At 40.1% G+C, this 288,358-nt stretch overlaps 3 protein-coding genes, 1 long non-coding RNA gene and 1 pseudogene across 7 annotated transcripts; 4 read left to right on the top strand and 1 right to left on the bottom strand.

Annotated features, from left to right (window-relative positions):
- Positions 1-25,362: 25,362 nt before the first annotated feature.
- On the top strand, positions 25,363-35,707 carry LOC306665975. Its single transcript, XR_013765153.1, has 3 exons — positions 25,363-25,485; positions 26,246-26,428; positions 31,328-35,707. It is a non-coding gene; the product is annotated as an uncharacterized lncRNA (long non-coding RNA).
- A 15,675-nt stretch (positions 35,708-51,382) lies between these two features.
- On the top strand, positions 51,383-65,216 carry PAQR8 (progestin and adipoQ receptor family member 8). Its single transcript, XM_079147654.1, is given in 6 exon segments — positions 51,383-51,499; positions 58,801-58,900; positions 62,036-62,444; positions 62,447-62,587; positions 62,590-63,068; positions 63,070-65,216. Coding segments are annotated over 4 exon segments (1,059 nt in total). The 5' UTR covers positions 51,383-51,499; positions 58,801-58,900; positions 62,036-62,062; the 3' UTR covers positions 63,127-65,216.
- A 13,742-nt stretch (positions 65,217-78,958) lies between these two features.
- EFHC1 (EF-hand domain containing 1) lies at positions 78,959-142,944 on the top strand. 2 transcript variants are annotated; one of them, XM_079147636.1, is made up of 11 exons: positions 78,959-79,123; positions 82,299-82,520; positions 96,353-96,640; positions 101,296-101,445; positions 102,620-102,812; positions 117,277-117,497; positions 123,257-123,397; positions 130,873-131,086; positions 131,483-131,630; positions 141,114-141,324; positions 142,724-142,944. In XM_079147636.1, the coding sequence occupies exons 1-11, from the start codon at positions 79,061-79,063 to the stop codon at positions 142,793-142,795; spliced, it is 1,923 nt and encodes a 640-aa protein (XP_079003762.1). In that variant the 5' UTR covers positions 78,959-79,060; the 3' UTR covers positions 142,796-142,944. The 2 variants fall into 2 exon arrangements, with proteins under 2 accessions (XP_079003762.1, XP_079003763.1); XM_079147637.1 differs by lacking the exons at positions 78,959-79,123; positions 82,299-82,520 and adding an exon at positions 82,533-82,788.
- A 3,890-nt stretch (positions 142,945-146,834) lies between these two features.
- Positions 146,835-227,336, bottom strand: TRAM2 (translocation associated membrane protein 2). 2 transcript variants are annotated; one of them, XM_079147652.1, is made up of 12 exons: positions 227,063-227,335; positions 182,360-182,423; positions 164,854-164,963; positions 164,239-164,355; positions 157,877-157,935; positions 156,964-157,048; positions 156,337-156,407; positions 154,923-155,027; positions 154,497-154,640; positions 153,493-153,656; positions 151,328-152,222; positions 146,835-149,498 (listed from the first exon to the last, which is right to left on the bottom strand). In XM_079147652.1, exons 1-11 carry the CDS (start codon positions 227,180-227,182, stop codon positions 152,149-152,151), a joined length of 1,113 nt encoding a protein of 370 aa, XP_079003778.1. In that variant the 5' UTR covers positions 227,183-227,335; the 3' UTR covers positions 146,835-149,498; positions 151,328-152,148. The 2 variants fall into 2 exon arrangements, with proteins under 2 accessions (XP_079003778.1, XP_079003779.1); XM_079147653.1 differs by lacking the exons at positions 146,835-149,498; positions 151,328-152,222 and adding an exon at positions 152,234-152,878 and having other exon boundaries at positions 227,063-227,336.
- Positions 227,337-238,030: 10,694 nt separating this feature from the next.
- Positions 238,031-238,597, top strand: LOC306666938 (nascent polypeptide-associated complex subunit alpha-like; annotated as a pseudogene). The gene has a single exon. The product of its transcript is annotated as a nascent polypeptide-associated complex subunit alpha-like (transcript).
- Positions 238,598-288,358: the final 49,761 nt, after the last annotated feature.

Genomic DNA, 288,358 nt, shown 5'->3' with positions numbered 1-288,358 from the left:
GGCTATCTGAAACATCTCTCATGACTGCCAGTACCTGAGAGTCAGACCTCGGTATCCCATGGCTCAGCCAGGCCTGATTCTGCTAAACATGGCTGGCTTCCCACAGAAGGAGAAACCAGAAAAGTAGTAGCAAAACCAGAACATACTGATATCAAGACAAGGAAGAGTTTCAGTAAGTGGTCAGAGTTGGTCATGGTGACGCACACCTGTAATCCCAACTACTTGGTAGGCTAAGGCACTAGAATCGCAAATTCCAGTCTGGCTTTGGCAATTTAGGAAGACCCTGTCTCAGAATTTAAAACTAGAAAAGAAAAGAAACAAAGAAAATCTAGTTAAAAGGCTTGGGATGTTGCTTAGTAGTAGAGAGAAGAAGCTGGGTCAAAAAAAAAAAAAAAAAAAAAGTGGTCAGTCATTAAACACTGCAGAGTGGCCGTGACAGATACAAATGGGAGGGGACACTGACTTCGGAAGTCTCAGGCAATCTTAACAGGCTTTTCAGTGGAGAAGTAAGGAGGAACCATATTGCAGGAGGTTTCCGAGATTCTTCCACTTTTTTGGACCCAATTTAAGAATCACATGCTGACGCCATAATTTTTCCATTGCTTAGTACTTTGCCTGAAATCTAACATGGCAGTACAATCCAGGTGTTATTATAAGAAATTGTCCTCTGGCATCATCTTTAAAAGGAGCTCCACCTCCAGTTATACTATTTATTTGTGTAAAATAATTCTTCAAACTTTCCATTTTAAAAGGGAAAAAAATCTCTAGAAAATGGATGTACTAAAACATAGCCTGTCTTCTTCATTTACAAAATGGCAGAGAAGATAAGAGCACAGGATTGGACATGGCCAAATGCAGGCCTTAATACTGATTTCACCTGCCAGTTAGCTGTGTGACCTTGGGCAGGTTAGCTATACCTAGCTTTCCCCCTCTGTAAAGTAAGTATAATACATCAACCTCACAGAGCGATTCTGATAATTTACTGAGGTATTGAAAGCATTTAGTACAGGGACTGGCAAGTAAAAAGCACTCAGTGACTTTCAAGTGGTTAAAAATACCTTTGGGGAGATAATGCCCATTACTGCTTTCTTTATAAGGTTGCTGGCCAAATGAGATAATGTACAGAGAAGCAAAAGGTCTATTGTTAGGATGAAAATATCATGTGGAAGGACACGCCTCATACCAAATATTCACTGAGTTTCTTGATAATGGGACTGTATGATGGAGTTGGTGGGGAGGGTAAAACCAACAGAAAGAGGAGAAACTGAAGATGAAACAATGTTTGCAGTTTGTCCCAGGGCCCACACGTTACAATAATAGACACTCCACCATAAAAGGACAGTTGATTAATACAGACCCGTTGGAAAGACAATCTGTGGCTGGTGGAACTGGGTAAGTGGAAGGGATAAAGGGAGGAGAAAATATATTGCTTGAAATTAGGTAAAAGATTCATATATTAAAAAGGTTCATTCTGGCTGGTTTTATTGCCAAACTCCCACCTCCCTACCCCTGCTCCCTGCCTGCTTGTTCCCTCTAGACCTTTGCAGAAAACATGCACAAGCTCTGTACAAATTAGCATACTTGGAAATAATCTACCTTCTCATACAAACAGAAAGACCAGAAATCCCTGGAGTGAGCAAGTGAGTTCCTTGCTTCCCTGCCTAGCTCAGTCTTTCTCTTGGCCCCCTGTTAACACAAAGAGATAGACTTAAACTCCATTCTCTCTAGCCCACCACCTATTTTTAAAATCCTCTCCACAGGAACACACCAATAAAGACACCTACTGGTGGCCCACTGATGTCACCTCCATCCCACCTTCTCCCACTTCCGTTTATCTTTATTCCTGTTAGAGATGAAACACTGCTCAGGGAATGAGTTTTTCACTGCAGATTATTAAATCTTTTCAGTTCACAATGTTCTATTCAGCCATCCATCTTCCCTGTTACTTTATTCTATGGGGTGAAAGCATTGCAAGCTTGTTAGAATTCAAGGTTAGGCTGCCTTCTGCAGTTGGAGGCACCCGCTGCAGTGCTAGGCTTTACTCACTTGGCTGACTTCAGGGACACGCAGAGACAGAATGAGGCATGTGGGCAGAGGCAGTGTGACCAGCTCCGCCACCAACTGTACAGGTGGCAGTGCTGGTTGAGTCAGTCTGCCAAGAAGGATAGCTTTGGTACTGGCCCAGGGGAGTCTTAGTAAATCCCTCCTGATTACTAACCTCTGAGACACCACATGCTATAATTTCCCAAATCAGACCTGTAATTATAAACTCACAACCTAATAATCACTGCCCAAGCCCAGGTGTTCTGAAGTAGGGTGTAAGCTAGCACTAAAGAAAAATGATAAGAAGCTGTTTGCCCAGGAAACACATTCTGTAGAGCAGATAACATGTACATATTGTACTCTCTCCATCTTCCGTAGCACCTACCAAAGTCCCTACAAATCACTAAATTATGCTTATGTTGTGGCTGACTTTTTATAGGCTGTTCTTGATATTTTTATAAAAGTTTATTTAATTTATTCAATTCATCCAATGAGTCTGTACATTTGTTTTAACATCTAGTCTATGCCTGACACTGTGGGGGTGAGGCATGAATTAAAATAGTGTGTCTACCTTGAAGTTATATTCAACAGAGTTGTAGAAATAAGAATCTTAATTTTTTCACAGTGAAGACTGAAGATACTACATAGAAATGCTTTGGGTCTTCCTTCCACTACTCTAGACTCTCCAAAGACCATAAACCCTACCTTCTTCCTTCCCTCTCACTTTGAAGAGAGAAAAATAGAAACCTTCTGCTAAGTCTTCTTTGCCCTTGGAATCTGAACCTCACAGGCTACTTTTTTTTTTCGGTTGCTATATATTAATCATAGAGAACAGTGGGTTACATTGTAGCATGTTCATATATTCATAAAAACCTAATTTAAAAACTTTTTATTGGTAATTAAAATCATACATAATAGTGGAATTTATTATGACATGTTCTTTCACATGCATGACTTAATTCCCCAGTACATTGCATTTCTCTCCCTTCCTCCCTACTCCTGGACCATTTATTCTACTCTACTGGGCTCTCTTCTATTTTCATCATATCCATGTGACCCACCCCCAATCCTTTATCCCTTTTTTTCTCTCTAGCTTCCACATAGGCAATAAAGCACACAACCCTTGTCTTTCTGTGTCTGGTTATTTTACTCAACATAATGCTCTCCAGTTCCACCCATTTTCCTGGAAATAACATAATTGTGTTCTTCTCAGTGGCTGAATAAAACTTCATTGTGTACACATACCACATTTTCTTTATGCATTCATTTGTTGGCACACATTTAGGCTGGTTCCATAGTTTAGCTATAGTGAATTGCACTCCTATATGCATGGGTATGTGTGTACTGCTATAGTATGCCAACTCTAATTCTTTTGGATAAATACTGAAGAGTGGTATAACTGGGTCATATGGTGGTTCCATCCTAGTCTTTTGAGCAATCCCCATACTGATTATACAATAAACAATCCCAGAAACAGTGTACAAATATTTCTTTTCCCCTGCATCCTCATCAGCATTTATTATTATTTGTATTCTAGATGATTGCCATTCTAACAGGAAAGAGATGAAATGTCAATGATTTGTACATCCCTGATTGCTAAAGATTGTATTTCTTCTTTGGAGAAGGGTCTTGTGAAAATACAGTTTGATCAGTTTCACTCCCTTTATTTCCTTCACCCTCTCCTCCTCCCTCCCCTAATCTCTTTCCTCTACCTTAATGATTTCCCTTTTACTTTCATCATGTCCCTTTCCCTTACCTTATTTTTTCCCTCTAGCTTCCACATATGGTAGAAAATATATGATACTTTTCTCTCTGAATCTGACTTATTTTTCTCAAAATTATGGTCTCCCCTTCCATCCATTTTCCTGCACATGACATAATTCATTCTTTTTATTTTTGGTGTTTGAATAATACTCCATTGTGTATATATACCACATTTTCTTTATCCAGTCTTCTGTTGATGGACTCCTAGGTTGATTCCAAAACTTGGCTAGTCACTAGGGACTTTGCCTCATCTTCAACCTTTTCTTTCATTGACAGCCTTTTTCCATCTGCCTAGAAACACGTTCAAATCTAATCCATTCCTACGATTGTTTCTCTGCCTTCATTCCCTCTTGGGATACAGTGTTTTATCTTTCATTGATGCAATCACTTTTTATTCTTTAATGGAGGCACAAAAACAAATAAAGCCTTCTTGGTTGTTGCCTTTAGGGAACTGGAAGAATAGTAACCCGCTCATTACTCGATACTTTGACGCTCATGGATTCTTTTGAAAATACCATTGTGAGAATCAGCTGTGACTTTCCAATTGCCGAATGCCCAGGCATCATTACCATTCACCCCAGCCCTCTTGCTGGATTGACACTTTGCTAAACTTTTACACAACATGGTTTCTTGGAGACAGAGATGTACCAGTTCTTGTTCCATCTAAATCATATATGAGGTGTGTGGCTTGAGAGTCACATATCTTCTCAGTTCACCCTGAGTCTCTGTTAAGTAGGCATAATAACATTTATATATCATGGTTATTGTGAGGATTAAAGAAAATATCACAGGTAAATTTCTTGTCACATAGAACGTGCTAAACAAATATTAGTCAACTTTTCCTGGATGACACTATACATTCCTAGTTCTTTGCCTGTTTCTCTGACTACTTAGCCTAGAAATCCTTTGCTGAAACTTTGTCCTCCTTATCCCCTTCAATTATAGGAATTACTTAAAGAAATGTGATTTGGGGTGGGTCGCCCAGGATCACTTTACCAAAATTCCAGGGAAAGTTCAAGATTTCTGTTTGGAGAGTCTATCCCTTCCCAACCTTCAGATCCATCCCTCGTCCCCAACCTCTTGGTTTTTGTAAAACAAGTCTGGGGATGACATGAAAATCAGATGGGCCAATCCATAATCTTGCATTCTCTTGGACAAGCTGTGATTAGGAATGGACACAGAACTCTTCCACATCACTAAAACTCCATGAATCTTCTGCTGAGGTTTCTGAGAGTGAAATAAGAACTTTTCCCTACTGAACTTGCGTGTGTAAAGATGTAAGACGAGAGGTTGTAGTAGCCATCTTGCTACCATGAAGAATACCAAGCCTATGAAAGGATCTAATCCAGAGCAAGCAGAACCAAAGTGTTGAGAAAAGAAAACAGGCCCTGGTGACATCATTTGGACCTCTACATCAAGTCATACCTGAAACCAACATAAGTGTTTCTTTGCTTGTATGAGCCAGTAAGTCCCTTTTCTACTTAAGTTTTTTGGATTATGTTTTCTTACCCTTACAAGCAAAGGAGTTTTAGCTGAAAGAGAAAAATGTTAATATTCACTCCTTTCCCATACAACAAATGTTTATTTAGCATCTTCTTGGTACCGTTCTCGTCACTGTCTTTGAAGCACTGAATCATCTTTGTCTCTTCCCTTTACAATACCATACTCAACTGGAGGTGTAATAGTGGTCCAGGACTTATCCCTGACTTCAAGAAGTTTAGAGGTCAATTAAAAAAAGTAAACAGGTAATGACAACACAGTGCAGAAAGAGTCTGGCAGCATGCTCAGGAAGCACATGGATACTTGCAGTGGTGTCAGGGAATCATGGGAGGTTTTCTGGAGGGTATACTTGATATGGAGCCAGTGTCAGAGAGAAGATGAAGAGTGTTTCATGCAATGGGAAAATAGAAAGTGAAGGCTCAGAGAAAACAGAGCACCTGGCATTTCTTGGAGGCCTATAAGTAGTTCAGCAGTGTTTTAGGGAGGAAGTCAATTAAGAATTTAGAGAGGTAAGCAAGAGCTAAACCATGAAAGATCTTAGAAGCTTAAGAAGTTTTGGTGGTAATTTTAAAGACTTTTAGCAGAGAAATAAGTGGTGGGAAACTCCATGAGGACATACTGTGGAAACTTCAGGTGAATCTGCACTTCTCTCTTACTCTGCCTGAGTTCCCAAATTCACTAATAAAATTTTCTTTCCAGTCACTATCTTTAAAGCCCTGAGTCATCTTTATGCCTTTCTTTCTCTATACCATACTCTGTTGTTGCCAAATCACAGCAATTCTATTTCCAGAATGTCTCTTTCATTTTTATGTGAACTGAAAGAGCTATATTTTTAATTTCCCAGAAAGTTTTCCCATCCTCCTTCTTCTGATCAGGAAATATGATCCAAGCCTGGCTAGTGGTGGCTTCTGTAGAAGATAGATGCCAGGGTGCCCCCAACCCCAAATCCCTAGTTCCTGGTGTTCATGCCTTTGTGTTCTTGCTAGGAGATTTACTTTAGACACTTTCCCTGACTGTTGAGTAGCCATGCTGGAGAAGCCCACCTGGCAAGGAACTGGGGGTCGTCTCTAGGAGCTGAAGGCAGCCTGCAGCCAATAGCCAACAACATGTCAAGGACCTTAGTCCTACAACCTTAATAAAATAAATTCTGCTAATAATCTGAGTGAGCTTGGTAGCAGACCTTGTTCCAATTGAGCCTACAGATGAACACCCAGAATTGACCAATACCTTGATTTTAGTCTTGTGGAGGACCCAATACAAACAGGGTCAGAGAGAGGTTCAAGAATTGTTCTGGTACTACTTCCCCTTGGATACAATGAATGACTACAATGAGTACACTGTACTTCAAAGGTAGCTCTCCGATCTAGGGTGTAGAATTGATTGGTACAAAGCACTCTTTTTTTTCTGTATTGTGGATAGAACTTAGGGACCTCACAAGTACTCTTCCACTAGGTTATTATTTTATTATGAAACAGGGTCTCAGTAAGTTGCCCAATGTAGTCTCAAACTTGCAATCCTCCTGCCTCAGTCTCCTGAGTAGCTGGGATTACAGGCATGTTCCTCCACAACCAGCCCAAGACAATTTTGTTCATCCAATTTACCTCACCAATGATGGGCTCCACAAATATGTGTATATTATATAATCCTAAACAACAAAATTTATTTATTACATATGTACAGATCTTTAATAGAAAAGGAAAAGTGTATCTATTTACAATAAAAATGACATTTAAACAAATAGTTGATTTTTAAAACAACACATAAACTCAAAGGTTGAATACTAACAAACTACATATTTTGCTAAAACTGAATTAACTCTTTATAATTAATTTCAGAATATACATATAAATTCAGAGCTTATTCAGAATCTCCTAAAAAATCTATCTGCACTGAAAGGAAAAGTACAGTGGTCTCAGTTCCTGGGCAGGTAGAACAGGATTCTCTCCCAGTACCTCCAACTGCAGGGTGGCCTGTCAGGCTGACGTCTGGCTATTTTCCATTTGACTCTTCATGGTGTAAGTGCAGGAGATGCTGTCTTAACCATGAAGGAGTATGCTGCTGGGAGTTTCTGGAAAAGTAGTGAGATCAAACTACATGGTGGTATGCTTGCTTGGGAGCAATAAGATTCACCCAGGAGGGTCCTCATGAGATGATTTCTAGAAGCACATGTCTCTTGGTTTAGGATTGTGTTAGTCAGGATTCTCTTGTGGAACAGAATCAACAGGAAGTATGATTATAAAAAGGGGATTTATTAGATTGTCTTACACGATCAGAAGTTGAATAGTCCACAATGGCCATCTGCAGACTAGAGAGCTGGAAGAACCATTAACTGTGCAGTCCAAGAGGAAGAGCCCCAGAACAAAAAGGATCAACAGTGCTACCCTAGTCCACAACTAAGGCTTCTGGAAACTCCCTGGAGAATCACTGGCAGAGTCCACTTTGGAAGAGTGAAGAAGTGAGAGTCTGAAATCCTCAAACAATTGAAGCAGCAATCAAAAACCCATTTTAGAAGAGTCAAGCTTGCATCTGCATTTGCTTCCTGGTTCTTCCAACTTTTATTTCATCCTATTGGGCAGTGCTGTCCTTGCTTAGGTAGGGTCTCCACTTCAGTTCACTATCCCACATTCCAATCATTCCTAGACATGTCCTCATGGACATCCAGAGGCCTCTTAATCATCAGCATCTCCTAATCCAATCAAGTTGACAATTCAAATGAACTATTACAAGAATTCTGCCTTATCATCGTCACTTTCATGATTTTCATCCTCCTCATCTTCTTCCCTCTTCTCTTAAGCATTTCCAGATACTTACTGGCTAAAATCTTCTTTGGCAATAAATCTGCAAGAAACAGAAGTTTCTGATTCCTCTGCAGTGTTTGCGAAACCACCGTTAGATCAGTGCCTTCTTTTCTTTCCCACTGCCATGCCTGTGGGAATAGGTGGCTAGATATTCAACAAAGAACTCTGTGGCCTTGGCCAAGAGCCCTGGTGCCTCCTGCTTGATGCTGGACACCTTGGGGGAGTGCTTCATGGTGACCTGGATGTGAGGCCCAGGCAGTGACACAAGCGGCTGCTCCCAGCTCTTGTCCTTGCCCACACGACCCAGCATTAGTAAACAATGAAATTGAAAAGAATATTTCCTGGCAACTTTTTCTCTCCTAAATAGGGATGCAAATTACAAATCGCTTCTTCTTGCCCTGAGCTTTCTTAGATGAGGAGTTAGATGGTTCTTGGAAATGCAGCAGCCATCTCGCCCTTGAAGGGAAAGTCAAGAGACTGGCAGAGAGGCCTACCTGGGACCTTGGCATTTTTATGTAATTCTATTAACCTACCTCAGAGCTTCTTAGTAAGTAAAATGTTATATCATTCTCATTACTTAAATCACTTTCATTCTGTAGCTTCCAGTCAAAAGCACTCTGATTGAAATATTGTAAAAAGTTCAGAACAAGGAATGGGCACGCCACCATAGCAAGGCCTCTCAAAGTCACTTACTGGGACTGATGGCCAGATTCTAGACAAAGTCCAGTAGGTTTGCTAAATTGGGGGAGGAAATGAGTCCCAGACTCCTAGAAGCAGTCTTTACTTCCACTTTCAGAGAGCTTCTGTGCTGGAAAGAATGAGGCCAAACTCATGGAGAGAAGGAGAGACTTAGCAGTAACAAGTCCCCATTCTGTCATTACAGCTTTTGTGTGCTGTAGCTCATTTTATTGGGTTCTTTAAAATAACCTAATATTTTTCCTAGCTATGTCAATCAATATATGTAATTGCTTAACAGAGTTTGAAGTGAATTTCTATCATTTGCACAGAAAGAATCCCCAGTCAGATACTCTCTTCTGCCCTGCTAGTACATGCAGTACCCAGACCTAATGTACCACCTATTAGTTGATTCTTTCACCTGTCAAACCATTCTTTCTCAGGATCTGGTTATGCCATTTACCTCCTGAAAAGCCTTCAGGGCACCTCATGGTAGACAGCTTTAAAGCAGGATTCTTCAGACTGACATTCATTATCTAGCCCCAGCCTACCTTCCACTATCTTCCATTACACTTAGATTTTTTTCCCCTTTACCATCACTCACAGTAAGACATATTATACATTTAAGCATTTTATACTTTTACATTCAGTCAATGAAAAAAATATTAAAAGCTTCTGCCTTACTTTGCGATGTACAATAGTATTATGATTTTCCTCCAATCTTTAATTCCAAAAATTAGTTCTTTAGTGACTTACACTAAATATTTTAAGAAAAGTCTCAATTTTGTTTTTTACCTATGTGAATAGGAAATAAAATGTCATTTCAAAATGAATAAATGTACTTGTAGATTCAAGGTTTTCCCCCAAGAAGAGCTCATTTTATAATTTAATTCAAAGGAAACAGTAGAAAATGTTCAGTAAAATTGCCTGAAATATCTCAGGTCCTTATACTTGGAATAAAATTAAGTGAATATGAAGAGAGTTTGAAATAGTGTTGATATAACAAGTTCAGGTTGAAATGAGTTGGCTTGCCATACAGCCAAATTCTCAGCATTGCCAATCTCTGTTATGAACACATTCCTCTGTCTTTAACATCTTGTATCCTCTTTCCATGAACTCTGCCAGGCTAAAGTTAACAACCTCTTCTTCATGCTTTTTTTTAAAACTTTTTATTTTGAGATATGTGTAGATTCACATGCAAATACAAGAAATTAGAATTTATTTATTTATTTATTTATTTTGTAGGGCTGGGGATCCACCTCAGTACCTCCTTATGCTAGGGAAGTGCTGTACTGCTGTGCCACAACTTTATTTATTTATTTTTGGTACCAGGGATTGACTAAGAGTGCTTAACCACTGAGCCACACTCCCAGCACTTTTTATTTTGTATTTTGGGTATTTTGGGATAGAGTCTCACTAAGTTGCTTAGGGTCTCACTAAGTTGCTTAGGGCCTCGCTAAGTTGCTGAGGCTGGCTTTGCACTTGCAATCCTCGTGCCTCAGCCTTCCAAGCAGTCAGGATTACAGGTGTGCACCACCACACCTGGCTTCCTAGCCCCAGTTTTGAGAAATGATAGAGAGAGATCTCATATACCCTTTACCCAGTTCCCTTCAATGGTAACATCTTGTATAATTCTACTATAATATTACAAACATGAAACTGATATTGATATAGCCCACCCACCTTGTTCCAATGTCACCAGTTTTGTATGCATCTGTTTGTGTGTGTGTTTGTGCGTGTGTGCAGTTCTATACAGTTTATCACAAGTATAGATTGGTGTGGCTACCAACATGGTCAAAATCCATAGAAGTTTCATCATCATCCACAAATCTATTCTCCATTTCTACCCCATTCCAATGATATTATATAAGTGGATCATTCAGTAAATAATCCTTTGTGTTTGCCTTTTTTCACTTGGCCTGATTCCTTTAAGGCCCATCCAAGTTGTTCTTTGTAATGATGGTTTGCCCTTTTTATTGCTGAGTAGAACTCCATGATGTGGATGTACCACAATTTGTTCAACCATTTTTTTAGTTGAAGGACATTTGGGTTGATTCCAGTTTAAGACTGTTATGAATAAATTCACTATGTAAAGAAAAAATGTGAACTAAACAAATGCTAGTTGTAGCCCATTAAACTGATTTCGTAACCAACTAATGAGCATGACCTGCAATTTTAACAGAAGTTTTCAGTTATTTGGCTACACTAACCTTGTTCTTGTTACAGAATATATGGAAAGATATGGAAAATTATGGCAATGGAAAGAGACAAAGGGAACTTATACAGATGTAGAAGAGTGAGGTTTATTCAGCACCAGTGCAGGCTCAGCAAAGTCTTCTCCAAAGGCTGAGCACAGCCCTTTGTTCTCAGTATCTTTTTTTTGGAGGTGGAGTACCAGGGATTGAACTCAGGGGCACTCGACAACTGAGCCACATCCCCAGCCCTATTTTCGTATTTTATTTAAAGACAGGGTCTACATTGGGTTGTTTAGTGCCTCCCTTTGGCTGAGGCTGTCTTTGAATCCATGATCCTCCTGCCTCAGCCTCCCAAGCTGCTGGGATTATAGACATGAGCCACGGCACCCGACTTCTCAGTACCATTTATATAGTACAGACTTCTGGGTTTCAAGACTTTCTCGTGCAAGTAGCCTTCATCCCTTCTCCTTTCTTCAGACAACTTTGGTTCCTACCAAGCTGCTGAGCAAGCATAATTACAGAAGCAAAAACTAGCAGGTTGCAGTTCTTAACAGAGATTGAAAAGAAACCTCTTAGGAAGGAATTGCTGCTTCATTCTTAAACCAAATGACAGGTCTTGCTTTTCTCACACATGTTCTACTTTTCCTGTTCAGGCTGTCCTTTGTGCTAAAAATGCTCTTCCTGAAACTTCTTTGTCTATGGAAGTCCTACTTATTAGTATAAGTTAGGGTTGTGTTTGGCTACAAATCAGGGGAAACTTGACCATAGTACCTATTTTTTTATTTCCTGCCCTAACATGTATTGCCTAGAATAAGAGTTGACATTTTCACGTAGGGTCAGAGAGTAAACATTTTAGACTTTGCAGGTTAAGAGGCAAATTTGAAGATATTATTGAGGCAGTGATATAACAGAAAACAAAACTCCTTCCTTGCCCCATGTGCTTGAGGTGGGCCATCTGAGGTGGGCATGGTTTGCAGTTAGCGGCCTTCCCTTAGAGATATTCTTTTTTTTTTTTTAATTGTAAACAAATGGGGTACAACTTGTTTCTCCAGTTGTACATGAAGTAGAGGCATACCATGTGTGTAATCATACATAGGGTAATGGTGTTTGATTCATTCTGTTATTTTTCCTTCCTCCACCCTGCCCACCCCAGAGATATTCTTGGAAGATAGAACCTAGGGGCTCAAGGAGGAGAAGTCTGGCCAGTCAAGTGGTAATGGAGATGGCAACACCCATGGTCAGTTTCATTCTGCCCCCATGACATCTAGAGTCCAATATGTCCTCCTCTATTCCTGGCAAGTTCAGCCAATTCAGGTTGGGCAGCTGATCAAGGCAAGGTGACTTTCAGGCTTACTAAATTCTCAACTGAGAGATTGCCACTCAGTGCCCAGCAATTGTCAATGGTGATGTCCCAGTATATTGGTGGCAACAAGCTGGGAACAAAAGTGTCATTCGGTACTGACAATACATAGTTGTTCACTAGGAGATAAGTGCTGGGAGCAGAAGGGGAAGTAGAAGCAGAGGAGGTGACCTTTAGTCTTCATTGCTCACAGTGCTAGCCTGTTCAGGCAGTGCCCCTAAATCGTACAAAACAGATATGGCACAGGGAGTATAGTTGGCCAAGCCTTGTTTAGAGCAGTTAATTGTTGGTGGCTTGAAGTTATCAGGACTATCATCTCTGTGATTCTCTTGATCTTTCCCTCATGATCTCAAGATGTCTGCTTCTACTCCAGCCATAACATTTACACTCAAGTCAAGAGGAGAAAAAATAAGAAGAGACCATGACTGTCTTCTTTACTAGCAAAAAAATTTTTTTTTCAAAGTTGCATGCAGCAGATTTTCTTTAAGTTGCATGGGCCAGAACTGGGTCTATGGCTCCATTCTCAGGCAATGTCTAGTTTGGATTATATTTCCATCCCTGTGGCCATGGGGGTAGGGAATTCTGATTGACCAGCCTGAGACCATTCCCTTCCCATAAAAGAGAGGATAGGATTGTCAGCACTTCCAGGTGAGGATGGGGGCGAATTCCTAAATGAACAGAGTGCTAGGCAGAAACAGAGATCCATTCCAGAAGGGAGTCACTGTAATTTTACTAAATTAAAGTATGATTGTGAAGTCATTATATATAACATGTCAATGGATTTTTAAATGTGCTACCCTGGCAGAATTCTGGGCAGTATAAAAAATGACTAAAAGTTTTTGCCTTTGAGAAGTATATAGCCTGGCATAGACAACAGTTATTTGGTTAAATATAATTATTTTGGTTTCAAATGAAAAAATGTGTAATAAAATATGGAAGCCATGAAATTCTGAATAAGAGGCTCAGAAGTTAAGTCTACATAATACTTTGTGTAGATGAATTGAAACAGAGAAAATTTAAATGCTGTATTCACAGGTGCCTTGAAAGTTGTGACCCAGTTGAGGTAAAAATGCAGAGTCTCTCCATTGATAGGACTGATCCAACCTCCTGAGTTTATCAAGTTTGGAGTTTTAGAATATGCCCATAGAGGAGAGATGCTGTGTCCTAACAGACATGGGGAGGGTCTGCAGGTTGTTTACCTGGGAACATTCAGAGCGTCTGACTGTATGTTAGGCATTTACTACACCTAGAAGGACACATGCTACTGGAACTCAGCCACTAAAAGAACCGTTTCACAACCTGTGCTATGGGACATCCCTGATGACTCAAGGCATTCTAGATTTTCTCATTTTTCAAGTTTACCCCAAGATGGAGGATGCCAAAAGTGACAGTGGAAACCATAATGAAATGAGAAGATGGTTTGTCATAAGGTGGAGTCATCACATAGAAATGGACAGAGGACTTGGCAGCAGCAAAGCGAAGAGCAGAGAATCCTTTTAATGTGTTCTAGCCAGTTCAATTTTGTCTTTATTTAATAATTAATTGCACTATACCTCTATACCACAATGCACATCAATTCCTACTTATCAACCATAGTTGAAATCTACTAGCAATTGAACAAGCATTAATTCGATATGGCCACGTACACACTAAACTTCAGTAATACTTTCCTTACTAGTCAAAATAATAAGAATATATAGTGAGAACACTGATTCATATTTCTTCTGCAATTAAATAGTGCAAACAGTTCCAATTTTTGCACAATGCCAGGGGTGTAAATTGAAGAAGGAGAGGGCACTGAAGAGAAAGACCTGTGGAGTGAATGAGAACCACAGTCTCCACTCTGACATCTATGTGAAACCACAAGATTCTTAAGCTTTCTGGGTCTGTTTTCTCATCTATCAAATGATGATGTGATTTCTGCCATCTCTTTCTATTTTATTTTTTAAAATCTTTATGCCTATATTAAAAGCATTCTGAATGCTTTTAACTCTTTTGTTTATAGGTAGCAAAAACTCCCTTAAGCTGGCCAAAGCTAAAAAGAGGTACTTATTAGAAATTCTAATGTGCAAAGAATGACATGTTGGTAAACTTCCTTTCACTCAAAGAAAATTTATTTCTGTTCCTCCATCCCATTGTGCTGGCAGGAACATGAGAGATGGGGTGTGTGCAGGTGCAGGGATATGGATCTGAAAAGCAGAAATATTCAAAATATTTTATAGCCACAGGAGCCGCAAAGGTGCAAACAAGCTGAACATCAGTGTGGGTAAGTAGGTTTGGGAGTGGTGGAATCGGGGTAATGGGGGGGGCGGTGAGAGGAAAAGAAGAAACACAAGTACCTCTTTTCCTTTCTGATTCTTTCCCCTCAATAAATAACAACATTAGCTTCTCAACACATAAACTACACATAAAGATAGATGAGCATTTAATGGAACTCAAGGACTGATGCAGTCAATGGCAAGAATGAAGGAGAACCAGGACCTTGAATGCTCCTAAGACTCCACCTCCATCTCTCACACTGCTTTCTCTTTAGTACTACTTCACTGGTTTCTTTCTTTCACCTGATCAGCTTGGTCTTGTCTGGTTTTCCAGTTTTCAAACTTCCAATAGCTTCTGAAATCACTTTTTGTTGTTGTATAAACATATCACATAGACTAAGGATGAGCCACATCCAAATTCCCCATAAGGGGTGTAACTAGAAAAGCCTGGGTCGCGTGTCCTTCCTTGGACAATCTAATTGTGACAAGGGTGGCATATTTGGGAAAAAATTCTGCTGGAATTCCAGAGCTATTTGTATGTAGAAGTTGGCACAGGAACATATTGAAAATATTTTAACTGGTATGATGATACAGGTACTAAGCATTGAGAATGGACACCAGCCATAAACCACCTATTGGTCTTAAAGGGCATTCTAGCTGGATATCATTCTGGGATGGGGGAAGAGGACCAGTTCCCAGAAAATGCAGAATAATTGTTGTGACTTGAGCAGTTAATTCAAGAACAGTCCATTACAGAGTCCATTATAGAAAAAAAAAAAAAAAAAAAAAGTCAAATCCATTTTAAAAACAAAGTTGTAATGTTTCTGGAAACTTTTCAGTAATTAGAGAGATTAAGTACCATTTTGGTTTCCATTCAATTGTAGATAAGAATTTCATGTAATAGTATGCTAAGTGTTGCAAATAGTAAAAGAAAAATATAGCATGAGACACCCCTTACCCTACCAGGAGTTTTCACTGATGGAGAAGTGAGGTGAAGATTTTACAGAACCAGTAATGTAATCATGTAGCTCACAAAAGAAGTGCCCCAGGTGTCAGAGCAAAGAGATTCCTGGGGGTAAGACTGGTCAGAGGCACCTTCAGGAAGTAGCTGAGGATATTTTCTATGACTCCTTTTAGCACAAAGATTTTCCAAATTCTATGAATTGATGAAGGGACCCATCTTTTGGACTGTGAGAGATGTACTCAAAAATCTGGGAGAGTTTTCTAAGTCAAGGATGAGAATGTAAAGAACTTTACTAAAGATTAAACACCAGCAAGGTATGACAGCACATGCCTTTAGTCCCAAGTATTCTGGTGGCAGAGGTGAGTCAGGAGGATCACTCAAGGCCAGGAATTTGAGACCAGCCTGGGCAGTAGGTGTGAGACCTCATCTCAAAAACAAAACAAACAAACAAAAAAACTAATTGAGCACCAGTATTCTGAATAAAGTACTGATACATCCTATAATGTAGGAAGACATTATATTAAGTGGAAAAAACTGGACAAACAAGCCACATAGTAAGTCTGTAGTATGATTCCATTTATAAGAAGTATCTAGAAGAGGCAAATCCATAGGCCCAGAAAGATAATTCATGGTTGTCAAGGGGTAGTAGGACGAAAGAATGGAGAGTGACTGAAAGTGGGCATGGGATTTCTTTTGAGGATGATGGAAAAGTTCTAGAATTAGACAACCAATGATGAGGGTGGTACAACCTTGTGAAGATACTAAAAATTTACTTAACTATATACTTTAAAATGGTAAGTTTTATGGTATTGGACATAGATTTCAATAAAAAAATAAAAGCTATAACAAAACCCAAAGCTACCAGGCTTCTGTTAGAAATAACTTCTTGGTCTTTTATTCCCTTCGCTTCGTTCTCTATATTTGTCCTACCCGCCCCTGTGCTATGAATGTCCACCTGTTCACTGACAGCTGCCTAATCTATCATTGGACTAAAATCCTCCCCTGGGCTTCAGCTGCTGCTAAATATCTTTCCCTGAGATCCTGGAGACATCTCAAACCCAATGCAATGAAAATAAAACTGCAGTTTGGGACTCAAAACTTCTTTTCCTCCTTTGCTTCCTCCCTTAGTTGGTAGCTTCCCTAACCTCCAGTCTTCAGGCCATTTGTATGTGAGTCATTCTTTATGTCATTCATTTGTTGGTCCATTCAGATAATCACTTCTAAGCACCTGTGTCTATCGGGCACTGTGCTGCATACCTCAAACATAGCTGAAAACAAGATGCACTTGGTTGCAGCCTTTGTGGAGTGACACAGAAGACTAATGAGAAATGCTGACACAGTAAGATGTGAACTCAGTGCTGGAAACACAGAGATCTACGTGAATGTGGAGCATAGGAACCCCACCTCCCGCCTCTCTTTCAGTCACCAAATTCTATGGATGTTGCCTTGTAGATACCTCCTGAATCTGGCATTTGACCCTCATCCACAACACCTTCCTTCAGGCTCTCCAACTGCTCCCAAACTTGTCTCCTTGTCCCCATTTCTGATGTCCCCAGCTATTTTCCCCCACTGCCTATAGCAAGATTTTTCAAAAACAAAACATCTTCTCATGTAAGTTCCCTGCTTATAACTTTTTATCTCTCATACCAAACACCCCAACACCTAAAGGCAGTAAAATGGTCTCTTCAGAACAGAGACCCACAAAAATAGTCCTTGATGAAATGAAGGGTGCTTGCCTCTCTTCCCCAACTCTGAGGAAAATCCTTGGATTGTTCAAGTTCTTTCCTAGGACGTACAAAGTTCTTCATTCATATGACCTCTGCTTACTTCTCCAGTTTCACATTTTGTCATTGTTCCTGCAATTAGTGAGATGCATTTTCTTTATGCTCAGTCTCTTCCAATCCCCATGGGCTGTGCAGCACCACGCTGAGAGTACTCCTTAAGGTAGAGAAATTGTCAGATTTTCTTTAAATGTAATAACTTGTTGTAATCTCAGTGACTCAGGAAGCTGAGGCAGGAGGCACTCAAACTCAAGACCAACCTTGGCAACATAGCAAAACCCTATTTCAAAATAAAAAATAAAGAGGGCTTGGGGTATAGCTCAATGGTAGAGAACGCCTGGGTTCAATCCCCAAAATAATAATAATAATAATTAAATCCTTTGTTAGCAAATAGCTAGACTAGACCACACGAAAGACCTAAAGTTCTTCTTTAGATATTTGACCCTGAGACCAGTTCATGGGCTCTCTCCCTGATCCACTAGATTTGAAGCTTCTGCCCCAGTCCAGCAACAGAAGTGGATGGAATCCAGTGACTAAGAACCTAAGACAGTATAAGAAGAGGTGGGATACTGAGCAGAGCTGGAAGAGGAGAGAATGAGAGAATTTAAATAGATTATGGAACTGGAGAAGGAGAGAGAAGAGGAGATCAGAGAGGAAAGATGACTGGTTGACTCTTGCTCATATAAGGTATTCACCACAGGGCCACTGTGGAAATCGATGCTAACACAGGTGCTTGTTAGAGGGGGGACTGGCGGGGTGAGTGGGGAGGAGCCCCTCCTGAACACCTATCCTACTGAGGATTTTGCATGAGTCAGAACATGCCCCTTGAGCCAAAAATAAAGGACTGAGTTTACTTTTTTAATATTCCCTATGTATGATTAAGTGACTCATTGTAAAAGCCTTTGGTGGTGGACTCTACTATCTCTTCCTTGTGTGTTGCAGGGGGTGAGCAGGAGTTGCGCCCAAATGTGCCCAGCATACTGGCCATTGTCACTTCCTGCAAGTGCCCTGCTGTTCTGTGCCTCCGTGCTTTCTGTACTTGCTGCCCATGGCCTGGAAGGCTTTCCTCCCCTCTTGCCTGCATATTAGACTCATGCTTCATGACTTACCTTAGAGCTGTTGCTGACCCTCCCAGCACTAAAAAAGCAAGGTGACTAGAGAGCAACGTGATCCTTTTGTTTTTCCTCACATCCAGTGTACCTCTCTTAAGTTCTTGTAACAGGATACTGTGATTATTTGTTTAAATATGTCTTCTCCACTGAGGGGAGGGTGAGGATTGCATCATATTCATCTCTATCCTCAGGCCTTAGCACCTCGGTGGTTTCCAATAAATATTTCCTGGATAGACAAAAGAATTAATAATAGAATATTGCATATTGAATATCAGCCTTGTGTCCCCTTGTCCCCAGATGAAATCTTATTCAGGGTTCCCAGGGCATCCAATTAAGGTGCTTTCCTTCTCATCTATTTTAGAAATATAGAGGAATCAGAGCTCATTGGATTTGTTTAAAGAGAAAGGGAGGGATGTAAAGCAGGCCCCATCCTGCTGCAAAGTTTGCTGGACACAGTCGTAGTAAAATTAGATCAGCTGGCATAATTCTTTCTCAGTTTTGATTTAGAGAGGACAAGAAAGGTTGAGTGTGCCTTTAAAGAGGAATGTGGGAGGAAGGGAGATTGCTCAGATCCAATGGAACTTGTTGAAGGAGCCAGTTGTGCCCATTATGTGGTTAACAGAAGGGACACTTTGCCTCTCGTACTCAGTGTCCCCTCCAAGAGCCTTCAGTTTCCTGGAAGTTTGTGTGTGTGGAGTCTGACCTCCCTGCCATCCATTCCCATTGCGCATTAATGATGGAGTAGCTCTGACCATTTATGGTTTTAACATTTAATTTGAAAGACAATAAAGATTCCTATTTGTTGTTGTTATGAGCTCATAAGCACAGGGGGCCCCCCCCAAACACCCATACCTCACCATCCCAATTGCTATAATTAACTTCATTATATTTTTGTCCTATGATAATCTGCAATTAATTGCAGCCCATTAGAATTTTACTTCGGCACAAAGCAATGAACAACAGCATTCATTTATCTATTTATTTTGTTAAGGACATTTTGAAAAATATTGAAAATTGTTTTGGAAATATGAATGTGTAGCTTTCTTTTTTTTCTCTTTCTTATTTTGATATGTACGTTTATTTATTTATTGGATCATGTTGCACTATAACCTGCTTTACTTTGCCAAACTATAGAATGACAGATTGCATATTTCTCTGTGTTATGTGGTTTACGTGATTTTTGAAGACCGTAAGTATTCCATCACATGCATGGACCCTAGTTAATTCAATCTTCAGTCATTATATCTTATTTCAGGGACTACTTGCCCTATGAATTTCCTGCTAGTACTTCCCTTTGATATTGCCAAGATTCTAAGACTTTGGTCAAAATTCCCAGGTTCTCAGGTGATTCTTGGAACTCTGAGAAACATCAGGGGGAAAAACCCAGCAAAGTTGGGTCAGACTCCACAAAGTTGGATCTTTGTACCCAGAGTGGTTTTCAGGATCCTTGTTGGATGCCCCTAGTTCTGGAGGATACCAGGATGGTGGGAAGAATAACTAGAGAAATTTAATTTAATTGGGAGAGAAGACAAAAGCAGAGAATTTTACCTTAGTTTGAACTATCCAGGATGTTCCTTCAGTAGGCCAAATTCTTGCCACTCTGTTTACTTCAGTTCAATTCAATTTGACACTTCAAAAAATTGAGTAATCTGTTACTTAGCACATCCTGCTGGGGACTCAGAATTACTCCTGCTTATTCTCTTTTTTCTTCTTTCTCCCTCTCAGAGGGAGAAATGTCTCCTTAATTGCTTTTTTGTTCTCACTGTTTTCACCCCTGGTGTATATCCATTTCTTCTAGTCCATTTCTAGATCATTCCAGCATCCTCCAAGGGTTCTGGAGCAAATGATCATGGACTCCTGGGCCTAGTGGGTTTCCCATGTGCTAAGCATTCACATTATTTGGTTTATACACTCAACAAATTCTTTTTCAGCATATATGCTATGTCATATGAATGTGACTGTGAATATCATGTGCACAAATTTTATTCAATAGGAGCTTATACTTTAGCGGAGGAGCCAAAGAAGTAAAAGAGAAATATAAAATAATGTCTAAGTATCACAAGAGAAATCAGCTATATCAAGATGCTGAACAGAAGTCACCCTTGACCAAACCCAACACTTTACCAACATCCAGGTCCCTGGGGAGGGCTACAAATATGAACTGGAGAAGACACCCCAGTAAATCTGCCCCTGTCCTGTGATCTGACCTCAGTCTCATCTATTCTGAGAGGCCTTCCAGATGGCCAGTTCTGGCTCCCTAGCTAACCTTTACACAGTGAAAACAGACTCAGTAAACATGAGCTGAATTATACGGGTCAATTGTTGGATTGATTTTTTTTTTTTTTTCTTTTTAAATCATTAAAACCCTGAAACCAAGCCAGAATCAAGCATGAATAATGTAATTGTTACTCATCTTGTCCAAGATTGCCATTTTCATCTTCCCATTCTATTAAAAGGAACTGAGAGCCAAGATAAGTCTTCCTGAGACGGGCTTCAACTAAAGAGCTATGGACAGAACACTCTGTCCCTTTGGGGGATTCTGACCCCCAGCAGTTCAACAGAGGGCAATCTGTGCCTTTGCTCATTAGCCTAACTGAGATGATAAATGTTGGACTGAAATGAGCCATAGGGAGTTGTGCACTTCTATGCAGCTAACCGCACACTAACTGAAGGTGTGACAAAGTTCAGGAATTCAAGCCTCAGTTTTTCCATCCTGTGAGAGTTCACATGACTCTCCTTCCCTAGTCCTGAATTTCCCTCCAAAATCTTCTTTTATAACATCATCCAAATAGAAATGGAATTGAGCAGAGTAAAAAAACATTTTATTTCTCCAAACTTTTGCCATCAGTCTGAAGTTCAATTCTTCTTATTTTCCAGATGCTCAGGGAATGCTCACCTTCCTGTCTCCTCCAGGATATAATGAGTAAGAATCCTGAGCAAATTGAATGAAAAAAATGAAATTTTCAAGACCTTTAAGAGGGGGTTTCATGGCCATTTATTAGGAGACTTTTTAGTTACAAATTTCTGCTGAAGAATAAGGAAAGATTTTATTTTAATATCCATATTTTTGCCATTAAAGTACTATGACCCAAGTATACACTGTATTTCTTAAATTTAAGTTTTGTTTAGGAACAAGTGTGAAAATTAACACACACATCACATGTTGCAATTTAGGAATTCACATTATTTTATTAATAATATAAAAAGTTCCTGGTTGGTCATTTTATCATTCATCCCTACAGTTTTGCCTCTGAAACTCTTCAATCACAAACTAGCTACAGCAGAGAGTGGGAGATCAGATGCAAGGCCTCAGAACTTTAAATGTGCCCAAGTATATTGAGGGCTCAGGAGTGATTTCTCCATCTTCTCTTTTATTGTAGGAGTCAACTGACTTGCTTCCGTAATTGTTATTTGATTGTCATTAAGAAATAAAAAGGGGCTGAGGATGTAGCTCAGTTGGTAGAGTGCTTGCACAAGGCCCTAGGTTCAATCTCCAGCGCTGCAAAAAGAAAAAAAAAAAAAAAAAAAAAAACAGTGAACAACTCTAGAAGAAAATCAAATTAGTGTTAGGGACTGGCCATTCTACCATTAAATGATCTAAAATAGACACAAAATACAAGAAAACCATTATTCTTATTTCTTTTTAAACTGATTGAACCACAGTTCTTCAGCATCCTGTATGTAAAATAGGCAAACTTAATATCATGGTCGTTTTCCCCAGTTGACTGCTGGCAGGGAGTCTCAATAGGAAAACCAGGATGGATGGTTCTCTCATAATGAAATGTCAAGGAATCAATAGATTCAACTTCAGGGTTCAAAAGTATAGACATTCAGGTTTCCCTAAATTCCTCCCAAGTAGTCTCCTTAAATAGTCTATATTTTCCTCAAGTAGAAAGTATTGAAACAAAGATCCATAAGTCATCATTTTAGTCAAGCAATTGCCTTTTTGTCCACACTGTTATTATGTGATAGGCACAATGCTGAGGGCCTAAGGTGGGTCATTTCATTTAATTTGAGCAGTAACTAGATGCAGTGGGTGGATGATACTTCCATAGTACAACTAAGACTCCTGAAGCACGGAAAGTCCACCCTTTTAACCATTATCTAAAGTGCCTATCCTTTTCTTTGCCATGACAGTCCATCCATAAGACGTAAAAAGGAAACAATAATAACTAGAGCTTTTAAAGAATTCTATATATTGTGTAAGTTTCCACAAGTAGGTCTTGTTGTAGGTCTTCATTTAGAACAGATCAGTATAAACCATATAGACCAGGATATTTTAGGCAAAGGGTTTTATCTCAGTCACACTTCCAATTCTTCATGTTCTCACCCCTTTGTACTTCATATGAATCTATGAAGTTTAGTAACAAGATGCCATCAGATGCACTTTGAGCTCCTTGGAAAAGGGATACCATGTAAACACAAAGTAAAAGTTTTATAAAAACAGTGTCAGTTTGGTATGTATACAACATAAAATAAACCAAATTATTTTGTTGGAGATTGGGACAAAATAACTCTTTAATCTTGTACATCTTTTGAAAATCATTTTGCATGTTGCTTATGTCTGTGACTTTTAAGGGCAATCTGAAAAGGAAGTGGTGACTGTTTAGCCTTCATATTGGGGACATGCTGTAATATCCAAGATTTTCTTGTCTGTTCCCAGGTTGTAGAAAAATCCTAGGTTGAAATTTTATTGCAAGGTCGAAAAGTTACATGGAGGGAGGTTTGGCAGTGAGTTTCAATAGACCAAAGACCATCCTGATTGTCTTTTATGAAGGATCTAATAGGCTTTAATTATGATTCAAAAATAGAAAGGTCACTTGAGGACTCTTTTTTCCAGAGTTACCAAAACATTATTTACTGCAAGTGAAGTAGGCTATGACCTCACAGTGAAAAATGGAGGGAGCTTGCTTGAAAACCAAGTAGTTTTGTTATGTTTTGTTTTGTTTTTGGTACTGAAGATGGAACCCAGGGGCACTTTACCACTGAGTCATATACCCAGTCCTTTTTTTAAATGTGAGACAGGGTCTCCCTAGGTTGCTTAGAACCTCACCAAATTACTAAGGCTGTTCTGAGACTTGTGATTCACCTGTCTCAGCTTCCTGAGTCACTGGGATTAGAAAACAAAGCAGTTTTAATAGGCATAAAGGGCCTCCTTTTTTGTTTTATTTTGTTTGGTTTTGTTTTGTTTTATTCCTGCCCCTCTCCCCACACCCACCCAGGGCCTCCCACACTGAGCTATATCCCTAGCCCTTTACATTTTTAAAATTTCTAGACAGGATCTTACTACGCTGCCTCAAACTTGCAGTCCTACTGCCTCAGCTTCTGGTGTAATTGGGATTTAAGGTGGATGCCACCAAGCCCTAGGGAGAAACTAATGTTCTTATCTAGTGGCTCCAGACAGCTTCACTTGCAAACAGAACTCCTCTCACATAGATAACAATGCCTAACATCCCTTATTCTTTACATGCACACTTACATCTGCCCTTTGATAAAAGGAGAAAAAGACAGTTGCCTTTGAAAAAGGATTAGAGGACTTGTTAGTCTCCTAGTAAAGCTTCATACTCCAGGTGGAGGAATTCTGGAGAAAAAAATCTGCAAGAAACATCAACAATGCATTTCACAGCTTCCTGTGTTCTCACTGGATAGCTCATTGCAGTTGAATTCAGACTGTGAATAGGCCTTCTGATTTCCTGGCCTGTAATTTTGTTTCTAGAGAGACTCAGAGCAGCAGAAGAGGGAGTTTTCACTTTCTCTTCATCAGCTGGGTTGTACAATTGTGATCTCTGGCTTTAAAACAAATGAATGCCAATTAGTATCAAAGGCCCATATTTTTGAGGATTGGTCCCTGACAATTTTCCTGATTCTGACTGTGCTTCAAACCTGCCAAGTTGCTGCTCAGTCTAAAATGTTTTCATTTATGGAATCGAAATAGTTCTGTTAGATCATCTACTTTCTTTGGTTCATGATATTTTGCTGAGGATAAATCAAATAATGACTTCAAAAATATTTTGAACAGGAAAAACATTATAAAAATATGAGATGTTGTTAGACGTGTCACTAAAACAGGGTGGCATAAGGGAAAAGTTCTAGGAATCAACAGACCAAAATTAGGCCTGTCTCACAATAGTGAGATGAGGTGGATGGAACCCCTATAATAACATTAATACAGGCCATCTTCGCAGGATTGGATGGATTTCTTTTATTAAGAAAAAAAAAAAAGAAAGAAAGAAAGAAAAAGAAAAAAAAGTGCATACTGCTCTTTAACAGCAAAACCATTTCGATTCTTAACTGATGGTAAGTGCATTTTTCTCATGGGAAAATAGAGCATTGTGGGTGAGGGGCAAGTCATGTTACTGGTGCCAGGACCTACTGGAGATCTTTAGGTGGAGGATGGATTGGTAGAAGGTGGTTTCTTGGCCGGATGGTGTAAGATGTGGGTTTGTGTGATGAGTCTTGCACGGGTGTGTGAAAGTGTGTCTGCAAGAGCCTACGTTGTGTGTTATAGAATGATTTATTTCATAGGCATGACCATCAAAGCTCACAAAAGGGCAGTGAGAGAATGAAGGTAGGGATTTAAATCAGTCTTGAAATGGCAGCGGAAGTTTGTTGTTTCCCTTTCCCGAGAGATTTGGGAAACAGCCCCCAGGGATTGGTTCCTGGAAAGAATTAAAGTGCGGTTAGCTGGTCCGTTTCTCAACCCCTGTTTTTGTTTTTGTTTGTTTTCTTGCAAAGGGGTTTACAAGAGTATGAACCCCCAGTGGAAGGAAGCGGCGTCAGTCAACTTCCTCGGCTGCAGCGGCGGCTGCAGAGGGGTGTGCGCAGACTGCGCGGGGCTGCGCGGGGCTGCGCATCCCGCCCCCGGATCGGGAGGGGGCGGAGCCAGCGCCGGGCGGTCCCCTCCTCCCGGCCGCTCCCCCGTGCGGAGTGCTCAGCAGACTGCCACCCGCTGGAGGCTGGTAGCCCGGAGCTGAGTCGCGAGTGCAGGCTGGACCGGGCCGGCTGTGCGCACCGGCTCCGCCACCGCCCCTGCGGGTGAGTCCAGCTGCGGAAGGCGGAGAGCGGGCCAGGCTGGGAATCAGGACCGCGATGTAGAGGAGCCCAGTGCTGGAGCTCAGGAGGCGGGGACGACAGGATCGCGACGTTGGGGAGCCCCGGGATCCGAGGCTGAAGCGGGGTCCAGAACCGCATTATTGGGGAACCCGAACCCGCGGCGAGGGTTAGGACTCCGGTGTGGGGGAGTTTCAGTACCCGAGCCTAGAAGGCAGAACGCCGGGTCAAGACCGTGGTGATGGGGAGCCCGGAGCCCTGAAAGGCTGGGGCGGGATTGTCTGCGATATTAGGGCGCTCCGGAGCCGGAGCCCCGAGAGCTGGGGATGGGGTAGGTGTCAGGATCGCGACGTGCGGGAGATCGGGAGGCGGAAGGAGGGGCGCCCTGCCGGCACTCCTGGGGCGCCCTCCGCAGGGCAGAGGGAAACTGAACCCGAGAGGGGAGTGCCGGGAGAGGAAGAACAGGGTGGGAGGGTGCCCGAGGGAGGGGAGCCCCGGAAAGAGCGGGGTAGGGCCGTGCGTGTAGTTGCACACTGGAAAGATGGGGGTACTTCTCCAAGAAGATGGGCGCGACGGGTGCAAAGATTGGAGCTGTGTTGAGAATTGGGGGCAGCTGGTTTATGGGCGAGATGATGGGTGGGGTTGAAGGGTGGAGAACGCTGCAGCTGGGTGTCGGAAGTGGCGGGTGGGGCTGGGACACAGGGAACCTCTCAGTCATGGGAAAACCGTCTTCTCGTGCAACCAGGTCTTGGACACCTCGAGAGGGCATCCGCTGGAGAGAAGATTGGGTAACTCCAGAGGGGGACGAATGGGGACCCAACGCTCAGAGATCTCTGGGAGTATTGGGAACCTACTGTGGGCGCCCTGATGTAGGGACTTGGAGGCGGCCAGAGCATCGCAGCTTCCTGTGCAGCTGTGGGTGCCCCAGGTACTGATGGACAAGAGGACTGGGCTCTTTATCTTGCCCTAAATTGCACCCCATATTTCTGAACTGGGTTGAAAATTATTTAGTCCAGTGACCCGATCAGAAGAGTGTGTGCTAAAAATGATAGTTATGGAGCGAGATTTCAGATAAACAGGTAATATTTACAGTGTGTGTTCCTTAGGCGTAACTCATATAATAAAGGTGTGTGTAATTTTTAGATACACGTATGCTACTTGCTCCTCTACATTCTGAGAGGCTGTTTTGGAGTAAAAACTGAAGACCAGTAACACACACAAACACTCATACACATACAACAGCCCACAAATGCACTAAATTCCACAGCCAAGTAAACAGGAGGAGTATTGTAGTTTGGGATTGTTTGTGTCAGTGAAGTTTCCCTTTACTGCAGTTAATAGGAAGTTGCCTGCATGAAGGTGAATTGCCCTTGACTGCACTGTTGAGATCATCCACAGCCTGTACCCACCCCTGAGCTGCTGTACCCTTGACCAAGTCAACTGGAAGGGAGCCAGACTGCTTGGCCTTAGCACCTCATCAGATGGGTAACCAAGTGTGTATCTAAAAAACAGATGGCCAGGGCATGGTCTGAGAGTTTATTTATTTATTTTCTGTTGTCTTGGGTGCACAACTGCTTTCAATTGTTTAAATAATGTTTGAATACCTTTTATTGTGTCTTATGTTGCTAATTATGTATTGTAATTAGTTTATTTGGTGTAACAGTTACAGGGCCTGTGAATCCTATTAAGTGGATTTCTCCATTTCAGGACACCTAGATTTGGGACAAAGGAGAGGTGTTCCCTCCTTCTTTCCTTCTGTGAGCACCTGCTGTGCATGCAGGTCCATCTTCTGGCACATACTGAGATTGATGAACTTCCCAGGAGAACCAAGGATTGTTTTGACAACTAGCATTTGTTGTTGGGTCTGGTCCTCCTCCTTCATTTAAAAAAAAAAAAAAAACTCCTCAGTAATTATGCAAGTTAACAGAAAAGGGAAGTATTCCTTTTGCAAGTGTCATTTTAAGATAAGGTTGGTTTCATTAAGGAGGTATGTATAAGTTATTGAATCTTGCACCAAAAATCTGCATTATCATTGCAGCAGCATATTTATTCACTTGGACATAAAGCTGCCTGATGCTTCCAATTCTTTATCCAAATGTTAAAATAAATATGCCAGTATTTATACATTCAGATGAGTATTTCTCCCTTTCAGATGTCTCTTGGCAAACCATGTACTAATCTTGGTGATGCTGTCATTGCTGAGAATATTTTTGGAGCTCCTGCTTTGTATTGCCTTCTGAGTTTGCAGCACATTTAAAGAATTGCTTCAGTGATGGCCAACCTTCTTCTGTTGGGAAGGAGTCAAATATTTAGTGGGGCCAACTTGGGCTTCTGGGGTGGAGAATCGAGGTTATAGCAAAAGTGTGCCCATAAAGGTAATGAAAATTCTCACTAAGGACTGGTAATTCTAAAAGGTATATGTTTTCAGGATGGGAAAAATAATTACTCCAAAGCACAACCCTCAGTTGGGTGTTTATGTTCTAGTATGTGTGAGAATAGAACTTGGTTGTATCACTTTATTGTTATATCTTATGACATACTGGGCTAGAGAGAAAATAAACCTTTCTTTTCCCTTCTTGATATTCTTCGCTAGGCAGTTTCCATCACTGCATATTTTCAGAAAGCAAAACAAATAGAATTGTTTTCACATAAACACACACACACACACACACACACACACACACACACACAAAGATACCCAGAAAACCACTTATCCCATGTAATGCCTAGTGATTGATTCTTGATGTGAAAGAATTTATGAAGAAGCAAGTAGAAAAATCCCTTTAACTGTAGTATTCTAGGACATACATCATAAGAAATGAACTGGACATGCACCTTTTCTTCTGTTTCCCTAAATCCCCCCCCTTTTTTCAGATTATATGGCATAAATTTTCAGGCAGCCAGGGATCAAATCTGACCTAACTGTGGTCTTAAGCATGTTTCACTTCTTTTAGCCTCCAGTTTTCTTACCTTAAAAAGAAGATATTAATGGTTATGTGTCTCATGAGGCTATGGTAAAGATTAAATAATATGCATGTAGAATACCTAGCTTGGTGCCTGACACATAATGAGTGCTTAAAATTATTTGCATTATTTATATTAATATTTCTTTTAATCCATGTGAAAATTTATAATTTTTCAAGTAATGATTTTCCTTTTAGCTGAGTTTTACAACTGAATATGTGCATGAGAACATTTTGCTTTTACCCTCCCAGCATCTTAGGAATATTTAAAGGGTAGACTTAAATATTACCAATTATTACTTTATTTTGAATTCTGATGTTTTAAAAATGAACATACCAATTAGGATTATGCATTACAGTTTGGTGTAGTAGTGAAAGTATGAAGGAAAAAGGAGTTTTAAAGCCTCTACTAAAATTTTTTTCCCTAATCCAATGAAAATATTTTTCTAATGAAATAGCTATCATTCTCTTGCCATGTATTGAAAGGGATGATTCCAGTAACATCCCTTTTATTCAGAACATGAGTTTGCTATGCTTTGTTTTTTAAAAGGACATGGAAGAATAGCTTGGCACTCAATTCTCAGCTCTTTTGTAAATATTGGTATGAATTTTTTCAAATTTATGAATTTTACTTAATAGATATGTGAGGAAGATGAAAAATAATTTTATGCTAATTTTAATCAGATGATAAGGGGTTGCTATGAAATAGGTAGTGTTTCATGAAATGCTCAACCTTTTACGAGAGTTCCCTGTGTCTTAGGCAAGTAAGTGCTAGAGATGGAGAGAGACACAAGACACATGCTTTGACCTCCAGAAGCTCACATAATGTGCTTTCTCATGACTACATTAGCCAAAGGTTTTTCTCCTAATGGCTTATGGGACCAAGCATTACTATGGATTTCACTATAGTTTCTTTTCTCTTAATTTCCTGGAGAAGTCTGAACAGGTGGATCTCTCAAGAGTGTTCATATTTTTGAGATTGATTAACTCTTTCAGGATGAGATCTCTGTGCACCCAGATGCCATGAACGTAGGCGATTTCTATGAAAGTACTTACTGAATTATATAGTGAGATATAACTAACTACAGTTTCCTGGAGGGTTGTGTGTGGTTCTTGCTTTCTCTTCTTAATGGTGACTTATGTACTTGTCAAGTACAGGAAATAATATTATAAGGTGGTTTATTCCAGCATAGTTTCTTCATGGGGAGAAAGCTTGATCTTGCCCACTTCCTATAGATTTTTTGTAATGTCTGGAGACATTTTTTATTGTAACTGGAGTCGGGAGGGATGTTATTGACTTCTGATGGGTGGAGATACGCTGCTAGGTGTTTTATAAAGCACAGGATTGCCCCTGAAAATGAAGAACACTCTGGTCAGTAGTGCAGAGAAACCCTGGCCTAGAACCTGGGATCTGGAGTGAATGTAAACCTGTACTAGCACCCTGGCCCCACCAGGTATTCACTGTACTACCGGGGTGAGTTATTTATTCAACCCGAACATCTATACAGTGCACATCTGCAGAGATATTGTGAAATTAAATGATAGTGTTTATGAAGTGCTAAGTACACTGGAGGTCCCTACTAAATGGTCACTCTTAGTAGTATGACTGGTTTGTAGATCTGGGTTAAAACCCAGGAACTGTGCTTCAAACAAACATATCTTTGGGTGATTTAACCCATTGTGTACAGAAAGAAGCCACATTTCTTGATCCATCCATGTGTTCAAAGATAGAGCAGAGGAATATACTTCTGGTTCCTTCTGAATTCTGGCCCAGGTTCTACCAACAGCTAGATGTGGTCTGCAGGTCATACCAATCACAGTTCCTCAGACTTGTGTTATGTAGACGAGAGATGAGCTGAGAATGGAGTTTTTCTGTTTCCATCTGGGCTACACCTGGATGGAGGAGATAGCCATGCTATGGAGCCCCTTCTCACTGAGCTACATCATCTCCCCTGCTACAGAAGGTTCTTCTCAGATCCCTGTCTACTTTTGGTCCAAGCTTCCTCTGCTGTGTGAGCAAGCTAGGAGGTCTGGCAGTTTCCCTCTGCTTTTCTTTAGCCCCTCCTACTTGCACAGAATTCTTGTAGGGGGTCTCTTTACTTTTAGCAAAATGTTCCCATCCATTTTTGTTTTTACTTTGCATGGCATTATCCTGCCATCTGAAAGGGAAAAGCCCAGACTCCACTTTAATCTTCATTTCTTTGTTTTTCCTCACCACCCGTGGAGCCATAGGAGTGAGTAATCAATTCACAGTAACATGCTGATCTTCAGGACAGGGGTGGGAGTTGAGGTGAGGCAAATTCCAGGCCACAGAGAGTGCTTAGCAGACAGGGATGTAAATAACAGTGGTTATTTGGCCGTGAGCTAAAAACCATTAGAGCTGTACAATAGAATAACCTGGGGCTGCCCAGCTCCACCTCAAACCACTGATTCGGTTTCAGTGGGCAGGGCCTGGGCATCAGATTTTTTAAATGCTTCTCAGATGATTCTGATGCCCATTGAAAGTTGGAGGTCAAAAATCACTGCCTTATGAAATTAATGACCTGCATTTAAAAAGGAGAGAAAAGAGAATAGAATTTAAAGTATCAAAATTAGCATTGCTTTGTTAAGCTTTTGCTTTAGTGATGGGCATATGCTGGTTTGCAGTGTGCTTTTGATGGGCTATAGTGTAAAGAAGTTAAAAAACCATTGTTTTAGTGCTTAAGCAGTGTTTAATTAATATTACCTTGTTCAGTACATCTGTGTGTTTATCTGCAGGACAGTTTTCAAAGTGCTTTCATATACCTTGTCAATTATACCTTTGCTGCCATCCTATGAGACATCAACAGCAGAAACCATCATATTGATTTTTTTTTTTTCGGCAGATGATAAATTTACAAGTTGGAGTTGGAGAGGGTAAGAAATTTGTCAAAGTCATAATGAAAAAATGGCAAAAACAGGAACTTGAACCCAGGGCTTTTGGTGACTGTTATAGGGCTCTGTCCACCACATTTTTCTGCCTCTTCTGATTTTTCAAACTCTATGAGAAAGAAGGGAGCTATAAGTAGAGCATGAGTCTGGCTTCAGCATTAGAAGATAATTGCTATTTTTAATTTTTTTTTTGTTTTGTTTTAGGTGGACAAAATGTTTGTTTTATTTCTTCATTTTCATTTGGTGCTGAAAATCAAACCCAGTGCCTCACATATGCTAGGCAAGTTCTCTACCACTGAGCCACATCCACAGCCCCAAGATAATCGCTATTAACTGAGCATTTCCCTGTATCAGGAAATGTATTTATATTGCTTTATTTAATTTTCAGAACAACCCTGTGAAATAAGAATATTATTAGTTCGATTTCACAGATGAGGAAACATACGCAGAGAGGTTGTGACTTACCCAAAGAGCAGAGTGGGCCTTACTCAAATAAAATTCTCAATTGCTTTAGTACTAGTGTGTTGGCATTTTTCTAGATTTAAGATTCCTGTTTTACCAGGCATGATGATGCACACCTGTAATCCCAGTGACTCGGGTGGCTGAGGCAGGAGGATCAAGACCAGCCTCAGCAACTTAGTGAGGCCCTAAACAACTTAATGAGACCCTATCTGAAAATAACAATAATAATAATAAATGGGCTTAAGATAGCTCCGTGGGAAAGTACCTTGGGGTTCAATCTCCAGTCAAAAAATAAAAGACTCCTGGTTTCTTAAGGAGGAGAAAAATGGCCCTACTATGTGTAGCTTTCATTCAGTTTTTCTTGTGTGTCTGGAACCTTCTACCCTCCAATGATTGAGAGACCATTACTCAGACCTGTTTTGTGGAACTTGTCCATGTTGTTTGTGTTACCTAATGCTGTGAATTGTTGAAGTTTCTGCTGTGACTTGGGTAGTCCTGGCTAAAGAGAAACCTGAACACTAACCCCAGAAGAGTGAGAGCTAGATGGACTTGCCTGTGGTCTGGGAACCATTTCATACCTGTTCATTCATTTATTCATCAAATACTGCAGCCTACCAGGTGCCAGGGTCTGAGCTAAACATTGGGAAGGAATGATAAGCAAAAGTATAATCCCTGCTTTATGGAGGTTACAGTTTGAAGTAGGTTTTAGAGATGACACTTTTCTTCAAACATGGGTGAAGAATTTAATTATCGTGACTTTTGAATGCTTGTATGCCAGACTGAAACCATCAGGGCAAAGCAAGGCTCAGGCCCTATGTAAGAGGGAGGGCACCAATTAATTTACCTGATCAGAAGCTTATGGTAGATGAGTTAGACTTCATGTGATCTCACATAACTAAAAAATTTCCCTTCCTCAAAAGTGGGGAGACTGCTTGCTGCATTATGTCAACTTAAGTTAGATGATCAGGTTGAGCTGAGCCATGGGTCGAAGGGAGATTTTTCTTCTCTGCATGTCTGAGAAGGTATCACAAACTTCAAGCCTTCTCGGCCATCTCTACTTTCTTGTTTATGGAGAATTCAGTATCACATCAGGGCAATATTTGTGGAATGAGCAAATTAATGATAATTATGATGAATTTTAATGTATAATAGAGGTAACAGATGACATCAAGATTTTAAGAAGAGTACCCAAGGTTTACTTTCCTTTATAGAGAACCCAAAGACCACTAAAGTCTTTGCTAAGGGAGTTCCAGCTTTATTACTTACACTCCTCCCAAAACACTCAGCAATATATATACAGTGACATTCAACAACCATTTCATAATAAAAACAATGATCTTGCTGGAATTGCATTGGAGCATATTTTTCTCTTTATTTTTTACTTCTTATAATTTTCTTTTAGTTTAAAAGATAATGTCACAAGACATTTACAGAAGTATGAAACACATAGGGTAGGACATATGTACTGATGACTATAACAGTTATCTATTCATCAGCTCTATGGAAAAGACAGTGCACTTGCATTAAAATTTTGTCAAATGAAATAGAAGGAAAATATTGAACTGTTTCTTATTATGTAGTTGTGATCCATCTCACTGTCTGGAGAACCTTGGGGTCTAAATACTAATCAAATTTCAAAAAAGAGAATAATAAATCCATGCATACATAAAGACTTGCAGAGACATAGAGTAATTACTATGTATTGAGTAACTACTATGTTCCAGGCATTTTGCAATGTACTTTACTTGCTTTATCTTTAATCCCTGCAACAACTATGGGAAGGAGATATTATCCCAGTTTACAAATGAGAAAACAGAGATGAAATGGCCAACCCCAAGGCTTAGAGTTAGTGTCAGAGTTGGAATGGTAAATTTCTTATTTGTGAGGGGCCATGGAGTAGTTTGGGAATTCTGGTTTAATTAAAAGATGCCTTAATCTCTAGCCTGGGATTAGTTCAAGGGGGGTTCCTATCTATCCAGCTCAGGACCCTAAGAAATTCCAGAAATTGGGAGTTTCTGGGACTGACACTGAATTGCTGTCCGTGGTTCCCTGAACACACTGGAGGCATAAACCTGGGGTTGAAGATGGGGTTCACTGAAAACTTTTTTTCATTATTTCATATGCCTACAAAGCCATGTGTATGTGTGGCAAATAACTGATAGACCATGAAAATTCAGAAGTGTTTTGCTTGGGCTGGGGTGATAGCTCAGTTTGGAGCCACCTACCATCTTACCTGCAGCTGACTTGTGATCTTGTGTATCTGTAAAAAATATGGGGTAATGAATACTTAGTGGATGTGGTTGATTTAGTAAACTTCCAACGCATACAGAACAAATAACATTTTATTCTTATTTTTGATGGTAAGAGGTTGGGCAATCATGGATGGTCTTGAGTAACAGAGAAGTTCTCAGTGCATCTTATCCTCCCGCCTCATGCTGGTGACCCATGCATATCTCTAGAGAGGCAGGCTAGTCTCATGGTGCCTGCATGACCGGGAACAATACCTTTAAAACCTTCCCTGATCTATAACAGATTGTATTTATTGAGCATATGTTGTGTGCTAAGAGTTTTACTGTATTTTCTCTCTCTCTCCTTCCTCCGCCGCTTTCTCTCATATTATAGAAGTGGACAGAATGGTATAATAAGCCCCCAGGTATTCATCATACAACTTCAGTAATTATCAATTTTTGGCCAACTTCTTTTGTGTATACTTACCTCCAGGTTATTTTGAAGCTAATCTCAGATATATTATTTATGAATATTTGGAAATGTGATTCTAAAAGATAAGGGCTCTTATTGCAACTTTTTTACACTTCACAACAATCACATTAGTGAGGTACCCTTATCTCTGTTTTACAGATGAGGGCCATGAGACACAGATTAAGTGACTTGCCCAGATCACCAGACTTGTAAGTGGCAGAGGCAACATTCACGCCCAAACTGCCTAACTCCAGAGCCTGTCCTGTGCCATCTGGTTGCCACTGGATCTCTTCTGTAGTAGCTAATCCTTACGCTATAGAACTGGATCTTGGGACTATAAGCAAACTCCTAGGGACATGACTATTGATTTCCATGATTTCCATGCATTCAATCAACCCCACCCATTGCTGCAAATTGAGTCTTAGGTGCCCAGGGACCGAAAGGCTGTGAAAAGCCTGAGTGGTTATCTCCAGGAATGAAAGGACTAGCTTGAAAGAATAATGAATTCTGTTTAGGCAGGAAAACTAACAAAGCAGTCAAACCATTATTGTGACATTGTTTGAAATGTTGGAGAAATAATCCACAATGAAAAAAAGACTTAGTAGATATGTGACTGTCGATGGGTGACAGCTAACCAAGGGAGCTAGAAGGTTTCTTTTAAAATGAATTTTTCTTTGGTTTTTCTCTCTTGGCAGAAGGAATCAAAATCTCCCCACTGAGTCTTTTCAGTTTGTTTCTAGCACAGCTAATTGTGTTTATTTGTCTCCAGAACCACGTGCCTGCCTCTTTTCCCTTGCCTTTTCTTGAGGTCTCTTGCCTGCTGTGTACTGCTTTTACTGCCAAAAATGTTCTCCTCACCTGGGAGCCAGTTGGCTGACAACGCCAAGAATACATTGGGAGGCCAACTCTGCCTCCCCAGGGATACGACCTAGCCCCTGGCTCCCAAACTTGCCTCAGAGGACAGAGGAGAGGGAGAGAGAACTTAGATAAGCTGTGAAAGTAAGCATGTCTTTTGTCTTACATCCATCCATTCCAACCATCACATGTTAAGAACAGAGCAGAGAGCAAGTAAATATTATTTATTAATTGGTTGAAAGAGTTTTGCTAGTTCCAGTTCAAGAAAATGGAAACATTTTTCTTTTCAAAATAAGTATGTTGACTTTTCTGCTTAATGCTTTCCTGTCTCATTGGAACCACTGAAATTCTCTTGATTCTTAAGCCTAGATTCCTTTCCTTCCCTCTTTCCAGCCCAGTCCCATCACAGAAGCCATATAACTGCTGAAGCACTACCTACCTCCTTTTTCATCCTCCCACCCTTGGAACACTAAGGTGTGGCACTTGTCACAGTGCAGTTGAGGAAGAACCCAGAAATTCTACCTTTGTCCCTTCACAGGGATATGTTAACACAGACCTCAGATGTCCTTTTCAGGGACCATGTATTTTCCTTAACATTTGTTGCTGCACATATTTTTAGTTTTTCATTATTAATACTTCCACTTAAAAAAAAAGTCTATTGGGAAAAACAGTGGAGCGCAAGACATTTAGCTCTCTGTAGTAGTTTACTCAGGGATGGCAAGTTAGGGCTCAGTGCCATGGCTCTCTCTTGAGCCTGGCTTCCCTTAAAGAGCCTGTGGCAGACATTGTCAATGGATCACAACACCCTTCCCTCAGCTCAGTCCAGGCCAGAATGCCCCTCAATACATTACTCCAGGTTTATCATTGAGCAATAGGGGTTGGCATGAATGATGAAATCAATTTGTCATTTCCTAAATAAGGGGTCCCGTAAAGATCTTCCCATACTAAAATTCTGTGAGCCTTTTCGCCTGTGGTCACAGTAGGTCTCTAAAAGCTATGTAATGCTTCTCCTCTTTTGACTAAGAATCAGATCAAAGGAAGGGGAAATGTTACCACTCAAGGATGCCATACTATTTATGGAAAGCAAATGACAAGAGAAAATGTTTTAAATATTGATGGTTAGGAAAGGATTTGGAGGTCAAACTTTCCCTTTCAACTCATAGTAGGCCATTCAATGAGTTTGTAGGTTGACTGGTAAACCAGTAAGACTAAATAAAGTCATTTTTATTTGGGGAGAAAAGGAATGCTTAATGCAGTGGTCAAAGGAAATCAAAATCAGAGCCTGTCCCTAATGAGTTCCTAATCCGGTGTAGGTGTTGTATTGAGGTGAAGTTAGATTCAGTGTAGTTTAATCAGATGAGAAAGCAAGAGCCATCGCCCTACTTATAACTAACTCATTCTCAACTGACATAATTCTCTTTACTTTTGAAGAAATCTGAAGGTATTAGAAATAACAGCTTCCTTGACAGAGATGTTTTTAGTGTTCATAATCATGCTATACATAATGTATTGGGCAGTAAGAATGGCTTAGTGGAGGCCGTAGTCACCAGAAATCACTTCCAGTTCATCACACTGTGCAGGCAGAAGTTGCATAGCCTGTTTCAGGCCTGCCTGTCTCTAGAAAGATTGACAGAGGATGCCAGCTGTTATCTGGTGGTTAAGATCAGGCCATATATGCATGGGTGTTTTTCTTTTGTTGTTTGACTAATAGCACATTCTTTTAAAGGAAAAATCAAACCCACTATTTTGGAATGATCTGATTGGACAACAAGGATGGACAGAGCTACTTTTCTATTTCAGAAACCTCAACTATATATTGGAGTTTGGGGAGGGGAGGAGTGAAAACCCGTGTAGTTCTGACACTGCATTATGCTGACCAAGTATTTTAAGGGTATTTTTTAAAAAATCAGGTGAGATTTAGAATCCTCCATGCCCAGTAAGGATATACTTTTACTTAGTAATTTTTATCTAAAACTTATACCTCAGCAGAAATCACTTGTGGCTTACTATTATTACTTTCAGCATCTTTTTAGATGTCACAACAAGAGGCTAAAAAAATAATTATTTGTTTGTTATTTGGGAATATCTAAATAACTGAATTGCCTGGAGGGATGAGTGGTGGGTGAGGCTGGAAGAGCAAGTTGGGTGATGAATGCAACTTTTCAGTAGATATGACAATTCTTTGTCAGAGAGAGTGCTGTGGTGATGGAAATGAACTGCAAATGCTGATCTTGAATTTTCTGGTAACATAGAGTGCTTGTCTCTTCCTAGCTCCAATGATCCGTGCATTTGCCCAAATAGCTTCTTGCTGGGACTGTATCCTTTGTTTGCTAAAGTCACATTGGAAGCATTAAAATGTCCCCTTTTGGCTTTAAAATATATCTGTGAGGGTGGGATACTGGATGGAACCCAGGGGCCTCACACAGGCTAGGAAAGCATTGTACTACTGAGCTATATCCCAAACCTTTTTAAATTTTGAGACAGGGTCTCACTGAGTTGCCTGAGCTGACCTCAAGCTTGGTATCCTCCTGCCTCAGTCTCTTGAGTAGCTGGGAAACTGGGATTAGAGGCATATACCACCACACTTGACAAAAAAAAAAATATCATATTTGAATGTTAATGTGATGGCAAAGTTATATAATATTATCTATAAAACACTTAATAAGGTTAATCCTTTAAGTCCCAAGTTTCAATTCTGCAGATAGGTTAATGAAATTGACACAAGTGCATTAAAATAGGTTGGAAATCATAATCTAGAGTTTATGTGCCCTTTATATATATATATATATATATATATTTTCAAACACTCTAATCATTCACTTGTTACTTTTCTCAAAAGAATAGAATGCTAGGAATATAATAATTATATCAACAGTTACCATAAGTGGTATATTTGTTGCTCAATTTAAGTTTTTGTATGTATTCCACATCTGGGATGATGGGACTTAATGGGTTAAGACTCAGAAGTGACTCTTGCTTTACCTGTAATCATCCTAATACATGTAATTGGGTTTGTCTTTTTCAACTTTAATTCAGAAATCCCAACTTGTGAGCCTTTATTATTTTTTTGGTTTACATATGGCATTGCTGGTGCCAGAAGGATAGTGGTTTATTTTTAAGTATGTGCTTCATTTAATTTCACAAGAGTAGGACTTGGGATCTCTGCCTTCCAACTGACTTTGCCTCTAAGATCAATACAACTTCCAAGGAGAAAAATCTGTCCATTTTTAATGGAGTTTATAATGGATGTGCTTTGTTAATATTAATGACTATATTTACTACACTATAGCTTTGATTAAACACAGTTTTCAATTAAACTAACTTTTACTGACATATTCTACTTTGAAGAAAAAAAACATTAAAACAGGAAAATCAACTGCTAATAGAACTTTTAAGAGCAACTTCTCAGTAAGATCCTAGACCTACCCAATCTTCTCGACTATTGATATCTCCATTAGCCAAACTGCATAATGGAGATGAAGGACCTGGACAGTTCTATATTATCAAAATCGTAATCACTTACTCAGTTTGGAAAGTGGACTCAGACATCTTAGAGTGGTTTCCAATAAACCATTTGAAACACAAAGTGTTTCCCAAATAGCACAGAAGTTCAGGACATAGGCTCTGGAGCCAGACTATCCAGGTACAGATTCTTAGGTCTACCATCTCCTATCTGACTGACTTTGGGCAATGTACTTAACCCATTTCCTCATGTATATCATAGCTAAAAATAGTAGATTCTATTTCATCTACTTACAAGGAATAAACAAATTAATATAGGCAACAAGCTTAGAACTTATAGAGTAAGTGCTCAATATATGTCAAGTCATAGTAATAATTATTGACAATTGAACAAAAAGGAGAACCAGCTGAAGAAGAAAGAAAAATAAATCTCTGGTTTCTCGCTTGAATACCGGGATGTTGCTATTTACTCAGGAACAAGGAACACAGGACAGAAGTAGGGTTAGTAAGACACACTTGATTCTCTATGGGAAATGTTCATTTTAAGCTATCTTTGTTATAACTGAGCGGGGATATCAAGTGGACACTGGATAATACCCCATTCCTTAACTTTCTGTGTATTTCATATTCTCTCTTTGGTTTTCCTATGGACTTCTTGAGCTCTGCAAAATACCAGATTCCATGTGTTTCAGGATTTCCATATAATAGTAATGAATATAATAATTGCATGTAGTAGACACTCAACAAATATATGTTAAAGGGATAATTGCTTTCTAAAAGTCCTAAATCTCTTGTGTGAAGGTAACATATGAACATAATTGTAAACATACTATGATCAAAGCCATAGAAACCAGGTTTTCTTTTATCCATTCACTCATTCTTAAAAGAAATATATTAAATACTTGCTGTATACCAAGCACTGCTCTAAGTGCCGGAGAAACACAGTGAACAAAATAGACAAAGATGTCTGTGTTAATGGAACCTGTATTCTGGACCAGTAGTGAGGCTAGAAAGAACGGACAACATAATAACAGACATCCTAATAAATAAAAATAATAAATTAATCTCATAACCATTACAATGGCTACTATTAAATAGGAATATAAAATAAGAGATGAGGATGAGGATCTGGAGAAGTTGGGATACTTGTACATTATTGGTTGAATAAAAATGATTATAGCTGCTATGCAAAACAATATAGCAGTTCCTCAAAAAATTAAAAATGGAATTACCATATGATCCAGCAGCCCTACTTCTGGGTATGTATGAATGCAAAGAACTGAAGGCAAACCCTTGGAGAGAGATTTAAAACCCATGTTCATAGCAGCATTATGCACAGTAGCCAAAAGATGTAATCCAAATGTCCATACAAAATGTGGTATATGCATATAATGGAATATTATTGAGTCTTTCAAAAGATAGGAATTCTGTATATAAAGAGCACAAGAACTCAATACTAAAAAATCAATAACTCATTCAATAAATGGACAAATGAACTAAACAGACATTTTCAAAAGAAGTAGTATTCTTGGCCAATGATTATATGAAAAAAAGTTCAACATCTCTAGCCATCAGGGAAATGCAATCGAAAACTACTACTGAGATTCTATTTTACTCCAGCAAGAATGGCAATCATCAAAAATACACATAACAATCAATGCTGGGAAGGATGCAGGAAAAGGAAACACTTATACTCTGTCAGTGAGAATATAAATTAAGAGTACAGCTACTATGGAAATCAGTGTGGTGATTTCCCCAACAACTTATGATCCAGCTGTACCAATCCTTGGTAGCTATCCAAAAGATAAAGTTAACATGCAATCTCATGTTTATGGCAGCACAATTCACAATAGCCAAGTTATGGAACCATCCTGGGTGTCCATTAACAGATGAATGGATAAATAAAGTTAGGTATACATACATAATGGAGTTTTATTTAATCATAAAGAATGAAATTGTCATTTGCAGGAAAATGAATGGGATTTAATAGCATTATTTTAAGTGGAATAAATCAGACTCAGAAAGATAAAAGTATCATATATTTTCTCTCATATATGAATGCTAGAAAGAACAAAGCAAAAAGTGGGTGTCATGAAAGTAGAAGGGAGACCATTAAAGTAGAGGAAGGGAATCATGGAGAAATAGGAGGGACGGGGCAAGGGGGGTACTGGGGAGTGAAGTTGGTCAAATTATGTTCATATGTATGTATAAATATGCCACAATGAAACCCACTATTCTCTATAATTAATATATACCAATTAAGTAAAATGTTTAAAATATAGAAATTCTGAACTATGTTACAACATAGATGAATGGGGGGAGGGGTTAGAATTTAGTCCACAGAAAGGCAAATACTCTATGATTCCCTAGATAGGAAGTCCCCAGAGTAGTTCAATTCATAGAGATGGAAAGTAGAATGGTACTTGCCAGGGACTGGGGTTGTGAGAAGAATGAGGAGTTGTTTAATGTGGAGAGAGTTTCCATTTTGCAGGATGGGAGTTCTGTTGGCTGTACAAAAATGTGTATGTACCTAATGCTACTGAACTGTACACTTAAGATGATTGAAGTGTTAAATTTCATGTTATGTGTGTTTCAACACAACAAAAGTGTGAGAAAGAAAATAATATGTTGTCACAAAGTGATAAGTACTATGTAAAACAAAGTAGAGTAGTAGGTAGGTCGAGGGCTCTGGAGTGCCAGGGAGAGTACAATGCAGCATAAATCAAGAGGGTGGTTGGGAAGTCACCTTGAAAATGGAGATTTGAGCAAGGGCTGCAAGAGAACTGCCTTGTTTCTTTCTCGATGGTATAATCCTGTGTCTAAATCTTCCAGGGACCATCATTCGTGGTCGCAGTTCCCTGGCCATGATCAAGTGATCTGTGTCTATCTGTAAAGTTAATTGTGGTGGGCAGCCAGATGTCGGCAACTGCTGGACATAGCCTTTCCAACTTGATTGGAAAACCCAAGCCAGGTACTCCTGGTAGGCAGACACTTCGCCGCAGATTATAATCCCGCTGTCATCTGAGACTTGAGGTAGTGTTACTGTGAGGATACGTGGTTTTTTCTTTAATGTGGCCACTTCTAAATTAAACTATAACCTAGAAGCAAAAACCAGGAATTTGATTTTTCAGTTATTTTTAAGTTTGCATGTTATTCATTTAGCCTGAGGAGAGTCTTGGTTCCTTGGGAGCAAACATTCATTTCTAACATGAATTTTAAACTCCTTCATAAGACTAGGATTTTCAAAGCTTCAGCTGACCTTCCCTGTCAACTCGGGAGGGCAAGCTCAACTGTACTTATTCAGTTGTTCTCTATCTGGTAGATCGTTTATGGCATGGAATGGTGAGCTGCTTATAAAATCCTGGACCTGGACCTATTTTATTATGAATTTATGAAGCTGGTGTAAACAGGTATCAACTTGCCATCATTTAAATCAATACTTTATACTCCTGAAACAATTGAAAGAGGCTGTAGCATTGAATGATTGAACTGATTTTTCCAAATGTCATTTTTTTACCTCACTTTCTAGGTCTAATAAAAAAGAAGAGTGACCATGAATCTCTACTTTGGAATTAGGAAGAAATCTCCTAATTCTATATGAAAATCTTGGTTTTTTTTTTTTTCCTTTTGTTGGTGCTGGAATTGAATCTGGAGCTTTGTGTATGCTAAGCATACACTTTACAGTAAGCTATACCCTTAGCTCTAAACAAAATCCTATAAATTATTGGCATAAATATAGTATCTTAAGTGCTTTAACAACAGTAGAGGAAGGAATATTTCCTTGATTTTTATGCATAGGCAGCTTGCCTATGGTCCATTTAGCCCCACATGAGCTCAGGAACTCCATGTACCTCTAGTTTCTCCCCAAAATTACAGTGTTGGATGATAGAGACGAGCAGCATCACTTTATCTCATGCTGGAATGATATGATATGGGGATGTAGTAGCCACTAGGTATATATGATTGTTAGCATTTATCTTATTAGAAGGTGAGCGGTACTTGGTAGCAAAAAAAAAGGAGATGGTTTCAATGGATTCAGTAGACATTCATTGAGTGTCCACTCTAGGCAAATATCTGTGCCAGGCTCTAAGTGGGAGGAGAGGGAATTTAATACCATGCAGCATAGTACTTTGCCCATAAGAAATTTATGGCCTGCTATGGATATAGGAAAAGTACCCAGACAACTGCAGGACAAGGTTGTATATGATGGCATAATTTAACTAATACAAACTGAAGGTTGTGAGAGAATGGAAGGAGGAACATATCGCTTTGGCTTGGTGAACTGGAAAAACACGGCAGGAACTGGCATGATAGAGGTGACTTCAGAGATGGATAACATTTTCTGAGGTAGTAGCAATAGGAAAGAAACCATTCCAGTTTAAAGAGAACAACCTGGGCAAAGACTTGAACAGGAATCCCCTTCTAGCATACACCTTCTAGCATTCACAGGAGGATGGATAAATAAATTGGTGGGAATTCCACAATGGGAAAATATTCAGCAGAGAAGGTAAATCATGTAGCCAATTAATCTAGGAAAAAAAAAAAACATATATAAGTGAAAGAAGGCCACAAAATTTTGGGTACAAAACTTATATAAAGATTAAAATACTCAAAGGTTAAAATATCCAAAGGTTTTGAAATGTTGTTCATGGATGTACACTATTATTATATCATTATATGTAGACATATACTTTTTTAATTTCCTGTTTTCGTGAGAAAACAACAGTGGGAATGAGAACTACACAAATCAGTCTATAGTGAAATATGAAGTAAATCTGAAGTAAATAAGATGTTAAGATTTAACAAATTGTTGTATTATCCTCTACACTCTTCCATACACTTAGAATATTTCATAAGTTTTAAATGGAGAAAATCATAGTGCATGTTTAGGAATAGAAAATGGTGTAGATCAGTGATTTTTAAACTTTAACATAACCCTTGTTTAAAAAAATACTATTGTAGGAACCAGGAATTTTTTTACCATATGGAGTATACCCTGACATATTCTTTTCTATTAATTTTCTTTTTGTCCTGCATGAAATCAAGCAGAGTGATGCCTGTAGATGCAGATTAGGAACACATCACTGGGGCTTTGAAAGCCAGGCTCAGGAATATGAACTTTAATTGGCAGAGAGGAGAGGGCTACCAGTGGCTTTGAGGCATGTTATTTTCTGAGCTGAACTTAGCCAAATTAAATTTGATAGAATTAAGGAAGATTCAAGATCAGCTAGGAGGTTATCATCATTAGTGCAGCTGGGACCAGATACAAGTCTGTAGGGAAAGTGAAAAGAAAAAACAGATTTGAGAGATGCTGTGATTTAAAAACAAAGAAAGGATTTAATGACTGGGTTAAGGGAAGGACGAGGGAAAGGAGATAAATTTCACTCTTGATTTCAAGGTTTGGTGACTAGACCAGTCATACCAATAACAAAACTAGGTATAGTTGAAATTTGGTTTTAAAACACAGTGCTTGGGCTATGGTATAGCTCAGTTGGTAGAGTGCTTGTCTTGCAAGCACAAGGCCCTGGGTTCAAACAGTGCTTAAGGGGCCGATGGGGACATCCAGGTGGATATAATGAGCTCCCATAGCATTACACTGTACCTTGTGAGGAAAACACTGAAATTAGGTATAGCCAAAGTGGGGCTAGGCAGGTGGGCCCAGCAAATGGGTGGGAGATAAAGGGTGAGAAGTGCTGGCTAGGGCAGAAGTGTTATATAAAATGGTTGGCAGTTGCTTTCAGGGTTTGTGACAGGATGTCACTGGGGGCTGAGTGAGGTGAGGTGGGCTAGGGATCGACATGAAGAAGGGTTGGAGGACTAGAGGTGATAAAGAACCAAAGAAGAGTGTCCCAGCAGGTTAATGAGAAAAATATTTACAGGTAAGCACAATTTTTTTTTCAGTGAGTGCTATAATCAGGGAGCAAGGCATGGAATTTTCCAAACTCGGAGATTCTTGGAGCTAAAGTCATGTCTGGGTTATAAGTGATCATTACCTTTTTGTTTAGAGAATACTGGGCCAAGGCAGGGAATAATTATGATATAATGGAGATGAAAGGCTGTAATTGTTGTGAATGTTTCCGTTTATTTTATCTGAATTGAGTAAATTGATTCTTCAAATCAATTCTGTGTAATAATGGATGATTTTTTAACCAGATCAACTAACTACTGATTATGAATCACTGCTTCAAATTGTGGAAAATGCCATCCTAGGAAATGGAATGCAGTCTTCAGGGATCCCTGTAGGAGAACCCCACGTGGGATATCCTGGTAAAGGAGGCTCTGGCTGTTCTTGGTGCACAGCCTCTTTCATTCTAGCTCTTCCTTTTCATTTGTGGTTGATGAACTTTCTTTTCCTGAGACCTAGTCAGTCAACTGGACTCTTGCGACAGAGGAGTCAGAAGCAATGGGTTAGGCCCACACGTTATTGCTGATTTGGTTTAAGGCTTTGAATAGGTCATGTCTCATTCTCCCAATCAGGTAACACAAACATTTTTTGGTTGTTTGTTGATTTTTTTTTGTTTTGTTTTGTTTTGTTTTTTTAACTGGGGATTGAATCCAGAACCTTGCACGTGTTAGGCAAGTTCTCTTCCACTGAACTACATCCCCTTTATTAAAATTTTATTTTGAGACAAGGTCTCCCTGAGTTTCCCAGGCTGGCCTTTAATTTGCAATCCTACTGCCTCAGATTTCTCAGTAGCTAGGATTTGTTTGCCTGACCACAAACACATTTTAAAAGACAGTTTGAATAATTTTCTTGGGTAACTAAGTCAATTTAATGTAATATATACAGCCAGCTACAGCATAATGCTAAGAGGACAATCAAAGCCTGAATGTTTATGTCCTCCAAAATTCATATGTTGAAATCCTAACTCCTAATGTGAGGGTATTAGGAGGTGGGAACTTTGGAAGTTCATTAGTTTCCCCATGTGAATGGGATTACTGCCCTTATAAAGAAGACTTTGGAGAGCTCCCTTATCCCTTTTGCCACTGAGGACACAACCAGAGACAGCCATATAGGAACCATAACGAAGTCCTTACCAGACATCACATCTGCCAGTGCCTTGATCTTAGACTTCCCAACCCCCAGAACTGTGAGAAATAAATTTCTGTTGTATATAAGCTGTAGTCTGTGGTATTTTGCTGTAGCATCCTGAGTAGAATAAGATAGGCTTTAACAGGATATGATTAATTATGCTTGAGGCTGTTGCTGAACTTCAGAGGAGAGATTCTATTTGAGCCAAATTTGAGAGAAGCAGGTATTGCCAGGCACAGTGGGTACAATAGCATTAGTGATGTCAAGTGCGTGGCTTGTTCAGGGAACCAGGACGGTCTGTTCTGCCTTTTTCTATGCAACAAGAATAGGAAATTAGGTCTCTTAACTCGGCTCCAGTGTTATTTTACATTTTTTTTTTCCTGCTAGCCCTTTCCATTTCCCGAATCTTTGTTTAGGCATTCTTGGGCACAAAAGTACCGATGGTTAGAGGTGACAAACCAAAAAAAAAAAGCTGGTGATTAAAAACCTAGTTAGCAATTTAAGTATTGTTATGGCTACTTACCAAGATGAGCCACAGAGAAAAACAATGTCCAACTCAAGTGGTTTCCTTTTGATAAATGCCCCACATTTTGATTATTTAAGATTCCATTGGTTTTTATCCTTAGAAGCATGTAAAGGATAGTCTTATTTCACTTTGTCTTTGGATAATTATTATCAGTTGATGAATTCTGGGACACCTTTACTCTGATAGTTTGCTGATAAGAAAGGACAAGTAAGTTAGTGTCACTGTCTCATGGAACATGCAGCTCAATAGGAGAAGCAAGGTTTTTTATACACAGAGTAATAAGACAATGTGTACATTCAGATATTCTACTTACCAATGATGTGATATAGGTGGGTAACATGGGGGAGGGGGAGAAATCAAAATTGTCATGAAGTAGGTTTCTTGGTGATTGGGGGTTGAGTTAGATAACTTGGGGATATCTAAAAAAGACCCTGAGAATGAAGTGACTTGCTTGAATTTGTAGCAAATAAAATGGTCAGGTGTACTGTGTCAGCTACTAAAGGGTTAATGTTCTTAACTGTGCTAGAGAACACAGCAATCTTTACATGGTGCTCCAGTCTCCAGCTTCATTTGTTATCCAATTCTTCTGCTATGAAAAGGGCATATCCAATATTGATTCCTTGCCGGTGGAAATCAGCCTTGGAAATATTCTCCCTTCAGGGTTCACTCGGCCTGCCTCAGGTCCCAGCAGGTTTGCATATCAGTGGAAGCTTCCTGATAGCACTAGATCAAGCTGAGAGGCTATTTGACTGAAGCCAAACCACATCTAGTGAAAATGATAGTAACTGCTCATATGTAAAGTCCATGGAGACTCCTGTCCCTAGACTTTAATTAGCAGGAGTTTTATGCAGCAGTTTACTTTTACCTAAGCAAGAAATCTTGGAAGAAAAATGATTCTTCCCAGTTGACCTATTGATTAGCCTTAGATAGCTCAATGTGTTCTTCTAATATGTTTCTACCTCCTCTGAATTCTCCCATCTGGTGGATTAAACTCAGATACTGTTTGTTCCATGGGGTAGGTGCATGCTGTATCTTTAAGGATGCATTTAGAAATGATACCTGCTCAATGGTGAGATTAGCTGAGATAGGGATGTAAAGGAAGTGACAACAGAGAATAGTTAGGAATTCTACTTAGAGGAGAAAGATAAAAAGGCATTCAGAGGAATTATGCTCTGCTCATCTACCCCCAGGGGCACAGCAGCAAATTAAGGTTGTTTTTTCTTCCTTCTATAATGATTATATATATTTCAGAATAAAAATAAATTCCCTATGATCTCACCACTTAGTAACGGCAGCATTGTTTTGATTATATGCATGTCTATAATTTTTCTGTGCCATATTTGTATGTTTGTAAAAATAGGAAACATACTTTTAATTTGCTTTTTCCTTGTAACACTGTCTTTCATTCATTTAGTCCACAGATTTTTTTTGAGCATGTAGAATGTGCTGGTCAATGCAGCACGTACATACATATCATGTGCATCACTCTATAAGTGTAAATAGACTACATAATTATTTTAATAAGCACATACTGTATAGTCATCATAATTTATTCAATCAAATCTTCCTTTTAGAATGTCAATACTGTATTAAGTTTTCTTAACTATAAAGGGAAATATGCATTGTCCTTTGGTGAATTTTAAGTCATGTTAAAATTATGTCTGCTAATAATAGGATTCAGCTGGTAGTGTTACTCTGTAAAATATGATTTTATAAACAGTGATATGATTCTTGGCAGATGTGGCTACAAAGATCAGTTAGTGTGGGCCCAGCAGTCCCTCACTTGATGGATGACTGTGGAGATCCTGGAGGCATCTGAGACTGTTTCCAACTCTACCTCTGTCTCAAAGGCTGCTCTCAAAGCATGGTTCCATTCCTTATAAATGGGCACCATGTTGTCATTTTGACTGCTGTTCCTTCTCAGCCATTTATGGTTATGCAGTGATGTGTGAAGCTGACCTTCTGGGGATTCTGGAAGAATTTCTCCTGCCCTCTTTGATGGGAATTGCTGCTCTTTTGTTCTCTTTCCAACAACCAGCAGGCCACCTTCCTGCCATCTGTGTAAGTCCTGTACAGTGACATGAGGCGATGTCACAGGATCTGTTAATGATTTCAGCATACTGTTTGATATTCAGTACAAAGCAAAACATAGCCCAAGAAAATTATAAACTTTTACACTATTAGAGCTTGTATAGCCTCTGTTTATGGACAAGGATACTGAGGTTTAGAGAGGTTGAATGAATTCCCGTAAGTGTCATAGTTAGTGGTACAGTTGGGATTTCTGATTTCTCATCAAATGCTCATTCCAGGGAATCAGCTATTCCAAGTTTGTGGTAGTTTCATGTAGGATCCTTAAACAAGTCAGGGAAACACATTGCATTGTAGGCATTTCTATGTGGCCTTCACCTAAAATGTCTTCTGTACCAAACTCTGCCAATTTCCCAAATATGGAATTTTCATTTAATTCTCCACGTTAATCTGGGAGAGGCTTTTAGATAGCATGCAATATGTATAACAAAATTCAGTGATTGTCCTCAATTTCAGTGTGCTTTCCACCAGATGGCCAATATATGACCTTCATCTTCAGCCTTAGGACTGGAATATCTCATTGCTACGATTTTGCAAAGACAGCTGCAGTGAACTACATGTTAAGATGAAAGAGCCCCAGCAGGTTTCTGATCATGTTTATCTGAGTCATGGACCCACTTCAATCGACTGATAGATTCCATTCAGTTTTGTGGAAGTCACATTTTCTTCTGTTGGAGTGTACTGAATTCTGATTTACAAATAACACTCAGTGGCAAGAACTGAGATGCTTTGCAATACAATTGTTTTTATGAAGCCAACTGCAAAAGATCTTTGTTAATAAAGCAAAGCAATATATCCTAAGTTATATATCATCAAAATTATTGGGTTTAGTCTTAAATGTGCATTTTTTTGAGGAAAGAGTGATTAAGAGTCCATACTTTAGGCCAACTGCTTAGGTTCAATCCTGAATCTGCCTACACTGTGTAACTTTGGGCAAGTTACGTTACTAATCTTTCGTTCCTCTGTTCCTAATATTACTGGTGCCAAGTAATTGTTGGGAATCTTAAGAGAGGTAATACTTACAAAGCACTAAAACACTTTCTGGCAATTGATGAACACCATAAAGTGCCTGCTATTATTTGTTTTCAAATTTTCATTTCATTCATTTTTTTCATTTACAATTTATTGGATTGTCTTTGGTGTGCTAGCTAAATAATAAAAGATTCCCAGCCCTCAAGAATCTCATAGTTTTAGTGGGTAAACAGACATGTGACATAAACCATGACACTTTAGGTGTACAGCAAGGAAAGTGACATAATGGAGGACTATGAGTACCATGGAAGTAAGGCAAAGAAACACCTAAGGGGAAGGCTTTACAGGGATGTACAAGCTGGGAAAAGAAAAATGACTGAGTTGGCAGCAGTCATCAGCAGTGGGCACCCAGGCATGTGCAGACACACAAGGTCTAAGAGATGGTAGAATAACTGGAACAAAAACATAGCAGCAGAGAGGAACAGTTCAGGGACAGTTGAGATGAGCAGGTAGGAACCAGAATGCCTGTATTCTACAGAAGTTCCTATGAGAGATGATGAGCCTTCAAATGTGGACATTGGCTATGCCACCCTGGAGCCCTCACTGTGAGGGAGCCCAGCAGTGGAATAGGGTGAGGAGCAGTGAGTGCAGTGGGCACACCTGTTACATCTGGTTACGTCTGTCCCTCAGCTGACTGGAAGACATCCAGGTGCTATTCTGCTTCTCTATAGTTTCTCTCCAAAAGTTAAATGGTTATTTATGGCCATGTGATATTATGATAAATGTCTATTTTGGTTTTTATACATAGTTCCTGACTTATAACTCCACAGCTTTTATTTCCTAAATGATTAAAACAATACACTTGAAGTTTTTTTGCCTTTTGAACTTTGATTCCTGAAGCAACTTTGTTATAATGTGGGGGGACACTTAAGCTTCAGAAGCGGGTCTCCCTAAACCAAAGATTTTCTCTTCTGACCTCCTTCACCTGCTCCTTTCCCTCTGCAAGATAGACCATAGAAACCCAGAATTGTGGGTTCCCCAAGGCCAGGTCTTCAAAACTAAAAATAGAATCTAATTTCCCTCACCTTTTCTTCTATAAAATAAATTCTCTGATATTATATCACAAGACCACCATTGTAGAAGAAGTCCTACCTCCCATACCCTGGAGGAAGGAATGCTGCACAGAGAGGCCAAGAAGACTCTGAACAGACAGAACTTGCTGGGTTTCCCCACTCAGCCTATTAGCACGGATCGCATGCTTTTTAACCATCATATTCCTACACAGTTATCTATGCTTTTTACCTAGGCAATGAGATCTCCTTAAAAATCCAATGGACAAAGTTTCCAAGCTTTTGGGCAACTGAACAGGTGGAGGCTTACAGGAGAATAAATAAGAACTCATCCATGTGCTGGGAAGGTGGCACACCCCAACTCCATGGGGACCCCTCCAAACTTCACCCTGTGTATCTCTTCAACTGGCTATTTAATATCATTTAAATTTTCTTTATAATAAACCAGTAAACATTAAGTATTTTAGTGAGTTCTGTGAGCCTCTATAGGAAATTAAATGAGCCTAAGGTGAGAGGTGGTCATTGGAAACCCAACCTAGAACTGGTTAGTCAGAAGTTTTGTAGGACGAATTTAGGGACTAATATCAGAAGCAAGGGAAGTCCTTGGGGACAAGCCTTCCATCTGTGAGATCTGACACTATCGTCAGAAATTAATTGGAGTAGAGGATGCCAAGCTGGCGTCCAAATCAAAAAAATTGATTGCTTGCTTACTGGCAGGAAGAAAAATCCCTATGCATTTGGGGATCACAAAGTGATGTGAGTATATGTGAAGAACTGAATTTGTTTTTCTCCTGTCTTCTCAGGGACTGTGAACATACTGTCCACCATAAGGGGCTTCAAGGAGGTCTCTCCAGAGGCAGAGGGAGACATCTACTTAGAACTCATGACGAATTGCAGAAAGAAGTTAAAGACACATCAAATTTCAGCAAAGAAGGAAGACCCTTGTCAAAAGTAAAAGGTGAAGATACACATCCTCAGAGCCGCATGTGTGCTCTCTTGAGAGTGAGAAGCACTTTTGGGGTCTCGGGCTTTTCTTTTAAAGACACTTATGAAGGGTGGGCATGGGAAAGTATGTGGGAACCATGCCAGCTTGGTGAACTCAGCTCTTCATCATGGACCACAAGATATCTTTGGTGGTTGGTCTTCCAAGATCTTCGGGGTTTCACGTTGTCTTTCTATCTAGGTAATATTTGGGAATGTGCCTATATTATAGATTTTAAAATACATCTCCCTTTGCTTTATCTAACTTGAAAGTCATTGTGCAGGCTAACAGTGCACTTAAGCTTTAGAATCAAAATGAGAAAATTTCCACTAGACATGGTGGCACATATCTCTAATCCCAGCTACTCAGGAGGCTCAAAGAGAAGTATCACAAGTTGAGGACGCCCTAGCAACTTAGTCAGACTGTCTCACAATAAAAACAGAAAGGGAATGGGTACAATAGTGGTAGAAAACTCCTGAGTTTAATCCTCAGGACTGGGGAGGGGGGGAATGAAACCATTTTTCATAGACAAGTAAATTTACTACAGTCACTCTAAGATTTGTAGCTTTCTCAGAAATTGGGGAGTGACAGGTGCCGAGGAAAAAGCAGGTCTGGGGAAGAAAGTCCGATGATGGGGCTTTTAGATTTACAGCTATAGTCTCATTTTCCTTCCCTTTCTACCCATCTTTATTCCTTCTATCCTACCTCAACATACTTCTTAATGGGGGAGAGAGTCACAATGGTTACCAGAGAGACATATGTCTTGTTGTTCTATTTAATATTATTTAAAAAGAAATATATTCTTGGTAGTTTTCAGTCTAAACTAGGTAAACAAACCTTAATTGATTGCTGTGATTTCTTTTCTTTCTCTCCCCTCCCCTCCTCTCCCTCCCTTCTTGGGCTGAAGGTATAGCTCAGTGGTAGAATGCATGCTTAGCATGTGCACCAATCTCTAGCATCACAAATACACAAAGGAAGTTTGGGGAGGAGGATTGTGAGAATTCCCAGAGCATAACGTGTATTTTTACATTCTTTTTTTTCTAAATTTTTATTATTTTTATTTAGCTTTTAATTTTTACAGACTGCATTTTGATTCATTGTACACAAATGGGTTATATCATTTCATTTCTATGGTTGTACACAATGTAGATTCATATCATTCGTGTAATCATACACGTACAAAGGGTAATGATATCTGTCTCATTCCACCATTTTTCATACCCCCTCCCTCTCATTTCCTTCTACATATTCTAAAGTTCTCCCATTCTTCTCTAACTCCCCACCCCCCACCCCTATTATATATCATTCTCCACTTATCAGGGAAAACATCAGCCTTTGGTTTTGGGGGCTAGGCTTATTTCACTTAGCATGATATTCTCCAATTCCATCCATTTATTTGCAAATGCCATATTATTATTCTTCTTTATGACTGAATAGTATTCCATTATGTATATATACCAGAGTTTCTTTATCCATTTATCTGTTGAAGGGCATCTAGGTTGGTTCCACAATCTAGCTATTGTGAACTGAGCTGCTATAAACACTGATGTGGCTGTGTTACTGTAGTTTGCTGATTTTAGTCCTCTGGGTATAAACCGAGGAGTGGGATAACTGGGTCAAAAGGCGGGTCCATTCCAAGTTTTTTAAAAATATATATTTTTATTTTTAGATGGACACAATACCATATTTTATTTATTTATTTTTATGTGGTGCTGAGGATCAAACCTAGTGCCTCACACATGCTTGGCAAGTGCTCTACTACTGAGCTATAACCATAGCCATACATTCTTTTTAATTTTCAAAAATTGCATTAAAACAATTAGAAGGTAGAAAATATAATACAGTTGGCCTCAGTATCTGTGGGGGGTTGGCCAGGGATAGCAGGATCTGAGGATGTTCTGGTCCCTTATATAAAATGACAACAGTATTTACATAACCTATGCATATCCTCCTGTGTACTTTAAATCATCTCTAGATTACTTATAATACCTAATACAATATAAATGCTATGTGAATATTATACTGTATTGTTTAAAGAATGGCAAGAAAAAAAGACATGTACTATATACTTTGTGTGTGTGTGTGGCACTAGGGATTGAACCCAGGACACTCTGCCATTGAGCTACATCCCTACCTTTTAAAAAATGATTTTGAGACAGAATCTCACTTAATTGCTCAGGCTGTCCTGCCTCAGACACCAAATCTCTGGGATTACAGGTATGTGCCACCACACCTGACTCACCTGACTCACCCAGCCTTTTTAAAGAAGACCAATGACACCAACAGCTGAGTAATGTTAACAGCCAGACTTCCTACCAATCCATAATTTCTTTTTTCTTCAATGTTTACTCAGTAAATAATTATGAAGTGCCTTCTATATGCCACATGCTGTTTTAAACAAGAAAACTTTTCTGCGCTGCCACTTACAGAAGTGGGATGGCCAATGAAGGAGTGGAGTATATCAATGATCATGGCTCCAGACAAAAGCAAGTAGAAGGAGGGCAAATCCCGGTCCCACAGGAGCTGGGGAGAGACCCAACCTAGTCAAGGGGTTAGGAAAAGCTTCCCAGCACAGCTGGCTCCTAGGCAGAGCATTGAAGATGGGCCAGGATTGCTAGTCTAGGGATACTGAGTTTGGGTGCAAAGAAGATAGAGCACTTTGGAAGAATTCCCAGTGTAATGATCCAGGCCTCAGGCCATAGAAATTGCCTGGGGATGTAGACTGAAGAGGAGGCTAGAAAAGAGAGGACATGAGAAAGGGCCTGTTTGCATGGCAAGGGCTTAGGAATTTGTATTGTAATAATGGTGAGTTATTAAGTTTTGAGGAGGAAGATTATGATCAGATTCCATTTTTTATCCTATCACCATGAAGAGGTTGGAGAATGAAGGGAAAAAAATGAAAGTAAGGCTGTGGTTGTGTGTGTGTGTGTGTGTGTGTTGTTTGGGGGAAGCCATTATGCAAGGAAAAGGGGCACTTATGGGAATTGGTTGTTATCATCAACACAAATTAATTTTGAGTGAATTAAGGGAAAACAGTAGAAATGGGAAAAGGCAAAATGGATTCCAGAAATGCTAACATAAAATCAGCAGCCCCAGGGCCAGGGTTGTAGCTCAGTGGTATAGCACTTGCCTAGCACGGATGAGGCACAGGGTTCAGTCCTTGGCACACATAAAAATAAATAAATAAAATTGGCAGCCCTAGAACTAGGGACAGGGCAGTCTGAGCTGATGGAGATATTTCATGGTGAGTTGAAGGACCTATAGACATTCAGTTAGATACCTCAACAGTGGTTAGATATTTGATTGCAAACCTCAGGAAAGATCTGGCTGGAGGCATATTTAGAAATCATCTGGTACATGTTCCAACTGAAGCTAAGGATCTGAGAGAAGTACTTGAGTGAAAAGCACAGCAGAGACACTAAGAAAGGTGGATTTTGGGGAACACAACTGCCAGGGATGGTGGGATAAGAGAACAGAGGCAAGGCAGAGAGGGCAGTGTTGCTGATCCCAAGAGGAGGAACTGGTTAGCAATAGAAGTCCTGCAGAGCTTAGGAGAGATAATCACTCAAAACAAGCTAAGCTTGTTTCAAACCTTTTCAAATTTTTCATCAAACCAAAGCTTTCACTAATGCCACTGCCCTTAGCCCACTCTTCCTCATTACTCCTCAGCACCCCTTTGCTCACAGACTGCCAAGAAGCCACATCATTATACGTGTATTTTGCCCTTTTTGAAATGCCTCATTCTTGTCCAAGTTCTGTTCAGCCTTTCAGACCTATCACGTCCATAGCTGCCCACACGTGCTCCAGGCATGCTGTGCTCTATACAGACCTGTTTGTGTTTCATTTTACTTTATGTTATTAGAGGAGTTCCTGGAGAGGGGGACCTTGACTCAGAACAAGTGGGGTCCTTGGTACGTGATGGAAAGAAGTTCAGCACAAGCCAGTGACACAGATATATTTAGGGAAGCAGATACACATTCAAGGGAGAATGTGGGGTAAAGCAAGGAATACACATTCAAGACAGGATACAGGCCATCTCCAGAGGGACAGACAGCAACCCATCGGTCAGGGGTGTTACTATTTATACAGGGATAGTAGCTAGGGGCCAAACTAGAGGGGAAGGGCAGAGTTATACAGTTTCATGCTAGTTTTCCTGCCTTTCCCTCAAATCATGTTACTTTTTGCTGAAAAAGACATGGGCCAAAGATGGGCTAAGTTGTTCAGGAATTGCTTATTTTGCATTTCAAAGGTTCATGGGCATATCCAGTGGCTCACAGGTCTTTCTCTTTTGAGACTCCATATATCTTTTTCTGTATCCCTAAACTCGTATGTCATTTACACTTGATTATATGCCATTCGGTGATTTTAGCTATTAATTCATGAAGTTTGACTCTTCTTATAAACTTCTTGAAATAAAGGTCTTCTTCCTCTGTGGTCTATGTAATGTTGAACAGATAATCCTTGCTCTGAAAAAAGCTTCTGGTTGATCAAAATGATCAGTTTGACTTGTCCAGTTCATGATGATCTTTTTGTTTTTGTGGTAATTAGGGATTGAAGCAGGGACATTCTACCACTGAGCTACCTCCCCAACCCTTTGTATTTTTATTTTGGGACAGGATCTCACTGGAATTGCCCAGGCCGTCCTCAAACTTGCAATCTTGCTTCAGTCTCCAAGTGGTTTGGATTACAGGTGTATGCTACCATACCTGTAATTCAGGATTTTTTTTTTTTTTTTTTTGGTACCTAGGATTGAACCCAGTATTGCTTAACCACTGAGCCACATTCCCAGTCTATTTTTATTTTGAGACAGGGTCTCATTAAGTTGCTCAGGGCTTTGCTAAGTTTCTGAGGCTGTTTTGAACCTGGGATCCTCCTGCCTCAGCCTCCCAAGTTGCTTGGGATTACAGGGGACCACCAGGCATGGCTAGTTCAAAAGGATTCTTAAGGAAGATTTGAATTTCAGATGTCCAGGAGTTGGAGTGAATTTTGGTGGCAAGGGAGACCATTCTGAGGTCGTCTCTTGGTCAGCTGATAACCACATCAGCTCGGGTAGAAGTACATGGGACAGAGGCCAGAAATGAGGGAATCCTCACTTTAGAGAAGCTACCCAGGAAGGCATGAAGGTGTAGCCTGAACAACATTGTGATGTCAACATGTGGTTTTCTTCCAAAATAAGCTCAAACTTTACAGTTGTTCTTTTGAAGCCTCTTTCTGGAATTGCTGCCCACTCTGGCTTGGTTAAAAGTGAGGCTTATCTAAGGGCAGGGGGTGCTGGAGGCAAGACCCCACTAGACAGTGGTTCTGTAGTTAATGTTGATACAAGATTTATAACTATTTCCATTACTTTGTAACCATTGTATAAGTTGCTCTCAGACAAAAGGAGAATTTCATGTCAGAAAAGGAGGTAGTTGCTAAGGAAAAAACAGAAATAAAGTACATTTCCTTACTTTACCCCCAGAGTTTCTTGCTATCTAGATGGCCCACATTCCTCCCTTCTACTGAAGGAGATTAAGTCTGAGGCCAGACTGGACACTTAGTGAGGACCCTGTCTCAAATAAAATGTCTGGGAATGTAAATCAGTGGTAGAGTACCCCTGAGTACAAACCCTAGTACTGCAAAAAGTTTTGAATTCTTCATGACTCTGCATGTCTCAAGGGAAATTTAAGTCCTTTAAGTACAGGTAAGAGTACCTTGATCTTTGTAACCCACATCATTGCTGAATGAGACAAGGAATATTTTAAGTTGGAGGCCATGGTGATTATATCCCTAGACTACCTGGTCCCTCTGTGATTATCAGGTTACACTATCCAGAGGGTGTATTAATCCAGGGGAGTATTAATCCAGAGGCATTAATTCCTATGGAAACTCAGAGACTGGGGGGGCTGCATTTTAAAGATCTCATTGCAAAGAAAATGGTTCTGCCAACTTTTTTCTTCTGTGCTTCCTTTCCTTTGAAGCTAAAGTTAATATTTTTTGGGTCTTACATCTCTCTGCTTCTTTGTATACACCTCTCCTTAGTTTATTTTCCATGAAGAGTGAAGCAGAAGAACATTTCTGTAAAGGACTTATCAACATAAAGCCACAGGACTAGTTACTAATATGAGAACTGGAAGACTGTCATGGTCACAGTTGTGCAGGCATGGTCTTCTGGTGTTCAACAATTAGGCAGCATCACATTCTGTCCTTCTTCTCTCAGAACAGATGGGACCAGTTAGTTCCCAGAACTGACTTATGCTCCATTCCACCCATTAAATAACCCAAAACTGAAGCTTTAGTCTTTAGAAATTCTGTTGAGCCAGATGTGGTGACACACACCTGTAATACCAGCTACTTGGAAGGCTGACTCACCGAGTTCGAGTCCAGGCTAGGCAACTTAGTGAGGTACTGTTTCAAAATAAAAAAGGCTGGGCAATGTAGCTCAGTGGTGTAGTACAAATGAGTTCAATCCGCCATACTGCCAAAAAAAAAAAAAAAAAAAAATCAGTTGAGTCATCAGGTTTTTAAGAACATGCTGTTTAATAAACATCGTTTTCTTTTTTATTTCATTTATTTTTTGCAGTACTGGGAATTGAACTCAGGAGCTTTCTACCACTGATCTACATCCGTAGCTCATTTTATTTTTATTTTGAAACGGTTTCACTAAATTGCCCAGCCTAGCTTTGCACTGCCTCCGCCTCTGAGTAGCTGGGATTATAGGTATGCACTGCGGCACCTGGCTAGACACCTTAAAGGACATAAAGATAAGAAGGAACTCGGTGATTATGTATTATTTGAAATGCAGAACTGTTGCAGATTTTTCTGGGTACACAAAGACAATGTAAAATCCTTAATATCAGATGGCATCCAGATGGGGTCTTCTGGGAAACATCTTTAGGGATTTCTTCTTATAAAGCTTCATATCCCCAATATCTCACCTCAGAATCTCCCAACCATAAAATTAGACTGGTATTTTCATCTGATTTCATTTTCTGCTTCACAAGAGATAATAGAAGCTTATGTCTAAAGAACAGAGCTCCAACAAGTGCAACTCCCCAGATAATGTGTTGCTAACAGCAAAAGAACTTGAAAAGTTATCCCATGTCCCACTTCTGCAGTTCTTCCCTCTGAGGTCAGCTGTAGAAGTACTTCTTAGCTTTTCCTTTTTGTTCTGAAAAGAATTTGGGTGTTTTTTGGTTTTATTTTTGGGATTTGTGAGGGGGAGGCACTGGGAATTGAACCCAAGGGCATTCTACCACTATGCTACATCCTCTGCCCTTTTTATTTTTATTTTGAAACAGGGTCTCGCTAAGTTACCGAGGCTGGCCTCGAATCTCTTGCCTCAGCTTCTCAAGTCCCTGGGATTACATATGTGTGCCACTACAGCCAGCCTGAATTAAGGTATTCTGATGAACATTTTCTTTTTTTCTTCCATACTCCCTCTTCTTGTATTTCTCTTGCTAGTTGACTCTGTAATCCTTAGTACTTTTCCCTTGGCATTAATACTTATGTTGAGACTCGGTTCATAACCTAATTTTAGTAGGAGGCTACTGTCTAGTGGGTGCTGACTTAGCAAATGTCTCAATATAGGGTTACTGGAGTTAAAACCAAAATACAAGTATGAAGGAGACGTTAGACTCTCCCACTCATGAACCATTCCTGTATCACACACTAGTGACGGTTCTTATAACAGCTATTTTTTTTTGCAGCTTTAGAACCAAACATTTTGATAAACACTTAACAGGCATCATATTATATCATAATAGTCCTCACATCAACCTTATAGGGCAGCTTCTCTGTCATTAACTCTACTTCACAGAAGACCGATCTTAGGATAGTCATTGTGACTTGTTGACAGTGGGGGCTCAGAATTAGAGCTTAGGTCTCTCTAATGCCAATGTTATATAGTGAACTACACTAGTAAAGCCTAGTAAGAATCTTCAAGCTTTCTAGCCCATGTCTTGGCAAAAGTTTTTGATCTGTTTCTCTGCCTGGAAATCTCCTTCCTTATCTCCTTTCAGGAATTCTAACTTTTCCTTTAAGACTCAGTTCAAGGTCACTTGGAGAGACCATCTCCCAATCACACCTTCTATGAACTGTGAATTAGGGCTTTCTCTAAGTGGAACACTCAACTCTACTTTTCTAGCATGATTCCACTTCTTGTCTACCTCCCAAGTAGACTGACCTCCATGAAAGCAGGGACCCTATCTTATTGGTCTTAGCATTCCTAGTATTTAGCATAGAGCCCAGCTCATAGTAATAAAATAGAACAAATATTTAACATTTACTTAGCACCTATATTGGTGCCAGGCAAAACAATTCATTTTTTAGACTCCCTCATTTAACCATCTACAACTACCCAAACAATATGCAAAATTATGAAGCATGCTTTGTTCTTTAAACAGGCTGAGAAAGTTCTACAACTTGCCTAGTCACTAAGTAGCAAAACCAAGACTGAACTCCAGGTCTCCCTGAACTTCTTTCACATTTTACTGATTATGCTGGGAACTGAAACCAGGGGGGTTTTAACACTGAGTCACATCCCCAGCCCCTTTTATTTTATCTTTTGATACAGGGTCTCAGTAAGTTGCTCAGGGCCTAATTTGCTGAGGCTGGCCTCAAACTTGTGATCCTCCTGCCTTAGCTCCCAAATTGCTGGGATTATAGGCATGTGCCACCATACCTGGCCACATTTTATTTTTCATGCCCTACATTTTTTACCTGATTAGGATTTTTTTTTCTTTGAATATTAAGAATAAATGGGAAGATGACATTTTCTTCACTAAAATTAGTAGTACCCGCACAGTACTTGCTGTTTTTTTCCAGTTGAGGATCTTTGAAGAAAGGGCTCTATTTATATAAATTGGTATGCAACTTTTTTTTTTTTTTTTTTTTTGCAGTGCTGGGGATCGAACCCAGGGCCTTGTGCTTCAAGGCAAGCACTCTACCAACTGAGCTATATCCCCAGCCCTGGTATGCAACTTTTTAAAAAATATTTTTTTAGTTGTAGAAGGACATAATATCCTCATTTTATTTATTTTTAAGTGGTGCTGAGGATTGAACCCAATGCCTTACATATGCTAGGCAAGTGCTCTACCACTGAGCTACTACTCTAGCCTGGTATGTAAATTTTATTGAGGAAAGAAGCTTAGGAATTAAAAAGTACAGTTAACTGGTATGCTTCTTTCCCCAGTAACTTCACATGAAATTTTGCATCAATTTTATGAAATATTTTACAAAATAATTGCTGTGCTCATCAGGCTAATCTGTCACATGGACATTCCAAGAGTTAAGCATTTCTTAAGTACAGATTTAGTTACCCAAGATAGGCAAATCCCAAATGACTTGATTTCCAGAGCCTTTTTTTTTTTAAAGAACAATCCTGCTGGGCACAGTGATGCAGGACTGTAATCCCAATTAATTTAGGAGGCTGATACGTGGAGGATTACAAAGTTTGAGGCCAGCCTGGGCAATTTAGTGAGACTTTGTCTCAAAATGAAAAATAAAAAGGGTTGAAGACACAGCTTTATGCTAGAGCACCCTGGGTTCAATCCTCAGTGCCAAAAATAATAATGATACTAAAGTAAATAGAACAATGTTTGAAATTAAGCTTTATGTTAAATTTAGGCCATAGTTTTTTTCTTTTTTAAAAAATTTTTTACAGACTGCATTTTGATTCATTGTACACAAACAGGGTACATCATTTCGTTTCTATGGTTGTACACGATGTCTCAGAATATGCATTGGTTTTTCCCAACCTAATGGATGAATAATTTGCCTTTCTTTAGTTTGAGGTTCAATTGCTTACCTCAGATTTTCAAGTTACCAGTAAAATCAGTGCACAATTTAAGATTAGGTGGGTGCTAAAGAAATAGAAGCATTTATTAGCCTTTATCTTTTTTTTTTTTTTGGTACACAGATTGAACCAGGTGAGCTTAACCACTGAGCAACATCTCCAGCATCCCCACCCACTTTTACTTTTTATTTTTATTTTTTGAGATTAGGGTCTTACTAAATTGCTCAGGGCCTTGCTAAGTCGCTGAGGCTGGCCTCAAACTTGTGATCCTCCTGCCTTATCCTCCTGAACCACTGGGATTACAGGCATGTGCCACCACACCCAGCTCTATCATGCTTATATTTATCGTTCTGTTTCAATGTATGTATAGTATTTCAAGCCTGTCTGGTTACATCTTTAATTACATCAAGGAAACCCAACTCTTAAAAAAGTAATCTTATTTACTCCTAGATACCATTAAATGTTGTTCATTATTAACTCATGTTATGATTGCTACGAGACCCAATTTACAAGATGCGTCTGTGCCTCACGCTGTAGTGTGTAGCGATACAGAACCCTGGACAGTAAAGGGACCTTGTTCCAACTCCATCATTCTAAGGATGACAAAAAACGAGGTCCAAAGAAGCCAGCGGCAGTTCCTGGCTTCCCCTCCAGCGGAGGAGGGGTGTTCCATTAAGACTGGTCACAGTTGCTCGCCGTCTGCCGCCGGCACGTCTCACCACGGTTTCCCTCTTCCTCAGGCTGCCCTGGCCCTCTGCGCTGCCGCCATGACCACCGCCATCCTGGAGCGCCTGAGCACCCTGTCGATCAGCGGCCAGCACCTGCGCCGCCTGCCCAAAATCTTGGAGGACGGGCTTCCCAAGATGCCCTGCACCGTCCCGGAAACGGATGTGCCCCAGCTCTTCCGGGAGCCGTACATCCGCGCGGGCTACCGCCCCACAGGGCACGAGTGGCGCTACTACTTCTTCAGCCTCTTTCAGAAGCACAACGAGGTGGTCAATGTCTGGACCCACCTGCTGGCGGCCCTAGCTGTACTTTTGCGATTCTGGGCCTTTGTCGAGGCCGAGGCCTTGCCATGGGCCTCTCCCCACTCCCTGCCCCTGCTGCTCTTTATCCTGTCCTCGATCACTTACCTCACATGCAGCCTTCTGGCCATCTGCTGCAGTCCAAGTCGGAGCTCTCCCACTACACCTTCTACTTCGTGGACTACGTTGGTGTCAGTGTGTACCAATATGGCAGTGCCTTGGCCCACTTCTTCTACAGCTCCGATCAGGCCTGGTACGAGCGGTTCTGGCTTTCTTCTTGCCAGCAGCTGCCTTCTGTGGCTGGTTATCTTGTACTGGCTGCTGCTACGCAAAGTATCGTTACCGAAGGCCTTACCCAGTTATGAGGAAGATCTGTCAAGTGGTACCGGCGGGGCTGGCCTTCATCCTAGACATAAGTCCTGTGGCACACCGGGTGGCGCTCTGCCACCTGGCTGGCTGCCAGGAGCAGGCAGCCTGGTACCATACCCTCCAGATCTTCTTCTTCTTGGTCAGCGCCTACTTCTTCTCCTGCCCGGTGCCTGAGAAGTACTTCCCGGGTTCCTGTGACATTGTGGGCCACGGACATCAAATCTTCCATGCCTTTCTGTCTGTCTGCACGCTCTCGCAGTTGGAAGCCATCCTTTTGGACTACCAGGGGCGGCGTGAGATCTTCCTGCAGCGACATGGTCCCTTGTCTGTCTACATGGCCTGTCTGTCCTTCTTTTTCTTGGCTGCCTGTAGCGCTGCCCACCGCAGCCCTTCTGAGACATAAAGTCAAAGCCAGTCTAACCAAGAAAGATTCATGAGGCTTGCAGGTGGAATGAGATGTGAAGGTAGCCCTTGTGATTTGGGGGAAACTTAACAGTAGAAGTTGACTTATTTTTAAGGGTTTGATTTTTAAAGTAATATGAATTTCCAAGGATGTGCTATGGCTACAGCATTTCAAAGCCAAAGGATTCAAGAGTTTTGTTGTTAATTAAAGGAGTATTCTTCTTCCTTCTGGGTCATAGCCTTACAAGGGAAGGGATCTTGGTAAGACTGATGAAACACTGAACTGAGAACTATCTAACTGCCTAAAATTTGAGCAAATTCTGACTAATTTTCAGAGACAAGTCGTAGAACCGAATGGATAATAAAAATTGTACTGAGAAGTAAGTAGGTGGTTTATCCTCACCCTATTGGAATAACCATCCTACTATGCTGATCTTTGGTAATTGCATAAATTGACCTAAAGACCTGTCTTATTTGGATTTCAAATTGTCTACAGGAAAAGTCAGAATCTTTAAGATAATTCAGTGAAACTGTTAGAAATAATGAATTACTCAGTTCATCTGATTTCTGATCCCTCCTCTCTCATCCACTGTACCACTGACCCTTTCTCAGGACAAATGTCTGCCTGGCTGTTTTGTCTGAAGTGCTGTTCACTCCTGTCCCTTTTTGCATGGTAACTTAAAGGATTATGAAGCAGTCATATTTCCAGGAAATGCTTGAAGCCGTGTGAACATTCAGGAAGTTCATTTTCCTATAATAATGTAAATGGTACTAGAAAGCTCAGTGCCAAGAGCCTCCAGGAGGTCCAGCCAACAAGCATGAGTAGCCTTGCTTGTTTGGTGTTTTGGGACCATTATTTTATACCTGTGGACTGTAGGATTACCAGAGCTATTAGGGCTGCCTTACAGATCAGGAGATCTGGGGGTTGCTCTAGGAATCTGGTAGACTTGACAAACATGTTTGAAAAAAACCCTTTGTAGTGTGAATTGGTCCTAAAGTTTCCTCTAAGGATCTGATTATTTCAAGAGGAATTCGAAGTCCAGCCTTCTACATAGATGCCACCTCATGAAGGACCAACCCCAATTCAGAGTCCTCAAGCAGGCAGTTCTGCCTCAGCATAAAGCAGAACCTTAAAATAATCAAGTCCCAGTATAGACAAATGTGGGCTCACTGTGGTTGGTCCCTGAAGGCTCCTTGGGGTCAAGAGCAAGTGAATCAGGCACCCTGTAACCAAAATGCTCTCCTTGGAACTTTGCTGCCAGCAGCTTCTGTGAGATAGGTGGTGCTTGCAGTTGATGTTCTGGCCATGCAGCCCTCTCTGAGGATTGGCTTCTGTACTAATCCCAGTGACGGATGCTGCATCAAAGGAAGGGCTGAGAATCCACCTCTTCACAGGCTATGTTTCCTATCAGTATAAGGTCCCTTGTTTACTAAAAAGTGACGTGGTGTTTGTTTTAATTTTGGTTTGATGAACCTCCTCTAAGATTATTGTCTTCACGAAGATTACTTTTATTCCTTTTTCTGAAAGATTTGTGAGTTTTGTGCCTTATAAATGAAAAATGTATAAACACTTATTTATATATGCATGTGTGGGGATTTCCTGTCTTGGATTATTGGATCAGAAAAAAAAAATCATTGTAAACCTAAGAAAGCTAGAATTACTATAATCAAAAGACTTTGAATCTGTGTTTTGGCCAAAAAAAAAAAAAAATCCAACTCAAACTTTTCTATACTCTTTAAATCATGAAAGCATGTGTCTTGTTAGCTACATTGTTTTGCTAAATGAGTTTCTTGTTATCCTCAAGTATCTCAACTTCTGTGCTAAGTGTCATACAAGCTTCTGTTTGCCGAGGCCAAATTCACATCAAATAAAGTTAGCAAAACTGAACAGGGTTGAACTGAACACAGGGAGGGAGGAATTGTGCAAACATTTAAAAAAGAGGGTCAATTTAAACTGGGAACTTGAAAATGAAATTTTCATTATTATGGATTCATAGACTATTTTTAAAGTTGGTGGGAGAAGTGAGAGAAAAAGGAAGAAGGGAAAGGTGTGAATCAAACTCTTGAACATAATGTGGTGGTACTGGTGGAGATCTTTAGATTAAATCATCCAGATTTTTTTTTTTTTTTAAAGAGAACGGAAAGTAGAGGAGTGATCCTCAAATGTATCTACAGACCTATGCCAGGCTGCACGCTGTATAGAAATAGGCATGAAACTAAGATACTGCCATACCATTTTTATTTTAATTTGCAGAAGTACTGACCCTCAAGTAATTGAAAAAATTTAAAACAGAATAAAGGAAAAATAAAACAATTTTCTTTACAAGCAATATGGCAGTACTGGGGATGGAACCCAGGGACGATTTCTCATTAAACTGCATCACCACTTCCTCCACCCCACCCTTTTGTATGACATGGTCTGCTACATTGAGAGGCTGGCCTCAACTTTTGATTCTCCGCCCTTAGCCTCCTGAGTATCTGGGATATATATAGGCACGTGCCACCATGTGCAGCTACAATATGCTCTCAAAATACCAGTATCTCATTAGAAATATATAAACACAGGAAGTGTAGATGTTTCTAAATATGCAAACCTTTTTTTTTTTTTTTTTTTTTTTTTTTTGGTACAGGATTGAAACCCAGGTGAGCTTAACCACTGAGCCATTGTCCCTACCCTTGAGATCCTCCTGCATCAGCCTTCTGAGCCACTGGGATTACAGGTGTGCAACCACCACATTTGGCTAACTACCCAAACTTTTGAAAGGGGCTAGTACTTCTTTGTGTGTGTGTGTGTGTGGTGTTGTGGTATTGGGGATTGAATCCGGAGGCGTGCAACCCAGTCCTTTTTATTTATTTTGAGGACAGGTTCTTGTTAAGTTGTGGAGGGTCTCACTAAATTGCTGAGACTGCTCTTGAACTTGGAGTCCTCCTGCCTCAGCCACCAGAGTCACTGGGACTATATGTATGTGCCACTGAGCCTGCCCCTTTAAAAAAAATTATCATTAAAATGAGTTATCAGTAAGGTCGAGTTAAAAGAATAAGAATTTTATAAAGGAGATGACTATTTTACTCCACAATAGCAGCTCCAAACAGTTGACAAATACTAGAAATTCTGTTTATTTCTTCCTTTCTCACTTTTAATTAAGACTGAATCTATTAAATGAAGATGTTCCTGATAAAACTAAATTATCAGTCATTTACATCTTTTGGTAAATAAAAATTCTGATGGATTTGTATGAGGTCCTATTGAGGGTAGAAGAAACACTGTAAACTATGGACATATTTGACTGTTTCCCTCCTGTCTAGTTTCTTCCTGACCTGTATTTGCTGATGAGCTAATTTTAATGCTCTTAAGATATTAGGGTTTTCATTTTCCGTTTTGACTGAAAGTATCTTAATAACAATATTTGCAAGATTCATATACTAGAAGCTTGAAATAATAGGTGTTCATAGCCATGAAATGAGGATGGTTTATTTCTGTCTTTGTTGACCACCTGTTCATAATTGTACCTTAACTTGAAAATAGTAGGTTTGGTTACTGCACTTAAGTTTCATATGGATCCTCCAGATGGCGATCATGTCTTACTTAGGGACAGCCATTGTCACCCACTTCTGCCTACTAATAATGTACTGGTCTTGTGTTTTGCTTGATTGCTTGGCAAAGAAAAAGTGGACTCTTTCTGCTCTATAAATCTACTTACACAAATGATTCATAAATGGATTTTGTATATGGATTTGTTGTAATGTTAACAGTTTAAAGAAATAGCTACCTTCTTTGACCAGGCCCTGCATAGGGGCTACCTTGAACAGCCCCTCCTAAAGCAAATTTTATTAGACAAACATTACCAGAAGGAGGCGAGGATATTTTACATCCATCTATAAGTAGTAAATATATAAAGTTTTAAATTGTCTCTATACACCCCCCAAATATACATAGACCTCTAATTCCTACTTGTGAGTAAAACAAACTTTTAAAAAAGCTACAAAGTTGTTTTCTCTGAAGATTTCAATCTAATTGAATAAATACTCCTACTTTCACAGGTAATAGTATTAAAAGAATAAGTTTTTGAACGATGACTATATTTTTTGAAATCTAAAAATTATATTAATGATAATTCTGTAAAAAATACTATAATACATGTATTTGTGAAATGTGGCATCCATCAAACAAATGACTTTGTAGTCTTCACAATTAGATTTAATAGCTAAGTAAAAGGCAATTATCTGGGTTTACTGCAGCTTCGGTCAATAGTACTATCACCATAATAGTAAGAAAACATTTCTATGGTTAGAGGCTTCACTGGTAGGAACTATGGGAAGTTCCTCTGCCCAAACCTTTTTTAATCATCAGCTGGAGCCCAGCAGTTTCTTAATGTTTCTGTTGTCACTGGTACTTGTTTAACCACTCTTAGTTATTAATTTAACAAGAATTTATTGAGCACCTACTGGTGGCAGCATGGTTGCTCTGGAAATACCATAGTAAGGAAAAATAGACATAGAGGCTACAGACAATGCCTGTAGTCTGCTGAATGAGGACCAGCATCTTCCCTTTGGGCCCCATGACAGGGTTCCTCTTTCTAGATTTTGGTCCTGGTTACAGCCTGCGTACCAGATGGCCTGAGGAGATTGGCTTCTGTGGGCCAGAACCTTTTCAAAGGGATTGAGCTTTCTGTCTTTTCTCTCCAGACGCCAGAAACATCTCCCCTCCAGCCAGACAGTCACCTTAAAGACACTTCAATCTCTTATTCTTCAACCATTCTTACTGCCCTCTGGTTGTTTAGGTCTAGGAATCTATAACACATCCAGACACAGAAAGGAACCCTGCATTTCCACAAGCAGTATAGACAACCCAGGTCTCATCCTTCAGGAAGGGGAACATGGATTTTGACCAGAGGACGTTTCCCATGAGAATCACAGTGAGGGATATTCATTTATGTTAAGATTTCTGGAGGCCTTAACCAAATTGAAGTCTCCAGAGTAATACATCAAAATTTTATCATGCATTATCCTTTCCCAAACATTTCCACATCTAAATAACTGTATGAGGCATGTAAAATAAAAAGGTATTCATGGATCTAGAAAATATAGTAAAGTAACTGGTTCAAAGTCACATGACTAGCTATAATGTTTTAAAACTCATTTTTTCCTTCAGCTAAATCAAGGACTCCTCTAAGCAGAAACATCAGCACCAATATTTGCAGAGTAGTTACTGTGTATGAGCATCTATAACATTATGCATACTTTAACAAAATCCTCATTTCAACTTTGATTTTAAATACCTCATGAATCATCAAGATTTATTATTTCTTTTGAGGTTAAAGTGACTTAACTTCCCTACATATCCTCGGATACCAAATAAAGCATCCCTTGTGCCACAGAGGCTTCTCAGATGGTCCCAAACGTCCACTGTCCATTCTTGACCTAGATTACAGAGAAATTCAATTCTCCATTCAGTGTCTCGAAAATACCTTTGAATCCTTGGATGAGAAGCTCTTTCAGTCTTGATAATCTTGCCTAATCCCAAATTCTCACTCCTCATCTTTCACTGGTTGTTCCTCAATTAGCTCATCCACAGACTTTGACCGAGATAGGGATTTGAACATGGGATTTTAAAAACCTTACTTGCCTTATAAAAGAGTTATACAGAGTTAGAAAATTAGTAGAAAGTTTTTTTTTAAAAGTCACTGGTTATTTCTCATTTTAAACTAATATAAACTTGTCAAAGAAAATGTAGAAAAGTAGGAAAAAAGATAATCCAAAGGTCTGTCACTAGAATAAATCCTTTGGGGAAAATAAGGCTTTTGTCAAGATTAATTTCAACTACAAAAGGTAAATAAGCAGTGTCACAGAAAGCTTCCTGAGAAATCAGAAATTAGGAACTAAAAATTTAAGCAACCTTAATACTTCTTCATTTTTATTAAGTACAAAGTCAACAGTTTACAGGAATACCAAGACAGTGACATTATACTCCCTTCTGATGTTCTATTATGCAGGTAATTGATGATACTGGCTCATGAAACAAAGGCCATGATACATTATCTCTCAGTTGAAAGAATTGTGTGAAATGCCTTTCTGAATCAAGCACCCAGAGTGTACTGTGCTAGAAAGATCTTCACTGGAGGCAAAACCCAGCCTGTTGAACTGGTAAATACCACGATGTACCAGGCTGTGTTCTAGGTATCCATGGCTCAGCAATGAAATAAAAACATACAAATCCCTGCCCTTGTGGAGAAACAAAAAAACCAAGTAAATAAATTACAGTCTGTTAGAAGGCGATGGTGCCAAGGAGAGAAACACAGCAAGAAAGAGGCACAGCTGGAGGCCTGGTGTGAATGTAAAGTTTAAATAGGATCAGGGAGGATCCCCAAAAGAGAGGTGAGGAAGCCAGCTTATGTTTCTCTCCCAGGAACAGGGAATAAGTGAAAGGGCTCTGAGGCCAAAGCCTGTAAGGAATAGAATGGAGGATAGCATGAACATAGAGGGAAGCAGAACATGAGAGTCCCCAGTTATTAAATGTAAATATAATAGGACCTCTGTGGTAGGGAATTATGTACAGAGAAAAAATTCAGAAGTCAGTTTCAGTGTGCTTAAATGTGTTTCCCATCTGAGTCCACCCTGTTAAGCAGATGTTCCTGGGTTATACCTTGGCAGCTTCCCATATGGAGCCTTGCTTGGCTTTCACACTGACTCACTTACCTTCAAACACGTTCACACTTGGGTGAAAAGGCTGTAAAGGCACTGTCTGCTCTTGCATCCCAGTGGCAATGAGTGGGGTGGAGAGGAGGAAAAAAAGAGAGGAAAAGAGAACTATGATGATGGACAAACCAAAGGAATAGGGAAAAGGCTCAGGAGCTCTGTGGGAAGTTCTAGACTTCATCCTTTTCCATGGCACACAGGAAACTCTTGGGCTCTTTTCAAAATGTCACCTCAAAGACAGATTGGAATCCCTCCTATCCTCTACAAAGATCTGGGTTATGGGTGTGTGTGATGTTTTATATGGAGTGGCCTGGGGAGGGGTGTAAAAATGAAGGCAAAACTCAAATCTTGCTTAAGAAATCCTTACAGCCGCTATAATTCCAGGACTCAGGAGGCTGAATCAGGAGGCTGACAAGTTAGAGGCCAGCTTGGGGCAACTTAGTGAAACAGTGTCTCAAATAAAGAATAAAAAGATCTGGGATTGTAGCTCAGTGGTAAAGCACCACTGGATTCAGTCCTCAATACCAAAAAAAGAAAAAGAAACCCCTCTCTATGTCACAGAGTCTCATGTATCTGTGTATGTGAGAATGTGTGTGTGTGTGTGGTGGGGGTGGTACTAGGAATTGGATCCATGGGTTCTTCACCACTGAGCCTGACCCCCAGCCCTTTTTATTTTTATTTTGAGACAGTGTCACACTATGTGGCCTAGCCTGGCCTGGAACTTGCTTCAGCCTCCTGAGTCACTGGGATTACAGGCACACACCATGGTGGCACCTAGCTGTACAGTATTTAAAATGCCCAACATACTTTCCCTCTTTCCTTCCCTTTACCTTAATCTACCTTAAGTTAATCATCTACAGTTTTTCCAGTTCCCAGTCACTCTTCAAACTGTCCCCATCAGATTATTCCCCTGAGACAAGGTAAAAGCAGTCATTGTGTGCTCTTTGAGGTACCAGGCACTATTATAAGTGCTGACATATACTGATTCATTCAATATCCCAATAACCTTATGAGGTTGAGAGTAATCATTATTCACCCTATTTACAACTAGGGAAAAGGGAAAAGTCAAAGAACTTCCAAGGGTCTCAGAGCTGGTAAACAGATTGGTATTTTTTTTAAAAAGTCAAATACATTTATTCTTCATTCATTAATGAAATATTTAAAGATATATCTTCTGTAGACATAACTATTGTAGTAATTGTGCAAATTTTAGAGATACAGGAGGAGATGCAAATTTTCATAGTTTTGGGAGAGAGAAGTTAGGAATGACTCCATAGAGGGAGTAAGAAATCTTGATGGAATAGAAATAACCAAGTTGATTTGAGATGTAAACTCAGGAAAGAGCGAACAGCCAGGTATAGCTAAACATGAGGATCTTGAAGGAGAATGCAGTACATGAAGCCAAAATAACAGTATGCACCAGGTAGCATTGGTCAAGATAGCTCTGTGGAGTGGTTTCAATGCCAACCTAGCAGATCAATGGATCAATGATTCTCAAGAGAGGATATATGTATACACCACAGTTGGAGAGCACACTACCCTCTTCCCTGTCATACATGTCCTTACTGTAGTCAGGCACAAATATTGATTAAAAGGTTCTTTGTAATATCTTCAAATATATAAAGAGAATCCAAAAAGGCAATAGACACCATCTAAATATTTTAAGCAGGCAAATCACTTGTCATAGCTATGTTTTACTTTGTATAATTCTATAATTACATATTCAGGAAGAATACTGTTTTTAGTTATTTCCCTGCCACAGCACAAGGTACCTACGTATAAGTGTGTTATGTGGGTCAATCTCAAGTGCTTCTCAACACCAGAATTGGAATTTGTACCTCTAAAGTCTGAGTCCATGGTCTTTTTTTTAAAATTATTTTTAATTATAAAAATACCCTCAAACATATGCAAAAGTAGGCATAACTGTATAATGAATTCCCATGTAACATGTCAATAATTATCAACTCAGGGACAAACTGGTTTCATCTATATGAAACTTGCTCCTTTACATATTTATTTTAAAGCAAATCATATCATGTTCTGCATAATACCTAGTTTATGCATTCTTGAAAACGGAAGATTTTTTAAAGCAAAACCTTAATACTTTATTATGTCTTTAAAACCAAACAATTCCTTAATGTCAAATATTCAGCAGTTTAGCCTGGTGGGGTGGCATACACTTGTACTCCTAATGACTTTGGAAGCTAAGACAGGAGGATTGCCAGTTTGAGGCCAGCCTGGGCAATTTGGAGAGACCCTGTCTTAAAATAAAAATAAAAAGGGCTGAAAGGTACATAGCTCAGTGACAAAGTGCCCCATGTTTTAATCTCTAGAACCCCCAATCTAGTGTTTGAATTCCCCATGGTCTCAAACTTAATATAAATTTTGATTAAATCAGGATCCTAATAGGGCCCACATGCTGCAATTGGTTGACATGTTACTTAAATTTATTTTCACCTATAGGTTCCCTTCTATTTCACTCTTCACCAACATACCCCTTGTAATTCATGGGCAACAGGGTCATTTGTCGAGAGCTTTCTACAGGCCCAATCTTAACCCATTCCGGCAATCTGACTTTGGGTTACAATATTATGGACCTCTCATTCCATGTATTCAAAGGGGTTAGAGCTCAATGGAGTCATTCCCAGACCCACTGGAGCTCACTGGTTTACTCCATGAAATTATAAGTAAAATCTGCATGTGAAGACATGTTATCAGAGTCTGTGGCTTTTTCATGATTTTCAAATGATCCCATGACCCCAAGCAGTGAATGATTAACTCTGGTTCTGACTTCTCATTTTAGGGAAGAAAACCAGGAGACTCAAAAGAGGTAACTGTCTGGTTTACATAACTATTCATAACACAGGGCAAAATGTGACACTAAGAATCCAAACTGGTTCCACACTGCATACTTATGAAAAAGGAAGAGGAAGAGTAATTTTGGATATTTGAATAGTACTGGGGATGTGGAATGTGTGTGAGTATGAGGACAAGAAAGCCGGGGAAATGTCCCTCAAAGTGTTCTCTAACATTGATTTAAGCCACTCCCTGGACTCTGGAATCTCTTATCTTAAAAGAGGGGCTAGTCAATTGCGTTAAACTTTGCAAACTATGGGAAACGGAGAGAAACATCCAGAAATTTCAAAACAGATTCTGAGACAGATTTAGGACCCACAGGAAATCTTCATTTGACACAAAATCATACCATTTGGGATTTAGGCTATTTTAGTCTTGCTGTGAGCTCACAGGATTGAAAACAAATTCTGGGAGGCAGTATCAATCATCTATTGTTTCAAAGTTGCCATTTATCTGTCCTCATTTAGAATCCAAAACCCTATTCCATGTTATTGCCACACCATTCTCACACTTTTCTTTGAAGGAATTAGGAGTTTTATTACACCAGAGATGTCTCAGTACCAGAATGCCAAGACCAATGATTTCTCATATGCTAAATGAGGAATGTCTTTCTTACTGTGAGAGGATTAAGGCAGAACGTTAGACATTAACCAATGATTACATGTGGGGAACCAGACATTAACCAATGATTCTTTAATCTCTTTTGGCCTGGGGATTTCTCATTAGTTAAATGAGCTGGTTAAATTGTTATCAATGGCTTTCCAAGCTTTTTTTTTATGGTAACCACAATAAATACTCACTATATGAATGCATATGTATAATATAGCTATATATGTCTCTATATATGTATTAGATAGATAGATAGATAGATAGATAGATAGATAGATAGATAGATAGATTTTTTTCACTGAATTATTCTTGCCCATACGACACTCCTTTAAAAAAATCTGAGCCAGGCATGGTGTCAATGTCTGTAATTCCAGCAGTGCAGGAGACTGAGGCCAGAGGGTTCAAAGCTAGCCTCAGCAACTTAGCAAGACTCTAAACAACTTAGCGAGACCCCGTTTCAGAATTTAAAAATAACAAAGGACTGGAGATGTGGTGCAGTAATAAACACCCCTAGGTTCAATCCCCAGCACCAAAATAATGATGATGATTATAATAATAATATTAAATAACAATTCTGGTCATGGTCACGATCTATTAAGTTCATTTTAAGAACTACTAAGAGGGATTCAATAGCAGTTTGAAATATTCTTTATGGTGATCTCCAAGTCATCATTCATTAGTTTACTTGCCAGTCACTATAACTGTTTAGTGGGTATCTTTGAGCTAGGAAAATGGCATAAAAACCCTCTTCAAGAAGCTTACATTCTGTGTGGTGTGTAACACACAAAGTTCAAAGAGAAAAGAAAATTTCAATTGAATTAGTAAATCCATCAAATAGATTTGACTTAAGGAATTGAAAAGCAGCAGAAATACAAGTTTTTCCCAAATCCCAGCAAGAAGTCACAGAAAAACTAAATAGCCTAAACCCCAATGGTGTGATTCTGTGTCATATGACGATTTCCTATGGGTCCTAAATCTGCTGCAGAATCTATTTTGAAATTACTGGATGTTTCTCTCCCAAAAGGTTTGCAAAGATCAAAGTAACTGACTAGCCCCTCTTTTAAGATAAGAGATTCCAGAGTTCAAGGAAAGGTGGCAATGATTGTTAGAGAGCACTTTGACTGAGGGACATTCCCCTGGCCATCTCATTCTCAAATTCTCCACACTGTCCACACCCCAGTACTTGCAAACCTGCAGGTGTGTAACTCTTGTGCTCACCCCCAGTTCTGCCCTAGAAAACATGCTGTACAACTTATACCCAGCAGAGGGAACTAGAACACCAAAATGACCAAAGAAATAATCCAGGACACAAAGAGAGCCATTTGGTATTTGTCTTGTGGATTTAGGTAGCACAAAGTAAAAAGGTAAGAATATCAGAGGATTGAAAACAAATTCTGGGTAATGATGCCAGTTACAGGCAAAATGTGAAAAAGAAGATGCTTATTTTAGGTGACTACTCATGGCCTGTCCCATCAGGACATCTCCCCTCAGGATTCTCTGGGAGACACCTTCCAAGATTGAGACTCTTCCGGTTTGGCTGCTGGCAGCCTGACCTTTCTATTTTTTCCACTCTCTGTGCTTTGAAACACCTGTTAAAATATGCAATGTCTCTGTATTCTTCTGAGTCCAGGCTTTATGCAATGGCCTTCCAAACACTTTTTTTTAGCTGCTAGGGGTGGTTCCTAATGCTTTCTTCAGTTCCACGAAGTGGGAAATGTAGGTACAGGCTGAAGTGCAATGTATACTCAGTGGTCATGTTTAGGAGAAATGAGATTTTTATTTTTGGGTACAGGGAATTGAACCCAGGGCCTTGCATATACTTTCACTGAGCTACATTTCCAACCCTTAAAAAAAAAAAAAAAAGGTTTTTTTGTTTTTTGTTTTTTGTGACTCATGGTTCTGGAGACTGGGAAGTCCAAGAGCATGGTGCCAGCATTTAGTGAGGGCCTATGCTACTTCCTGGCACTTGGAAAACCAAAGGGCAAGCGGAAGAGAACAAGCATAAGAGGCAGTCTCATTTTATCACAGTTCTTGTGATAACTAATTTAGTCCTCAAGAGAGAAAGGCATTAATTATACATGAGGGCAAAGCCCACTTGACTTAATCACCTCTTAAAGGTCCCACCTTCCTACAAAATAGAAGACACAGAGACAAACTCACATATATACAGATATCCCATTACTAAACAAAGGTGCCAAAAACATTCACTGGAGAAAAGAGAGTCTAGTCAATAAATGGTTCTGGGGAAAATGGAAAGCCACATGTAACAAAATGAAATTAAACCCCTATCTCTCACCCTGCACGAAACTCAACTCAGAATGGATCAAAGACATAGGCACTAGACCAGAGACCCTGAACCTAACAGAAGAACAAGAAGGCCCAAATCTTCACCATGTTGGCTTAGGATCTGATTTCCTTAACAAGACTCCTAAAGCACAAGAAGTAAAAAACAAGAATCGATAAATGGGATAGATTCAAATTAAAAAAAAAAAAAAACTTGTTCTCAGCAAAGGAAACAATAACATGAAGAGAGAGCCTATAGAATGGGAGAAAATCTTTGCCACATGCACCTCAGACAGAGCATTAATCTCCAAAAACTTAAGAACTCAAAAAACTTAGCACCAGAAACACAAATAACTCAATCAATAAATGGGCTAAGGAACTGAACAGACACTTCACAGAAGAAGAAATACAATCAATCAACAAATATATGAAAAAATGTTCAACATTTTTAGCAATTAGAGAATTGCAAATCAAAACTACTCTAAGATTTCATCTCACCCTAGTCAGAATGGCAATTATCAAGAATACAAACAATAATAAATGTTGGTAAGGAGGTGGGGGAAAAAGGTGCACTCATACATTACTGGTGGGACTGCAAATTGGTGCAACCATTATGGAAAATGGTATGGAGATTCCTCAGAAAACTTGGAATGGAGCATCATTTGATCCAACTATCCCACTTCTGGGTTTATACCCGAAGAACTTAAAATCAGTATATTACAGTGGTACAGCCATATCAATGTTTATAAACGCTCAGTTCACAATAGCTAAACTATGGAAGCAAACTAGGTGCTCTTCAACAGATGAATGGATAAAAAAAATGTGGTATACACACACACACACACAATGGAATATTACTCAGCCTTAAAGAAGAATGAAATTATGGCATTTGCTGGTAAATGGATGGAGCTAAAGAATATCATGCTAAGCAAAATAAGTCAATCCCTAAAACCAAAAGTCAAAAATTTTCTCCGATCTGCAGATGTTAATTCACAATGGGGGTGGGGCCAAGGAAGAATAGAGTTACTTTAGGTAGAGGTGAGTGAAGGGAGGGGAGGGGGTTTGGGGGTAGGAAGAATAGTAGAATGAATCAAACATTATTACCCTATGTACATATGTAACTATACAAACGGTGGGATTCTACATCATATATAACCAGAAAATGAGAAAATAATATTACATTATATATGATGTAAAAGCAAATTCTACTGTCATGTGTAACTAGTTGAAACAAATAAAAAAAATTTTAAAAATAAACAATTCAATTAAAATATCCCTCAAAAAAAAAAAAAAAAAAAAGATCCCACCTTCCAGTATTGCCACAATGGCAAATTTCAACATGAGTTTCAGAGCAGACAAACCATATTCAAACCATAGTAGCAACACTACCTGGTTTACCATTCTCAAGGGGATGGCATTTTCAGGGAACAACAGAAATTTTCTTTACCTATGCACTTCTGGGGTTCAAAAGTAGTTAAAACACATTCTATTAACCGTGTAGCTAGCTTTTGTGTGTGTGTATGTGTGTGTGTGTGTGTAATAGATAGATACCTGAGCAAGAAGGCACTCCTCAAATAGAAACAGATGCAATAATGAACCATGGGCTTAGGTATAACTCAGCCTCCAGTCCAGCAAGCTCCTTCCCTATCCAACCCAGTGAATATATATATCCAAGTACAACCATGCAGTTAGGCAAGAAGGACTCTTCTAAGTGTGTCCTCATGCCAGGGAATTTATTTTTATTAAGAGTACTAGGAGGGAGGGATCATGTAACTTCTAAGAATTTAAGATTATCATGAAGAATCAGTAAAAATTAGTTACCAGTGATTCTGGGTGTTCAGCACCAATGAGATAGAGAGAGGTGGGACATGTACCTTCACTTTGAAAGGTTGAACTTGCCATCTTGAATAACTCTTCTAGTAGTTGTGTCCATCCTAGGTTAGTCGCCAGATATAATGCAATGAACAGGTACATCTAAAATTTTCAATAACTTCAATGATACTAATCAATTCATGGAAGTTCTTTCTAAATGTTTAAGACTCCTTGCAGTAAGTTAACATTGTACCAACAGAAAAAAAAAAAAAAAAAAAAAAAACAGGGTTAAAGAAAAAAAGTTCAAGAACAGGAAACAGTAAGAGGAAAGGATGAGTTAGTAATAAAGAAATTCTTTGGGTAGGGTATTGTATATAGTTACCAATAACTGCTTACTTGCCACTTAGTGCATTCATGTTGTAAAAACCAACAGGATTGCTCTGTTGCAATAAAAGTAAAGCTGCTGTCTGTATTGGCAGTACCCATGACCCTGAGATATGCCCTTCCCTGTCAAGCTTACTACTTTACCCATGTTTCTAAACTGACTGGTCAGAAACACCCATTATAAAAATCAGTTTCTTGAGCTCCACTTTAGACCGAATGAATACAAATCTTTGGGCACCTGAAATATGTTTGCTTATTTTTATTTTTAAGCTCCTCAGTGTGAATGTATAGCTATCTTTCTTTTTTCCTGAAAATGTTTCAGGAACAGGATCACATTTCTTTTAAAGAAAAGGAATCTAAAGAAGTTTTGTTAAAAAGTACCAAATACAAAAATATCTATGATGAAAATATTTTCCCTCATTTAATTTACTGCTTCTTTCTCAGGACTTGGTCTTTCTCTTGGAAGGAACTGCATTTCCCCTGTGGTTCTGATCTATTCATTGTGCCTGCAGTTATAAAGCAGAAATTGAGAGATCTTTTCAGTTCAATTCTCGACACTATCCTAGCGCACTGAGACATACAGCAAATATGAAAGATAGGGCCTGAAAGAACGGAAAGTGTGCTGAGTCAGGAACTGACAGTAGGATAAAGGAAGCTGAGGGGGTTAAAAAAAAAACAATGCGGCATTGGAAGGTAGGGACGACGAGATAATTCCCTTAATTCATGGCCATCCCTGGGCAACAGAAATGCAATTGTGGATAATCCACAGCCCCCGTCCCCAAGAAGCATGAGTTTGGGGTAATTAACACGTTCACTGGGACCAGTCATTTACACTTCTGGGTGAACTGGGACAGCAGCCCTTTCCCAGGTAGGTAGAAAAGAGTGCCTGAACTCAGGGTGTGAGCTTAGCGACGATGGGGGTCGAGGGAAGGAAGGAAAGTACGTCCCTTCCTCTGCAATTTATCTAAAGACGTGCTTCGACTTAGCTGCGCGAGCCAACGCCCACTTTTCCCACTCAGCCATCAGCTCCCACGTCGCATCTTCTGGAAGTCTGGATGGGCGGGGCGAAGCAGAAGGGGCGGGGCCACCTCCGCAACGCCCACTATCCCCACCCGGTTGTCCTACTCCACCTACCGCGAGAACGCGGAGGGCCGCGAGCCGCGCACGCGCAGGCCTGTCGAGCCCGCTCCTCTGGTCCCTCCCACCTCCGCTGGCTGGCGCTGTTTGGCGTTACCATGGAGCCTGTCCGGGCCCAAGGACGCTCCTTGTCTCCGGGGCAACCGGGAAGGACAAAGCTAGACCGAGGTGGCGGCGGCGACACCGGCTGCGATGGTGTCCAACCCTGTGCATGGCCTGCCCTTTCTCCCGGGCACGTCCTTTAAGGACCCCACGGTGAGGACTTGTGTGCCCACCCCCACCCGTTCCCGCCTTCCGGACGCCTAGAAGGATTCCTACTTAGTGTCCCTGCGTTCTCCTCCACCCGAGTCAAACCCGTCCTCTGTCCGGAATTCTCTCTCCAGTGCAGTTCTGTTGTTCTCCTCTGCACAGCCTCACCCACTCTCACGTATCCTTTGCCCTCACCTCCATCCCTCTCTCGTTTTTGCACTGCATCTTGGCAGTCTCTTGATCCCTTTTTTCCTTCTCATCCCCCTAGTTGCGTTCTTACTGCTCTGTTCCTTCAAATCTTCCCCTTTTTCTCATCTGTTCACCACACCCTACCTTCAAGCTCCCTTTAGGTCCTCACCCTAGTTCATACTTTCACACCATATGTGGTCTCTGCCCAGCTCATCCCTTACCTCTCTTAGTCTCGTTCCTTTCGCCCCCTCAACACTTCTCCACCTTCATCCATATCCTACCGATTTTCGCCAGACCCGCCATTCTCTCCCTGCCTCCTTCCTCTTCTGGATCCTGGACCCTAAGCTCTTCACTCCCAGCTCCATTTCCTGTCTTGATGTAAACGGTTTCCATCCACTTCTTTCCCTCTGGCACTTTCGCGTAGTCTCCGCCCTTCACGTTTCAGCTTTTACGCATCCTCATTCTTTTTCTCTCCAGCTTCAACCTTTAGTACTGTCTAATCCTACTCTGCCCGTCTTTGTTTTCTGTTTCCATTGCGGTTTCCCTTCAAAACTTGATATCTTCTTCCCAAACCATCACCCTTCCCTGCTTTGTAGGAGATAGCCATTCCAGTTCCCTCAACCACAATGGATTAATTGCTGTTTTCTCTTCCCTCAACCCTGTACTTTCACTCTTAACATTTTTGTAAAAGGCTCCTATTCAGATTGTGTTTTGCTTCACCCAAACTTGTTTGTTGTCACATTTTATAGACAAAATTGAAGAGAAAGAAGTGCAGCAACAGTAGTTTAGATTTTTTGTTTCCTCTTGACATAGTTCAGCTCTTTAAATTATTTAATATTTGTTTCATTTCTAACAAGTTTACTGAAATAAATGTTCTGGAAAATCAATATTGAGTATCAGTACACTGATTATCAGTGCTGACCCAACAGTAAATTTTTTATGTGATATAGTTTAGTAAGTTAGACTCTTAATTCCTGTCCATATTCATATAATTAAGATAAAATATTTAGTCAACTTATTTTCTTCTGGAGAATAAATTTAAATTGAAGATGAAAGTGTAGTGAGAGAATTTGGATTCTGAGTCTCTTCTATTATTCCTTCATTAAGGCACAACATCATAGATTTTTGGTTTCACTTGGTTTCCAGTTTTATGTAATTTAGAAAATATTATAGGAATTTTCCTGCACTGTACAGATTCAGGCACAGTGTTTGGTGTCAATGAGTGGGTTACCCACAAGGCAGGCTTGAGTTGATTTGGGGGATTATAGAGATGTGGATGGAAGTGCCATATCTAAAGATACATACTGCCATGCTATAAGTAAGATGAACTTGCATTGGATATATTTCATGTTTTAAATACACTGGCCAGATGTTAATGTTAACCAGTTTGCCTTATTTGAAATTTGAAAGCATGGTCATCATATCTGCAGCAGTGAAGGAATAGGTATGTATATCTCTGAAGTAAAAGTATTCAGAAGGTGCATCATAATGAATAAAAGGGTAGAGAGGCCTTACCATGGGGTGTACCATGGGTCATAGTTGAGTGATGGTAGCAACATCTTGTTGAATATGAAAAAAACAAACAAGTTACTGATGTTGCTCTTTTATATTTTGGTGCTGGGGACAAAACCCAGGCCTAGCACATGCTAAGCATGCACTCTACCACTGAGCTACCCACCCTTAGCCCCTAGTGATATTGTTTCTGCCTTTCCTTCTAGCAGAGGATCTAGATGCTATACAAGTTACACAATGAGAAAATCAGTTCAGCCCATTTTGTTTTGTATCTTGTGTGTTATGTTCCTGAACAGTTCTGTCAAGCGAGTTGTGGCCCTAAACATATGACCCTTTATAAAAAGTTCACAATACATAACTCTTTTAGCAAGAGAAGTTTATTCTATTGTACTTTTCATGTTGGTACAAATCTTGAAGTCTGGTAGACTGGGGTCCAAAGAAATTAGAAGATAGACAAGTAGATCTTTTGTCTTCTTAAAATATATATTTTGCAATTAATTCTAAAATGTATATGTAGTTAAGTATTTTATATATAAAAATTTGAAAGTAACCTCATATTACAAAGAATAGAAAAAGGAAAACCATTAAATTAATCTAAACTCTAATTTGCTTTCCTACTCTTTCAATTTTTATTTAACATTATTTTTTCTAATTATGAATAAAAATATGTTAATTTTCAATATATATAACATATAAAAATTAAATAAAATATAAAAAAATCAATATAATTCAGAAATGTATAGTATAGAGTGCTTACCTAGCATGTGTGAGGCACTGGGTTTGATCTTCAGCACCATGTAAAAATAAATGAATAAAATAAAGTATTGTGTCCATCTATAACTTTAAAAAAAAAGAGTAGAATTATTGAGTCCAAGAGTTTAACTATATGCTATCCAGTTGCTTTCAAAGAGTTTTATGAATGTAACAGTATGATACATAAAAAAATAAAAGCAGGGCTTTTAACAAAAAGGGCTTTCTACTGGAGGTAAAAATAAAATTCACAGAACCTTGTCTTCTGGGTTCCATGATTCATGATCACCAAATAAGATTAAAACTAGGAAAACTAGTGAAAAATTAAGTATATAGATGACCCAGCATGGTGACACACACCTGTAGTTCCAGATACCTAGGAAGCTGAGGCAGGAAGATAACCTGAGCTCGTGAATTTAAGACCAGCCTGGGCAACATAGTGAGACCCTGTCTCAAATAAAAAAGCAGATGAAATAGTGTTTTAGTCTTTCATGTAAGGTGAGCTGATAGTTAAACTGAGCATTATAGAGCAAGATTTTAAATTTCAACATCAAGTGGTTCTTTACCTTTTTAGTCCCATCCAATTTTAAATATAGAACCTTTTAATATAGGTAAATTTTCAGATGTAAGTTGTGATGTTTATAAGCAAAGGTTTAAGTTATAATTTTTTTAATTTTTATATAAAAAATTTATATAATGTTATTAATGACATACTTCTTTTCTTTTTTAGAAAACAGCTTTCCATAGAAGCCAGACGCTGGGCTACAGGAATGGCTATGCAGTTGTTCGACGTCCAACAGTTGGGATAGGTGGGGAGCGGTTACAGGTCAACCAGCTGTCCCAGGCTGAACTGGATGAGTTGGCTAATAAGGCACCAGTTCTAACTTATGGCCAACCTAAGCAGGCCCCACCTGCAGAATTCATTCCAGCGCATGTCGCTTTTGACAAAAAGGTATCATCTGGGATTCTAGGGTACCCCTTGAATTTAAATGCCTGAGAGCCAACTGGCTACAGAAAACTTAATAGTCAACCACAGGATCCCAGAGTGCTCTGTGAAGAAAATTGTTCAGATGCCTCAACCCTTAGTCATAGACAGCTGAACTCGGGCTTGAAAGAAGCTTTTTTTAGTCAGGAAGCTGATTACAGAAAATAATTCCCTGTAGACTTCACTGGAATATTTGCAGATACAGTGAAAGAAAAGTTGGATGAATTCTGAATCTGTGAGTTCATATTGCTCTGTTTACCTGTTCTATGTTTTCTGTTTCTTAAAAGTACTCTATTCTGCAACAATGATAAGTGTTCAATCTCTATGAAATGTAAAATATCATCTTGAAAACAATGATCTCAACTATTGTCAATTTTCTCTAGGCTGTCTTTGTAAGTTTTTGTTTTTCAGGAAACATTTTACATTTGAATATTACATAACCAAAGGTCGTTTAAAATTTTTGTTTGTTTCTCATTTACCCTTATACTTTTGCAGTGTGAATTGCTTTATTTCCATCTCTTGACATTTCCACATCATTCTTTTCTTCTCCAATCTTCTTTTCTTCTAAAAATCCTCTTTCTCATTTCAATTAACTCATTTATAGGAACATGGTCATACCCATTCATAGAATGAACCTAAATATCCATGGAACAAATTATAAAATTTGTAATTGGCTGTATCTTTCCCATTTGCTTGTTTTACTTGTTTATTCATGGTTCTAACAGGCACTGCTAAATCAGTGTAGAAAAGAGAGGAAAGTATGAGAAAGGGGCAGACTAGGGATTTAATAATTTATCAAGAAATTCTAGTGTGTTTGATTTTTGCTAAAAAGAATAGCAAATGATTAATATAAAGTAGAAAGTGATAAAGTGACATAAGAAAATATTGATGAATTCAGAGAAGGAAAAATTGTACCTGAATAAGCTAATTTTTTGCTTTCAATTATTTTATATTAATTGTTATTTATGCATTTTTTTATGCATTTTTTTTTTTTTAGTACTGGGGATTAAACTCAGGCATTTTACCATTGAACTACATCCCCATCTCTTTTTTACTTTTTATTTTGAGACAAAGTCTGCTAAGTTTCTGAGACTGGCCTTGAATTTGCAGTCCTCCTGTTTTAGCCTCCAAGTTGCTAGGATTCCAGGGGTGCACCATTGCTAGGCTTATTGGCACTATCTTTAAAGAAATTAATTGTGGCTGGGCACAGTGGCACTAGCCTGAAATCCCAGCAACTCAGGAGGCTAAAATAGGAGGATCACAGATTTGAGCCCAGCCTGGGCAACTGTGAGACCCTGTCTCAAAATTTCAAAAAAGGGCTGGGGATGTAGCTTAGTAGTAAAGCACCCCTGGTGTTAATCGCCAGTACCAGAAAAAATAAAAATGAAAATGGATAGTGTATATAAAGAATATTATTATATCATTCACATATTTATTTTCCAGGTTATTTTATTTGTATCTTTGTGATTTTTAGATAAATAATCCTTATCATAGATAATGAGACAGAGTAGTTAAATGGTTTTGAAACTATTTGCTTATTTGTTGGTTTCTCTGAATTAAATCAGAATTCAAATGTTTTAAAGGCTATCTGGAGGTCTACTATTGATAACCAACATATTTTTCCTTATTTTGGATATTCTTTTTTTATTATTTATTTATTTTAATTAAGAATCATAAATTTACATAGGGCAATATTGTTTGATTCATTCTGTTATTTTTTTCCCTTCCCCCCCACCCCTCCAACCCCTTCCACCCCTCTTTTCCTTCTATACAGTCGTTCCTTCCTCCATTCTTACCACCCTCCTTATCCCTAACCCTAACCCTAACGCTAACCCCTCCTACCCCGCTTTATATGTCCTCATCCGCTTATCAGCGAGATCATTCGTCCTTTAGTTTTTTGAGATTGGCTTATCTCACTTAGCATGATATCTTCCAATTTCATCCATTTGCCTGCAAATGCCATAATTTTATCAATCTTCATGGAGGAGTAATATTCCAGTATATATATACCACAGTTTCTTTATCCATTCATCAACTGATGGGCATCTAGGTTGGTTCCACAATCTGGCTATGGTGAATTGAGCAGCTATGAACATTGATGTGGCTGTATCTCTGTAGTATGCTGATTTTAAGTCCTTTGGGTATAGGCCAAGGAGTGGGATAGCTGGGTCAAATGGTGGTTCCATTCCAAGCTTTCTGAAGAATATCCACACTGCTTTCCAGAATGGCTGCACTAATTTGCAACCCCACCAGCAATGTATGAGTGTACCTTTTTCCCCACATCCTCGCCAACACTTATTGTTGCTTGTGTTCTTGATAATCGCCATTCTAATTGGGGTGAGATGAAATCTTAGGGTAGTTTTGATTTGCATTTCTCTTATTACTAGAGATGTTGAACATTTTTTCATATATCTGTTGATTGCTTGTAGATCTTCTTCTGTGAAGTGTCTGTTCATTTCCTTAGCCCATTTGTTGATTGGATTATTTGTGTTCTTGGTGTAGAGTTTTTTGAGTTCTTTATAGATTCTGGAAATTAGCGCTCTATCTGAATTATGAGTGGCAAAGATATTCTCCCACTCTGTAGGCTCTCTCTTCACATTACTGATAGTTTCCTTTGCTGAGAGAAAGCTTTTTAGTTTGAATCTATCCCAGTTGTTGATTCTTGCTTTTATTTCTTGTGCTATGGGAGTCCTGTTAAGGAAGTCTGATCCTAAGCCAACATGTTGAAGGTTTGGACCTACTTTTTCATCTATAAGATGCAGGGTCTCTGGTCTGATTCCGAGGTCCTTGATCCACTTTGAGTTGAGTTTTGTGCAGGGTGAGAGATAGGGATTTAATTTCATTGTGTTGCATATGAATTTCCAGTTTTTCCAGCACCATTTGTTGAAGAGGCTATCTTTTCTCCATTGCATATTTTTGGCCCCTTTGTCTAGTATGAGAAAGTTGTACACAAATGGTATGCCTTTACGCCATGTACAAACAGAGAAACAACATGTATCCCATTTGTTTACAATAAAAAATATATATATATATTAAAAAAAGGAGAAAGTTGTATTTATTTGGGTTTGTGTCCATGTCCTCTATTCTGTACCATTGATCTACCTGAATATTTTGGTACCAATACCATGCCATTTTTGTTACTATTGCTTTGTAATAGAGTTCAAGATCTGGTATTGTGATACCCCCTGCTTTGCTCTTTCTACTGAGGATTGCTTTAGCTATTCTGGGTTTCTCATTCTTCCAGATGAATTTCATAATTGCTTGCTCTATTTCTGTAAGGTACATCATTGGGATTTTAATTGGAATTGCATTGAATCTGTATAGCACTTTTGGTAGTATGGCCATTTTGACAATATTAATTCTGCCTATCCAAGAACAAGGGAGATCTTTCCATCTTCTAAGGTTTTCTTTAATTTCTTTCTTTAGTGTTCTATAGTTCTCATTGTAGAGGTCTTTCACCTCTTTTGTGAGATTGATTCCCAAGTATTTTATTTTTTTCGATGCTATTGTGAATGGGGTAGTTTTCCTAATTTCTCTTTCTGAAGATTCATCACTTATATATAAAAATGCATTGGATTTATAAGCATTGATCTTGTAACCTGCTACTTTACTGAATTCACTTATGAGTTCTAAGAGTTTTCTGATGGAATTTCCAGGTTCCTCTAAATATTTAATCATGTCATCAGCGAACAGGGATAGTTTGAGTTCTTCTTTTCCAATTCGTATTCCTTTAATTTCTTTGGTTTGTCTAATTGCTCGGCTAGAGTCTCAAGAACAATATTGAATAGAAGTGGTGAAAGAGGGCATCCCTGCCTTTTTCCAGTTTATAGGGGGAATGCTTTCAGTTTTTCACCATTTAGAATGAGATTGGTCATGGGCTTAGCGTAGATGGCCTTTACAATGTTAAGGAATGTTCCCACTATCCCAATTTTTTCTAGTGTTTTGAGCATGAAGGGATGCTGTATTTTATCGAATGCTTTTTCTTCATCTATTGAAATAATCATGTGATTCTTAACTTTTAGTCTGTTGATATGGTGAATGACATTTATTGATTTCCAGATGTTGAACCAACCTTGCATCCCTGGGATAAAACCCACTTGATCGTGGTGCACTATCTTTTTAATATATTTTTGTATGCGATTTGCTAAAATTTTGTTGAGAATTTTTGCTTCGATGTTCATTAAGGATATTGGTCTGAAATTTTCTTTCCTTGATGTGTCTCTGTCTGGTTTAGGAATCAGGGTGATATTGGCTTCATAGAATGAGTTTGGGAGGGTTCCCTACTCTTCTATTTTATGGAATACTTTGAGAAGTATTGGAAAGAGCTCTTCTTTAAAGGTTTTGTAGAGTTCGGCTGAGAACCCATCTGGTCCCGGACTTTTCTTTGTTGGTAGGCTTTTGATGACCTCTTCTATTTCATTGCTTGAAATTGATTTATTTGTGTATGTCCTCCTCGTTCAGTTTAAGTAATTCATACGTCTCTAGAAACTTGTTGATGTCTTGAGGTTTTCTGTTTTGTTGGATTATAGATTTTCAAAATAGCTTCTAATTATGTTTTGTATTTCACTCATGTCTGTTGTGATATTTCCTTGTTCATTCCGAATTTTAGTAATTTGAGTTTTCTCCCTCTTTCTCTTTGTTAGTGTGGCTAAGGGTTTATCAATTTTGTTTATTTTTTCAAAGAACCAACTATTTATTTTGTTAATTTTTCCGATTGTTTCTTTTGTTTCAATTTCGTTGATTTTGGCTCTGATTTTAACTATTTCCTGTCTTCTACTACTTTTGGTGTTGGTCTGCTCTTCTTTTTCTAGGGCTTTGAGCTGTACTGTTAAGTCATTTATTTGTTGATATCTACTTCTTTTGTTGAATGTGCCCCAGGAAATAAATCTTCCTCTAAGTACTGCTTTCATAGTGTCCCAGAGATTTTGATATGATGTGTCTTTGTTCTCGTTTACTCCTAAAAAATTTTTTATTTCCCTCCTGATGTCTTCTGTTGTCCATTCATCATATAATAGTGTATTATTTAATCTCCAGGTATTGGAGAAGTTTCTGTTTTTTATTCTCTCATTTATTTCTAATTTCAATCCATTATGATCTGATAGAGTACAAGGTAGTATGTCTATCTTCTTGTATTTGCTAACAGTAGCTTTGTGGCATAAGACATGGTCTATTTTAGAGAAGGATCCATGTGCTGCTGAGAAGAAAGTGTATTCGTTCTTTGTTGGATGGTATATTCTATATAAGTCGGTTAAGTCTAAATTGTTGATTATGTTATTGAGATCTATGGTTTCTTTATTCAATTTTTGTTTGGACGATCTATCCAGCGGTGAGAGAGGTGTGTTAAAATCACCTAGTATTATTGTGTTGTGGTCTATTTGATTTCTGGAATTGAGAAGGATTTGTTTGACGTCCACGGATGAGCCAATGTTCGGGGCATAGATATTTATGATTGTTGTGTCTTGCTGATTTATGCTTCCCTTAAGCAGTATGTAATGTCCTTCTTTATCCCTTCTGACTAGTTTTGGCTTGAAGTCCACGTTATCTGAAATGAGGATGGATACTCCAGCTTTTTTGCTGTGTCCGTGTGCATGGTATGTTTTTTCCCATCCTTTCACCTTTAGTCTGTGGGTATCTCTTTCTATGAGATGAGTCTCTTGCAGGCAGCATATTGTTGGATTTTTCTTTTTAATCCAGTCTGCCAGTATATGTCTTTTGATTGATGAGTTAAGGCCATTGACATTCAGGGTTATTATTGTGATATGATTTGTATTCTGAGTCATTTGACTCATTTTTGTTTTTTGACATGATCTGGTTTCTTCTTTATTTGGCTATTCCTTTAGGCTATAGTTCCTCCCGTTGCTGATTTGCATCGTTGTTTTTCATCTCTTCCTCATGGAATATTTTGCTGAGAATGTTCTGTAATACCGGCTTTCTTTTTGTAAATTCTTTTAGCTTTTGTTTATCGTGGCAGGATTTTATTTCGTCGTCAAATCTGAAAGTAAGTTTTGCTGGGTATAAGATTCTTGGTTGGCATCCGTTTTCTTTCAGGGCTTGGTAATTGTTGTTCCAGGCCCTTCTAGCTTTTAGGGTCTGGATTGAAAAATCTGCTGATATTCTTATTGGTTTCCCCCTGAATGTAGTTTGATTCTTTTCTCTCGCGGCTTTTAAAATTGTGTCTTTATTTTGCATGTTAGGTGTTTTCATAATAATGTGCCTTGGTATGGGTCTGTTGTAATTTTGTATATTTGGAGTCCTATAAGTCTCTTATACTTGGTTTTCCATTTCATTCTTCAGATTTGGGAAATTTTCTGATATTATTTCATTGAATAGATTGTTCATTCCTTTGGTTTGTTTCTCTAAGCCTTCCTCAATCCCAATAATTCTTAAATTTGGCCTTTTCATGATATCCCATAATTCTTGTAGATTCCGTTCATGATTTCTTACCATCTTTTCTGTTTGGCCAACTTTGTTTTCAAGATTAAATATTTTGTCTTCAATATCTGAGGTTCTGTCTTCCAGGTGTTCTAGCCTATTGGTTATGCTTTCTATGGAGTTTTTAACTTGGTTTATTGTTTCCTTCATTTCAAGGATTTCTGTTTGTTTTTTTTTCAATGTCTCTAACTCTTTATTGAAATGATCTCTTGCTTCCCGTGTTTGCTCCTTTAACTGTTGATTGGTGCAATCATTTAATGCCTGCATTTGCTCTTTCATCTCCTCCTTCATTGCCTGCATTTGCTCTTTCATCTCCTCGTTTGCTTCCCTGATTGTTTTAATTATGTACATTCTGAACTCCCTTTCTGACATTTCTTCTGCTGTGCTGTCATTGGGTTTTATTGATATAGTATCTAGTTTTGTTTGGGACATTTTCTTCCTTTGTTTTCTCATATTGGTCTGATATCAGTGGGACTTTGTGATATTGCATAATTCTTCTATTGGCTTATAGTGTCCCTGTAGATTTCCAGTGTATCACCTTCCTGCCTTCAGTAGCCTGAAGTCTTGGAGGAACTTGATAATGCAGTGCTTCCAAGGAAAGCTGCCCCTAGCCCGCTACTGGTTCCAGGACTTGGAGTTGGCTCTGTGTGGAAAGGCTCTCACTAGGGGGCCTGCTCCGAGAAGCTAGCCTGGAAAGGTGCTTCCCGCTGGAGGGGGCCGGGCTGCGGGCTGCTTGGGGAAGTCCCTGGCTGCCCTGTCCTGGTCCCTGAAGCAACCTGGGGGCAGGAACTCGCTGCCCTGGTTCAGGGAGTTGAAGCTTGGTTCTGTCTATTTTGGATATTCTTGAGGCTGCTTCTTATAGTCATAATACAACTTTCTTCTAAGGTGATAAAGACCAGGACATGATCTCCATCTACTATGTGTGCCCTCATCTTTTCTCCTTGCTCCCATATAATTTTCTCTACCATTACCTATTGTATTCTACATTTCAGGCTAACTTCCCTCTCTGTGTTCCTGATGTTACTCTTCTTCCACCTTTTCATTTCAACTTTCATATTATTTCTATTTTTCAAACAAATACTCTGGTAACTTCTCTAGCTAGGGTTATTATTCTGACCTAAAAAATCAACAGCAATAATAACAAAACCTCCTTTTACCTTGTGAGTCCTTTAAGCAAAAGTACTTTATTTCTCACTAGAATGCCAGATCTCTTACAATCTGACTCACCCCATCCTTGATCTCAAAAACTACTTTCTCCTGAGTAACTAGTATTATCCTTTTGCCAAATCTAGAGAGGTTTACTCCCCCCCCCCCCCATTTTCTGACTTGCTTACAAGATCTGACACTGTTGACCCTCTCTCTCTTCTTGAAGCTGCTCTTTTGTTGCTCCCATGACTATTCCTCTCATGGTTTTCTTACTCTTCTCTATTGCTTGCTCTTTCTCTGATCTCCCTTCTTCCTGTCACTTCTTCATTGTAAGCATTTTCAAGGTTCTGCGCTCATTCTTTTTTTTTTTTTTTTTTTTTTTATTTATTTATTTATTTTTTTATTGTAAACAAATGGGATACATGTTGTTTCTCTGTTTGTACATGGAGTAAAGGCATACCATTTGTGTAATCATAAATTTACATAGAGCAATGTTGTTTGATTCATTCTGTTATTTTTTCCCTTCCCCTCACCCCTCCCACCCCTCTTTACCCTCTATACAGTAGTTCCTTCCTCCATACTTGCCCCCCTCCCTAACCCTAACTCTAACCCTTCTGCGCTCATTCTTGATATTATCTTCTTGAGACATCTCAGCCCCTTTTCATGGTTTCAGCTATTTCCTCAATTTAGACAACTGTCAATATTTATTCTCAACTCTGGCCCTGTTGAAACTTAGATCTGTATCCCTCTGCCCATGGGATCTCTTTACCTGGATGAGCTGTTAGCACTTCAAGTTCTGTACAGCTCTGACTGACCTCATGTCCCTTTCCCTAGATATCTGCTCTCCCTGTCTCTCTCCATATTACCTGTTTCACCAGGTAATATGATTTTGGAACCTGAGCCATCTTCTGCCTTTTCTCCCCAACATTCAACGAGTTACCAAGTCAAATACATCTCACTTTCATTTCCTCTATCGCTTTTGTGGCTCAAATGAGCAATAGGACAACTGTTGTATGGTCTCATACTTAGTTATTTGCTTATAATAGGTCTACCTCCTTTATTCCCTGAAGCACAACTCTGATTCTGTTATTTCTCTAGGAGAATGCTTTCAGACTTCTTTAACCAACACTGTAAACATTATCACCATCCACCTGGCTGCTCTGGCCCCAACTTGAAAATCATCTTTAATTCTTCTTTCTCCTCACAACTTACATCCAATCTATTAATAAATTGTCATTTCTAACTAATCTGCCCATTTTTTTCTATCTCCAATATTAACTGTAAATTCACTTTCCATAGAGCAGCCAGGCTTATCTTTTTTAAAAATTAAACTATGTTGCATATTGACCTAAAGCATTTCCACAACTTCCTATCATATATAGAGTAAGATCCAACTCTACAGTTTCCTCCTTCCCCTAGGACCTAGAAGGCTGGCCTCCCTGCCATTTTCTGACTCTTTCCGTCATCTACTGTGTTTGAATCATAATGGATTTCTTTTCCTCATTTCCTTGAAGTGGCAGCACTTCCACCACCCATCCCCCCATTTCCAGGTCTTTGCACATGTTGTTCCTGGTACCTGGCTTGGCTTTCTTCTGATTCCAGGTTGCTCTCTTGTCTCAACATTCAGATGCCTTACCTGAAGCTTTTCCTGGCCACCTTACTAAGGAAGTCTGTATTTTTTTCTATTGTTTTCCTTTCTTTGTTTTCCTCATGGCACTAATTTTTTCTGTCATTGCTGATAATAACATGCAACCCACACAGGTAAAAGTCAAATTAATAAAATGTAACAAGGCTTATTTTCATTGTGTATGATATGAAAATGTTGATTCAGGATTTCCTCCATCTGGAAATAAACAGGAAACATTTCCATGTTTATTGTGTTATTCTGAGCACTTCCTGGAAGTTAGAAGACCTGAGTTCTAATTCTGGTCTTCTGCCAATAGCATTATAACCCCAGAGAGCCACAATCTCTAGTTTACACATCTATAAACTCAGAATGTTAGAATACATATATTGGAGCCCAGACTGCTATAAAATTCCATGAAAAATACATTTTAAAAAACATAAATATTTTAAAACAAATATTTTTCCTTCCCTTCTATATAACACATCGAGTTATTCTACTTGATGTTATCCCAACTGCTTGCTAAATAGCTTTTTTTTTTCCCTTCTGGATTTTTTTAATGATGCATTGCAGTTGTACATAATGGTAGGATTTGTTGTTACAGATTATTACATGCACACAATATAACAGTAAGATTGACCAATATCATTCCCCTTTCCTTCCTCCTTCCCTCTGGTCCCTTACCTGTACTCTACTGATCTCCCTTCAATTTTCATGAGATCCATCCCCCACCTTTCATTTCCTTTTTCCTCTCTAGCTCCCACATCTGAGAGAAAACAATTACCCTTGACTTTCAGAGTTCTGCTTATTTTGCTTAACAGAATGTTCTCAAGTTCCATTCATTTTCCTGCAAATGATATAATTTCTTTCTTCTTTATGACTGAATAAAACTCCATTGTGCATATATACCACATTTTCTTTTTCCATTCATCTATAAATGAATGCCTAGGCTGGTTTCATAGTTTGGCTATTGTGAATTGTGCTACTGCAAACATGGGTGTGCATGTATCACTATAGTATGATAGGTATTGAGGAGCGGTATAGCTGGTCATATGGTGGTTCCATTGCTAGTCTTTTGAGGAACCTCCATACTGATTTCCTTAGTGGTTGCACTAATTTATAATTCCCCTAACAGTTTAAAAGTGTTCCTTTTTTTCTATATCCTCTCCAGCCTTTATTATTATTTGTATTCTTGATGACTACCATTCTGACTAGTGTGAAAGAAAATCTCCATGTAGTTTTGGTTTGCTTCTCCCTAATGGCTAATGATGTTGAATATTTTTCGTGTCTTTGTTGGCTGTTTGTATTTGTTCTTTTGAAAAGGGTTTATTTAATTCATTTGACCATTTACTAATTGGGTTATTTGTGTTTCTGTTGTTAAGTTTTTTGACTTATTTATATATTCTATTTAATAATCCTGCTAAAGAGATTTTTTTCTTTTTAACTCTTTTGCAGTGATTTCTTTATCAGAAGGAGCACAGAACTCTATTCTTGATAACCACTCAAATAAATGAGGACTTTTTAGGTTAGAGTATTCTTTACCTGAGACCTTATATATTAACTTGGCTCTCTCTAACATGAATTACATATTGAAAATGTTGTTTTACCATTTGTGTAGATTATGTGGCAGAGGAAACCCAAGCAATTTTTACCCAGTCATATATATCCACAATTCTGAGGTCAAGTACCTGTAACCAACCATACACATCTACATGCTCCCCAGTTTTAAGAACATGGCTATGGGGCTGGGGTTATAGCTCAGTGGTAGCGCGCTTGCCTAGCATGTGTGAGGCACTGGGTTCAATCCTTAGCACCACATTAAAAAAAAATAAATGAATAAAATAAAGGTATTGTATCCATCTGCAACTAAAATTATTTTAGAAAGAGAACATGGTTGTGGCCTCAGAATCAGTCTTTCATCCTCTTCTCTCTGTGCTCCCTCCTTTGGTGGGTCATTCAGATTCATAGCTTGGACTCGCCTCCTAATGTTGACAAGCTGTCCTCTGAACGTAGCATATGTAATAGCCTATTTGATATCTCCTCTTGAATATGTAAGATATTCAAACTAACCATGTCTAAAACTGAACTCCTAATTTGCTCCCCCCAAAAAACCTCACTCCATTATGGTCTTACTCATTACTATCAGTTTGATGTTAATTCTATCTGTTCTTTCTGTTGTTTATGTCTGAGTCATCCTTGCCTATTCTCTAATGTTAATTTCTTTTCCAAAACCTAGTCCTGCATCTTAAATTATCCCCTGAAGTATCAACTTGTGCTCTCACTTAAATTCAGTAGTCTAAAATCAAGCTCACCATCTGCCCTGTTAAAATTATCTTCGTTATGTCTCAATTTTCAGGGGCTTAGCACTATATCCCTAGCACTGTGTTGTCCATCCTTCTCCTGTCTCACTCTCAGTCCAGTCAGCCACCTTCTGCTTTTCCTTTTCTGAAAACTAATTATTGCAGTCTGGACCAGGGAAGGGGCTTTCAATCTGGTCACCATGCCTAGCATATTCTGCATGGTGCTTCTGGGTTTCCTTCCTCTTTTTGTTATTACCATTGCCTAGAATCCCCTCTTGTCCCCTTTGCTTATCTAATATTTTCTCACTCTTCAAGTCTAGTATGTCTTCTCTTCTTAGTTAAGCTTTCTCAGACCACCTACACAGATTTCTTTTCTGAACCAGTATATTACCTATTATCTGGGAAGTAATGAGATATATGGAGAGAACATTAGGCTGTGAGCCTATAGACTTACAGAGCTTCAATTCTCTGATCCTATCACTCAGATGGCCTCAGGTAAGCCACTATAGCAACCTGGGTCTAAGTTTTCATTGAAAATAAATGGAATTGAACTTTTTGATCAATTCTGGTTTAATATTTTACATGGTTATAAATCTGTGGCTCAAATACAGGATATTTCCTATTTGAATTACTGTGATCATGTCCCTTTTAATTTTTTTATAATTGACCCAGGATGTTACTTAATTATCTTTGTCTTTTGTTTTTACTATTTTTCTCTTCTAAACATTCTACTATACTTACCATTTTACCTTTTTATTATGAGTTTTTAGGTCTTCATTCCATTATAGTTATTTTTCTCCTAGGCAACAGTCAGTTTTCTTTTGATTTTTATCTTGTTCTTTCACAGTAGATACTATACCCTTTCTAACAACACTGTTGTGTAGGATTATTTTTCCATTCAGCAAGCTGTTTTTGTGTCTTCATTTAAGGGTTTTCTTGATTTGTTCCTTTTGAGTCTAGTAGAAACTTGGGTTAGCTCTCCGGCCTACTTAGAACATCATTTCAATACTTTCTTTCCCTGAAAAGAAATATTAAATGTAGAAATAGAATAACATAAAGTTTAAAAGTAATCTGAAAGCATATGCTTTTATAATATTGTTTTATTTATTTAAATGTGCACTTGATGTGCCATTTTGACTTTGCATTGATGCTGATGCTTCCGGGAGGGCAAAAGGTTAAACACAGTGAGAGTGTATTACTCTTTCCAAGGAGAATGTGTCATTAATATGTATTTACAAGGGACTCCATTTCTAAAGAATTGGATTTGAGCCTTTGTTTTCATTTTGAAACAAAAAATTGTAGTCATGTCTAAAAATGTTAAATCTTTTTAGAAACTTGCAAGTTACTTTTAACATTGAGCTAAAGCTAAGTAGTGTTAAGGTCTTTAAGTCATCTCATTAAGGAACCATACAATAAGTAGTCTATACACACTGTGAGTGGTTACAGCAAATGTCAGCAAAGTTTTTCTGTAAAGGGTCAGACAGGAAATATTTTGGACATTGAAGCAATTATAGTCTGCTTAAGCTTCAATAACAAAATACCACAATAGCCACAGAGTGGCTTAAACAAAAGAAATTTATTTGCTCACAGTTCTAGAGGTTACAAGTTCAGGATCAAGGTTCTAGCCATCTTGTTTTCTGGTGAGGGCTTTCTTCCTGGAAGCAGATAACTGCCTTCATGCTAAGTTCTCACATAGCCTTATCTCAATGCATGAATACACTGTGAAAAGGAGCGAGGTTATCTTTTTTCTTTCTTCTCTTATAAGGCCCCAGTCTTATATGGTCTCATCCACTTAACAATTGTCACAGATGGACTTTTATCTTCCTATGAAGTCACATTGGGGGTTAGGGCTTTAATAAATGCACGTGGGGGTCATATAATTCAGTCTAACAGTAACAGCTCATATGTCTTTCACAACTACTCAACTCCATCCTTGTAACAGAGAAGCAGCCATTAATAAATGTTAATTATTTACATAATTACTTTATCTGTAGGTAATTTAAATTCAAATAATTGTCATATATTCATATAACTTCCATGTATTGTGAAATATAATTTTTAATTTTTCAACCATTTAAATATATTTTTAAAAACCCTCTTAGCTTACATGTCACAAAATAGGTGACAGGGTAGATTTGTAGTTTGGTTGTGGACTGCCAACTCTTGATTTAGAGGATGAGTGATGAGTATTCATATCTCCCTGTGTGATCCTCTTTTTCAGGAAGGTACTTAATGTTTTCTTAGATGACTATAACAAACTAATACTACCCCATTTCTCCTTGCCTTGTGTGTTATAGGTGCTGAAATTTGATGCCTATTTCCAGGAAGATGTCCCTATATCAAGTGAGGAACATTATAGAATTCGTCAAGTGAAAATTTATTACTATCTAGAAGATGACAGCATGTCTGTTGTAGAGCCTGTTGTTGAAAACTCTGGGATCCCTCAAGGCAAGCTAATCAAACGCCAGCGAATAGCCAAGAATGATGTGGGAGACCATTACCACTGGAAAGACCTAAATCGAGGAATAAACATAACCATATATGGCAAAACTTTCCGCATTGTTGACTGTGATCAGTTCACACAGGTATATATTTGTGGAAATTGTGGGATCTTAGTCATCATTCTTATTTATAGCCAGATATATTCATTTATTAGGGTAATGGGAGGACACTGGTAATATGTCCTGTATGAATTATCATGTATGTTAACTAAGTATTTGTGTGTGTGCTGATATGTGCCAACACTGTATAGTAACATTATTTTTTTAGAATATTAATACAGATCCATTCAAAATCAAGCTGTACTATAGCTGAGTAATTTGGTAAGAAACCAGTTCCAATGGTAGTTCAGATAGAAAGTAGGAGATGTAATGCCTTTAATGGGATAGAAGTAGGGAAAAAGAAGAGGCATTGAACATTTTAAGTTCAAATTTATGAAGACAGTGCCACCTCTATTAGCAAATAGGAGCCCCAATTTTTATGTGTAGTTTATATGGTTTTCAAACAATACTTTGCTATATTTGAGGAAAATTTATCTAAAGGATTTCTGAAAAATTTTTTTGAATTTTTTTTACCCTTCACTTTTTCTATTTTGTAAATATGGATTTTTTTATACAAAGTTGGCTTTTCTTAAAGTTATATATATGTATATTGTATAAATATATATGCATATGGGATATGATGATCTTTCTTTAGTGTATAAATATTAGGAAATTAATACAAAATTTTCTAGTTTAAAAAATTTTCTGGCATCAAGGATTTTATGCCCTTTATTCTTTACTACTTAATGCCAAATGTAATTTTTTACATGTACTGAGCTGCTATGAATTCATCAGCTTTTATTTGCTAAATTATTTAATGAATATTTACTATATACAGAAATTTGAGGGAAGTGAAGAAAAGAGCCATGACATTAGTGTCATTCCAAAGCAGTGAATAAGAAAAGTATAGAAGGTAGAGATGTTAAATTATCTTTGAAATATTGTCCCCTTCAAACATATTTGGATGTCCTGCTTTTTAAGTTTCCTGTTTAAAACTTAAAAATTGTACCAGCAATGAGAAATTATAAAATATCATCTAAACTTATTATTTCTACAGTTGTATCTGAGCAGTGGACCTAATCCAGTTACAGTTGATTTTCATTATTCACAGTAGTCACAACCTGTAATGTCACCAAAGACACTGAAGTAACAAATACTGAAACATTGTTCTTAAAAATGTAGGTTTAGTTTCCTGCCAGTCTCTGGTCAAAACATTTTTTTAAAAATATTTTTAGTTGTAAATGGACACAATACCTTTATTTTATTTATGTATTTTTATGTGGTGCTGAGGATTGAACCCAGTGCCTCATACGTGCTAAGCAAGCTCTCTGCCACTGAACTATATAGTCCCAGCCCTGGTCAAGACATTTTTGTCAAACAATATGTACCTTGTTTTATGTATGCTTCTGTTTAAAGACACCTGATTTAATGTATATTATTCATTCATTAACATTGAACTCATAGGCCAACAGCACTATAAACTCACACCTAAAAGAATCTTATGTAACGTGTATTTTCTCCATCATTGCCGTGTTGTGCTGGGGAACACTAAACAGCATTTTAGCACTCTGCTTTAGGACCATTTTAAACAGCAATATCACCAACAAAAAGGAGAAAAATGAAATACATATGACAAAAAGGACACTTTTTTACAATGTGAGAACTGAAACAAGAAGGCAACTCTTCACTTTTTTCTACCTCAGCTGAGAATGTACACATCTAGGTGACTCAAATTTTCTACACTCTGTGCATGTCTGTGAATAACAATAACATGTAAGAAGTATTGATTTTAGGATTACAAATAAACTTAGCAAGTAGGAAAATTCACAAATATGGAATCCATGACTATTGAGGATCTGTGTATTTTAATAACTGATATTTGACTATAGCTATATATTTGGACATTTTAAAACTTAGATATTGGTCTGGGGATATAGCTCAGTTGGTAGAGTGCTTGTCTTGCATGCATAATGCCCTAGGTTCAATCCCCAGCACCACAAAACAACAATAATAACTTACATGTTTGAACTGGGGATGGGGCTCAGTGGTAGAATGCTTGCCTAGCATGCCTGAGGCCTTAGATTGCATCACCAGCACCACAAAATTTTTTTTTATAAATAACAAAAAGAAAACATATCTAATTGGTATTCTTCATTAGGGGTGGACCTCTGAATGGGTAGGAAAACAGCTGTCTTTATGGCATGATTTGAATCTGGAAACAGTGCCTCTCACTGCTCTAAGTAAATATTTGGTGCTATAGTCAGAATTGACAGAACACATTAAAAATAAATCTCCAGAAATCATTGATCTAGAATGTATTATTTTTTGTGTAAGTATTGATGCTAGTGTAACAGGTGTAAATCCTACTCCACCAATGCTTATGTGCAAGAAACACTGTTTTGTTTCTAAAACCAACTTGAGCCCCAGTCTAATTTGGCTGGTTTGTTATTCAATTGAAGCTACCATAACAAAAATACTGTAGACTTGGGTGACTTAAATAGTAAAATTTTTTTTCCTCTGGAAGTTAGAAGTTCAAGATCATGGTGCTAGCATGGATGGGTTCTAGTGAAGACTCCCTTCCTGCCTGCAGACAGCCCACTTCTTGTGTGCTCACATACCTTTTTCTTAGTGCACATGCATGGAGAGGGAGAGGGAGAGGGAGAGGGAGAGGGAGAGAGAGCATGGGTACAAGTGATACTCACAGAAGTACTTTTATTTTTCTGACTAATCCTATTGGATCAGAGCCCCACTTTTTATGGCCTCATTTTAACCTTAACTACTTACATAAAAGCTCCATCTCCAAAGAGTCATGTTGGGTATTAGGGATTTTACATATGAATGTTACAGATATTCTGTCTAAAACAGCTGATGTTTCTAATCATTCTACTTTACCAAAGAGTCCAAACCCTAAGAACAATAAGAAAATAGACTCATTCCTAGGTCAAAAGGATCATATAGGCAGGGTGCAGATTGTCCAGTGACCAAGGGCACCTCCCTTGTGCTTTGGTACTAGGAAGATCCTGAGTCTCAGAATACCTGAGACTGGATGGCCTGGCTAGGGCTACATGTGTACTTCAGAGAACTGCCACTGAGCACATGTAGGGGTCCTGCTCTTTTGAGGCCTACCAACCTGTGACTTTTCTAGCCTGGAGAAATTTCCTGCTTCCTTTTTTCTTGCCTCAAAAATCATTCCATTTTCTCTTATCTCCTTGTACATTTTAGAATAATATCTTCAAAGAGTTTAGGCTTCTTTAAAAAATATGAAACCCAGTCAACTTCAGGAAGCTCTGTGTTCTTGCCAGAATTGCTAAGGTAATATTTTTAAAGGGCCTGGTTCTGTTGGATGTAATAGAAGAGAATAAAATACCCATTAAATGCTTCAATCAATAATTGAGTTATACTAATGCTTCATTTCAAGAAAAAATTTTATAGTTATTATCTCTAGTTCAATAGTTTTAGTAGAAGTTAATATTATAATATTTTCAAACAGAAATGAAATTGGAGACTGCCTAATAAAACTTAAAATACTGAATTCACATGCTAGTTAGCAGTAGAGCTAACACTCAAGCCCACATTTTGTGGCCCTGAGTTTTACATATTTTCTATTGAGTTGTCCAAAAGCAAGATACACAATTCTCAAAAGAAACCAATTTTTTTGTTGTTGTTAATTTTCAGTACAAGAATGTTCTTTTCTTTTCTGATTATCAGTTAAGGTACAGTTTATTATACTTTTTCTTTTCTTTTCTGAACCGGGGCTTGAACCCTTGAGCTAGATCCCCAGATTTTTTTTTTTTTTTTTTTTTTTTTTCTGTGCTGGCAATTGAATCCAAAAGTGCTCTTACATCCAAAACCTTTTTTATTCTTTTGAAACTGGGTCATACTCAGCTTCCCAGGCTGGTCTCAAACTTGCATTCCTCCTGTTTTAGCCTTCCAAGTCTCTGAGATTATAGGTGTCCATCACCATGCCAGCTATTAGACTTTTAAAAAGATGGAATGTCAAGTTGTATTAAAAGATACAATGATTCAGAAAATAATATATGTTTTTATAATTAGCAAAACAAAATTGAAGGTCTTATCAAATTCAGATGCTTTTATTGACTTTTCCTAGTTAGATATGAGCCCTTGATTTGTGTTTCCTATTTTGCTAAAACATTTCTGGTCTAAAATAACCAGTGGGTGTGCTTTCTTTTCCTTTTGGTGAGGGGGATCAGTTTAATCATATACTTGTTTTAAGTGAGTTGGAGGGTTGGAATATGATTTCATCTTATCTTGGCCATTGTTCAGCTTGATTGCACACCAAATGTGAATTGCATACTGTTGGAAACATGGTTAAGTTCCAGATAGTGTTTTTAAGCAATCCTACACACAGTAATCCTAGGACTTACTCTGCTCTTGGGCATCTAACTTGATTGATCTAAATTCATTTTTGAATCCAGTTACCTTCCATTATGTCTCCCAACTAACTTAGCATATAACCTACTAATTTTAGAATATAGAATACTTCAAGTAATTTTCAATCATTAGTTCTATCACTATAGAGTTAATTTAAGATATTTCTGTGATATGATCAAGCTACAGAGTAGTGGTTAATTTGAACATTGGCATAGGAATTATTATTGCACCTATTTTATACTACCAGTTAATTACGTATTCCATAAAGCTCTAAGAAAAATGCTCATTATTCATTTTTAAATATTTAGGTATATTTGGAAAGTCAAGGAATTGAATTAAATCCACCAGAGAAGATGGCTCTTGATCCTTACACTGAACTCCGGAAACAGCCTCTTCGTAAGTATGTCACCCCATCGGACTTTGATCAACTTAAGCAGTTTCTCACCTTTGACAAACAAGTAAGTGACCTGGGAAAAAGGTGTACTCATTTCAAAACATGTATTTATTGGCAAGCTGATTTTGGTAATGATTTTTAAATATTATATCTATAATTTAGCCATTTGGATATAGTGCTGTCTTTTTGGTTTCATGTAGGGTTAGAGGTATACCAATAACTAAGTTTCTTATAGATCTAAAGAAGATTGTGGAGTTAAGTTTTGTGAATTCCAACATATGTTTGCATCTTAAAACAATTCCTGAGCTACATCTGCTGCCCATTTTACATTTTCAGTTGACCATTTCTTTCCCCTAAAATGCATTAATCTCATAGAATCCTTGGAAAATTGTAAGTGGATTATTGGGAAATTTCAAAGCTGTTGCACATTTGTTAGTTTCTAATATTAAAATAGTTAATTTCACAAAATCCTCATTGTAAATGCTTCCTTTTTAAATGTCATTTTAATGCTGGAGTACAGAATGTTGTATTTTCCAACTCTGTTCCAACTTTCCTAATTCTCCTCCTTATAAGTCAAAGTGTATAAACTGATTGAATCTTCTTTCCCTGGTAAAGGGAAAGTGAAAAGAGAGAAATTACCATTAATACTTCTTTGTTGTTCTCCCACCTCCCCAGAAATTAAATTTCTTTTTGTTGAGAAAATGATACTTTAGTACTAATGTGGTCTTTTAAGGATTTTCTTTGTAACAATCATTATCTGTTATTACTTGCTATTTAAAGATTGTGTTGATACTACTACTAGAAGATGTGTGCTGATAGAACCAGAACAAAAAAAAAACTGGTTAATAAATGAAAATTCTTGAAAACGCAGAATCTTTCTATCTTTTCATACTAATTATATATCAACCATTTACATGAATCTTCATTGATTTATATAAGCCATGGTATAGAGTACCCTATTGCTCTTCTAATGCAGCTTCTCTTTCATTGACTAACATTTTGGGTCAAAGTAAGCTCTTAGCACAAATAATCCTTATCTTTTTTCTAGCTATTAACATCTGATACATAATCCAAGATGTTTAGGATCTTTGATAAATATTTCTTTTTTTAATTTACCATCTCAAATTACTTAACAATCTTTCCAGATAATCATTTCATCATTGTCTTATATATAACGCCAAAGTAAGTTAAACTCTCCAGTTTTAGGATTCTTACTTATTACTTTGGATTCCGCAAAGGTTCTTCGATTCTATGCAATCTGGGATGATACAGACAGCATGTTTGGTGAATGTCGGACCTATATCATTCATTACTATCTTATGGATGGTACGGTGGAGATTCGAGAGGTCCATGAACGTAATGATGGAAGAGATCCTTTCCCACTCCTGATGAACCGCCAGCGTATGCCCAAGGTTTTGACAGAGAATGCAAGTATGTTCAATTTATCCTGTTACTAAAGACTCTTTTTTTTTTTTTTTTAATCTTCAAGGAGTTATTTAGTCAGTGTGGTTACTCCTTTACACTTGAAAAGTTCTAGATGTTTTCCTAGATTCTTAGCAAATAGCTTTCCCACAGTGCCCCACCTTTAATTTATCCCTTAATTCAGGCATGACTCTCAGACAATCTGGTAAAGATGACTGATATGTAGATCAAGGAAATAAAACCAAAATAGCAGTGGAGATCAACTTAAGGAAAGGTAGAACAAGACTTCTGAACTGAAGCAATTTAATAATAGATATTTTTGTGTGTGTTTCAAAGAGGATTGTTGTGATGTAAGGATGTAGCTTGCTTAGCATTTCCTTATGTGCTTTCCTGTTCTTGCTTCTCATCTCAACTACTTTGTAAATAGGAAGTTTCCATGTGATTTAACTTGAGATTGGGAAAGGTATATCTGTGACTCATAGAGGGAGGGGTCCAATTGCTCAGAACCTACTCTTTTTTTTATGGGCTCAAATAACACCTAGCATGTTGGATGGTGAGAAGGCAACAAAGTGGTAATGGATACCTGCTGTTCACTTTTTCCTGGGATAAGTAGGCTTGCTTTACTAGTTGACTTAGCAGTTAAAGACTTTTCTCTTACAAAAATGTCATCTTGGTCATGTCTTGACATCTTTCATGTTTGGGAAAGTAACAGTTTTGTAAATATATTCATTGATTTTTTAAAATTTTTACTATGTTTTTTTTGAAGTAGGAAATAAAGAATTCTAGGTATTAAGAGGTTTGTCTAGATTAGTGGCTGTAAATAAATTTGACAGTGTGAAGGCTAAATTCAGCCCACCCACATGTATTTCTTGGCCTGCACAGTAGTATTGTTATTGTTGTTGTTTAATGCAGTGTTATTTGTGAGCAAGGAGTTGGAGGACTTTTATCATTGTGAGTGTAGATAAATAAAATCTGGTGAAGGTGCATCTTGATTACTATGCATTAATGAGAAGCAATAAAGAAGGTATACGCAGAGAGAAAATGAATGGATCTTAAAAATAGTGCTATGTAGAAAACAAATAGAAAAAAATGATGCAATAACATTTATATAATGTGAAATCCACACAAAACAATAGTACACATGGTACACATTCAGTCAGAAAAACTGCACATTAGTGGCACAGGAGTCTGGGGTTGGCCTCTCCACAGTGATTTTGCCCAGAGTCAGAATCCTACAGTGCTATGAATGAGGCATCTGGGCCTACCTTGACCCATGGGAGAGTATTAGGGAGAATGGACTACTGTTTTGAGGTATTCCCTGGTTTCATGCTGATCTCAAATAGCAAACTATTGCTGCATCTCAAGAAACTAAAAGAAAAAAACAAACAAAACCTAAAATTAATAGAAGTAAAGAATAAAGATAAGAAATAAATGAAATACTCACTAAAAAGAACATAAAAGATCAATGAAACAGAAAGCTGGTTCTTTAAGGTTAAAAAAAAAAATTGACAACACTTAGCTAGCCAAGAAGATAAATAAAATCAGAGAAGAAAGGGAGACATTACAGTTGATACCAGAGACACATAAAAGATCATAGGAATTATGAGCAACTATACCCCAGCAAACTTAATAACCAAGAAGTGGACAAAATCCTGGACACATGCACCTTATCAAACCTGAATCATGAGAAATTGAAAACTTGAATAGACCAGTAACAAGTAACAAGATTGAATCAGTAATAAGTTTTCCATTAAAGAAAAGACCAGGGACAGATGGCTTCACTGAGCTCTACCAAACACTTAGAGAAGAACTAATACCAATTCTTCTCAAGTTATTTAAAAAAACTAAAAAGGAAGGAATTCTTCTCAACACAGTCTATGATGCCAGCATTACCCTGAAGCCATAACCAGACAAGAATACAGCAACAAAAAGAAAACTTAATGATTAAAAGAAATTGAAATGAAGGAATTCTTTCAAAAAATTCTATGAAGCCAGCATTATGGTAGTAAGAAAATTATAGGCCAATATCTTTAATGATCAGAGATTAAAAATCTTCAACAAAATACTAGCAAACCCAAACCAACAGCACATTAAAAAGATTATTCACCATGAGCAAGTGAGATTCATTGTAGGGATGCAAGGATGATTCAATGCACATGTTATGATTTAGATATGAAGTGTCCCCCAAAACTCATATGTGAGACAATGCAAGATTATTTGGAGGTGAAATGATTAGATTATAAGAATTGTGACTTAATGGGTAGATTAATCCACTGATATGAATTAACTGGGTAATAACTATAGGCAGCTAGGTTGTGACAAGAGGAAGATCACTGGGAGCATGACTGTGGGTTTATATTTTGTCCCTGATAAGCAGAGCTCTCATGGCTTCTGGTGGCCATGTTCCAAGCTGCTTTCTTCTGCCACATCCTTCTGCCATGATGTTCTGCCTCACCCAGCACCTAAGGCTATGGAGTTGCTAGACCACAGATTGAACCTTTGAGTTTGTGAGCATAAATAAACTTTTTCTTCTCTAAGTTGTTCTTGTCAGGTATTTTGGACACAGTGGCAAAAAGCTTACTAAAACATATGATATTCTATATCAACAGAATGAAGAACAAATATGATATGATCATCTCAATAGATGCTGAAAGAGCATTTGCTAAAATTCAACATCTCCCTTTCTTATTTTCATACACTTTATTTACTTATTTCAATGTCTCATAATAAAAATGCTAGGCAAATTAGATAAAGAAGGAACGTTCTTCAACATAATGCTCATTTAGAAGAAGTCAATAGCTAACATTATGCTGAATGTGGAAAAGTTGACAATTTTCTAAGATCTGGAACAAGACAAGAATGCCAGATCCAAGATGGCAGACTAGAGGGTGACTCCATCTCCCGTCGCTCCAGAACCCAGGATTCAAGAAGGGGAGGCATTGAGACTCGGACCAACGTAGAGCCACGGGGTGAGTCTCTCCCACCAGGTGAAGCTCGGCCCAGACAGCAGACCTGGACAGGGGCAGCTTCTCGGAGAAGGGCAGGACAGCTAGAGTCTTCCCCAAGCAGCCCTGCTTTCTCCAGCGGCAGGCTCAATCCACAGCCAGCTTCTTGGAGCAGGTAGCCCAGTGAGGCTTTTCTGCACAGAGCCAACCCCAAACCCTGAACCCAGCGGTGGGCCCCCGGCCCGCAGGCAGCTTCTGGGACCAAGGCAGGACAGGGAGAGGCTTTGCCCTAGCAGCCTGGCTCCCTCAGGCGGGGGCAAGCCCTGTCTATAGACAGCTTCTAGGACCACCCAGTGAGAGGATTTCCATGCAGAACCATCCCCCAGCCCTGAACCCAATAGCAGGCTAGGGGAAGCTTTCTTTGGAAGCACTGCATTATCAAGTTCCTCCAAGACTTCAGGCTACTGAAGGCTGGGAGGTGATATACTGGAAATCTACAGGGACACTATAAGCCAAAGAGGAAATATGCAATATCTCAGAGTCCCACTAACATCAGACCAATATGAGAAAACAAGGGAAGAAAATGTCCCAAGCAAACCTAGATACTATATCAAAAAAACCCAGTGACAGCACAGCAGAAGAAATGTCAGAAAGGGAGTTCAGAATGTACATACATAAAACAATCAGGGAAGCAAATGAGGAGACGAAAGAGCAAATGCAGGCACTGAAGGATGAGATAAAAGAGCAAATGCAGGCATTAAATGACCACACCAGTCAATGGTTAAAAGAGCAATTCCGGGAAGCAAAAGATCATTTCAATAAAGAGTTAGAGACATTGAAAAAAAAAACAAACAGAAATCCTTGAAATGAAGGAAACAATAAACCAAGTTAAAAACTCCATAGAAAGCATAACCAATAGGCTAGAACACCTGGAAGACAGAACCTCAGATATCGAAGACAAAATATTTAATCTTGAAAACAAAGTTGGCCAAACAGAAAAGATGGTAAGAAATCATGAACAGAATCTACAAGAATTATGGGATATCATGAAAAGGCCAAATTTAAGAATTATTGGAATTGAGGAAGGCTTAGAGAAACAAACCAAAGGAATGAACAATCTGTTCAATGAAATAATATCAGAAAATTTCCCAAATCTGAAGAATGAAATGGAAAACCAGGTACAAGAGGCTTATAGGACTCCAAATATACAAAATTACAACAGACCCACACCAAGGCACATTATTATGAAACTACCTAACATACAAAATAAAGACACAATTTTAAAAGCCGCGAGAGAAAAGAATCAAACTACATTCAGGGGGAAACCAATAAGAATATCAGCAGATTTTTCAATCCAGACCCTAAAAGCTAGAAGGGCCTGGAACAACATTTACCAAGCCCTGAAAGAAAATGGATGCCAACCAAGGATCTTATACCCAGCAAAACTTACTTTCAGATTTGACAACGAAATAAAATCCTTCCACGATAAACAAAAGCTAAAAGAATTTACAAAAAGAAAGCTGGTATTACACAACATTCTCAGCAAAATATTCCATGAGGAAGAGATGAAAAACAACGATGCAAATCAGCAACGGGAGGAACTATAGCCTAAAGGAATAGCCAAATAAAGGAGAAACCAGATCATGTCAAAAAACAAAAATGAGTCAAATGACTCGGAATACAAATCATATCACAATAATAACCCTGAATGTCAATGGCCTTAACTCATCAATCAAAAGACATATACTGGCAGATTGGATTAAAAAGAAAAATCCAACAATATGCTGCCTGCAAGAGACTCATCTCATAGAAAGAGATACCCACAGACTAAAGGTGAAAGGATGGGAAAAAACATACCATGCACACGGACACAGCAAAAAAGCTGGAGTATCCATCCTCATTTCAGATAACGTGGACTTCAAGCCAAAACTAGTCAGAAGGGATAAAGAAGGACATTACATACTGCTTAAGGGAAGCATAAATCAGCAAGACACAACAATCATAAATATCTATGCCCCAAACATTGGCTCATCCGTGGACGTCAAACAAATCCTTCTCAATTCCAGAAATCAAATAGACCACAACACAATAATACTAGGCGATTTTAACACACCTCTCTCACCGCTGGATAGATCGTCCAAACAAAAATTGAATAAAGAAACCATAGATCTCAATAACACAATCAACAATTTAGACTTAACTGACTTATATAGAATATACCATCCAACAAAGAATGAATACACTTTCTTCTCAGCAGCACATGGATCCTTCTCTAAAATAGACCATGTCTTATGCCACAAAGCTACTGTTAGCAAATACAAGAAGATAGACATACTACCTTGTACTCTATCAGATCATAATGGATTGAAATTAGAAATAAATGAGAGAATAAAAAACAGAAACTTCTCCAATACCTGGAGATTAAATGATACACTATTATATGATGAATGGATAACAGAAGACATCAGGAGGGAAATAAAAAAATTCTTAGAAGTAAATGAGAACAAAGACACATCATATCAAAATCTCTGGGACACTATGAAAGCAGTACTTAGAGAAATATTTATTTCCTGGGGCACATTCAACAAAAGAAGTAGATATCAACAAATAAATGACTTAACACTACAGCTCAAAGCCCTAGAAAATGAAGAGCAAACCAACACCAAAAGTAGTAGAAGACAGGAAATAGTTAAAATCAGAGCCAAAATCAACGAAATTGAAACAAAAGAAACAATCGGAAAAATTAACAAAATAAATAGTTGGTTCTTTGAAAATATAAACAAAATTGATAAACCCTTAGCCACATTAACAAAGAGAAAGAGGGAGAAAACTCAAATTACTAAAATTTGGAATGAACAAGGAAATATCACAACAGACACGCGTGAAATACAAAACATAATTAGAAGCTATTTTGAAAATCTATATTCCAACAAAACAGAAAACCTCAAAGACATCAACAAGTTTCTAGATACATATGAATTACCTAAACTGAACAAGGAGGACATATACAACTTAAATAAATCAATTTCAAGCAATGAAATAGAAGAGGTCATCAAAAGCCTACCAACAAAGAAAAGTCCGGGACCAGATGGGTTCTCAGCTGAATTCTACAAAACCTTTAAAGAAGAGCTCATTCCAATACTCCTCAAAGTATTCCATGAAATAGAAGAGTAGGGAACCCTCCCAAACTCATTCTATGAAGCCACTATCACCCTGATTCCTAAACCAGACAGAGACACATCAAGGAAAGAAAATTTCAGACCAATATCCTTAATGAACATTGAAGCAAAAATTCTCAACAAAATTTTAGCAAATCGCATACAAATATATATTAAAAAGATAGTATGCCACATTCAAGTGGGTTTTATCCCAGGGATGCAAGGTTGGTTCAACATCCGGAAATCAATAAATGTCATTCACCATATCAACAGACTTAAAGTCAAGAATCCCATGATTATTTCGATAGATGCAGAAAAAGCAATCAATAAAATATAGCATCCCTTCATGCTCAAAACACTAGAAAAAATTGGGATAGTGGGAACATTCCTTAACATTGTAAAGGCCATCTACGCTAAGCCCATGACCAATCTCATTCTAAATGGTGAAAAACTGAAAGCATTCCCCCTAAAAACTGGAACAAGGCAGGGATGCCCTCTTTCACCACTTCTATTCAACATCGTCCTTGAAACTCTAGCCAGAGCTATTAGACAAACCTAAGAAATTAAAGGAATATGAATAGGAAAAGAAGAACTCAAACTATCCCTGTTCGCTTATGACATGATTATATATTTAGAGGAACCCGGAAATTCCACCAGAAAACTCTTAGAACTCATAAGTGAATTCAGTAAAGTAGCAGGTTACAAGATCAATGCTCATAAATCCAATGCATTTTTTTAATTATTATTTTTTTATTTAGCTTTTAATTTTTTACAGACTGCATTTTGATTCGTTATATAACAAATGGGGTACATAATTTCATTTCTGTGGTTGTACACAATGTAGATTGATACCGTTCGTGTAATCATACATGTATACATAGGGTAATGATGTCTGTTTCATTCCACCATTTTTCATACCCCACTCCCTCTCATTTCCTTCTATATATTCTAATGTTCCCCCATGATTCTCTCATAAGTGATGAATCTTTAGAAAGAGAAGTTAGGAAAACTACCCCATTCACAATAGCATCGAAAAAAATAAAATACTTGGGAATCAATCTCACAAAAGACGTGGAAGACCTCTACAATGAGAACTACAGAACACTAAAGAAAGAAATTAAAGAAAACCTTAGAAGATGGAAAGATCTCCCATGTTCTTGGATAGGCAGAATTAATATTGCCAAAATGGCCATACTACCAAAAGTGCTATACAGATTCAATGCAATTCCAATTAAAATTCCAATGACGTACCTTACAGAAATAGAGCAGCAATTATGAAATTCATCTGGAAGAATAAGAAACCCAGAATAGCTAAAGCAATCCTTAGCAGAAAGAGCAAAGAGGGATACCAGATCTTCAACTCTACTACAAAGCAATAGTAACAAAAACGGCATGGTATTGGTACCAAAATAGACAGGTAGATCAATGGTATGGAATAGAGGACATGGACACAAACCCAAATAAACACAATTTTCTCATATTAGACAAAAGGGCCAAAAATATGCAATGGAGAAAAGATAGCCTCTTCAACAAATGGTGCTGGGAAAACTGGAAATCCATATGCAACAGAATGAAATTAAACCCCTATCTCTCCCCCTGCACAAAACTCAACTCAAAGTGGATCAAGGACCTCGGAATCAGACCAGAAACCCTGCATCTTATAGAAGAAAAAGTAGGTCCAAATCTTCAACATGTCAACTGGATCAGACTTCCTTAACAGGACTCCCATAGCACAAGAAATAAAAGCAAGAATCAACAACTGGGATAGATTCAAACTAAAAAGCTTTCTCTCAGCAAAGGAAACTATCAGTAATGTGAAGAGAGAGCCTACAGAGTGGGAGAAAATCTTTGCCACTCATACTTCAGATAGAGTGCTAATTTCCCGAGTCTATAAAGAACTCAAAAAACTACACCAAGAATACAAAGATTCCAATCAATAAAGGGGCTAAGGAAATGAACAGACACTTCACAGAAGAAGATGTACAAGCAATCAACAGATATATGAAGAAATGTTCAACATCTCTAGTAATAAGAGAAATGCAAATCAAAACTACCCTAAGATTCCATCTCACCCCAATTAGAATGGCGATTATCAAGAACACAAGCAACAGTAGGTGTTGGCGAGGATGTGGGGAAAAAGGTACTCATACATTGCTGGTGGGGTTGCAAATTAGTGCAGCCACTCTGGAAAGCATTGTGGAGATTCCTCAGAAAGCTTGGAATGGAACCACCATTTGACCCAGCTATCCCACTCCTTGGCCTATACCCAAAGGACTTAAAATCAACATACTACAGAGATACAGCCACATCAATGTTCATAGCTGCTCAATTCACCATAGCCAGATTGTGGAACCAACCTAGATGTCCTTCAATTGATGAATGGATAAAGAAACTGTGGCGTGTGTGTGTATATATATATACATACACATAGACATAATGGAATATTACTCCGCCATAAAGAATGGCATTTGCAGGCAAATGGATGAAATTGGAGAATATCATGCTAAGTGAGATAAGCCAATCTCAAAAACCCAAAGGACAAATGATCTCACTGATCGCGGATGATGACACATAATGGGGGGTGTGAGGGGTTAATGTTAGGGTTAGGGTTAGGTTTAGGGTTAGAGTTAAGGAGGGTGGCAAGAATGGAGGAAGGAAGGGCTGTATGGAGGGAAAGAGGGGGGGTGGGAGGGGTGGGGGGAAGGGAAAAAATAACAGAATGAATCAAACAACATTACCCTATGTAAATTTATGATTACACAAATGTTATGCCTTTACTCCATGTACAAACAGAGAAACAACACGTGTCCCATTTGTTTACAATAAAAAAAAAAGAGACAAGAATGCCCACTTCCCACTTTTACCACTTTTCATCATAATGCTAGAAATCTTAGCCAGAGCAGTCAGGCATGACAGAGAAAGAATAAAAAGCATCAAAATTGGTAAATAGGAAGTCAAGTTGTTACTGTTTTCATATGACATAATCTTATATGTAGAAAACCCCAAAGATACACACAGACACACACACACACACACACACACACACACACACACACAAAACCCAGCTGAACTAATAAGTGAATTCAGCAAAGTTGCAGGATAAAAGATAAATATACAAAAATTACTGGCATTGCTATGTGTCACTAGTTAATTATCTGTGATAGAAATGAAGAAATGTGTCCTATTTACAACTACTAAAAACAAACAACTAGGAAAAATACCTAGAGGTGAAAGATCTCTATAATGAAATAGAACATTGATGAAAGAAATCAGACACATAAAAATAGACTCCTGTGTCCATGGATTGGAAGAATCACTATTATTAAAAAGTCTATACCATCTGAAGCAATTTACAAACTCAGCATAATCCCTATTGAAGTCAATGACAGTCTTCTCAGAACTAGAAAAAACAATACTAAAATTTGTATGGAACTACAAAAAAACCCCAAAGCCATCTTGATAAAAAAATGACATAACAGGAGACATTATGCTATCTGACATCAAACTATGCTGCAAAACTATAGGAATCAAAACATAATGGTATTTGCATGAAAACCGACACACAGATCAAAGAAAGAGAATAGAGAGGCTATAAGTAAACCCACACATCAGCAGCCAATTAATTTTTGTCCAAGGTGCTTATAAAATTGAAGTTACAAAATTAGCTCAAAACGGTTTGAAGACTTAAATGTAAGACCTGAAACTGAAACTACTAGAAAAGAACAGAGGGGAAATGTTTCGGGGCATTGGAATGGTATGAACTTCTTCAAACAAGACTCCAAAAGCACAGGAAACAAAAGCAAAAATAGACAAATGGGATTATATCAAACTAAAAGGCTTCTGAACAACAAAGGAAATAACAGCATGAAGACACGACCTATAGAATGGGAGAAAATATTTGCAAACTCTACTTCTGACAATGGTAATAACCAGTGGATATAAGGAACTCCAAAATCTCAATGCCAAAAAACAAGCCAATGTACCTCAAAAAAGCTGTGTAAATGGCCAATTGATTTATGAAAAAAACGTTCAACATTACTAATCATTAGAGAAATGTAAATCAAAACCACAGTGAAACATCATCTCACTCCAGTAAGAATGACTGTTATCAAAAAAGATAAAAGATTACTGGTGCTGGCGAGAATGTGATGAAAATGGAACTTTTATACACCACTGATGGGAATGTCAGTTAGCACAGCCATTATGTAAAACAATGGAGATTCCTCAAAAATTAAAAATAGAACTTCCATATGACCCACCAATCCCGCTACTGAGTATGTATATCCAAAGAAAATGAAATAAGTGTGTTGAAGAGACATCTGTACTCCCATATTCATTGCAGCACTTCTCACCACATTAGCCAGGAAATAGAAGCAACCTAAGTGTTCATCCACTAATGAGTGGGAGATGTGGTTACATGTACGCACCAACATAGTATTCAGCCATAAAAAGAATAAAATCTTGTAATTTGTAACAGCGTGGGTGGAGCTGGAGATCATTGTTATTAAATGAAATAAGCCAGACACAGAAAGATAAGTACCACATTATCTCACTGATATGTGAAATATAAAAATGTTTATCTCTTAGACGTTGAGAAAGATGGTTACCAGAGGCTGGGGAGACTAGGGAGGGAGAAATGGAGATGGAGTCTATCAATTGGTAGTGAATTATAGTTAAATAGGAGCAAGAAGTTCTGGTGGGTTGTTTAACCATAGGTGACTGTAGAAAATAATTATATACTCTGTTTTCAAAAAGCTGGAAGAAAGGATTTTTAAGGGAATAAAAGAGTGAAAGTAGTCATCGTATTAAAATAAAAGAGTTCACATCAAATAGTAATAGCTCTTTTTAAAGAGATGAGAAAAACTGCTGTTTACATTCTCAAATAGCAACAACTGAATCTGTGCCCCAGTTTGACACAGTCCAACTGCTGCCTACCTACATATCCTTAACTCAGGTCTGTATCAAGTCCTCTTGGATTTATATGATACAGGGACTCATGTACTACTATTAGCTTATTACAGTGTTTAAATGAGCCTGAAATTTCTGCTATTAGGAGCTAAAAATAGTCAATTTATAGTTGATAAAGAGGGAAAATGAGAATGTACTCAGAGTAGCAGGAAGAGAGTCTGACTGAACTGAATCCCTTAGGAATTCAGGTTTCAGGTTTGTCTCTGAATTAGCAATGTGACCTAAGTTTAAAATTTTCAATACATAATCATCATCTTAAACAACTTCCAATTAAAATATTTTTTCATTAGAGTTGTATGGAGAGGCAGTCAGGTGACATATATAGGGTCATTTTAGGAAGTAGGAAACATCTTTTTATGAAAGTCATTGTTAGTCGTAAGGTAGCAGTACAAAAAATCTTAGCTCCTATCAATTAAATTATTCCTTTAGAGAGGCATCTAACTGACTCTCAAAGGCATTTATCTAAATGTTGATTTTTATTAAATTAAATTAAACGAGTTAAATACATGCCATGGGAAGATTTCATATGCTAAATGCTATAAAGATAAAAATGAAAAAGTAACCCCATCCCCACCCAGACATAGAATTCCAGTCCTCCAAGCACTTCTGGAGTTACTGGATAGTAAGTCATATTAATACATAAAGTTGTTAAATAATAATACAAGTTTACTAGGTTATCTGATTATGTAGTTAGTTATATCATGTAGACAGTTCAGAAGAGAGAGGTGTACCAGAAAGACTAAAGAAGGCTTTGCGGAAGAACTGGGGTTAAACCTAGATTTAGAATGGCAGAACACAAAGGCAAAGACTATTCTAAAGAAAAGAACAAGAGGAATTAGGAAGGCATATGGTATGTTTGGGAGTGTCTAAAAGACGACTTGGTAGGGAATTTGTGTTGGACATTTTAGTCATCCCTCCATATCCAAGGGGGATTAGTGTCAGGACCCTGCTGAGGAAACCAAAATCCACAATGCTCAAGCTCCTTATATAAAATAGCATAATATTTGCATATTACCTATACACATCCTCACATATATTTTGAATTATCTCTACATTATTTATAATGCCAAGTACAATGTAAAGGGTATGTAAATGGCTATTTAGGGAATAATTCCTGGGAAAAAATGTCTACACATTCAGCACAGATGCTATATCTTTGAAAAAAATATTTTTAATATGCAGGTGGTTGAATCTGTAGATGCAGAAACTGTGAATAATGAGGGTCAAGTATAATAGGAAATTATGGAAATATCTTGCAAAAGTTCTCTATGCAAGGACTTTCTTTTAAGTAGTTAAGATGAATCAAAATTATATGTTTATGATGGACATAGCTAAAGTACCAAGATTCTGAAAGTTCTTTCTTTGTTGAAGGTAATTGCTGGTTACCAGTATGTAACGGGTAATGTTAAATGAGTATTTGACTTTCTAAAAGCCTTCTATTCAGCTTTTGAGTGCAGTGCACAAGGTTCTGAAGGTCTGTTAGTTTTTCTTTAAACTGACTTCTATACTTCAGTCTTGTCTTTTAAATGACTCCAGAATACCTCTTAGTTAGACCTTTAGTACTCCAGAAAGTTGAACATTTTTCCTCACTTCTCTGGGCATCTTCAGTGGCTTATTCAATCATTCAGAAATGATAATTTAATTTAATATACTTATGAATGAAGGAAATATGGTAGGTATTGGAAATCTAAACCTTATAGAAGCCCATATCTCAAAGGCTTTACAACCTAGTGAGAAATGCACATCAATAGCATCAATAGCATGAATTCACAATATCATGTGATAATGTTTCAATTGGAAATAATACTGGTGACTCTGTACACTAAAATTGCCTGTAATAATACAGATCCTGAAACTTTCATTTCGGTAATGTGATAGATTGGTTATTTATAGAAACCCCAATATGCTATAATTTCAAATATAAATATAGCTCCTTTTGTTTTTTACCCTGGCATGTTGGAGATGGTGACAAAGGAAGGGAGCCCTTAAAGGCCATAAGTAAGGAAAAAGTCATCAGTTCACACAGAAGCAAATACTAGATATGGGACCATACAGGGAGAAAGGAGAAAAGACCAGGAGGAATAAATAGGGTAAAAAGTACATCGTGTACAACCATAGAAACAAAAAGTTGTACCCCATCTGTGTATAATGAATCAAAATGTAGTGTGTAAAAATTTTTTCAAAAAGTCAGAACTACTTATGAAACTGGGATCTTAGAAGGATAACCATCATGGGAAACTCCCCTGCAGAAGTAAACAAAAAAGTTACTTTCCTCTTCAGGTCTTGACTCTGAACAGAATGGGAAAAAAAGCCTCCAGAGAAATCCCCATAGACATCATTACCCTGTGTACATGTATGATTACACAACTGGTATGAATCTACATCATGTACAACCATAGAAGGGAAATTATGTACCACCCCATTTGTGTACAATGAATCAAAATGCAGTCTGTAAAAAACAAAAAAATAAATAACTAAATTTTTAAAAAAGAATAAAAAATGTAAAAACTGTAAAGAAAAAAAAAAGAAAAGAGAAAAGAAATCCCCACAAACCAACATTCTGACATTTGGAGCCAGAATTTATATATCTATTTGTTCCCACAATCCAAAATTGAAAATTTAGATTCATAATATTGTAGTTTAGTAATACCTACATTTGCCCATTAAAAACAAATGTAAATCTATTCTGAAAAGACTGATTTTACAACCCAGGTCTCAATGAATTTCTATAATTAAAAATCAGTAAATATATCCCAAATGTAATACTGATTTTACAATTGAAAATTTGTTGATTCCCAAATAAACTGATTGTTATAACCATCTCATTCATTGTCCCTGACCCCTGCCTCCAGTACTAGGTCATACTGTCCTAATATCAGTGATTACACTGAAACGAAGTCATTATTTATGTATTTGTTTAGTATCTGTCTCCCCAACAGAATATTTTCTCCATTAAGGCAGGAATTGTATTTATATAAGCAATTATTGCTATCCTAATACTTAATAGTACACTTAGTCTATATAGTTAGTCACTAATAAATGTTGGATGAATAAATGGATGGGAATTTAAACCAAATGACTTGGATCCTTCCTCCTCATTAAGATCTTATATGTCTTATAGAAGGACATTTGTTCTTCCTTCCTGTAATGATTTCTTCTAAGCATTAATTTTGCTAAGCTTAGTGACTTATAGTGATATTCCAGCTGTATGTGGGAAAGACTTTACAAAAACCCTTTGGGATATTATCTGTGTGTCCCATCAACAGATGGAAATACACAATGTTGTAGGAATGTAAGCAAAAGACTGTACTGCCCCTGTTCTCAAGAATACTCACCTCGTATGTCAGGTTTTTTCCTATGCTCATTCATTCTTCTTTTCTCTCTAATCCCACCTTATGTTAGAGAACTTCCCTCAGTGTGTGCTGGAAATCTCTGATCAAGAGGTGTTGGAATGGTACACTGCCAAAGACTTTATTGTTGGGAAACCACTTACTATTCTTGGGAGAAGTTTCTTCATTTATGATTGTGATCCATTTACTCGACAGTTCTACAAAGAGAAGTTCGGAATCTCTGATTTACCACGCATTGATGTGAGCAAGCAGGAACCACCTCCTATAAAACAGGTAAGAATAGTAGTACTGAATGTGGTGAGAAAAAAAAATATTTTATGTAGAAATTTTTAAAAAATTAAAAGAGAACTCTTTTATGAATATTCAATAAAAAATGAAGAATAAGTAATAGATTAGTTCACAAAAGAAATATAATTGACCAATTGACACATGAAAAGACCCTCAATCTAATAATCAAAGAAACAATGAAAATTGTAATGTTTTTGAATTTCTCAGATTTAATAAGTTCCATTATCCTAACTTCAGGTTCACTGATTCTTCTGCTGGTGCAAGTCTGTATTTGAATACCATTCATTTAATATTCAGCTCCAGAATTTCTTTTTGGATATTTTATATTTTGATTGATATTTCCATTTTGTCCATGCATGATTCTTTGGATTTTTCCACATCTGCCTTTTGTTCTTTTAAGTACTTTCAAGGCAGTTTTAAAGTCTAGTAAATCTGCCATATGGATTGTTTTCAGGGATTGCCTCTATTCGAACCCAGGGCCTTGTGCTTGCAAGGCAAGCACTCTACCAACTGAGCTATCTCCCCAGCCTGATTTTTTTTTTTTTTTTTCCATTTGAATGAGCCGTACTTTTCTAGTTCTTTGTATGCCTTGTAATTTCTTGTTGTTGAAAACTGGACATATGTCAGAGTCTTCCCTTTCTCTGTAGTTTGCTGTTTGTTGTTGTGTTTTTTTTTTTATTGTTGTTGTTATTGTTGTTATATTTTTATTACTTTTGTTTTCTTATTTTTGTTTTTTGATTGTTGTAGGCAGTTTCTATGCCAAGTGTCAGCCCAAGGTATAAAATTAAGGTCTTTTCAGGTATCTTCTGCAACTTTCCCTGGGCACTTAATCATTTAAAAATTTTCCTTGTATATGCAGTTGTTTTTGAATGTCCTAGTTGTTAGTGTCTAGCTTCCAAAAGAGGAGAAGAAACCCTGAAATGGAGGAAATGAGGTACTAGCCCTTTAGATTCCTTAGAAGTTAATTCATCTGGTAGGGGAAAGTCTTGTAGCGATGTGAGGAGGTGCAACAACAATGGCCATCTATCTCTTTGTCTATACTCTGTGAGCAGAAGTAGCATTCACTGTAATCCCAGCGGCTCAGTAGGCTGAGGCAGAAGGATCTCAAGTTCAAAGCCAGCCTCAACAAAAGAGAGGCACTAAGCAACTCAGTGTGACCCTGTCTCTAAATAAAATACAAAATAGGGATGGGGATGTGGCTCGAGTTCAACTCAGGCCCCCAAAAAAGAAGTAGCAATCACTGATTAGTAGACATATCTCAAGTATTTAGAGGACAGAGTGATCTTCCTTCCTTCCTTCCTTCCTTCCTTCCTTCCTTCCTTCCTTCCTTCCTTCCTTCCTTCCTTCCTTCCTTCCTTCCTCCTACCCTCCCCTCCCCCCCGTGGCTCCTACTGGTTGTATGCAAGTTGTGTAGGCTGCTTACCACAGTGCTGAGGGGTATGGGATTGGTAGGTGCTACTGTGGTAAGAGCTGAAATTTATAGAAATTCATCAAATTTACTGCCTAAGCCTTCTGCTGAAAGTTACAAGTCTTCAAGAGACTCCAGAATTTAAAAATTATTACTGCAGATAGATTCTGCCAGTGTAGGTAGAGAGTGAGAGTCCTGGTATTCCTACTCTGGCATCTTCCCAGAGTTTTCCTTTGTTAGTTTTATAACATTTTTGTTCAGTTTGATTTAAAAAAAAAAAAAAAGACATCTTTTAAAATTCTAGACACTAGGGCATTTCATTATTCTTTTCCTATTTATCATTTTTATAATATCCTTTCACTTAAAAATGGTTGAGAGTAAAACAAAGACTTATTAATTAAAGATGTTGGAAGATGACTTTTCATTGCAACATAGCTTTCTTAGAACCAAGTGAGCAACACAATTCTGTGTATTACAGAAGTCTATTCTGATCTGAGAGTAAGTTCATAGCACCTTATAACATACCAAAGTAGTGATCTGATAAACTTGAAAATTCAGAATTTTAGCCAACCCACATATTTTTAAAGAATTTCAAAATTGTAAGTTATAAAAATTACATATTTAGTAAATTCAAGAAGTATCTAAATATTAAAATGGTGTGATATCATGAACTAAAAAAATCTGGTGCTTATTATACCTGTTTGGACTGAAGCATCTCATACAAACCTCTCTATGACTGTTACCCATGTGTAAAATAGGGTATTAATACCTGTACACCATATTTATTTTGCTGTTGTGTGCATAAGACCATGTCATTGGGTTTTTTTTTCCTCAAAAGGAAGGAATAAATAAAAGGATAGAATTATTGAATTCCTCCAGCTCAGACCCACCTTTCTACCTCATTTTCTTTTGTGCTTAGCCAATAATAATACTAAATTACATGTGGTTTTGCCAATAGAATGTTCTGTCTTAATCTGCAAGACTTAGTTCTCTTGTTCTCTTCCATCTGCTTGAACCACTTTTCCATCATCCCTTCACATGGCTCATTTTATACTTCAATACTCAGTGTTGGCTTCCTTTCTTCCCAGAAGGCTTCTCTAAAGTTCTAGTCAAGGCTAAAAGCCTTTTGTCTCTGCTCTTGGGGTATTGTCTGCCTCTCTCCACTAGCACTCATCTGTTATATTAAAAAATCTGTTTACAAATCTTTTCTATTGGACTATAACTTCCTTGAGGCCAGGGACTATATCCTTTTCATCTTTTTGCTCCTAGCACCTAATATAGTGCCTAACAAATAGGAGGCATGTAATACATTTCTTCAACTGGACTATAGAAGACTACATGGGAAACATGTGTTATGTTTCCCAGGAAGGCAGCAGATGTCTTTAGACAAGTCTTTCAGAAACAGTGTTTCATAAAACCAGTTAAAAAGAAGGATTTTATGAGTTCCCATGAGCAATGACATTTCTGGAAGGAAATGTGATAGCTCTCTTGCTATCAGTTTTTTCTCTGATAAAACTCTTCTATCAGTGCATATGTTCACTGAGTAAGAATTACAATAAATCCTATGTTGCTTAATTTGTTTTGCAGCACTTGATGTACTACAGGGAAAATATAGCAATAGATCTAGATTTTGATGAAACAAACTACTCCACCACTTTAGTTTATAGATAAGGATAGGGAAAAATGGTATTTAAGGGACTTGCCCAGAGTCACATTGTAAGATCCAAGGCATTTCTGTTGTCCATCAAAAATTCATACACGAAGAACTTAGTATAGACAGGGACTGCAACATAGTAATGCCCTTAATGAAAAGGCTTTGATCCATCTTTTAACCCAATGAAAACTTTTGAGTCTTAGGTTATTTCTTTCCCTCATTCTCTCACCCTCATTACTATGATTTTCCCCAACTCATAACCTGTTTTTTAACCTGTTTTTTTTTTTTTTTTTTCCCTCTCCTCGCCTCTATGTTTAATAGAAACTAACTCTATATGTAATAAAACATCCATACACATGGCACATAACCATAGTGTTTGGTTAATTTTTTAAAGTGAATTCTCTATAATATATAATTCTCATATTAATAAAATTCTGTCAATCCCTAAAAGTCTTTGTTAGCAAAGAGTAAGAAAGCTCCACTTACCAAGAAGCAAATAACTTTAGTTGTTACATGAACCATCCTTGGTCACCCACCAGTTATTTTATCTCCAAACAACAAAGATGGAAACCAAGTACAGGAAACTCTAGCAGGATTGAGATAGATAAAGCTAGAGCCAAGCCAATGGCCAGGGACAGAAGTGAATATAAATTGGGTATATTTAATTTGAGCATCAAGGCACTTTAAGGTCAAACTTCTCTGCTAGGTCAGGAGTAAGTAAATATAGATTCATTGACCAGACGTATTTTATCCTGACTGAATCTGTCGGGAGGAAGAGGAAGAAACCAGGGTTAAGATAGCTAATCTGATAGGGGTTGTCTCTAAAAAGAGTATCTGAAGGAATATGAGACTCTCGGGCTCCAAGTGTACTAGCTTGGTTAAGAAAGCTCAGGCTTAATTTTGATAGGTAGGTCATATGAGCAGGAGAATCTAGGAGTGATGATGAGGTCCATGGTCAGAGAATAGGACCCAGGCAGTAGCTTGAAGTGTAAGAAGCAAAGTGCCAGGACCCCAGCCATGAGGACTGGTAATTAAGAAAGGTCTTTAGTCAAGGGAAATGAAGTGTGATTCAGGAAAAACAAGTAGGAATTTGAAAAGAATGCTCAGAGACCTATGACTGCCTCTGAAAATTCCTCAACCCTCAGTTGTACCTCCAACCAGGATGTTCTCTGTATATGTTGGTACATATGCAGAGCAAATTCAGGACCACCACTTTGAAATTTCTGCCTGACCTCTTGAGAAACTCAAATGTTTAACATATCATATCTCAGCCAGAGGTCCCTCTGTCCACAATAACCTGAATAATTATTGGGTAGTGATTTTGCACTTGAAGGAAATTAGGCCATTGGCCACCTGCTGAATCCACTAGTCATATTCTGGCCATTATTATACTTCAACTACAGTTCTAACAAATGTGTGAGTGGGTCAAAGTTCCAATTAGTACATCTTAGATAAATAAAATGGAGTCATTTGTTTTTGAGGCGATACCCTGTTATAGCTAGAACTTGGGGACTGTATGGATTATTTTGATAATAAGCCTGTATACAATATATAAAAAGATTTTGGGAAAGTATCTGCAAATTAAAATTATATATATATTGTCTGAGTTCCCTGAGTGCACATAACAAAAAGTCAGAGAAAAAGAAGATTGCTGATATTTGCCTAGTGTTGATGTGGAAGAGGAAAACTTAGTCTCTGACCTAAAGATTTTAGGTTAACAAATCTCAGCATCCTACAATGATGCTTTAAGCTCATCATGGAACCTGAATGAAACATACAAGCTCAATTTATACCTTCACACTAACTCATCAAATAACCTATGCATCTGAAATTTTGTTTCCTAAGTGATGAGGGTCCTATGTAGACAAAAGATCTGAGTTCTCAAAAAGTATACCTGTCATCCTTTCCTGTGTGGCAAAAATAAAGAAATAAAAATTTTTAAAATATAAAGATAAATAGAAAAATAGTATGAATCAAGTCCTGACCACTCCTCTTCTAACTCACACATAAATGCGCACACACTTTGGGTGATCTGTTAAAGAATTTTCGGATCTGCCACACTGAGGCCAGCACCCTAAAACAAAGAGACCACAGACAGACCCGTGGGCCTTACCATCTTAGGGTGACCATAAGGTCATTTGCACTGGGAACTCAGTGTAGGACTAGGTCCTGCTTTGGTAGTAAGTAGTCAGTAGGCCTCACTAATAGTTTCCAGCCCTAGCAGTTATATTGTAGCATCATTAGTCATTTCTGTGAGCAGTAAACATGATGTAAAATCATAAAGGGGTTAAATGTTATTTTTTTCTGATTACATTTGTATATAGAGAAATTAGTTTTGAGTAAGTGTTTTCCAGAGGTTTTTTTTTTTTTTTTTTTTTTTTTTTTTTTTAACTTTAATGTCATTGTTTTTGGAGGGAAGGCGAAGATACCAGGGTTTGAACCCATAGGGGCTTACCCATTAAGCCACATCCCCAGCTCTTTTTAGTTTTTTTTATTTTATTTTATTATTTTATTTTGACACAGTGTCTCACTAAGTTGCTGAGGCTGGCTTTGAACTTGTGATCCTCCTGCCTCAGCTTCCCAAGTTGCTGGGATTATAGTTGTGAGCCACCATGCCTGGTTTTAATGTAATTTTAACACAAATAGCATCCGCTTTACTTCTTGCTTCCTGTGTATCTGTAGGAATTACCTCCTTATAATGGTTATGGATTAGTTGAAGATTCTGCTCAGAATTGCTTTGCTCTCATTCCAAAAGCTCCAAAGAAAGACATTGTTAAAATGCTGGTGAACGACAACAAGGTGCTTCGTTATTTGGCTGCACTGGTAAGGTGAATTTTTATGTACTACCTGTTCTGTCTTAGTATTGTGTACTATTAGCCATCTTTTCTGTTTATTCAACAAGCATTGAATCTAGTACCTAGTCTTCAAGAAGGTTGGATAATATTAAGTATAATACCCCTGAACCAAGACCTACCTGAAGTCCTAAAGTCCTTTCTCCTCTGAACTTTTTTAGGTCATTAATCACTCTCTTCTATTCTTCAAATTTCAGCAGACCTTTTTGCCTCTGTAGTAGGCAATTATGAAATTCTGTGTTATGTATGCATGTGCCTTTCCAGGGTAATGTGATTTCCTTAAGAGTACAGATCATGTCTTACTAAAGTTTATTATTAGCTGTGATTAGCTTGATATATATTTATATTCATTAAATGTAACAAATTGAGTCATGTCAATTTAATAGACACTGCCTTTGAGAGGTTATGTGACTAGTGGTTAAGAAATTAGACATAAATTCAAACTTAAACTACAAACTTCTTCTTTCTTTCTTTCTTTTTCTTTTTTTTTTTTTTTGTACCAAGGATTGAACCAGGGGCACTTAACCATTGAGACACATCCACAGCCCTTTTTAGTTTTTATTTTGAGACAGGGTCTCCCTAAATTTCTTAGGGCATTGCTCAGTTACTGAGGCTGGCTTCAAACTTGCAATCCTCCTGCCTCAGCCTCCAGGCTACTGGGCTTTCAGGTGTGAGCCACCAATGCCCAGCTAAGCAAACATTTTTAACACCATGTTTAAGGAGATAAACAATGAGATAGAGAATTTCAGAAGAAATTGAAAACCAAACCAAAAAACTCAATCTTAGTTTTGAAAAATTGGCATATTGGTAGAATAAAAGAGAAAAGATAGGTTTTGAAAAGCACTTGATAAAATTAGTCTCTTATGATTTAAAAACAAATCTGTTAATAGAAAATAAAACATGGTTTCCTTAATCTGTTAAAGGGTATCTACCAAAAATCTACTAATGTAAATAGTATACATAGTGAGAAAATGTGGACAGTATACTTCTTGACATTAGGAACAAGGCAAGTTTCATACCTATGTCCAACATGTTCTGGAATTCCTTGCTAAGACAGTAAGACAGAAAGGGACATAGAAATACATGAGAATTGAAGAGGAAGAAATATAATTTCGTTATCCAAAAAGAATAGTTGTTTATGTGTAAAATAAAAAGAGTCTACATTCTACGTTAGTAAAGTCAATACAAATGTCAATAAACAAAAAAATAGTTAAAAATACCATTTACTGGATCTGGGGCTGTAGCTCAGTGGTAGAGCATTTTTCTCGCATGTGTGAGGCACTGGGCTCATGCCTCAGCACCACGTAAAACTAAATAAATAAACAAATTGTGTCTACATAAACTAAAAAAAAAAATTTTTAAATGCCATTTACCATAGCATCAAAAATATTAAATTCCTAGGAATAAATCAAACAAAAGGTATATAACACCCAAAATATTATTAAGAGAACATTAAAGAAGACCTAAATAAATGGACATATTATGTTCATTGGTCATAAATTTCAGTATTACAAAAATATTTGCTCCAAATTGATCTATGTTTTCAAAGTTATAACCAAAATCTCAAAGAGTTTTTACTTTTGCAATTTGACATATTGATTCTATAATTTATGTGGAGATGCAAAGCATCAATAATAGCCAAAACACTCTAGGAAAAGAATCAGATCAGTGGATTTTCTCAACAAAACATCTCAATATATTATAGTAATGAAAACAATTGCTATTGGTACAAGGATAGATAATTAGACCAAGAGCCTAGGATAGTCAGCCCAGAAACAGAGCTACCCATGTTTAAAATATATGGCAAATATGGCACTGCAGAGAGGTTAGGAAATAAGATCTTTTAGTAAGTTATATCAGAACAGTTACTTCCACATGGGAAGAAATAGGAATATTTGAACTGTACTTCATACCAAAAATAGAAATTAATTCTGAATAGATTGAAAATTTAAATGTGAAACAATAAAACTTCTTAATGATAGCATGCATAATCTTAATTTATAGTAAAGAAGATTTATTTAGTAGGAACCAAAAATCAGTAGTTGTTTTAAAAATAGATAAATTTAAGCACATTAAGTTGAAGAATTTCTGTTAACAAAACAAGAAAACCAGGCTGGGGTTGTAGCTCAGTGGTAGAGCGCTTGCCTTGCACAAGTGAGACACTGGGTTCGATTCTCAGCACCACATAGAAATAAGTAAATAAAATAAAGGTATGTGTCCATCTACAACTAAAAAATATTAAAAAAACAAAACAAAACAAGAAAACCAAAAACACACCAACAAACAAACAAAAGCAAAAAACACCATTGAGAGAGAAAAAAAGGCAAGCTTAAAATGGGCGAAGATTTTACTACAGAAATCCTAAGAATTCATATTCAAAATATATAAAGGACAATCTTAACTCATTTCTTTATTTTTTTTTTGGGGGGGGGTGTGGTATGGGAGATCGAACTCAAAGGTGCTTGACCACCGAGCCACATCCCAGGCCTTTTCATATTTCATTTTGAAACAGGGTCTTGCTAAGATGCTTGGGGCCTCACTAAGTTGCTGGGTCTGGCTTTGAACTCACGATCATCCTACCTGAGCCTCCTGAGCCACTGGGATTACTGACTGCACCACCATGCTCAGCTCAATTCATTTCTTAACAGGCATTTCACAAAAGAGAATATCAAAAAGGCCATTAAACATAGGAGAAGGTGCTTAAGCCTCCTCAGTAATCAGGCTAGTGCAAATTATAACCTCAATGAACTGCCTCTCCTCACCCATCATAATGATTACAGTATGTTGGTGAAAATATAAAGCCACAGGAACTCTCATACTCTCAGTAACATATTCACTTTGTAAAACAATTTAGTATAATCTGTAATACTACATTGTGCCAAAATGGTATTCTGTATGTGCATCAAAAGATAAGAATGTTCATAACATTACAATTCATAATAGCCAAAAGTAATAGCCATAATAATAATATCCATAATAGACCCTAAGTATCTACCTATTGGAGACTGGATAAATAAATTAGGCATATTTATACTAAGATTTGAATTCTATTCAATGAAAATTAATGAACTATAGCCTCAAATAGTAGCATGGATAAATCATATAAACATAATGTGGGGGAGTACTGGTGATTTAACCCAGGGGCACTTAACCACTAAGCTACATCCCCAGCCCTTTTTGTCTATTATTTTAAGACAGGATCTTACTACGTTGCTTAGGGTCTCAATGAATTGCTGAGGTTGACCTTGAACTTGTGATCTCAGCTTCTTGAGCTGCTGGATTACAAGCATGTGCCACCAAGCCTGGACAAATATAATTTTAAATGTAAGGATCCAGACACAGATGAATACATACATGTCATATAATTCCATTTATATGAAGATTTAAAAGTAGTCAAAACAAAACTGTTTTGGGATGCCTGTTTGTGATGATGATAAAGAAAACCATAAAACTCAAGATAATGGCTTTTTTAGTGAGGAAGGGTTGCATATAGAGAGCGCTTTCTATGTTCTGTCAGAGTTCTGTTTCTTGACGTGGATGGTGATTACATGGGTGCTCATTTTGTGAAATTCTTTGAGCTGTAAATTTTGGGGTTTTGTTTGTTTTATAGTTCTCTCTGTATTGTAGTTCATGATGAGAACTTTAAAAGAAAGCCACCAGATCTATTAGCAATGAAATAGTGGGTATCTTTGTATGGGCGGGAAAAAAAAGTGATATGCTGGTCATGGTAATTTTCAAATGCTTTTTCCTGACTTACTTGCTTAGAGTACAGAATTGTATTTATTAGCCTCCTCACAAAAGTTCTAGAGGAAGAAAAAAAATGTGCCTGACAATCAGGAAAAAGGTTTAGGAGTGAGATGGGGACATCAGAAGAAAAGATGGAAATTAAGTTAAAAATGATCAGAGGTAATTATAAATAGGTTCATTATAATTGAGTTAATATAAGGAGTTCAGACAAGGGTACTGGACATGTTTGAGACAATAAAGTAAACTAACGCTAGGCAGGTGAAAAAGTAAAAATCTGCTGATAAACTGCCTGGGGATCAGAATAGAGTGCTGGCCCAGGAACTTGGGTAGTGTTAGAAGAACATAAGAAACATGATTTTAGCATAAAAGAAAAACTTTATGTCGCTAAGAGAAGAATTGGTTCTGGTGCATGTCCTGGCTGTCGAAGAACAAAAACACAGAAGAATGTGCTCAACAAAGTTTGTTTACATCAGCTACTACACATGATGGTTATCCAAAATGAATTTTAAGTGTACTATGTTAGGTCCTCTGAAAAATATGTAATTATATTATTTTGAGACAGGGTCTCACTAAGTTGCTTAGGGTCTTGCTAAGTTGCTGAGGCTGTCCTCAAATTTGTGATTCTCCTGCCTCAGCCTCCTGAGTACTGCGTGTGTGCCACCACACCCAGTGATATATCATATTTTTTAATAAAAGTTGTGGACTGGAGTGTAGCTCAGTGGTAAAGTGTGCACTTAGCAACCTAGCTGAGGACTTTGGGAAGTGTTAGAAGAACATAAGAAACAGAATTTGAACAGTAATTTTCCAAAGAGTGTGTCTGTCCTCCAAAAGGTATACAAGACTGTATAATATGTGGTGTTTGTTAAGAAAATATTATAGTCTCTGTTTACCCTATGAGTTTTTTTTTTTTTTTGGTACTGAGGATTGAACCCAGAGGTGTTTAACCTCTGAACCTCATGCCTAGCCCTTTTTTATATTTTGGAGACAGGGTCTCACTGAGTTGCTTAGGGCCTCACTAAGTTATTGAGGCTGGCTTGGAACTTGTGATCTTCTGCTGGGATTACAGCCTTGGGTCATGGTGTCTGGCTATCTTATATCTTATTTATTATGAGTGTACTTATTTAATAGCCCCAGTGTTTTTATATGTGCTTTGTAATGCACAAAATATATAGCAGAACTTACATTTATTATTTTATTCATATCTATACATATAAATCTTTTTGGTACTGGGGATTAAATCCAGAGATTCTCTACTACTGAGCTACATCCCCAGTGCTTTTTATTTTCTGTATTTTGAGACAGCATCTTGCTATATTGCTGAAGTTGGCCTTAAAATTGCTGAGGCTGGCCTTGAACTTGCAGTCCTCCTGCCTCAGCCTCCTGAGTCACTTCTTTCAACAAATATTAAAAGATTCTTCTAGGCTAGACACAGTTCTAGTTGCTAAGCATACAGGGGAGAATAAGACTGACAGATCTGCCCTCATGGAGCTTACATTCTAATTGGTATTGTAGTCAATAATTTATCATAAAAGAAATATATCATGTATTAACATGTGCTATAAACATATAAAGCAAGAGACAGAGAATGATGGGTAGGGAATTAGTTTTGGCAGATTAGGTAAGCAGACACTAAAGGAATAACTGAAGGATCCAGCGAGGGGAAGATTTGAGAGAACTGCATTTAAAGCAGAGGCAATGCAGAGTGAGTGGCGGATAGAAGGGTAGAAATGACTAGTCCAGGTCCAGCTCAAGTCTTCGTGACCAGTGCTATAACAAGCCTGGAAGACTGGGGTTGTGGGAGCAGTCCAGGTAACAAGTGGTTCAGGTAACAGTGCTGCAGAAAATTAATAAATAAAACCAACCACAAGTTAGTCTGCATTTTATTATCATCATGTACCTATAATTATATATAACATCAACAGTAAATACTCATCTCCAAAGTCATAGCTCTCCTCCATACTGTGGAATTTCAATTAATAAATGTAGGACAAATGAGGAAAACAGAAAAATTGCCATTAGGCACACACAACACAGCAGTAATCACTGCAGATAATACTCACCCATGAATGGATGCTAAAGTGAATGGGAAAACCTCTGAGAAGAAACGTGATTATCATGTCTCAAAGTTTCTCCCATAGATATTTGTTAACTGTAAAGGGAAAGATGGCAACTTCAAGAGGAGAAACTCAGCAGAAAGTTTTAGCCAGGTGATCAAAGCTAACATCAGTAATAAGACATATTGATATATGAAGTTTTTGAGATGTACTGAAGACAGAATATCTTTTTTGTGATATTTTTGTCAAAAATTCAAAAGTGAGATACCTAAGAAACATTGGACAAAATAATCGATCAGCAGTTGTCCAAAGTGTCAAGATCATAAAAGACAAAAGCGGACTAAGGAACTATCACAGATTGGAGGAGACTAAAGAGAAATAACAACTAAATGCAATGTGGTATCCTGGGTAGGATCCTGAAACAGAAAAAGAACATTTGTGGGAAAAAAAAAAAAGGTGAAATTTGAAAGGACAGTAGTTGATTTAATAGGATTGTACCAGTGTCATTTTTCTGGTTTTGATAATTGCACTGTGGTTATGTGAGATGTTAACATTAGAGGAAGCTTGGTGAAGGATATAATTCTTCATATTATGTATGCAGATTTTTGTAAGCATATGCTTAGCTCAAAATAAAAACTTAAAACAATTAATTTTTAAAATACTTCTACCTCTCCTGGTAAACCTTTCCACTGTCCCCCAACCCTTGTTGTATGCCCCTGCTTAGATCAAAGTGTGATGGGATCCTTTGATGGTTGAAGGGTAGTGGAACAATGTGACTAGACTTTTATTGACTCTATCGTGGGTGTTTGTTTAAAATTTATTTTTATTATGTGGGTGTTCACTCAAAACGTGAAAAAGTTGTTTTACTAAGAGGAAACCTCATGACTTACTTCGCTAGATGAGAAGTTATTACACAAATGCTTTCATGGCCTAAATGAGGAGATGTATTCTACCCTGGCACTGTGGCACGATTTGAGTCACTAATGAGCCTGTCTGTATTAAGGCTTGTTCAAGCTGCAGTTTCTGCTGTAAGGGTGATGTGATCAGTCTCAGTGATTTGATTTAGGAAAAGCCTTGCCCCCAAGGTAGTTTCTCTAAATCACTTTCAATTTTGTGATTTTATATTATTCATTCCTCCCTTCTTAATTTTATTTTTAGAATTATGCATATAAATGATTTGTTAAAAAACAGAACAACAACTAAATCTTGCATCATCATCTCAGTGTCCATGAGGTTGAGTATGATGCCAGCCACAAGGTCTCAAACTAGAAGCCTGTGGGCAGAATGTAGCCCACATATGTGTTTTGTTTGTGGTGCATTTTGCTTTAAAAGAGTTGGAGTCAACATTTTAAAATCAGGGGTTTTAAATAGTAATCCAGATTTCTGTCTGTTTGATAAACTAAAAAAACTGGCATCCCATGTGGCAACACTCAACTGGAATTGAGTTGGGGCAGCCACCGTATGAAGGCCTTCCTTTGATGAGCCATGTCCTTTCCAGACCACCAGTCTCCCCATACATGGTGTGTTCATATTACAGGAACCCAACTTGCTTGATTTCTGTCATATACCTGGCCCTGTATTTAAGCTTAGGGAAGCTGGCTAGATCATGAACCTTCATAACATCCTCTCTTCTTTACCTTTATAGGAATCCCCCATCCCAGAAGACAAAGACCGCCGATTTATCTTCTCTTATTTTCTAGCCACTGATATGATCAGTATCTTTGAGCCTCCTGTTAGAAACTCTGGTATCATTGGGGGCAAGTACCTTGGGAGGACTAAAGTTGTTAAACCATACTCTGTGGTAGAAAACCCCATCTACTATGGCCCTAGTGACTTCTTCGTTGGTGCTATCATTGACGGTAGGTCTCAACACACTTCAGAATTCCCTACTGATTGAGTAAATGGGTTCTTCTTAGTTGTAATTTAATTCATTCGAGTCTTATGAGAGGCAATTAGGTTTTATTCCAGATGAGATAAAGCTAGTAGACTTTTATAAATATCTTAATCTTGTTCCTTATCAATTAAGCTTTAAAATTGGTTACATTTGATAACATTAAATTGTTTACATTAATGCATCTGCTTTGGTTAGGTATTGACAATGAGTTTCCTAAAAACTAAGAAAACTACTGCATATTAATTTACACAGCTATTGAAAATTCATTTGTCTGGGTCATGTCATTGGTGTGTTAATTTTATTTTATCTCTGATCACATGAGAGAAATAATCAAACTAAGTGTATTGCTACCTCTCTCCAGTGTTTGGCCACCGATTCGTCATCCTTGATATAGATGAGTATGTTCGAAAGTACATGGAGAGCAATGCTGCCCAGTATTCACCAGAAGCACTCTCATCAATTCAGAACCATGTCCAAAAGCAAGAAGCTTCTGCACCAGAACTGGAAAAGTATGTTTGACTGCCTTTTTGGCCTTGGCATATGCAAGGAAGTAATTCTTGTCAAAATGAATGTGTATTTTATTTTAGATTTTCAGATTTCCCTCATTAGATGTAAGTTATTAAATCTACACAAAAGGTTCCCTGGATCCAGTATAATAACTAGTAATTTGGAACTTTTTCAGCTACATTTATTTAGCAAATAATTATTGAATACCTGTCTTTAAGATGCTATCAGTAGATCAGTGGGCTTTATCAGTAAATAAAATAGACAAGAAGTTGCAACCTCATGGAGTTGACTTTCTAAGCAGCAAGAGATAGATAATAACACAAATAAGTAAATCATACAGTATACTGAGTGACAACTGCCATGGGGAAATAGGGCAAAATGCAGGTGATAAGGGCTTCTAAATGGGGGGAAATGGGTTGCAGTCACTTAGGTTGCCCCTTGAGAAGGTGGCCTTGAGCAACACTTGGGGGAGTTCGCCTGGAGACGTGGAAGAAGAGCTCATCAGGAAGAGGGAATGGAGAGTGCAAAGACCCTGAGGGGTAGCACACCCAGCCTTGAGTGCTCAGGGAGCACTGGCAAGCAGTAGACTAGTAAGAGTAGCTAAAATGGAGGGAGGTGAGGGAGACCAAGAGATTGAATTAGAAAACTAACAAGGGGTCAGGTTGTGTAGGGCCTGACAGATCTGTGGAAAGATTTTTACTTTTCTCTGAATGAAATGGAGACCCAGTGGGAGTTGCTGAGTAGAGGAATGGCAAGATTTGATATATATTTTAAAAGAATTATCTTGGCTGTTCTGTTGAAAATAGATTAGGAAGGAGAGTAGCTAAGTGGACAGCAGTAGTCCTGGCAAGAGATGATGATGCATGGACAAGGGTGATCAGTGGAGGTGCAGAAGTGCTCTGATTTCATTATATTTAGAAGGTAGAGCCAGCGTGACTACAGACTATACAGGAACTGTGAGAGAAAGAGAATAATTAAGGATGACTCTAAGGTTTTTGACTTGAATAACAGGAAGGAAGGACTTGTCATCAACTGTGATGGGAAAGATGTGGACTATAGATGGAGGAGGTTTTTAGTGGGATAAAAATGGGAATTTTGGTTTTGGATATACTGGCTTTAAGACCCAAAAGAGATAGCCAAGTAGAGATGTCATATAGACTGTTGAGTATTTAAATCAGGAGTTCAGGTGAGCGGTCTGGGCTGAAGGTGTAAATGTGGGAGTTGTTGTCCTGTAGACAATATTTTAGGCCATGAGACTGAATGAAATCTTTAAGGGAGCTAATGTAGACAAAGAAGTGAATGACCCAGCACAGTGGTGTAATCCCAGTGATTTAGGAGGCTGAGGTAGAAGGATTGCAAGTTCGAGGCCAACCTCAATAACTTTGAGAGGCCCTAGGAAATTTAGTGAGATCCTGTCTCAAAGTAAAAAATAACAGGGACTGTAGGTCAGTTGTAAAGCATGGATTCAATGCCCAGTGCCAAAAAGAAAAAGAATTTAATAAAAAGTACAGCTAATCTTTGAGTTTCTCTGGAGAGACTGGAAAGGACCACCAGTGAAGCAGAAAGAAAGACAAGAGGGTGTGGCATCCTGGAAGTCAAATGAAGAGAGTACAGACCGTCCTCCTTTCACAGTAGTGTGGGAGGGGAAAAACCACTGAATGACTGTGAAAAACAAATATAGTATTCAATAGAAAAACTTACTATTGTTCTGTTAAAATTTTTGTCACCACATTAATTCTGATCATTATGTACACCTAGGGAAATGAAAAAAATAGTAAAACTAGTTTTTACTCAGCACATTATAGTTTAAAACAGTGGGAACACTGAGAAGTAAAGTGTTTGATTTTAAAAAATGTATCAGGAATATCTTGAACAGTGCTTGCCTTGTTCTCATTGTATAACTTGTGATACAGAGTGAACATGTTTCCTCTGACTTGGCACATTGTCATATTCCTGTTTAAGTTTGGTCAACTTGTAACATTTTTATCATTTTTACCTTCAAATGTCATGAAAGATGTCCTAGAATTTCTTTACTGAGAGTAAATGTCTCTGAGAGTTCTCACGGCATGTTTTTTTTGTGGGCCTCTGGGGCGTTGTCATCCTTTTCATTGCAACTGCTTTCCTCACCTGTGTCAGTAGCTTCACCTTCATGGAGGTCCTCTGGCCACATATCCATGGTCTTTTGAAAGGGAGCAGCATCAACATTACCACAGTCAACTGTTTCATAATTCCATTTATGTTTGACCAAAATTTCACTGTTGGACAATTCCCTCTTTCGATGATCCACTTTTGTAAATGTGTCATGTTGATATGTCCCCAAGAAAGGAGGAGGCAACATGGCTATGTATTTGGCTGTGAATGAGTGAATGAACTGAAAAACAGATGTACAGGAACCAACAGACAATAGACTTAGAGACAAGTGATGTGATTGTCATTGATCATGATGTACATCTGCTATTTATGTCACAGTTAGTGAACTAAAGATCTGACATAGAAGTTTTTACTTTATGCATTACTCACAGTTAATTAACTGGTAACTTGGCTTTGAACCATGTTGTTGAGGGACTGAGTCATTTTACTAAATGGCAGTGACTGAGATTTATACATCTCAGATCTGCAAATCCAGAACTGTCATTGTATCAAGGAAAACAGAATGATTTATTGTGTCAAATAAGGATTTAGCAATATGCATGGAATTGGGAACCTTGGTGAGGAGTTTCACTGCAAAGGGAGGTACAAGAAAACTTGATGGGAGTGGATTTAAGAGAGAATTAGAAGAGGAATTTTTGACCAGAAGTACAGATAACTCTTTTGAGAAGGTTTGGTGCAAAGGTGAAGAGAGAAGGAATGCAGAAGCTGGCAGAGGAAGCAAATTCAAAACAAGTTTTGTTTTGTTTTTGCTTTTAAGATAGAAGAAATAATAGCATTTTATATGTGAAAATTCCGTAGTGAAGAAAACATTGATAAATTGTGTGTGTGTGTGGTGGGGAGGATTGTGAGAGGATGGGGTTAAGTACGCAAGATAAGAAGATGGCTTTAGGTAGAAGCACTAACCCTGCATCTAGGTCGATCATTCCTGAATATTTTAGTCTCAGCAAACTTTTGAAGTTTTAAAAATTATTGAGAACCCTAAAAAATTGTTATGTATCTTTATTCATATTTAGCATAGAAATTATATCTGAAAATATTTAAATATTAATGTTTTTAAAATGATAATAAATTCATTTTATATTAACAAAAAAAATATAATTTCTGTGGGGAAAAAAGTCCCCTGTATTTTCCCAATCAGAAGCATTCATTAAAAAGAATGGCATTGTTTTATATTTTTACAAATCTCTTTAACGTCTGATTTTACTAATAGAAGATGGCTGAGTTTTTATCTGTTTTCTGTTGAGCCTGTTATGATACCATTCCTTGTGAATTTTTGGAAAATTCCATTGTGCACTTGTGACAAAACAAGAGTAAATTGATAAATAATGACCAAATTGTTATGAGGATAGTTTTGACCTTCTAAACCCCCAGTATTGTCCTGGGAACCTTCAGGGATCCTAGGATTATTCTTTGAAATGTTGTTCTCTGGTAGCAGGCAGGAAGGCAGAGCATCTGGGTACAGATGCTGGTAAGTGCTTAAATGTGCTTGGGGCCCTTCCTGATTGTGTCAGTGAGGTAGTCAGTAGGAAGAATGAGAAGTTGTGAAATGCTCTATTTATCAAATAAATAGATGAAATTAAGGATGAATATAAAAATAAAATGAAAAAGACAGCATTATTTAATCTCCTACTAAAAAAGAGAAAATGCAAATTATAATCCATAGATACCGTTAACTGAAAAGTGAATCCTAATTCCAGAGATGTTAAAATATTTGGCTCAGGCCTAAAGAAACAGGGCAACTATCTGGCAAAGTGGGAAGCTTAGTGGGGACTAAATATCACTAAGGGCCTATTTATGGTCATATTTAATTCAAGGACTTCTCAAAATATTTTTTCTGTTATTTCCCCCACGTTTCTGAAAATGCCAGCAGACAATAGAAAGCTACTTGCTTCAGCAAATTAGCAGAAAAGTCATCTTTTTTTTTTTTTATTGAGAAAAAAATACCACTGGGGCCTTACAATGATACCAATAAAAATAAAGAAAAATTCAAATTCTGGGTTAAGAAATCTATTGCTGTCCTTGTTTTGATCCCCACTTCTCTTTTTGGCTTCTAACTTTCCCATCTGATCATGAATCTCAAAATAAGGAAATACAAATTCTTTATTTGACTAAGAGTAATGAAAGGGTATTTGTCAGGCCTGAGTGAAAATTTTTATGTCACGTGGCAGTTACAGAAGGAAATTTGGAGTTAACCATTTGCTTCTCTGAACCAGAAAACTAGAATGGTAGGTGAGTATTGGACTTCATCTTGACGTTCCGAAGTTCTTTTAGGGTTTTGGGTTCTGGTTGCAATTTTTTAAACTCAAATTTAAGGATAACAAATGCCCACATACTACACAAAACCTGTGCAGAGGTTTGACCCACACATTCAGATAGATTATTCTTGTTCTATTTGTGTGCCTTTTATGCCCTTCAACTTCAAGAGGACCTCCTCTCCGGTGATCCTTTTAATCCTTTCTTTTTCTCACTGCTCCTTTTTCCTATGGAGAAATTTCCAAATATTCTCATTTGTTTTTCCATTTTCTTTAAGCCCCAAGCTCTTCTATATCTTCTTTGCAGTTAGCTTCAAATATGAGATCAAGTGATCCTGTGTTCCACTCTTTCCTTTAGTATGTTTCTATACTATTACTCATTGTTTCTTTACCTTCTTTCGTCAAAGTAGCTCTTATTTCTCCAAACTTAAATCTTCTATTTTGTGTCTGAATCCACATCATGACTGCTCCAGAATCCAAGCACTCCTTGTTAACTGCTTTCTTGAAGGTCATTTCTAATTTCCAGATATAATGGTGTCATCTCACTCATTAATTCAACAGATGCTTGAGCTTATACCATGTATCAGACTTTGTAATAAATACTTAAGCAAATATATGAGAGAATGCGGAGCTTGGAATCTAGAGCAGGAACTCACAAATTTCTGCTTGTAAAGTCACAAGTAGGAAATCATTTAGGCTTTGTGGGCCATACCATCTCTGTTGTAATTACTCAACTCAACCCTTGCAGCATGAAAGCAGCCATAGACACATGTAAATGAATAGGAGTGCCTATGTTCCAATAAAACGTTATGCATAAAAAAACACAGACAACAGGTTGGTTTGGCTTGTGTGCTATGGTCTCCTGATCCCTTGCTGTGGTATTTGGACTTTTTGACCTACATGTGTTTACCACCCCCTATTTGAAGCCCTCTTTTTTGAGTTCGGGAAAGTTATTTTGTGTATCTTTTTCTTACTTCTTCTAAGCTGGTGTTTCTCAAGGTCCAGTTTTTGGTCCTCTTTTTTGCCTTCTCTAAACTCCCTTGACATCTCACAGTGTGTGAGCTGCTCTCCAGCCTAACCATTCTCCAGACGGAATTCCTACATTTCTGTCTGCCATAGGCTCTAGGTATCTGTGGCCATTGAAATCATCAGCACCTCACACTTTGTACAACTAAAAATGAAGTCATTATCATTTTCATCTTTCTAGCACGCCTGCTCTTCCCTAGTCTGTCTTTCTGCCTGTCTGTCCCATAAAGTTGAGATAGCAGTGAATTATGATGACATGTAAAACACCAACATAGTGACAAGAACACAGGAGGCGATCAGTAAATGCTAATTACCCTTTTAATGCAATCAGTATCTTGATTTGAAACCTTGGAAATAACCTTGACCCCTTCTATTTTGCAGCATATCCAATACACTGTGTTCTTTTGTTTTTTCTACAATAATCTCTTGCCTTTGACTTTTTTTCCTTCTGAACACCATTTCCTAATTTAAAGCACTCTATCAATTAGAAGTTACATTTGCCTGCACATGATAACCACAATAGTAGCAACCTTACATTAGCTTAACCCAGTGGAGTTTGATGTTTCTCATGGAACCCTATGTCTGGAGGTGAATGGACTCAGACTGGCGTGGTGGCTTTATGATGCCATCTGAGACCTGACTTCCTAGTCTCTACTCAGTCTTAGCAAGTACCTTTTGTCCTCGTGCTTTCTACTCTGTGGCCACAAAGTGAATGTCCCATCTCTAACTTCGCACCTATATTCCAGGCAAAAAGAAGGGGAAGGACAAAGGGTAAAAGACCAAAGAACTAAAGCCAGGTGCTATGACTCACACCTGTAATCCCAGCAGCTGAGGCAGGATGATTGAAAATTCAAAGCCATCCTCAGCAACTTCTTGAAGCTCTAAACAACTTAGTGAAACCCTCTCTCAAAATAAAAAATAAAATAAGCTCAGCATGTGGTTCAGTGGTTAAGTGCCCCTGGGTTCAATCCTTGGTACCAAAAAAAAAAAAAAGGAACTTTGTTATACACTACAATTTGTAGTGTCTCTGGTATGTCAGACACTATGCCATTTATGTTATACTTAATTCTGACAAGAACCTTTATAAGGTGGTTTCCTTAAAAAACAAAAAACAAAACTCTATTAAAGATGAAAGAACTGAGTCACAGAGCAGTTAAGGAATTGGATGAAGATTATGCAGCCTTAAAAAATGGCCAAGCTGAGATTTTGAACCAGGTGCTCAGTCAGAGTCCAGAGCCCAGGTTCTGTACTGCAATCTTTTCTGCTTTTCTAGAGAAAAGCACCAATAAATCAGGAATGTTTTTATTTAGTAAAACTCATGGCCATAACCAAAGCTCCCTGGGCAAGTGACTGCCTATCCTGTGATGGGTTTACCTTTACTGGGGTAAAGAGGAGGCCATGGGTCACAGATCAAGAGCTAAGATCATGCCAGGGGTCCATGCTGAGTCTTTGCAATAGAAATGACCACATAAAGCTCTGACACATTGTTAGAGCTGCCGTCCACCAAAAAGAAATACTGTAGGAACAGGAGAGTAGGATTTCAGACTATTTGCTTCTTAAGAAAATATGTTAGTTCCACTCAGTTCCTACTAAGTAGACAACTTGCCAGAGTGCTTATAGTAGAATATTCTAAGCAGACTGAAAAACCATTAACATTCATCTTACCATCTTACCCATGGAGTCACCCTATAGAACACACATTCACTATGGCGGAAAGTAAAATAGGGCATTGGAGGGCTTGGCACAATTTTCATCCCATGTGTTGGGACCTCCAGCCACCTCTCAGTTGGCAGTCCCTGCTAAACATAACTAGCAGACCCCTGAGTTCCTATAGGAGCAAAATTTTAGTCTGGGACTTGCTGCTGTCTTATAGAATGGGCCCTGGTTTGTGCCCCCCAAATCAATTAGGGACTCAAACTTCAAATATGTCTGCCTTAACCAGTACCACCTGTTGCTATCTATCTCTGCATGTATTCCATCTTGCTCAAAGACTGATGCCTGGGTATTTTCCCTGCTGTATGAAAGGGAATGGTCATCTGGCTTCTTCAGGGAAGGGAGAGGTGGTCTTTGTTACTTGTCATTTTTCCCAAAGTGATTGGATGATGATCACGTTTTCACTTAATATGCTCCATGGCTCTAATGCCTGAGACTATGTGCAGACAGAAGTTTGAATACTTTCTGACACTAAAATAGTTCCTTGCCAGTCATTTATAATTTAGTATATATCACTGGAGTTATACCCATAAGTTAAACATAGTCAGTCTGCTTTTCTAATAAATAATGCCATAGATCATTTAAGCCCTGAGATTTTTATAAAAATCTTTATTGTTTTGCTATAATGTAAAAATACCACATGTCCAAAGTTTTAAAATTAAGGAAGTAAAATTTAAGTCATGCAGATAAAAGCAAGAATATGTTGAAAATCTCGTATTCCAGAGATTGATTACTTCTTATATTTTGTTTTTAATATGCATATAAAATGCACTAATTCTGTGATACTATTTTACTGACTTTATTTGATAGTCTATCATAAACATTCCTGATATCATGAACTATTTTATGGACTATTGATAACTTAATATACTTTGAGTAGACATGATATTCATATCTTTCATCTTTCATCAACTGCTTACTCCATTCCCCATAGGAGACTTTTTTTTTTTAAATATCTTCCCAGAGTTTCTTTACACAATAAAGGCAAATTTAAATATATATTTTAATTTTCTCGTAAGTTTTACACAAAGGCTAGCACTTTTTTTTTTTACTCTAGTACATCAGTTTTCTAACAACAAATCTTCTCTTTCTGCAGCATTGTTGATGGCTTCATTATTATTCCATTATTTGATTAAAGTATTTTAACTAATTTCCTACTTTTGGATATTTAGGCTGTCTAAAAACATTCTAGTAGATTTATCTTTTCATACAATCCATGATTATTTCCCTAGGATAAATTATTTGGAATTCTTTGCTTGACCTTTGCTCCTTATTTAAAATGACTCCTTTAAGATTATACCACTTTATACCTCTCCCAGCAATGGCCAACAGCAGATAAAAGGAACTAAATTTAAAAGGGGCTAGTTGCAACAGTGAAATTTTTGAATATTATATACAAGAAAATATAAGAACAGAAAATCAGTGCATTGATAGTTTTTAAGTCATGGCAGAAGAGGGATTCAGTAAGAGGTAGTCAGGCATCCTTGAAAGAATATGTTGGAATGGAGTGAGACATGAGTTCTGATCTTGCCTCTGATGTGAGATCTGGGATAAATCACTAGGTCTTTCCAATCACTAGTCTGCTTTCCAATCATTGAAAAAGGGAAGAATGCTTACTGGGTTTATTTGGGCTCATTTTATTCTAAAAGAATTTATGAATATGAGGAAATCTTTTCTAGCTCTAAAACTCCTTAATTTTATAGCTGTAGCTTTATGTTTGTTCAAAGGAGATAAAAATTGAACTTCTACTTAGGGTAGTGTGTTTTGAAGAGACAGGCCTTTCTCTTCCTAATGCTCTGTGTTACTAATCCCTCTTCATTTCAGTAAATGCTAAACTTAAACTTCTCACCACCACATAGAGCAGCCCGTTATTTTTCATAGATGGACCTTCACACAATTCAGGGAGAATTGGGAGAGAGAAAGTTAAAACTACAAGAGATTTCTGGCTGCATAGTTATATGTATATTAAAAAAAAAACACTCAGACATTTATTTTTAGATGGGATAATGTTAATCTGCAACAACAGGAAGAGACAATCATGTAGTTCCTGCAAATACCAAATTTGGGGTGGTGGTGGTATTAGATTTGACACTCTGTGGCGCAGTGATTTAATAGATGGCAAGAAGGGAGGCAACGAAAAACTGCCCCGTCAGGCCTTCCTGATGTGGGCATTGGTCGTCAGCTAGCCTCCGTGGGCAGGTGTTCAGTTACTGGTCAGCTCATTGTCAAAGCTGTTTGTCATTAGAAACTTACCTGACTTCACCAAGTGAGAACTTTGGTCACTGAGATAAGATTAGTCAAGAATAAATACCATGTCCAGTCATGTCCTTCCTTTCTCTACAGCAAGCAAGCTAAAGAGGAGCCGGGTATGCAGGAACTGGAATCATTAATAGACACAATCCAGAAGCAACTGAAAGATTATTCATGCAAAGATAACATACGTGAAGCATTTCAAGCTCATGACAAGGAAGCGTCAGGATATGTGGACAGAGAGATGTTCTTTAAAATCTGTGAATCTTTTAACGTCCCAATAGATGAATCCTTGGTTAAGGAGGTTGGTATGAGTTCCTTTTTGGGGTTGATTGTAGAGGCTGAGCACTGATTATTCTTTTCTAAAGGTAAATGCACATGTATTTTCTTTTAAATGGGGAAGATTTAGGATGTTCAAGTCAGAACTGTCCCGACTACGGTATTTTCCTGATTCTAGCATTGGCATTCTTGCTTAATTTCTGCTGAAGGGCTTCTCTATAAGTGGGCCTGGGACTAGATAGCACAGAGTTTAGACCAATACATTGGAGCTGAAGGAAGGCAGCAGAGATGACCCTGGAGGGGAGCTGCCAATGGGAGACCCAGAGACCCAAAAATTGAACAGGATGGTGGGCAGCCTTTGATGCCCTTCACAGCTGATGCATAGCTTAGCCCACCAGTAGGGCTAGCATGGAAGAGGATGTGAACACTGTCCAAGCAGTGTGTAAGGGGCATGGTCAGCTACAAAAGGACAAAAGGCAAGGAAGTTTTTTTTCTAGAATTTTCATAAGTGAATTGAAGTGTCATGCCTTTCCTTCATTATTAATTCCTTTATCCAGGGTTCCCCTGAAAATCAGAACAAAATCCATCCCCCTAACACATTTGCCAAGGATTCTGGCTTACTATTGTAAAAATATTCCCACTAAGAACTCCAAGATTCTGGAGCCTTTCTTGAAGATCTTTAAGAAGAAAGCAATGTTCAGAATTAAAGATTCATTTAGGAAAGGATTTTGTTTAGGGCTAAAGTGACTACGTTAGAGATGAGTAGTTTTTATGGACAGGAACATTAGCACAGAGTGGGGGAGAGTAAAAAGAAAGGTATTTGTTCATGTGGGCCAAACACCCCATACCTTAGATTGACAGCATGCCTAGTTTGATTCTTGAGTCATTCATGCCATATGACATGGGAACTGACATGGAAGAGAGGAATGGCTGTCATTGGGAAGTGGGACAGGGAAGGGAAAGGTGTTGTGGATTTGTACATGTCTTATAAAGACTACCACAGAAATCATTGTTACCAGTCAGAGCTGAGTTTTAGAGGACACAGTGTAAACAGTGACAGAACTAGATTGTTTTGTTAGGCTGTGATATCAGGAAACTGCTATTCAGGAGTCTTATTTCCTGGTTGACAAAGTCTTCTATTTGAATATAGAAACAATTAAAATTGCTTTGAAAATGACAACACCCTTATAAATATGGGCATTAGTCTTGAAATCTTGGGCAAGTCATTTACTCCAACTTTGGTTTCATTAAGTGTAAGTGAGTGACAATGTCTGACATTCCTACCATGTTCACAGGATCATTTCTGAATCAACTGAGGATATAAAAACTGAAGTTTGGGTTTACAAAGGTGGGGGATATATGCTCTGCAGTTAAGTTGGAGGAAGCCCACCTCTTTCACCTGTTCTCTCTGCTCTCTTCTGCAGTTAATCAGGATGTGCTCTCATGGAGAAGACAGGATTGACTATTATAACTTTGTTCGTGCTTTCTCAAACTGACCTGGCTGATGAGAGAATACAATATAAATTTTTTATGTTGGAGCCACAATTGGAAATATATCTTGTAAAGCTCCTGAAGTTATATTTCTTTTTTTTTTAAATTATTTTTCACTACTCCAAAATTCTCAATTAAATTGGTTTTTATAGGATTGGTGCCTTATTTGGGGTAACTGGGGTATTGTGATGGTTAATTTTATGTGTCAGTTGACTGGGCAGAGTGCTCAGATATTTCATCAAACATTATTTTGAGTGTGTTTTTGATTTAAGTACGTCTGAATTGGCAAGCAAAGCAGATTACCTTCCCCAAAGTGGTTGGGCCTCATCCAGTCATTTGAAGGCCTGACAAAACAAGATGGCTGACCCTCCCCTGAGTAATAGTGAACTCCTCTTACCTGACTGCCTCCAAATGACTGGCTTTTTGCTACCCTCAGACTCAAACTGAAGTAACAATCCTTTGCTTTCAGGCTTCAGACTGGAGCTGCACCATCAGTTCTCCTGGGTCTCAGGAGTTTGGACTCAGATTGGAACTCCACCCTCAGCTCTCCTGCAGCTCCAGCTTGCCAACTCACCCTGCGGCTTTAGGGACTTAGGCTCCATAATCATGTGAATCAATTCTCATAGTACTTATCATTTATAATACTCATTTCTTTCTTTGTGATGTCTATACACATACACACACATTCTATTGGTTCTGTTTCTCTGGAAAACTGTAAAATAGATATAGCATCATTAAGTGCAGGATGAATGATAGAATTTTCTAGCAACATTTGGCATATTGAAAATAAGTGCTGGCATCACTGTTGCTGCCAGCCAATAGCCCCCATCACTACCAACCTGCCTGTCCCAATATTGTAGAGAAACATACTACATGTTTTCAAAAACTCTGGTTTTAGGCCCATCAGTAGACCTGCATTTTTAAAAAATGGAATATAATAGAAAGGATCAGTGTGGAACACATGCATAGTATTTTCATGAAACTTGTTTCAACTGAGTGTATTTGATGGGTTATGAAGTAAAATGTTTTTCTTGATGTGGGCATAGTTTTAAAAAGTAGAAAAACACCGATCTTTTAGAAACCCTGGCATTAAGATAGTGGGGAAAGATTAGTAGCAGTTGCTGGCTCTCTAATGAGTTCTGAATGACTTTCTAGCCAGTGCTGCTCTTTCATTGAAGTCAGTCACCAACATCATCTTTAAAAATGCCATCTTGAATTCTTCCCTGCCACCCAGAATATGGCATGAATGAGGTTGGAATTACAGGGGCCTCCTCGGAACTGCTGGGAAGCTGCCCTTGATCTTTCCTGCCCTAATGAGCTGCCACCTTTAACCAGCTTAACAGCTGTAGATACATTGTTGATGCCTCCTTTCTGCTCCAGATTATTATCTCAGGAAGAACCCATGTTTTGTTTTGTTCCTTCAGTCATTCATAACTATTTAGAAAGTTTCAAGTATTTAGAAAGTCCATTTCAGTTTTAAAAATACTAAGTTCTGTCCTGTTTCTCCAGCTCAGTCCTGCCTCAGGCCTGGAAGACTTCAGTAGAATGTATGTGTTGGGACAGGTATAGTCCTTTCTCTGGCTTTTGTTCCCTCTGTCTATATTCAGCCAAGCTGCTGTTTGGGCCCTTGTAGGATTTAGGAAAGGTTAAAGGGCAGAAACAGAGAAAAGGGAAACATCTCATTTCTGTGTCAGGTAATATCATAATTTGGGGTGAAGGCTGAATACTATGTGCCCAAAGCCTGTCACTTTCTCCCAGGGCACCGTGTGTGTGTTTTCTTAGGTCACTTTCCCCCAGGGCACCGTGTGTGTGTGTGTGTGTGTGTGTGTGTGTGTGTTTTCTTAGGTCACTTTCCCCCAGGAAACCTCCTAGTGCACCATTCTCAGATGCAGATGGTCACTAGTTAGCCAACTGACTGACCTGCTCTAATGGTCTGCTGCCCAGGCTCCTTATCTGTCAGGCTAACTCACCCTGCCAGGGTGTGCCCTTATGCCCAGTATTCTTAAGGTTTTCTTGGTTATGCAGTTAGGTAGCTGTCCTTGAGACTTGTTTTAGATGAGAATCAGGCACCCCTAATCTTGTGCTCTCCAATCTCCAAGGGATACATGTTAAGCCCCCCTTTAGCTTGCAGACCCACTACATCCTGATACCCTTTTAAGAAGTCTGAATTCTCCAAACCATTCTTCATCATCCCTGCCTCTTGAGGAAGACAGAAGCTCAAAAGCTTTGGGTCCCTCTGAGGCAAATCTTTCATGGGCCCAATTGGCAACATATGGAAATACTTAACCAATTTTGTCCTCAGCTTTGAGCCTTAGCTGAAATGGAAATTTAGGAAGATCTCATTTAATATCCTCTTACCTGCCTTTTGAAATCCAAGTGCTCATAGACTTTCTAAACTCAGTTCTGACCACTCATCTCTTTTTATTTCCCTTTATCTTTTCTACCATATTAAACTTTCAGCCTGCCCCACTGCAATTGTTAGACGCATCTCAGGACTGTCTAGAATAAGGTTCATATATTCCTTAAGCTTGCTTTCCACTTCTCACCTTGCCTCCCCTCCCAAGCTCACCCAAGATTGAAAAGCTAAGATCTGTCAGCACTATCAGGTATGAGTGCTACCTCATCAAAGACCCTAGCCAGCAGGACATTTCTGTGGTGGCCTCACACTGCTCACCTCTGTTAGTTTCCACAAGGCAGCAACTGTAGGAATCACCAAAATCAGAGCAAATCACTTTCCTACTGAAATCCTGAATGGCAGCGTAGCCATTAAATGTCAATTACATATGCTACAGTCACAACTGGGCTCAGGTGAAGGAAGACGGCAGTTAGCCAGCAGCAAGCAATACTGTAAGAAATGACCATCGTTTCCAATTGGCCAGTTTAATCAGATACGAGGAGCTTTGTCAGAAACAGAATTATCATTACCTAGTAGCAGTGACACTGGAGACACACTAGGAGCTGCAGCTATTAGCTTTAACTGAAGGATGTGTATTAAGACTCATGAGGGTGGCTTATGGCTTTGGGCTAATATCTGCCTTGTGGATGCAGACTGGCTGTAAGTTAGCACCTACCAACTGTCCTGGGCCTTGAAAATGCCACCTAATAATTAGGTGTATTGAACCCATGTCTACAGGCTTTGAGGATGTTTGGGATCAACAAGTACAGAAGACTTCTCTAAATGTTTTCAGAGTGAGGGTCACTTGGGTAAGCTTTACTTATACCATGAACTTAGTATTTACTATCACCATTCCCTGTAAAACGAAAACAAAAACCCTAGGACACAGATGAGCTAGATCACCTGCCTTCTCTCACGAGAAAGATTAAGTGCTGGAGTCACCTGGTTTCTCATGCACAGCAGGACTCCAACCCAAACCTGCCAAAACTTGCCCCCACCCAAATTAGTACCACTCACCTTCACCTCAAGCAAATGCTCTCTGGTTATTCTCAGTCCCTGTGGGTGTCCATGACTAACTGTACCTAACACTGCACTCATCTCCTGAGCTCTTGCCAAAGATGTTTCTGGAAAAAACAGCAGACAGCTACAGGCAATAACAGGCCATCCAGGTGACACCAATAATCCCAAGTGTCCACCATTACTCCTAATACTGGGATGTCTTCTGGTTAGCACCAACATACTTGGTGGCACTGAATCCCATGTCCTCCAAGCCAAGTTCCTTCATAGGACAGCAGTTAAGCAGAGTACTTCCTTCTGGAGCCTCCTGTCCACAAACTGCATGATAAGGAAATCCCTTTTTCTACTTCACTTGCTATAGGTTGAATTAAAATGATGCATATTACTATGCAGCACAGCACTTAATATAACTGATTCTCCATCCTTCATTCCAATTCCCTGATTCATATAACCACATCAAACAAATATATCTCAAGAAATATAAGAAATGGCTGGAGTGAAAGGTTTTAAACACAAAGGCTAAAATTGATGCCAACTCATTTGTCAAGTAAAAGCAAACAAAAGCATCCACATTAAAAAACATTCCTATATAGAGGCATCTCAAGTTATTCCAGAGACGATTAAGACTGATAATAATTCTATGCCTTTTATTCAGTTATTACAGAAAATATTTGATCATTTGTTTCAAAATGTACATTAAAAAATCCATACAAAACTGTAATTTGTTTTAAAACCAGACAGAAACAGTGGAAAAAGGATTTTGAAAAAAGTTCACCAAAAGTAAAAAGATATCCCTCCCCCCAACCCTTTTACATGAAAGCATAAATACGGCAGGTACAAATTTTCCTTGAGTTCCTTGTGGAAATTTGGTCCATAACATGAACAGGCTAAAATAGAAAAACAAAGACAACTTGTCCACATTTGCATTATGAGTTGCTCAGGGCACCAGCAGCCTCAGCTCATCCTTCAGATGTTTATTTCAGAGGAACCGAAAAGTGAGGTTTGTAGTCTCATCACATAAACACTCGAATCTGCACCCAACAGGATGGTGGTACTCACTCCCACAGCCAGACCCGCTCAGGCCGCAGGGCTCTCCACCCGGGGCTGATTCTCCATCCTCTCCACGTGCACAAGAAACTGGAACGCTTTTACAAAGTGATCGTGATGCCATGGGCCTCACACAGATTGTATTCCCAGATGCTGACTTAGGATCCCATCCTGAGGATTTTTTTTTTTTTTTTCTTTTTCTTTTTTAATGTAAGGACTCTTAAGATGATACCACATGTTCCACAACAGGGCCACAGAAACCCACCCAGCATCATAAGAATGACAGCAACAAGGGGAAATGGCTGACATTTCTTCTGTAAGGGATGATGACTACCTCTCCCAAAGGTCCCTCCTCCCCACCTATTGCAGGGCATTGTAAGGGACAGAAAGGCCTGTGGAAAAGACCACGGGTTGGGAGAGTTATTGCACAACCCGGAAGGGCGGGAACAGGCAGGCAGGCGAGGGGCAGGGAGAAGGCTGCAGCTACTAACACAGGGTCATCCCAAATTGGGAGCTGTAGCAGTTCTGCAATCACTGGATCAAACTCACTGTGAAACAGGTAAGGAGTTAAGTCTCTGGACCAGGAAGTATGGGTAAACACCTTCCTCACACAAACTTTGGGAAGTGAAATAGATCAGAAGAGATTACAGCAAGGATGCCTTTGTTTCTAATATGGGGTGGGAAGAGACAAGGTCAGGGCTTGTTGCCGGGCAGGGTACAGGGGCTGCAGGGGCGGTGCTGAAGCCTTTGAGCTTCCCTTCACAGGTACAAGGCACAGGTGCCTGCCCTTGGGCCACTAACAGGCTTCTACAGCTCTCCAGCAGGCCAGAAGTGAACTGCTACAGGGAGAAGCACAAATGAAGCAGAGAACACAGAGCCTACTACTATGCGGGGGGTGTCAAAGCAGATGAGACAAAACTTTCAGTCCGTGTCCCTTTATGAGTACTGTACTGAGGTATGGTGGTGTCCTTGGCTGCATATGCTGAAAGCCCTAGAGCCCTGGCAACTGGGAGCTGGCCATACAGTACAAATGAAGGCCACACGGCAACATAAGGCACTTATTACATAAGAACAGATCTGCTTAGGACAAGAACAAAAACTCTATAGGGGTCAGCAAACGCTGAAAGGCTGCAGAGAGCCTGCAAGTTTGAATGCTTTTTATCTTCAGGGCTGTGCTGATCCAACCACCTCCATGAAAGAGTTCGTGAGTGGGAGGTGAAGCCACTGGGAGGAGTGTCTCTTCCAGCCTTTTGGGAGGTGGAGTTAATACTCAAGCAAACAGGGTGAAGGGTGGGAAGCTAGTCAAGGCTTCCTTACAGTGGACCATGGGCCAGAGGCATCCTATTTATACTCAGGTTTTCAAATGAACCTAATTCTCCAGCAACCACCAAACTCTCTTCTCAGGAAAAAAAGCTGTAAGCTCAGGAGCAGGAGAGGAGAAAGATCATCCAACTGCCCTGATTCCAGACCCTCAGCCCTCTCCATCAGTGGAGAACAGAGGCTATAAGGGATTAAGATCCATTGGAGACACTGAAGCCCTTTGACAGGGAAGAGAAGTTAGTTATGTTCAGACAACCCTACCTCCTCCCACCCCAGATCTAGGCAAAACTAACAGGGAAGACTGACATCTATCAAAGAAATGCAAACCAAGGCCTTCCCCAAAGGTGTTGGCAAACCTCTTGTAATTAAAGCTTCCATGTATCATAACTTTATGTTGTGGAATTTTTGGAGGGCATGCATTCTCTTTCTTATTTACCACTTAGGAAAAGGATCAAGGGGTACTGAGGAAAGCGGTCTCAAAACCTTGGTGCACACACCCACCCCTGGCTTCAGGGACTCTTGGGAGTCCCAGGGATTCTAGTCAAGGGAAGCACTGTGAAGGTGGCCAGAACACAGGAGTCTCTTTGGGTTTAAGTGTCAGTAAGCTCCCCTTATCCTCCAGAACCATTCTCTACCTTCAATAAGAACACATGAAATTTATTAATAGTGCAGCTATCAGAGCCTAGAAGGTAAAAATAACTTTTCCATCACGGAACTTTGGAGAATTGGCATCAGGGGCTCCTCTATCCATCAACATGGCCTCCCTCTCCTACCACTGCCATCTGCTGGCATCTGGATGCAGGTGTACCAGTCAGGGATGTCCAGAGAGGCAGTGGCTGAGGTAGATAAGCATCATTTCTTCTGCTCTTGGCGGATGGTGCTGAGCTGCCTCTCCAATGGAGGGTAGGGTCTGCACAAGTGACTTGGTGCTTTGGGGATAGGATAAAGAATAATGAAAAAGTAGCCAAAGTTCCCAAATTAGTACAAGCTAGCCCAACATGGTCACAGGATGAGTGGAGTTGAGTTAAACTCTGGCAACATAGTTTGTGTCAATTTGGCAAAGATTTGACTTTGCTATGACATAAATGTGCCAGAGAAGCAGGTGGAGGAAGGAAGTACCCTACAATTAACTTCTAAGCACCCCCAAATATCCCTGAAGCCCAGGATGATAAGTTATCAGAAAGGAAAGGGAGATTAGGGGAAAATGAAAATTTTCAAAAATTCTGTCCTGCTTTCTACGGGTAATAAAAAGAAACCAAGGGTAGATCTTTCCAATTCTGTCTCAGGGGTTTTTCTTTTAATGCAGAATAAGATTTTACAAACTCCCATCAGTGAACCAACCCTTGTCCTTTAGGAAACAATCTAAGTTGACCCCAGCCACGAGGCTCATGGTACCACGCATCATATACCAGCAAGACGCTCGCAGGAGATGTACGGAACATGGAGCTATGTCATCTCTGGCATCCATGTGTCCTGGGACAGAGCAATGAAAATGGAGAATGGGGGCAGCTGGATCCAGGACTTGAGCTGCTCTGCTCACTACCACATCCCCAGCCCTCAGAACACTGCAAGCAGGTTCTAAGTATCTGCTGAGGGCATGACTCAGCAGCTCAGCCTGGGGAGAACCCAGAAGGGAATCTGAGCCAGTGGGTGAGGACGGTGGGTTTAAAAGGCTGCCGGCTAGACTGAATACCCTCTCCACAAGTAGTTCCTGGCCAGATAAGCAGGAACTCAGTTACAGCCTACGTCAGGGCTGTTGGTCTGAAGTGGCAAGGGCATTTCAGACCAGCTCTGCTGGGTTAATACCAAGCTACCCTCTTATCAACATTCTTCTGTGCAGCCCATAGAAGAGTCAGGGAAGGATAGGGAGATTAGAGGAAAATGCATACTTTCAAAAATATTGTCCTTCTTTCTAAGGGTAATCAAAAGAAAGCAAGGGCAGATCTTTCCAATTCCATATGCTTACCGCAGACCAAGATGGAAGTTTACAGTGGTGTCTGGAAACAGATCCCTTGGTTACTGGTAACTTAAACTTTGTCTACAATGCAAGTGACTTGGAGAAGGGGAGCTGCCTTGATGAAAAGACCCAGGTCCCCCTTTCTGGATAAAAATCCAAGGTCTGATCTCTACCATGATGTCAGAGAGAGGGCCAGTATGCTAGGTGACATTAGCATTCCTGTGCCACCAAAACTGCTCCCCTTTGCCTCAGCACAGGGCTCAGGGGTTCTTAACTAGGATCTTTTCAAGCCCACCTCCCCTTCAGGAAGTCCTTACAAGACACTTTAAGGACTTGTCAGCCTTGTCTTCAGGCAGATAGGAAAGAATAGTACAGGGAGGGGAACAGAAGACTTCTGTCTGCTCATCCTCATCCAGCCAGAAAAGCCACTCTGAGTCAACCCTGGCTCACGCCATAGTTGTGCTCAACAAACATCAGCAAGTGATGAGGATTCCAAAAAATACTCATAAGTGAGGCCAGAGGGCAGAATGGCCAGGTGACCCTCCCTGGGGCACCAAGGGACTGGTGTGGGGCTGGAGCCCTTGAGTCTTAGTGTTTCTGCAGCTAAAGAGATGAAGCCAAGGTAGAAAGATTGACCCGACAGGGCTGGCTGGTTCTGGACTCTAGGCCAGCACCGCTCAGGCAAGTTTGCTAGCTATTGTTTGGTTTGGTTTTGAGTGCTGGTGAACAGTTGAAGAAATTACAGCAGCTAGTGCTGCTGAAGAAAGGCCCAGGCTACTCCTGTCTCTCCTGTTGTGTTACCTGTCTGGAAGGGCCTGCTGCTCAGCGTGCTGTGCTCTTGCTCTACAAGTGGGAAGACTTGTCCTCCTTCAGCACTTTCCTCCAGAGTGACTGCAAGGTGATTTCCAATACAATTCCAACACAGGAAGCCCTCTGGAGTAATGGGACCCAAGAGAGTTAACTCGGTCCTCCTGGATAACGTTGCCATGTCCCACAGCAGAGGCTGCTGTGCCTCAGGATGGCATGTGTAGAACTGGAATTAGACATCTTGTCAGTTAATCAGCACCAAGGAGATTACGATCCAAGAGGGCAGGCCTCTCCTCTTCCTGCCCATCCGCATGAGGACCACTAAGGGCCTGCTGCCAGCCCCAGGTGAAGCTCCTTGGCACAAGGCTTCCAGATGAACAGGTCCTGGGAGTGATGGACAGGACCACAATCTTAGCTCCCTCCCATGGTAAAAACCAGACACAGAAAAATTGCACATTAAAGTAAAATGAAGAAGTGAAAAGAAAAAGGAGCAGCCATGAAGGAAGAGAAAGAAGAGGTAAGAAGAATAACCATGAGGATCTAGGTTTCTAGAAAACCCAACACAGGACAGGGTAAGGCCATGAGGTGGCTTGAGGGAGTGACAGAGGAAGATTTTTGGCTTTATTGAGAATGGTTTATGGAAAAATAAGAAGAGAAAGCCAAGAAGAAAGAGAAAACCCCCCTCTGAAGACAGGTTTCTGCTATTTGAGACGGAGCATGTCAAGGAGAAAGGAGGAGGCAGTATTGGGGGCCCGGGTTCCTCGCCTCCCTGCTGGGCCCCCACAAAGAGGATTCCTGTTCTCAGCACTTTGGCCTTAAGGAGACTTGAGTTTCTTAGTCCGTGGGGAGGTTCCATTCTCTGCTTTCACAACTCCATTTTCATGGTAACCTGGGAAGTAGACAAAGACAGATGTATGTGGGGTTTCTGCCCGGACTGAAGCAGGAGAATGAAGGATGGGGCCAGATTAAGGAGTAGGGCCACTTGGCCCTCCTGATGCACCCCAAAGAGCCAAAGGGGCACTGGGCAGCAGTTTCCTACAGCAAATGGAAGCTGGCTAACAGTTCTGGGAAGCTTCTGCTTTCCCCAGCATCTTAGACAAATGGCCCCATTTTACTGTGCTTAAGCCTGGGGGCTGGGGATAACACACAGAAATGCAGTATCAGGTAGCTGTCCTCCTGCCCAGGCCTGAGGCTGGGGTGAGAGCCTCCCTGGAGTCACCTAGATGTTGCCAGTGCTCTTAGTTCCTTTAAGGCTTCTGCAGGACACCAACTCATTTTAGCAGTAGCTCCCAAGAATGGGGGCAACAGAAGAGAGGGGTACAAAAGGCTGTAGGGAAAGGCCTTACTCAGATGCCTCACACTTCTCTGGCAGAAAAATTGTGCTCTTTAGTTGTTGTGGAAAAGACCTCCAGGTGCTTGATCCAAATCAAATAGGCGTGTCAGCTGCAGCCTCTGGCCGCTCCCCCACCCCCAGGCCTCCTCCTCACATCCAGCTGCGCACGTGTCTGCTTCAAACACACAGGCCCTTGCCAAGCAGGCAGCTGCCTGGAGAAAGGCAGGTGAGTCAGAAAACAGATCTCAGTGCAGACAAGCTCCCAGGCTGGACAGGAAGTGAAGGGCTAGGAGTGCTCAGGGACCTGTGGAGGTAGGTGATTAGCAGGGTGTGTGTAGGGGCCAAAGGAGAGGTGGGGATCCCACCCCTGCCGCCCACCTAGCACCGTGTCACCGTGAGTCATTCCTGAACAGAGGAGGAAACAACAGCACAGGAGGCAGAGCCAGGCTGAGATGAAGAGCATAAGGGCAGGTGAGGACACAGCAGGCCTCTGGGTAGCACAGGGCATGAGTGGTGGCAGCAGCTCATGGAACTTGGCTGGGCTCCAGAAACCACCCTGAAGACATGTTTCCCGCCAGAGGTCCCCATCCAGCACAGCCCTGCCCCACAGTGGTCTGGGCTCCTGGCCTAGTTAGGGCCAGCCCTGCCCACACTGTCCCTGGCCCAAGCCCAGCCACGCGCCAGTCAGGGAGCCCCAGGCCCAGGAAAGTAGTCAGGAAGGAGAAGCCAGCAAGACTGGTATGTGGAGTGCCCAAAAGCCGCCAGTAACTCCCCACCCATCCCAGACAGACCTCACCCTCTCTTAGCCTCAGGCCCTGGCACTCACCAGATTCTCTCTTGATGAGCCTGGCTGGAAGCCTTGGGGCAGCTGGGACTCTCCGCTTGGCACTCTGCTCGTTCCAGTATTCCCGCCAGTGCCGCAGCTGGGAGTGGATGAAGCGCCACATAAGCCAGGCCTGGGCGGCACACACCAGCAGTAGCATGCAGAGCCTGCAAGGCAGAGAAGGTGGCTTGAGGGCGGGCCTCAGACCCACAGTCCTCAGATGGGAAGACAAGGCCCAGACCCAACAGCTTCCATGGCCAGTCCCCTCATATTGCCACTATCATCAGGAAGAGCATATGCTGTGGTCATTATACCAGCACACTTCAGTGATGCTGAAGTAAGATCCAAGGAGACAGGGAAGGAGGTGGTGTATGTCCAGCTCCAACAGTCACACTACTCTCATGTTTTGGGGGAGTCTTTCATATCCATAGCACAGAGGAAGGCTAATATAAGCTCTGCAAATATTGGTAGAATTCAAATGACTGAACTATGATATACCTGAAATAAGTGTGAGAGTGGCTCTTCATCCAGCACGTCACTTAAAAGAGGAGAAACCTTGGACAAGTCACACTCTCTAAGGCCTATGGACTCATGGAAGCACATGGCTTCTGGCTGTTTCCCTTGGCCACTGGCCAAGCTCTGGATGATAGGGGCTTAAGGAGTCCACACATGGTTGTAATGATCAACTGAAAGACCAGACGTGAAACCTCTTGTGCACCACAAAGTGTTGCACAAAGGTAAGAGGATTTGTATTTGGATTGAGATCCTGACTGCAGTCTGAGAAAATCAGGGCTAGGAAGTGATGAAGGTTTTGAGGGAAGCAGAAGGCTAGCATCTCCTCTCCCCTCAGGCCGGATGTCCAGAGATTTCCAGCTGTAGCTCTGCACGGAGGAGACTCAAAGGTCTGCTGCCTCCTGACCTTCTGCAGAAGTTATGCCAAGTTCAGGAGGTTCCTGGAAGCAATCAGGGAGCCCTGATTCATCACCTTGGGCTTCTGCCCAACTCACCTGCAAAGTAAGGTGTTGAAGTTCCCTTTCTCAGGGTCAAATGCCTGGTTCTCCATGCGAGCTAGTCCAAAGCCAATGGCCAGTACAGCAAGGGTGAGAATGAAGAGGCGTGTGACCCCGAACACAGCAGCCCAGGCATTAAACCTGCTCACAAAGGCAGAAAAGACATGTAAGTCTGTATGGCTCTTGAAAGAACCTTCACTCATACCCTGAGTGGGAAGAGGACCCAAGGGAGTCCTAGGAAGGTGCTTGAGAGGTATCTTCAAAAAGATGCCCCCTCCCCACTACCAAATGACCTCAGGGCGCTGCCTGCAGACAAGTAGGCAGCATAAACCCAGGACAACAGCCTCTAACTGCTCAGGTCTCAAGGGAGGCCCATGCTGCCTACGGCCTCTGAGTGAGCCAGTCCCCAGCAGCTCCACTTACAGCTTCTCATTGTTTTCGTCTGCGAAGTAGAAGAGTCGTGCCATGTGGAAGAGGAACTCAGTGGAGTACTGTAGAAGCAGCAAGATCAGGCCCAGGCGGCTCAGGCTGCAGGGAGAAGATGAGCTTTACTCTCCCCACAAGCAGAAGCCAAGGCCCCATCTTGCCCTAGGCTGTCCTGTATGCCTGGACACCTGCTTTCTACACCACTTCCTGGACTGGCCCTGCCTCATCCTTTAAGATTCAGGTTAGCTATTGCACTTTTAGGAGATTTTCCCAAAGAATGAACCACGTGGCTCTTCCCTGCCTATCTGGGTCAGGTCTCCTTGCCTGTTCCCACCATGAACCTGACATAGGCTCTTCATAGCACTCAGCACCTTGCTTCACTTGTCACCCTGCTAGAACCAAGCACATAAAAAGTGCTCAGAACAAATTTGCCAAGGCTGCTGTCTGATATCATTATCCCAATCCTTTAGGCTGAGAGTGAGGAAGCAGGAGGCACTTTTCTATGTGGTCCTCCATGCACACTGCTAGGGAGATGGTGCAGACTGGCTTCCTTAGACCCATTCTGCATGTGACACGTGAGCATTCAACACCAAACACAGCTGGTACATACAGCCTGAACCCCTCCAAGGCCCATCCAGGAAGTGACATGGCTCTAGGCTTCTCTAGAAGATCAGAGTTTGAGAAACACTGTCTTCCTGGACTCTATTAACCTAACTCAGTCATTGTCACAGAATGTCTGCTGCAAGAACCCAGGAGACAGAGGCTTGAGGACCTCCAGGCACACAAGCAAAAGTTACACATAGCAAACCCTCAAATGATAGCCCAGAGGAACTTTAGGGAGCTCAACCCTGTGTGGACAAAGTTCAAGTAAAGTTGAAATTATGAATGAAATGACATATTCATCCTACATAAAAGAGACCCTCTAGATCAAACACTACAGCAACTCTATATACTTCTAGAAAAATCAAGGAGTAAACTATTCTCCTTTACATTACAAACCAAAAAGAAAGGGAATCCCAGGGCCATGAGCTCTAGCAGTAGAAGCCCAGATTTGGGCTGCCTTTAACCTGCAAAGCGATGGTTCAAAGGCCAGCATCTGTCAAAGTCTTCTCTGGCTTTTCTCAGGTTGAGGTTGTTACTCTCTGACTTCCCATGGCTGATAAAACAGACCTTATTATAGTGCTCATCACAGTATACTGTCCTCACCTATGTTTATGTTTCTCCTACCAGACAGAGAATAAACCACTGAAGATTAAAAAAATACTCTATTATCCTTTTCTGTATCCCCATGTCTTAGCATGATACCTGGTACACAGAGGGCATCTAATAAATGTCTGCTAATTAAATGACTGTGAATAGATGCAGTGACAAAAAAGGGAAAGGAACTCTGGTGGTTAAGGATCTCACTCACTTTAAGAGGTATGCTCCAGCTATGTGGACCAGGTACAGGCAAATGTACTGGAGCTGGCGGGGAATCTCCTCCTGGGAACAAGAGCAGCAGACAGTAAACTTGTTCATTCCCTACCTGAGGATGCAGGGGATGGAGGGAAAGTGTGAGGCCCAGTTTCTCCTAGCCCCTCCAGGACTTGGAGGCTTTAACCCACAGTACATGTCACACCAGAGTCCCTCATGCTGGGCAGCAGCATCTGGTCTCATGTCAGAGAGCAAGGTTTAGGCTGAGAAAGAGAAGATGGGAACTGGGAAAGAGGACTTTTGGAAATAATTGAGAATGAAACAATTAAAAAAAAAAAAAAAGGGTGTGAGAGTGAAAAAAACCTTTCCAGTATCTTGATATTAGATTTTTCCCAAAGCCGCACATCTGGTGGAAGAGGCAGGCAAAAGATTGACGCTGGTCATGAAGGTCCACGTGGCACTGCCACAGAGGCTGGGTCAGCATTTACCCCAAACACCAAAATACTCCATTACCAGCCCACACTCTGTGCTCTAGAGGAAGGCAAGGGAGGTAGACAAAGGGAACGCAGGAGGGGAGTGGAGAATGAGGCACCTCCCTGGGGAGGCAGGAAAAGTGCAAACTCACCTTCCGTACCTTCTGGAAGTAAAGCTCAGGAAGTGCATGCAGCCAGTAGGCCAGCTGGCACAGGTAGAAAAACTTCACCTGAAAGCTGGAGAAAAGGGAGGAGTCACACGGAGCACCACATCCCGCCATGCTTGTCAAGCATGCGGGGAAAGGCACAGGCCAAAGCTGCGGGTGATGATCTAGTCCCGGATCAGATCTTGCCCTAGGGATCAAGGTCTGCCACCACCACACCCACAGTGGCCATGCCATATACAAGACTATCTAAAAGGACATGGAAAGTCCATGGAAGGAAAAAGTAGTAATCACAAATATGCAGAGGAGGAGGAGCTCTTCAGCCTCCAGAAGGGAAAGCTGAGGAAAGAACTGATTCCAGAGCACTCTGGATAGACATGGTGACCACAGAACACAATGAACAATGGCTGGCTTCAAGTGGCAAAGGAAGATCTAGCTCAGCTCTACATCCTTTGCTATACTTACTCTGAAAGGTCACAGGAGAGGCAAAGGGTGGCCTCCTGAGGGAGACAGGCAAGGTAATGCCAAAGAGGCAGGGGGTGCTGCCTCTGACAGAACATAAACCACAGAGGATGGACGGAAAGACAAGCTGTGAATGTGAGTAGGTCACCAGGAAGGCACAAAGTCAGAGGACTTTGTGGAGAGTGTTGCTTTGTATCTGTTTCATGCAATTTAGGTACCTCTGTGGGAAGAGCCAGTGCAGATGACATTCCATTTGGGGACTCTCTGGGAGGAACAGCTCCCACACAGGCCTACTACCCACAACACCACGCCTCAACAGGCTCAGGGCATGATCTGGCCCTCATGCCAGTTGGCCCTGTAGTGTTCTGGTCACTGTGGGAAGAGAAGCCAGGGACCACTTGCTCCTCCCTAGGGACTGAGTCACTCCAGGAATACTCACGAGAGGTACACGTGCGGGTAGTCTTCCCAGAGGCTTCTTGGGTTTGTTAAGTATCCTTCCTGTGGTGGGTGAGAAGAGAGCACTTAGGGATGTGGACATGGGACCCACTGGGCTCCTGACACTGGTCCAGGGGTCATGGCTGCACCCAACCCCTACCTGGCTGGAAACAGGAAGGAACAGGAAATGTGAAAATGCAGAATCTCTGTACCTGGGACATGCTGGCTCTCTTCCACCTGTGAGTCACGATCTAGTGGGAAGTGCCATGCCTGGGAGTCTGAACACCTGGGTCTGAATGTGGGCCTGACATTTACCAGCTGTATACACTGTACAAGTTCATTTGTTTCCCTAAGCTGTAAAATGAGGTTATGAATGCTACCTCAGCAGAGTTATTATTGGAATCAACTTGATAGTTTTTGGACAATGTCTAGTATGATGCCTGGCCTGTAGGCACTCAGGAAATCCTTACAGAATGAATAAGCAAATGTACTAGAATCAACACCCACTGGAAAAGTGAAAGCTGAGACTGACTTTTCACATCACCATAAATAAAAAGAACAGCAGGGCCCCACAGACCTCACTGCGCATCAGGACTCTGACCCCCATATTATGTTGCATCATGATTGCCACGTGTCTCAGACACTCTAGTGAAGTTCCGTCACGCTAGAGCATTTTCTTGCTCTCCTTTATGTCCCTAATAACTAGCACAGCACCCTGTACACAGAGGGGGAGACAACCTGAAAATCTTCCCATCACACAACATCTAGAAGTGGAATTTAGCAAATACACTTTTAAGAGTAAAGCAGAGCTCACAAGAAAAAAGGGAAATCCCCTGGAACTCAAAGAAACAGGAAACTAGAAGCCAGAGCAATAAGTGACCTGTAGCAGCCCAGATGGCACTAGTCTTAGGGCTGGGGTTGCTATGCCCACACAGAAGACAGCCCTGGGAGGTGCAACCCAAGATGCTGGTATGAAATCAGGACCCTTGAAGGGCTACAACCTCAGAGAAAGAGTAGTCTAGAAAGTGTTGCTGACCCCAAAAAAGAGGTCTGCTCAGCCAGGCTGAGGAAAAAAAACAAAAACATTTACCCCAAACAACTGAAATGTCAGGTCTGCCCTCGCCTGGGTCTGGAGTTCAAGCCATCTGGGCAATTCAGGAACCACCAGGCTGATGAATCAGTATAATGGTGTGTTGTGGTCCAGTGATACCCTGAGGACATACCATCATCCAGAGATACACAGAATTCCCACAGATAAAACCTTGAAATGTAAAACCGATTGTAAAACATAGGAGGAAACAATGCACTTTCATGCAGCAAGAATCAACTGACACAAGAGTCGAACGACAATATGCTGGTTGAATAAATGAATGACGAATGCTTTAAACAATTTCTTCTGAAAAAACAAAGAGCTCTTGTTTGTCACTCAGAGAAGTTTAGATTAATATGATCTCTTAAAGAGAGAAGGAAATGGAATACAGAGAAAGGATCTAAAGTGAGATGGCTTTTCAGTAGCACAGCTAAAATCTGAGCTAGGCCACCAATCTTCTGGTTCTAGAACTCCAAGAAGCTTGCCTCAGTAAATCAGAAAATCAGTTGAGCTGGTGGCTATTATGGTTTAGATGTGGTGTTCCCCAAAAGCTCACATGCAAGACAATGCAAGGTTTGGAGGAGAAATGATTGGATCATAGCCTTAACCTAATCAGTGAACTAATCCCTGATGGGACTGACTGAGTGGTAACTGGAGGCAGGTGGGGTGTGGCTGGAGGAAGTGGTTCATTGAGGGTGTGGCTATGGGGTATATATGTGTATCTGGCAAGTGGCATTCTCTCTCTCTCTGCTTCCTGATCATCATACCATGCTCTTCTGCCATGATGTTCAGCCTCACCTTGAGCCCTGAGGAATGGAGCCTGCTGTCAATGAATGGAGACTTCTGAAATCGTGAGTCCCTGAATAAACCTTTTCTCCCTACAATTGTGCTGGTGGAATCTTCTAGTCACAGTGGTGAAAAAGCTGACTAAAACAGTGGCTTTGATGAGAGCCTGAGAACCTTAACTGTTTACCCCAGGTTTAAGAGCAGGGGTTTTGCAATGCTCAGGAGGATGAGGTCAACTGGTTTGGTGAGAAGCATTCTAGGCTATTGTCTATTGGATCTGAAGTTGTATTTCCAACTGAGGACTGATCTACCCACCCTTGGTCACTAAATGCCCTCTGTCCTATCATTTTGGGTACAGTCCACACTGCCCCAGTGCCATAACTTGGGCCCCCACGAGCACAATGATCTGACTGATAGATCCAATCAGATACACATCCCAATGTAGTCACAGTAACTTACACTGGAAGGAAAGGGTCTCACCTAAACCCTATGGCCCCAATTCTAATCTCTTCTCACACCTCCACCACCCTTGGTCACACACAGACTGAGGCACAGAGGCAGGCAGCTGTGGGCATCAGGGTGATGGCAGTGAGCTCTTTCACATACACATATTGCTGCTATCCATTCACCTCCCTTCTCTGCAATTAACACATCAGATCTCTGACCCCAGGCACGGTGACACCTGGTCTTCCACACACTCTGCCTTGTTCCAGGGAAATCAGAGGGGTAAGAACACCCCTTCCTAAAGGAAGCAGAAATGCACTTCACAGGAAAAATGGTACTTCTGGGACTGAGGAGGCGCTCTGCCAAAAAATAAAATAAAAGGATGGGCCAAGAATAGCAGTGCTGCGAGAATGCGGCAGCCTGCATGGTCTTGTGACTGCAAACGGGAACCCTCTCTGCTTGGCCTCTTTACTTAAGAGACAAAGAGGTCAGAAACTGGAGGCCAACAAGTCAAGAGAGCTCCCCAGAAAAATACTGCCTTCTTATGACTGTCCAGTCCACTGGGACTGGAGGAGGATGGGAGGAGGGAGGAAAGCTGGGGGAGCCAGAGGAAAAATGACTCACTGCTCTGAGAACAGCCTTTTCCAGACCTGTGTCCAGGCAGCTGTTTGGGGGTGAGCTGGGACTGGCCTGCCTCTGAGCTCAGGCATGCCAAGATACCTGAATTTCTGGGGGTCAGAGGGGCACAGCAAGCACCTGTAACCCCTTCCAAGTCCCATCCAAGGCCTCCACAGATGGTTTGGGGGAGTTCTTAAATACTTTGTTCTCTCATGAGCTAAGCAAGGCCTCAGCGTGCTGCAGCGATTCGTCCTTCTTCTCCAGCAGCCTTTCTTTCGGGTGTATGAACAGAAAGAACCACAAAAACAGCAGAAGCCAGACATAACCCAGCCAGTTGCTTGAATCAGACACTGCCTATATTATTTGTCCATCAGAAACAACCATGTGCTACAAATCTGCCCCAAAGTGACTAGTCTATTAGGAGCAGCCAGTTCTGACACTGGCTTTCCTCCACTAGATTCTCACTGACCAGTGAGTTTTAGGTTTTAAAATATGAGGTCAGACAAACCAAGGAAGTCAGGCAAATGCTCACCCACACTGCAATCTCTGGGGCTGTTTTATTGTGTGTGTTTTTCTCTTTTCCCCTGAACAATTAGTAGTATATCAAAGATAGATTAAAAGTTAGAGGCTGACAATCTTATTTGGTTGGTCCAGTCACACTCCTATCACTCTGCCTGCATATGTGCTAGAAGGATGCCTGAATCAAACACTCAAATAAAACTGGTGTTTTGGGTAAGAGGAATTTGGGGTATATTTTTACTTTCTTTTTTGGACTTTCCTATATTACTTTTTTAAAAAACAATTATCTATTATGTTTATGAAAATCATCAATTCATTACCTACAAAATTGGTGAAGGCTAGAGAAATAAGATCATTTGAAGCCTGTTCATTCCTCACAGCCAGTATTTAATGAGCACTTAGTATGTGCCAGGCACTATACAAGGGGTACAGCATAAGCATGGTGTCTGCTAGCAAATAACTCAGGGTCTAGTGAGAGGCAGGCACAGAGAACTACACATGAACCAGAAGAACATCAATAATGGGTGCAATGTGGAAAATGCAAATGAGGGGTGTTCTGTGAGCAGGTGACCTTTAGGTGGAGACTGGATGGCAAGATGCAGCCAGCCATGTGATGCCTGCAGAAGCAGCACTTGAGGAAAGGAACCACCAGGACACAGCCTAGGAAGCAGAAATGGCCAGGACAGTGAGAGGAACAGAGGTGGATACAGCAGGGCTGTGTCCTCTCAGATGACACCAGCAAGGCCAACAGGGCCCACAGCACACGAGTGAGGGAAAAAACCCAATTTTACCTCAGCTATGAGAAGGGCTTTTAGGGAAGGTAAATGTATAATTTTACCTGGGTTTTATACAGTCCCATTGGGCAGAGCTGATTATGGGCTGGGGCAGGAGTGCAGAGTGGACACAGCCTCCCTCTAAAAGGAGGATGTTCAGTGTGCGGGTGAAAGATAATGGGCACTCTGGCTTCACAACCTCAACACTACTGACATCTGGATCAGAAAGCCCTCGCTGTGGAACCGTCCTGTGCAGTGAAGGGTATTTGGTAACGTCCCTGGGCTCTACCCACTGTGTGTCAACAGTCTGTTGCCAGATGGCCCCAGAGGGGCAAACTCTGTAGGTGGAAGACCACTGGACTAGGGGCAGCTATACAGGTAGAAAGCATCAGACAGAATCTCAGTGTGTTTTGGGGGACAGAGCTGTTGGCCCCATTGATGAACTGACTGGAAAGTGAAAGAAAGAGAAAAATCATGAAAAATCTGCATGATAACAGAAAACTATGATTTTTTTTAAAAAAAACTAGTGGTTTTTACTCCTTTTATAGAATTCCTTTTGCTCCTCCATCACTCTTCTCCCACATAGATGATGAGGCAAGGAGTATAGTGGTGTTATTAAGAGTTGGGGTCACCAGAACTCTGCATGTTGCTCTGCTCTCCACATCCTCCTGAACGTGCTGAGTGGGGAACTGCTCTCACCAACCAACATAAAAGACTGGAATTTCCCTAAGAAAAGTCCTACATGTTCCCAAACTAATTTCCATCATCCCTTTTAAGTGTACAAAGGACTGAGAAGTGAGACAGCAGTTGAGTGCTTCACATGCTAGAAGGAGTATTAAATAACTTGGCTCTGGCCTCCAAATCTGGGCCCCATGTGTCACAGCTGGAGTGGAATGTCTGGGGGTGAGGGTGGAAGGGTAAAGTGATTCAGATATGAGGCAACGATTCCCATCAAAGATTAGTTACATGTCCTTTGGTATCCTGAGACCATTCTACCTCAAAGCAACTATGGTCTCCAGAGATGGGCATGAACTCACTGGGGGCTGGGAGGGGCCTGAAACTCAAGTTTCAGGACATGAACAGGGCACATGCAGGGTAAGTCCACCCCTGGAGAATGACATGGGACTCCAGCTCAATAGAACAGAAGTCTTAGTTCCCTCATTTAAAATTCCTAGTGTACTACTTTAAAAAACTATTTTGTGATGAAATAACTGGAATAAAAGCAATATATAAAAGGACATGTTGACTCCTGTTTTGAGAATATTAAGTCCATTTCAGGTCTGGAGGCACAGTTCCTTATGATGCAAGGGCCTGTCCCTGTCACAGAAGGAACAGAGGAGGGATTCGTGGGAGGCAGTGAAGGAAATCTCAAAGAGGTCATAGGGTTGTTGAATATTCCACGCCTTAGGCCTGAATTTCTCATGAGACCAGGTTACAGACAGGAGGGGCTCCAGGGAAGGGTGGGTGTTAATTAAAAACTTCCTAGCACAACAGGCAGGGTCTTGTTACAGTGAACCCCAAAGGACTATCCACATTCCTTTGTAGGAGGCAATTTTGCTATATTAAAGATGGCTTGAAATAAATCCTATTGTAGAAAGGGGAGGGAGCTAAATCATTTGAGCCGTAGGCACATGTAGGAAAGGGCAATATGTGGACAGGGCAATGCTGACCTTGGGTATGGGAGGCCAAAGCAAAAGCAAAAGCAAAAGCAAAAGCAAAGCAGAAAATAAGCTGGATTTGGAGCTGGACCTCCAAGGCCAAGCCATCTTTGCAACTTTGGAAGCACATGGCTATGGATACACTGCAAAATCTGAGCTTGAGAATCTTCAATCTACAACACAGGTACTGGAATGAACATGAAATTGACCTCATGGAATGGGCGGGCCAAAACAATATAGTGCTAGTAGATACATGCTATCATTATGGACAAGATAACTCTCTTCAGCTATAAAGTGGCATCTAAGTCATTTGGGCTATCATGAAATACTTTGAGGGTGCGAAGAGTTTCAGCTCTAAGAAACTTACTCCTTACTCTTCTTCCCTGCAAGTCCTTTGCAGTCATTCATCCGCAATCCAAGAGAGAGAGCTGCCTCAGGGCCCACCTCTCACCTGTCAGCAGTCCCAAGGGCCACTCACCGTCAACACCACATAGAAGCACCACACCACTGAGCTGAGATGAAAGACAACCAGCTGTCCAGATTCATTGAACTTGCTGTGTTTGACCTTGGAGAGATGAAGCCGTTTGCTGATTTTCTAAAGGACAAAGAAAACCTTGCATATTAATCAACAAGGGTATTCATACCTGACAGATTCAAACTCATTTCCTCCCCATGAAAGGATTAAACATTCTTAGATGTCTGAAACCTACTATAAACCAAGTTACTTAGTGTAAGCATTCTGCATACATGCAGGGCTTAGCTTAAGGCAAGCGTTTTGAGAAAGGAGCAAGATTCACATCTGTACTCTACACATAAAAAAAATCCCTTAATCATGCCACATATAAGAGATCTATAAGGACACTGTCCTGTCATATTTCAGACAGTTTATCCTGTATCATAAATACTGCTGTGCCATGTGCTGATTAATGAAGGCCGAGACCAAAGTGTGGTAAGGGAAGTCCATCAACAGGGCCAGCCAGGGGATACGAACTAGGGAGAGCACGGATTCAAAACTGCATCTTCCTCCAAGGTGAGGTCTTCCACCCCAAGGCATCTCCCCAGCTCCTGATCTCAGAATCCAGATGTCACTTACATCTAAAATGTACTCTTGAACCACAGCGTGCAAGATGATGGTGATAAAGATGTAGAACAAGATCGTCACCAGGTCCTTCGGGCCGTAGTGGTAATGCACCGTCTCACTGTCTATGGGGGTAAAAAGAGTTCTATCAGCATCCCCAGGATGAGGAAAAGCTCTGCAGCCCCAAAGTGAAAAGACATGAGAAGCAGAAGGTACCATCAGCCTCCACCTGTTTGGTGTAGCATTGGGCTTAGAAGAACATTTCTGCCCTAGCCTCCTAGCTAGCCTCTGGACTTGGCACTTGGGAAGCACAAATCAGGGTGGGCTAAGTGCATCACCATATTTTGATGATTGTATATCTCCTCAGTCTGGGCAGGAGAGCACAGTGGTTAGGAGCTAAGGGTTGGGAGAAAACCTATTTCCATTACTGGCTCCATCAGAACCTGGTTGTGTGACTGTTTAAGTGACTAACCTTTCTGTGCCTCAATTTTCTCCCCTGTAAAATAGGATTATAGTCACACTCCATCAAGGAAGCGTAGCATGGGGGTAAAGAGTGTGGACTCAGAAGCTAGACTGCCTGAGTTTATATCACAGCTCTGTCTTTTGCATCCCATGTGACCTCTATGTGTAACTAAGTGCTTCAGTTTCCTTATCAGTAAAGTGAGGATAAAGGTTCTTGTATTATATAGGGTTATTGTGATAATTAGATGAATTAATAAGTATGAAGTGCTTAGAACAGTGTCTGACACATAGTAAGTGCTATATGTGTATTTGTTATTGTTGGGCTACTATGAGATGAGGACTGAATGAGGTAATTTGTGTGCCAGATGCTTATTACAATACCTATAAGTTACAGTAAGCCTGCAACAAATGGGAGTTCATTAGATAATGGTAATAAATTAGATGGAATCCCAGACACAGAAGTCTTGAAAAACTCTGCCAATGCAGCCTTCTTCACAGACAGAGAATTTATCCACTGGTTCCAGTAGCAGGCGGCAAGGCTGCAGGAGCCTGGGGAGCACCTGCAGGGATCTCGAGGCTCTGTAACCACTGTGCTGAACAACACAGGGGCTTCCTCTCCAGCTGTTTTGTGTTGCCCTGAGTCATACACATGAGTCATCGCTTTGCTGGAATGCATTTACCAGAAGGTAGGCCAGGGTCTGGATGGCCAAGAATGAAGTAAAGCTGAAGTGGATTACTGTGAGAGTCACCCTTAACCTCAACACCCTGCACTAGGGGAATGTGACAATGGGTGGTGTCAAGGACAGAGAGGACATGAACTTTGAAATCAGATAAACTTTCCTTTTCCCTTTCCCTCTTCTTTTCCACAAGGACCTACTCTTGTGAGAGGCTACAGGCTAACCTTTGAAATAGGGAGATAGAAGATGTTGCCTGCCAGACATGTGCCTATAATCCCAGCAACTCTGGAGGCTGAGTCAGGAGGATCACAAGTTAGAGGTTAGCCTGGGCAACTTAGTGAGACCTGGTTTCAAAATAAAAAAAATTTAAAAAGAGGGGAGAGGGGGTTGGGGATAGAGCACCTCTAGGTTCAAACCTTAGTACTATGGGGAAAAAAAAAAAAAAAAAAAAAAAAGACACTGTCCTTGGTGATCGACTGCACAGTCCAGCAAGGGTACTGACAAACATCCAATTACACTACAGAAAGGCACATGCTGCCAAATAGCAAACATAGAGGGCTGCAGGGACAAGGTTGGGCACCAGCTGGGGTGGAGGTGCAGGGTCCCTGGTCAGTGAATGGGATGCCATGGAAACCTAGGAATAGGTAGGTAGTGGTGTGGGCATCCTAAGAGGAAGCAGCATCTGCCAGGGGTGCAGGAAAGGGTAGATGGGCGGCTGAAAGGTAGTCAGGGCAAATGAGGAAGCTGTCATGAATGGCCTGTGTGCCACTGATATCCTGAAGGCCAAAAGAAGACACCCAAAAATTCAAATTAAATAGGAAATCAATGAGACTTGAGTTTTAGAACGTTTATTCAACAGCAGTGAAAAGTGGCACACCTGGAGGTGAGGACACCCAGAGGTGAGGGCACCTATTGAGAACCTGCCCTGTTATGCAGGTAAAGAATCATGGGGCTGAATTAAAGCAGGAAGAAAGAAGAGGAGGATGTTGATGGAGAAGGAAGAGGAGGAGGAAGGGTGTTGATAGTGAAGAACAGATGAGATGTGGTGGCAGATGGGAACCAGGCACTGAGGAGAGAGAAGACACAGGAGGTGAGGGAGGAGAGGTGTGTGTGACTCCACCTCCTGTCTCTGCTCCACCATCTGCGAGGCTGGGATTGCATTTTCCCTATCTTCCTCATAAGGGAGGATCAAAGGTAGCATATTTTGGATCTATAAAATAGCTAAATACACTCAATGTTTCACCATCAGAACATCATTATTAGGCAAAATGGATTTTACTAAGTCAAACAAGTACATGAATTCATGAAGCAACACCCATGGAGGCTTCAGGAAGTTTGTTCTAAAGCTTTCTGAGGGTTGCCTGCCTTTCTCTACTCCAAACACTATGGTTCCAAAGAGAAGTGGTTACTCTTAAATCCTTGAAAGGAGAATGGATGCATGGGACCTGGGGAGCAGCTCTGCAGCAGAACACCTGCCTGGTACACACAAAGCCCTGGGTCTGACCCCCAGCACCACAAAAAAAGAAAGGTAGGTAGGTAGGTAGGTGGGTGAATACACTGTTGTGTCCTTCACTGTTGATCTGCATGCATGTGTGCTCATCACAAACCATGTGCAGGGCTCTGGACTGGGCTGGGAAGAGAACAGTGGGGCAGGTGGGCAGAGCCCCAGCCCTCTTGGAGCTTAGTACCTGTTATGGTTTGGATGTGAGGTGTCCCCCAAAAGCTCACATATGAGACAATGCAAGGCGGTTCAGAGGAGAAATGATTGGGTTGTAAGTCTTAACCTAATCAGTGAATTAATTCCCTGATGGAGATTAAGTGGATGGTAACTGAAGTGGATGGTACGGCTGGAGGAGGTGGGAATTGGGTGTGGCTTTGGGGAATATATGTGTACCTAGCAAGTGGAGTCTCTCTCTCTCTCTCTGCTTCCTGATCACCATGTGAGCTGGTTCCCTCTGCCTCACTCTTCCACCATGATGGTCTGTTTAATCTCCAGCCTCAAGGAATGGAGCTGGCCTTCTATAGACTAAGACTTCTGAAACCGTGAGCCCTCAAATAAACTTTTCCTCCTTAAAAGTTGTTCTGGTCAGACCTTTTAGACACAGCAGCGAAAACACTGACTAAAACAGCACAATATACCAAATCCTCATATACTTAAAAACCATATATATACATAGTATAATTTGGTTGATTTCTTTCCTCCCTTTTCCTGTCCCTCTTCCCTGTCTCCTTCCTCAACACCACTGATCTCCTGCCAATTTTCATGGGATTTACACTCCTCTTTTTATGTATATCTAAAAAGCACCAATTAAAAAAAAAAAACTATACATGAATAGAAGAAAAACCAGTAGACTAGAGGAAGGGCAACAGCAAGAGGGAAGTGGGAGGGAAAGAGGAGGTCATGGGACCTGAAGTGGAGTAAATTATATTCTACGCATGTATGATTATATGAAAATGACCCCCAATATTATGTATAACTGTAATACGTTAATAAAAACATTTTTAAAACAGTGGCTAAGGAACTATGGCTCATCAACAACGAACACAAAAACAAACTCAATTTAACAAATGGGTAAGGGATTTGAATTGACATTTTTCCAAAGAAGGCATATGAATGGCAAGTACATGAAAGCATACTAAATATCACTAACCATTATGAAAATGCACCAAAAAAATCACCTCATACCTACTAGGATGGCTACAATTAAAAAAGTATGGGTGAAGATGTGGAGAAATTGGAACACTCGTGCCTGCTTGTGGGAATGTAAAATGGTGCTGTCACTATAGAAAAAGGAAGAGTAGTTCCTTGAAAAATTAAAAATAGAATTACTATATGATCCTACAATTCTACTTTGAACATTAACTCAAAAGAACTGAAAGCGGGATTTCAATGAAGTATCTGCACATCCTCACACATAGCGCTACTGACAACAGCAAAAAGCTGGAAGCAGTTCAAGTGTCCATCAATAGACAAATGGGTAGACAAACGTGGGGTCCACATACACTGGGATGTTATTCAGCCTCAGAAAAGAAGGAAATTCTAACACAAGCTACAACACGGGATGAAACCTGAGGACATCATGCTAAACCAGAAGACAAATATTATGATTCTACTGGTATGAGGTTCCCTGAGTAGTCAAATTCATAGAGACAGAAAGTAGAAGAGTCGCTGCGTACAGGGGCTGAGGAGGAAATGAGGAGTCACTACTTAATGAATAAGAGAATTTCTATTTTCCAAGATAAACCCAGCTTTGGAGATTCATTTCACAACAATGCAAATGTATTTAACATCCCTGAACTATATACTTAAAAATGGCAAAGATGGTAACATTTATATATATTTTACTGCAATTTAAAAATCAGAAGAGAAAACCAGCAGACAGGTGTGGTAAGTGCTCTGAAGTGGACTCAAGGCTGGGTTGGGGGAAACTGGGGGCCTGTACAGGTTGGGACTCACAAAGGGCCCCTTATAGATCACACTAAGATGTGTGGATTGTGCCATTAAGGCAGTGGAAAGTTCCTGAAACTATGGATCTCAGTCACACACTTATAAAGACCCCCCTCCTGCCATATGGAGCCTGAGTTAGTGGGCAGCAGTCAGGGAGTAAGGGCAAGAATTCCTGGAGATGGGGAGACAGAAGGGTGTCCTGCACCTAGGAGGGTGGCAGAGCCATAGAGACAAACGTGTTGGAAAGATCTGAGTGACAGAATCAAAAGGACCAGCAAATTCCCTGGCTGTAGGGAATGATTTCAAGTTCCTTCTGGATTTTTAACTGTATTCTGTAGCCCTCGTTTTTGATCTCAGAGTTCTTCAGTATGCACTGTCTTCTTTGATTCGCATAACTATTTCATGAGAATGGCAAAAAGTAGATGAGGTAACAGAGTTCAGAGTTCAGAGACTTAAGGGATATAGTTCATTTAGTATATAGTTATATAGTTCATTTATAGTTCTCCTGGTTTTCAGTGCTCCAGCCCAGCCTCCAAAGGCTACCTTGAAGTCAACAGAACCCCAAACCCTCTCCAGGGCTTCATTGCTAGTAATATGCTGCTCCTTTGCACTCTTTCTCCTACACTCACAACAAACAGTGTCAGACCCAAATTCTCAAAAGCAATGCTCTAACTCATACAAATCACCTCAACTGCTTTCTGCTTTGTGATCTTCCTATTTTTGATCAGAGTAGCAAAGCAAATTGCTTGGACTCCCTTCTGCTTTCTAAAGAACTGCAGGCATTGGAATTTCATTTAAACAAACTGATAACTGATGATTTAAACTTTTATAAAAAAAAGGTTTTGATTGTTCACTAATTCTTATAAAAGGCTCTCATTACCCAAGTTAGAGTACCTGGTCCTTACAGATTACTCTGTCTATAGGCTCTCATAAAGAATGGCAATGATTTGGCAGTAACCTTTCATAATTTTTTAAAAGAGTAAGTTTTGGCATGTCTCTAGGCTACTAGATCAGAAAGGTAATTGATCATGAGCCACAGAAAAATGCCTACAGGGATCAGGTGGAAACAAATGAGCAAGAGGTCCAGGTGTCTTCAATGTGGAGACCCATTAGAGGAAGCAAGCAAAATTCTTCACTTCCATACAGAAATATGCTTTTAACTGTTGTTTAAATGTATCACCTTCTTGGTGTATCTTTCACATCTCCACTTTGAGAAACAAGTCTCAAAAATATCCACTTTCTTTTTAACTTTACTAAGAGAAACACACCAGCTAACACTGGGATAAATGGCAACTGACAGGCAGCCTCAGTGTCAGGGACAACTAGAGATGAGTGTTGACTATGGAAAACTCCTGAATGTGTGCTCATGGGGGTGAGTAGGGCAGCTGCTTCTCAGCCATTATGGCTGCAGGGGAGTTAGAGCCCAGTGTGGGCAGATTCCTGATATTTCAAAAGCAGAGAGAGATCTTTGTAAGAATCATCTGGTTTTAAAATGTTGGTGACTAACTCAAAATTTAAAAAAACAATATATGAGCCAACACTAAACAGCTAAAGAAAACACATCTTCAGGCCAACTCTGATTACAGGTCACCAAACTGTGGACAGCCTAAATGACCCAACACCTTTCCAACATCAATATTCTATGAGTCTTCCATCTGTATCCCCCCTGGAATACATCAATATGCACTAATGTAGAATTAATTAGCTTTGGAAGAGGGAACCTCAGTAGTGATCTTGCCCTGTAGATGGGCCATCCCACGACCTATCAAAAGTGACATTACTCTGCTTGTCTTTGATCACAGATTAAGAGTCAGCAAGCCTAGGCTATTTTGATGACCTCTGTGAGTGGCTATCTCTTCTGGAAGTAACATTCTTTCTGACCCTCTTTTGTTTCCTATAACAAACAGACACTTTCCTATATTGCTTACCTCACCTGTAAGCAGTGTCTCCTGCCTGCCTGAACACTGCTATGCAGTCTCTGACCTCCTCCTCCTCTCTTGGGCTGGTTTCCATGTGTTGCTGCCGTCCCATCTGCTTTTCAGAACTCATTAGAGTCTCGACAGCTGCCAACAAGCTCTCTTCCTTTGTCTGAAGAACTGGTTACTTAAAGAGTATCACAGTATTCCCTGGGCCCTCCTTTCTTTCCCAGTTTCCTTCCTAATCCCTGAAAATCTGGATTTATAAAACTGACAGCCAACTCTGTTCACATTATTTCAAATCTTGTACACTATATATAAATCCAGAACTTAAAAATGAAAAAGTTCACCATAAACAAAATTGAGAGGCTTGGGGTACAGCTCAGTGGTAGAGCACTTGCTTAGCATACCCAAATCCCTGAGTTTGATTCCCAGCACACCCACAAAAGTAAAAAAGGCAAATGATCACCTGGGGAAAATATTTACAATTCAGATCAGAAACAAATGACTAATCTTGTCAATATGTAAAAAGGTCCTAGAATTTAAGGATAAAAAGATCAAAAATCAGCAGAAAAAAAAGGACAAAAGATATGAACAGAAAATTCACAGAGAAAGGAAACACAGATGGCTCTCACACACTGAAAAAGATGCTCAGCTTTACACAGAAGAGAAATGCAAATAAAACCTACCCTGAGATACCATTTCATACCTATCAGACTGGCAAAAATCCAAAGTTTGACAATACACTCTTGCTGAGGCTGCAGGGAAGCATCTTACATACTGCTGGTAGGGGAATGCAAAACGGTATTACCTCTTTGGAGAGTAATTTGGCAATTTCTGCCAAAATTACAAATGCATCAACCCTCAATGCAGTAATTCCACTTCTGGGAGTATATCTTATTGCTGGTACTTGCCACAATAAAAATGACACTTGTACAAGGTAATGAACTACAGCATTATTTCTAACAGTAAATTAATAAAGTATTCCAAGTTGTCTTCATTTAGAAAGAACTAGTAAATAAGATACAGATATACAGATTGGGCATCCTAATGATAATCCAAAATCCAAAATTTTTTGAACACCAACAACATGTAGTACAAGTAGAAGATTGCACACCTAACTTTATATGACAGATTGCAGTCAAAACTCAAGCACACTAAAAATACTGTATAAAGTTACCTTCAGGCTAGGTGAATAAGGCATATATGAAACATAAATCAATTCTGGGTTTACACATGGGTCCCAGGCCAAAATATCTCTTCACACATATGCAAATATTCTAAAATCACCAATATCTGAAACCCAAAACACTTCCTAAGCATTTAGGGTGAGACATACTCAACCTGTAATGTACCACAGCTACTCAAAGTGTGGCCACAGCATCAGTATCATCTATAAGCTTAGAAATGTACATTATCCAGGCCCAATCCCAGTTTCTGACCAACTGGGTCAGAAACTCAGAGTAAAGGACCCAAGAATCTATTTTTAAAAAATACCTCCAAGTGATTCTGATCCAGCTAAAATTAAAGAAGAACCCTATTAACAAAAGAACCAGAGAGAAACAAAATGAAAAACAGGTAAAACTAACCAGGGAACTTAGAATGGCCACTCAAGGCCTTGGGATGTGGTATTTGCCAGAAGGGACAAGAGGAAGCTGGGAACGCTGGACCTTGGTCTACATTGTGACCACATGGATGTGGACATACACGAAAATGAAGCATGCTGCACTCTTATGAACATGTGCACATCACTGAGTTGCTGCATACTGATACAAAATGATAGCCAGGATACATTATTTAGTGGGGAAAAAAAAAGCAATGTACAGAAGAGAACACATGGTATTCCACCCTTCATGTAAGAAAGAAGGAGCAGGGAGGGCATGGTGGTACAGGCATATGGAAACCCAGAGATGCTGGAGGCTGAGGCAGAAGGTTCATAAGCTGGGGATGGAACTCCTGGGTTCAATCCCTAGGATCCCCAACCCCATCTGAAAAAAAAAAAAAAAAAAGAAAGAGAAAAATGAAAAAATATGTACTTTCAGTTGCACAAAGCAACACTGGAAGGCAGATAAGAAATGCTGGAAGGGTACTCAGGAACAACAGTGATTCTCATAGGGGACAGGATGGGAACAATACTTTCACAAGTTATTTGAACCTTGTGAAAGTATTCTCTATTCAAAAATATTTTTAAAAAATAAATGTTCAAATTCTCCCTAATTTGCTCAAATTGCTAAAATAAAGTGGTATCTTCATCTTGTTGTTCTATTTTAGCCCCATAATGGCCAGGAACATGCACGAGAAGGCCCAAAGTTCACTCCTGGAGCTGCTACTAGATGATCATGTGATCCAAGGTCTCTCTGACTTAGTTACCACGTCTAGACAACAGGAATAAAACCAACTATATTTTTTTTTTACAAAGTTATAAGAATTAAATAGATAACTGACTTAAAAACTATAAAGTGCTGTACAAATAAATGAAACCATTATACCATATCCACAGAAAGAATCAGAAGATGAAGGAACAGAACAGTCACTATATAACAACCAGGAAAAAAATCCTATTAGGGTACTCATATGGGATAAATAAAACAAAGGACAGTTGTAAGCCATTTATTGGCCAGGCACCATATTGAGCATGTCTGATGACTGACATCATTTACTCCTCACAGTAATCCTGAGTATTATCCCTGTTTACTGACATGGCAGCTGAAGCTCAGAGACAAGCAGGAACTGTGCCCTTAGGACCTGGAGCTTGCTGGGTGGGGCCGGGACTGCCAATGCCAAGGATCACACCCAGTCTCTCCACCAGGCCTCTATGCTTCCTGATTCCCCTTCAAATCACATAGTGGGTGCATTTGTTGAGACTTGAAGGCCTGTCACTCTCCCCCCAGGGAAGAGAGGGGCTTAGGACACACAGGACCACACAGACTCAAAGGGCAGCATTCTGACCCCCACGCACGCCCCAACCTCTAGGCTGCCTGGCCACTTCCTCTCTGGTCTCCCAACCTGGAAGACAAGGCCATTGGCATTTTAACTACAAGGACCATGCTGGTTCTCAGATACATGTTTGTATAGACACACACATATGTGCACTATTATTGACTGAATCATACCACACCCTCTGTCCCTCCAAAAATATGTTGGAGTTCTAATCCTCAATACTGGAATGTAATCTTATTTGGAAGCAGGATCTCTACAGGAATAAGTTAAAAATGAGGTCATCAGGGCAGGACCTACAATACGACCTCAGAAAGTAGGAAATTTGAACCCAGAGACAGATACATTGAAGGGTGACAATGCAAAGAGACACAGGGAGAAGACAGCCACCTATAAGCCAAGGAGATCAGAAACCAATTCACATGCGCGCGCGCGCACACACACACACACACGGGCAGCCTATAAAATGAAAGATCTAGGTGAAAGATTTTTAGTTACCATTTTAACCTCATTGTGTTTTGCAATCTATTTTCTCCAATTTTATACTACCATAGGACGACAAGAATACAACGATGGGACAAAACGATGAGAGTGTGGGGTTAAAGAGAATTTAGTAAGAAAAGCCCCGAAATTCTGCACTGTTTTCTGGAGGCACCATTTCTTTGTATAGGGCTATAGCCTTCCCTGTGGGATTCAGGAAAGAAATACAACAAGAATTCCTAGGTGCCAGGCACAGACCACAGACCCACTGCAGTTTACAAATCCGTGGCTTCATATGACACTCCCAGACATGTCACATGCATTCAGTAGACTGCCAAATGCAGAGAATGCTTAAAAAAACAAACTCACTGAGAGCCATCCAGGAAAAGTAACCTCAAGGACCACATGCAACAGCAATAACAACAACAACAACAAAAAGAATCTAAAATTTGGGCATTTCTCTACTTGTATAAAAATAACAATTTCAACAAACCTGTTATTAGAAACTGAGGACAAAAGTTATTACAAGAAAAACAATTGCTTAGGGAAAAAAGTATCCTGGCTAAAAAGAAAAAGAAATGGGGAGGTGACAATCAAGATGTGAGGTGGGGTCTGGGCCAGAGGGTATGTGGTAGGGAACGAAAGGAGAAAAGGGCAGTGCCCAGGCATGGAGCTGGCTAACAATTAGCCATAGCACCTTGGAGGTTCCGCTCACTTAAGACTCTAGGATCTCCACACTGAATGGGCTAAATGTTCTAGGATATGATGGGGAATGGGATAAAATCAAGTCTAGGATGGAAGGGGACCCCTCTAGGTGGCATGGATGTGTTCCATTTGTGAAAATCCATCAAGCAGAAAGCTTATTTGTCTACTTTTCTGCACAATAGTTATATCTAGTAGATTTTAGTGGGGAAAAATAAATCAAGTCCAGGCTAGCTGTAAGTGCTAGGTAGAGGCTCCCCAAGACCAGGCACACTAGTGGCTCTAATAAATTTTTCTCTTAATTATACAGACAGAACCTTGAGGCCAGAGGTGATCTTGGTGGTTGTTTGGCACAACAGGGCAAGAACAGAGCCAGATCTGTCTTCTTGGTGGGCATCCCCTTATGCTCAACACCCAGCCTTTCTAAAGCTTCCCTGGGCTCTGGTGATGCATGGCCTGTGGGCAACCCAGCCCCTCCTCTGCCCTTAATCAGTACATCTTTGGGAACATAATCATCGCTGAGTCCCTGTTTCCTGAACTGTAAAAGTATCAGGCCAGGCTAGATGAGGCTCAAGTCTCAGCTGTAAGAGCCACAGGTTCAGGATGGGTAGCTTTCATCTGTAATTCAAGTTCAGTTTCCATCTCCGGAGCCACTGCTGCCCACCTGTCTCTTGCCTTTCTTGTCCCCCATGAGCTCATCTTATACAGAGGGGCCCAGTTTGATATGTGGTGCCAATCTTTCAAGTATATGACACAACCAGGAGTCTAATTCCAGCCAGCCAGGAAAGGAAATAAGAAACTGAGTTCTGGACAATGGTCTTTGACTGAAGGAGGGCTTGAAACCATCTGTCTGAAGTGGTTTATGCAAGCACTGTGTCTCATCTTAGAAGGGGCTGTGAAAACAATCACCAGGTTATAGTGCAGGAGGTTCCTAAGCTTTTCATCTTTAGCTGCAAAATGCAACACAACAGATGGAAGTGATGAAACTAACCGGGATCAACAGAGCCAGGGGATAGTTCTTTGTCACCTCTGATCACTGCAAAACAAGCCCTTCCTTGAAGAGATCCCTCCAGTTCAGCCTTTCTGCTCTAGGTGTGCTGCACCTGGCAGGCCCAGGAACAACAAAGTTACCAACACTTCTTTCCCAAGCAGCTGCAAACCCGGCTGGAAATCAAATCCACTCAATGGTTCGCCCCACCTCTCTCCACCCCTTACCAGACCAAATATTTATAGAAAAACCAAAACTGAAAGAGGACAGAAAGATGCAAATGAATTACTGGATTTAGTGGGTCTCTCAATCTTACCTTTGAGGTTAGAAGCACAGGATTATTTAAAAACCTAATCTGAGTTTTTCCACCTACATAACCTACAGCCAATTTCTCAATTTTAATGGGCATCTGAGGATCCTGTTAAATGCAGATTCTGCTACAATAGGGCCTGACAGTCTGCATTTCTAACACGTTCCCAAGTCATGCTGATGGTGCTGGTCTATGGAAAATCTGAGTAGCAAGCACCTAAGAGGACTCCTTGGGCTTCCTATCTTCCAGTAACTCCTGGGGTTGAGACAGTGACCACTGATCTCCATTTGTAGATGAGTGACGGAACTCCAGAAATTAATGGTTTGTCCAAAACAATTCAGCATCTTAGTGGTACAACCTAAACAACCATGTAAATAAAAGTTTGACTCCAGTGGGCCTTTACCTGCTCTACATCAGAAGGGAGGCCAGCAGTCCTTGAGACTGCCTATAGGAAGAATCAAACTCCTATTATTTTCTGACTTTTTACAGTCTATATATAATTTCTTACCATAATACCAAACACCTTGTGGTATTTTAATCAGAACGACAACTCAAGAGTTTCTAAGAGTAAGAACAGAAACCTGACATTTTATTCCTTGCAAGAATTGTGTAAGGGGGTATGGTTACCAAAAAAAAAAAAAAAAACTGTTAAATTTGAATTTCAGATAAACAATGGGTAATTTTCTACTATAATTATGTCTCATGCATAATTTGGGATATACTTATACTAAAAATAAAAAGTATTCTGTATTTATCTAAAATTTAAATTTAAGTGGCAGTCCTAGACTTTTATTTGCTAATTCTGGCAACCCTAATAGGGTGGCAAGTAAAAATAAGAAGAGTAGGGACCGGTAAAAAAGAATAAGCCATCCTGCTTCATCACTGTACACCATAAAGACAACCACAAGGAGACCCGTGTGGTGGTTACACTAGGATGAAGAGCATCATTAAAACCACTCTGTGTTCATCTCTCCCTGGAGCTTAATTTTAATTTGCTGATTATAATGACACAAACTCCTAAGTTTGTATCTGAAGAAATGGGTTGAACTGTGTCCCTTTTACAATTCATCTGATATCCTAACTGCCAGCACTCCAGAAGGTGGCTTTATTTGGAAATAGGGTCCTGCAGATCAATTCTTTAAGATGAGGCCACAGTGGAGTGGGAAATCTGGACACAGAGACTGACATGTGAAGACTGACATGCTGCCACAGGTGGGAGCTGCCAGAAGCTTGGAGAAAGGCTTAGAACAGGCCCTTCCCCAGCACCTTCATTGGAGCATGCCCCTCCTGGTACTTGGTATCAGAACTCTAGCCTCCTGAGTCTGAGACAATAAATTTCTTTTGTTGAAGCCATTCGGTTTGTGGTACTTGTTGTTACCATAGCTCTAGGAAACCAAGACTGGGAGCTTGGAAGAAGGGACTAGAGAAGAAGAGGGAGACACACCTAAACAAGTTAAGAAAAACCCTTGACATGGCTACTGAGTCTCTCTTCCTTAGAACTTGAAAGTTTCAGTCCGGGAAGACAGATTTAGAAATGATAGACCACTTTGCATAAAAAGTCTCTCCCCTATTAAAATTCAACTGTAAATGTTGAGTTGAGCAAGTTACACAGGACTTAAAGAAGTCTCAGAAGTCAGAATTTACCCTGGTTATACAAAAAAGGAGACATTTCCAACCACTTTCAGTCCTGAAAAGGTTTTGGGGGAGGGTTTTAGAAATTACAGCCTTAACAGACCTGTTATTGTAAAGTGTTTTTTCCCACGAGAAGTCTGCTTTCCTCCAGTTCTTACAAACTAAACATTACCATATTGGGTGGGTGATTAAGGAGCTCAAAACAGAATTAAGCAGGCTATTCTGATTTCATTGTCTCTCTTGATTATTTTCTTGTCATATTTTGAATAGCCCCAAATGATAAGATTTAAACAGTAGACTATTTAATATTTTATCTTCTTCTAAAGTAACTGAAACCCCCTTGGTCTAGCACAGATTCTAATGTACCTCTACCCAGGCATCCTGCAGTCCTGGAGGATTCCAGAAGCAGACTCCAATAGTCCCACCCTGGAAAAATGCCAACCCTGGCTGGCTCCAGGCACACTGGCCTGTGTTCAGTCACTAGAACATGCTGGGTGTTTGTTCCTCTGTCGAGTGCCTTTGCACATGTGAATTCCTATTTCAGGAAGGCTTGTCTTCTGCCCAAACCCTTCTTTGTGTCCCCAAGCACAATCCTCCCTCACCCCCAAAGCTCAAAAGTCAGCTTCTCAAAAACACCTTTGTCCTCACTCATTTTTACCGATCACATAGCCCTGTATATTTCCTTCACAACCTTATTGCAATTATAATTATGTACTGTTATTATCTATCTCTCCTTTAAATTATTTGACACCTAGGCCATCCCACAACAGGCACACAAATATTTGTCTGGATTGAACACTGAACTAATAATTAAACACACAAAGGCAGGATGAGATAGACAGTGGCACTCCCAAGACAGTGAGGAGTTCTTTATGCCAGGGGTTGAGTCTGGCCCTGGAGCACTCAGCCTACACTTCTCAGCCAAGCTGAGAGACAGACGTAGTAGGTTATCATTTGTCTGTTGATTTCTCTGAGAAGGCTCTTTCTACGATAAAAGGATGTCCTGAGCATGTGCACACCAACTGTTATGATTCCCAGGATAATAGTTTCTCATGGTAAATTATTAGTGTTGAGTTATGATCTGACATTCCATATAAGATGCCTTTGGGGAGAAATGAGATGAAAATATCAGTACAATATTTGATAGTTGAACATCTCTTTATAAATTTACAAATTGGCCTGCTGACCTTAAAAAAAATGCCTATGTACTTTATATTTATATAAATTATTCAAAAATTTAGAATATATGGTCATAAGTATTAGATAACAGGATATTTTGGAACTGCATCTAAAATCTTTAGCTAGTATATTATACTTGACCCAGACATTCCAGTAGTAGGAATTTATCCTGTGAAAATAATCATAAATGAACACAAAAATGCAGCTACAAGAATTTCACTGTAGTTTACAATAAAAACTGTAAACAAATATTCAATAATATGAAGTTGATAGTGGTCCCTATTAAGAAATACTATGAAGCTTTTTGAAGTATCTTGTTGAACGGATTAATAATCAATGACGGGAAAAGGTCCACCACATTCTAATAGCAAAAGAAGTATTTCACCCCAAAATGTTTTAACTAAAGTTTTTGTTGAGTGTGAGGTCAAGTGTGGTTTCTATCTTCTTATGTTTTTCTGTATTTCACACACATAAATGTGTGTGAAATGAATATTCACATAAATGTGTGTGAAATAAATATTCACATAAATATTGTGAAAAAATATTTAAAAATAAATTTTACCTAGTCAACAAATATTATATGACTCTATGTGTATGAGGGACCCAGTGTATCAAATTCACTAAGACAGAAGGTAGAATGGTGGTTGCCAAAGGCTGCGGGGAGGGTAGAACAGAGAGTTATTGTTTAATGGGTACAGAGTTCCGGTTTTGCAAGACGAAGAGAGTTCTAGAGATGGATGGTACCACAATGTGAATGTACTTAGTGACACTACACCAAATGGTTAAGATGGTAAATTTTGTACTGGGTACAGTGGCACATGCCTGCAATCCCAGCTACTCAGGAGGTAGTCAGGAGAATCATTTGAGCCCAGGAGTTTGAGGCCAGCCTGAGCAACATAGCAAGATCTTATCTCAAAAAAAAAAAAAAGGAAAATTTTATGTTATGCATATTTTACCACATTTTTAAAAATTTGTTTGAACTGGGAATACAGGTGCGTGCTCTGCTATTTCACCACAGTTTCTAAAAAACTAAAAAAATATATAGCTCGATCTATAGGTATCTCAGGATTTTTTAGTGACAGTAAAAGAAGCCCCTGGACTATATGGCACTGAGCAACAGTACCCATTATGCCCACCAGCGCTGGACTATGACCTGGGACAAACAGATCTCTGCCTTGTTTCCTGGCCACATATGTTGCCTGTGGCCTTTTCTGGCTCACTGTGACTGAGACATGCTTTCTCATGGCCTCTTCTTCTTGGGAATGGAATTCTTTCTCTTTGCCATTGTGCTTCAGTTTGACTCTTCAATGAATGAACTGTGTTGGTTGCCCCAGAAGCATGACTTCTGCCAGAGCCTGGCCACGGTGACTGCAGGGGACAGGTAGGCCCAGAAAAGGTTTGTAGCTGCAACTTCTGTGGACCATAGGATCCACAGATTTACCACCAAAATCCTTCCACTAGTAGCTGGTAGAGTCCAGACACAGAAAGGAAACTCATCTTCATCTCTAGTGCAGAGGAAGAGGAGAGCTAGATTCAGCAAGCAAACATCTTCCCCTTGTTCAACAAGACAGTACTTAGCACTTTCCAACTAAGAAAGTGATGGGAGCTGGGGAGGGAGCTGAGAACTCCAATGCAGACCCCTGGCCCAAAGGCTGGTTTGACATGCAGATGTGTAGATTTGGTCTGCACAATGGTGGCCTGCTCACAAAATTTCAAAATTAGTTGCCAACATTTAAAAATCAAGTTCTTCCTCTTCCTCTTTTCCTTATCCCATTCCCCTTTGATAGGGCATCCTACATTGCCCAGGCTGGTTTGAAACACGCAATCCTCCTGCCTCAGCATTGAATAGCTAGGAATACAGGCACATAATATCATGTCCAGTTCCTTTAAATCTTTTATTTATTTATTTGTTTGCCTATTATATTTTGATGCTGGGGATCAAACTCAGGACTTTGTGCAGGTTAAGCATATGTTCTTCTGATGAGATATAACACCTAAAAAACAGGGCATTTTTACCTACAGATTTCTTCTGGTTCTCTGCGGGGGGAGGGAATAGAAGTTCTCAGCCACCCTATGTAGGTAACAACTATATGCTGACAAGTGGCTGAAGGTGAGCAGCAGCTACCCCTTTAGGTGAGTCCTCTGCCCAGTCCAGCCCAGCCCGGCTATGTGCCTGCCTGGCCCTGCTGCTTCTAGTCATGCAGCTGCACACTACACTGGAAAGTGCTTGTGAGGACCTGACACCTGGCATTACATAGGCTCCCCACAGGTTCTCAGTAATGCTCAGCAACTGTAGGTCAGCTTATGGTGCAACAGCTGAGATAAGTGGCCTTCCTGACAGTCCTATCAAGACATGTGTCTAGGCCTGGGTTTACTCCTGACCCCAACCCACTCTACTCCCTGGGCACATTTCCATGCACCACCCAGAGTGAAACATCCTGGCAACTCTCCTCATTGAGAAAACTAAGGTTTTTAGTTCTCTTGGTAAGGGATCAATGGTGATAGTGCTGCAAGTCCTGTCCCAAACAGAATCAACACTAGGGGTTCTAAGGAAAGGAGTCAAGTACTGAGGCACCCCAGAGGGCAGTGCTTATCCTTGATACCTATAGCTGGAGCATACAGGGAAGCTTCTAGCTGTTGCTACTGCAGCGCTCCACCTTGGCACTGGGAAGATGCAGGATGCTGAGGTGAAACTACTGAAAGGTCACAGATGCACAGGGGAGAGGGATGTTTTCCAAGTCCTTCAGGGTTAACAGGACAAGGCGAGATAGAGCCCATTGCTTTTCTTACCTGCTGCAGGCACGCTAACGTTATACTGAGGTAAAATAAATAGGAAGGCAGTCTTGGCTGTAACCTGCAAAACAAAGGAAAAATGCTCCAGTTTAACTTCTTGGCCACATCAAAAGAAACAAGTGGAGTCTGCTACTAGTTCCCATAGTCCATTCCCTTTTACATCCTAGACCCCAGACCTCTAGGATGAAGGGTTGTACCTAAGGCAGAGTTAGCAGTAATTTTTGTTTCATTTTTCTTTAATGACATCCCTCCCAATACCTGCACTGAAAAAAAACAACCCTGGGCTACAGATGGTATTAAGACTTGTATAAACTGCAGATGGGATGAAACAAGCTGTGCTTGGCAGGCTTAGTGCTCACAAGAAGGGTACAAATCATTCATTCATTCATGCATGCATGCATACATGTATTTATTAAGTTCATTCTATACACCCAACTTTGTGGAAGATGAGGTCACGAACTTCAAGGGGCTTAGCTTGAACTGAGGTTTCTCCAGTGCTTTCTTTTTTTTTTTTGCCTGTACATTGGACAGCAGTCCCAAAAATTTAAACCTGAGTTTCAGGAACAAAGAACTCCAGCTGCTAATTTCACATCTACCTATTACAGGGCATGGGACAAAACATAACATCCCATACTGCTGGCTTGTTTATTTCGAAAGTTGCCTTAAAATTTTTAGTTCTGCTGTGAAAAAAATGTGGTTGTCACCTGGTTATTAATAGCCAAATCTGTACTGTGACAATTCAGCCAGCAGAGGAGAGATGATAAAATGTGGGGATTTGAAGCTTGAACTGAAGAACTGTCAAATGTTGGCTCTGCTAGTCATGTAAATATCAACAAGTAATTTCACACTCAGAGCCTAGGATCCTTGTCTATAAGATTGGGGCTATTTGTAGTCCCTCAGATGGTCTGGGGTGAAACTCACTTAGCAGTTAGCTGTTGTTTAAAGATCCCCAGATGCACAGCCAGGGCTGTGAACCACCACTCTGTTCTAAGACGGACACCAAGGCCAGATGGGGAGGAGGTACTTTCCCAGAGGGCCTCTGAAGACAGCTCACTAAGGGGCTAGTGATTTTCCTCTACATACTGAGATTAGAAGGATGTACATGGCATGAGGTGGGCAGGGGGCCAAAGTAGTGTAGAAAGGTAGAAAAGGTGCTTACAGGCTCCCTATGTCACTCCAACTCTGGACATACCAGTGAGCGTGGATTGTCCTCAGTCTACTCCCCTTTAAAGAGAAAAAGGACCCTGATCAACTAGACCTGCTGCTCTGCAGTGGGCTGTCATTCACTTCCGACAGGAGGCGATGCACAGGGAGCCTTGTAGTGCATTTGTGCTGAGGTCTTAAATGTGTTCTAGCAAGAGTACAAGGAAAACCCAAAGGGGAGCAGCCATGTGAAGGAGCTCTGGAGAATCTTATTCAGTATAGTTATGTTCTATGAAGTCACTGTGAACATGGAATCAGTCAATACTGAAACACTGCACCTAGGAGTACAGGGACCTACAAACCTCTGGACACTTTTTTACCAACAGATAAATACATAACCTTGTTTTTTTGTGTGTTTTTTTGTTCCATTTAGGAATTCCTTATATAGGGTTAATTCTTTAACACTGAACTTATAGTCAACAGCACTATAGCTCACGCCTGAATGAAGCTTATTTAACATACGCATTTTCTCCATAAGGCACAGCACAGCCATCTTGTGCTTTTGGCACACGAGGCAGCACTCCAGCATATCACTTGGGGACCATTTTAAAACACTGAAATACCAACAAGAACACAAAAATGCAGAAAGGAAAAAAAAAGAAAAGTGGCACTAAATCAACTGCAAAAAGGACACTTGTTCACAGTATGTGAGCTGGAACAAGAAGGCAGAGCACAGCCTCATTTTGTCTCAGCTGGGAATATGCATGTTGGGCACGTTAAAGTTTCTGCCCGACTGTGTCCATCTATGAATGACCACATGAAAGTCAAATATTAGTTCTGGTATCATATATAAATTTTGACAAGTAAGTCAATTTGCAAAAACAAAATCCACAAATAATGAGGATCAAATATATGAGGGCAAACATGAAGGTCAGCTCCACAAGGTCCAAGATTTTTTGAATAGCTTTATTAAGGTGTAATTTATACACTATAAAATTCTGCCATTTTAAGTGTACAGCTCTAAGGGATTTGTCTTCGTTTTTAAACTGTCTCTCTCTTCATGGGAGCACAAATTCAAGGAGAGAGGGGAGCTGACCTGCCTTAGTGATGATCCTCAATGCACAACCTCAAAAGGTACGGAGGACACATTCTACTCAACAATAAATTCTTAATATCTGGTCACAGCAATCAAGCAAAAGAGCCAGAGTTCTGCTCAGCTACCTGATCTGCAACCTGCTAAGCTGCCCATGTTTGTACTCCCATGCATGTGTTTTCCTTCCCTGGGTCTCTCCCAGTGCTGGGCATGTAGTAGGTATCTCATAAATACCCATTTGATGAACTCATTCTACAAGCAGCCGTGATATTTGGTAACCACAGATGAATGCTTCACACATGTTTTCTGAACATGATTCTGTGAAAACTGGATTTAGGATTTGAATTAAGTCAAAAATACTAGATCCAATATTTTCCCTTCCTTACCTCATGGGAAGTGGCAGCAGAAATCAATTCTAAAACTGGCATCTTTCTTTGTAAGTAGCTATGCTTGCTCCCACTTTACCATATCTGAGCCAGATGGCATCAGTTTCCCTGTTTTATGGATGAAGAAGCTAAACTTGGGGCACAGAAAGGTAAAGTCACTTCCTAAGACCTCACAACTACACAAACAGGAAAGGCAATAGTCAACTTTGATTTTACAAACTTGTTCCAAAAACAAGTTTAGTAAACCCAAAATACATCACATAACAGAATGGTAACATAAAAATGAAGCTGGGATGGTGGGAAGCAGGGGGGAGAAAAAGAGGAAGAGGGGGAAAAAAGAAGGTGGCATTAGCCAAAAAGAGCAATCTTACCTGTCTAGTGTAAAAACCACTCTGCTTTCAAAGGCCCTTTGGAACCCCAAATCTTCATCCCATAACCCTCTCCTGACCTCAGACCAGGTACCACATGATTAACAAGCCCCTCTCTGCAAGTACTGGCTGAGTTCATGTAGCACAGAGGGCCAAGAAACAGGGGCCTATTAAAAATGTCATTCCAATTATTTCTCATCCCTTTAAGGCTGTTTATAGGAAACATTATTGAGTTTAATAGCATTTTAAATGCCAAGCTCAGTGGGCGAAAGGTTAAAAGTGACAACATGCTAATACACTAATGCAAAGGAGAACACTAAATTACATGGGAGGGGCCGCCTCTCCCTCCCTCCCTCCTTCCCTCCCCCCGCCCCAACACGGAAAGTTTCATTAAAATTTTAACTCAATCAGGCATCAAACACAAAGTCAAGGGTGTTGTGCGTGCCTGCATAGTCCTAGTAATCCCAAAATTCTTCCACTTGCCATGTTCCATTAGGGGCACATGAAGTTGAGCCTTTGGTTGCAACTAGACTAAAAATTCTGGTTACATTTCTGCTACCTGCTAAATGTGCTGGGCTTGGATTCCAGGCTGTATACTGTGAGTCGGCTTGGGCAAGGCATTTCACTTCTCTGGACCCATTTCCTTGTTAAAGAGTGAAAGTTACGATGGGCTTACTCAGTGCCAGGCATGGTCCTAAGGGCTTCACACAGATCATCGAATGCAATTCAACAACCTTGTAAGGCAGGTACTAACAATAACCCATTTTATAAAGTATGGAAAGGATAAGGTGAAAGGAGGTTGTTTTCTTAAAGATCCTGCCCATGCCCAGCTCCAAGTGTCTATTATCTTCTGATTCCACTTAGTCTTCCATGCCAAAAACAGCCTCATATTAATAAACTTCCTGAGAGGTCTTTCCACAAGTTTAAAATGTATTGCTGCTTCCCCACTGTGGGAAGATGAGGTCTGAGCATCACCTCACTCTGAAAACAGGCAGGAAAGCGAGGGCTACAGGGTTAACCGGTGGCTGCCAGCCATGGGTACACTGAGGCTTCCAAGTGCCTGAGTCCATTATCCTTTCACTGCAAGTTGATAGCTGAGCACCAAAGATAAAAGGGAAGAACCCAATAAAAGCAGTCTCATTGCTTCCCTGGAGGTATTTAACCCTTCAGGTTTATTTTGTTTTTCTCTCAGCAGACACATCTGTTCACTGGCACTAGGAAGGGCTATGGTGTAGATCAGGCCAGGATGGGACAGTGAGAGAAGCAGCTCTGCTCTGAATTGCTGGTGGAGGTTCCAAGGATGCCATCATGCCCACCTGGGGCATGGGTCCCTCCATTGACCGTGAGGACACTCATCTCTCCTCCTTGAAAGCATAAAGTCAACTAAAATTGTCCAGCTGAGGCTGGAAAATTTCCCCTCTCCCCCAGCTCAGCCTTGTTTTCAGGAAGCCAAATCATCTCCACTCAGGCTTTCCCAAAATTGATTTTGCATCTTTCTGCTGAGGCAGTGGATAGGAAAATTTTGGTCAGACAGGAAAACATTGGAAAGTTACACCCATTTGGTAAGGAAAAGTGGGGTTTTTTGTTTTGTTTTGTTTCAAATAAAAGAATCTTCTAGTCCTTTGCTCCTGGAGTGCTAGTATCCTAAACTTCTTCCTTCCAAGATCTCAGTGGGTCTGCTGATCACCACAGGCTCCTTGTATATGAGGGGACAAAAAGCAGGCAGGTCTGCAGCCCACTGCTCAATAAAAGGCAGTGACAGCTGAGACAAAAATGCATTTCACTCTGGCTTTCTGAAAATCTCCATTTTGGATGACCAGAGGCTGACAGGAAGAACTAAGTGCCTAAAACACAGCAGGCAGAGCTCTGACAGTACCATTTTGTGTGGTTATTAGCAATGCCTAGATTCCAGTTTCCTCACCTGAAAAACTGCCTTTACACAAGAACAGGGCAACCCTAAACAAACACACATACTACAGAGTCTCCACGAGCCTGTGACCACCATGCTGAACAGACTCACTAATAACAGTCACAATCACAATCTTAGATCAGATTTTAAAATGACAATGTATTTGTATAAGAAAAACCTGTCATTGGACTAGCCATCTTATAAAATCACATTACTTGCTTTATTATAGTCATCAGTTCAAAAATCTAAATTTTATGACAAGATAAAGAGGAATTAAGAAAGGGAAACATGAAGATCATAAACATTTTGGAAGTTGGGATTTAAAAATACATAAATGAAGCTCAAACTTGCCATGTTATACACCCCAATTTGGGAAGTTCATCAAGTAATGAAAAAACAGAGGAAGCCTAGGGACGCCCTTCCCTGCTTCCTTTATATCCACAACTTAGGACTTAAGATTACACATTCATGCAACTTGTGCTTGCAGGCTGAATGGCACCTACCTGCCTACAGACGGCTTCATATGAAATATATGCATGTGTGTGAATTTGCATTCCTTCTACTGAACCCTACACAGACACCCTCATCCCTCTTTAAGGCCCCTGGATAGGTACAAACTCATTATTTGTTTATACGCATGGCACTCCTCGCAGCCCTCTCCAAAGGCTTCTTTGGCTAGCACAGTATATTCACAAACCATCCCTTGTGGAACCTAAGAACTAAATAAAAATAAAAAACCATTCATGCAAAATGATTTTGAAGAATACTGATGTGCCTAAAACATTTATCCTGCATTACATGGCAGAGTTCAGATTATTGGTTGTGTGTGGATATTAGAAAAAAATAATTGGTCAGGAAAAAATATTTTTAACTTTTGGCCAAAAGGTATCTAAAAAGATGCACTATCACCTTTAAAATAAATTAAAACTTGAAACAGAAAAAAAGATTTTGGAGTATAAAATTTTAGGTTGTGACTTTTTTTGAGTTAAGATTAGGTAATATTTTAGACTTGACTACAGGGAAGAAACCACTTCACCAATATATCACAATTGGGTTTTAACCGCAGTTTTTGAAGCCACTTCAGCTCTATAAGGCAGGAAGTGACACAAAAAGGGGAATCATTACAGATGGGTTGGTAACAGTTAGTCAATCACAAACCATATGCAAGCATTAGCACAGCATTAAAACTAGGTGCCAGGGAGAACTGTCCCTTAAGAACTTCTGGCATTTCCTGGTCTTTTGGGAAATAAAAGGATTATTCAGAGCTCCACAGACCAAGCATAGCTGGGGCCCAGGTGTATTTGCCTCTGGTTGCTTGTTTGCACTTTGAGAAGGGGTGAGGGGGCAGACAGTGATCTGCTGTGATTATTGTCAATGATTCTCTAACATTTGGAAAGCTTCCAGCTCAGAACATCAGCACGTCGACCCCTACATTTACCTAAAGAGCCAGGTTTGTGGTTTAGTGTTTGCTAGGAAAGTGAACCTTGAATTCACAGGGATGGAGCAAAGTGAAGTCATCTCCAGGGACATAAACCAGCCTGTCAGCAGGGCTGACTCTCACAGGAAGCATTGGGATTCCTCCAGGTATCTGTGAAGGGCACATAAAGAGGGTGTTCACCTCCACCCGTGTCTGACTGAGCAAAGAACTGGGACTGGAAGGCGACTATGTATTTTAAATGTTGGATGTGTAGTCTCTGCTCCCAGTTCCCAGACATCCCTCCTCCTTAGAGGGTGTTGGTGAAAAAGATTAAATAATGGATCCATGGGGGGGGATGCACAGAACGATTCCAGCAACTTTAGAAGACACTAAGGCAGGCTGGGGACTCTGCTCTGTGCACTGTAATCTGAATCAACATTACCTCCCATCACTTTCTGTGTGCCTACAGTGCATCTTTCTTTGATGGAAGACCATCAGAGCAGCCTGGACTGGTGTGAGTTCTTTTGGTTTGAGTATACAAGACCTACCAAGGATCAACAGCATGATGGCACAACTTAATGGTGAAGGTTTGGTTCAGGTGACTAAAACCAAGGCCAAAAAGTTAATGAAAAACTTCCAGCATTCAAATATCACCATTCCTCAGCAAATAATATTACCAAGGGGATATTCAGAATCACCTTCAAAGTGAAGGGAGATGACAACATAGAAGGCCAGTGTTTCCAGGAAGTGTTCTACAGATGAACAGAAAATACAAACCTAACACCAAAGGCCTGACCCCAGGTAAACACTACCCATACTTTGACACAAACCAGTCACCTTACACCCCTAAAGAGAAAAACAATGGGCAAATGTCAATATTTAGATTAAATGCCATATTGCAGGATCTCTCTCTCTCTCTCTCTCTCTCTCTCTCTCTTTCTCTCTCTCTCTCTCTCTCTCTCTCTCTCTCTATATATATATATATATATATCTCATTCACACACGCATACACACAGTTACATACGTTACTATGAAATCTCATTATACTAACTTGAAAATGATGTTCTAAGGAATGGTGCTTTTTCTCAGCCTGGCTGGGTCAGTCTTCATCCTACCCTCAGCATCCTGCCATCTCACTGTGACCTCACACAGGAGGAAGTAGCTCAGGAAGAAACCTAAACATCAGAGGAAGAGCTCACGCCTGCAGGAGTCGACAGCTGGTGCCTCAGAGGCGTCAACTCTTTCAACCAAGCTCAATGTGCAAAAGCACTTTGCGGATGAATCCAGCCTTCGAGCTAGATTCTCTTCCTTTTTTTCTTCTTCTTCCAGTCACTTCTGTTCTGCCCCCACCACCACCACCACTGCACCCACACCCTGACGCAGGAACAAGGCCCCTGGTCATGCATAGGGCAGGCTGAAGAACTACCTCTGGGTACAGTTTCTGTCATCTCCCCCAACTAGACACTGGGAAAGGCAGCAGACCCAACTTCCTAAAATACCACAGGCCCTTTTCTATAGTTCTCTGTGGCTTCCTGTTGCCAGAAGGAAATGAAGACACCTGCTTATCTAGGACTTCATAGGTGGCCCCTTCCAAGCTTTGCTCCCCCAACTCCCAGACACAGGAATGCTGGCCCCCTCACACCAAACACCATCTAGGCAAGACAGGACCACCCAGATTTGCACCCCAGTCAGACAAATCAGTATGCAAAAGACCATTTACAACCTACTAGGATTTGGGTACAATATCAATGTCCCCAAGGGCCCATGTGTAACAGACATAGTCCTCAGGATGATGGAACTTTTAGGTGGGGCCTGGTGGGAGGTCCTTAGGCCACTGGGGGAGTGACCTTGAATGGGCCTCTTCCCCACTCTCCGCTTCCAGCCTCTGAGAGCTCTACCTCTGATACTTCCACCATACACTAACCTCACCAAAAAGCCAAACTCATGGGACTGCCCAGTCTTGGACTTGAACCTCCACAACCATGAGCAAAAATAAACTTCTCTTTATTTCCTAAGTAGCCTGTGCCAGGCATCTCATCATAGTGACAGAAAGTGAATACACAACCCATCAAAATCATTGCCATAGTTTAGATCTTAAAGGTCCCCCAAAAGCCATGTGTTAAAGGCCTTGTCCCTGGGTGGTGATGTCAGGAGGTAGGCCTTTGTGGGAGTCCTTAGGTTAGTGGGGGTATGCCCTCAAAGGGGCTAGTGGGACCCCAGGCATTTCCTCTCTTCCCTTTGCTCCCTGGCTCCTGATGAGGTGGGCAATTTTGCTCCTGCTATGACCTGTTGCCTTGCCACAGACCCAAATAAAGGATCACTTGATCATGGACTAGAACCTCATAAATTGTGTGCCAAAATAAATCTTTTCTCTTTATATTTTGTTATAGTGACAGGAAGTTGACTAAAACAATCATTATTATGAGGGAGCATGTTCAGGGGTTCAGGAGACCAGCAGAGAGGTCTCTGACTGATAAGGTTCTGATGCCACCCCATGCTCCTGGGAAACCTTCACTAAGAAGGTTCTGACTGACCTGGATCCGGAAAGGACAAACAGGCAAAAAGGAGGCAGGGAAGTCGCTATGGCAGAGGGAATGACATGCACCACAGTAGGGAAGGAGGAGAAATATGACTCCCAGGGAAAATGATGGTTCATGTGTGGACAGTGATATGGCCAGAGGCTGGCAGGAGCCGGGTTCCATAAAGGATACTATATGGCAGGTACGCAAATTGGACCTATTTTACAGGGGGAGGTTCCTCTTAGGATTTTTTAGCACTTTTGACACAACACAATTTCCACTATAGAGACTGCATCTTGCTCATGGTGTAGCACACAGGCCAGAGAATGGCAGAAAAGAAGGACCATATAGAGACCAGTCAGGAAGCCACCACAAGTAACAAGAAGGGACAACACAGGCCCTCACTCAGGTCAATGGCAACAGACACAGAACGGCTTCAGTGATTTTTCAGAAGAGCTGATGGCACAAGACATTAAGGTAAGGAGTAGTCAAGATTGGTGCTCAGGCACTGTACAGAAGAGACACATGTGCAATTTAAATAAAATGTGCTGGGTGTGGTGTGATGACATTCTCAGGCACCCTGGATGACTGGGGTTGCAGAACAGAGGAGGAGACAGAGAAGGCACAGTCAGAGAGGACAGAGGAATACAGAGGAAGAGGGCCCAGCAGTCAGGAGAGGACAAAGTTCGGAGGAATCTGCTCAGCTCAGCCAGTGGCTCCAGGGAGCATGGATCAACCAGGATGGGAGTGGGAACTGCATAAGGGCAGGCGTCTTTATTGTCTTTGCTGGTGGGTCCCAAGAGTTGAACAATACTCAGCACATAGTGGAGCCTCAGTAAATATGTGTGGGACAAAGGAATGCATGAAGAGTCCATCAGATTTGGGAACCAGAAGATCACTGGTAACTTGATGAGTGAATGCCAGAGAACAGGAGGGGGCAGAAACTGGTGTACATGGGTGAGTACAGAGGAAGAAATGGGACAGAGTGTGGACTGCTTGTTCAGGCAGCTTGACTACTAAGGAAAGCAAGAGACAGGGAGCTAGAAGTGGGGGTGGAAGAAGCCTAAGCCTGTGCAAGGAAGGAGAAAGAGGAAAGAAGAGAGGGGACCAAAGGGAAGTTTCTCTGAATCACATCAAGGTCAGGGGTATTTCTTTAGGAAAGGAGATGCAGAACTACAGGGAAAGGGTAGCCAAGGGGGAAGCACTGGCCCTGAGCAGCTCCCTGTCTCTCCCTGCTCCAGATTCCAAGATCCCTGGCCCCCTCCTGCACTTATCTCAATATACACACTAGATATATGCTCAGTAAACACCCCTTGAATTGATGTAATTCAGAGAGGATTGTGCAAAATAGGTGTTTAGGAGGAATATGAAGACTTGCAGGGAGAGAAGCAAAACGACAATCAATGGCCCCCCATCCACCATCCAATTCATAAAGGCCTAGGGAAATCTTCTGCCATCTAGTCAATGAACTCTTTGGAACCAATGCTACACTGCCACTCTCAGCATCCGTGACTTCATTTCCTTCCATCTTAAGAGGGAGAGGCAGGGTCCCATGGAAGAATTTACAAGGGCTGGCTTGCTTTGCAGGTTCCCAGGAGGAAAGATGCTAGGGGACCTGAGGGCCAGAGGTGCATGAACTGCTTCTACCTCCTAACATTCTAAGAGCCTTTACTCTCTCTTGGCCAGACTGATTGGTTTGGAATCAGAACCTACAAACACGACGCAGATAAGCTCCTGGCTGCCAGCCAGGGCCCATGCTCTAGGGCAGGCCATGGCTGCTACCATAGGCACAGGGCAATTCCAAGCTTCCTCCTGGATCACACAGTGGCCACACAGGGTTTTCCAAACAGATATGTCAAGGAAAGCATCAGAAATGTGTGTATGTGAGCATATATGCTCACATATATACAAAGCAAGCCAGGAAGACACTTTCACCCCCAGAAGCACATCTTTGTGTAGTGCTGCCTCTAGCAAAATGGAATTTAGAAAAAATTTAAATTGATCCTTCAATCACAAACTACACATTGAGCATAGGTTCTGGGAGAAGCACAAAGCTATAGGCAATAACAAAAATAACAAGACCTACTTTCTTCCCTCAAAGGCTCAGAGACCAAAAGCAGGAGCTACGTTATCAATCTAGTCTAACTCCCTTACTGTTGAAATGGTCAGACCAACTGTATCTATTTGAACATTTACTGTAAGCCAGGCAAGGCTAAGGCACTTTATCTAATTACCTCAAATAATAATCCTCCACACCCCTGAGAAGAGCAACAATACATCTAATATGTGAGATCTTATGAAATGCCAGGTCTCATGCTAAACACCAAACAGGGATTACTTCATCTAACCTCCACCTGTACAAGGAATGACCACATTGCTACCTACAAAGCTCCTAGCACATGCCAGGAACTGCTCTGAACTCTTACAGAAATGATCTCATTTGATCCTTCCAGACATCTTATGTACAAAAAAAGTGAGGTTCAGAGAGCTAAAGAAACTTGCCCAGAGGCACACAACTAATAAGCCCCAGAAGTGGAACTGGAACCCAAGATCCATCTGACTGTGACATTTAGACTCTTAATCACTATGCTATCTGAACAATGTGCCCCAAATCTAATGACCAAAATGAGACTCTGATGTATGAAGCTAGTTTTAAGATTAGAAAAGATGTCACAGTTCAGGACTGAACAAGAAAAAGGGCATGTGGAGACTCTCCCCCAAAAGCAGAGACTATGTGTTCATTCATGTATTCTCACTGTTATAGGCACAAAGCAGGAAGTCAATGAATACCCACTAGTGCTCTGGGTTTGCAGAGGAATTTTGGATCTCCTCTGGAAGACTTCTGGGATGGGGTGAGCTGAGTCAGGAAGATGGATAGACAGTGGATTAGTGGCTGGGGGTGGTGGTATATGCCAGTAGCTTGGGAGGCTGAGGCAGGAGAATTGCAAGTTCAAAGCCAGACTCAGCAACTTAGTAAGGCCCTTAGCAACTCAGTGAGACCCTGTCTCTAAATAAAATATAAAAACGTCTGGGGATGTCGCTCAGTGGTTAAACACCCCTGGATTCAATCCCTAGTCTCCTTCCTCCCCCGCCACAAGAGAATGTGAATTAGTAGAGGAGAGGGTGAGGGTTAGAACAGCATCTTACGTTGCTGAGGAACCACTGGAGGCAGCCCAGAGATGGGAGGTTCAGTTTAACTTAGTCATGATAGCTTTGGGGACTGTCCTCTGTGTGATCCAACTTCACATCTTACTGCCTACATGTGTAGTCTAAAATGGAAAGAGGAAGGAAATCCAGTCCTCTAGCCCCTAAATCTTTTATTCAGTCATTCATTTATTCTCCCTTCTTCAAAAAGCTAATGGAGGGACTTTGGATTGTGTACAGGGAAATGGGGTGGGAGAGGTGGAGGAAGGAAAGATAGTGGACTGAGACATGTACATGTGTACATGCACATGTATGATTACACAAATGGTGTGATTCTGCATCATGCACAATCACAGTAATGCAAAGTTGTACCCCATTTGTATAAAATGAATCAAAATGCCGTCTGTATTAAAAAAAAAAAAAAAAATAACTGCTGGGCCCCAGAGGGGATTAGCTTTGTCTTCTGAATTCATCACTGGGGACGTCATCCATTCCAGCACCTTGTGATTTCTAAGACTGGCTTCCCAAAATAATGCAAGACATGATTAAGAAATGAGCACTTCCCTCAAGGTAAATTTTGTGAGTTGAGTTTTGTGCAGGGTGAGAGACAGGGGTTTAGTTTCATTCTGTTGCATATGGATTTCCAGTTTTCCCAGCACCATTTTTTGAAGAGGCTATCTTTTCTCCATTGCATATTTTTGGCACCTTTGTCTAGTATTAGAAAATTATATTTATTTGGGTTTGTGTCCGTGTCCTCTATTCTGTACCACTGATCTACCTGTCTATTTTGGTGCCAATACCATGCTGTTTTTGTTACTATTGCTTTGTAGTATAGTTGAAGTTCTGGTATTGCGATACCCCCTGTTTCATTCTTCCTGCTAAGGATTGCTTTAGCTATTCTGGGTTTCTTATTCTTCCAGATGAATTTCATGATTGCTTGCTCTATTTCTGTGAGGTACGTCATTGGGATTTTAATTGGAATTGCATTGAATCTGTATAGCACTTTTGGTAGTACGGCCATTTTGACAATATTAATTCTGCCTATCCAAGAACATGGGAGATCTTTCCATCTTCTAAGGTCTTCCTTAATTTCTTTCGTCAGTGTTTTGTAGTTTTCATTGTAGAGATCTTTTACCTCTTTGGTTAGATTGATACCCAAGTATTTTATTTTTTTTTTTTTTGAGGCTATTACAAATGGAGTTGTTTTCCTCATTTCCCTTTCAGCTGTTTCATTGCTTGCGTATAAAAATGCTGTAGATTTATGCGTGTTGATTTTATAGCCTGCTATTTTGCTGAATTCATTGATGAGGTCTAGAAGTTTTCTGGAGGAGGTTTTTGGATCCTCTAAATATAGAATCATGTCATCCACAAATAGTGACAGCTTAAGTTCCTCTTTTCCTATTCGTATCCCTTTAATTTCTTTAGTCTGCCTAATTGCTCTGGCTAGAGTTTTGAGGACAATGTTGAATAGAAGTGGCAAAACAGGACATCCCTGTCTTGTTCCCGTTTTTAAAGGGAATGATTTCAGTTTTTCTCCATTAAGAATGATGTTGGCAATGGGCTTAGCATAAATAGCCTTTACAATGTTCAGGTATGTTCCTACTATCCCTATTTTTTCTAGTGTTTTCAGCATGAAGGGGTGTTGTATATTGTCAAATGCTTTTTCTGCGTCAATTGAAATAACCATATGATTCTTATCCTTAAATCTATTGATATGATGGATTACGTTTATTGATTTACGAATGTTGAAATATCCTTGCATTCCAGGAATGAACCCCACTTGATTGTGGTGCACAATTTTCTTAATATGTTTTTGGATACGGTTTGCCAATATTTTGTTAAGGATCTTAGCATCTATATTCATCAAGGATATTGGTCTAAAATTTTCTTTCCTTGATATGTCTTTTCCTGGTTTGGGTATGAGGGTGATATTAGCTTCATAGAATGAGTTCGGTAGGGTACCCTCCTTTTCTATTTCCTGGAATACTTTGAGAAGTATTGGAATGAGTACTTCTTTGAAGGTCTTGTAGAACTCGGCTGAGAATCCGTCTGGTCCTGGGCTTTTCTTGGATGGTAGATTTTTAATGGCTTCTTCTATTTCATTGCTTGATATTGATCTGTTTAAATCGTTTATGTCCTCCTGGTTCAGTTTGGGAGGAGCATATGTCTCTAGAAATTTGTCAATGTCTTCGGTACTTTCTATTTTGTTGGAATACAGATTTTCAAAGTAGCTTCTCATTATGTTCTGTATCTCAGTGGTGTCTGTTGTGATATTTCCTTTTGCATCATGTATTTTAGTAATTTGAGTCTTCTCTCTCCTTCTTTTTGTTAGTGTGGCTAAGGGTTTGTCTATTTTGTTTACTTTCTCAAAGAACCAACTTTTTGTTATGTCAATTTTTTGAATAGTTTCTTTTGTTTCAATTTCATTGATTTCAGCTCTGATTTTAATTATTTCCTGTCTTCTACTACTTTTGCTGTTATTCTGTTCTTCTTTTTCTAGGGCTTTGAGCTGCAATGTTAGGTCATTTAATTGTTGACTTTTCATTCTTTTCTGGAATGTGCTCCATGCAATGAATTTTCCTCTTAGTACCGCTTTCATAGTGTCCCAGAGATTTTGATATGTTGTATCATCATTCTCATTGACCTCTAGGAATTTTTTAATCTCCTCCCTGATGATTTTTGTTATCCATGTTTCATTCAATAGCATATTATTTAGTCTCCAAGTGTTGGAGTAATTTCCTTTTTTTACTTTGTCATTGATTTCTACTCTCAGTCCATTATGATCTGATAGAACACAAGGCAGTATCTCTATTTTGTTGCATTTCCTAAGGGCTGCTTTGTGGCATAACATATGGTCTATTTTCAAGAAGGTTCCATGTGCTGCTGAGAAGAAAGTGTATTCGCTCGTTGATGGATGGAATAATCTATATATGTCTATTAAGTCTAGGTTATTGATTGTGTTATTGAGTTCTATGGTTTCTTTGGTTGGATTTTGTTTGGAAGATCTATCTAGTGGTGACAGCGGTGCGTTAAAGTTGCCCAGAATTATTGTGTTGTGGTCTATGTGATTCTTAAAATTGAGAAGGATTTGTTTGATGTACAGGGATGCACCATTGTTTAGGGCATAAATATTTACTATCGTTGTCTTCCTGATTTATGGTTCCCTTAAGCAGTATGAAATGTCCTTCTTTATCCCTTCTGACTAACTTTGGCTTGAAGTCCACTTTATCTGATATAAGGATGGAAACCCCCGCCTTTTTACTGGGTCCATGTGCGTGGTAGGTTTTTTCCCATCCTTTCACCTTTAGTCTGTGGATGTCTTTTTCTATGAGATGAGTCTCTTGCACGCAGCATAATGTTGGGTCTTTCTTTTTAATCCATTCTGCCAGTCTATGTCTTTTGATTGATGAGTTTAGGCCATTAACGTTCAGGGTTATTACTGAGAAATGATTTGTATTCCCAGTCATTTGGCTTATTTTTGGTTTTTAACTTGGCTTGGTTTCTCCTTTGAGTGGTTTTTCTCTAAGGTAGTTCCTCCCTTTACTGACCTACATTGTTGTTTTTCATTTCCTCCTCATGGAATATTTTGTTAAGAACATTCTGTAGTGCAGGCTTTCTATTTGTAAATTCTTTTAACTTTTGTTTATCATGGAAGGATTTTATTTCATCTTCAAATCTGAAGGTTAGTTTTGCTGGGTATAGGATTCTTGGTTGGGAACCATGTTCTTTCAGAGCTTGAAATATGTTGGTCCAGGCCCTTCTAGCTTTTAGATTCTGGGTTGAGAAGTCTGCTGCTATCCGTATTGGTCTCCCCCTATATGTAATCTGATGCTTTTCTCTTGCAGTCTTCAAAATCCTATCTTTATTTTGAATGTTAGGCATTTTCATTATAATGTGCCTTGGTGTGGATCGGTTGTGATTCTGTACATTTGGTGTTCTGTAAGCCTCTTGCATTTGATTTTCCATTTCATTCTTCAGGTTTGGGAAATTTTCTGATATTATTTCATTGAATAGGTTGTTCATTCCTTTGGTTTGTATCTCTGTGCCTTCCTCAATCCCAGTAATTCTTAAATTTGGTCTTTTCATGATGTCCCATAGTTCTTGGAGATTCTGTTCATGATTTCTTACCGTCTTCTCTGTTTGGGCGACTTTATTTTCAAGATTAAATATTTTGTCTTTATTGTCTTTATTGTCTGAGGTTCTGTCTTCCAAGTGGTCTAGTCTGTTGGTGATGCTTTCCATTGAGTTTTTTATTTGGTTTATTGTCTCCTTCATTTTAAGGATTTCCGTTTTTTTTGTTTTTTTTTTTTTTTTTTTGAGAATCTCTATCTCTTTATTGAAATGATCTTTTGCTTCCTGCAGGTGCTCTTTCAGCTTATTGGTATTATCATTCATTGCCTGCATTTGCTCTCTTATCTCATCCTTTGCTTCGCGAATCATCTTAATCATATATAATCTGAAGTCCTCTTCTGACATTTCTTCTAACATACTGTCATTGGATTCTATTACTATAGAATCTAGATTTGTTTGGATCATTTTCTTCCCTTGTTTTTTTCATGTTGTTCATGTATCTTCCCCTCTAGCGCTGCAGATCTGGGGTATTGCAGATTTCCCCCTATAGGCTTATAATGGCTCTATAGGTTTCCAAAACCCTTTCTTTAAGGGGAGTATTAGCAGTGCCCAAATGAGACACTATGCAATCCTAGACCAAATTGCCCCTATGGGGACAATAACATTATGTAAATAAAGGAGAAAGCGACTCTGAGGGAACAGGTAAACAGAAGGAAAAGAAAGCAAGAAACGTAAAGAAATAAAAACTTAAATATTTTTTTTTCAAAAATGAGAAAAAAGAAAATCTACTGTATAATAGTCATATACTAATGAAACCTCCCAGTGTTCAGTAGCCTGATGTATGAGAGGTACCTGACAATGAGCTTCAAGCCTCCAGCAGGCATCTTGGGATGGGATTTGCCCCACCCGAAGATCGGAGCTATGGCTTCCAGGATTATCCGAGATGGCTGCTCTGGCTTCCAAATGTGTTGGCAAATGGGGAGCTGCAGCTCAGGGGTGGATGTGGTCAGCTGGAGGTCCTGGAGACAGGATGCAGTTGGTCTGGCAGTGGTCCTGGAGGTCGGGTGTGTTTGGTGTGGTTGTGGGATCCAGGAGGCCGGGTGCAATCAGTTGGTCTGGGTTCCCGGTGATAGGGCACAGTCAGTTGGTCTGGGGGTCCTGGCAGCAGGGAGCAGTCAGTTGATGTGAGGGCCCCAGAGGCAGGGAGTGATCGGTTGGACTGAGGGATCCTGAAGACGGGACTCAGTCAGTCCGGCCAGGGGTCCTACAGGGCCTGGCTGTTGTCTCAAAATGGCGGCAGCCACGTGTAATCAAACCTGCAGGTACTGTAACAGTGAACTTCCAGGCAGCAGCAGGCAGTTGGTTCTCCACTGGCGGTCTGCGGTCAATCTGCTGGCAGCTGTCAGACAATCGGGAGGTGAACCTCGAGCGTTGGGTGATGGATAGGGGTAAGGCAGGCGATGGACAGGCGAGAGGCAGGCAAATGGCGGATGATAGACACCGGATAGTGAGCAATCTGCTCTCAAAAAAGGCGTCGACATGCTGGCAGATTGCAGGTGATCACAGCAGACAAATGGGGTAAAGAGCAGGGGATCGATAAGCAGCAAAAACTGCCTCACCGAGAAACAGATATCCTCTGCTTGAATCCGGCATTGCGGAGCAACAAGGAATGCAGCCTCCCTCTAGACCGCCATCTTGGATCCCCCAAGGTAAATTTTGTAACAAAATTTCAAATTCCTTCTCACCACAAAGTCCTAAAAACTGTCTCATAATTTACCAATTAAATTTATTCAATTACCTAATGGACAAGTGAGTCTGAGCTCCTCCATGTGAAACCATCAGAGAAGCAATTTTCTATTAGACACAGATATTCAAAAGACTACTGGTAACTGAAAATGGTGACTTTCAATCCTCATGCCTTGGTCTCCAGAGCTGCTGGTATTATAGGTGTGTGTCACCACAGTCAGCCTTAGAAATCCGTTTATGCTGCACTGGAAACTCCTGTTTATCCCTGAGAGCTGAGTGTGCAAAGCACTGGAGTAAGACAAGGAAATGGGTTTAGTGGTACTTGAGTATTATCTGAACCTGACACAGAAGTTGGAAGTGGAGGCCTTTAATATTATATGCTGTCACTTTAAGAAGCAGGGGGATTCTGGTCTCTCCAGAAAATGGGGCAATAAGTAGTTTGAAGTAGATGTGGTTCAGTATTTGGCTTACTGCAATCAGGAAATGTCTGTCCAAAAAGCCAGTTGTCACAGATTATAGTATTTCAGGAACATCAGTTTAGCTTTGCCACCCTTTCTGATTGCCTGTCATCACACATAAGGCAAGATTCAAACAGGAGGCGGAATCTGTAAGTAGCACTGGGCTGGATAACTCTCCACCCTGCCCGGTGACCCAGTACACAGAACTTAGCATTTATGGAGTCTTATCAATGGGCTTCAGATTGAATATGCAGGACATGAAGATATCTATTACCCAGATCCCTCCCTGCTGGGCAGCTCTGATAGTGACTTAATCTTTCAAATGTCCAGTCCCTCTCCTTCAATCATACCTCTCACTGATGTTCCCTCCATCCCCTTTCATCTTAGGTCTCTACCACTTCACCCACAGACCATCCAGACTTACGGGCATCTCCCCACTTTTCAAGCCCTAGAGTGCTTTACTGTTCCTTATCTGTTTCTGGATTCCATCGACACCCTAGTTAATGGTGCCTTTAATAATCTTTCCTCAATTACCCCATCTGTTTCCTGATAAGACTCTGACTAATGTGGCCAGGTTTCTCAAATAAAAGGCTTAATCCCAACACCACTTAATAATTAATCTCATCAACAGAACCACTGGCAACTGGACACTAAGTCAGGAAAATTCTCTTTCATACACAAATGCTGGTCCTATCCCTCATGCAACCAATGGGGGCAGACAAATAGCCACTCTTTAAGGGGCACCTAAATTCTGAATGCCTAAGTGTAGGTAACAGTATCTGGAATGGGTTTCTTTATGCAGAAAACACTCCAGAACTGGCTTCTCACAGATTCTGATCAAGATGAACCAGTAATGTGGATCAGCAGCAATGTAGGTGTCTCAAGGGAAACTTTGCTTAGGAAGCAGGTGGGGGAGTGTGGGATCATGAGGGCACCATGGAACTCAGGTCGTAAAGACCAACCCCATCCTGGCTATGTGAATACTCAGTCACACAGCTTTTATTATTTTAGAAAAGCCACACCCATTATGCATGTGAACTAGTTTTATACTGATAAATAATGTCTTTTAATCAATGATCTGCAAGGACCTTCACCTCTGTGTGCTCACATGCTATATTACAGGGTCACTGAGTGACAGGGGATTACCCAGTGAGTCACTAGTCAAAATTTACCTCCTTTTCACAAAGAGATTCTTCTCTCTCATTTTTTCAGGGTAGAGTAGGAACTGGAGTGAGCGGGCAAGACAAAAGGGTGCTGAGCAGTAGAGAGTCTGCGCACAAATGGGTCACTTATCTTGGGATGTCTTTCTACCTTTTCCTACAGCTGAGTAGCTTGGGGGCAAGTTGTCTGCCAAGTTTCCCGCCCGCCCGTGTAAACACTCTGGCACCAGCTGGGGTTTGGAATCTGCTGAGTCTCTGCCAGCTGGCGACCTGGAGATGGGTCAGATTAAAGGAATGCATAATGAGGGTGGGGGTAGGAGACAGAGGCTGTATTTACACACAGGGGGTCCGCAGGGGTCAGTAAGGGCTAGCCAAAGGGGGCTCTGGCAACAGGAAAAGGAAGAGGTTTCAATGTGCTCAAGCTCCACACCACACCCAAATGGCCCAAGGCTGTTACATTCAGTTATTTTTTTCCCTTTTAAAAACTGACTTCTTTGTCCCTGTCTCAGTTCCCTGCAGCATCTCCCCAACCAATTACACACAACCCTTTGAAAAGTTTGCAGCTGGCCGCTCAAGAAGACTCAGCATGATCAGACAACACGGACACTTGATCCCTAAGATCCCAATTTGGGAACGTTAACACGGAAACCCAAGCCACGTGATGACAAGCAGGCCCTGGCCAGGCAAGAGGGGAAGGCACAGAAACCCAACAGTCCCAGCAGACAGGCCAGCCTCTAGCCTTAGAGAGCTCTGCAGGCTCCCAGCTGCAAGGTTAGAGGGTAAGGATAGATGGGGCAGCCACAGGACAAGACCAACCAGCCACTCAGCCCTTCTGCTGCCCTCCGAAGCACAGCAGGACAAGAACAGACTGAAATCATTAGTCCATTTCGGGTATTTGGTGGCCACCTGCTAGGAAGACCACCTGCATCCCTACTGCAGATCCTGCAAACAGTTAAACCTCAAAGGACTGCCTTTACATATGAAGAAGCAGGCAGCAGGAACAGCACAGCACAGAGGCAAGAGACCTGTTCTAGGTGGCTTGGCCACTACATGATGGTTGGCCTCAGGCTCCTCCCATCCCTACTAGATATTCTGATCCTTCAAAGGACGTCCTCTGAAATCCTTTTGCTTCCACAGATTCTTCCCACAGGCTTCCTGGACATGATTTACCTCCAGGCCTGGGGTCCAAGCCTCTGCTCCTCTTGAACCCTTGGAAAACCCTGCTTCATTAGCTGCCTCTATTCCAGTGTCACCGGGATCTTCGTCCTAGGGAAGTGTCCTGCATCTTTACCTGAACCGTGAAAAGCTGGTGCCAAGAAAGAGCTCCATTCTGGTTGTATCTGGGCAGCAGTCCAATACCCTGAACTCCCCCTAGAACTCCCTGTTGGTTTTGTCCTGTATTTTTATTAAATCCATTATGTCCACTCCCAGTGCTACTAGGGAGCGGCACACCTTCCTCTCTCACCAGCCTGAACAACATGATGGATTCTCTGCCTCAGGGTTCAACCCACCTTCCTCCCTGACTACCACCACCCTGGCTAGAACTGCCAGGCAAAACCATAAACAAACATATACACTTCACACACACACAGCCCCTCCTTGACTCTCCACTGCTTAAAGGCTAAGGTCCAACAGTTCAATCTGGCATTCCTGAACCTCCTGCTTTCTGCATCCTTAATTATGACAACTCCCCCAACAAAAAAGCTCAACTTCCCTGGGTGTTTGAAAGTATACTCTGATAACATCAGTTCATGAAATACTTACTCTCTAAGGTCGAGCAACATGTTTGATACAAACACATAATACTCATTACTACTATAGCAAAGGCTCTGACAAGTCCGGCAAAAAAAAAAAAAAAAAAAGAAACATGCTAAGCCTAGCATTTCCAAGCTGATTTGGCCCAGGATCTCTCTGAATGCCTTTTCTTGCCTGAAACAATACCAGCCCTCTATTCTCCTTTCCCTTTGTTCTTCTGCCTTGGCTTTCCTTTGAGGACTAGCTCTGGCCTCACCCTAGAGCTCTGGCCTCACCCTAGACGTCTTCTCACCTATCCTAACCTCACCCCATGGCCACTTCCTTCCCTCACACCTGAAGCACTGCTGCTGTCCCTCCTTGCTGAGAGATTGTTATCGTTTGGATGTGAGGTGTCCCCTAAAAGCTCATATGTGAGGCAGTGCAAGAAGGTTCAGAGGAGAAATATTGGAGTTATAAGAGTCTTAATCAAATCAATGATTTAATACCCTGATAGAGACTGAGTGATAACTGAAGTGGGAGGGTGTGGCTGGAGGAGGTGGGGTTTAGGGCGAGGCTTTGTATACAGATTCCTATCTGGCAAGTGGAGTCGCGGCTTCCTAATCTCATGTGAGTTGCTTCCCTCTGTCACACACTCCACCATCATGTTCAGCCTCACCTCGAGCCCCAAGGAATGGAACCGGCCTTCTACAAACTAAGATGTCTGGAACCGTGAGCCCTCAAATAAACTTTTCCTCCTTTAAAATTGTTGGGGTCCTTTAGTCACAGCAGTGAAAAAGCTGACTAAAGCAGAGGTAATACATAACAAGGGTTAAGAGCCCGATTTTGCATTCAGTTCTGCCCTCACTCTGAAACGGAATTGTTCAGCTTATTTGGTATAGACAGATACAGAATCTATTAAAAGGGATTAGTGGGATTAGAAGGTCAAATCTAGCACATGGCCTAGATGTCACAGATATTCAGTAAGCAACAATTAAGTTTTCTTATTTAAAAATAACTACTGCTTTGCCAATTATGATTTTCAGTGTTATCTTCCAGATGGGAGTCCTGGGCTGAGCACTGTTCCTTCTCCTGCCCTCTCTACATAAAGTGGGCCCAAGTAGGTGTTGATAGGCAGCCACCACCAACAGCTCCATCTTCCACCTGACAGCAGGTGAATGTGCACCTTTCATACACTGGAAGGTAAAGACCGTCAGGCTGTTTACCATAAGTCCAAGTTTTTTTTTTTTTTTTAATTTGTTATCACTTTCATTTATTCATTCTTTCACTCGCGTATTCACTATATAAAAGGCACTGAACTAGGTAGTAGTACTCAGCATTTTTTTTCATATGCCTGTTGACCATTTGTATCTCTTGAGAAATATCTGCTCAAGTTCTTTGCCCATTTTGTTATTGGTTATTTGTGTTTTTGCTGTTGAGCTTTCTAAGTTCCTTATGTATTCTGGATATTAACCATTTGTCAGATACGTAGTATGCAAATGTTCTCTCCCATTCTGCAGGTTGTCTCTTCACTTGTTGATTGTTTTCTTTGCTCTTCAGAAGCTTTTAAACTTGGTGCATTCACATTTGTCGATCTTTTCTTTCTTCTTTTTTTTTTTCTGTGCTGTTAGGTTCTTATTCACCCGTGCCCACCCCACCCCCAAAATCTTTGCTAGTTCTTATGCCCTGAAGCATTTCCCCTATATTTTCTTTTAGCATTTCATTTGAGTTTCAGGTCTTACATTTAAGTCTTTGATTCATGTTTGAGTTGAATTTTTGTATCTGGTGAAAGACAGGGGTTAGTTTCCTATTATTGAGGAACAGTGTGTGATGATGGAAAGGGCACATGTTTCAGAATCAGACCATGCTGGGTTTGAATCTCAGCTCCTTCATTTACTGTTTTTTGGGGGTTTGTTTGTTTGTTTGTTTGTTTGTTGGTAAACCTTGCCCTGGGCAAGAGGAGATTCAAGACATGCCAGTCCTCTAACTTCACACACCCCTTAACCGATACCACCCTGCCCTGCCCCTACCACCTGTGTGCTTCCTACATGCCTGGCCAGGGGTGCAGTGGGGCAGGTGCCTTTCGGAAACCAGAGTGAAAAGTTCTCACCCAAAAGTGGAATGGGTGGCCCACTTCCACAGCACCTCCTCCCCCATCAGGCAGCAATGGGCTGTTGTGTTGGCTGTAAACTTTAAATTTTCAATTGCCATTTTTAAAAGCCTAAAATTCCACCACAGGTTATTTCATTCATGTGATTTGTACAGTTAATATGTGGAACTGAGAAGTTTCATTTCCACTTTGAATCAATCTTGAGTTTTTCCTGATACATTTATAATTATAATTTTAAACAGTTTAAAAGCCCCCTGTATTAGCTCTCTGAGCCTCTCTTCAAAAGGTTTCTGGAAAGTGGAGTTTTCATTTATAGAAGGTGAAATGGCATCTCTAAGGTCCAGGGCATGGGCTCCCCTCTCCAGCACCTTAGCAGCTTTGCTGCTGAGCCCTCCTCCTTGTACCCTAGCCTTGTTCTCTCCACCTCACCCATAAACCTCTCCTTCTCTCCAAGCACTAATCCAAACTTTCCATCTTTCCCTAAATGAAACAGCTTTTTTTTTTTTTTTTTTTTTTTTTTTGCGGTATTGGGGATTGAACCCGGGCCTTGTGCTTGAGAGGCAAACACTCTACCAACTGAGCTATATCCCAGCCCATGAAACAGTTTTAAATGTGCCTTTTCCTGATCATCAAAATAATACATTCATTGAAACAAATATTCATGTATATGAGTAGGCAATTAAGTATAGAGAAAAAAATTTTAATTACTTGAAATTCTACTGCACAGAGAAAACCATTGATACTTTTTTTTTTTTTTTTTAATTTCTTGTGTGCGAGTGGTGCTGGGAATTGAACCCAGGGCTCAAACACGCTAGGCCAGCACTCTACCACTGAGTCACATCCCTACCTCTTACTGATACTATTTTGATGATCATCCATACAGATTATCTTTCTATAAAAGTACAATAAATTCAAACTTTAAAAAAAAGGTTCACATCAAGATGGTATTCTGTAATTCACTTTAAAAGAAATATAATCCTGTGTGTTAAATATTCTATGACATTGCACATAGATTTATGGTCACCATTTTAAATTGATCTAACCAATCCCTTACTAGTAGGCATTTAGAAACAGCCTCATCTTTTAAGAATGTGAACATTTCAAAATATTTGGCAATACTACTGAGTGGGAAAAAAAATCAGAATTCAGTCTGTGAATTTTTATTACAACCATGAAAAACTGTAGTGTCTAGACACAAAAGCAGTAGAAACTGAATAAATCATGGTAAATGGAAGAGCTTGAAGAAATTTGTTTACAACAGTCATATTTAAACAGCAAAGAAAATTCCTCAACAATAGTGACTTGTAAAAAAACTTCCTATTTTTTTTTAAATGTTATGATAGTTAGGTCACACTTCTGTATAGTGTATTTCAAGTAGTTGATCCCAGTGTAATTTAACCTCATAGTATTTGTCCCAGTGGGAGAGGAAGATACAGTAGCAGAGCCACGTGATCCTTGAGAAAGGAAAAGAAGAGGGTTCAATGTGGAGTTCATGGCCCTTGCCAGAAGGTGTTCATGGGCAATACAGGGGCTGGAGACTCAGAGCAGAGGCTCAAGAGAACATAGCCTCACAGCCTCCAAGGAGACTCCCTCAGCAGATGCCTCAAACTGTCTACTTTCAGTGGCCCAGGCAGCAATAGCTGGGTGAGGAGTGAAAGATGTGTCTGGTGAATATGGACACATCAAGATGTACAGACTGCATAAAATCTGGAGCCTGAAGATCAGAAGTACAGAAAATGGCTGCTTAATGACAGCTGCAATATTCATACATTATTTAACATTTATGTACTAAAAGTGACATACACTGATTAAGCCCTTACTGTACATCAGGCTCTGCAAAAATGCTATATGTACATCCATCAAAAGTCTACTTGGTTCTTCCAAAGACCCAGTAAGGTGGGTACAAGTATTTTCACCCTACTGTTACTGACAAGAAAACTGGGCACAGTTAAGTAACTTAACCAAGTTATCTAGTTCAGTGAAAGAGTGGTTAAAAAAAAAAAAAAAATCAGGCAATTTGAATTCAAAGCCTACACTTGGACTGTGCACACATCTCTGTATTTGTAAGCACAACCCAAGGTGATACAAAGTGCTTATCCAGACAGGGACCACAATGGAGCCTCAAACCTGCAGCCTACTTTTCTGGGGAAGGAGACCCTGCAAGTTCATCGCCATAGTAAACCTTCTACTCATAATGAGCTCCTGCACTGGACTGTACAGATGCTGTCACTGTCTTCCAGGTTCAAGAAGTCTTCATGGAAATGCATAAGACCAAATGTGACCTGGAGTCAGCCCTCTCTAATCTGTTTAGTTTGACACATGCCCTTTGTCAAAAACTTCAGCCATATCACCACAGTCATTTTTTTAGATGTGAAATGGAGAAAAGGCACTTAGGAATAATCACAGAAATCACTTGTGGCAGCAGCTGAGTTTGCAAGCTGAAGAGCAATATATTTAGCTTAAATAGGATGGGTGGAAGGTCAGAATACTATATTTGGGCAAAACACTGATTTGGGGTTGATGAAGTTCAGGTTTGGGCAGCACTCTTCTTCTGCCCTGCCCCATCCCAGGCTTTTCCTTAGGCAGAATCTGCTAGCTTGTTCTCCCAGGGCTCTGGAGAATAGAGGAAACACAATTCCTTGAGAGTGATGAGGTACTACATCACTACAACCAGCAAGCAGCCAAGAAGGAAGCCAGAGAAGCAGCAGCCCTGGAGATATGGGGGTAGTGTGGTTCTGCCCAGGGCATGTAAGCCCTGAAAGGATCCAATCCCAGACAGAGCACCTTTCACTATGGCCATGCTGACCATAACCACTGGCTTTCCCAGTCTTCTTCCCAACCAGACTGAAAGGAGAGCATATTTTAATCATCTCAGAGGAGGTGCTCAATTAATGTTTGTGGAATGAACAAAAAGAGTCCTGGAGGTTGGTCACACATTGTGAATGTACTCAATACTATCTAACAATACACTTAAAAATGGTTAAGATGGTACATTTTGTTATGTGCATTTTACCACAATTATAAAATAATCCATAATGGCATATATTAGAGCCAAAAAGAAAAAAAGAGGTGATGGCCCTCAGATACTTCTAATACTCACTGTATGAAATTTGGTAGTATGTAATTTGAATAATTTGAGTTTAAGAACTATGGTAGGGGTTGGGGTTATGGCTCAGTGGTAGAGTGCTCGCCTACCACACATGAGGCCCTGGGTTCAATCCTTAGCACCACATAAAAATAAAATACAAGTACTGTGTTCACCTACAACTGAAAAATAAATATTTTTTTAAAAAAAGAACTATGGGGAAGATTAATAGTTGTCTAATAGTTCAATAGTGAATCGTGATTTTTTGAAACAAAAAGTCACAAAGCAAGGGCAAATAGGACCCTCCCACTAGGCTGTCCCCACATCCTAAAGCAGGAAGATTCAATAAGTGTGCCAGAAGCTAGAGATATGGTCCTAAGTCCATCCAAGAAACCACCCTCCAACATGTGAATCTCCAAGAAAAACTTCACATGCCTCTCTGGCCCAGAACCTCCCAGTCTCCCATTGCCAACCCAGGGATTTCAAGAAACCAGAGCCTACATTAGAAACACCTGTGTTATGACATGACAGATTACCAGGAATACCATGAGTCCAGATCCTGGTTTCTCAGTTTTCTAGCTGTGTGACCCAAGGCACTCTCCAGGCCTCCGTCTCCTATTTAAAATGATGCACAGGACTCAGGCTGTGTTGTCAGAAGCAAGGCTGTGAATTCTGGCTTGGCCTCTTATGAGCAATGGGAGTCTGGTCAGATTGGACTTTGTAAGCCTCAGTTCACACATGTGTAAAATGGGGTAATCATAGCATCTGCCTCCCAGGATGACCATGAGGACTGCACGGGAGGATACGGGCAAAGTGCTTATCATAGTGCTCGGCACAAAGGAGGCACTCAAAACACAAGGCATGAGTACCATGTACTCGTGGTACGTCAAGTACCATGTAAATGCTACCCAAATTTAAGGGCCAAGTTGAGTCCCATTCTTCATGATGCCCTGATGGCTAGAATCTAAAAGCCCTCTCACCTCAGGGTTTGATCACCACGAATGTACTGGCATTTAGTTATATGCCAATATGCAGTATTAAATCCTATGCTGATATCTAGTGTTTCAGATAAATGTCTTATCTCAGGTGCCCTTTTTTTTTTCCCCCCCAAAGTAGAACTGTGGGAAGTCAAATGAATTTAAATGATATACACAACTACTATTTAAAAAAAAAAAAAAAACTTTTAAAAAGAGAAAGCTGAAAGCTGAGTCAACTGCTGGCAATGTGCTGTACTTTTTCCAGCTTTGCCTTCGCACATGCAAACAGGTCTTTATTAAAATGGGCTCATTCCATACATGCTAACCCCTTTTGTTTCAAACATAAATCCATGTCCACACGTAGAGACTGATGCCATCTTCTTTAAACAGTGATTATGCTCCATTCTATGGTTATATTAATAGTTTACCTAACTGGTTCAATACAGATGGATATTTAGTTGTTTCAAGTGAGTTATGGCATGAGGGCAATGGCCATGTCCTGTGTGTTTCGGCACCTCCACAGAGTTAACATGGTGCATGTGGTAAGCATTCAGTAAGTCGTCACATAATCTCTAACAACATTTGCCTCTGAGTCACAGATGATTATTATCCTACAGTCCATCAAATGTGACTCCCATAACCAGCACCACGGTATGAAGCCAGAATAACGAGCTTCATTTGTAATATTGACTTTGAGATGTAACTCTTAGATCAAAATGACAAACTATTCAATATGATTTCAATACTGGCTCCTTACCTGTATGAAAATTATTTAAGACCAAGCAACCCAAGAGAACTGAAAACATGATATCTGCACAAAAACTTGCACATGAAAGCTTGGGCAAGATTATTCATAATTTTCAAAAAGCAGAGACAACTCAAATGTTGCTCCGCTAATGAATGGATAAAATATGGTATTTCCATACAATGGAATGAGTCTGTCATAAAAATGAATGAAGTACTGACACGTGCTACAAAACGAATAAATCTCAAAAACATGCTAAGTGAAAGAAGCCAGACACAAAAGGCCACTTATCATAAGATTACATTTACATGAAATATCCAGAATAGGCAAATCCAGAGAAAGAAAGTAGACTAATAGTTTCTGGGCTGGGGTGGGTGGGAGCAAGGGGAAATGAAGGCTACCAGATTTTTCCAGGGGATGACGGAAATGTTATGAATTAAATAATGATAATACTGTAATATACAGTGAAGATACTAAAAACCACTGAATTATGTATGTTAAAATGGTGAATTTAATGGTATGTGGCATATCAATTAAAAACACAGAAAAAAATCTTTGAAAGGGGGTTATCAAATGACAATTCTACTTTACAACTTATTTTCTGAAAACATTACATAAGGGCCACGGAATGCCAAGTGCTGTGCTGAGTGCTAGAGACACTGTGGTAAGCTAGGGCTGCGCCCCAAAGGAACTGACAGGCAAGCACAAAGGGTGATGGGACCACACACAGTCAGGGGCTGTAAGGACCAAGACAGGCTGTCCTGAGGGAAGAACTTGCATGAAGGGCCAAAAGCAAGAGAAGCATCATGGAGGGGCTGAAAGATAATTCATTATCCAAACACACCAAAGTAATTTAAAATATCCAAGTATTTGTTTCCTATTATATACTGGGCACTGTGCTAGATTGATGAGAATATTAACATCAAACAAATTTGGAATGCACACTGGTATAGCACACTGTATATTTTCATGGGTACATGATAGAGTCTGTGGCTGATTCATTGATTTAAATTCATGGTATTTAAAAAGGACAAGAACACTTTTTCAATATGTTTTAAAAAACAAATAGTTTTGCTTTGGTCCACTCATTCCACCTTTGGGATGTCCAGATAGGTACAAGATCTGCCTGTATAGCTTGAAAATGATACATACCATGATTTTCACTGCAGCAGTGTTTATAAAAACAAAAAAAAAACACAAACTAAGCAAGTATTCATCCAAAGGGAACTGGTTAAATGGATTAAGATGAACCTGCATCATGGAAGACTATGAGATATTACACATCAATGAGGAAAATGTACGTGCATGGGGAAATCTCCCAGATGTTTGGGTAACCAAAAGGTAAGGTGCAAAACAGTTTAGATAATATACTTCATTTTGTGTAAGAAAGGGACAATAATACATGTGTATATGTGTAGATACTCATGTACTGTATATATCTTATATATTTACAGTTGCTTGTATTTACATAAACAACTGAACAAGAATGACACACAAAAACTGAAAGTGGTTACTAAGGGCAAGGGATAGGAAGCTGGATGTGAACAGGTGAGTAGAAAGGGACATTTCTCAGTGTATTCTTCCTATCAGTTTTTGATTTCTGGGTCATGTGATATATCACCAAATAGTACTTATTCCAAAAATTTTTTTCCTCAGCTTTTTAAAGCTGGGATTGTAGGTTCTCTGTCGGCATGCATATGCTAAAGTAGCCAGCATTCCTAATGTGCACACAAGCATCTCTAAACGGTTACCTGAGAACCCAGAAGAGACAAAATGGATAGAAAAGCGTCAAATAACCACAAGAGCAGAAAGGCCACTCAAGACACACTCTATTCTGTATGTACACAGGACCATCCCTGACAAATTCATATCAGCCACATATTAGGAACAGAGGTAATAGAGACACTGAGAAAATATGAAATAACTCCTTCCTTTAGGGTGGGGCTTAGGTCACAGCAAGTGCAAGGAGCCATACCAGTCCTACTGCCCATAATCTGTCCATGTAACTCCCTTGCTCAGAAATCTTCCATGGCTCCCTGTTCACCAAGTTCAAATGTTTGAACAAGGGCATCCATGGCCTGCACCCCGTTTGCCAGTCCAAACTCATATTCCACTACTGCCTGTAGTAGCATATGCGCGCGTGCGCGCGCATTCACACACACACACACAGAGCTTCAGCAACACAGAGACACTCACCACTGCCCCCATACCCTGTCTGTCTACAACACCCTCTCCCCAAAATGTTGGCTGTGCCAAGAACCTTCAGGCCTCAAGGCCAAGATACACTTTTTAAAAAACTTGTCCTTAACCCTCCCAGGGAGTTTTGCTCCCTTCCTGACCTTGAACACACAAGTGCAACAATGACACTGTCACCTCCCTGAGGACTCTTGGCTCTTCTGAGAAGGCAGAATCTTCACCTTTTCATCTTTTATGCCTAGCCTGAAGGAGAGCATTTGGCAGATAGCAAATGCTCTCTGAGTCTGTCTGAATGAATAAACGAGAAGGCAGAAGGGGGTTCAAGGGAGGAATTTACTCTATTAGGAAAGGAAGGCCAGGAAAGCATCCTGAGCTGGGGTGCTGCTGCAATATCGGAGATGGACATGAAAGGAGAAGCAGGAGTTGGCAGAATGAGAAGGGACCAAGACAAGATTCAGGGGTCAGGGGTGCATGAACTAAAGCAGAGAAGCAGGGAAGACAAGGGAACATTCAGGAAGCACAGGTGGGCTGGTTCACAAGGAGGGTCAGGCAGAGGGGAGGCCTGGGAATGTGCAGAGGAGTCCAGGACAAAGGCTACCCAAACTGCAGGAAGCCCTGAAACCTTCAGCTGAGCACCCCGGGAGGAATTAAAGTAGGGGAGACCATGCTCATCTCTGTGTTTAAGAACAGTTCATGGAAGAAGGATCAGAAGAATCGAGGGGCTAGGGCCACATCACCACCACCACAGCCATTCAGGTGAGAGATGTCAAAGAGCTAAGGACAAAGAGCATTAAGGGCAACAGGTGACTCGGGAGTAATTCAGGAGGGAAAACCAGAACAGATGTGCCGGATAAATCAAGCATGTACCAGGAGAGGGGGGAAGTAAAGGATTTCTGTCTGGCATGTGCACTCCTGGAAAATGCAAACTGCAGTCCTGATGGGAGTGGGGAAGTTAATAAAATCGTGGGTATCACCTACTGGACTTGGTAAAAAGACCACTAGATCCTGTATCACTCAGTACAACAGAATGATATCCGTGTTCAAGGGCAAGACAAGCATATTTAACTAGGGTGCCAGAACAGACCAGGGGAACACCTCGCTGCACCTGTGACTAGAGGCCTGGTAAAAGTTCAGGGATGAGTGGATTACACTGTCAAAGAAATCTCAAAATTATTTACTGATACCCATTAGGTATAAAATACATATAGACCTCAGCATTTAGTAAGTACTCATTAACTTTTTTGAACGAATGACACATACAAGCCATACCTACATTCCTCTGTCCACCAACCACACCCCCACTATAACTAGAAATACCTCCACAAGGAGAGCTGACATTCCCTTGGCATCCACTGAGCACTGGAACAAAGCCTGCTTCCTCAGGTAAGGCCGTGGGACCTGTATGCAACTCTCTTTATAGTTTATTTAGCTAAGAAAAAATACAGAGTAGAGGGAAAAGATATAACTCACTAAAGATCTTCCTTTTAAAAAATCAGATACCACATGACAAGCAAACAAAAAGCTTTTTAATAAGTCTGAAGAACACTTCAGGGGTAAAAGTCGTACACAGGCAATCGAGACGGTACAACAGAATGATATCCATGTTCAAGGGGAAGACAGCATGAGCACAGCCTCGGGCTTATAATTAGGTCTACAGAAACACTGTCTCTCTCTCTGAGCTCAATGTTTGTGGGGCCCCCCTCACACCTGGGCCTTGCTGCTTTATGTATCACATAAAATGTACAGGAAAGAGATCTGAGAATCAACACCAGCAAACATTCTGGTGTGTGGGTGCTGCCTGCTCCATGGGACTTACTTTCTGGCTGGAGGTCGAGACAGAAAGGTCGCCAGGGGGACGTTCTCACATGGACCACTGCTACAGCCTCCCAACCTGACTCCCTATGTCCAGTCTCACCCTACAAATCACTCTCCAGGCAGTCTCCAGAGTGATCTAATCACGGCACTGTCCTCCCCAAAACTCTCTGAAGGCTCCCCATTACATCCAGGATAAAGTTTCAACTCCAGAGCAAGGCCTATAAAACACTCCATGATCTGGCCCCACTATTGCCCCTCCTTCCCATTCCCAGAGCATCCTATGTTACTAGTTTGCAGAGTACCCCAAGTTCCTCCCCACACCTACCCTTTTCACCATTCTGTCTTCATAAGGATGTGCTGCTCCCTCTGTCTAGGACCTCCCATAACTCCTGTGTTCCTAGCCTTACTTAGCATGTGCCTACTCCAATTCTGAGTTAGAAGCCCCTTCTCCATGTTCCCACGGAATGTTTTTCCCTGTGGAAATCCTGTTGGGTAGAACAGAATTGCATACTAGACATAGAAAACCAATATGGCAGCTCAACTAGAGTACTAATCCTCAAGTGGCTTATTTCTTATCTTCTTAAATAGATGGGAAGGTGAGTTCCTTTGGATTAGGCAATGGGTCTTTATTTCTGTGTTCCAAACACCTAAAAAATGCGCTGGTTAATCAGCACCTGCACAAGAGAACAAGAACCAGCTCTGTTCAGACTTACCTACCTTATGCCACAGGAGCAGCAGTACACAAAGGTGGGACTGAGAACAACACTGGCCAAGTTACCCTCGGCCATACCACAGCTAAAGGCTGAAGGTGTGGTATTGGTCAGAGACAATCTGACAACGTCATAATTGTCATGCCTGGAGTTATCTGGACTCAAGAAACTCAGGAAGAGAAGCCAAGAAGCATCACATTCTTATTTCTCAGACTCCAGTAATGACCACACTAAAGTTGTGTCAACAGGTTGACTGGCTTTCATTTCAAATTTTAGTGCCTTGCACAGAGTAAGTATATATGCTGAATAATTCTTTTTTTTTTAAATTGAAAGTCTGGGTGGCTGAATAGTGTTGAATGGGGATATTTCCAGGCTGGCAGTGGGGTGAGGGGGCTGTAAGAATGCCAGAAATGCTTCTTTCAATTTCTTGGGTAATAAATGTACTGTATAGCAGACAAACTGTTTCTTATTTCAGGGCTAGAAAGGTGTTGCTCCCCAGAAATTTCTGGGAATGAATCATTCTGAATATCCAAATTTTCCATATTAGATGTTTTAGTCAGCTTTTTTGCAGCTGGAACCAAAGGACTTGACAAGACTAATGTTAGAGGAGGAAATGTTCACTTCGTTATCAGAGTTCAGAGTTATCAGTTTCAGAGTTCTTAGTCCACAGATGGCCAACTCCATTCCTCAGGGCCCATGGTGAGGCAGAACATCATGGCAGAAGGGAATGGCAAGGAAAGCAGTTCAGGTCATTGCACCAGGAAGCACAGGGAAACTGACTTCCCTCGCCAGACAAGATATACACTCCAAAGGCACACCCTCAGTGACCTACCCCCTCCAATCACACCCTCCTTGATGGCAGTTAATCCTTATTAGAGCTTTAATGTACCAATCAAGCTAAGGCTCTCATAACCCAATCTTACTTTATCTCACACATGAGTTTTGGGGGACACTTAATATCTAAACCATAACATTACCCCAGACCTGGACTTGAAACTTTAACATTAGTTATTGTGACTATACATCTTTCTAAAAAGCTATATGAGTATACAAGTTGCAATGTGTTCTGGGTGTTGGATTTTTTTCAGATTTTGGAATATTTGTGTGTGTGTGTGTGTGTGTGTGTGTGTGTGTGTGTGTGTGTATACATATATATGTATATATATATATAAAATTTGGGAATGAGACCCAAATCTAAATGTGAAATTCACATTTCATATATACTTTATGTACACTGCCTTAATAATTCTGTGTTATAAACGCTGGCAATTGAATGTGTGGCCTCACAAATGCTAGGCAAGTGCTCACCACTGAAATACATCCTTAGCCCCAAAATAATTTTATAAATAAACATTGTAAATAATTTTGTGCATAAAACAAGGTTTCATGGTGTGGAATTTTCCACTTATGGCATCATGTCAGTGATCAAAAACATTTCAGATTTTGGAGCATTCTGGATTTTATATTTAGGGATTAGAACTATACAGCCTATACTGTATACTCTTTACTTTTTCATGGAACTACAGAATAATAATTATGATCATATATTATACTTTACTATTCTAATAATCTTAAAATCTACTATAGATGTTTGCTTATACTAAAGGACACCAAGCATTCAGAGTTTTTTAATTGCTTATTTTTTCAAGTATTCGAGAATGGATAACCATCCCACTAGCCTATCTATACCACCCGCACCATCTCCCATTTTCTTATTCTTTCTTCTATAAGTTTGATAACCATTCTCCAGAGCACTGTGTATAAAGCAAGCGCAGGTGGGCTCTGAACAGGGCCTGAAGGACTAGATGGGAGTCTAGGTCACCAGGGCATGGGTTCTGAGCCAACATCAAGCTGCTCTGACCTGAATCCTGTTCCTTGGCTATGTTCCAAATGGATGAGGCAGCCACAAACAGGAGCTGAACATAGTTGAGATATTACTCCAATATTTTCTACATATAATAATGTACATATTGTGCTCTTATGCTGCGCCAAGCCCTCTTCAAAGTGCTGTGTTTCTATTAATATTTCTAGTACTCCCAACAACTCTATGATGTACTGTTATCCCCATTTTATGGATGAGGACACTAAGGCACAGAGAAGTTAAATAATTTGCCTAGATGGCACTGTTAGGATGTGGAACAGAATTCAAGCTCAAGCAGTCTGGCATGACCTTGACCACTATGATCCACAGCCTCTGAAGATTTCCTAACAGAACCACACCACAAGGAACCCTTACTCACTATACTATGAAACAAAATGCAAGTTCATAAAGCTATGTGTAGATCAGCACTGTCCAACATAACATCCAGCAGTAATCAATATGTTGTGTATTTGCACTACCAAGCACTTCAAATGTGGTTGGTATAAATGAGAAACTGATTTTTAAATTTAAGTTTAATTCATTCCCATCATTTTAAGGAAAAGAGCAAGCCATTTTAGGCTAGAGTACCTGAAGAGATCTGTGAGATGAAGTGGGAACCTGTAGAAGTAGCACTGTAAATTGTTAAGCAAGGCCTGATTTAGAGTACAGCTGGGGATGTGGGACCAAGGGGTGTGAGATCACAGGTTAGGTTCAGAGTCTATATTCACCCTACTGATCCCCTAAAAAATAAGCTTCAGAAGTGTATAGATGTCTATGTGATGAACTTATCATCAAATATGAAAATACTACCTCAAGCACAGAGTCCCAGATACATTCAGAGGACTAGTATGATAAAACCTGACTTGGCAGAGCAGAGAGCATGAGCCAATCTGCCCATTAGGGCCTCTGACATGACAGTCACAAAGCCAAGCCCACCCTTCCTATCCCAAAGATTCCTTTCTAATATATAGATTTTCTCCTCCACCCTGGGTTCTGCTAAGCTATCATTACATGCCAAACCCAAATTTAGGCTAGAACCCAATTTCAACTGAAATATGAAATAAAGTCAAGGTGAGAACTTAAGTGTTCTAACCGAAGGAAAATACAACTTCACTCTATTTCTCCTCCTATATCTGTATGGTCAGAGGAAGATGCATCTAATTATTACCTGCCAACTTAAGTTCTGTGTACATTTTCTGACCCTGTTGTATATGCCCATGTTAAAAAGGCATGACTAAGCCAAAGAAGTCCACGATCCCGTAAAGCAAATGCAGCTTCGAAGAGGTAAAGGATCTCTCGTGTGCCACATAGGTTTTTACCAGAAAAATACAGGCCCTACTCCTTGCCTCTTCTACCACACACTCCACAGGGTACTAGCCACAATTCATGACTCAAGGACTGTGGAAGAGGAATACATGTTCTCCTTCATGACCCCACTAGAGACAAAACTGCTACTTAAAAAATAACAAAAAGCAAAAATCAACCATCACCCATTCCTTCCCACTTCAACATCCCTCTTCCAAACAGATCACAAAAATCCATATGAACAAGTTATTCCTTGCCCACAGAGGTCAAAAGTTGATCCAGTACAAAGTCAGACTACAAACGAAAAACATACTTTAAACTCCAGAAATGTAACGTCTAAAAAGTTCAATTCTGCCCCAAGTTCCAAGGAATTCCTCTCAGCCGGAAACCAGGCATTGTGAAGCAGGCCTTGAGATTTCCTGCAGGACTCCAGGAATTGCTGGAGAGGAGGCCTGTTTACCCAAGGATTGCTCCTCCAGGTCAGGAGCCCCCAGACTGCTCTTAAACCTCAGGAAAGAGCTGGTCACACTTCCATGTCACCTCTAAACCCAAGGCATACTCACCCTGACTCTTGATGCTATCTTCTCAAAGATTTGGCATTGCATCAGGCACAGAGACCTAACCACCAACATTTGTTGATTAACAAGCATGGGAGCATGATCCTGGGCATTCCTCAAAGCAGGGGGTGGAAGGCACCAGGAGAAAGAGAGGAATAGTTGTATAAATTCCATCTCTACCTGTTGTCCTAAAACATATCCTTTGAATGGGGCCTGGTGGCCCATGCCTGTAAACCCAGCAACCTAAGAGGCTGAGACAGGGGGATCACAAGTTCCAGGCCAGCCTCAGCAACTTAGGGAGATCCTGAGGCACTGAGTAACTCAGCAAGACCCTGTTTTAAAATTAAAAAATTAAAAGGGTTAGGATGTAGCTCAATAGTAAAGCACTTCTGGGTTCAAAAACTAGTACTATAAGAAATACAAAAACAAAAACAGACAAATCCTTCCCCTTCCCCAGGAGCCAAAGAAGTCTTCACAATGGTGTTAGGTCACTCAATAATCACTTTTTAAAATTTTCTGTGGAAAGAAAAAAATTAAATACTTCTTATGAGAACTATCTGCACCTTTGTAATAAAGATGGAGGAACAGACTGATTAAATTAACACTACTCCGTCCTTGCAAAATTCTGGAGCTTCCTTAAGAAGTCCTCTCCCTGTTTCAAAGCCAAGCAGGGGAGGCTCAGAGGATTATGACCCTCCTACCCGAGCTGTGCTCTCCTCCACCCACCCTAAAAGGGCATTACAGATCATGACAGGGTTTGATATTCAAAGTCTTTTAAAAGATGTGGATGAATTCTCCTAACCTCAGTCAACCAATAAAGGACTCCCACTACTAAAAAGCCCCAGCCCTATTTGTATTTTATTTAAAGATAGGGTCTCACTGAGTTGCTTAGGGTTCCTATGTTCTTATATGAATACGTGACTAGTGTAACTCCACATCATGCACAATCACAAAAATGAGAAGTTATACTCCATGTACATATGATGTTGTCAAAATACATTCTACTTGTCAAGTATAACTAAAAAGAACAAATTGAAAAATTAAAGAGCTTAGTAGTTAATCTCTCCCTCTACCCTTTTTTCTCTTACTTTCTCCATTTTTTTTCTGCTATTTGAGGATGAAAAAAACAGAGATGAACATCTAAAAACCAGAAGCAGACCCTCACCAGACACTGAACATGCAGTGCCTTGATCCTGGACTTGCCCAGACATCAGAACTATGAGAATAAAGTGTTGGTTGCTTCAGCACTCAAATCTATGCAATTTCTGTGACAGTTACTCCAATGAACTGACTTCAGATAGTAAAGTATGCATCAGAATACCAGTTGTGCCCTTCAAGCTATCTAGGAGTGACCACCAACTACTCTTCTCTGAATACTGACAACACCAAACCCAGCGGTCAGTTCTTAATTTAATAAACTGCCCTTTGCAACAAAAGCAATGGCTTGAGATTGAAACTGAAGAGTTGGAGGTTGCACCTGACACTCACATCAAGCTTTAGACCTGACTAGAGGTACAGCACTCGCCTTGCATGCACAAGGCCCTGGATTTAATCCCCAGAACCACAGAAGAAAGAAAAGGACCTGACTCCATTCCACAAATAGTGAATCAGTTTTAAGTCACCACACAGTAACCTCTTTCAGGTGAATAAGGACCCCACCTTATTCACTTCTGCATCACAGAGCTCCCACAGGCACACAGCAGTATGCAGGCACTCAATAAGCAGTTGCCAAATAACTCAACATAGAGATCTTAAGGAACATATATCAATTCCAAGACTTCTACACAGCTTGGCATTTAAAGATGGAGTCTAGAATCCCAGTGGGCAGATGCGCCAGAGGCCAGAGACAGTTCAGAAGACAAGGCCTCAGTTTTGTTAAAAATTCAATCTTCTGTGCTAGGCAAATCTCCCAACCTCTGGGGTAGGGGACATCTTTTTTTTTTTTTCTGTAAACACATCAGAAGACTTCTTGGTTTTCCCTCTAAGATCTTCAGTTTATATGGCCACAATGTTAACTTGATGACAAGGGCAAGGCACAAGTGACAACCAGAAGCATCTAACCTACACGGGTGCTGGGAAATAGCAGGCAGTAACTTCAACGGTAGATAAATCCTGTGCTCATTTGCCCATGTTCACAGGTGATAAACCCATACATTTAGATCATCCTCTGTGGTCTTTTTCAGGGAGATGGAAATTTCAATGATTATTCCAGGCAGAAAGTGGAACAATGACCCAAAGACATTATTTCCAGGTAATAAACAGATTCCACTCAGACAAAGAAAAATAAAGCAGCCTGTGGCTACATTCCATAGACGCCCCATTCGTGGGAGCATCAGGGCTGAGCTCTAAATGCAAGCCAGACATTGCTGGATTCTTATTTTGGCTCCAACTCTAATGCAGAGTGGATGGTCCTTGGCCAAATCTCTCCTCTAGAAGTCAGGCTTTGGATGGGTATGACAACCCCCATAAACCATCCCGATTACAGGGTGAGGCCAGTAAAGCATTTCACAGATGTAAAATGCTGCCAACCCTCACAGACAAATGAGGGAAGACATCCAGAGGCAAAGGAGCTCTGGTAGAGAGCCACAGCGCACCCCCTCCCTAACCCTGGGTTCCCATAATCTCAACAGAGGGCCCAGAGGCCTCAAAAACCCCCAACTCATAATCTGGTCCCATTTCTCCTCTGCTGAAAAGCAAGGAAAGCTGGGTGAACTTTCACCATCCAGAATAAGCCCTTGCAAAGTTCTATAAACCACACAGTTAACTCATAACCTTAAGCAGCTGTAACTAAGTTTGGTTTGGTTCCCATACACTGCAGGACATTTGAGACAGTGGAGGTAAATCAAGGCAAAGGAGCAGAGTGTGATAAAGGTCTGCTCATAAAACAGAAAGGGCTGTTTGGGAACCGTTAGTAGTTTTACTGGTTTCTCTCCTCCCCCTTCTTCTTTAACCATTAGGTACCAATGGATACCAGATACACAGCGCTGGATAGAAAGGATAGAAAGGTTACGTGATAGTATCAGCAGTTTCCCACCAAGGCCTGCTAATAGAGCTCTCGCTGATTAGAAAGCACTTCTGTCCTTTGGGAACTCTAATCCGTGCTTATCAAACCTCTGGCTTCGTCACTTATCAGGGTGGGAATGAGAGGTACATCAGCTATGCCACAGAGTGATTTCTGGGGCCCCTGCCCATGAAGAAACAGATCAAAAAGGAGTTCATGCCTGGCAGAGTGAAGCTTTCACCATAGCAACACATGTTATTCTACAAACAGTCAGGACTAAGGCACTCTGTTGCGACCAGTCTGGACAGTGCCTCCAAGAAAATGAGCGACTGAGGCTTCAGACAACAAGGCAAGCAAGAGAAAAGTGCCACCTATTTAGCTTGCAGGGCAATCTCCTCATGGTTTTTACTTCTCCACAAAGCTGACAGCAGCAACACCAAAACCCTCCAGTACCCACGGTCCATGTTCTAAAAAGGTGGATGTCAGACAGAAAACAGATGTTCAGTCACACCACAGGGATTCCTGTGGAAGAGAGGAACTCAGGTAGAGCAAGTAATCAAACCATTCGGAAAACAGACAGTTACTGGGGAATTTGGGGAAAGGACTCCATCTCAAAACATCTCATCTGTAGAATGAAACACAGCCAGGATGACCAATGAGCCATCTGAGAGTGGAAGGTGGACTCAGAGACTCAACAATGAAGGCCATAAAAGTCATCAGTGTGGCTGCTGAGCCCATTGACAAAGTGGCCATTTGCCAGGCACAATGCTGGTGACACATACTAGTCTTCACCTTGAAATATGTCAAAACTTTATCAGCTGGGCACTGCCTATTTCTGGATATCACATTTTCATCAAGGGAAGGAACAGGAATAACCAAAACACCTTTATATTCTAAGAATATAGATTAAAGGAATATGATTATACCAGACACTTGACCAAAAGAAAATCTAGCTCTGAATTTTTGCTTTGTGGTTCAAATCACTGAGTCACACATAGAAATCCAATTGCTAATCAATGGCACCCCAGATAATAAGTTACTCCTCTTGGTTTCCTCTGACTTCTCTAGAACACCACTGCTGGACCACATCATAGACCGAAGAGGGGGATGCAAAGAGCTATAAAAGGGACAAAAGAACTTCTTCAAAAGTGCATTAGAAGTTAGTCAAAGAAAGACAACTTATGTCCACAGATGTGTGTCTGTGACATTTGTATACTTCTTTCTATTACTGCAGTAGAAGAAGAATCATTTTATAATGCTAACATTAAAAGAGAACCAGCAGCCCATTTCAGGTTATAATACCTGCAGGGATGTGTAGGAAGATGTGAACTATTGCCACAGCTGATGACTGTGACACATGAGATGGGCTCATATGTTGCAAACATTTCATCCTGACAAGTCAATCATTGAGTCAGGAACAAGGAAGAAGGCAGTTCCTGGAGAAAAGGTAGATATGCCACACCTATCTCCAAAACAACTAAAAAGCAAAAAACAGCCACTACTCAAAAATTCCGCTGGGTCCTAAACCCTTAAGTCATCATAGACCAAACAGAAACCAAAGCTACAAATGACAGAATTTCACAGATATTTCTTTCCAGCTGCAGAGACTGATTAAAAAAAAAAAAAAAAAAAAAAAAAAAGTTTACATCTCAAAAATGACACTTTAAAGGTAATGGATAAGTTGCTTCCTCTCTTGCAGAGCCCCCTTCTTCTTATTCTCCATTTGATAATGAAAGAGTTTTCCTCTTCCCCTGCCTGTTTCAGTTGGAAACGTGGCACAGACAGGACACTGGAAAGCAAAAGGAAAGGGGAGGAGGGAGGCTACTTTCAAATCTGACACATACACACACCCCAACCAGCGAACACACCCTGAAGGACTGTCAGGACCAGACTCCACCTAAGAAAGGACCAAACTATTGAGTAGAAAACTCCCCCTGGCGCCACCTCTCCCAAAAGCAGAGTTAAGAAAGAGAAAGCTGGAAAGGAAGGAGGGGGAAAATAAAGTTCCACATTCCTGACATTTTTTAGCCAAGTGCTGTGGCTGCACAGCACAGCTCTATTCCAAACGGCCCAAAGGACAGGGAGAAAACCTGAGTTCAGGGGGGAGAACCTGCCCCCTGTCTTGGAAGTAGGATGACCCAAACCTAAACCCAAGGCGGGGAAATGCTGAGGAGGCCAGACAGCCTTTCATGTGTGTTCCCAAAGGAAGTGATCCCAAGGGAAGGAATTTGAAGTCAACATCTCCCTGAAAATAGAGAGCTGAAGTCCTAGGGTTCTTGAGAGGGAAATGAAGGGCCCTGAAAGCTGCAGAGGTGCCTAGCAAGGCAGAGCTGAGATGGACGCACAGGGTTATGACTGCCCAGGGTGTGGGATAGTGGGCAGCATGAGGCCCATCTCATCATCCAAGATTGGGCAGGGGACCCTAGAGCGAGCAGTGGTCAGAAGAGTCGCTCTCTGTGGGAGGAATAATGATTGAGTTTTCCTGGCTCAGTTTCTGAAAGAAGAAATCCTAGCCTGGCACAAGACAGGAATTCAGGAGCCTGATGGCCTCTCTCCCCTCCTCCCCACACCCCCTGCACCTCCTTCTGTATTCAATTCTATGAAAAACTGTGTGAAGTTCTGGACTGTATCCCCTTCCCACCATATCCACCCCTACATACATACACCTTACCCCAGGGAAGAACTCAGAAGATTATTAAATATCCAGTCAGTCCTGTGCTAAGTTTTGAGGCACCTCCCCATTCCATCCCCTCGCTTTCCCTCATTTTACTCCAAATATGAAGATGCCTATATTGGTTTGTGTGAGGACCCTACATGTTTCTGTTCTCATTTGGCAGGGAGAGCAAAGTTCCAATCCAACTCCCCTACAAAAAAATACACCTATCTCTGTAGAGAGTCAGTTGGTAGGAACAGTCAGTCAGGACCTACTATGCACCCAGCCCAGAAGGCAAGTACTTCACACCGGAGATTCAGAGCAAAGCCTTCTTTCTCCCAGACTAGCAGAAATTGACAATCTCTGAGCACCTCTAAGAGGAGACACCTGCCCTGTAAATTTAGTAATCTAAGGTGCCATGGGAAGAGAAGTGGAGATGGTGGAAAGAGGGCACCAGGCATTTCAATTAGGCCCTTTCCACACTTCCCAGCCCATTCCTAAAGGAGTCAGCAGTTTTGTTTGTTTCTCATTTTGGACTTTTCTCTCTCATCAGGTACCAGTAAGATGAGTTCCTGGTACCTTTCGACTTCCACAGATTCGTGGGTTTAGTGCAAAGGACTTTCCAGAAGACCAGACACAAGGAGGGAAGGAGGTATGGGACTCACACACTAGACAGCTCTTTTTACACAAAGATAAAGCAGGTAGAGTCAGAAACCTTAACAAATGCAAGGAAACAGCAGAGAGCCACAGACTATGCAGAAGATGTGGCTGCTTCAGAGGGTGTGGCTGTGAGATTTATAGATGACACGTGTGTCTTTCTAGCCAGACCCTCCAAGACTGGGACCTCTTCCCCGCGGAGGTTTCCTGGAATGCAGGGCAGAAAATAGACACAAGGGTATCAACAAATACAATTCTGTTATTTCAGTAAATTATTATTATGATAAATAATAAAACTGCTCAAAGAGCAAGAAATTAATTCTCACCTTGGTAGGAAACATTACAGTTTTTGTTGCTGGAATCTCAGTTAAACCTACAAACCACCCTGTGAGTAACACAAGGTATTACCAACTACTTCAACAATGGGGAAACTGAGGCTGCAGTCAGTTTTCAATCAGACTAGAGAGAGCAAGAAGTGGGACACAGCCCTAATATACCACAGGTGGCTGTAGGGATGGGAAGGACCCAACAGAAGGAGCACTACAGAAGGGGTGAAGATCCCTATGCCAGTCTCATGCTCATTTCCTACAGACTCTGAAGCCCAGCCAAGGTCACATGCACACATCCAAACCTGACCTGGCCACCACAAGAATGCCCCCAGCTTGAGGGCAGCTCCACCAACCAAGTAGGACCCTTGTCATCCATAAAAGGAGACAGGGGACCCAGAGACAGAGGCACACAGAAGGAGGAATCAGCCAGGCTAGGAATCGTCCATCTCCAAGGCAGCTTTTAAATGGTTACAGCTTCTTAACACATCCCCCAGAATGCAGATAAGCAACCCTACCCAGAAGGGAGGACAAGGAGCCTACTCACAGGAACCAGAGGCGACCACGGTGAGCGTGAGGGGAGTGCCACTTACATATCTCACTCCTGAGACAAGATAGACCACAGAGAATCCAAACCCAGTTTCCTCCATTCTACCCACTTTTGAATATCACATTTCTCTCTCTCTCTGTAGGAGTAAGGAGTCTTTCCCATCAGCCCCCTTGGATTCTGACCCCTTACTAAAACTCCTAGTTCTGAGGCCTACACGAGTGCACTGCTGACGGTATAGGATCCCATCCTCTGCCCCCATCTCAGCAGCCACACGAAAATCACCTTTCCCCTAAAAGGAGAGGGTATCCCTGTCCATCTCCTTACCCCTATAAAAGCGGTGAAGCTCTGGGTCCATCATACATGGATCTAAAGAGACAGTCCCCAGAGTGACAAAGGGTAACTCAAAACTGGCCGTTTATGCCATAATTAAAAATAATAAGACGGCAGAACGCCACTGCTGGGATAGAGCCAGGGCCACACGTGAACACCTGGAGCACGTTCCAGAGGTAAGGATGCGAAACACCCAGAAAATTAGGAGGGAGGTGAAAAGGGTCAAGGTCCCTCCCACTGTAAGAGCCTAGATGAGAGAGTGACCCCCCACTTGGGACAAGACGGGTTGTGCAATGACTGGTCTGGGAGTCTCCCGGCTTGGCTCCCGGATGCCAGAAAGGAAACCCCACGCGTCGGGCCAGGGTGGCAGCGCTGCGGTTGGTTGGCGTCCAGACTTGGTTTCAGGGCTGCAGAGAGGGCTGCAGGATATGGTGGGTACCCAAGGGGGCGGCAGAGTATGGCAACACTGGCACGGCGCGAAGCTTGGAGGTACTGTCTGGGTTGACCGGGGTACAGGCCAAGGGGGAGTCCAGGGCACAAAACCTGTGTGCAGATAACGTGCAGGACAGCCCGGAGTTCCTGCTCAGATGAGGACTAGGGGACCTGCAGGAGTAGTCCCGCGGCGCACGAGAGAAGGCACTGCCTGCGCCCCCAGCACCCCCTCCCCAGTCTCTCACCTCGAACATAAGCCCGATGAGGACGCAGAGCACCAGGCAGAAGCCGATGTCCGCATGGTTGTGGATGACGAACTCTTGACTGAAGAGCGGGTAACTTTTCGTCCTCCTGCGGAAAGCCATGGCAGCGGGCGCGCAGCGGCCGGCGGGGCCCGCACCCTCTCTCACCAGCCGCAGTGCAAACTTCTCCAGCCACGGCCCGGTCCGCCCGCCGGCCCGCCGACCGCTCACCCAGCCGCCCGCCCGCCGAGCGCGGAACAACTTCTGGGCCCCGCCCCCTTCCTCCGCCCGCCCCCGCCCCCGCCGCCCGGAACCGCCCCCGGCCGCAGCCCCCTCCCCACCCGCGGCCCGCACTCGGCGCGCAGGGCCCGCCCGGCCCTGGCCCGGGCCCCGCCCCCTGAGCGCTTAACCCTCTAGCAGCCGCGGCCGCGCGGGAGGCTGCGGCCGCGGTGTCCGCGGCCGGGAGCTGCGGGAGCAGCGGGAGCAGCCCGGAAACCCCTCGCCCGGCGCCCACGCCGCGCCCGGTCGCATGCCCCGAGCCGGGGCTCACCGCCTCCCGCGCGCAGGGCGCAGGCCGCGGAGGAGGCGGGCGCCCAGGCCTGCCCGGACAGGAAGTGGGCCCGGGTCGCGCCCCGCTCCTTCCTCCACGAGAAGGGAAGGGAAGGGCCGGGAAGCTGCGGGCGCCGAGCAGTGGGCCGCGCAGCCGAGGTGGCAGGCCGGGGCTGAGAGCCGCGCGGGTTCGGAGGAGGCAGGGCAGCTTGGGGCCGGCCTTCTCGCTGGCCACAGCGCCCTGCACGGACGATGAATGAATGGACGGCGGCTCTAGTGTTTGAAAGCTTGCAGTGGGCTTGGCAAGGTTCAGGGTGCTGCGAATACGCGGCAAACAAAAGGCCCTGCCCTAGGGGGCTCGCGTTCCAATGGGGGAAGTGGGAGGGTGGGTGTACTTTTGCCCTCTTAACTTTTGAGACCTTCGTGCTACCAAAAATTAGTTTTACACATCCCACCCAAATTCTTCCTTCGTATTAATTGATCCGAAGAAATGGAAGAATAAACACAAGAAGAAAAAAGGAACTTTCTTAATGAAAGTTTGTTTAATATTGTCTTTAAAATACCTCAGGAAGAACAAAAGGTCTTTTTAATAAATTAATTTACATTGGCAAATATTGAATTTAATCCCACCAGTAATGAAAGAGTCAGCTAATCACTTTCTAGATTTACGGAAATACGAAATGAACAAAGAACTGTTTAATTTCGATTTTTTTTTAATTAGGCCCACAGTTATTTCACTTCTAAGTAAACACAATTTCTTAAAAATGGCACGTGTCTGAAATCTGACTGAGACTGGATGGAGTTCCTAGAGAAATTTTACTTCCTAAATTCGCACTATTTAGCATAGTCTTGGGTCTTTAATTCTTCTATTTGACGCTCAAGGAAATGAAAAAGTACAGTAATTCCTATATTGAAAAAAACCCATTTAACTTCAAGACTGACCAAGAATTCTGGAGCACCTTGAATTTCTGTGACAGAAATTTCCAACCTGCTGCCACACCAATTAAGTTGAACATATGAAGTTGGTTTGTTTTGTAGTATTCCAGTGTTTCAAATGGTTCAACATGGTATCCCCATGTTTCCCATGACTGTTTGTAGATGATGTTGTGGTAAGACTTTTCTGCATAAGGCAGAATGTTATCAGTCAGTTAACATTTAGAGTTTAGGCTGAAAATCCTGGGAAATAAATCAGGTATTGTAACCTCATTATCTATAAATGACGAACCTGAAATAAAGGGGATGACTTAGAGTTCTTACTGCCAACCACAGTCCTGCCCCCTGAAGAACAATTGAACAATTAAGCAGGGTTGTTAGATGCATGGTTTGATAGTTCATCACTTTGAAACTCACAGAGGAAGTACCGGATGCCTACTTCAACCACTGTAACCATCTCTAAGACCACCTTTCCAAAGCCATCTTGAACCCAAGCAACCAGTCTACTGTTTGCCAGGACTTTCAGCCTCAATTTTTAATGTTAAGAAATAGACTTCTCATGTTTTGCAGAAAATGTCCAACTCCTCTCATTCAATCAGTTGTGGAATCCAATGAATATTTACCTCAGTCTCTCACCAACCCCCACTTCCACCATTCCACACATGGCCCACACTAGTTGCCTCCTGGATCTCCCTCTTTAACATCCATTCCATTAGAAAAGTCTATAAAGCACCAACTATCTACCAGACACTGTGCTAGTTACTGGGAACACAAAAATATGACATTCTGTATGGTTTTTAAATATGTCCTTGAATTCTTTGATAATCCTTCCTTCAAAAGTCTTCCATTGAGTGTAGGGTGGAAATAGTGGCTCACTTCTAACAAATAGGGCATCAGTGATGGTGTGTGACTTCCAAGACTGGGTTATAAAAGGCATTTCAGGTCTTTCTGTTTCTTAACTCACATTGGGAGAAGCCAGCTGCCATATTGTGAGAATAGTCCAAAGTCTTAAGGAGAAGTCCAAATGGCAAGAGCTGAGCCTCCTCCCAGCAACTGTGGCAGTAACTTGGTGGGCATGTGAGTCAGCCATTTCAAGCAGATTCTCCAGCTTTCAGATGGCTGCAGCCCCTACTAACCTCTTGACCACAAACTCAAAGACACCCTAAACTAGAACCAGCCAGTTCAAAGCCACACCCAAATTTCTGACCCTCGACAACTGTGAAATAATAAATATTTGCTGTTTTAAGCCACTAAATCCTAAAATTTGTTATGTAGGAAGAGGTAACTAATGCACACTGCTAGAGCGTACAGTATTTTAGAAGTGATAAAGACAGCATTACAGTGCAAAGGGATGGTGACTCTATAAAGTTTGAAATATGTATACTATGAGTATGAAGAAAGGGTAACAATTCTTATGTTAAGGGAAGAGGACCTTTATGCTGAGCCTTTATCTGACAGAGGATTTTACTGATAGAGAATGCAGGAAAGAGTGGGGGATAAGTTTGGAGAGTTAAAATGGTGCAGGACCTTAATAGGTTTTGAGTGCCATGACAAGAATTGTGACTTTATTCTGCAAACAATGGGAAGGAGTGGGAAGTTTTAAAACATGCCCAGATCTGGCTTTGAAGGAGAACTATCAGGAGTATGGAAGATCATTCTGGTTTTAACAGAGTGGTGTCAGGAAAGTCTACTTGGGAAACTATTAACCATCCAGTTTAAAAAACAAACACTTCTTAAAGAGTAGTAGTGATAAGAATAAAAGGAAGTGAATTATTTCACAGACACTTAGAGGATTAACTAATTGAACTTGGATTTGGTAACTGCTTAAATATGAAATGTAAGGAAGTTGAGTAAGACAAAACTTTAGGGTAGGATGACCATTAAGTGGAACAGCAGATAAAGAACAGTCTTAAGAAAAGAAGATAACCTCAGCTTTGAATAAGCTGGGGTTGGAGAGTCACAGGACATCTGAACACACACTTGGACAGTTCAGTTGGAAACTGTTGGACTAGTTTTGGGGAGGGAAAAGGTGTTGTGGATCCTCTTCAATGGAACTGTTGAAGCCATAGTACTAAACAAGTGTTCCCTCTCAGAGAATGAGAAAAAGTCTGAGGTCAGCAGATTCCCAGTGAACCCAACTCTCAGAAGGGAGAGGAGAAGAATAAAAGGAAGAGGGATGGGGTAGAGTGGCATGACACAAGAATTTCACAAGACTGGTTAAATCAAGCAGGATGAAAATAAGACAAAGCTCCTAGATCCTTGAGATACCACTTTCAATTGAATAGTAATGGGCTTACTGATAGGTACATGAAAAAGAGGTAGAAAAGTAGTCTTAAGTTTTAAAAGAGGTTTGATAAGAAAAGGGGAAATGGATTGCATTTTGAACAATGTGGAGAACCTGAGGAAGGATTTTTTAATTATATTTAATTTTTGGAATTGGAGCATGTTTAGAGTTAGAGAAGAAAAGCCAGGGAGAGAGAGGGGGAGATACTGAAGATACTAGGAATATGAGAGATTATTGATGAGACCAAGGAGGAAGCTGGAGGGTTGCTTCACAACAGGAACAAGAAGGAAAATGCTGAGGTGGGGGCAGGGACCTGAGAATGGGTGGATATATAGTTACCTCTGGGGGTGGAAGAAATAATAGCCCTCACATTTATATTGCACTTTACAGTTGCCTTGTGAGGGAAGCAAGACAGTCATTACCAACCTCTTCTGTATCTGTTCTGGGACACACGAATGACCAGGGGCCACATAATTAGTGGGTAGCTGACACAGGACTTAGGCCAGTGGGTCAGGCTGTCAACACACGGTCCCTGTGCTGGACCATACTGCAACCCGCCAGACTGCCTAAGCCATGGCACTGTCAGATGAGCTCCAAGTGGCACCTCCACCAATTCAGCCACCGCTGCTAATTTATCTACATCAACTCAATCTGAATTGGACTAGCTCCTCTTTCCAAAACAGATCTCGTGGTTTCCAATTTCGGTGTCTTTGTTCCTGCTCAGCATCCCTTTACCTAAAAGGTAAGCATTCTTCAAGATAAAGAGTGTGTGCCTTTTCCTTTACTAAGCCTCAAAGCACTCTTCTAGAGGCATCCACAGAGTATCTATGAGTACCCCTCATGAGATACCAAGTTCTCCTACAATCAGTGTGCATATCTCTGAGTTTTTGCCACTATTGGATGATGTGACCTTCAAGGCAGGAATTCTGCTGTAGAATACTGTGCTGTTCCTACAGTACCAAGCAACAAGAATCCCACATCTTGTGTTATAACCAAGTGTTGGTTGAATGCGTGCACGAATGAGAGATGCTGTTGCTATGGGTTTTATAAATATTGACCACCATCTCTAGCATTATTTACACGGAGTACAGCATGCTTTTGTGTTGATGAATCCTTTCCATCATTTGGCCCAAAAAGAGGAAAAAAAGTTCCCCCAAAAGAGGAAAGTGTATTTTCTCACATAACAAGAAGTCAGCAATTAATTCATTCCCAGGGAGAAGTAATGCACCAAAGACCAGAGTCTCACTCACTATCCTTCCTCTTTGGAACATTATGTTTGCTTTCGTCTCAGGCTTGTCCTGCATGGTTACAGAATGGCTGCAACAACTCCAGGCATTCTGTCTTTCAACAAAGAATAACCCAAACAATAAGACCATAACTTCAGATGAGAGGGGGAGGAGCACTTTGAGAAGTGAGAAAACTTTCACAGAAACTCATGAGACCTCATTGACTAAAATTGCATCCCAAGCCCATTCCTAAACTGATGATTGGCAAAGTGAGTAGAACAGACATGATTAGATTAAATTCACCAAGAATGCATCCTCACAATGGCTGGGAAGTCCACTCTCCTTCGAAAACACTGACTAATGCTTACCTGAACAAAATATGAATTCCAATGGCAAGGAAAAGGGAGAATTGAGGTGGAGCAAATATCCAGAGTATCTGAACCATATTTGTTTTCATTATATCTCACCTTTCTCATTTTTGTTTTGGCCTTACAGGACGTGTGGTGCTTTTGCCAAAAACAAGCTTTGCTTTCTGATTTCTTACACTAGGCACATGAGCCTTACAAATGTCACTCCCTACTGGTCACTGTCAAAGTGTCTGACTACAGGGTCTTAAGCTTGACAAAGTAGATATGTTTATGCTCTGGCAGTCGAATGTATTATTTTAGGCTCAACAGCGCCTTTCCTGGGATTGGGAGTATAACTCAGTGGTAAGAGTGCTGCCTAGCATGCACAAGGCTCTGGATTCAATCCCCAGTACCACAAAACTAAAAAAAAAACAGCATCTTTCCCCAAAGGAGGACATTTCACAGCCATCGAAATGTCTTACCCACTATACCACAACAGTTTAGTGGAATCAGTGCTGTACCAAGAGGTGAGGGGCTGGAGTGCTCAGCTCCTGGGACAGGGAGTAAGGAGTTGTAGATATGTAAAGAATTTTAAAACAATAATAAAAATCTAAATATAACATGCTGGATTGAAACCTAGAATAGAAAAAAAACATTAGTGGAAACACTGGTAAAATCCAAATCAAGCCCATAGTTTGGTTAGTAGTATCATTCCAATATTAATTTCTGTGTTTTGATAAATGTATCTGGTTATATAAACTGGGTGAAAGGTATGTGGGAACACTATGCTATTCTTGCACCTCTCCCATAAATCTAAAATTATTTCAGAAGAAGCTGTTTTTTAGAGAGTTAAAGTTGTCAGAAAATTGGTCAGCTTTTTTTATTGTCACCATGCTAAACAAGGTTAGTGATAAAGTACTTCTTCCCCAAATCTTGTGGTCTAAATTTGAAACAATTGTTGTAGATACTTTTGAGTCCTAATAACATGTATGCAACCTTCAGTTTAGTACATTTTTATTATTTATCTTTTAATAAACATTTCAGTCTGCATGTAAGTGAATCCTGAGGACTCTTGTACATACACTCAGTCCCTGACACACAGTCTCAGATGCATTTGTTTCTATCTGTTTGGAATCACCCAGTTTTGTTGGGGTCATGGTTTGTGTCTCCAACCTATCAGGTTCTATCGATTCTTGTGTTTGAATCACATATTTGAAACAATGATAGCACAGTGATTGTAAAGACAAAAATCAGAGAACTTAAATTACCTTAATTCTATCCTTCTATGTGTGATTGAATCTTCTGTGTTTAAAATTTTTTAAAAAAAGAAGGCTGTTAATTTTAAAAAATATTTATCTTTGGTGAATTGTCTTTTTTCTAATAGTTGTAGATGGCTTGTTTTTTCTAAAAATAAAACCACAGCTGCAAAATTATTTCTTTTTTATGTATTTCTATTGTTTTAAGTACAAACAAAATGTGATAAAGTTTTTTGGTATTTCTTCATTAAATATATTGATTTTTTAAAAAAAATTTAAAACTGTGACTGGTACAGTGCTCAGTTCCATCATTATGATTTACTTTTTGGAGTGACTATGTCTGGAATTTTATTTATTTATTTTATCATTGAAAGAAGCAAGGTGTTAAATATGATCTGCTCCAGGTATCAAACATGCTAAGAGTGAGTGAAATTAAAATTCTGTGTATTAGATAATCCCTTAAAGGTCACTCCCCCACTTCAGAAACAAAGAAGGGAAGGTCAAGAAACTTGCTGCTATTAATAAGGATTTGGAGAGTTGGATCCAGGACAGGCCCCCCCATCTCCCTCTTAGGCTGTTGCTCACAGCGCTGACTCTGCATTCTAGGCTGGCTGTCCTTTAGCAGACAGGCAATAACTCAGAAAAACCAAGTTTGTTGACCAGCATAGCCTAGTGACTCAGTAGCAGAGTAAAGCATGGGAATCAGGACTCCCGAGAGCTCCAGGGCTCTAACCTCTGCACCCTATTTCCCCTTTCCAGATTAATATCAGACACTAAGAAATGTACCACCTGACTTTCCGATAGGAGAGGGTAGCATTCTTAAAAAGGGATGCAACTCAGCATTAGAGATGAGTAAAATGTCAGTCAGAATTCCAATCACCAGATAAATACTGAAATACAACATTGGAGAAGAAAGGGAACAATTTCAGGCAGTTTTCCACTGAGTTCTCTAATTTGGAGGGCATTTTGGGGTGGAAAAAATAATGGGATCTTAAACTGCCCACAAAATGCTTTTCCTTAGTTTTCCTATGTGCAAGGAAAAAGTGGTGTTGATCTGAAAGGACTGTTTTGATACAGTGGGCCATCACATTGAAGTACAGTTCTATAGCAAGAACTCTGTGGAATGAAGATTTTTATGGGACAAAACACAACCCAGGAACTCCTGCTACTTGACTGCCATGCCTTCCTTCTTTGAGCAGTTCCCACTCAGACTGGTAAGAAACTTTTAGACACTACCTTGATTAAATGTAGCCATGTAGCCACCTCTTTTCACCCCATCTTTGTTTCTCAGATCTCAGTACAGTGTTTAGAAACTATTCCCTTGTGAATTACACTTGTGAACACTGCACACAATTACCAGTGTTTTGTCTTTGCATTGCTCCCTATCACTGAACTAATAACTCATCTCTTATCACATGTTTGGAAGGATTATGGATAAGTAAATAGATGGATATGTGAATGGATGAATGAATGGATGGATGAATTCATAAATGATTGGATGGGAAGGTAGATGGATGAGTGACACATGAGGATGGATGCATGGGTAGATGAGTAGATGGTTGGGTGAATTAATGGTGGGTGGATGAATGGATGAATGAATGGATGGTTAAAAAGATGAATGGGTGAACGGATTAATGGATTAATGTGCAAGAATCTGTATCATTCCATCTTTAAATTGATACCCAAGGTAATTTCATATTGAAGGGTTCCCAAGAGATGCTGCTTTCACACAGGAGATAAGTTCAGGACTGAAGCCAGGTTTAGGGTTAGTAAAAGGTTGCCTTGGGGTAGACATTAAGACCCTGAAAAGCAAGAATCATGACTTTGAATCTATGTGCTTTAGGAACTGGCTCATTCCCTGCCACAATGCCAGGACAAAATCAATAGTAGTAGGCAAAATGGAATGAATGAATAAATGAATGAAAGATTTGAGAAACTCAGGAATGGCTCCCCTGCCCTGAAATCCAACTCCAAATTCTGATCTTTGTGCTTATACTTGAATATTAAAATGTCACTACCCTGTAAATCAATTAGGTATCCAGAAGTATCCTGTTATGATGCAAAACGTTCTTGGATGCTAAAAACATTAAAGCCTTTTCATCTGTTTTTCCTTTGGCAGGAATGAGCTGGTCACATTGCCATCTGTCTTGATACTTGGTGATGAGGTTGTTGGACCTGAGGCAGGTCCAGAGGTTTCTCAGACTGGGGTGATGGACTTTTGCTGACAAGTGGGAGAGGATCCTTTACATGGGAATCACCAGGGCTGGGAGGAAGAACCCAAAGAATGGCCCAAAGACTCCCTCCCCTCTCTCATGATCTCAGGCAGCCGGCCCCTGGCCAAGGTGCCTGCTTCTGATTGGATGAGACTCTCTCACTTTGTCCCATGGGTTTCTGCAAACTGAGCAGGGCACTGAGGTGTGGAAAGAAATGAAGAGAGAAGAGGAAAGGTGAGAGTAAGAAAGGAAACATGAGAAGAATGGAGGCACACTGTAAAGAGAGGAGAGGACAGAGAGGGGGTAAGGCTGAATAAAAGCAGGCCGGGGGGTGGCAGAGATAAAAAATAGATTGTATTTTTTTTTATTGCAGCACAGTGCCTCTAGTAATAATATTATCATTATCTTGCCTGAACAGATGTGTGAGGACTCCCGTCTACTCATTATAGTGCATGAAAATGGAACACATTTCTATCAACCTCATCATAAATCTTGGCAGATCCAGTCAGAAAGTGCACACTATTTCAGAGATGTGATTTTTCAATAGTGTATACTGTACTTTTTGATTGGGGTTGAGGAAAAGAGGAGAAGGGAGTTGATTGTGCTTTCTTTTTGTTCTATTTTTTATTTTGAAATTCTTTCCCTGGGAGTCTTGCTTTAGACATCACTGAGCATCTTTGAAAAGCCGTGTTAATCTGACTGTTTGTCTGGGATTGACCAGCAGTATTAGAACCACACTAAAACTCCATGTTAAGGGCCCATACATTTGAAATAACCCCCTCACAGTTCTCACCTCCCCTCACTCCACCATTATTCATAACTTCCAAGTCCCTCTATTCCACCTCTGCCCTGCCCTCAATGTTCCTGTTTTGCAAAGACACCTAAAGCATGTGGTTCAAGGAAAGAACATGTTTGTTCCCAGCTGAACAAGGCTCAGGGACCAGCAGTGCCAGGGGAGGGAGTAGGCACCATCTATCAACTAAAGCCACACAGTGTGCACGATCCCCATAGCAAACACCACCTTTCCCTGGGAAGGCAGCCAAGGCCTAGAGCCCCATGTAGGAAATCCCCTGTGAGAGGCCCTTCCTGAGCCCCACAGAAAATGGTTCTTTTCATAGGCTCTGAGTCTCCTTCCTTTCTAGCCATAAATGCCCACATCACATCCCCCTTCCTGGACTTCTACACCCTGTTCCCATGCCAAGTGCTCCCACCCAGGCGCCTTATGGCTCGTACAACCCTTCCTCTTCCCCTCCACATGCAACTGACTTCTTCCAGCCCCCAGAAAGCCTCTTCCCTTCCCCTGGGCTGTCAAGCCTCCCTCCAGCCAGTGCTCTGTGCCTTTCTCACAAAACTGCTCCATGCCATGACCTAACATCTCCAGAGGCTCCTCCTCTCTGGGTTGAACAGAAATGATTTGTTGACTTTACCAGATTAGCAAGGGGAACAAATTCCATGGATGCCTCTGCCCCTAAGTCTCAAAGTTCAATCCTCTAGCCTGATAGCAGGAGCGAGGAGATGGTGGCAGCTTGAGATGGCACAAAAGAATAGCAATGACAACAGCCACTCTCTGTGGAACAGTTGCTAGCTGGCAAGTGATCATGGAGGCCCTTCATGTGACTTTTTAAATTTAATCTTTGAACAACATCCTGCAGTAGGTACTATTAGCAGCCCCATTTTAGAGCCAAGGAAATGGCAGTCCAGAGAGGTTAAGTACTTTCCTGAGGGCCTAGGTTAGTTAGAGGTAGATCTTGAGTATGCCCAGGGCATGGGATTTCTGCATCCTCTACTACCTTCTGGCATACCCTGGGGATGGCAGGAAACCTGGACTCCAGCCCAACTCTGTCACTTCTCAGGTGTGTTAGTTTAGGCCTCTGTTTCTTAATCATAAAAATCATGGGATTTGAGGTGATTACTTATGGCCCTCTCCAAATGTGATGTTGTATTTTTTCACCCTAATTATAAGAGTACTCAGAAAGATCTTCAAAATTTCTGGACTCAGAGGTAACCCAGGGCAAATGGATAAAGTAGCAGGAAAATGAATCTGGTAATCCCTAAAGGCTTCCATCGGTGCAATGTGCAACCCCCTCCCAACTCCTGTCTGCATCAAGATCTTGGTACAGTCCCTGATGCCCCTGGCAGCCAGGGACAGAGCACTAAAGGAGAATGTCACTTAATGACTCAAAGAATACACATGCACTACTACCCATCCAGGTGAGCAAATCTGAGCTCCTTACTAAGAGGAAGCTGTTTGTGCAGCTGGCAGCACCAGTTGAAATTGATGAAGAATCAGTCAACAAAGCAAAACAGAGTTGGAGTGGAAAGAAGGCATGGAAAGCTATAGTAACCTGGCTCTTCAGCAGGTTACAGGGGTGCTAGAATCTCTATCTGGAAATCTAAAAATATCCTCTTTGTCATCACAAAACCAGATGTCTACAAGAGCCCAGCTTCAGATACCTGTGCCATTTGGGGAAAGCCAACATTGAGGATTTATCTCAGCAAGAAGCTGCTGAGCAATTCAAAGTTCAAGGTGAAGCTCTTTCAGACATTCAAGAAAACACACAGACTCCACTGTTTAAGAGCAGAGTGAAGAGAAGGGCTGATGAAACAGGTGTGGAAGTTAAGGACATAGAATTGGTCAGTTCACAAGCAAATGTGCAGAGAGTAAAGCAGTCAGCACTGGAAAACAACAGTAATGATATTATAAATGCTGTTATGGAATTAACAATGTAGCCATCTGAAAATAAGGAACTTTTTTGTTGTTTTAAAAGAGCAACTGCAGCTTAGTTTGAAATTTGTCCTGTTTCCATCGTTAATACAGTCATGGCTTCTTGTTGGATTAGAAAAAAAGAGAGAGAAGGGAAAGAAAGCTTTCCTTTGAGTGTGTCCTCATTTGGAGCAGAGGTGAATACACTGACCAGTGCTATTCAAAGGTGATTCCAGCAGTTATCCCATTCCAGCCATCTTGGGGACTGATCTTTCATGCTTTGATATAAAATGTTCATAAATACCATTTCAGATACCAGGGTCCATATGATCAGAGATGCCAGAATCATACACCCCTGCTAGGAAGACTTCAGTGACTGCCTTTGTCTGCAAAAGGTCTGCATCCCTTAGCTTGACTTCAAGGAGCTCCATAAGCACGGTTCACCTCTCCATGTTGGGCTCTGGCTTTCCGAGAAACAGATCAGTACTCATCCTCTCCAAGCCAGCAGCATCTCAAGAAGTAACACTTATCATTGGTGGAAAATTTGTAATGATTTGGTGTATTGTAAAACACACACTTTCTCATTTTGGCATCTTACTAATTGATGTTAAATCTATGGGATGTCATTATTTGACAGCACTTCTTTTCTTAGTAAAATAACAGTTTCTCTTACAGCTGAAGGCATCTCTGATTTGATGAGGTATAATAAATAGCATTCTCTAGATTTTTAAGCCTAGAAGCTCAGAGACTGAGAACTCATATACCCATTCTCTGAGTCTTTCACTCCCAAATAAGAGCTGGGTAATGAGGTAATGGGTGCTGGTACTATAGCCACCTAGTTGTAACCATGGTGATATTCAAGTGTTTAAAGAACAGATCAACCAGAACAAAAACAAATGGCATGACAGCTTACCTGTCAGTCCCCATTCTTGGTTATTGTAGTTCTTACCTGTTAGTTCCCAACCCTTCACCCATTTGCCATTCCTTATTTTATGGATATCTGGAATTAATTTCCCCTGGAATTGGTCTGTCATCCAATTCCAGGGGAAAATTCTTACTTGGTCTAAACCAAGCACAGTTATCCCAAGCTCCTTTGCCATTGTTGGCTTTAGGGATAGGCATGTGTATTAGTTTTCTATTGCTGCTGTAACAAAATACTGCAACTTTATCTTAAAACAGCACAATTTATATTCTTACAATTTTGTAGATCTGGTGTCCATTTTGGGTCCCACTTGCCTAAAATGAAGGTGTCCACAGGCCTGTGTTCTTCTCTGGGAGTTCTAGGTGAGAGCTAGTTTCCTTGCTTTTTCAGGTGTTGGCAGATTTTGATTTCTTGAAGCTATGGCACTGAGGTCCCCATGTCCTTGCTTATTGTCAGTTAGAGGCTACCATGAGTCCCTAGCTGCCTCTTTCTAGTTCTTACACATAACTCCTACATCTTAGAATCTGTAACAAATTCTTCTCAAGCTCCCATCTCCCTCCCACAGCTGAAGGTAGATTGGGCACATCAGATAACTAGGGCAGTCTGCCCATCTCAAGGTTCATACCTTTAATCACAAAGTCCCTTTTGTGAGATAACATAGTCAGGTTCCAGGGAACCATAATGTGAGCATCTTTGAAGGCATTATTCTGCCTACCACATTATGTGACCCAGTCTGTCCAGTGAGCTATAAAGGGAAATCTGTTGGGGTTTGGAGGAGGGATTCTGCTCCCTGATGAAAAGAAAGATATGGGGGTTTGCCCCACTCCTACCTACTTTGATTGAGGTGGTGTAAACTGTGACAGGTATCTTATAACCTTAAGGTCTACAATCCAATAATAAAAACTGACACACCAAGAACAGCAGTGAGGGTATCCCAGTGAAAAGATAACAGTGTAGTCATTTGGTGACAAAACTGAGCCATTGAATCAATCCTAGAACTACCCACTTACACTGTGAGATGCTTCAATATCTTTATTGCTTAAGCCACTGCTGCTAGTCAGATTCTCTGCTACTTGCGCTGAATTCATCCTTGTTGAAATTTAACCCCTTCATTATTGGCTCATTTCCATAATGCCTGGATTTGCCACTGGTAACCTGTTTTCCTGTCCTACCTAATATTTTAGTCCTACTATAGCATGAATACCCACCCCCTCCACCAACATCAGCCTATTTAAGTTTCTAAAATCCTTCCTAGTTCATGCTACTCCCTCTTTAGTGACTGAGTGAGTTCCCTATATTTCCATTCATGGCTACAGATTAGTCTTGGATAAGCTACCACCCATTGTCCATGAAACTTCCTGGCTGAGATCACTGGATGATGCCTGAACTTGATGTCCCCACATGATTATTTGGATTGCTGACTTCCCTCACAGTGGCTCAATCTCCCAATCGTATGCCATTTGGCCTTGACTTTTCCCTCCCTGTTAATCTTGCATCTCCTTCCTACACTTTGCTGATGTTGATTTTCCTGATGTATCTTAACATCCAGATATACTAGACAGTGGCAATTATATGACTAGTCTTTCCCCTTTTATGCTTCTACACCATTTCTCATTCTAGTTCCTCAGTCAAAAATGCCCTTTGTATTCCATTATAGCTTTACCACTAAATCCTCAGGAAGATCTTGTGAGGAAATGAGATTAATCCTATTCTGCATGTGATTTAAAAACATGAAATCAAGTCAGGTGCAGTGGCGCAAGCCTGTAATCCCAGTGATTTGGGAGTCTGAGACAGAAGGTTTGCGAGTTCAAAACCAGCCTCAGCAAAAGCAAGGCGCTAAGCAACTTGGTGAGATTCTATCTCTAAATAAATTTCAAAATTGGGCTGGGGATGTGGCTCAGTGGTCGAGTACCCCTAAATTTAATCCCTAGTACCTGAAAAAAAAAAAAACAAACCATGATATGACTTATTTAGGGTGATGTGCCCAGTGAATGTCAGAACTGGGATGCTAGTTCTGACTTCTCTTCTGTCCTTTCACTTTCCTGTTTAGCATTTTAGGGGAAACCATGCCCAACTCAGCACTTGAAGGGCTTGTTTTCTTCTATGCCTTATAAGCACCTTGAGGGCAGGTATTAATTCTGATTTGTTATTGACCCGTAGAATCCACATGTGCTTGTAAATGGTTAAGAATTGTCTCTTGTGTGGGAAGTGGGGAGCACTCATTCACAACAGTTCCAAGTCCCAAGGGTAAATATTCCCATTGTGGCTAATTTCCAGTTGAACAAACTGACCATGGCTGAACAAGGATTGGGAAGATACAGGCAGTACATACCAGTGTGTGGTATTTCCACCATACAAATATCATTCACGTGAATAGTCTCAAGATTAAAATGATTAGGAAATAATGAGTTGGGGTATTTATTACCTCTGCTTTAAATATAATTTATTCCATTGTAATTTTATGTAATTTAATCTTTAATAATTATGTTTAACAATTGGCTTGCAAATTTCCTGAAAATTTAACAATTGAACTTACCAACTAGCTTGAGCCAGCTCTGGCACAACATTGCTAGAGTCTAATATAAAGCTTTGCTTTTAATAGGCATGGAACGGTGGTGAAGATGCTAATAAAAAGAACATGATTATCCACTTAGGAACTCTGAATGCAGCTGGTAACCCGGATTCCAGTACTCTTTTCTCCATCTGAGGATTTCTTATATTTCTATCCCTCATACTTAACAAAAGACAAACAAATAAAAAATAGTTGAGGGTGGAGACCAAATAATAGCTAAGTTTCCAACTATGGGTTGTGAATACTGACCTCTGCCCAGAGTCAGGGTGGGGCCTTGAGACTGCTTCCAGTTCAAAACTGTCCTCTGCAATTGAGCTTGGGTAAGCCTCTGAGCTATAACTGTCATCTCCTCTCCTGGCCTTGTCCGGATCACGCCCACAACAAGAAAAGCACTGAAAAAGCACCAGTCAGATTATTATTCTATTACATTCCAGAAAGTACAGCCTCCTAGGAATTGAGGAGCATAGAAAAAAGTGAACACTGAATCACTCCTAAAGGCACAAAGTCCTGAACTTAGTTATCTTAACCTTTTGTTATGGGTGCAATGCTGACCTCAATGGAAACTGGAGTGACCGGCACAGTTTGGGGAGACAGGGACAGCTGGCGAATCAGCTGTGTTGCATTACAGTCTGCACTATCCCAGTTGTGGCTCAGGGATTGTACCATATATGGACTCAGGCTCAGGACAGCTTGTCACGCCGATTTGCATCAAGGCTTCTCTAAAATTGCATCTTGGGATTAGGTCATTGTTGCCAGCAAAAGGAAGACCCCTGAAAGGTTGGACAGCATGAAGCCCTCAGGACGAATTGTGGTCTGGCAAGGAAAAGATGAGAGAAGGAGGGTACAACCCTCTGCAGTTAAATTGTGCTTGCAAATGAAGGTCCCTGAAAAAGTTGTGAGAGTGATTCCCAGCAGTGGTTGCAACAGGAACCACACAACAGAGGACTAGCCCCCTTCTGCAGAGACTACAACGCGTCTCACTGGCCTGGGGCTGCAGGAGCCTTATCCCCAGGCAGACATGGACAAATGTAATAGGGGTGAAAGGGAATAACTCCAAAATGTCAGAGGCAGTTTTTCTGGCTGTGGATGAAGGTGGCCATGATGCTGCTGAAGAAGCAGAAACTGTATTGGCCAAGCGGGGGATGGTTCAGGTTCTGAGTTAATCTAAGGTGAGGGTAGGGTCACCCGTGTAGAACGCAGCTAGTTAAGTTCTAGTCCTCTCCTATTTGTTTGGGTTAGATTAGCCTAGTGTGACCTAGCTGGGGCTGCAGGAAAGTAAGAAAAAAATAAAGGAAAGTGGGATGGGAGAGTGATTTGGGAAAGTGATTGGATCTGATATGTAAATTAAATAACTGTGTGTGTGTGTATGTGTGTGTGTGTGTATGTGTGTGTGTGTAGCTTGACTGCTTTTTTTCTTTTTTCTTTTTTTTTTTTTTTCTTTAGGAACACTTCTTTCTTTATGTGCCTTTTGATTTGGTTCAAAAGACCAGAACTTTGGAACACTCTATTGCAGAGTGAGAATGAACTACTCCATATGCAAAACACAGACAAATCTTACAAACATAATGTGAAGTGAAGAAGCCAGACACAAAAGAGTACTGTGAAATCCCATTTCTATGAAGCTTAAAAACAGGCAAAACCAATCTGTGATGTTAGAAGTCAGGATAGTGGTTCCTTTGTTGGTCAGTGACCGGGAGGGCTGGGGGTTTGGGGGTACTGGTAATGTACTGATTCTTTGTCTGGCTGCTGCTTACACAGATGTGGACATACTAAGCTGTCCACTGATGATCTGTGCATGTTTTTGTATGTGTGCTGTATTTCAATCAAAAGTGTCCAAAAAGAAAAAAAAGAAGGGAAAAAAAAGGGAACAGAATATAATCTTGTGAAATTAGTGGTCATAAGAATGAACACCTGTGTGCCAACCAAAAATCAAACTCTAGGGGTTGCACAGTGGCACCACCACAGGGTTGAACATCAGAAAGCCAGTCTCTAGTCCTACTTCGGTTATTCCCTGGTAAAGCAGTTTTGGAAACTGAACTCCTCTGTTGCTCAATTCCTCAACTGCAAAACAAAGGGGTCATATCAGATGAAATGATCTCAGAGAGAAGATTCCTCTTTCCTACCTGTTCCAGTGGAGGTGGAATAAGATTTATTGTTTATTTGACCTCACATGATCTTCTTGTAGAGGAAAGCTCTCCAGGTTTGGCAAGCTCACAGACTGGTTTTCATGTCATTAAATGCATGTGTGCATGTGTATGCACAAATGCTTGCACATACATGCACACACACATTTGGGAGTATTTGACCCCAAATCAGCCTTCACTTTCACATTCATCCTTATCCTCTCCTTCCTCTCCCTCACTACCGCCTTCCTTGATCTTAGTGTATTTATTTCCTAGGGCTACCATAGCAAAGCACAACAAACTGTGTGGTTTAGGACAAGAGAAAGTTATTGTTTCACAGTTCTGGAGGCTAGAAGTCCAAGATCAAGGTGTCCACAGGGCCCTGCTCCCTCTGGAGGGACTGGGAAAGGTCTTTTTCATGCCTCTCTGCTAGCTTCTGGTAGTCTCCGGTGTTCCTTACTTGCAGATGGTGGCTCCAATCCTCCATTTCCATATGGCACTCTCTGCATGTCTTCACAGCATCTTCCCTCTGGGCACATCTCTGTTTGTGTTCAAATTTCACCTTCCGGGGAGTGGAAAGTGCTGGGGATTGAACCCAGAGTTTTTTCATGCTGTAAATTTCCCCTTTTGGCCTACCCCCACGACTTCATTCAACTTCATTTCCTCTGTATAGTCCCTATGTTCAGATAAGATCACATTCAGAGGTACTAGGGGTTATGGCTTCAGAATATAGTTTGGGAGCATACAATTCACAACAGGCAGTAATTCAAAGGCTTCAGGAGAATCTAAAGTAGTCCCCAAACTCCATGCCTTACCATGGAAGATCAAGGATTCCAAGAAGACCAAACACCAAGAGATTAGGATACAGTAATGATCTCTTATGCTTATGTAGTACTTCCCACTCCAAAGCATCTTCAAAATCATTATGCCATTTGATATTCACAGTAATAATAGTAAGAATGCATCCTCTGGGGCCAGTATGCCTGGGCTGGAATCCCAGCTCCATCTGTTGCTAGCTGCCTGACCCTTGACTTTTATGCTTTAGTTTCCTCATCTGCAAAACTGGGATGTGATAAGGATTAAATGAATTAACACCAAAAACACTTAAAACAGTGCTTACCACACAGTTAACATTTGATAAATATTTATTACAACAAGAGCCAAAGGCCAGGTATTATTATCTGAAGAAATGCAGGCTCACAAGGCTAATTCATAGAAGATTTAGAACTGAAGCCCAGGCCTTCTGGGTTGTAACACTGAATTATGAGGTTATCTGGGATGACTTTTGTAATAATAATAACAGCAACAACAACAATGGTGCTATCTTTTACTGAGCACTCACTAAGTGCTTTAGATACAGCATCTCATTTAATCTTCATAATAATCTATGAGGCAGGTTTTAAAAAACTAACATATTTAAATTAACAGATAAAATTGTATGCATTTACCATGTGGCAGGTATTTTAATGTTTATTCCTATTTTAGAGGGAAAATTCAGGCCTAAAATTTCAGAAGGTAAACCTGGATCACTCAGCTAGTGATGGGGGATGAGGCTTCTGCAACCCCAGGGCCTGAGTTTCCAACCACATATATTTGATGAACTCTGCAAAGAAAAAGATCACCATAGTAGTTTACTTTATAAATAGTTGGGAAGTTAATTAGGTGATCTTTGTAAGTTCCCCAAGGTCAGGCAGAAGTCCTTCTTAGCCATCCTTCATTTTTTTTTTCCTTTTTGCACCCCGTGGGTGTCCCATATGCTCGTGTGGAAGAATTTGCAAATTAGTTTCCAAAAGCTGAAGAATCCAGGCCTAGGACAGGAGTGGCGCCAGATGAGTGCTTGATAGCCAAGGACAGGGCTGGGCGCCAGTGGGATGGTCTGATGGTGCTGAAGAGATAGAAGAAGACCAAACGCCAGAACCCAGAGGGAGCGTGGTGCCAGGGCATATAGGCTTTGTGCCATCTATCAAGTTTGCAAGAAGAAAACAAACCAAGGGAGAAGAGAATGACACTTCCCACAAGAGCAGCAAGTCCTGGAAGGGGGTACTGTTCTTTACAGGTGGTGTCCGATGGCTGCTTACTTAAATAGGTTCACCAGTCAAGGCCTAATAGAAGCAGTCCTTTGTTGGGCTTTGCCCAGGCCTTTCTGACTCTGACACGTTCTGACGAACACACATGGTTGTGGCTAGCAACCCAGACAGACACGACTGTTTTGGCTTCTGTCATTTCTTTTTCTCCTCTATCGCCAAAAATGTACTCAAGGTCCTTGATCTCAGTTCTGCCAGATTAGGGTTGGTCATCAATCCCTGCACCATGCTTGTGCCTTCTGGGTCCCCCTGGTGGAAGAGCGAAGGATAAGGGAATCATATAAGGCGGTAAGTAAAGAAGGTGTGGTGGAGAAGTTGGGGAGGGTTCTGTGGATCTCTTCCAACAGATTTTAAAGAACTCTTTTGTGAGTCTTTTGTCCTCACTGGATGAATGATTTACTATGAGTTTAGGGGTCTTGCAAACACAACAGTTTTGACCCTTGAATGGACTTTGATGACCAGGCAAAATAGTGACTTGGCTTCTACCCTTGACTTCCTTTTGGAGGGCCCACAACTCTCAGGGGATTTAGGAGGTAACACATTTAGAGTGTTCCCAAAAGATTATGGGGCTGTGGCTTGAGCAAAAGGTGTTTACTCCCACAGAGGTGGGACTTTTATTACTAGTTTCAACATCAAGGAGGTGTGAAAGTTATGTGCAAATCCTGACAATCAATACCATCTGAGGAAGGCCAGAAAGGGGCTCCAAAGGCTTATGCTTCTTTAACTTAAGGTGCAAAGTTTGGAAGCATCTGGGGATCTTGTAAAGTGCAAATTCAAAATCAATAAGTCTGGTGGGGTATGAGAGTCTGTATTTCCCTCAGTTTGCTGTGACATGAAGACCACTCTGATGAAGAAATACTCTTGTACTTAGCACCCTCCTCTACAAATACCCTCCACCAAAGCCACAATAGGAAACAAAAATGGGGAAATTGCCTTTCCTGGAGGTACCTTACATACTCCCAAACAATTGAGAAGGGACTGAGATACTGCATTAAGAGTTTTCACCTGCCCCATCCCCCAGAATGGTTTTATACTTGACCAGGTTAGAAGATAGGGCAAAGGATGAAGAAGAGTCCATGGGGAACCTTGGGCAATTTTGTAGAATAAATAGAAATAACAGTATTACAATTACTTCTTTTCTTTTTTCCTCTCAAAATATACATCCTTTTTAAATTTTATTTTTAAATTTTTACAGACTGCATTTTGATTCATTGTATAAAAATGGGGTGCATCTTTTCGTTTCTATAGTTGTGAAAAAAATACTTAAAGGTGGCTTTCACTGATACATGTGCATAAAAATAGGAAACAGGGTTAAAGATGCCAGGTGTGGTGGCATATGCCTGTAATCCCAGGGGCTCACTCCTGTAATCCCAGGGGCTCAGGAGGCTGAGGCAGGAGAATTTTGAGTTCAAAGTCACCCTCAGCAAAAGTGAGGTGCTAAGCAACTCAGTGAGACCCTCTCTTTAAATAAAATTCAAAATAGGGCTGGAGATGTGGCTCAGTGGTTGAGGGTCCCTGAGTTCAATCCCCAGTAGCCCTTCCCCCCTCAAAAAAGGAAACAGGGTTAAAGGAAAAGTGTGTTATTTCAAAGTACTTTCTATCTATCCCAAATTTTCTGAAAACAAACCTCTATTGTTTCTATTTTTCTTAAAGGCTAAACTTGAAGCATTCTGTATTGTGGAAATTTAAAGGCCTTTACTTTCCCTGGTGCCATCTGACCCAGAGGGGATCTTTAATATCTAAGGACTGAAGCCATATATACAGGGGCCCTTTGCAAGTGACTGAACCTTTGGGGTTAGGGAGAGATCCAGAATCTTCTGGTGCTGAGGAGGCCAAGATAGCAGGACAGGTTGTGTTGAATTACTGTTTGGCATTGAAGAAAGGACGGAGAAGGCCTATGGTGCCTGGTCTCTGCCTCCTGAAGTTATGCTGACCACTTGATGACCCAAAGTCTGATTTATTTTAGTTTCTATGTCTATAAGCAGGGCTAATTTGCATAAGTGGTGGTCTGGCACCTTGATTTCATGTTTGTAAATCAATGAGCAGACTATCTAAATCAATGACCTGAGATCTTATATGTTTTACGGGAGAGAAAAGACAGGTTGGGGATGGAAGTAGGAAGGTGGCAATAATCATGGAAATGTTTTACCTTCATGACTTAGTTTTTCATCCCTTGGTATTTCCTTTAAATAAGGAATTCCTAATCTGCAGAAGTGCTAGGGCAGCATAACTTTGGTGATCACACCCCTTTCTTATCAGCTCAGTGCTTTGTATATAGTAGGTACTCAATTTGGGGGTGGGTGCCATAGAGTGAACTCAGGGCACTTAACCACTGAACCACATCCACCCCTCCCCCCTCTTTTTTGAGACAGGGTCTGGCTATGTTGCTTAGGGACTTGTTAAGTTGCTGAGGCCATCTTTAAACTTGAGATACCCCTGCCTCAGCCTGCTGAGCTGTTGGGATTACAGGAGTACATTACTGTGCCTGGCATCAATTTTTTAAATATATTTTTAAACATACTTTTTTCCTTTGATAGTCTGAACACAAACAAAACAATTTGGGGAAATTACCATCATTTCCCCCTGGTAGCAGTGATTTGCAGAGGTTTGGATATATAGCCACCCACACTTATTTGTTAAAGATAATAAAAGACTATAGAAGTAACAAGATTTGGGATGACTGAAACAATAAAATAGATGTTAGGAAACAGAGAAGGGACAACTCTAAAAGTAACATTTTTTTTTTTTTTTTAATTTAAGCTCTAAGATGTTGTACAGTTTTCAAGTATTTGTTACCTAATATTTGAGGAAATAAAATTTTAGTAGGTCCTTTCTCTTAGGTCCTTCTACCACTGTTCAGGAATGAAATTTGGACTTGATCACCAACTTGGCTCATTTGTTGACGGACTTATTAATCCCACACAATTTTGAATTGTCTTTATCCTTCACAATCTGTCTTCCTTTCTCTAGATTCTTTATTCTTTTGACCATGCCCTTCTCTACAGATGTCCAATATTTTCATGACTTCCTTTTGGACAAAAGAATAACTTTCTATCGAGGAGCAGACAACTGATAACAGTTTGGAGTAGCATAGATAGGTTCTATTCTAGCCTAAACCATGGAAGACAGGATCTCCCTATGCTTTTTCAATCCTTCATTTCCAATGTTAAGATGTCTTTGCTCTGGAACCACCTCTCTGCAGCAATCTCAGTTCAGGAAAGACCCCTATTTGCAACTGTGCCCTAGCCCCCATACCTCTCCTTTTCTTATTATATCATCAAAACCTACCAAGCCTTGTCTTAGCTTTTAGTGTTTTTCTCATAAATATACCAATAGGTCCCCACAATAGTGAGAATTAGGGGAAAGTTCATTTTGAGATGAGAACTTCAAATCACCCAGTGCTAAGTGTCCTGGCCCCCATAAAGGTTCATGACAAAGGAGTTGGGCTATGGCCTACATGGTGCTTGTATTTCCTTGATTCCAGAGTATTTCCTCAGGTCCTGAGTGCATCAGCCATTTGCCAGGAGTCTTGAAGGATCAAATTGCTCTCTACATACAGCAGATAAGATGAAAACAGAAGGTGGAGTTTTCTATGGTGGATCATTGTTGTTTGAACATGTTGGCATTGCCTTCTTCTGATCCCAGGTTTCTGGTTGAACAAACTGAGACGTGACTAGTTCAATTTCCCTGGCAGTATATTTAGCACAGGCTCAAAGCTTAAATGGTAAAAAGGCATGGTCCCTGGTCACCTTGCTAATGGTATGTGGGCTCTGCACCCTATGAAGGAATCATTATTAAAAATGAACTTTTTATAGTGAGCAATCAGAAGGGAATTTTACTGCTATAGCAGATAAGGAAAACAATTATATATAGCAGAAAGAACAAAGCCTTTTATCTTAGAGCAAATAAACTAAATGTTAAAACAGGTTACAATGTCACAGTGATAAAGTAATTAGTAGTTCCTATTGAAACAAGTTCCTATTGAGAAACTCCATCAGTGTTATATTTTCCACGTGTAACTGGGCAAGAAAAATATGAAACCCAAGAAGGCAGAAAACCAACCTTTTTGTTGACATTCATTAAAACTGAATGTTGGAACATGAAAGCACTCTGAAGCATATCATTATTTTTCTGTACCCTTTTATCACTATGAGGCAAAGAAATCAATTTAGGGAAAAGGTGATAGAGTTGGCATTTTGAAATGCATCAAGAAATTCTAAATTATGGGAGCTATTGATAAAGTCAATATTTATAGCTCAAAGATTTTATAATATTTATATCAACATTAAAGACACAATCAAAGCCCACCAATCCATTCCAGTTTGTGAATGTGATTTCCATTCTGAAAGCCACTAGGTTAAAGAAACATGAGGCTTCTTGCAGCCAAATGTATGTGGAGCAAGACACACTGGAATGGTCACTTAGATTAAGACTTAAAATATACATTTGAAATAAAGGTTACCCAAGCCAGATTGTACATTTGACAAATTGGCATCATCAATAATTTATCTTCAATATTCATCCATAAACACAAATTCTGACGAATGAAGTCAGATAGTGCCCAGGAATATAAAATATCAATTGACCTCCTAAATTTCTATTTCCTAAAACTCTGAGAGAGTTTCCCCCTAAACCCTACTTTTAGATTTTGTATCCAGGGGGAATATCATCAAACACAAAGGATTAACAATCATCTTTGTCTTAGACTTCCCTCATGTCTTAGGTCTCTTAGTGAGGGCTTCAGTTTCATTCATTTATGGATATGTTCTTTTTTTATTGTGTTAGCTGTCAATTGCTGTGTAAAAGACATAGGGACTTATAGCTGCATACATTTATTATCAGTTTCTGACGGTCAGACTTCTGGACACAGCCTATTGAGTCCTCTGCTTTCAAGTTTCTTATAAGGCTGTAATCAGTCTGGGATCTCATCAGCAGGGAGACTGGGGGAAAGATCCACTCCAAGGTCATGTGGTTGCTTGAAGGATTCAGGTCCTAGCAAGTTGTTGGAACAAGGACCTCTCTGCTCTTCTTGGAACTGCCCTCAACTCTTTGCCACATAAACTTTTCCAACGTGGCAGCTTACTTTATCAAGCCAAGAATATCATCAACAGGATGCAAGTTACAATATTTTGCAACATAGTAATGAAAGTGGCATCCCCTCAATGTCACCATATTCTATCACCCGGAAGCAAGGTACTCAAGATAAGGGGATCACACAGTCTGTGAAAACTAAAAGGTGGGAATTGCAAGGAGCCATCTCAGAGTTTGCCAACCACATTTGTTAGGAATTTATTGAGGGGGCTGGGGAGATAGCTCAGTTGGTAGAGTGCTTGCCTTGCAAGCCCAAGGCCCTGGGTTTGATTCCCAGCACCGAAAAAAAAAAAAAAAAAAAAAAAAAAAAAAAAAAAAAAAGAATTTATTGAGCTTGAGCACTACCTAGTTCTTTGGCAGTGGTAGATGTTGACAACGTGGTAATGAACATCTTGCTCTTATCAGAAGGCACAATCCAGCTAGGGGAGAGGGGAGCAGACACTAAATAGATCATTGCAATTATGACAAGCACACTAAATAAGAAATATAGAGAACAAAGAATCCATCTTGGCCTAGGTTGAAGAAGGTAGGATGTCAGGAAGAGACATTTCAATGGGGACTTGAAGATGAAAGAGATGTAGGAAGTTTTCTAAGCAGAGGGAATAGCTTATGCAAAGATCCCAAGGCAAGAAAGATCATGTTGTATTTGAGAGAAAAGTTGCTGGAGTAGAGTGGGCAGATAGGAAGAGTAAGAAAAGGAAGAGGAATCTAATGTACTATATTAAGGAGATTGACCCAGAGCCAGAGAGGAAAGGGAAGTCTTTGAGAAGTTCCCTCTGTCCACCTTTCTCCTTCTGTGTCTTCTCTCCGTATTGCAGAGGCTGTGACCATGCTTGGACTCTCATGACATCTTTCTGCCCTGTAACAATATCCTGCTGATATTGTTCTGAGTGATCCCATATGGTCACTCAATTCCTCCTTCCATGTGTTGACTTTTTTCCCAGCAATTTTCAAACTGTTTTCAAACAAAACAAGACATACATCCCTAATATATAAAATAGATAAAAGCAGAACCACCAGGATCAAAGAGAGTTTCATGTGGAGAAGGAGCACACTTCCCCACATCCCCTTGGGGAGTCCCAAGGTATTTCCTGGAGCTCTAGGACTCTGCCCATTCTCTTTTGAGAAACATGTCCCCAGGCCACAACTTTGTCATCTGTTGTTTGCAGCGTCTCACTCATTTGATGACTTGGGTTGATCCTGACAATGTGTCAGGTATGAAGTAGGTACTGAGACTATAAAGGTGAGTAAAAGAGTCTCTATCCATAGTGAACTCACTGAGCAGGGATTCACATGGGTGAACAACCCACTGCAGCACAGTGTAATATACAGTTACGGAGGGCTGGGCAGGGAGCAATGGTAGCTTAAGAGTTCAGAGTTAGGAAGATTTCCCAAGCAGAGGAGGCTGTACAGGACCCAGGTTGTGCCTGTCCTTCAGGATTTCCCCTTGCATCTGAAGTGGCTCCCATTTTAGAACACACTTGTCTAGATAGCTCTCTCAAAGCTCTTTCTCACCATGCTTAAACAAGTGTCCTGGAATTTAAGTAGAAGGGACTCAATTGCTCTCCCAGGTCATATAACAACTGTGATGCTAGAAAGCATGTACTGGATTTTTAATTTCTTATGGTGTCTGGATTGGAGTGAAAGATGAACAAGCTTGCTTCTTTACCCATTTTTGCATAGAAGGGACTGAGAACACTCTGTTTTCTACCTAAGTGTGTGTTATGATTTGAATATGAGGTGTCCCCCAAAAACTCAAGTGTGAGAAATGCAGGAATATTTAGAGGTGAACGTATTACAACATGACAGTTGTAACCTAGTCAGTGAATTAAACCATTTCATGGATTAAAAATTTGAATGGATTAATGTGTGGTAACTGTAGATAGGTAGTGCATGGTTGAAGGAAGTAGGTCACTAGGGGCATGCTTTCGGAGATCATATTATCTCTGGATTCTTGTACTTAAGCTTTCTCTCTGCTTCCTGGTTGTCATGTCCTGAGCTGCTTTCCTTAGCCACACCCATCTGCCATGATGTTCTGCCTCACTTGGTCCCAGAGCTACAGAGTTGACCAACTATGAACTGAATCTCTGAAACTGAGTCAAACTTTTCTTCCTCCAAGTGGTTCTTGTTGGGTATATTGGTTACAGCAATGCAAATCTCACTAACAGTGTTTCCATTTTGTGAGGACTCTGCACAGAAGAGGCAGTGATGTCTTTGACCTCCCATCTGGTTTCAGAGTCTTAGCACTGACCTTACCAATCAGGTCTAGTGTATTCTATTGGTTTATTGGATCCTCCTTCATATGTCATGACAGCCCAAATTCTAAGATAAATTGGTTTCCATTTGTCGATTATATCCAGGGACTTAATTAATTATTCATGATGCCAACCAAATGTCCACTTGTCCTAAAATAGTAAATTTAAGTCTCAAAAGACTTGTAAGACATTGTAAGGGATACAAGGGTATGCTGAGGCTAAAGTACAATATAAGAAGTGGCTGATCAAAGGAAAAGTCTTCAGACCAAATGTTGGGTGGTGCAAACCAGGATGTCTATTGTTTAAGTGCATTATTTCTTAGTGACTCACTCAGCATCTTTTTGCTTAGCCTCAGGCAGGCTCAGATAATAACAAGAGTACATCTCAAATTTTTTTCCTCCTTATGAGCTCAGTCTTCGTCCTATAAACTCAGATTACCTCTTGATTTTTTCCACACACTGTAAAATAGTGTCTTGGGATACCTTTTATAATATTGTGGTAAAATCTTAGACTATTTTCCTTCTCAGGTGATGCATTTTGTCTGCTAGAGGAGATTGTCAGCTCTTTTGGAACTCAGACAATACTTTACCCATGTATGTATTTACTAACCTTTGTTTGTATTTTCTCTCTCATCTCTAGAAGATAGCAAAATGCCATACAGCGTAAGCACTCTATAAATATTTTTATATGAATGAATAACCGTGACCCTTCTCAATGATACGAGGGTGGCCTGGTGGGTGCATTTGTTGGGGGAGGGCCTTCTTGCAGGCAGTCTGGGTGGTCAGCATGTGATTCACAGCTGCCATACAACCTCTGCAACCCCCAGGCCAAGTATGTGTGAAAGTCAGCATCTTTATGCAAAAAAAACAAAAAACAAAAAACAAAAAACAAACAAACAAAAAAACCCAACAACAACAACTAATTAAAACTGCCTGGAGCATAACTGCCATTTACTTAACCCCAACTTGGACAATCTGTATCACCAGGCTTTGCTTGAACCCTGTCCTTTTGGAGTAATATGGCCATTTTCACACATTTCATTCCTTTATATAAGAGTTTTTCTTGAAAATGATGAAACTAAGGATTCTTTTAAGAGCAGCATGTTTTTTAGTTTCTTCACTATTGCCATTTACTTAGACAACAAGACAACTAGAATTTCATCTCCTTCAACCTAGAAGTTGAAGAGCAGTTAATACATTCAGCGTGTCATGATGCTCTCATTCAAAGATAGGATTTGCTTTTAAGCGCAAGTATCAACACTGTGTTCTTAGCCCTGGATGAGTCAGGCTTCTCTTTTGACTTTATGACTGAGTGACTAATTCATGCATCTGGTAACTATCCTTCTGCCTAAAGGTGAGAAGGAGACAGGGACATTTCTCAGGACTTCCTACGACAGAAATTGAAGTTACAAATCTAATCTCTCATAAGCTATCTCTTATATATTTTGTCTATGACACACTCTACTGCCAAATTAATACTCCTAAGTAAACAATTTAATCATGTCATTTTATTTCATGGAGTTGAAACTTGCCATAGCTCTTCACTGATTACAATATCAATTTCTTAATTTGGGTATTCAATAACTTCTAAAATCTGGAATAAATTTATTGGGTGATTCTATTTCCCACAACTCTCTGTTACAAAATTTCTGCTTCAACAAATTGATCATACTACTCTGCTAAAGGTACACCTCCTTTTATTGTACTCCACTCTATTTATTTATATATAATCAAGAGCATGTTGGGTCCCTTCTGTGTGGCAGTACTGTGTGATAAGAGACGGGGCCTGGTTTCTGCACTCAAAGAGCTTATTGTTTGGTCAAGGATGTAAATAAATGAATTGACCATGGCAGAGGTGAAGGAGAACAAGATGTAATGAAATCCTGACTGTGATGGGAGCTCATGGAACTGTACCTAACCCAGCCATGGAGGTTAAAGACTATTGCTCAGAGAAAGGGACAAATTAAGTGAGACACCAAGGCTGAGTAGAAGTTAGGCCAATAAGTTGAAGAAAGTGTGTACCAGACAGAAAACAGTGTGTTCAGTGGCCTAGTGATGAGGACATGATGGGTTGGAGCAACTGAGAAACTCTGATCAAAATGTGGAATCCAAAGTGTGTGTTGTGGGTGGGAATAGGGCAATGGCAAGAGAAGAGGCTGAAGAAGGAAAAGGGCAGCAAAACCAGCTAACCAGAGGTCTCATAAGCCAGGCAAAGAGGATTTGGCTGGACATGTTCGGAGTAGCGGAGAGTCATGACAGATTTGACTGTCATCTTGAGAATGCCATATCCCTATGCATGCACCATTGCTGTGTCTATTAATGTTTTTTCTGTTTTCATTATTTTCACAAATCCTCCCCGCTCTTCAAGCTCAAGCCCCACATTCTCTAGCAACTCTCTTTTAAAACCATTCCAATATATGGTCATTGATTTTTGTTTTCCCTGACACTGTTTGACTGTTAATAACACACAAGCTTTTCTGACATCCTATGTGGTTTATATGTCTTATATTCACATCAGAATTGTAAATAGTCTTAAAGTAGAAGTATGTCTAAACATTTCCTTGCAGGGATCAACAGACTTTCTATAAAGGCAAGATAGTAAATGTTTTACGCTTTTCAGGCCACATAAGGTCTCTACCACAGCCGTAGATGATATATAAACAAATGACTATGTTCTGATAAAATTGTATTTATAAAAACAAACAATAGGCTAAATGGCCTGCAGGACACAATTTGCTGATCTGTGACTTATGATATCCATGCATTGTCCAATACATAAAAGGGGTGTTTAATAACTATTTTCAGATTAATGAAGATGCAAGGATTAAATGTTTTGGAGTGTTAATAAGACTTCTCTTTACAGTAATTTTTTTCTTGTAATGTGGATTGAACCCATGGGTATTCTACAACTAAGCTATACCCCCAGACCTTTTTATTTTTTATTTTGAGACAGAGTCTCATTAAGTTGCTAAAGCTGGCCTCAAACTTTCAATCCTCCTGCCCTAACCTCCTGAGCAGTTGAGATTACAGGGATGCGTCACCATGCATGCCTTCTAGGATTATTGTTAATGATCTTTAAATCTTTGAAAAATTTCCCTGTATTATTTCCAAAAGTGAAAACTCCAACTAAATCATTCCTTGAGAACTCAGGCCTTTGTAGGGTCTTAAAAGAATGATATGGGAAATCTTCCTAATTCAATACTGAGACGAGTGTATCACCTACTGGTATTTTATGCTAAATTATTGCCTTACAGATAATATCTCCCACTGCTTGAAAGTTCACTATATGCTCATGTATTCATGTCAACTTGTGTGAGATATGTATTAGTATACCCATTTGTCTAACCCTTTGTTGCCTAGGTGTTTCTTCTGCCAGTTAACCTAGTTCCTCGCTCTTAAATTCAACCTTCCATAAAGCTCTAGGATATAGCTCTGCCAGAGGTTTTGCACATAGCATAGCAAAGAGGACTTTTGCTCTCATTTCCAATGCCTTGCTTCTTATTTCTACCTGAGACCTCTTCAGAATTGCCTTTACCATCTATGTTTCTACCAACATTCTGGTCATGGCCACCTGATTAATCTCTTAAGTTTTAGACATTTCCTACAGTCCTCTTCCTCTAAGCCTTCACCAGAATTATCCTTGAGGCTGTATTTATGGAAACATGGGCCTTTTCTACCCTGATTCTTCCAATTCTTCCAGTCTCTACCCTTTATTCAGTTCCAAAGTTAGGTCCATATTTTCAGGTATTTGTTTTAGAGACAGTCTTAATTCTCAGTACCAATTTTCTGTCTGTACCATTTTGTGTTGTCATAGTAGAATATCCAACACTAGACAATTTATAAAAGCTAGAGATTCATTTCTTACAATTCTAGAAGATGGGAAGTCCAAGACTGAAGAGGCACAGTTAGCAAAGATTTTCTTGCTGTTTCATTCTGTGATGGCAGGCAGAAAGGCAAGAGAGCATGTGCTCATGTGCATGAGAGAGACAGAACAGGGAAGAGAAGAGAAGAGAAGAGAAGAGAAGAGAAGAGAAGGGGAGAAGAGAAGAGAAAAGAGCTGAAGATATAGTTCAGTTGCTAGACTGAATGCATAAGGCCCTGGGTTCAATCCCTAGGAGAGAGAAGGGGGATGAAATCCTTTTATCAGGAACATACCCCTATAATAACTAACCCACTTCCTTAATGGTGGCATTAATCTATTTGTGAGGGCCAAGCCCTCATGACCTAATCAGCTTTAAAGATCATACCTGTCAACATTATTGCATTAGGGAGTACATATCAGACACCTGAATTTTGGGGAAACCAAACTATAGTACCATTCTATAGATTTGAAAACTGAGTCTCAAATTGGCTTGAGATCTTGGGGTTGTTTGTAAATATTTGCTGATTGTGAACAAATAAACCTGGGAGTTCAACCACGACTTACCTGTACTTCAAAATAAACCTGGGACTTCAACCACAATTTACCTGGACTTCAAAAGTACAAGTAAGTTTAAGGTTTTGTTTAATTGATATTTACCTATATTAATCAAAGCTATTTTAGAATCTTTCCTTTCCATCACTGTGCACCATAAGTCCAGGTATATAAGCTACCATATGCTTTGCCTAAGGTGACAGGTGTACAACAAATACAGAGAGAATTGAATAAAGAAACTTGTTAAGGAGTGTTATGGTTCAGATGTGAAGTGTTCCCCAAAAGCTCACATGTGAGACAATGCAAGATTAGAGGTGAAATTATTGGATTATGAGAGCTTTAACCTAATCAGTGCATTAATCTGCTGATAGGAATTAACTGGGTGGTTAGTGCAGGCAGGTAGGATGTGGCTGGAAGAGGTTGATCATGTCTTTGGGGTACATATTTAGTTCCTGGGAGAGGAGTTTCTCTCTCTCTCTGCTTCCTGGTGTCCATGTCTTGAGCTCTTTTTCTAGTCAACACCTTTATACCATGATGTTCTGCTTCACCTTGGGCCCAGAGCAATTGAGTCAGCCGTCTATCTATGGATTGAGACCTCTAGAAAAGTGAGCCCCAAGTAAACTTTTACTCCTTTAAAATTGTTCTTGTCCGGCCTTTTGGTTACAGTGATGAAAAGCTGACAACAAAACCTGGTACTGAAAAGTGGAGTTGTTGCTGTGACAAACATGACCATGTGGTTCAGAAGCTTTTGGAGCTTTTTGGAATTTGTTGGGGGAGGAATTTTTAAAACTTTGTGGATGCAAGCTGGAAAAGTTTTAGAATACTGTAAACAGAGCTTAAAGGGTTATTCTGGTGGGAGCTCAGAAGACCAGAATGCTGATAGACTATGGACAGTAAAGACTGGGCTCATGAGATTTCAGAGGAGAAGGAGGGCTTTGTTGAAAATTGGACTATAGGCCATTTGTTTTACATTTTGGCTAAGAAGTTGTCTACATTTTGTCCATAACCTGAGACTTTCAGTGAGGCTGAATTCAAAGGTGAAGGACTAATTAATCTGGTGGAAGAAATTTCTAGGCAGCATAGCATTGAGGCAGTGGCATGGAAATTGTTGGTGGCTTCTAGCCAAATTTACTGTGATAATCAGGAGCAGAAAACAGAGCAGAAAGATTTGAAAAACTTGGAGTTTGGACAGAAATGTGGGAGTAAAACTGGGGCTAAGGAAGTTGGGGCTGTTAAAGACTTTATAATCACTAAAGAGATGCTAAATACTTTACCCAGAGACAATGGGAAAAATGGCTTGAGATCATCTGAGGAATTGGTAAGACCACACCCATCTCAGGCTGAAAGATGTAAAGTAAAAGTTTCACTGAGAAGAAACTAGTGGGACACCCTGCTTGCATGGTGTGGGGATTTAGGAAGGTGTTTCACCATCCTTAGCTGTCAAGGCACTCAGGCTGCTACGGCCAAGATCCCAGAAGCCTTGAAGACTTCTCTAGATGGCAGCAGACCATGGCATCAACCATATGGTGCAGGTCCTGCAAGATTGCAGGATACTGGATTAGGGGATCATGGAGGCTTTCACCAATATTTCAAAGGAAGTCTTGGGAAGCCAGGCAAAGTGCAATGGGATTAGTGTCCCTGTGGGCAACCCCTGAGAAGGTAATGTATGGAAATGTGAGATGGAAACCACAGCTAAAATGGAGACCCTCAAGACTAGCCAGTACTATGGGAAGTCTGCTGAGGAAAACTGCAGGATTTGAGCAGAGGCAAGCCAAGAGAGAGGCCATGCAAGTTACCATCATCAAGGGTATAGGGGTAAAGCTACACAAGACTTTTGGAGAGAACATCATGAGTCCATGACCTGAGATGCTGGACACAGAGCAACAGGACTTGTTTGCCCAGCTGGAATTGTCTTGACTTTGCTTCTATCCCTTCTTTCTATGCTCCTCTTTCTCCCTTTTAGAATGGAAATGTTTACTGTAGGCCATTATATATTGGATGTATATAACTTCCTTTTAATTTTTTACAGGGGTTCATGCCTTGCATATCAGTGGAGACTTTGGACTTAGACTTTTAGCAGTGACAGAATTATTAAAACTATGGGAACGCTTGAAAATGGGCTAATCTTGTATTGTGAGATTGGCATGAGCTTTTGGGGGCTGTGGAAAGAATGTAATGTTTAGAGATGAGGTGTTGTCCCCCAAAAGCTCATGTGTGAGAAAATGCAAGAAAAATTGGAGGAGAAACGGGTGGATTATGAGAGCCTTAATGTAATTGGTACATTAATCCACTGATAAGAATTAACAGGGTGGTAACTGCAGGCAGGTAGGGTGTGGTTTGAAGAGGTGGGTCTTTGGGGCACGTCTTTAGGGTATACATTTTGTCCCTGGGTAAAGGAAGTCTCTCTCTGCTTCCTGGCGGCCATGTCTTTGGCTGCTTTCCTCCTCAATAACTTTCCACAATGATGTTCTATCTCAGTTTGGGTCCACAGCAATGGAGTTGGCCGTCTATGTACTGAGAACTCTGAAATTGTAAGTGTCAATAAACTTTTCCTCCTCTAAAATAATTCTTGTCAGGACTTTGGGTCATAGTGACGAAAAAGCTTACTAAAACTAGAAGAGAAACTTCGGGGAGAGGGGAGGACTTTTTAGGGTGATTTGTATTGCTCAGATGTTGGAGTGCAGAATTTAAACTATGCATAATGAGTAGGTCTAATGTTTCTCTCACTAACCTCATCTCAGACCCAAACTTTATGGTAATAACTAGTGGGTTGGAAGTGAAATTGCTTCTCTCCCTTGGTGCATTTGTGAAGCATAATGAATGGCTCCTTACATAAGCCTCCCTTGTACGATTTGACCAACTACATAGAACTGAGTCCTCCAAAAACAGAGACTTGTGTCCAGGTTTTTGAAACTACCAACCAACCTGTACCCAGAAACAATCATTCATTTAGATGTGCAGGAACTGAACAACTTCAGAAATGTTCCAAGTCAAACGGCACAGGGTAAAAAACAAATAGCAGCAGCTTGCTCCATGATGTTCCTAAGGATCACCCTGCCCAGCAAAGAAAACAACTGCTCAAACCTGTGTGCTAGCCAATTCAAACCTGAGAGTATAATGCTAGGTCTCAACATGGCTTTGCTATTTAAAAGTGCAAAAAGTGATGAAAGTTCCAAACCCAAGACCTTGAAAATAGGTTAGGTACTCTATGAAAAATTAGAATTTCTGTTTTACCACTTTCTATCAACCTTAGGAGAGAAGTACACAAATGATTAGCACGACGCCTATATGATCACAAAAAAACTGGAAAACAACCTAAATATCCATTAATGGAAGATGGCAAATAAGCTAATGTAGTCATATAGTGGAAGAGAATGCAACAAGACAAAGGAAATTCTAGTGGGTACTAATAAGTGCTTAGAGAGCTTTCCTTGTTATCTTACTGAATAGAAAAAATAAATGGTAGAAAATTATGTATAGATTGGAAATATTTATGTATGAAAAAGTAGAAAGTAAAACTAGATTGAGCAAATCAAAACTAAATTTGAGCAATTTGAGTAAATATACTGGAAGACACAGTGAGTTGATGTGAGGGACCCTCTGCAGAAAGGGCAGGATAAGGGGTAAGAGAAACAGGGAATTCAGTGATATTTATTTAGTTATTGTTCTGGGGATTGAACTCAGGGGTGCCTTACTACTGAACTACTAACCTTTTATTTTTTACTTTGACACAGGGTCTCACTATTGCTGAGGCTGAGTCTGGCCTTGAACTTGTGATCCTCCTGCCTCCCCCTGCCGAATCACTGGGATTACAGGTATGTGCCACCATGTCCAGCTTTCAGTGTTATTTATAATATTCAATTTTTTTTTTTACAAAAGGAGATATATCCACGCATTAGTTGCATAATTATAAATTAATTATTAACCAATTAGTTATAACTATTTAATTGGAACAAGAAGAGACTTTGTGGTTATTAAGTTTGGGAGGGGTGCTGGGGTTTTGAACTCATGACTTCATGCATTCTAAACATGTTCTCTACCACTGAATTACATGCCCAGTCCCAGAAAAATATTTTTAAAAAAGAAATTTAGACTTCTCAAGGAAGAACTTAAATTGCTAGCATTTAGAGATTATAAAACTGATAACTAAATTAAATGATGATGACTTTCTTATGAAAATTTATTAGGAAACATTTAATGAGTGTAAAGAGTCAATAAACCTCTATCCCCACAAATTAAATGAAGTAAAATATCTAGAGTTTTGCTAAGTTTTCCAAAATATAAGCAATTACCCCAATGAGAAGACATTAATTAAAAAATTACATTTGTAATAGCAGTACAAAAGCATTAAATATCCTAGAATAGATAGGATTTATATGACCAAAACTTAATTAAGAAACATAAAATGAAAGGAGATGTAGATTATGCTCCTTGATAAGAAAAATGAATTATTGTAAAGGATAAAAATCATTCTCAAATTATTTTACAAGATTAAAGCAATCCCAGTGAAAAATCCCAGTGGAATATTTAGTGGTGGAATTTGAAGGCATAATTCTAAAATTCTTTTCAAAGAATAGGTTGATGAGGGTTAAGGAACTGAACAGACATTTCACCAATGGAGAAATACAATCGATCAACAAACATTTGAAAAAATATTCATCATCTTTGCAATTAGAGAAATGTACATCAAAACTACTCTAAGATTTCATCTCACTCTAGTCAGAATGGCAATTATCAAGACTATAAGCAATAATAAGTGTTGTTGAGGAGGTGGGGAAAAGGTATACTCACACATTGTTGGTGGGACTGCAGATTGGTGCAATTGGTGCAACCACTTTAAAAAGCAGTGTGAAGATTCCTAAGATAATTTGGAATGGAACCACCATTTGAACCAGCTATCTTACTTCTCAATTTACACTCAAAGTCCTTAACATGAGCATCCTACAGTGATGCTGCCACATCAATGTTTATAGCAGCTTAATTCACAACTGCTAAACTATGGAACCAACCTAGATGCCCTTCAACAGATGAATGGATAAATAAAACGTGGTACCTAACACAATGAAATATTACTCAGCCTTAAAGAAGAATGAAATGATGGCATTTGCAGATAAATGGATGGAACTGGAGAATATCATGCTAAGTGAAATAAACCAATCCCAAAAATACAAAGGCTGAATATTTTCTCTGATAAGCAGATGCTGATCCCTAGTGTGGTGTGCGTAGGGAAGAGTAAAAGAACTTTGGATTATGCAGAGGGGAGTGAGGGAAGAGGTGGGGCAGTGGGGATGGAAAGGACAGTAGAATGAGACAGCCATTATTATCTTATATACATGTATTAAAAATTTTTTTAAAAAGAATAGATTGATAAGAAAAGTCAAGGTTTTTCTTGCTTTATGTTAAAATTCTGCATAGAAATTAAGTTTTAAATTTTTGTTGTATTGACACAGCTGTACAAGAATTAATGAACTGGGCACAGCAGCACACACCTGTAGTCCCAGAGGCTCTGGAGGCTGAGATAGGAGGATCACGAGTTCGAAGCTAGCCTCAGCAATGGTGAGGTACTGAGCAACTCAGTGAGACCCTGTCTCTAAATAAAATAAAAAAAATAGGGCTGTGGATATGGCTCAGTGGTCGAGTGCTCCTGAGTTCAATCCCCAGTACTTCCCCTGAAAAAAGAATTAATGCCACAGAATAGAATGTAGTCTGAAGTTCTATCTATGAGAAATATCACAATTCAATCAATCAATCCAGTGATGAAAGGAAACTTCATTCAACAGATTTTTTTTTTTTTTTTTTTTTTTTTTTTTGAGACAGAGTCTCACTCCATTTGTGATCCTCCTGCCTCAGCCTCCTGAGTAGCTGGAATTTCAGGTGGGTACCTCTCCACCCAGCTAAACAGCTAATAGTTTTAAAAATCGGCTGTGTGAAAATAAAAACAAAACAGATTAATCCTAGTGTTTTGGTTCAGATTTTCTATATATAACCAAAAGTTATGTTTTTACTTCAAACTTTTGGTTAAAGAGGGCTTCTGAGTTGCACAATTGCAGGGGAAGATTTAGAGATTCCTTGAGCCTTCACAGCTGCATGCAGGATATTGCTTGCATCAAAAAAACATCATCATTCCAAGTCGAGTAAAGACAGAATTGAAAAGCACTTCTTCAACATGTATGTCAAAGAGAATCAGACAGAGTGATCTTCTTACCACCCAACAGGTCACCTCCCTCCTCTGTTTCAACACTTTCAATAGCTTCCATCACACTCCAAGCAGAAGCTAACTTCTCTCCTGTGACCTGGATGCCCCAGGGCTACCCCTCTGACCTCCACTCTTCGCCTTTGCCCTGGATGACTGCACTCCCGCTCTCCCGGCCTTTTTACCTCTGACCCATCAAGCACACTCCCATTCTCTCTCTGGTCTTTGCTTTTGCTGTTCCCTCTGCTTTGAGGCTCTGCTCATTCTATTTAAGCCTATGTCACTTTTTCAGTAGGGTTGGTTAGATATTGATTAATATAGATGAGATAAAATGAAAAATTTCAAATGATTATAATTTTAAAAAACAATTTTCTTAAAGAAAAAAAAAAGAGACCAATTTGGCATATCTCTGATTAATGGGATGATGGTAATTTTAATTTTTTTCTTTTGTTTTTTCGTGTTTTCCAAAATGTTTTATAATCATATATATTGCTTGTAAGAAGAAAGCGGTATTTTAAGAAAGCATGGAAGGAAAGTAAATGAATTGTCATTGGTTCAATTCTTTTGAGAATGACATAAAAGCCTTTCCATGGTTGACTGCAATTTCCCTACAATTTACACTGAAGACTAAAATAACAAAATAACAAAGTACTGAAAAGATCAAAAGTCAAACGGTGCTTCTATGAAGACTCTCATGACACACCTTTCCTTACAGACAATTCACAGAGGCTCTGTGATGTCTTGTGAAGGGGAAAAGACCATGAAAGCACCATAAAATTCTGTGCTATTTCTTCAGTGGAGAGAGAGAAAAAGAAGAAAAGGCCTTTATAGCCACTGGTTTTATCTTCTTCCCAGAGTTCACAGGAGATTTCAAACAATCCAATCTGTAATCTTCTGGAGGGAACCCAAAATCCTTCTAACACCCATCTGACATAGATTATGAACACAAGCAAACATCTCTTCTGCTCTTTAACAGTTTTAAGGTACTTCACCAACAAGCAAAATTTGAGACCAGAAACTTTGTATTCCCTGGTGGATCCTTAAACAATCCCTGCTTTATTTTTTCTGGAAGTTGGAAGTAAAAAATAAACTTACCAACCTTCATGCCACACAATCTATATGATGGAGCAAGAAGATAGAATTTTATTTATGTTTATTTTATGCTTTCTTTTAAAACATTCTCTTTTCTCTGTGTACAGAATATGACAGCACAATGGTACAGGTATATAATTTTAAATATGTATTTAAATATCAATATATCTATATAGATTCACATATATAGGTATGTCTATATATACGTGTGTATATGTGTGTGTGTGCATACCTGCATTTTCTTTAAAGATAAGGGTGCATGCAAAAAAAAAAAAATGGACAGAGTATAGACCGGAAGATGTCAGTTTCAGCTTTTAACTGTGAAACATGTTGCAATTGATATTTTACTCGTAGTAGTGAAATATTATATCAGAATGGTACTTAAAAAATATAAGAGCAGGGCTGGAGGTATAGTTCAGTGGCAGAGGATATGCTTAGCCTGGGCAAAACCCTGGATTTGATCCCCAGCACCTGAAAAAAAGAAATTCCGGGATTATTCTCACTGCTGACAAAGGTGGTGTGATTTTTTTTTTTTTTTCCAGTAGAAAATAGAAACACACATCTTGCCCTATTTTCTCCAAAACCTCAAATTATCTTTCACTATTAAGGTACCATTAATAATGAAGAATACGGGAAATCACTGTGAATCATTGTAGTTTCTACTTTTCTTTTAAGTGAGAAACATGCACAGATTTATGGTAGGAATAAAAGGCAACATATATATAAGTAGTTTACAAACATGAATGATGCAGTAAACATTTATATTAATAGCAGCATAACAATATTATCAAAACAATGTTATGAATGAAATTTCATTCATGCTATTTGTATTACTGGTACTATTTTTAAAAATTCAACAGATCCAACATTAAAATAATAAAATTATCTAAGCTTATTCTTTTAATACTTTCTTGCCCTATTATTATATGGGGAGAAATGTGCTGAAAAACAACTTGCCTAGCTTTTAAAATAAGGTTTCAAAGTTAGACTCTTCTTGTGATTTTCCTTGTTATAATTTTTAACATTATAAATGACCAATTTATCAGATGGATAAAATGATTTTATGAATACCAGATCAAGAAAAAAAGATCTGGAATACTCTTTTCATCTTTTTCTATAGAACATTTTTAGCTTTTTTTCAGTATTTGGATAGAGCACGGAAGAGTGGAATGCTTATGAACCTCATTCATTATTTGTGTTACAGTAGGGAACAGATGAGCACTTTGGGCCTTTCACTTTCAGTATTCTAGAAGTCTAGACTGTGCCTCAATATCCAGGTAGTTTATAGACTAGAATTTCAAAAGTACAGTTGGCATTATGACTTTAGAGGCCATGAGGTCTTTAAATGGGAAGGGAAGAGATGTGGTATTGGCACAGAGTTTGGCCAAAGGCGGATCTATGTGTTGACCTTATCTCAAAGCTCCTTCTTATAGTGATAGACCGGCTGGTTGTCAGGATAATATCCTATGACTATCCCTCCAGTTAATTGTGGCCTTACTTAGTTATCCAGTATTAAAACAGTATTAAAGTGAGATGTCCTTTCATTCCCTTTAAATCTCATAATAGTTTTGTCAACTCTGGAAATGGTATGTGTCAGAAGGACAAAAGTCAAAAGCCAAAAGGGGAAAAAACAAAAAACAAACAATCAACCAAACAACAAGAGTTTTCTAGTTTCTGTACTAGAAATGGAAAACACCTGTTCCTTATATCCATTGAGAAATGGCCGAAGTTGAAATAATCAGAATCTAGACAGATCATAAATTTAATACAAATGGGATGGAGAGGTCAGGGTGTTAAAATTTATATCTGGTTATAAGTAGGAGCAGAGGTAGTGGGTTAAGCAAGGTGAGTGAAAATATTTTCAGAGGACAGTTACTTAACATGGGGATGGATTATTGAGGAAGATGGTTCAAAGAGTATGTGCTCTTACCGGAAGTTGAAAAGATAGAATCTCACCCCTCTGGGAGAGTTTAAATCGGTTCTCAGTAAAAATTCAAATATCTGGGAATAGGACCTGGACATTTGAATTTTTAAGACTCCCGAATGACTTTGAAGTGCTGTGAGATTGCAATCTGCATTAAATAAGGTATCAACACTTTTTATTGTGAATTTGTTGACAGAGATCAATAAGATTTTTGACCCCCATTGTACTAATGGCTAATTTTGATTGGCAACAAATAGCAGGAAAAGATTTGAAGCAATCAAAGCAATCAGAGATTCATCAGTACCATTAACAAAGGGATGTATTAATTATTTCATTACATTATGTATTTTTTAATTGCTTTCCTCAGTGTAGGCTATTCAGTTAGCATGGTCTCACATGTTTTCTGCATTGTTATATCATTTAAAGTTTTTCAAAGGAAGTATATTGACCCTTAATAGCAGGATCAATATAACAATGTGTAGTGTCCTTCTTTTTCTATTTGCTCATGCTTCCAAGTTCACAGAGGTATACCATAATAATCCCTAGCTCTGAGAAATTTCTCCCTTTGGACTCAGGAGTGGGATTCATCCTTCAGATCTTAGGTGGACCAAAGGGTGGAGTTTGGGGTACTTTAGATTATCAAGGGTCAGACTGTTTCACTTATCCTAAATGAAGGCAAGAATCACAACTTCCTAGTGACTTTTAATTTTACTTTATCACTTGTAAAAGGAAGCTGACTGTTTGAATAAGAAAGTAGACTTAAGCTCAGAGGAGGCCTGATAAGCAAATATTAGGTTTCCATTATGACTCCTTATGCAGAGAGATGTGATCCTAATAATCTGCCCACTTAAGTTGGATATTATAAATCATTTTGGGAAATGATTGTTTTCATGGCCTAATTCCAAAATGAGAAACAACAGGACAAAAACATGCAGAAGATATAAGCATAATTGCAAATTTCTTGTGCACTCCGCTAGCAAACACCCTTTTTTCCTGCTAAGATACCATAATCATACCTACATTTTTGTTGCTGTTGTTAAGAGATGTTTTGTACATTCAAATGACAACCTTTTTGGAAAATGAAAATCTTTAAATAATGGTTTTGAAATTTTTAGTCTATTGTTAGTAAGCATAATGAATGAAATGTAGGACATATTTCTGGAGCATATCAGAATTACATTAAAAAAAAAACAACTCTACATGTAACTTCATTCCCTTCTATTCCATACAAGAAAACATATCAGAATTTAAGTGACCATAAATAAACTTATTAATGGTCGAATCTAGGTGGTGAGTGTAAGACTGTTGTTCATTGTGCTTTTTGCTAATATTGAATTATACCAATTATACTAATATTTAATTTGGGGGTAGAAATGCAATGAATACAATCTCTTAAAGTAAGTTGAGTATTAGGGTAATATTGAATCTGTTGGATTTAAAGTCATCCTAATAATAAGCTTTAATAATACGCTTTAAATAAGCTTCTTACTAGCCACATCTGTTCTACCCATGTTGGAGTAATTGTATAGGATAACTATCCATTATAAAGAACAACAATATTGGTGGGGGGGAGGGAGGAAAAAATAACAGAATGAATCAAACACCATTACCCTATGTAAATGTATGATTACACAAATGGTATGCCTTTACTTCATGTACAAACAGAAACAGCATGTATCCCATTTGTTTACAATAAAAATAAATTTAAAAAAAAGAACAACAATATTATGCAAAATATATATAAAATAGTTGTTTTCAGATGTTGAATGCAGTCTGGGGGCCTGGAGGTGGGAGGGTAGGGAACTGTAACTCCTGAAAGAGGGGAAATTAACATGGTAAGCTACATATACAAAAATTGATTTTGCTGATGAATTATTTCAAACATTTTAGGAAAAAATAACACCAATCCTACACCACTATTTTTAGAAAAAAGAGGTGGGGGAAACACTTGACAAATTATTTTATGAAGTCAAGATTATTGATGTTGAAACCAGAAAAGAACATTACAGATAAGAAAATTACTGACTGACATTGTCATGACCATAGATGCAAAAGACCTTAAACTTTTAGCAAATTGAAATTAGCAACATAAAAAAGAATAAATGCATCACGATCAAATGGGGTTTATTCTAGGAATGCAATATTAGCATTTGAATATAAATTGATGTATGTGATCATTTCAATAGATGCAAGAAAGGCATATGACAAAATTCAACAGCCTTCATGATAAAAATCTCTCAACAAACATAGAACAGAAGGAAACTTCCTCAACATTATAAGGTCATCTATGAAAACCTGTAGCTAACAACACATTTAATGTGAAAGGTTAGAACATTTTCCTGCAGTGTGTAAACTCTTACCACTTATATTAGTGGCCTTCAACACTTCTACCAGAGGCCTTCAACAATGCAAAACGACAAGAAAAAGAAATAAAAGACAGAACTGTAAATGAAGACAAAACTGTCTTTGATCAGGTACACAGAAAATCCTAAATCACGAAAGATGTGAGAGCTTATAAGCAAATCTAGGAAGGTTGCAGGATATAAGTTTAATACACCAAACTCAGTTATATTTCTACATACTAGCAAATGAATATCTGAGAACTGAAACTTAATGCTTTTTAGAATAACATAAAAAAACCAAAATACTTAGGACTGTACTTAGTAAAACATACTCTGAAAATTATAAAATACTGTTAAGAATAAAAAAATACAAACAAATGGAAAGATATGCAATTTATTATTAAGATGCAAATTCTCCTATAATTGATCTATAAATTCACCACAAGCCCAATGAGACTCCTGGAAATTTTTTTTTTTTTTGGTACTGGGGATTGAACTCAGGAGCACTTGATCACTGAGCCACATCCCCATCCCTATTTTGTATTTTATTTAGAGACAGGGTTTCACTGAGTTGCTTAATGCCTCACCATTGCTGAGGGTGGCTTTGAACTCGTGATCCTCCTGTCTCATGCTCCCCAGCCACTGGAATTACAAGGGTGCGCCACTGCACTCAGCTGGAAATCTTTTTAAAATATAAACTGACAAGCTGACTGTAAAATTTTTCTAGAGATTTGAAGGACCTAAAAGAGATAAACCAATTTTGAAAAACAAAAACGGCAATCAAGATAGTGTGCTACTGATATAAAGAGACAAATAGAGACTACAATATAGTACAAGAGTAGTTCTACATGTATTTGCTTTTTGACCAAGTTGCCAAAGAAACTCAAAGGGGAAAGGAAATAACTTCTATCAAATGACTTTGGAATCATTAGCTATCTCTGCAGAACAATTAATTGAAACCCATACCTTGTACCAAATGCAAAAATTAATTTGAGATGGATCATATCCCTAAACATGAAAGCTGAAATCATAAAGTTTCTAGAAACAAATTTTCAGGTTACTTTTGCAATTTAGATGTAGACAAATATTTCTTTTTCTGGAGTCACAAAACACTAATCATAAAATAAGCAAATAGTTAAATGGACTTCATCAAAATTTAAAACTTTGGTTCATCAAAAGATACTGTTAAGAAATTGAATAAACAAGCTACATATTGGAGAAAATAGTCACAGCACCTATGTCTGACAAAGGACTTATATTCAGAATATAAAACTCCTATGATGCAAACAAACAAAAAAGACCAACAATCCAATTCTTATGAAGTGGACATGAAGATTTCTGCTTTCAAAAAACTGAAGCAGTCATACTTGCTCCTTAGTCTTCCTTTGTAGCACTGCTAAAAAGCTCTGATCATTCTATATCTACCACAGATTAGAAGGCTGTGAAAGGTGGAGAGAAGATAGACCAGCTATAGGTCTCAGGAACAGAGGAACAGAAGTGTTCTCTGAGTTTTCTTTTTGTCTCCTACATCTCAGTCTGGGTACTCAAATAACCAGTGCAGGGCTGGGGTTGCGGCTCAGTGGTAGAGTGCTTGCCTAGCATGTGTGAGACACTGGGTTTGATTCTCAGCACCAAGCATCAATCAATCAATAAAATAAAGGTTCATCAACAACTAAAAAAATATTTAAAAAAAAAAGCCAGTGCACTGGGAATTCCAATAGACACACATGCATACACAAAATCCCCTAGAAAAGCCTGTTCACTTCAGTTAATGGACCAGAAAGAGTCAGCCTAAGAAGACAGAAAACTGTTAGGCAGTAACTACTCTACTATAGCCAAGCACTGGAAAATCTGTGACCCCACCCAATCCCAGCCTGCACAGAGCCAGTGGGGATCCTGAACTTCCTGAGTTTATAGTGAGCACTCTACTTTCCCTCCCTCACCTGTAGGGTGATGTCAGAGATCAGAGACTTAACAGAAAAAGCCATGACTTTACCCAGTCTGACTCCAGTTGTTTGACCTTTCTAAACTATGAGATGGTAAGTCACCCTTTTTAATCTAAACTACTTCAGTTAGATTTAACTAAGAACCATAATTCAATTGAAAACTATTTTTCTTCTAAGTACTCTCTCATCTCAACTTTCTATCCTTTCAGGCTTCATACTACTTGATTCTTGTCTTTTCCTTAGAGCATTAGTCTTGCCTCCTCCATTTTCTTTCCTGCCCAGCCTGTATCCTATAGTGTATCTCTTCAATATGCTTTTGTCTAAATAAACTTGATTGAGTTATAATTTGCCTGAAGTGTGCTGTCCCTTGAGATGTACATGCATCAAAACATAACAAAGCATTCCATAAATGTATACATTATTATTTACAAATCAAAAATAATATTAATCTGGGTGTAATGGCCTTTACTTCTAGTCCCACTCAAATGAGGCAGGAGCATCCTTTGAGCCCAGGAGTTTGAGGCCAAACTAAGCAATATAGCAAGACCCTGTAACTAAAAAACAAAAAAAGTTTAAAATAATATTAATAAATTTTAAAATAAAATAAAAGATACCAAAACAACAAAATGATGAATTCTAAGGTATGCACATAACAATGAAACTACAACTATAATATATAATAAATAATAAATTAAAACAACTGTTCTATATACAGAACATTTTATCACCCTCAAAAATTTCAGCTCCAACAAGATATTGCTACTGATGGCACCAAATATTGGCAAAGGATGTGGGGTAACAAGAACTCTCATTTGTCACCGGTGGTGATGTGAAATTGCATAATCATTTCGAAAATTGGTCTGGCAGTTTCTTGTAAAGTTAAACATATACCTACCCTATGACCTGGCAAATACACTTCTAGGTGTTTACCCAGGAGAAATGAAAACTTTTGAACACAGAAAAGACTTGCATGTGAATGTTCATAGAAGTTTTATTCACAAGGCTGGACATTTCAGAAAGAAAATTATTAAAAATGAAACAAAAAAAACTTTCCCAGGCTGTAGGTGTAGCTCAGTGGCAGTGTATGCCTAGCATGCATGAGGCCCTGGATTCAACTCCCAGCACCAAAAAACCCCACAAAAATACAAAAGCAAGAACAAAATAAATGCCAAAACAAAACAAACAAACAAAAAACCGAATGATTTAAAAAACGAAAACAAAAACAAAAAACCTTTCCCTAATTCTTTTCTATTTTCTAGCCTTGATCTCAACAACTAGAACAGCAGAAAACTAGAAACCACTCAAGCTCATTAGGAGGAGAATGAATAAAGGAAATGGGCACGTCTATTTAATGAAATACTGCTCAGCAGTAACAACAACAAAAAACTCTTAATATACATAACACACTGATGGGCTCTATATTGTTATGCTAAGTGAAAAAAAAACTTTATGTAAAAGGATATATATTACATGATTCCTTTTATATGAAGTCCTGGACCATGCAAAACCAACCTATGGCAAAAGAAATCAGAACAGTGATTGCCCATGGGCCAGGAAAAGATATACTGGGATAGGCGGGCATGGCAGGGCATGCCTGTAATCCCAGTGACTGGAAAGGCTGAGGCAGGAGGATCACAAGTTAGAGGCCAGCCTTAGCATCTTAGTGAGCCTTCAGCAAGTTAGTGAGAACTTGTCTCAAAATAAAAAATAAAAAGGACTGGGGATGTAGCTTAGTAGTAAAGTGCTTCTGGGTTCGATTCTCAGTACAGAGAGAGAGAAAGGAATTGACCGGGATATTTTGGGAATTATGGTAATATCTTTAATGAGATATGAATTACATAGATGTAAGCAACTGTTGAAACTCTTCCAACTATACAGCTAAGATCTGTCATTTCACTGTAAATTATCCTTCAATAAAATGGGAAAAATTAAAAAGAAATAAAACAAATCTCTTATTATGCAAATTTTCAAACATACAAAAAAGTAGAAAGTATCCTGTAAAGAATACTTTCATCATAGTTGGGTAATTATTTGCTAACTTCAGTTATTGGTAAAATGCTTTACACACGTCACAACTGGTCCCCACATGTTCTTGAGCCAAGAATGACTGTGTGTTCTGTTCACTTTCTATTGAAAGACCCCCCCCCCCCCACACACACACACCTCAACAGGCTCATGCTTTGAGAAACCATGGGATTGTTTTTGCCTTCTCAGGGATTTAAATGGAATGTCAGCATTTGACCCATTGAGACCTTTTGAAAAGACTTGGTCATTTTCAAATATCAGCAGGACTTCATCTTTTAGGGCTTTCCACAGTCAACATTGCCCTTTAGGAGGAAACACCCAGAATTGATTGATTGATTTTAAAGTAAGCCTGCTATTTTGCTCTTTCAACAAATAAAGAGCTACAGTGACAGTTAACTCTACATGTCTCTCCATTCAAGTTTCAGAAGATGAACTAGTGGAAAGAATGAGGCAGATTTGGGTTAGAATGCTGTTTTTACCAATCCTTTGCTGCGTGACATTGAATGCATTTCTTAATCTTTAGCACTCAGTTTCCATATCAATAGGCATAAGAACACCTACCTCATAGTGACTTTCCAAGTGCCAGGAGTTTGGTAAATGTTACTACTTCCCTTACCTCCTTAGCAGAAGGCAAGAATGAAGAATGCTGCCTCCTCCGTATTTCCAGAGTGAATATCCTCTGAAATTTGGCTCTTCTTCAGGGAATTTATACATGTCAACTTGAACTCTTACAAATGAGGTGGAGATAGGTAGGTCAAGGTGGGTGAGGTGGGCAGTGCTGAAGAGTCCTCACCTTTCATCTGCTTACACATCATGAACATTGAATAACAACTGATGAAAATATTGTTTGCACTCTTTTTCTCTGTCAATGAGTATTTGGAAAGCCATTTCTTCTTGTCGTTGTGTTTGTTTTTTACAGTTCACTGGGAAGCACTGATCTTGGACTTGGCTGATGTTTGAGAGGCCACTTTCCCCCTAGCCGGTGGTGGTGGAGACGTCAGTGTGGGTTGCAGCAATGACTCTCAAACTCCGAACAATGCTCCCCAGTATGTGCACAGGAGAGCCAGTCCATGGTGGCCTCTCCTGCAGCCAGATGTGGGCTCTCTGCCCTTCCTTCACTTTTGTTTAAAGACAGGAACCATTTAGTCTTTGTCACTTCCTGTAGGGCCACCACACTTCGTTCACTGTGAAGCCCAGCCAGATCTCTGTAATAAATTACCTGAGAGTCCAAGGCTGGGAAAAAGAGGACAGAATAAGGTAAAGTGTTTTGAAGACTGACTTTCTTTCTGCAGTCTTCAGTGTTATCTGCTAGAAGGGGCACAGTTGCACTAAGGTGTTTGCTGGATGGCTTATAGGCTAAGGTTTGTAGGAGAAGTTTGGTGGGTATATTCTGGTCTTCACTTACATGTTCTTCACATTAAGGGTGAACTTCTTCCAAATTAACAAAACAAAACAACAAGTCCAAAGTGTTAAAATTCTGACATGGTGGCACATACCTGTAATCCCAGCAGTTTGGGAGACTGAGCAGGAGGATGGAAATTTTAAGGCCAGCCTTAGCAACTTAGTGAGGCCCTGAGCAACTTAGAGAAACCCTCTCTCAAAATTAAAAAATAAAAATGGGGATATGGCCCAGTGATTCAGTGCCCCTGGGTTCAATCCTTGGTACAAAAAAAAAAAAAAAAAAAAAAAATTAGCACTGCCTCTTTGTACAGCATGTCATAAACATACATTTCACTAACTATTTACCAAACCGTGAGGTAAAAAACATTAGTATCTGCTATGGTTTGTATGTGCTTTGTTGCCAAAGTTCATGTGCTAGAGGCTTTTCTTCAGTGTGGCAATGTTGACAGGTGGTGAGCCCTCAAGGGCCGGGGCCTAGAAGAAGGTAATTATGTCATTGGAGGCCCTACGCTTGGAAGGAAATAGTGTAGTTCTCGTAGGACCCTGGTTAGCTCCTTGGAGAGTGAGTTATTATAAAGTGAGGCTACCCCAGGTGTTCAATCACTTTTACATTTCTCTGACATGTGACACTGACAAAGGGCCCCTCACTAGAGGCTGAACAGATGAGACTGCCCAATCTTGGACTTTCAGACTCCAAAACTGGGAATCAAATTCATCTTTTTTCTTTATAAAGTATACAGCCCAAGGTATTTGTTATCAAGAGAAAGCAGACTAACATAGTATTCCTTTTATAAGAAGGAAACCAAGGCTCAAAGAAGTTACATGCTTGCTTGGAATCATATAGGAGGTAAGGAATAAAACCAAGTCTTGAACCCTGGCTTCCTGGCCCTAGATATTTTCCCACTAGATTGAGAAAATATCTAGACTGGATGCCACCTTCAATTTTTTTGAAAACAGAGAGCTAGTTGAGTGGGCCAACAGGACAAACTTGGGTATTCTTCCCACAAGCACAGTCTGTGATACTGGAGATACAGGGTGAGAAGTGAAGATGTACAGACTAGACTTGAGATGCTGTACACAAACTTCACAGCCAGTACTTGCAGAGAGAAGATTCAAAATGACACTCTCATGGCTTCTCTGGAGTTGAATCTTCTTTCATATATCTCCATTATGAGGTTACCTGCATTCTAACTAGGAATAACCAATGAAGAGTGGCAAGTAGAGATAAACAGACACACATATCATTTCTAGAGTTTATGTCCAGAGAGTCACCAGGTGAGAAAGAAATTCATAAATGTACATGTAGAAATCCATAAATGTACATATCCACATAATTTCCCCCTTTTTAGATGAAAAGCACTGTGTCCCAGAAGCAGAGTAGGACCATTGCCAGAGGCTGGGGGTAGGAGAAGTGGGAGATGTTGGTCAAAGGATACAAAATTTCAATAGTGCAGGATGAATAAACTCTGGAGATCCAATGTATAGTACAATGATTATAGTTAATAATAGGGTATATGTACTTGAAATCTGCTGAGAGTAGATTTAAAATTTTCTCATCACAGAAAGAAAAAAGGTAACTCTGTGAGGTGCTGGATATGTTAATTAACTTGAACACAGTAATCATCTCACAATGTGTATGTATATCAAAACATCACATTATAATAACATAAGTTTATAATACCATAAAAGTTTATTTGTCAATTATGCCTCAACAAATTTGGGGAAAATATATTCAACCCTATGCAATAGATTAAGGAAATTACATTTTAATATATGGCTATGAATTTAGCAAAGCTTTTAAATATATTTGTATTTTACTGCTCATAAGAGTACCTCAGTGCATTGGAAATTAAATTCTTCAGAGACCAAAATACTATGCACTACTGAGCATAAAAGCTTGTTCAATTTTTTTTTTGTCAGCCCAATGTATTTTTGTTAGCAATGTTGACCACTGAAATGATTTCCTTAGCAGAGAATTTTTCAGTAAACTTCCCACATCATTGAAAACTTCCTGTTCCTGTGTTCTTCTTCTCAGGCTCCTCATTATAGGTGGCAGGAGAGCTGGTAATCAGCAGAAAATTCACTTGGCAGGGTATGTGTTTAAAGGCCTCAACTTCCAAGGGAAGGAAGTTTTGTTTTGTTTAATGGTTTTACAAAGCATTGCTTTTTACTTGTGTCATGTCTTTTGAAGTTAGGGATCACTTTTTGCAGATAGATACTTTTGGTTTAGCCTAAGTTCTCCATACAGATCAAGCATTCCCAATCCCAAAATCCGAAATCCAAAACTTTTTGAGCACCACACTTGATCTTAGGTGACAGGTCACCACACTTGATCTTAGGTGAAACACAGGTACACTGAAAATACTGTGTAGAATTACCTTCAGGCTATGTTCATAAGGTATACATGAAACATAAAATGAATTTTGTGTTTACACTTGGGTCTCATCCCCAAGATATCTCTCTCTCCCTCTTTATCTCTCTTCCTTTTTCTCTCTCTCTCTTCAGTACTGATGATTGAATCCAAGGCCTCACACATGCTAGGCAAGTGCTTTACCACTGAGCTACATTCACAACCATGATGTCTCATTATGTATATGCAAATATTCCAAAAAAAAATTTTCCAAATCTATGACCCTTCTGGTAACAAGAATTTTGAAAAGGAAATATTCAACATATACCTGAAAATATATTCAATACATATTGTTGAAAGAATGTTTAAGGTTAACTTGTGCTTCTTTTGAATCAAGTGAAGGACATATGGGGGGGGCTTTTTTTTTTCCATTTTAGATGAATTTATAGGAATAGGCAATCTTCAGAAATTAAGGAAATTAATTCCTGGGGATTGGAGTTCAAGTTTAAATTCTGGGTCCTTGAACATACTTTTGAAATAGGGACCTCTGACTCTTGATTAAATACAAAATAATCACACAGTTAATGGACACTTCCTAAAACCAATGGTTATCAGATTTGGTTGCATAAGGAGTCACCTGGAGTTTGATGTATATTCAGATTTTTATATTTATTATTATTATTATTATTATTATTTTGGTATCAGGGATTGAACCCAGGGATGCTTAACCACTGAGCCATATCCCCAGCCTTTTATTTTTTTTTATCTTGAGACAGGATCTCACTAAGTTGCTGAGGCTGGCTTTGACCTTGTGATCCTCCTGAGCCGCTGGAATCGCAGGCGTACACCATTGAAGGGCCAGATGTGTTATGATTTTTAAAAACACTGCTTCATTGATCTCAGACCTATAAATTCTCATATAGCAATCTAATCTACAGCCTGGGCTTCTCAGTTTTTTTTAAAGCTTCTCAGGAGAGTCTAATGAACAACGAAAGTTGTGTGTCATTGTCTTAAAATGAATGAAGACATTTTATCAACACTTACTAAGTATTGGGCACTGTGGCTAGGCATATGTTATCCCTTATTTTACTAATGTGGAAATTGGGACTCATAGAAGTTAATTTGCTTATTATTATAGAGCATTAAATTAGAAAGTATTATAGACTATTAAAATAAGGAAGAAAAAAAGAGAACTTATGACCTCATCATCTTTGTGCCATTTACATCATTGTAGCAATTAAAGGATACATGCTAGTGACTGCAAAAGCCAAAGTATTGACCTTTCAAAATGAGGATACTTAAATAAAGATCATCTCTTTTGAAGACTGGAAGAATAGTCATTGGGATGGTATGTGAAGCAAGTCTTAAAATCTGTCTGAAAATAAAATCTGGATGCAAAGCCTGTTGAAAAAAAATATATATCTCCATCTATTATTACATTCTATTTTCACAACCCAACAATGCCTTCTACTCACTTGAAAATTGTAGATTAATTTTAAGAAGGAGCTAATGCCAGCCTTGAGTTGGGTCCCAGAGCTGTGAGCCACTGAGGAGCACATGTAGGTGACCACCACAAAGAAAATAGGGACAGATCTGTTGACAGGGAGGGACTTATGAAGGTACACTGTGACAATATAGTTCAATGCCCCTATCATAAGCTGGAAGGCTGCAGCACTAAGATTGTGTATCAGTTACAGATCCAAACTGCTTAGAAATGCAGGGAGTAGGTATGTGGTTAAGAAAAGTTGAACTAAGAAAAACACTTGGACCAAACCCAATTTTAGTTGTGATAGAGCATCTCAGTGCCTGGGGGTTTGTGACTTTAATGGGTAGATGTGCTATCTAATTTTGGGATCAAATAGAGGTGATCTATCCATGTTTCTTTTTCTCTCAAAATTCTCTCTCCCTTAAAGATCTTTCCTCAGTCCTTATCAACTGTTGGTCTGCCTGCTGAATAACATCTGGAGTAAGGAGGACCTGTGAACATTTTCAGAGTCCTGTCTGGAGCAGTGAGAACTCTTTCAGAAAGGAAGAAGAGATAAAGGCAGATAGAGAAAGGGAGGCCAGACATAAACAATGAAATCGGCAGGTAGTGAAAGTGACAGGGAGGTACAAGATAGATGAGATAGAGAAGAACAGACAGCCTAAGACAGAGAATGAGTGAGAGAGGGATGGAGAAACCCAGATAGAGAGAGATAGGAAGAAACAGGAACTCAGAGAGAGTTAGACAGAGAGAAAGAGACAACCAGTCCATCATGGAAAGAGAGAGAACCAGAGAGAGGTAGCAGAGAAAGTCAGGCAGGAGACAGAATCAAAGAGACACACGTATGCTGAGCCCAGAGGACAGACAGGGTGAACAGGGATGTGGCAGAGAGGTATTGCCAGGCAGGAGGAGGATGGAAAGTTTTGTATGCATGTCTTACAGAGAAATGAGGGGCAGCCTGGAGGGACAGCCTTGCCAGCCACAGCCATTGAAGGGCATGAGTATAGTCACCTTCAGTAGAAATAGGATTCCATTCCCCCAAGCCCAAGTCCTGCTCTTTCTGGAGGGCATCTGGTGAATGTGGCTGTCTGTCTGCACTCTGGGCCACAGGAGAAACTTGCAGAATTGCAGAAGGTTGGAACTGAGATCCTTGTGGTGGATGTGTGTGGCTTCTTGGCCAGTCCCTACCCATTTACCCTGTTTCCAGTAACAGCCTCCAACGTTTGTGGGGAAGCCACCCTTCCCTACGTTCAGTCCCCGCGGGTTTTGTGGAGTTTAGAATACCTCCCCACCCAAACCCCCTTCAGGGATAATTTCTGTGGTCAGAGATAGGTGCATAACTTGAGGGAGGTAAATGAGAGTCAACCAGCCTGATTTTAGGGGGTTTGTTGGCGCTTCTAGATTTGCCCTCAAATCCAAACTTGAACCACAAAGGGATGTTGGCCGGAACTGGGACTGCCATCCTTCCTCCATGCATAGTCCTAAAATGAAGCCAATTCACAGAGCAGGAGAGAGTGAAATGAACAACTGGGTTTTAGCCGCTTTTTTTTTTTTTTTGAACACTAAAAGAGCTGTTTCAGGAATCAGAACCATCTCTAGACTTTTTATTACAAAAGCCAATAGATTACCTTTATGCATAACAGTTTAAGCTAGTTTAGGTTGGATTTTCTGTCACTTGCAACTAAATCATGTCTTAGATATCATGTACCACCATGTTTTATTAAAAACTGAGTTTAACAAACCTAAGATTTAGCTAATTAATGGCAGCACATGAACAGAGGTTTTATTTTGCTTGTGTTCTCCGCTTCCCTGAACACACTCTTTCATGATCTCCACCTCATTTCATTTTTAAATTAACACATAGGCCCATTTCAAGAATATGTTCTACTCTAGTGACTTCAAAAACTTTAGAAATACTGATCTTTGGGAAATTGCCATCTTAGGCAACAATTATCTTTGTTCAGTTATTTAGCTTTTCTGTGTGACTTCTGTCTCCCATCTGAGGCCATGGTAAGCAGAATATGACCAGTATCATTGGTATTATAATGTGAACATATTGAATCAGACCCTTTACTCTTAAAAGAGAATGATAAAAAGATGCCAAAGCCATTTCTCTTTCAGGAATTCCACATACTGTTGCATGTGGTTGGAGGACGAAGGTTGGAGTTGCCAAACCTTCTTAGAATTCTCGGAAATGTCAACTCTGAGCACTGGTTCCAATATTTATTTTCTAAAATTATAACTAAAAATTTTCTGGAGAAGTTTTTAATGGTGTCCTGCAGGCAAGTCCACATGTGAATCAGATGCCTCACTACAAGCAGAGAGTCCACAAGTGCTAAAATCAGCTGATACCTGGGTGACAGAGAAACACTTTTGAAAGAGGAATTCAGGGTTTTTGCTTTTCCATAGCTGGAGCTATCCCTACCTACACTTCTCCCCCAACTCCATTCCAGGCAACAGCTGGAATAATTCTATTTTCATCACATCAAGGAAGGGGTGCAAGTAGAGAGGTGAGAAGTCTATTTCCTGGCTATTGTGCTTCCAGACTATAGGCAAGTTGGCTCACAGTGTGTGGCCAGTGCAGTTGCACACAGCTCCAAGGTCAGTGAGGGTCCTGCTCTTGGACTTTAATGCTCTTTGTTGACTGCCTTGAAATTCTTAATAATTTTGTTTTTTAAAAAAAATTATTAGAACTTTATAGTTATACATAGTAGCTATGTTCATCCTGACAAACTCATGCATTCAATTTCAGTTCATGATCCCCCTTTACCCTTTACCCTCCCATTCGCCATCCCCTCCCCTATTCTCCTTCCTCTCCTCTACTAGACTTCCTATGCTCATGTATTTATATTTTATTGGGTCTTTTTATTTATGCATAAAGATGAAACTCCCTGTGGTATATTTATGTGCACACATAATATGATTTTTAAAGAATTCATTCTACATTGCCTCCCTTTACCCATCCCTCCACTTTGCCTCTAGATCTCCTTCTTCTACATTACTGGTTTTCCCTTTATCTTTATTATATCCTATCCTTCCCTCCCCCTTTTCTTTATTTTACTCTGACTTCTGCATATGAGAGAAAACTTCAACCTTTGAGTTTTTGAGTTTGGCTTATTTCACTTAGCATGACATTCTCCATTTTCATTAATCTACCAGCAAATGCCATAATTTCATTTTTTCTTATGGCTGAGTAGAACTCCATTGTGTATATATATCACATTTCTTAATCTATTCACCTATTGGTGGGCATCTGGGTTTAGTCCATAATTTAGCTATTGTGAATTGTGTTGCTATAAACATTGAGGTGAATGTATCACTGTAGTGTGCTGATTTTGGATCCTTTGGGACAATACCAAGGAGCGAGATAGCTGGATCATATGGTGGTTTCATTCCTAGGTTTTTGAAGAAGTTCCATAATGCTTTCTAGAGTGGTGGCACTAGCCAGCAGTCCCACTAATAATGTACAAGTGTACTTTTCCCCACAACCTTGCCAGTATTTATTATTGTTTGTATTCTCGATAGTTGCCATTCTGAATGGAGTGAGAAGAATTCTCAGTGTAGGTTTGAGTAATTTCATCCTTGACCATATATCTTGTCAAGTCCAGTAGGACAATGGAGTGTGCTGTAGGGGCTCAGGGCCTTGGCTCTTGTTCAGGCTGGCTTCCTACTTCATCTCCTGATGGGTTCTCTGCCACAAGTTCTCCTATCACCCCATGACACATACCCTGCCTCCTCCAATTTCCTCTACCTGGGTCCTGTTCTGTAATCTTCCAGGGACCAGAGTACCAGTGTATGGAAGGTTAGGGCCTAGTTTTTACACATCACCGTGTGTGGGGGTTGAATTCAGGCAGTGGTCTTTTAGCACCAGGCTGCAGGTGCCACAGCCATTTAATGGACAACTCTATGAAAACTGGAGCCCATTTCCAATTCAGGGACTAAGTGTGTGCTGACAGGCAATTTGCATTCCTTTGGAATTGCCTGCCTGTTGTGGATCCATGGGAAGGGGAGGTTGACTACCTCAAAGCCCAACCCCAAATTTTCATTTTGCATCAGGTCTGAAAATGATGTAGCTGGCCCTGCACACAGGCCTGAAGCAGCCCCTGGAGACTACTACACCCTGAGCATCAGAGAAATTATGGAACACTATTAATAGCTCGACTGTGATTTTCAATCTCCCAGCATTATTTTGGGAACGGAAGATCCATCCTTTGTACCTCAAAGATATACAGAATTGGGCTGGGAGAGAGATGAAACTGGGGGAGCCTTGGGTCAGGGATGACTTAGCAATGACCTGGGTGGTCAAAGACTAAAAGCCAATAGGAACTGGGATGCCTCAGGGGATGCCTGCACAAATAGATATCAACCCAGAATGGGTGAACTCCGCCATGCGTGTGCACGTGTAAATCCTCCATCAGCAGATTAAAGAGGACAGCTCTGCAAATCAGCCACAAAAGCCAAATGAACAAGGGGTGAAGAAACATAAGAACTGAGACTGGTCAGAGGAATCCTGTCAAAGAAGCAGCAAAGATGTAGCCAAGCATGGCTTCCTTCGGAAAGTCGTTTAAATAGCTCTTTACAATGTTTTGTTTTACCATGTGTGTATGATCCATTGTACTTTATTTGGGAGAAGATTTTCCTTAAAGCAATTTAGCTAAATTGTTTGAGTTAAAAAATGCTGAGTGCTAGAGATGAAGTGAAGAAGCAGAGGAAGAACACCTGAGAAAAGTTAGTAGGAAGTGAGTCTCAGGAATATAGAAGAGTGAAGCCTGAGTTTTATTGGGGAAATTTTGTTTTGGGATATTTCATTTTTCTTTTTCTCTATCTCTTCTAATTTTTCTATAACAAAGGTGCTTGTGTAATTTTTACAAGGGGGAAATCCTCTACATTGAAAGATGACTCAGAATGCTCGTAGTAAAGATGCATATATAATTCTAATCTCCCTTTATCTGTATTTAAGAGAAGGAATAACAATAATAATAGTAATTACTAATAATAAAAGAAAAAGTCATATATAGATTTATTCTCTTCCCCATATGCTGAATCTAGATGGAAATGAAAGAACAAACATTCCTAGTGAGACACCAGAAAGAAGCAGAGGCAGGAAGTTCCCAAAGGGAACCATGTCTTTAGAAGTCCAAAGCCACCTTCAAGAACCCTCCTTAAGGAGCTACTGCAGATGAAATCTACCTGGAGGATGAATGGTTATGTACTTTGGGGACAGTAGGCAGATTTTGTGACCAAACTAATCCCTTATCAATAAAAAGTCTTGTAAAATCATGTAAGTTCCAGGTTGCAGTAAATGATAAGAATCTCAGATAAAACAAACAACACGGCATCCAAAGTGCATGAATGGTTCTCTGGAACTCCTTGGAACTAGGTTTGACTAATGGAAGGTTTCAGCTTCTCTGTGTGATGCTAAATATGCCTCAAGAGAGAACTCCTGCTATGAATGCACTCCTACCTGTGATAAACCCAGAGAGAACACACTATTCAAACTGAAGCATCCAGAGAGAATGAAAAGAGAGCAGAAAAATCGGACTTAGAAAGAAATGGTGTTTGATGACCCAGAGTAGATAACTGATTTGTTCTTATAGAATCAGAGTGAAAAAAGCTTCTTCAGAAAGGGTCAAATCCCCAACACATTTAGAAGAATGAACACTCTCTTTGGCTGGGTGCCCTTCTCCATTGATGTGGTCTCTATGCAAAGAGAACTGGATCCTGGTTCTCAGAAGCTCGTGTTTCCTCTTTGTCAGGGATCTTGTTCAGCTTTTGATGGGAATTTTGTCCTTATCAGCATCATTTTTCCATATTCCTCACACTGATACAAAATCAAAAGGTAAGAAGAGTCCTTTTTGAGTGTTTTATATCATGATTCACCAGTCCCTTCCTGACTCACCAGGGAATCTCATCCACACACAGAGGTTCCACTGACTCCTATGGTCCCCTTCAAAGCCAGATTTAAGAATGGAAAAGATGAGCTGGAGTCCCTTTCGTGTTGGACTCATTGGCTAAGTTCTGTTGCAGTCACAGGTCAGAGAAGCTTAGCATTAAAGAGGCAGGAATAAAAGAGCAGTTCAAATACATGGGGGTTTCTAGCATTCTGATTGTAAGTGGATCCAATAATTTATATGCAAACCATTGAGAAGGAGATGAATGAACAACAGAACTCTGTAGTGTCCATTTTAACAAGCAGTTCAGCCTGTTTTTGGTGGTAACTATAAACACGTGCAACTAAAGGAAGTGCTGGTGTCAAAAAGCTTTGCCAATTTTTTGTTTCGTTTTATTTTAATCCTGGAATAGGGAAGGAGGAACAGAGTTTAAGAAAGTTTATTCAAACCCATGCAATCTAAACTCTTTCTAGAGACATAGCAGCATTGGGATTTTGAGAGGCTTATTTAAAGATTCAACAAGAAAAAAATATGTTTTTTTAAAAATTATTAACTTAGGCTGCAACCTCTCTGTACAATATCTCTCACTCAGAGAATGGAGAAAAATTGACCATGGCCTGTTAAGAGTAAATTTGTTCTTTGGAAACGTGAGTATTCTTGTGTTATTTATAAATAAATCACAAGACGTATTTATTCACTCATTCACTGATCTTTTCATTTTGTTCATTCAATGAACATCTATTAGGTCCTTTTCATGTGCTAGGCACAGTAGTAGACACAGGATATATAAAATTAGACTCTTGTTCCATGTCAGATGGATAAGACAGAGTGAGTAAACTTGAGTGGTTTTTTTTTTTTTTTTTTTTTTTCCCCATTTGGTATAGCCATAAAACCTGGACAGAATACATGGAGCAGGTATTAATACCATGAAAAGTAAATAGAAGCATGTGGATTGGGGGAAAGAACAGAATCTGATGGATCAATAAGTTACTTTTCCCCCATCTGGTATCTCTTGGCCTCAACCCAATGCTGCCCCCAAACTTAGAAGTAGGCATTGACAGAGGAGGGAAAATGTGTCCTGAATCCCCCATTTATCTTTTTTCTTCTTTTTCTTTTCTCTACTTTCTCATAATCAGACTGTGAAGGCCCCTTGACACCTAAAACTCTAAAGGAGAGGAAACATCCTTTCTCCTTGGAAGAATTATGGTCCCAAAGGGTGGCACAAATTTCTGTCTTTTTTTTCCTCCTTTGTCTTCTCACTACGTGGTCATGTGAAAAGGAGTCTGATTTTATATTTGATGTCTGCTGACAGTTTTCAAACCCTACCATACTCCCTTCCCTTCTGTCCTCATATATGGGAAAGTTAATGGGAAAGCTCAGATGTTCCTTTGGCCCTGCTGGGAAGTTCAAACCACGCAAACTCCAGCCCACATGCAGGAACTCTACCCAGGCTAGCATAAAAGCCAAGCCAGTTTTCTTTCTTCATTCTTTCTAGCCATTTTCAGATCAGCTCAGGGGGCCATCTTTGATTTCTTCAGAGAACTTAATCATATGAGTGATGAACCTTTTTATACCTTCGTGTTGCATGTTGGCATCACAAATCTCAATGTCCAAAACAAATTTGGAGTATTGGGTCCATCTTGTTTCTACAAGTGACTACAACAACCCTGAACCTGGGCTCAACTGGGAAATGCTGCACAGATGAGAATCAAAATGGGAAACTTCAAAGTACCAGAGAGGTCTTATAGAGAAGGCAGCTGGGAAAGCTACTCATCAAGTTAATTAAGAACCTGAACCTTATTCCCAAGCTGTGCATGCATGAATCTGACCATGAAGACATACCATAGATTTTGAGGAACTAGAGGTGAAACCACTGCTCAACTGCCCAGATAGGCCACTAGGTGGCATATACATCAGTTAGATCTGAGAAGTACTGCAAAGGCTCTCAAAACAGAACTGACAGGGAAACCACAACACACAGAAGACTGGTCAGAAAGAACTTGGTGTTTAAAACCAACTTTTTTAGGATTTAAATAATACAAAGAGTCTCTTAAGATGATATTCAAAATGTTCAGTATATAATCTGAAATTATTCAGCATACAAAGAACCAAAAAAAGTCAACTTTGCTGCTCACATGTGTAAAAACTCATAAACTGCATGTCAAAAAAAATTCACTCACTATATTTTAGTTTAAAAATTCAAAAGTTCATATGTTGCCCTTTGCTTATAAGAAGTGCTCAATCTAGTGTGGGAAATAGAATCATAAGTTGATAAATACATAATGTTTGATACCTATGATGACAGTGATATGGATAGGCCGATGTGGAAACACAGATGTATACCTAATCTAACTTAGGAAATAGGGATCAGGCAATTGGGATTGGCTTCCAGGAAAAAAAAGATACTTCAGTTAGGTCTGAAAGAATAGTAGACAAAGAGGAGTTGGAGAAGTAGAAGGTATTCACACACCTAAGTAAGGGATAATGTGATCAAAAACAAAAAGCTTGGGGCTGCGATTGTGGCTTAGTGGTAGAGCACTTGCCTAGCATGCATGAGGCACTGTGCTCGATCCTCAGCACCACATAAAAATAAATAAAATAAAGGTATTGTATCCATCTACAACTAAAAAGTTTTTAAAAATATATAAGACTAATTCTGTTTAGTTGGGACACTTGCTGTCAGACAGGGAGTGGCAGAGAAGGATGGTGGAATGCCAATGACTTGGTCATGGAAGGTTTCAAACACCACCATACACCACATTTAACCCTGCAGATCATCCTGTCCAGAATCTGATCTTAATTCTGTTAACACTAACACCATAGCCATAGTGAAGTTATGGCACCCGTGTGGACCTTGGTTTCTTGTGGCAGGAACTATTGTTACATACCATTATCTGTGTGATCTTTCCTGTTTCCCAGCCTCCTTTGCAATTAGTTCACTGCATGATCAATTCTGCCTATGTCTATGAGTGAAAGTGGTGCATGTCATACTTCAGATTTGGATGTCTAAAGTATCAGGGTACCTCTTCCCTTTCACAATGTGTTTTAGGGCCATGAGACAAAAGGGAAGGAACCTAGATCACTGAGTCATCCCTTGAAGGAGAGTTCCTGACTACAAACATCTATGAAGAAGTTTTCCCGAGTGTGTAATAAACTCTTCTTGTATTAAGTCACTGGGATTTCATGGTTTATTAATGTATCCTAGTCCAGCCTACCTAGCAGTTTCTCCATCTCTTTATTAAGAGCATAGACAACCTCCCTCCAAAGTCATTTCTGGCTCCATAAATCCAACTTAATGTAGAGAAAGCCCTCTTCCCCTCATCTGATTCCTTTCTGATGCTTTGCCCAAACTTGATTTGTCCTGCCCAGGTTCTCCAGGGACTTCCGTATCTTACCTTAAAGAAGGATCACAATGCCCTGGATGCTCTGGATTAAATAGGCTCTCAAAGCTCCTCTAGTTTACCTTACTTTCATAGTTCCTGACTCACCTGTACAACAGATAAGTGGTGGTTTATGGTCTGATTGAAAACCTGCCATAACTAGAAACTGGAAACTCGTTGCTCTGATTGTGCAAGAGTTCTCTGTCACCTCCACATTTTAAATATGGACCCTGCACTACCCATAAGTTCTAATCCCTCTGGAATGTGTTTAAGATCTCTCTATTTTATTTTTTCAAATGA

Source organism: Sciurus vulgaris (assembly GCF_902686455.1).
Source record: "Sciurus vulgaris genome assembly, chromosome: 7".
In the NCBI taxonomy this organism is placed as follows: Eukaryota; Metazoa; Chordata; class Mammalia; order Rodentia; family Sciuridae; genus Sciurus; species Sciurus vulgaris.
This window is presented reverse-complemented; position numbering and strand designations above follow the sequence as displayed.

Bases quoted from the DNA above. Each gene is read 5' to 3' on its own strand.
- TRAM2 (XM_079147652.1), bottom strand. From the start codon at position 227,182: ATGGCTTTCCGCAGGAGGACGAAAAGTTACCCGCTCTTCAGTCAAGAG. The intron at 157,936-164,238 runs GTGAGTGGCCCT...CACCCACCACAG, and splicing joins GCTTCTATGTGGTGTTGACG to GAAGGATACTTAACAAACCC. The intron at 157,049-157,876 runs GTGAGTATTCCT...CCTTTTCTCCAG, and splicing joins TACCCGCACGTGTACCTCTC to CTTTCAGGTGAAGTTTTTCT.
- EFHC1 (XM_079147636.1), top strand. From the start codon at position 79,061: ATGGTGTCCAACCCTGTGCATGGCCTGCCCTTTCTCCCGGGCACGTCC. The intron at 101,446-102,619 runs GTAAGTGACCTG...GATTCCGCAAAG, and splicing joins TTCTCACCTTTGACAAACAA to GTTCTTCGATTCTATGCAAT. The intron at 123,398-130,872 runs GTAAGGTGAATT...TTACCTTTATAG, and splicing joins TTCGTTATTTGGCTGCACTG to GAATCCCCCATCCCAGAAGA.